This window comes from Astyanax mexicanus, chromosome 18, assembly GCF_023375975.1.
Source record: "Astyanax mexicanus isolate ESR-SI-001 chromosome 18, AstMex3_surface, whole genome shotgun sequence".
NCBI classification, from domain to species: domain Eukaryota; kingdom Metazoa; phylum Chordata; class Actinopteri; order Characiformes; family Acestrorhamphidae; genus Astyanax; species Astyanax mexicanus.
The window spans coordinates 30,893,119-31,167,500 of NC_064425.1; the positions used below are offsets into that span (position 1 = coordinate 30,893,119).

The 274,382-nt window shown below is 40.0% G+C and overlaps 8 protein-coding genes, 1 long non-coding RNA gene, 61 other non-coding genes and 3 pseudogenes across 75 annotated transcripts; 69 read left to right on the forward strand and 4 right to left on the reverse strand.

Moving 5' to 3' along the window:
- The first annotated feature begins 30,507 nt into the window (after positions 1-30,507).
- si:ch211-149e23.4 (uncharacterized) lies at positions 30,508-62,490 on the forward strand. Its single transcript, XM_049467218.1, has 14 exons — positions 30,508-30,614; positions 34,643-34,969; positions 35,394-35,702; positions 37,819-38,106; positions 38,755-38,905; positions 50,896-51,065; positions 52,119-52,406; positions 53,289-53,597; positions 54,722-55,021; positions 56,455-56,608; positions 57,432-57,592; positions 58,058-58,133; positions 60,418-60,445; positions 60,828-62,490. Exons 1-14 carry the CDS (start codon positions 30,548-30,550, stop codon positions 60,975-60,977), a joined length of 2,778 nt encoding a protein of 925 aa, XP_049323175.1. The 5' UTR covers positions 30,508-30,547; the 3' UTR covers positions 60,978-62,490.
- Positions 37,749-40,185, reverse strand: LOC125782617 (uncharacterized). Its single transcript, XR_007425340.1, has 2 exons — positions 40,047-40,185; positions 37,749-38,018 (listed from the first exon to the last, which is right to left on the reverse strand). It is a non-coding gene; the product is annotated as an uncharacterized LOC125782617 (long non-coding RNA).
- Positions 62,491-63,955: 1,465 nt separating the features above from the next.
- Positions 63,956-115,760, forward strand: LOC103029765 (dynein heavy chain domain-containing protein 1). 2 transcript variants are annotated; one of them, XM_049467018.1, is made up of 43 exons: positions 63,956-64,139; positions 64,889-65,407; positions 65,726-65,911; positions 66,266-66,469; positions 67,029-67,139; positions 69,816-69,972; positions 70,985-71,236; positions 72,163-72,306; positions 73,282-73,396; positions 74,010-74,245; positions 74,406-74,649; positions 75,462-75,619; positions 78,229-78,357; positions 78,925-79,201; positions 80,458-80,585; positions 80,669-80,867; positions 82,308-82,399; positions 82,963-83,185; positions 83,859-83,984; positions 84,102-84,196; positions 84,846-88,011; positions 88,906-88,999; positions 89,095-89,281; positions 90,515-90,794; positions 91,849-93,682; positions 95,492-95,712; positions 95,986-96,169; positions 97,068-97,170; positions 98,141-98,290; positions 98,372-98,563; positions 99,849-100,280; positions 101,368-101,794; positions 102,380-102,460; positions 103,205-103,369; positions 105,415-105,593; positions 106,632-107,642; positions 109,065-109,245; positions 109,326-109,439; positions 109,526-109,751; positions 110,363-110,454; positions 111,392-111,538; positions 112,767-113,350; positions 114,524-115,760. In XM_049467018.1, exons 2-43 carry the CDS (start codon positions 64,980-64,982, stop codon positions 114,884-114,886), a joined length of 13,917 nt encoding a protein of 4,638 aa, XP_049322975.1. In that variant the 5' UTR covers positions 63,956-64,139; positions 64,889-64,979; the 3' UTR covers positions 114,887-115,760. The 2 variants fall into 2 exon arrangements, with proteins under 2 accessions (XP_049322975.1, XP_049322976.1); XM_049467019.1 differs by having other exon boundaries at positions 109,068-109,245.
- On the reverse strand, positions 115,137-129,314 carry rrp8 (ribosomal RNA processing 8). 2 transcript variants are annotated; one of them, XM_007237706.4, is made up of 8 exons: positions 129,153-129,314; positions 128,552-128,652; positions 125,764-126,019; positions 123,045-123,798; positions 121,230-121,359; positions 119,229-119,335; positions 116,646-116,742; positions 115,137-115,267 (listed from the first exon to the last, which is right to left on the reverse strand). In XM_007237706.4, the coding sequence occupies exons 2-8, from the start codon at positions 128,639-128,641 to the stop codon at positions 115,154-115,156; spliced, it is 1,548 nt and encodes a 515-aa protein (XP_007237768.2). In that variant the 5' UTR covers positions 128,642-128,652; positions 129,153-129,314; the 3' UTR covers positions 115,137-115,153. The 2 variants fall into 2 exon arrangements, with proteins under 2 accessions (XP_007237768.2, XP_007237769.2); XM_007237707.4 differs by lacking the exon at positions 129,153-129,314 and adding an exon at positions 128,988-129,010.
- Positions 129,315-129,842: 528 nt separating this feature from the next.
- On the forward strand, positions 129,843-134,943 carry med29 (mediator complex subunit 29). Its single transcript, XM_022675554.2, has 4 exons — positions 129,843-130,173; positions 130,553-130,611; positions 131,675-131,759; positions 134,576-134,943. Exons 1-4 carry the CDS (start codon positions 130,000-130,002, stop codon positions 134,801-134,803), a joined length of 546 nt encoding a protein of 181 aa, XP_022531275.2. The 5' UTR covers positions 129,843-129,999; the 3' UTR covers positions 134,804-134,943.
- Positions 134,944-137,749: 2,806 nt separating this feature from the next.
- sars2 (seryl-tRNA synthetase 2, mitochondrial) lies at positions 137,750-154,466 on the reverse strand. Its single transcript, XM_022675510.2, has 16 exons — positions 154,171-154,466; positions 152,665-152,760; positions 151,283-151,312; positions 150,415-150,555; positions 149,814-149,868; positions 149,459-149,522; positions 149,235-149,340; positions 147,684-147,731; positions 146,841-146,949; positions 145,012-145,057; positions 144,708-144,795; positions 143,693-143,805; positions 143,309-143,402; positions 141,810-141,902; positions 138,958-139,023; positions 137,750-138,280 (listed from the first exon to the last, which is right to left on the reverse strand). Exons 1-16 carry the CDS (start codon positions 154,438-154,440, stop codon positions 138,131-138,133), a joined length of 1,569 nt encoding a protein of 522 aa, XP_022531231.2. The 5' UTR covers positions 154,441-154,466; the 3' UTR covers positions 137,750-138,130.
- A 3,532-nt stretch (positions 154,467-157,998) lies between these two features.
- LOC111192933 (sodium-dependent neutral amino acid transporter B(0)AT2-like) lies at positions 157,999-171,247 on the forward strand (annotated as a pseudogene).
- On the reverse strand, positions 170,423-173,466 carry LOC125782684 (uncharacterized). Its single transcript, XM_049467446.1, has 3 exons — positions 173,453-173,466; positions 173,026-173,331; positions 170,423-170,576 (listed from the first exon to the last, which is right to left on the reverse strand). Exons 1-3 carry the CDS (start codon positions 173,464-173,466, stop codon positions 170,423-170,425), a joined length of 474 nt encoding a protein of 157 aa, XP_049323403.1.
- Positions 173,467-177,156: 3,690 nt separating this feature from the next.
- Positions 177,157-184,471, forward strand: LOC125782651 (uncharacterized). Its single transcript, XM_049467355.1, has 6 exons — positions 177,157-180,726; positions 180,809-181,792; positions 182,136-182,290; positions 182,386-182,421; positions 182,793-182,858; positions 183,162-184,471. The coding sequence occupies exons 2-6, from the start codon at positions 181,448-181,450 to the stop codon at positions 184,216-184,218; spliced, it is 1,659 nt and encodes a 552-aa protein (XP_049323312.1). The 5' UTR covers positions 177,157-180,726; positions 180,809-181,447; the 3' UTR covers positions 184,219-184,471.
- Positions 184,472-208,109: 23,638 nt separating this feature from the next.
- Positions 208,110-208,228, forward strand: LOC125783226 (5S ribosomal RNA). The gene has a single exon (XR_007425960.1). It is a non-coding gene; the product is annotated as a 5S ribosomal RNA (ribosomal RNA).
- An 802-nt stretch (positions 208,229-209,030) lies between these two features.
- On the forward strand, positions 209,031-209,149 carry LOC125783202 (5S ribosomal RNA). The gene has a single exon (XR_007425936.1). It is a non-coding gene; the product is annotated as a 5S ribosomal RNA (ribosomal RNA).
- Positions 209,150-209,957: 808 nt separating this feature from the next.
- Positions 209,958-210,076, forward strand: LOC125783203 (5S ribosomal RNA). Its single transcript, XR_007425937.1, has one exon. It is a non-coding gene; the product is annotated as a 5S ribosomal RNA (ribosomal RNA).
- A 1,650-nt stretch (positions 210,077-211,726) lies between these two features.
- On the forward strand, positions 211,727-211,845 carry LOC125783885 (5S ribosomal RNA). The gene has a single exon (XR_007426605.1). It is a non-coding gene; the product is annotated as a 5S ribosomal RNA (ribosomal RNA).
- Positions 211,846-212,641: 796 nt separating this feature from the next.
- LOC125783064 (5S ribosomal RNA) lies at positions 212,642-212,760 on the forward strand. Its single transcript, XR_007425799.1, has one exon. It is a non-coding gene; the product is annotated as a 5S ribosomal RNA (ribosomal RNA).
- An 807-nt stretch (positions 212,761-213,567) lies between these two features.
- LOC125783955 (5S ribosomal RNA) lies at positions 213,568-213,686 on the forward strand. Its single transcript, XR_007426675.1, has one exon. It is a non-coding gene; the product is annotated as a 5S ribosomal RNA (ribosomal RNA).
- An 803-nt stretch (positions 213,687-214,489) lies between these two features.
- LOC125783204 (5S ribosomal RNA) lies at positions 214,490-214,608 on the forward strand. The gene has a single exon (XR_007425938.1). It is a non-coding gene; the product is annotated as a 5S ribosomal RNA (ribosomal RNA).
- A 1,650-nt stretch (positions 214,609-216,258) lies between these two features.
- On the forward strand, positions 216,259-216,377 carry LOC125783966 (5S ribosomal RNA). Its single transcript, XR_007426686.1, has one exon. It is a non-coding gene; the product is annotated as a 5S ribosomal RNA (ribosomal RNA).
- A 796-nt stretch (positions 216,378-217,173) lies between these two features.
- Positions 217,174-217,292, forward strand: LOC125783065 (5S ribosomal RNA). Its single transcript, XR_007425800.1, has one exon. It is a non-coding gene; the product is annotated as a 5S ribosomal RNA (ribosomal RNA).
- Positions 217,293-218,099: 807 nt separating this feature from the next.
- LOC125783977 (5S ribosomal RNA) lies at positions 218,100-218,218 on the forward strand. The gene has a single exon (XR_007426697.1). It is a non-coding gene; the product is annotated as a 5S ribosomal RNA (ribosomal RNA).
- Positions 218,219-219,021: 803 nt separating this feature from the next.
- On the forward strand, positions 219,022-219,140 carry LOC125783988 (5S ribosomal RNA). Its single transcript, XR_007426708.1, has one exon. It is a non-coding gene; the product is annotated as a 5S ribosomal RNA (ribosomal RNA).
- Positions 219,141-219,943: 803 nt separating this feature from the next.
- LOC125783999 (5S ribosomal RNA) lies at positions 219,944-220,062 on the forward strand. The gene has a single exon (XR_007426719.1). It is a non-coding gene; the product is annotated as a 5S ribosomal RNA (ribosomal RNA).
- An 805-nt stretch (positions 220,063-220,867) lies between these two features.
- Positions 220,868-220,986, forward strand: LOC125784010 (5S ribosomal RNA). Its single transcript, XR_007426730.1, has one exon. It is a non-coding gene; the product is annotated as a 5S ribosomal RNA (ribosomal RNA).
- Positions 220,987-221,793: 807 nt separating this feature from the next.
- Positions 221,794-221,912, forward strand: LOC125784021 (5S ribosomal RNA). Its single transcript, XR_007426741.1, has one exon. It is a non-coding gene; the product is annotated as a 5S ribosomal RNA (ribosomal RNA).
- Positions 221,913-222,716: 804 nt separating this feature from the next.
- LOC125783287 (5S ribosomal RNA) lies at positions 222,717-222,829 on the forward strand (annotated as a pseudogene).
- An 803-nt stretch (positions 222,830-223,632) lies between these two features.
- Positions 223,633-223,751, forward strand: LOC125784032 (5S ribosomal RNA). Its single transcript, XR_007426752.1, has one exon. It is a non-coding gene; the product is annotated as a 5S ribosomal RNA (ribosomal RNA).
- Positions 223,752-224,557: 806 nt separating this feature from the next.
- LOC125784043 (5S ribosomal RNA) lies at positions 224,558-224,676 on the forward strand. The gene has a single exon (XR_007426763.1). It is a non-coding gene; the product is annotated as a 5S ribosomal RNA (ribosomal RNA).
- Positions 224,677-225,480: 804 nt separating this feature from the next.
- Positions 225,481-225,599, forward strand: LOC125783097 (5S ribosomal RNA). The gene has a single exon (XR_007425831.1). It is a non-coding gene; the product is annotated as a 5S ribosomal RNA (ribosomal RNA).
- Positions 225,600-226,399: 800 nt separating this feature from the next.
- Positions 226,400-226,512, forward strand: LOC125783290 (5S ribosomal RNA; annotated as a pseudogene).
- An 804-nt stretch (positions 226,513-227,316) lies between these two features.
- LOC125784055 (5S ribosomal RNA) lies at positions 227,317-227,435 on the forward strand. The gene has a single exon (XR_007426775.1). It is a non-coding gene; the product is annotated as a 5S ribosomal RNA (ribosomal RNA).
- A 796-nt stretch (positions 227,436-228,231) lies between these two features.
- Positions 228,232-228,350, forward strand: LOC125783239 (5S ribosomal RNA). The gene has a single exon (XR_007425973.1). It is a non-coding gene; the product is annotated as a 5S ribosomal RNA (ribosomal RNA).
- An 804-nt stretch (positions 228,351-229,154) lies between these two features.
- Positions 229,155-229,273, forward strand: LOC125784066 (5S ribosomal RNA). Its single transcript, XR_007426786.1, has one exon. It is a non-coding gene; the product is annotated as a 5S ribosomal RNA (ribosomal RNA).
- A 1,644-nt stretch (positions 229,274-230,917) lies between these two features.
- LOC125784077 (5S ribosomal RNA) lies at positions 230,918-231,036 on the forward strand. Its single transcript, XR_007426797.1, has one exon. It is a non-coding gene; the product is annotated as a 5S ribosomal RNA (ribosomal RNA).
- A 796-nt stretch (positions 231,037-231,832) lies between these two features.
- Positions 231,833-231,951, forward strand: LOC125783066 (5S ribosomal RNA). Its single transcript, XR_007425801.1, has one exon. It is a non-coding gene; the product is annotated as a 5S ribosomal RNA (ribosomal RNA).
- An 807-nt stretch (positions 231,952-232,758) lies between these two features.
- Positions 232,759-232,877, forward strand: LOC125783233 (5S ribosomal RNA). The gene has a single exon (XR_007425967.1). It is a non-coding gene; the product is annotated as a 5S ribosomal RNA (ribosomal RNA).
- Positions 232,878-234,001: 1,124 nt separating this feature from the next.
- On the forward strand, positions 234,002-238,377 carry LOC111194594 (uncharacterized). 4 transcript variants are annotated; one of them, XM_049467349.1, is made up of 5 exons: positions 234,002-234,137; positions 235,354-235,408; positions 235,776-235,930; positions 236,532-236,624; positions 237,776-238,377. In XM_049467349.1, exons 3-5 carry the CDS (start codon positions 235,913-235,915, stop codon positions 237,995-237,997), a joined length of 333 nt encoding a protein of 110 aa, XP_049323306.1. In that variant the 5' UTR covers positions 234,002-234,137; positions 235,354-235,408; positions 235,776-235,912; the 3' UTR covers positions 237,998-238,377. The 4 variants fall into 4 exon arrangements, with proteins under 4 accessions (XP_049323306.1, XP_049323307.1, XP_049323308.1 ...); XM_049467348.1 differs by having other exon boundaries at positions 234,030-234,137; positions 235,358-235,408; XM_049467350.1 differs by lacking the exon at positions 235,776-235,930 and having other exon boundaries at positions 234,028-234,137.
- Positions 238,378-239,638: 1,261 nt separating this feature from the next.
- On the forward strand, positions 239,639-239,757 carry LOC125784088 (5S ribosomal RNA). Its single transcript, XR_007426808.1, has one exon. It is a non-coding gene; the product is annotated as a 5S ribosomal RNA (ribosomal RNA).
- Positions 239,758-240,551: 794 nt separating this feature from the next.
- On the forward strand, positions 240,552-240,670 carry LOC125784099 (5S ribosomal RNA). Its single transcript, XR_007426820.1, has one exon. It is a non-coding gene; the product is annotated as a 5S ribosomal RNA (ribosomal RNA).
- A 796-nt stretch (positions 240,671-241,466) lies between these two features.
- LOC125783067 (5S ribosomal RNA) lies at positions 241,467-241,585 on the forward strand. The gene has a single exon (XR_007425802.1). It is a non-coding gene; the product is annotated as a 5S ribosomal RNA (ribosomal RNA).
- An 807-nt stretch (positions 241,586-242,392) lies between these two features.
- On the forward strand, positions 242,393-242,511 carry LOC125783234 (5S ribosomal RNA). Its single transcript, XR_007425968.1, has one exon. It is a non-coding gene; the product is annotated as a 5S ribosomal RNA (ribosomal RNA).
- An 803-nt stretch (positions 242,512-243,314) lies between these two features.
- Positions 243,315-243,433, forward strand: LOC125784110 (5S ribosomal RNA). Its single transcript, XR_007426831.1, has one exon. It is a non-coding gene; the product is annotated as a 5S ribosomal RNA (ribosomal RNA).
- An 806-nt stretch (positions 243,434-244,239) lies between these two features.
- LOC125784121 (5S ribosomal RNA) lies at positions 244,240-244,358 on the forward strand. The gene has a single exon (XR_007426842.1). It is a non-coding gene; the product is annotated as a 5S ribosomal RNA (ribosomal RNA).
- Positions 244,359-245,164: 806 nt separating this feature from the next.
- Positions 245,165-245,283, forward strand: LOC125784132 (5S ribosomal RNA). Its single transcript, XR_007426853.1, has one exon. It is a non-coding gene; the product is annotated as a 5S ribosomal RNA (ribosomal RNA).
- Positions 245,284-246,087: 804 nt separating this feature from the next.
- LOC125784144 (5S ribosomal RNA) lies at positions 246,088-246,206 on the forward strand. Its single transcript, XR_007426864.1, has one exon. It is a non-coding gene; the product is annotated as a 5S ribosomal RNA (ribosomal RNA).
- An 807-nt stretch (positions 246,207-247,013) lies between these two features.
- On the forward strand, positions 247,014-247,132 carry LOC125784155 (5S ribosomal RNA). Its single transcript, XR_007426875.1, has one exon. It is a non-coding gene; the product is annotated as a 5S ribosomal RNA (ribosomal RNA).
- Positions 247,133-247,935: 803 nt separating this feature from the next.
- Positions 247,936-248,054, forward strand: LOC125782996 (5S ribosomal RNA). The gene has a single exon (XR_007425733.1). It is a non-coding gene; the product is annotated as a 5S ribosomal RNA (ribosomal RNA).
- Positions 248,055-248,859: 805 nt separating this feature from the next.
- On the forward strand, positions 248,860-248,978 carry LOC125784167 (5S ribosomal RNA). The gene has a single exon (XR_007426887.1). It is a non-coding gene; the product is annotated as a 5S ribosomal RNA (ribosomal RNA).
- An 804-nt stretch (positions 248,979-249,782) lies between these two features.
- On the forward strand, positions 249,783-249,901 carry LOC125784178 (5S ribosomal RNA). The gene has a single exon (XR_007426898.1). It is a non-coding gene; the product is annotated as a 5S ribosomal RNA (ribosomal RNA).
- Positions 249,902-250,704: 803 nt separating this feature from the next.
- LOC125784189 (5S ribosomal RNA) lies at positions 250,705-250,823 on the forward strand. Its single transcript, XR_007426909.1, has one exon. It is a non-coding gene; the product is annotated as a 5S ribosomal RNA (ribosomal RNA).
- Positions 250,824-251,630: 807 nt separating this feature from the next.
- On the forward strand, positions 251,631-251,749 carry LOC125784200 (5S ribosomal RNA). Its single transcript, XR_007426920.1, has one exon. It is a non-coding gene; the product is annotated as a 5S ribosomal RNA (ribosomal RNA).
- An 804-nt stretch (positions 251,750-252,553) lies between these two features.
- LOC125784211 (5S ribosomal RNA) lies at positions 252,554-252,672 on the forward strand. Its single transcript, XR_007426931.1, has one exon. It is a non-coding gene; the product is annotated as a 5S ribosomal RNA (ribosomal RNA).
- An 808-nt stretch (positions 252,673-253,480) lies between these two features.
- On the forward strand, positions 253,481-253,599 carry LOC125784222 (5S ribosomal RNA). The gene has a single exon (XR_007426942.1). It is a non-coding gene; the product is annotated as a 5S ribosomal RNA (ribosomal RNA).
- Positions 253,600-254,403: 804 nt separating this feature from the next.
- Positions 254,404-254,522, forward strand: LOC125784233 (5S ribosomal RNA). The gene has a single exon (XR_007426953.1). It is a non-coding gene; the product is annotated as a 5S ribosomal RNA (ribosomal RNA).
- An 803-nt stretch (positions 254,523-255,325) lies between these two features.
- On the forward strand, positions 255,326-255,444 carry LOC125784244 (5S ribosomal RNA). Its single transcript, XR_007426964.1, has one exon. It is a non-coding gene; the product is annotated as a 5S ribosomal RNA (ribosomal RNA).
- An 807-nt stretch (positions 255,445-256,251) lies between these two features.
- On the forward strand, positions 256,252-256,370 carry LOC125784255 (5S ribosomal RNA). Its single transcript, XR_007426975.1, has one exon. It is a non-coding gene; the product is annotated as a 5S ribosomal RNA (ribosomal RNA).
- Positions 256,371-257,173: 803 nt separating this feature from the next.
- On the forward strand, positions 257,174-257,292 carry LOC125784266 (5S ribosomal RNA). Its single transcript, XR_007426986.1, has one exon. It is a non-coding gene; the product is annotated as a 5S ribosomal RNA (ribosomal RNA).
- An 806-nt stretch (positions 257,293-258,098) lies between these two features.
- On the forward strand, positions 258,099-258,217 carry LOC125783100 (5S ribosomal RNA). Its single transcript, XR_007425834.1, has one exon. It is a non-coding gene; the product is annotated as a 5S ribosomal RNA (ribosomal RNA).
- An 802-nt stretch (positions 258,218-259,019) lies between these two features.
- On the forward strand, positions 259,020-259,138 carry LOC125784278 (5S ribosomal RNA). Its single transcript, XR_007426998.1, has one exon. It is a non-coding gene; the product is annotated as a 5S ribosomal RNA (ribosomal RNA).
- Positions 259,139-259,943: 805 nt separating this feature from the next.
- Positions 259,944-260,062, forward strand: LOC125784289 (5S ribosomal RNA). The gene has a single exon (XR_007427009.1). It is a non-coding gene; the product is annotated as a 5S ribosomal RNA (ribosomal RNA).
- An 804-nt stretch (positions 260,063-260,866) lies between these two features.
- Positions 260,867-260,985, forward strand: LOC125782997 (5S ribosomal RNA). Its single transcript, XR_007425734.1, has one exon. It is a non-coding gene; the product is annotated as a 5S ribosomal RNA (ribosomal RNA).
- An 805-nt stretch (positions 260,986-261,790) lies between these two features.
- LOC125784300 (5S ribosomal RNA) lies at positions 261,791-261,909 on the forward strand. The gene has a single exon (XR_007427020.1). It is a non-coding gene; the product is annotated as a 5S ribosomal RNA (ribosomal RNA).
- An 805-nt stretch (positions 261,910-262,714) lies between these two features.
- Positions 262,715-262,833, forward strand: LOC125784311 (5S ribosomal RNA). The gene has a single exon (XR_007427031.1). It is a non-coding gene; the product is annotated as a 5S ribosomal RNA (ribosomal RNA).
- An 806-nt stretch (positions 262,834-263,639) lies between these two features.
- LOC125783051 (5S ribosomal RNA) lies at positions 263,640-263,758 on the forward strand. The gene has a single exon (XR_007425787.1). It is a non-coding gene; the product is annotated as a 5S ribosomal RNA (ribosomal RNA).
- An 805-nt stretch (positions 263,759-264,563) lies between these two features.
- On the forward strand, positions 264,564-264,682 carry LOC125784322 (5S ribosomal RNA). Its single transcript, XR_007427042.1, has one exon. It is a non-coding gene; the product is annotated as a 5S ribosomal RNA (ribosomal RNA).
- Positions 264,683-265,487: 805 nt separating this feature from the next.
- LOC125782714 (5S ribosomal RNA) lies at positions 265,488-265,606 on the forward strand. Its single transcript, XR_007425452.1, has one exon. It is a non-coding gene; the product is annotated as a 5S ribosomal RNA (ribosomal RNA).
- An 802-nt stretch (positions 265,607-266,408) lies between these two features.
- Positions 266,409-266,527, forward strand: LOC125783104 (5S ribosomal RNA). The gene has a single exon (XR_007425838.1). It is a non-coding gene; the product is annotated as a 5S ribosomal RNA (ribosomal RNA).
- An 803-nt stretch (positions 266,528-267,330) lies between these two features.
- Positions 267,331-267,449, forward strand: LOC125782725 (5S ribosomal RNA). The gene has a single exon (XR_007425463.1). It is a non-coding gene; the product is annotated as a 5S ribosomal RNA (ribosomal RNA).
- An 803-nt stretch (positions 267,450-268,252) lies between these two features.
- Positions 268,253-268,371, forward strand: LOC125783224 (5S ribosomal RNA). The gene has a single exon (XR_007425958.1). It is a non-coding gene; the product is annotated as a 5S ribosomal RNA (ribosomal RNA).
- A 799-nt stretch (positions 268,372-269,170) lies between these two features.
- On the forward strand, positions 269,171-269,289 carry LOC125783004 (5S ribosomal RNA). The gene has a single exon (XR_007425740.1). It is a non-coding gene; the product is annotated as a 5S ribosomal RNA (ribosomal RNA).
- Positions 269,290-270,095: 806 nt separating this feature from the next.
- On the forward strand, positions 270,096-270,214 carry LOC125782736 (5S ribosomal RNA). The gene has a single exon (XR_007425474.1). It is a non-coding gene; the product is annotated as a 5S ribosomal RNA (ribosomal RNA).
- An 802-nt stretch (positions 270,215-271,016) lies between these two features.
- Positions 271,017-271,135, forward strand: LOC125782747 (5S ribosomal RNA). Its single transcript, XR_007425485.1, has one exon. It is a non-coding gene; the product is annotated as a 5S ribosomal RNA (ribosomal RNA).
- Positions 271,136-271,938: 803 nt separating this feature from the next.
- Positions 271,939-272,057, forward strand: LOC125782758 (5S ribosomal RNA). Its single transcript, XR_007425496.1, has one exon. It is a non-coding gene; the product is annotated as a 5S ribosomal RNA (ribosomal RNA).
- An 809-nt stretch (positions 272,058-272,866) lies between these two features.
- LOC125783105 (5S ribosomal RNA) lies at positions 272,867-272,985 on the forward strand. The gene has a single exon (XR_007425839.1). It is a non-coding gene; the product is annotated as a 5S ribosomal RNA (ribosomal RNA).
- Positions 272,986-273,790: 805 nt separating this feature from the next.
- On the forward strand, positions 273,791-273,909 carry LOC125782770 (5S ribosomal RNA). Its single transcript, XR_007425508.1, has one exon. It is a non-coding gene; the product is annotated as a 5S ribosomal RNA (ribosomal RNA).
- The last annotated feature ends 473 nt before the right edge of the window (positions 273,910-274,382 follow it).

Sequence of the window (274,382 nt, forward strand, 5' to 3'; positions counted from 1 at the left end):
ATGACCAATAACGAAATGACCATCACATCCAGAAATATCTTACATGGCCTAAATAAGCAATCATAAAAGTGTAAAGAATAGAATAATGCAAAACAGTGATATTTGGAATGTGAATAATGTGATTAGACTGTGTTTATGGGTTATAAATGAATGTATACCAATATATATTGGGGTATAAAATCACTTTATATATTTATTACACTTGTTTTTATATTAACTACTGATCATATAAAGGCTAATAATAGAAGAGATGGCTTTATCATGCTGAATGTGATGCAGCATTAATACAGAAAAGTGCATCTTAGAGTAACATATACTGCCTTCAACACCACATCTTTTACAGGGACATATTTTCTTTTTTTTTTAACAAGACAATGATGAACCCAGTGATGTGCAGACGCTATGGCCCAATGTGCTCGGGCAACTGCCCTTATTGCCCTTCCGAGGGAGGGGAAAAAATAATATAGGCAAATATGATTTCATATTTCAACAAGATTTAGCACACGTCACATGCCGGCACGCAGCACGCTTCACTAGAAAAAAATTAAAAAGCGCAGCACACGACCGGGCGGCGCTTCAGCCGACTAGCAGAGGAAGTTGAAGATGCCGTGGGAGTAGAGCGACTGCCCTGAAGGTGAGCTTGAAATGTAGCCTTCACAGTATTACAAGACATGATCACAATCAACTTCTCTAAAATCCGATGTCGTCGAGTTTAGGACGTTTAGTGATCCTAAATAATCTGACAGCCACCTACTGTGCCACGTTTAGGTAGCAAAAAAACCCTGACAGCCAGCTAGCTTGCAGTCAACGTTTTACATGGCTCAGGTTGTTTTGTGGGAGGCTAACCAAACTAAGTTACATGCAGCTGATAACATTTCATTTTATCAACCAAGATGAATGACGGACATAAAGCACTATTCGAATTATTCACTCACGTTGTGTAAATGCCGAAAATTCCAAATGCACACGGAAAAGAGACGAATACAGAAGAGAGAGAGAGACTCCCCCAACAACTTTTGGGGTTGTTGGGGGGGAGGGGGTGGATGGGGGTGCCTTTTCTTCAGGTTAGAGCAACTGCCCTTCAAGATTCCTGTGCATGTCCCTGGATGAACCACATACCACATTATAAAGGCATGTCTGGGGAAGAATGAAAATGTTGGTGTTCATGTTACACACCTTAACACATGTTTAAAGGAAGAATGGGATAAAATAACAAACACTTTATCACTTGGTATCCTCGCTGCATAAACATCTTTTAAGTGTAGTAAGCAGAAACATTATTTTATTTATGTTTATGAATGAGGGTTAATCTACAGTTACAGTACATACAGAAACACCAGCATCGTAATCTGTTGTATTCATACTGCTGCATGAAGCACCTGCACATCCTCAAGGGGAGACGGATTTCGACACAACACCTCTTCTTTTTCTTCTTCTACTGTTTAATTGGTGATGCCTGTAATTGTTTTCAAAGTCACCTATATCTTCCAAAAAAGTGTTTCACACCGTAAACCAACCAGTTCATGAACCAGCTGATCAGATGAGTAGATCTTTTGTATGGAACAAATTTTGGTGCTTTTCTCTGCAGCAGATTCCAATAGGTGTTGATGAACGAGGTTTCTGTTTTACACAGTAAAAAAGTAGAAAAGTCTATCAGCCTTAATTTCAGTCCTGTTCTCTCACACCCGCGCTGCTCAGTTCCTGACCTGCCACCACCTTCCATTCGGCCCAGTCAGCACCCACTCCATCACTTAGGGGAACAGAGCTCAGCGCTTAGGGCAAATCCATCACTTCAGCACTGATCACAGCTACACCACACGCTGCCTTCCAAACCCATCCACCTCCCAAAAAAACCTTCACAAACCCCTATCCGACCCCCACCCGTCCTGCCGGATCAGGATGTGCAGGTGAGGTCTTGAAGAATTTTGGCTTTTGTTGGTTAGAGCGCTGTGATATTTGAGTAAACCTAATCTTACTGAGAAAACAGGGTGAGTTTATTTATACATCTATACACAACCGCAATTTAACGTCCTTTTCACAAAAACACATAATACACAGACTTAAAAACTTAAACAATAAAATTAACTACAAAGAAAAGTGAGTTGTTATAGAGTTAACAATGTTTTAAACTGGGCTGAAATATTTTACATAACTCTCTACATAAACTCTCCATGCTTCTCCATGTTTATTCTTTACCTTAATTACTCATTCCTAATGTTCCTAATATTCTGAGAGTTCTGGTTGGCTCATATCGCTGCACTGTATCATATAAATATGATGGTCCCAATGATGTGAGACATTTATAGAGCAGTAACAGGTCTGATTGGCAGGTTGGCTGTTTTAGCCATACGAGGCCAATGTGGCAAATCGTTAATGGAGGCTCTAATTAGCGCTGTGCTAATCACGTCTAACTCATCACACGCTTCCTGCAGACTGTGCTAAAATGATAAATAACCTGACAGCAACTCGGATACGTATTTTTTAACACTGTACAGCAAACTGCTGTCTACAGAAACAGCCAAATGTACAAAATTCAGCCTTAAAGGTACAAACACTCAAACCTGAGGTATTTCATGAATAATCTGCTCAAGTTCATTTCATTTGGGCAAATAATGAGCTTAAAACCTAAATCAGACATCCCAAGTTGCAAAAGTTGATTTCAGGGAGGTTACCCCTTCAGGGAGACTTGGTTTATCTGCTAAATCATTTTTAACAGGTGATTATAATCACAATTGGGTGTAAAAGCATTAGCAAAAGCTCTGAGCAAAGATTCGTTTCTCCAGTTTGTAACAAATGTGTGAGAAAGTGTTTAAAATGTTTTTTAAAAAAGTTGCCAGATTGGAAGGTATCTGGACATTTCTCCCTCTACATCCCATAATATTATTAAACTATTGAAGGAATGGGGAGAAGTTTCAGTGTGTAAAGAGTAAGAGCACAAGCCTAAACTTAAACCCTGTATGACTGATTCCTCAGACGCACTGCATCAAAAACCGTCATTTAACAACAGCTGATCGAACCACATAAACAAAAGACTCCTTTACACACCTTTATCACCAACAAGCTGTAAAATACAAAGTTACAATATTCACTAATAGTGAATAGTGAAGTCAACAGCGCTGCTAATGCCGCTAGCCCAACTCTCCAAGCTCGGTCAACAGGGCTGCTAATGCCGCTAGCCCAACACTAGCAACCGTGTTGCTAAAGCTGCTGGCCTGACACTCCAAGCCTGCTTAACAGTGCCTCTAATGCTGCTTACTCTACTCTTCTAAGCCTGGTCAACAGCATTGCTAATGCTGCTAGCCCAACGCTACCTAGCTCATTGTTAATGCCGGAAGATCAGCAAAATAATTAAATGACAAAACTATTAGCCTAGTTGAAAATAAAACACTTCCATGATGTTGATCTTTCTTTATTTAATAAAGACATATTCTAGTTTGTATTTCGTCAAGACAGAATTTGATGCTTGTGAAAGGATAGTTGAGTCATAACTAACTTCTATAACTATATAAATATATCCTTCTTGAAACCTTAATTCGCCAACTAAACTTGCTGTTCCACTCCTGCAGCTCCGCATGACACTTCCGGAATTCTTCCCACTTTACATTTCCAACATATGCTGACTTTAATACCACATATTTTACAGGGATGCCCATGGATTTTTCAACAAGACAATGCTAATCCACACACAATGTGCATGGCTTTGTGTAACGTTTTGTGCTTGCAAATATTGTTTTGCAGGACTTGTGCGAAGGCCTTTAGAGCGGGGTCTTGTGTGTATCTTGGACCAGACAGAGGGCTTGTTGACGTTGGGTACTCAGGTGGTATCAGATTTTCTTGTTTTCCAGTGTGAGGGAGAAAATCTCGGTGCTCAGTCACTGTTGACACATGTAAACACCCTGACCCTCACTCTGCTTTCTCTGGCCAGGTGGGCGTGGTGCGATGTGTGGACAGGGCGGTGGTTCTGGTGTCGTGGTGTTGTGTGAGGCGGTAACCCCGGCGTGATCAGTCACCCTCTTGATTGTGCTGTCTGAAAGTAAACAACTCCAACACTGAGGGACTCGGAGTTCCTCTCTCACCGCTAATCTGTGGCCTGTCGCCACCGTTCAGCCTGGGCTGTTTTCTCCCACCGGATCTGTCAGCGAGCGTGTCGTGTGGCGGCAACGCCCGGCACCTCGGACCCGGCACCTCACCCACAGCAGAACCCTCAGTCTGGCCTGGTGAGAGTTAGTCTGAGTGTGTCTTTCTAAAGAGCAAAGTTTGGTGTTGAATCTGCTGCAGAGACGCTCTGTAATGAACTCCGTATGGAAGCGTGCGAGTTCCCTCTGGCTCTGGATCAGAACCCCTGATGGGTTACAGTTGCTTAGATTAAAACAACAACAACAGAACAGTGTATTACGGCTCGGGCCACCGCGCTCTCGCGTTCCTCTCAGGAAAAAGCAGAAAAGATCAAAACTATTGTTGGCTAATGAACACAGGCCGAGCGACGGGGAGCGCACTTCAAAGGCCGGGCTGACGCAGCAGAACCCACAGCCTGCTGGAGCTCACGGGTTTGGAAGTAACGAGATGCAGTGAAGGGGGGTATGAGGGGGGAGGGGCAGGTAAGCCGTGACCCGAAATCCCAATGAAATCGGGCCCATCTTCCTACGTTACACTGCAGACAGGCTGAGGTTTGCTGCAGGGTGCAGAGAATCGCACTGCAGTCGCAGCTGCAGCTTCATATTCTCAGTTTTAGAGAATTTAAACAAATCAGTTTATTACTAAGTTATTTATATTTCCATCTGATTACAGCAGATTATAGAATGCTACGCTCTGTTTACTCTGCTGAGACCAACCAAAATACTGTGCTCCAGTTTAACCCCCAGTTTAATGGTGATCATTAAAATTTGATAAATAATGTTTTAAACGCTGTTTGGTCCAGACCAAAACATACGTAAAAATATGATGAGAGTGCTCAGAACGAGAAAACGAGTACTAATACTACTGAGTACAGCACATTTAACTTCATTAGCATTAGCTGACTGGATAACAACAATTATCCAGGGGTGGGTTTCCCGAAAGCTTCGTAACGCTAAGAACTTCGTTAACTCGTACTTAAGATTGATCGTTAATTAAAGAGTGTTTCCCAAACCAGTGCGTAACTAAAGTACTACGTAAACTCGCTCGTAACTAAAGTACTACGTAAACTCGCTCGCAGATTAACGAGTGCCCTCACCCAATCGTTATTCTTAAAGAGCTTCTTTAGGGGATCTCCACTTGCAGTTCAGCACCTTAAACACCAGGGACCGCCAATATTGAGGGAGAAAAAATATAATTTCCGTGGTTGAAGCAATTATATTATGTTACAATTAATTCTATAATTCTATAATTCTATAATTATTATATTATATTATATTATATTATATTACATTATATTACATTATATTATATTATATTATATTATATTATATTATATTATAATATATTATATTACATTATATTATATTATTTCCCGTGTCTGCGGGTGCTCCGGTTTCCTCCCACAGTCCAAAGACTTAAAAATTGCCCCTTAGGTGTGAGTGTGTGAGTGGAAGTGCCTGTGTGTATGTCTGCCCTGCGACGGATTGGCGGCCTGTCCAGGGTGTATACTGCCTTCCGCCCGATGCCGGCTGGTATAGACTCCAGCCCCCCCCCCTCCCCTCCCCCGCGACCCTTAACAGATAAAGCGGTTGACGATGAGTGAGTAAGTGAGTGAATGATTTATTATATTATATTATATTATATTATATTATAATGCCAACTTTGTCTGTGGCTTGTAATCTAACTGGGCACATTGGAATTGACCAATCAAACCCACGAATAAATAATTAAAATCCAGATTCCTGCGGATGATGTTCACGGTCTAAGCAAAGCTGCAAAGTCACCAAGTCCGTGGATTCTGTAATCAGGCTGTTACTGTGCCATACACACACTTATATACACTTCCAACCAGGGAATTACAGCACAACACAATATATTTCCATGATATTGGTAAAATTCCTGGTACTGTAGGTCCGGTGCAGGGGACGCCTGCGGTGTCTTTAATCACATCTAACGTATTGTAAAGGGTATCGGTGAATGTGCAGGTAATATTTAATATTATTCCTTAATCAGGTGCTTCTAACCAACATTGTGGCCGTTCATCTGGGCAAACTCTGGGGTGTGTCAGCTCATAAATACCAATCAAAAGTTGGACACATTCAATGTTTTTATTTAAATTTTTTTTTATTGTCGATTAATATTAAAACCATGAAAACTATTAATTGACGCATATGGAATAATCTAGTAAACAAAAAGGTGCATGGCCTTCACAATCCCCTGACCTAAACCCAACTGAGATGGTGATTTAGGATGAGCTGGAGCTTTACAGAGTGTATAAAGTATAATAAAACATACTCCTTTTGGTTTTAATATATATATATATATATATATATATATATATATATATATATATATATGTATTATTATATTATTTTTATATTATTAATAATTATAATAATAAATTAATATTACTATCAATATTACTATTAATAATATTAGTATAACATCTATTAATATAATATATATTAACAATAATATTTTTAAAAAAGTAAAAAAAAGTTTAATGTTTTAAAATAGATTAGATTTTCGAGTATTTATTTAGTCCTATGTATCTTTAGGAGTATTTTATTAATGCCAAAGTACATCCTTTTGTAATTTAAATATTATAATTTGTATAATGTTGTTGATTACAACACATTTCTACGTTTTTAGGGTGTAATAGTGAATAAATACTGCATATTGGCAGTGTTGAATCGATATTTGTGGATCGATTAAGTGCGCTGTTTCGGGGGAGGAGTCAACAAAGACGTTCTTTAACCTCCTTCGTTAATTTTCACTTTGCGAAGCTCTTTGGGAAACACTCGCAGAACTGGCTCGTTCTTTACTCACGTCATTCGTTAGTTCGTTCGTTATTCGCTAAGGTTGATCGTTTTCGGGAAACCCACCCCTGATCAGTAGTTTTTTTAACCTGTGGGCAGCGGCACCCCAATGTGCAACAAAGGTACTGCAAGGGGGCCGTTGGCCAAAACTCTTTTTCCTATTTTGCAAAGTTAAAATTCTCCTAATAAAAATATAGTTTAGCAAGTCTAATTTAGGATATGATAGATATTTACTGAATCTATCATTGATTGGTTTGTTGTAGTACAGTCACATGACTGGCAGAGCGAGCTAGCTACTAGATTAACAAACTAGTTAATGTCAGGTTCACGCTACAAAATTGTAGTTCATTTTTTTTAGTCACAGACAGTTTTTCGTTGATCACCGACAAAAACTCTGCTCGGAGGCAAATTTTGGATCTCTCAGAGCTCGCTCAGTTATGTAGTGTGAACTAATGAAAGACGCTCGCAAAGCCATCACTGATTGATCAAAGACGAGTCACAGACGCAGATGGCCGGCAAACATTTTTCATGCTAGATATCTGAGCCAGTCTGCGACTGGGACTCAGGAGCAGCAGCTACACACAGCAAATGGGATCCTATCTCCTGCTTTACCAGAGCTGTTTATGGAAAGTTTAACCACCTTCTCTCTCTGTGTTTTATCGCTGTTATATCACACTAGAGGGAGTCCGTGAGTGAGTTAGTGAGTGAGAAATGAGGGTGAATGAAAATACATGCTAAAAACTTAAATGAAAAATATTAATGATTTACTTGTTTTGAGAAAGTAAAATAATGTATTTTACTTATAAAAAAAAGCAAAAAAAAAACAATCAATTTTTCTACCGTAAACAAGTTTTACACTAAAGATGTTGCATATCTGTTACTGTGAGCTGATTGGTTGGTAATTTGATGCTAAAGTACAGTCAGAGCACTCAGATTAAAAATATTTATCACTGGAGTTAAAAACCTTAAAACATTATGTGTCTAGTAATTAAACATTTGATATAGTTCTGTGTTGAGGACATAAATACATATTTTAGTATAAGATGATGAGATTCATTTTAGAATCCCTACAAGTGTGTATTCTCCTCTCTAGAGATTCTCTGACATCTGACAGACGCTTAAGGTGTTGTGCTGAATTCAGCCTTCCTGTCAGAATGCATCTCTAGCCTTCAAGTGCAGGTTTGTCTCACAGCAGAATGAGTGTAACGCTTTCCCCTCAGATCCCTTACACCTCTGTTTATAAAAAAAGTTAATTTAAGTTAAGGGTTAATCTCAAGAGGTTTATTGGATTAAGTTTTTAAGAAGAGCCCCAGAGACAAATTGTCTTTGTGCTTTGAAGTCCTGCGGGATTCACGACAAGGACAATAGCAGCATTTCCCACCGAGCTGCACTGTCTCCAGCTTTTACTGTGGAATCTTCTCTCTGCTTTAGAGCTCCAGTCGAGCTTATAGTTCTCCATTATTCCAGAGAGTAACAGTTACCCTGCATTCGATGAATGAGATAAAACTCTAATACTTTATTAAAATCTAGTGACCTCTCAAAACTTCTACAGGCCCAAATCAGAAAAAAAGCTGAGACAATATAGAAAATAGTCATAAAAGATTCAACAATAAAAAAAATAATTCTTTTGTTACTTAATAAACATCCATTCCTGCAGTTCAAACCCAACCACATTCCAAACTAAGCTCTTTAAAAACTCCAACTTTCATGGATACAACTTTTGTATCAAATCATGATTAAAATCAGCTTTTTGGTCTTTTAACATTGTTCTGTATTATGTTTGAAATCTCTCTGTAAAGCACTTTAAATTGCCTCTGTGTATGAAGCATGCTATAGAAATTAACCATGCCTTGGTAATGGGTTGGGTTACTTATGGGTTTGGATTGGTTATGGGTTGGTTTGTGGTTTGTTTTTTTTTTTATCAAAATGCATTACAGCAAACCAAATGAAAATGTTCTCTCCTCTGATTGGTCAGATCTGCCTGGGGCAGGGTTAATAAAGTAGATACAGGAAGAAGGTTGTTTGTTCTGGTCTAGTGTATCCGTGTATAGTTTAGCATGGAGCAACAGAGATGCATTAGTTAACAGATATAGTAATGAAGTATCTGGACAGTAAATCAGGTTAAACTGCACCTGCAGAGTCCAGATGATAGTCAGAACATGCTCTCACAAACAGAACCTCTTCTTGCGGGTCTTGTGTAGATTAACTGGAGTAAAAGTGAAAGTGAGTGTAATATCAGATTGCTGACTCTGCTTCACTTTATTTCCCTTTGAGAAAGTTCATAATTCAACATCTCTCCCCTTTCCCCTGCAGTGGGGTGGTGGTGCTGTGGCTGGGGGCGTGACCGCTGTTCCTCTGAGAGTAAAGTCTGGTTGGGTAAGAACCTCGTCTGACCTTTACACCACACGCTCTGATCGCTGGAGGTCCAGCTCTAAGGAGAGCGCTGGGTTTAAGCCTTTCTCATGACTGAGCTCTAATTGCTATCATGACTGTAGGGCCTGTGAACAACATGGGTGGGCACACGGGCATCAGAAGCATTTCTGATGTGGGAGGGCACACTTTTGGGGGTGGGGTTTGTGGGGGTGTCTGATGGTCCTCTACCAAACATTTTAATGAATTAATTTATCTCCTGCATTCTGGTGTATTTTATCAGGTGAAGTTGTTGAAGCTGATAAAACTGGTAAAGTGAGGGAAGTTGGTGGATGGAATCGTTAGTAATATTGATGGACTATTAACACGCCCTCATATTAATTTGTGTTTAAATTAGCTTTTACAGGATGTTTAATCTACTAACTCGCTCTCTCCCCCACATATAGTTTTTTATACAAGTTATCACAGCCAAAACTCATTTACCAAAACATGAGCATAGAGATTATATATCCAGTCTATATTGCTGTATTACCCATAACTCTCTGAACCAGTGGGAATTGCTCACATAAAATGATAAAATCAATAGTTGAAGGCAGATGCTAATATTAACCACAGTGTCTCAATCAGACACAGCTTTCACTACAATTCTACACACTGGTTGCACTCTTATTTTCAGTACTAACCCGAAACTAGACCAGATCAGAACCACAGACACACTGAAGAACTTTATGGCTGGGGTCATTCACCAACCTCACCAACGTCACCAACTTCACAAACTTTACCAGCTTCACCAACTTCACCAGCGTCAATAACATTTACCTGCTTCATTAGCTGGGGTTTGAGATGTTCTGTTGGAGGCTTTATAATAGCTTTTATACTCAGGTTCCACAAGCAGTATCTGTTGCTGAGGGCAGTGTGAGCAGTAAAGTGTTAAATCAAGCATTCGAGAGGCACACCGAGAGGCCGCCCAATTATAGTCAGGGAGCCCGGAGTCCTAATTACAGGTCCTAATCCCTGTGCCCCCCACTGGGAACACACTGACCCGTCATAGCACCGTGATCATCCGGGTCAGAACCACTACATTCCATCCTGGTTGTGTTCAGCTGGTGCTGTGAAGGATAATAATGAATATTAATAAATGAATAATTAATACATTTTAGTATAAATATTGTATATACACTACCAGTCAAATTTTTGAACACTGCACTGTTTATTTTTTGCAATTCATGCTATTCATGACTACTCTCAGGGCTTAAAAAAAGGAAAAACTAGAAACTTAAAAAACTCTAAAACTCTAATTTTCTAAAAATGTAAATTTCCCGAGCCTTAGTCTGTAGTAAAGCAGTTCAAGTGCTGGATTGTTACTGATGTTACCTTTTACTGCAGCATTTACACACTTACACACAGCTCATTTACACTTTCGTCATAATAACTAGAAAAAGACACAAAAACACAGAGAACTCTTTAACTATTAAACATTACAATTCTTTTCTTTAGAGAAATTACATATATAGCCAGAGAACTGTGAGTCCTGTTTCCTACACCATCAAAAGATGTCTGGCTGACCCACATGGCAAGAGCACCTTTAGCTTAGTTTAACATTAAACTGTCTCAGTTTTAGCAATAAAGAGAAGATTTAGAGGTCTGAAAGGTGAAGTGCAGTAATAAAGTCATTGATTAAATAAAGAGAAAATAAAAAAGCAGCCTGTCTGGATCATACAGCACTGCTACTGAACAACTAAACAATAGGGGTGTTCTAAAACCTTACAAACTATTGGTTTATTATATTTCCCATGTGTGCTGCTTAAAATAGGTGAAGTGTTTCTGTCTGAAGTGTGGATCTGTAATTTCTGTTAATATTACTGTTGTTTATGTAAGTGAAAGTGGACATTTTGTATTTAAAGATTTTATTTTTGTAAAAAAAAAAAACATTAAAAAACATGCAGATATACAACATGGAAACAGATTTCTTTTTTAATTCTTCACAAAATAAACTAAATTACGGTAGTTGTGTAAGGATGAGGCTGTGAGTATCAGTGTAATCTCTGCAGTGTGAGATATTGTGAAATCTTCTGGTTGATCAGCAGGTCCTCTGCAGGTCCTGCGGGTGGCATTTCATTTTCAGATGAATTCTGGACTTAAATCACTGAAACAGAACCAGAGCCCCGTGGCCCGGCCCATAACCCGTCCTGCAGTAAATCACGGGTTTATACGGCGCTGTCCGGCGGCCTGGTGCCGCTCTGGGCCTTCAGAACAAAAGCTCTACAGCAGCTCTGAGAGTCCCCCCGGCAGCGGCGCTGTCTGGATGCTGGACCACGTTATTAAATTCACCACTGGCAGCACTACCTGGAGGGCCCGAGTTCTGGTGTCGCCCCGGCGCTGGGGGTGGGGCGGGGAATGGTGGGTTCATTTGGGCCGGCTGTATAATAACACAACCCAATAAAACTGCCTGGCTCCACACTGACTGCTTTTATTGACCCAAATATTTAGACCCGAAGATTATTTGGGGGAGATCAGAACGGAATTGTGTGCTGGGGGTCAAAACATCATCAGAATACTGTGCATTTTTATATTCATTTGACTATTTATTGTATTTATAGGGTTCAGACTGTGTACAAATGAGATTTTAACAGCTTAATCACTTTTAATTTTCACTTTTTACACATTTCCTGTTATGCATGCCTGTTATGTTTGCCATCACCCTCTCAGTGTAATTGCTAGATATGGTTCTATGTTTTGTGTGAAACTGGCTAATTGGAACACAGTAAATCTCTAAGGACACGCCCACCCTGATCTTCTTAAGAGAGAGTCGTGTGTAAACAATTTATGCACTGCATTTGGAAGCCTGAGGGCTCTGATTCATATAATGATGGAAATCCTAAACTTAGAGGTCTCATTCCATCATTTTTTCATTCTTTTTAAAATGTCTAGTTGTGGTATCTAGAATGAATGTATACCATGTAAGCTGTTTTTTATGAAAATACGGCATAATGCTGCTTCAGTCCGGTGGAGTTGTGGGCGAGGAGAAACGATAGTATTTCAGCTCCTGCTCATGAATATTCATACATGCAAACATATCGCCTCTAAATTTGTGACAGCACTGCGACGCAGCAAGACAGACAGTTAGAAACATTTTAAAATAAAGAAATTTTTACACTAATGACAGTCTTTGCAATGTCATATGTTACTTAACAGCATGTAATGCCCTGCAGTTTAGCCACTGACCTAGTCTTACAGTCTCTGTAAAACGCGAAATCCACCGGAGATCCTATGTAAACCTATAGTTACACACAGAGGTAGATAGGTTAGGTCCAGAAAGTAAAAATCCACCTCAGAGTTTTGTAAGCTGAGCCGCAGCAGAGGCATTTGGAACAAAACCCTGGGGAGGATTTTTACTTTTAACTAGTGTAAACAGAACTGTTCTAAAAATACACCTACCTATCTCAATTGTACTTCCCTGGTGATGTTCCATAAACAAATTCTGAATTACTGGGCAAATCATATAACACTGATGTGATATTTGCACAAATAACACAGAAATTAACTTGCCATGTTGTTCCTAGCGCTGTTAGCTCCTATCTTATGAGACTTGCCTGGCTGCCTGTGGGCGATCGCGAGCCATAAGTACTAATTCACAGGTTGACGTAGATACGGTGCTTTTTCTTACTAGCTACTGCAGGCAAGGGAGGCTGAGAAACAGTGTCATGTGCATCATCATATACAACTCAGAGAGACCTATTCTATTTCACAAAGAACAAAAAAGTGTATTTTAGCAGAGGGACACCAAAAAGGATTAATTCTAGTCAGTATCTCAGTATCAATGCTGGACTGTGTGTAAATGTGACGTTTGGTCTGACCCACATTGTCTCTACGCCATCTGAACTGTTGTGTCCAGTAGAACACACTTCTACTTTACAACAGCTTATTTCAGACAATAATTTTACATTTCTATACTATTTTATTTACATATTCTACTACCACTGTGAAGCCAAATGTCTGCTAAAGCAATTTCAAACACCAAAATAATTTTTCGACATGAGTAAAGATACAGTAAGTTTTCACAAGATGTATGAAGAATTTCTAAAGTTAGATGTTTACTTTTTTAGGTTTGGGGACAAAGTTTAATCTCTGACATTGTTACTGTGGAATCAGAAGAAACCGGCCGCTGTGACGCCGTGGTCAGGACGGGGTCAAAGGTCGACCCAGCTGGGCATCGCTGTGTGTTACAGTTAGCAGTCTGTAGTTTCTCGGGGAGACGGCTGAGCGTTTGGTTATCTATTAAACTTTTTATGGCGTAATTTTGGTTTCCTGTTGCCGGTTACTGGGAGTGCTGGAGGGAATGCCAGGCTCCCCCGCTGCACCAGTCCGTCATCTGCAAAGTTATTATTTCCAGTGCAGGATGTTTGGGCACCACAATTACAATTTCTCAACATACAGAAGACCTCAGCTCTTGTAAATTTTGCTTTATATACATTCTCAATTTAGAAAAAAATGTTTTCTCAATTTTCTTTGTATTTAATTTGATTGCAGACAGTATAAACCCAGGACTCATTATTAATATACCATATACATATATATCAGTTCAGACCCAAAACACATTTCAAACAAAGTTTGGAAATGAAGAATTAGAAATGAGATTTAAAAAGAACCTTAATAATGATGTGATTTTAATCAGGTTATTATAATCATGATTGGATATAAAAGCAGTTTCAGTAAAAGGCTTTGGGTCTCCGAGGAGTAAATATGGGCAGAGGATCTCCAGTTTGTAACAAATGTGTGAGAAAATTATTGAAATGTTTAAATTAATGTTCCCCAAAGAAGGACTAGAAGATAACTGCATATTTTCCCTCTACATTCCATAATATCATTTAACCATTCAAGGAATAGGGAGGAGTTTCAGTGTGAAAAGGCTTAGCTGAAGCATCGTATCTCCAATTTGTCAAACGCATTGCATCAAAAAACATAATTTAACAATATCTGATAGAATCACACAAACAAGAGATTACTGTACTCTACACCTTTATACCAACAAGCTCTACATTACAGAGTTACTATATTCACTAATACCACTTACAACTTTACTACTGTACACAACACAAACCTTACATTCACCATGACCAGAAGAAGCTCCGCCCACTTCTCTACAACACAGAGTTACTATATTCACTAATACCACTTACAACTTTACTGTACACAACACAAGCCATATGTTCACCATGTCCAGAAGCTCCACCCACTTCTCTACAATACAGTTACTATATTCACTAATACCACTTACACCTTTACTGTACACAACACAAGCCTTATGTTCACCATGTCCAGAAGCTCCGCCCACTTCTCTACAATACAGACTTAATATTTTCACTAATACCACTTACAACTTTACTGTACACAACACAAACCTTATGATCACCATGTCCAGAAGCTCCGCCCACTTCTCTACAATACAGAGTTAATATTTTCACTAATACCACTTACAACTTTACTGTACACAACCCAAGCCTAGCCTTATGTTCACCATGTCAAGAAGCTCCGCCCACTTCTGTACTAGGATGAAGAACCAGCACACAATGGAAACACAGAGTATTGTATTCAGACTGATCAGAATTTCAAATCTTTATAGAAGAAATAGACATTATCAGCTCTGAACCAAAGATGAATAGCACCATCCAGACTGTTCTCAGTAACAAGTCCAGAAGATGTCAGGTTCTGTCATGGTATGGAGGCATGTCAGTACACATCTGTAATGCAGCATTGATACTAAAAAACACATTAAGATTTTAGACCAACATATGCTACCTTCAACACAGCCATGCATTTTCCAACAAGACCATTCTAAACCACATGCTGCACACATTATAAAGGCACATCTGTGAAAGAAGTTTCTGTCTGCAGTCCTGATCTTTCTGCAGTAAAAAAAAAATGTGATAACGACTACATACTGTTACACACCTTAAGATATAAGATAAGTTTACAGAAAGAATAGGACAAAATAACTGAAACACTTCTTCACCTGGTATCATTAGTGGGTATATGTCTGTTAAGTGTAGTGGGAAGGAATGGTGATAACATTACAAAGTGATAAATGCTTCACATTCAGGCCTGAACAGCAGGAATGGATGTGAATAAATTAATGGAGTGTAAGTATTACAGTAAAAATGATGCATGTGGCTCATTTATATGTTCAGAAATCATATTTCCTGTTTCCGTGTATTCTGAATGACCCATTCCTTCTTTTGTTAAATTACAGATCAGTGGAGTGACAGTGTTGTAATGTATTCACAGAACCGACGTGACTAATTTGTGGTAATTAACCTCGGACCATTAAGAATATGGATCGCTCTCTGAGGCTGGTGTGGACAGATCCAGATCCAGTGTGGTGTTAAAAGATCTGATCTCCATAACCTGCTGAACAAGAGCTATTATAACACTGCTTACAGGAAATACAGAAAACAAGAGAGTTTATTACCACCAGGATCGCTGACACATTGGATTTGTTCAGACTTTTGGACATATTTATTAATCCCAGTCAGATTAATAGGTGAAGATGTGAGAGAGCTTGTTAAATTATCAAGCATACTGAGGTAAATGTATGATTAGAATACTGCTGCTGAGGTAAAGGTATAATTAGAATAGCACTACTGGGGTAAATGTATGATTAGAACAGCACTGAAGCACTAAAGTGTATTTTATGGCTAAAATAACACTGCTGAAGTAAATGTACGATTATAATAGCACTGCTGAGGTAAATTTATGATTAGAATACTGCTGCTGAGGTAAATGCATGATTAGAATAGCACCACTAAAGTGAATTTTATGGTTAAAATAATACTGCTGAGGTAAATGTTTGATTACGATAGCACCACTAAAGTGAATTGTATGGGTAAAGTAACCCTGCTGAGGTAAAGGTATAATTATAATAGCACTCTACTGAGGTAAATGTATGATTAGAATAGCACTGTTAAGGTCAATGTATAATAAGAATAGCACTGCTAAAGTAAAGTCGTGGTTAAAATATAACTGCTGAGGTAAATGTATGATTAGAATAGCACTGTTAAGGTCAATGTATAATAAGAATAGCACTGCTAAAGTAAAGTCATGGTTAAAATATAACTGCTGAGGTAAATGTATGATTTGAATAGCACTGCTGAGGTAAACATGATTACAATAGCACTGCAGATGTAAATGTTTGATTAGAATAGCAGTGCTGAGGTAAATGTTTAAATTTACCTGCTAAAGTGAATTTATGGTTAAAATAACACTGCTGAGGTCAATATATGATTAGAATAGTACTACTTAATTGAATTTATGGTAAAAATAGCACTGCAGAGGTAAATGTATGATTAGAATAGCACTGCTAAAGTTAATTTTATGGTTAAACCAATGCTGCTGAGGTAAATTGGTAAAGGTATGATTAGAATAGCACTGATAAAGGGAATTTGTTTTGGCAAGAATAACACTGCTGAGGTAAATGTAGGATGAGAATAGCTCTGCTGAGGTAAATTAATGATTATAAAAGCACAGCTGGGTAAATGTATGATTAGAATAATGATGCTGAGGTAAATGAATGATTAGAACAGCACTGCTGAGGTAAATGTATAATAAAACAGTACTGCTGAGGTAAATGTATTTTTGGGTTGTCTGCAGGGATGGTGAAAAGGTTTAGTAAAAAATTAATAACGTTTTATAGATATATTAATAAATATAAATGAATGAATGTGTGTGGTGGAGGTTTGGGAGGTGAATGGAGTGCAGACTGGGTGTTTACTGCAGGGTGTGCTGATGTTCTTCTCTCCTGCTGTGTGAGCACAGCTCCTGCCGGTAGATGGCACTGTTGATCTGAAATCTGACTGGGTTATTTACAAACTGTGTTGCAGAAAGTTTCAGCTTTACAGCAAATATTACATCCAAAATCCCTTTATTTAAAAAGTGTGCTTTATATTTAAGTACTTAAGCCGTGTTTTTTGGAACCATTAATTTTTTGCAAATTACTACTTATTTGCATTTAGGAGTACAGCAAAGTAAACACATTATAAACGTGTGCTTAAATTATTAGTGAAATATGGGTACTGTGCTAAACAATCACATAATTATTATATAGGTTTGTGTAGTTTCAGGATGTAGTTAGCTAATAAAACATTGAAGTATTTTGTCAAACATGTATTGTGCTTTTACAGTAAGATTTAAGTACAGTGAATCAAAATTTTAAAATCTGTATTTCAGTGCACTGTAGGACAAGTCGAGAACATGCAGTTTAAGTTTATTTTTTTATTTTTTTATTTTAACTGTTATGTGAATTGTTCAACAAACATTTAGTTCATATTTCTTCAAAATTTTATAAAAACATACAAATAACAGGGTTGTGGTGGGATTGAATGTGAAAGGGCTGAGTGTGTTGGGGCTGAGTCGGTGGGGTTGAGTGTGACGGGGCTGAGTGTGACTGGGTTGAGTTTGATGGGGTTAAATGCGACAGTGTAAAGCGTGATAGGGTTTAATGTGACGGGGTTGGATGTAACAGAGCTGAGTGTGATGGAGTCAAGTCGATTGGGGTTGAGTGTGACAGGGTTAAATGTGATGGGGTTGAGTTTGTCGGGGTTGATTGTGATGGGGCCAAGTGTGACAGGGCTGAGTTTGACGATGTTAAGTGTGACGTTGTTAGGTGTGACAGGGTTGATCGTGACAGGGCTGAGTATGACGGGGTTGAGTGTGTCCGGGTTGAATGCAACGTTTTTGAGTGTGACAGGGCTGAGTATGCTTAAGTTGTGTATCTAGCGGTTGAACGTAATGGTTCTAAAAGTGACAGGGTTGAGTGTGTCAGGGTTGAACGTGGCGGTTCTGAGAGTGATAGGGTTGAGTGTGTCGGGGTTGAATGTGATGGTTCTGAGAGTGACAGGGTTGTCACTAACAACAGAGCGATCTATATTCCGATTGGCTCAACGAGAGTACATTATATATACATTAAAACATGAATATATAACTGCAGTTGTGTTTTAGGCAGATATGTAAATGATTACAGTGTGGTCTGATTAGACGCTGGGTCTAAAGGCTCAGTACACTATAGAATGGCTACTATGGTTTTGCTAGACATGGCTCTTCAAAGCTCTAGAAGACTCAAATTTTGCTCAGTTGACGGACTGAAGCATCACTGGACTGAGAGAATCTACAGATGAATCACCATTTATTCTCCATGCACACCATTTCATTTGTTTGAACTTAGGAACAATAAATTAACTTTAATTAACAGTACATACAACAAAATATTGACACCAGTTAAGACTTATTTATTTATTATAATTTAAAAAAATCAATCATTATTAATAAATAAAATACAAATATTTTGGTATTTGAGTGTATGTCAAATTCAGGCCAGGCTGTGGGCTTGACTGAAGCTACATGTTGTTGTGTTAGAGCGTGAGTCGTGATGGGAATGTTCTGCTGATACCAGGTCTTGGCCTGGGTGCAGGTGGGCTCCTCCTGGTGCAGATCGGTGGAGAACGGCCCGGCCCATGCGTCCCGCTGCGTTCTGGAGAGGGTTATATGGTGGAGAACCGAGAGGCCCGGGCTGGAAGTGGTGAGCAGAACCTTGGCTTCTACACTGTTCTGAACCCCCACCACCAGCCCATCTGCTGTAGCACTGGCACGGTGCCCACTAGTAATGGATATATGTAAATACGGCTTCAGTGCGCCGCCTGTGAAAGGCGGAGACGAGTGCTGAGGACCTGTCTACAATTCTCACTGTACAAGCAGTGCCTTTACTAAATGTAATACACCAATCAAGCATAGCATTATGACCTTTTTTTTTACATCCATTTTTTGCATTATAAGGGGCACCATATTATAAGGCGCACTATCAATAAACGTCTATTTTCTGCTCTAATTTCATACATAAAGCGCACTGGATTATAAGATGCATTTTATAAGACACTGTAAAGATTTAGCAGGGGGTAGCTACCTAAATTAAGTAAAGTTAAACTAAGTAAACAACACTTTAATAAAAAAAGATTTTCTTTTAAAGTCAAACGAGCGCTGAAACTGTTTATTTAGGTGAGTAAAGAGCTTCCGTTTAAATAAAGTAAGATTAGATTGCTGAATTCTCAAGGACTAAGGTTGGGGCATTAGCGGCTAACCTCTAGCAAAGAACACTACACTAAGGAACCCTGAGTGCTCTGGTAAGCCAGGGCAATATTAGCAAACGGTTCATCCCACATAGCTTGTTTTAACACGGTAAACACGCAGGCTACAGTCCAATATCTTCCCTTCGTAATGAAGAAAGAGCTAGCACGGTTAGCGCCTAATGGTAAGGCTGCTCCAGCAGTGTTAGCCGGAGTTAGCAGCAGGCTACAGGCTGATAGGCTAATACTCAACTCCAAAGAGCTAAAGAGCTAGAGCTAAGCCGATAATTCTCACCTCTCAGCAAGGAAATAATGGTTAGCAGCTAATGCTAATGTACTCCAGCCTCAGTGCAGGAGAACTAAACTGAAACTCCTTCATAACGCTGTACTTCAGTAGAGTGGCTTTACTGCTCCTTACAACCTGACTGGTACTGATGATTTTTGGGAAAATTCAAGAATTTTAAGTGCGCCTAATTATAAAGGATTTTATAGTGTAAAAATACAGCATACCTGTCAAGTCTCCCGTTTTGGCCGGGAAACTACCGTATTTTACTCCTCTTTCCCGCCTTCCTCCCGTATTAGTATTTTCCCGTAAATTTCCCATATTATACTAAAATAAAAAAAATATATATTATTGAGGAGACAGGGCACTGACCGCTCTGTGTCTCTTAACCAATCGTGGAGCCGATTCAAGGAGAAAGTCCCGCCTTTCAGGAGAAACAGCCAATCAGCTTGCAAAGGAGGGTCAGTGTGGGAAAGCCCCCCGTCGCTGTGAGTTCAGGCAGCTAGTTAGAGCAGCTGATGTTAAAACATACATGGATATACAGCAATTTTTCTAAAAGAAAGGTAACGGTAGGCTAATCATGTAAACTGTGATGAGATTTTTCTGATAGCTGCTTAAAAATACAGCTTGTGACTTTAGAAAAAAATACAGCTTGTGACTTTAGAAAAAAATACAGCTTGTGACTCTAGAACTAGAAATGTGGAGAGGACCGAAATTAACTGAACTGATCAGGGGTGGAGTGATCAAAAGAAAGAAGTATTAATTAAAAATTATTGTGTAGGCCCCTTAGGACTAATTTTTACTGATGGAACATATCTGGTCCATGTCCTTTTAGTAAAAGCTCATGATACTATTTTTAGTTCACCTACAGTCATTTTGCAGAATTTGTGCACCCTTTGTTCAATTTTAAATCCATTAAATAAATAAAAAATATATCATATAAAAGAGTGCATTTATTACAAAAAGACATGAAATCTTTTTTTTTTTATATATATATAGAAAAGGGTATTTAATTTGGCTGTATTAAAAGAATGACATATGTAGGAATGTCCACAGCATTTCAGATTCTGATAATCTAATTGTAGTGTGTAAGTGGTTCACTTGTGGTTATTTTAGATTTTTTGTAAACCTGTCTTAAAATGTAAGGGATACTGAACCTTCGTTGGGCTGGTGGGACGGCTTTAGGAGTACAGAGGAAAATATCCCTTATTCTTAAATCTAAAACTTGACAGGTATGAATACAGTACTTTATTTTTTTTACCCCGTTATTCAATACTCAGGACCTAACAAAAGAGAGAGCAGCTATTATTATTGGGTCGTTATTCTCAGCACTGCAGTGATTAGCACTGATTAGCATGGTGGTGGTGTATGAGGTGTTAGTGTGAGTTGTGCTGATAGTACAAGTGACTCCTGTCCAGTAGAGGAAAGGTGAAGATGGGTGTGTCTTAAAGTGGGTGTGGCCTGTTTATCCGCTTCCTGTGTATAATCTGCATGTCTTCATCCTGGGGTGAGACTGTTGGAGAGTATGGGTTTAATCCTGCATTGCTTTATATCAGATGGTCTAAGATCACTTGTGTAAAGGCAGTGTATTCTGGGACAGTGGAGCTCACCTGCGCCTGTGTGCACACGGTGATGGTGGTTTGGTTGCACACTACCTGCAAAGGAAATCTCAGCACTGGCACAACAGGAACCCAGTCTGAGGTTAACTCACATTCTTCCTGTTTACCCTCTCTAGCTGGCAGACTGCGTAATGTGTGTGTGTGTGTGTGAGAGAGGAAGAGAGAGAGAGAGTGTGTGTTCTTGTTTATGCTTGTACTGGTCTGAGAGTATGTGTCCAAAAGCCTTCTTATAATTATTTATGCATAAAAATATGTATTACAATATCATATTACAATTTTGTTTTGCAATACTGTATCAATTTTCATAAATACACTATTGATTTTAAGTAGTGATTTTTTAAGTAACAGTTCTGCAGTAATACCACATTTATAGACAAATGTTGGAAGGTCCATTCAGGATTATATTTTCAATATGATAAAATTAGTAGTATGTGTTATTAGCACTGTTAGCTGCATCAGCAGAGCCTCAGGCAGTATTTTATTACTAGAACTGTGTGGTATGTCACAGATATCTGTGTGGGTGTGGCCTCTTACTATGCCTGCTGCTCAATCTCAAACACTGAACCCACCCCCGAGGTTGCCGAGTTTAAAATTACAACAGCTGCCATTAAAGCTAGCAAGCAAATCTTAGCTGCTACACAGCCCAAAGCCTCAACGTTCATGTAAAAGCTCAGTGACCAAAGACAAAATAAAACAGGAGTAAATGTCAACAGTGAGTTTGACAGATGGAGAAGACTCTAAGACTAAAAGAACTAGAAGATGCCGAGCTGCTACTTTCCTCCTAAGCTACTTTAACCAGGTAATTTATCACAACCACTAGGTTAGCTTACTATGAATGACCATTTAAATTAATTTGAGTGTTAGCATTCATATCAGTGGTCTGTTTGCAGCTGGGATAAGAAGGCAGAGTGTAGCTGAGATAGCTAGCAACATTAGCAAGTTTAGCTAAAATGATCTGGACTATGCTAGCTAATGCACTCATGCTACACATGCTAACACTTAACTGTAGGCAGTCACAGTGGAGACAACATTTTCCATTGTTTTAAAATTGGATGGCAGTGTCTATTTCACACGCATTTCCTAATATATATAAAGTTTATGATTTTAAACCTGATTTTTCAGTTGCTGATGCTGATCGACAAAGACTGATTTGATCTGATCATCAAATCAAAAGCAAATCTGGGGGTGCTAATAGGTCCAGTGGTCTAAAGAGATGGCACTATGTTTGGGAGATTGCTGGATCGAATTCTGGTCATGCAGCTTGCCATCAGCTGCTGAAGCCCTGAGAGAGAACAATTGGCCTTGCTCTCTCTTAGGGTGATGTCAGGCAGCCCAAGGCATCTGTGAGCAAAAGTTTCAGAACCAAGGCGCTGCGCTTTCCTCTAAGCGCACCAACTTTTAGGTAATGCTGTTCAAAAAGAAGTGGTGGCTGACTTTAAATGTGTCGTGGGAGGCATGTGCAGACATCCCATGTCTCTCGGAAGTTGCGGGAGTCTACCGCATATTAATAACAGCCCCCTGATGCCTGCAAGTCAGATGAAGTCAGCTGCCCAGCATCCAGTTTTGCAATATGTCTCTGACTAGTTGTTCACTCTTCAATGCCAGTCACATCCAAATTTACATAAACTCTAAGGGTACAAACATACTTGTGTCTGTGACTGAGAACATACTAGCCTATGTACAACGCTTATAATAACTCGAGGCTTCCACTAGAGGGCAGAACATAGTGATACTACAATAGAAAGGGCTTCAGGATTTACAAAACGTAAACATGGCAAAGGGCTTCCAGATTTGAACGATGCAAACATGGCAACACTTGTCAACTTTTAAAACAATGCTGATCTCTTGCCAGCTGTTCTGACAAACATATTTGTCGCTGTGCAGCGGCGAGGACACATCATACAGATACGGATAGCTCCGGACATTCTCACATAACTGCTCCTCAAAACTTTCTGCCATTTTGAGGCTGCTTTGCAGCTACACTGCCCCTTGAGGTTTTGTATTGCACCTTGCGTACACGTCGCGTTCATTTTTAAAGAACATGCACGACCTGCGCTCCAAACAGATGCAGGAAACGCAAAGCAGCCATGATGCATACGCGAACACGTTGTTAACAGCAAGTATATCTCTACCTTAAATCCTTTCATTGCTGGTGCTGTTATACAACTGAATATATAAGACATATATGAATGTATAAAGAAATATAATTTATTTCAAAACTGTCTGACCAGTGGTAGGATGGTCCTCCCTTACATGGGAGTCTTGGTCCTCCCAAGGTTTCTTCCTTCTCTTGCTCTGAGGGATTGTTGAGGGATGTTTAATGTTTTGCCTAATTCTGTCCTGTGATCACATTTCTGTAAAGCTGGTTTGTGACATCAGTTGTACAATCACCAATCGCATGTGTGAAAGAGAGGGAGAAGGAAAGAAAGGTGCTGCCCTCGTGTGCATATTCATGAAGCGCCTGCAAAACAGAGAGGAGTCTGATTGGCCTGTTCTCTACAAAGAGTCTGTGAGTCAGCCAATTAATTTTATAGTGGGGCGGGCAGTGTTTTCTTCCCCTCCTGGAGGGAATGCATTCAGAGAGTAAGAGAAGAAGCATAATGGCTCCCATCAAAACTCATTTCACCTCTGAAACTGGTTAAATATCTGGACCAATCACCCACCCATCAATCCTGAGACTGGAAGTGTAATGACCTGCTACAGCCAATCACAGCACAGGATATGGGGGGAAGGGAAAGCAGAGGGAGTGTACACACTGGCCTTTTAACCAATTTCCTCTTTTACAGTAGTGCTGCGGGAGTAAACACTCACAAAAATACACAAACTTGTACTAGTGCTCAAAAAATGGTATCTATGCACCCCTAGTAATGTGCATTAAAAAACATTTGCAACAAAAACTGAGATTAAAAGGTAATACTGGTGATAAAAGGGTTTAGCTTCAGTCTGATTACATCATGATTACATTAACAACAAAATAGCATAAGATCCTGTCCTCCACTGTATTACACACAGTACCCCCCCCCCCCACCCCACCCCCAGAACACCACCAGGATGCTGTTGGTGGACTGTTCTCACTGCAGCAGAGAGATTGAGGTGTTTAAAAACTCCAGCAGCACTGCTGTATCTGATCCACGATACAGCATGATACTTTGTGTCTCTCAAACTCACTTTTATCTCTTGCTCTCTCTCTCTCATCTTGCTAAAATGTCAACAGATGTAATCACAATTCTCTCTAGATGAGCCTAGTTTTCTCCTAATTTGGAGAGTACTGTAAGGTCATATTTAAGTATAAGGTATGAGTATTCCTTATACTTCAGTAAAACACTTGCCAAATTTATAACACACTGCTATCTGATGCACTAACTTTTACAAACAAATCAATGGCAAATGTATGGAGACTCCTCCCATACAGGAGATGGTTACAGGAAGTATCGAAGTCCTAATGCACATGTTCAGCATGCCCTTCCACAAAAATGCAGATCTTGGGGATATTTGCAACAAAAACTGAGATGAAAAGGTAATACTGGTGATAAAAGGGTTTAGCTTCAGTCTGATTACATCATGATTACATTAACAACAAAATAGCATATGATCCTGTCCTCCACTGTATTACACACAGTAATCCCCCCCCAGAACACCACCAGGACACAACACAGACTAACACCTCGTACACCACCACCATGGTGAAACAAGGAGGTGGTCACAATGTTATGCTAGATGGGTGTTTTAGTAGTTGCCGTGTCGATCAGACATCTTGTTATAATATTATTGTGAGCTGCATCTGAGAACAGGCAACGGTACAACAGTTTGCTGAGTCGGGCTCTGCTGATTCACAGGTTCTGATCGGCTGTGTCCCATGAACAACTTCAGTTAGGAAATCAGAAACCTCAAAAACAGAGGGCTTGTCGTAAAGAAAAAAACCCACAACCGTTAATCACTGAATGAGTCAGAGTGCCGTTAGAAACCTCACGCTTCGTTTCCGAACTCCAGCAAACACTGACTCAGCAGCTTCCTGCAGACGTTACACCTCATTCACACTCAGCACTGAATCAGAGTTAAACCCAAACACCTTCTACACTCTGATCACAGGCGGGGGTTTAGACGCTGTATTTCTGGTCATCCAATCATGATGTAATCAGACTGACGCTAAACCAATTACTTTTGAATCACAGGTTTTGTTGCAAATAAATGTTTTTATGTGTATTACGTAGGGGTGCATAAATATCATTTTTTTAGAATGAGTTCAAGTGTTTGTATTTTTGTACTTGTGTACTTATTAGTGTGAAGTAGTGCAATCATTATGCAACAAGCATTATGCTTGTTTGGATTTTTTAGCATACAGTATGTATTTACTCTATTATTACCCCAGCATGATCATGTGATGACCACATCAGCCAATTGGATGAGACTTTTGGGAGAAGTAAATATGAGGTGTTTTATATATATATATATATATATATATATATATATATATATATATACACTGCTCAAAAAAATAAAGGGAACACTCAAATAACACAATAAAACTCCAAGTAAATCAAACTTCTGTGAAATTAAACTGTCCACTTAGGAAGCAACACTGATTGACAATCAATTTCACCTGCTGTTGTGCAAATAGAATAGACAACAGGTGGAAATTATTGGCAATTAGCAAGACACACTTAATAAAGGAGTGGTTCTGCAGGTGGGGACCACAGACCACTTCTCAGAACCTATGCTGTCTGGCTGATGTTTTGGTCAGTTTGGAATGTGGGTGGTGCTTTCACACTCGTGGTAGCATGAGACGGACTCTACAACCCCCACAAGTGGCTCAGGTAGTGCAGCTCATCCAGAACGGCACATCAATGCGAGCTGTGGCAAGAAGGTTTGCTGTGTCTGTCAGCGTAGTGTCTAGAGGCTGGAGGCGCTACCAGGAGACAGGCCAGTACACCAGGAGACTTGGAGGAGGCCATAGGAGGGCAACAACCCAGCAGCAGGACCGCTACCTCCGCCTTTGTGCAAGAAGGAACAGGAGGAGCACTGCCAGAGCCCTGCAAAATGACCTCCAGCAGGCCACAAATGTGCATGTGTCTGCACAAACGGTTAGAAACCGACTCCATGAGGATGGTATGAGGGCCCGACGTCCACAGATGGGGGTTGTGCTCACAGCCCAACACCGTGCAGGACGCTTGGCATTTGCCAGAGAACACCAGGATTGGCAAATTCGCCACTGGCGCCTTGTGCTCTTCACAGATGAAAGCAGGTTCACACTGAGCACATGACAGATGTGACAGAGTCTGGAGACGCCGTGGAGAGCGGTCTGCTGCCTGCAACATCCTTCAGCATGACCGGTTTGGCAGTGGGTCAGTAATGGTGTGGGGTGGCATTTCTTTGGAGGGCTGCACGGGCTGCATGTGCTCACCAGAGGTAGCCTGACTGCCATTAGGTACCGAGATGAGATCCTCAGACCCCTTGTGAGACCGTATGCTGGTGCGGTTGGCCCTGGGTTCCTCCTAATGCAGGACAATGCTAGACCTCATGTGGCTGGAGTGTGTCAGCAGTTCCTGCAAGATGAAGGCATTGAAGCTATGGACTGGCCCGCCCGTTCCCCAGACCTGAATCCGATTGAGCACATCTGGGACATCATGTCTCGCTCCATCCACCAACGTCACATTGCACCACAGACTGTCCAGGAGTTGGCGGATGCTTTAGTCCAGGTCTGGGAGGAGATCCCTCAGGAGACCATCCGCCACCTCATCAGGAGCATGCCCAGGCGTTGTAGGGAGGTCATACAGGCACGTGGAGGCCACACACAATACTGAGCCTCATTTTGACTTGTTTTAAGGACATTACATTAAAGTTGGATCAGCCTGTAGTGTGTTTTTTCACTTTAATTTTGTGTGTGGCTCCAAATCCAGGCCTCCATTGGTTAATAAATTTCATTTCCATTGATGATTTTTGTGTGATTTTGTTGTCAGCACATTCAACTTTGTACAGAACAAAGTATTCAATGAGAATATTTCATTCATTCAGATCTAGGATGTGTTATTTGAGTGTTCCCTTTATTTTTTTGAGCAGTGTATATATATATATTGCATGTGGATACTTCGTGTCTGTTAAACTCACTTTTATCTCTTGCTCTCTATCTCTCTCATCTTGCTAAAATGTCAACAAATGTAATCACAATTCTCTCTAGATGAGCCTAGTTTGCTCCTAATTTGGAGAGTACTGTAAGGTCATATTTAAGTATAAGGTATGAGTATTCCTTATACTTCAGCAGAACACTTGCCAAATTTATAACACACCGCTATCTGATGATAAACTTTTACAAACAAATCAATGGCAAATGTATGGAGACTCCTCCCATACAGGAGATGGTTACAGGAAGTATCGAAGTCCTAATGCACATGTTCAGCATGCCCTTCCACAAAAATGCAGATCTTGGGGATATTGCATGGAAGCAGAAGTGCTAGACTGCAAGATAAAGGTTCATTACTATATGCAGGTACATCTTGTTTATGATCCAAATGAGACAGTGAACAGGACCTGTAGGAATAGCATGAAACAGCAGCAATAGAAGCCATAGCAGTGCCTTTGCTGTGGGCAGTAGAAACACCAGCTTAGCTCTGGTAGAGATGTCCATTGTTGCTGCTGATGCTTCAGGCTCTACTTTCACTGCAGCGTCTTGGTGGAGGTCTCAGTGACTGTGAGAACTGCAACCTCAGAGCTCGACTTTTACTCTGCACAAGAGAAAAAAACATGAATGAACCAAAACTGTGTGATTTCAAGTTCCATATTTTGCCGGCTGCAGGAATGACAAACCTGACTGTCAGTATTTAGATGGAGGGGCCCCCTTGAGGGGGATTCTGATAACAGTGATGTACTTTCCTGCATTGACATTTAGAGAATTTAAAGGAGAACTCTGGTGTAAAATGGACTTTTGGTGTAATAAAACACGATAAAATGTACTTACCTTTAATGAATAGCACACCTTCATTCTCCCACAGTGTTCCGAGATCCAAAAAATTGTAACAGTTTGTCCAAACACCCTTCAGACTGGGTGACGGGACATAAGTTGCCACGATAAATTGCTTTGTATACTCTTTATAGCGTAGCAGCCGGCACCATGAGTAAAGGCAGCGCTCGGAGCTGAGGCTTGCATTATGGAATGTAAACAATGCCTTGTTTTAAATGTCAGGACTCTTCAGATTCTAGCAAGGAAGTGTGAAGCTACTTTAAACTTGGACAATGGTGGAAAAAGCGATTTATTGGGGCAAATTATGCCCTGTGTCACCCAGTCTGAAGGGTGTTTGCACAAACTGTTAAAATGTCTGGATCTCAGAACGCTGTGGGAAAACGGAGGTGTGCTATTCATCAAAGGTAAGTACTTTTTATCATGTTTTACTACACCAAGTTCTCCTTTAAACGGTCTCTCCCACAGTATGTCATTGCATTCAGTTCAAAACCAGTCATTGTCTGGAGGCCCCAGGCCAGTTGAGGTCCTAGATAATTGATTGGTTTGCTTGCCTTGTTGCAGCAAACCTGTTTGTGGCACTTCTTCACCACTAGTGGCAAATCCCCTGGGGATGGGGGAGTGTCACATCTAGACATTTCTTTAAATCTGCCCAGCTGGAATTATTTAATCCACCACTGGTTGGTGCATGCCCTCGCCTCCAAACTCTATTTGTCTATTATAATATTAACAGAACTTTTCACTCTCAATCCAAATCACTAAACTCAGCTGTTCCTGTATCACGTCCATGACCACAGGTGTATAAAAGCATTACCTAGTCATGCAGACTGCTTCAACAATCATTAGTGAAAAATCAGGTTGCTCTCAGGAGCTCAGTGAATCCCAGCGTGATACTGTAGATAGGATGCAGGACCTGTGCAACAGGTCCAGTCTTGAAATTTCACTACTCACTACTAAATATTCTACAGCCAACTGTCAGTGATATTATAACACAGTGGAAGCGACTGGAAACAATAGTGACTTGCTCTCACAGTGTAAAACAACAGAGCGGGGTCAGCGGATGCTAAGGAGCATAGTGCACAGAGGAACCAACTTTCTGCAGAGTCACTACATCACTACACATCTCCAAACTTCATGTAGCTTCAGATTAACTCGAGAACTGTAGAGCATAGGGAGCTTCATGGAATGGAGTGTTTACATGGTAGAACAGCTCTATCCAAGCCTCAATGTGTTGCTCAGTTTTTGTTTAGTTCCATGTCTTTGCCTTTGTTCTCACCTTCTATTTAGTGCATGCAGGTGATCCTGGAATAGACAAACACAGTCTGCTTAAACTAATACCACACAAAAGATATATGTTTGCATGGTTTTACTGAACACAACATGTTAACATTCACATGTTCATGTGTCCATGGTAAGACAGACGGTCTACAAATGGAGAAAGTTTAGCACTGTTGCTACTCTCCCTAGGCATGGTCGTCCTGTAAAGATAACTGCAAGAGCACAGCGCAGAATGATAAATGAGGTGAGTAATAATCATAGGGTGGCATCTAAAGACTTACAGAAAAGATTAATTCCCAAGTTAAACAAGACATTTTGCAGGAAAACTTCTGAAGAGCACCTGTCCGCCAACAAACCGAATGGCTTCACCAGAAGAAAAAATGCCTTCTTTGATCCAAAATTCCTCCTGACTGTTGTGCAGGTCTGATCTGCAACTACAGGAAACGTTGGTTGAGGCTTTTGCTGCTAAAGGAGGATCAACCAGCTATTAAATCCAGCTATTAAAGGTTCACATAGTTTTTTGTGTCTTATTAGTTTAAGCAGACTGTCTTTGTCTATTGTTGTGACTTACACGAAGATCCGGACACATTTAATGACCAATATATGCAGAAATCCAAGTAATCCCAAAGGGTTCACATACTTTTTCTTGCAACTGTATATATATATAGAAACTTATTAAATTATAATTCTGCTTTATCCTTTGTTTGCATATTAAATATCATTGTATTGTATTGTTTAATTTGATTGGACAGTTCTATTTTACTGGTATTGTTATATATATATATGTATATGATTAACTACATTACAAAAACACTTCGACAGATGAGCTATGTGGGTTTCACAGTGCTGGCATCTGCTGGGGTTTGGGGTTTTAAACACACACACACACACACACACACACACACACACACACACACACACACACACACACAGGAACACTCACTATCTGGCCAATTAAAGTGCTGCAGCATCACCTGGTCCCTCAGTAAAGCTTCAGAATGGCTCTGCTGATGTTTCTGCTGCTGTGGATGTTCTCAGATTTGTGCCAGAGCTTGGAAAGCCCAGGTAATCAGACCCAGCATTAATCTAATACACAGATATCTAGATAGTTTTTTCAGTCTGTTTGTTAATCAGATTTATAAGATTTAAGATGCAAATTTTTTATCATTGTAAAAAACTGTATGCAGACCTACAGAATGAATTCTACTATAGACCATTATTTGCATCATTCTTCCTGTTGGGTTTTGTTCAGTTATTTGAATCAGTGCAGACTCAGATCTTTATACTATCAGAATGAGGGAGAACTTTAGAGATGAGTCACTGTCGGGGTGTCCTCTTTACAGTGGTTATTCACGGTTTCTGTGCTTACTTATCGTGAAATTAATTATAGTAAGAGTGTGATAGAAATAAGCACTGGAGGATTTGGGTGGAGGGGGGGCAGGGTGGGCAACTGCCACCTTCAAGCCGTTATCTTTGCAGCAATGCAAAAACAGAAAGTTGGAGTCCATCCTGTAACCCAATTATAGACAAAAAACAAACTATAGAATCTTTTAAATAGTAACTAATCTACTAATTTGCTCTTTTTTAGGTAGAATTCACACCGTATTTATTGTAAATTACCTAAATTTAACATCTGTAGCAATACGTAAATAAAATAATTTTTTATAATTTTATTATTTTTTGCAATAGTTAATTACAAAATACATATTTTTTCTGTAGGCTCCTGGCATTATGTATTTGCATAATATGCATGTCCATCCCTAATTCACTATCAGTGTGTAGTCTTGCTCACCAGGGCTAACTTCCCTTGGGTATTCAGTTATATCAAATATTTAATAGTTGTTTTCCTGGCCATAATGTTGTAGGCTATAAGAGCAAGTTACTATAGTCTGTACTGTAAAGTATAACAGAGTGCTTGTAAATCCCTGAGAACTGCAGTGCAGTAACACTGTGCTGGATTAAATCTACCATTTAGTGAAACAATAGACTGGTAGAGGGGAAGCAGGGATGTTTTATTCTGTATTAAGAACCAAAAACACAAGCTAACCTTCCCTGAATAAGCAATAGTTAGTCATATTGATCTTTAATTTTGAACTCTTTTCAGAGTTAGCTTAACAATTTGGAGAGTTAAATGAACATTACTGTGAGTTATGAAGAAACTCAGGCAAGGTATTAAATGTTAAGCTATTTTGATTGATAAGTGTTACTCCAAACAGTGTGGAGCTATATTAACCCTGGAAAACAGTGTATATTCAACACTTGATTTTTTGTTAAGTTGCAAGAAAAAAAAGAAAATGCCCTATTGGCTGCTCTAATGCTTTCCAAACTTTTGACTGGTACTGCACACACCCGTCTGAACAAAATGTCCATATAAGGATATGCTAAGCAGCCGTTAATAAGCGGGACAGGTAATAACAGGGCGGTTACATTTCAGCTGCCAACCGACCAATACCGCACCCCTACCCTTTGCTGAGTCACATGACTCAGCGCTCTGAAACTGGCACGGGCCTACTGACTAAGTAAATCCGCCATATCATTTCAGCAGTGGGTGATTCCCCGCCGGCACAGGGTGAAACTGGAGCACGGGGCAGTGATTTAACTGAAAGAGCTGATGATCTCATACGCCAGTCATTCACCAACATCAGCTGGCACCTTAACCATGCATCTGCACACACAGGGTTGGGGTTTTTGATGGTTATGAATGTAGTATCTCTACGCTAGCATCTCGGTGGACATTAGACGGAATTGTTTGTTCGCTAAAACTAAAGACGTTTGGTTTCACTACGACATTTTTCGTAACAAATTATTTCACTTCATTAGCTACTAGGTGTGTAACGGTACAGAAAATTCACATTTCGGTTTACACCTCTGTATAAACCCCATGGTTTTTGGTATGGTTGGTGGAAAAAATGAAAAGGCTGGGTATTCTGTATAGCCTCACCTTTAATGTTACTAACTTCAAAGTAACAATGGAACTTCATTATAACAATGTTTTGTTTTTGGGAGGGAATGTTGTAAGGAGGCTCGAGCTCTTTTATTAAATGCTTGAAACCAAGGTTCTCTCCAACTCTCATCATGAGAGGATCTATGTTTTAGATCTTATTGGAACAAACAATGAGCATGACGCATTTTGAGAACAAAAACAACAGCATTACTTTAACTGATTAAACTACACATATTACAAGATGCATTTCATTGTTTGAGTTCTTTTTAAGAAATATCAGCATTAGATTGTTAAAATTAAATTATATTAATGGTGTCATTCACTCAAAATTTGAATTAAAACCAGGATTTTTTTTTTTTAATGCTGGAATTTCCCAGTATTATTGTGAGGGTGTAGTAATAATAGTGTAGTGAGGTTTAGGTCTGGCAGACTAGATTTGTTTGTGCTATATTACAACATCTCTGAGAGAGAGCGAAAGATGGCGAGAAAGACACACACGGCGCGCGCGAGAGAGAGACGGCGAGAGAGTGAGAGAGAGACACGGCGCGCGCGAGAGAGAGATACGGCAAAAGAGTGAGAGAGATGCACAGCCCGCAAGAGAGAAAAGAGAGAGACGGCGAGAGAATGAGAAAGAGACACAGCGCGCGAGAGAGACACACACACGGCACGCGCGAGAGAGAGAGAGAGAGAGAGAGAGAGAAAGAGAGAGACGACGAGAGAGAGAGAGCGAAGCGACAGGCGACCATTAGTTTCCTATGTCAGCGCAGTGACGGTGTGTGGACAGTTTAAATGATCTGCGATTTTGCGCGCGCTCTCTGCTTGTGAGCATCAGCTTCCAGTCAGAGGTAAACTTCTCAGCGCAGGTTAGTCAGTAGAGTAGGGGTGTCCAAACTTTTTTTGTTGGGGGCCAGAAGGAGAAATATATTTAAAGTCACGGGCCACAGACTCTGTAATAAAACAAATAATGAAATATACCACTTTAAAAAATACTTTTTTCCTGATTATTTCATTTACACACCATTTTACTTGACTAACTATCTTTATCTTTGACAGTGTTGTGTAAACTAAGATTTTTCAAATTGATGTTTAATTTCATGATGTCTCTTGATATAAAACCCCTTAATTACGGCAACTTTTAGACTCTTTGGCCCCTTTTTTCTGCGCTAAAAATGCGCACTCTCTCCGCTTTTAGACTCTTTGGCCCCTTTTTTCTGCGCTAAAAATGCGCACTCTCTCCGCTTTTAGACTCTTTTCCCCCGAATCTCACATTATAAAAACCTGCTTAACAGCGGGCCATATTTCATTCTATTTCTAATACCTCGCGAGCCGCTGCAAAAAAGGAAACTGGCCGCAAATGGCCCGCGGGCCGTAGTTTGGACACCCCTGCAGTAGAGGGTTGCTAATAACAACAGTGTTTTACAAGTCTCCTACAGACTGCCTGTTTACCGTGTATTTTAGCTCAGGTTAGCTCTTAAGCTAACATCTTCTCCAACAGCTTCACTGGAACTTCAGAATGGAGCCGCTTCCCATAAAAAAGAGCCACACTATTTAGCCACGGCACTTTCCTTAGTTTATGTCCATAATTTCTTGTCAGTTTATTTTTCAAGCTTTTTATTTTTCTTTAAGGCTGCAGCAGCACCCTCCTGTGGCAAATTTGGTAATTTAATGAGTAAATTCTTTAGAAACAGTTCTGTTACTTACAATCCCACCACTGAACCCCTCCTTCACTTCTGTTGTCGATTTTTCCCATTTTCCAAGCTTACATTTCTGAAAAAGACTGCCACATACATAATATCTTGTGCTGATCGACATCACCCTTTGAAGTGATGAGGGGCGAGAGCGCCATCTACCCACTCAGAGAGAGCCAATTTTGCTCCCTCAGGGCTCCGGCAGCTGATGGCAAGCAACCTGAACGGGATTTGAATCGGGCGATTTCTTGATCATAGTGGCAGCGCTTAGCCCTCTGGACTACTCAGAGCCTCTCCAGAACTTTTAAAAACGATAGATTAAAACATTCTAAAAACATCCTGAAAACTTCACAAACTGAACACTGGCATGTTCATGTGTTTTATTCTCTGACTGAATTACTGTGTGAAGTGTGAGGATTACAGATTTACACATCACTGTATCTTTTTTATTCTGTGATCAGGTCTGGAGAGGAGGGGCATCGTGTTGGAGCAGGATGTGATGGGGGTGCTGGGGGAGGAGGTGTACCTGCGCTGTCTCTACACCGGCAACGAGACCGTCATGTTTTCCACCTGGAACCGAGTTAACTCTGAAACTAACAGCGTAATGATGTCCGGCTTTAAATACGCCAATAAGGCCTTCAGCAAGGAGAGCTTCTCCATCCCAGAATCCCAAACCAACCTCACTGTGAAGGTGGGCATCACCAGCGTAACTATGGAGGGGCGATATGACTGTGCCTTCACCTTGGAAGAAAATATAATAAAGGAGAGCCTGTTCCTCACTGTCAACGGTCAGTATTCTACAGTTCAGTCATGTGATTTTTATCACATATCACATTATCACAGCATCTTACTTTAGAGAAAAACAGCGGTACTTTTGCAAAGCCAAAAATATAAGTGTTTATAGATGCCTTGTGTATGTATTATATTTGATTTACATAGCATACTTTAGCCAGATTTTAACTATTTTAGCCAGACTAGCTTATCTTAGCTTAGTAGCTTCTGGTTGAGTTCTGCTCTGTATGTGCAGCAGCTCTGTGCATTCACACACCCACAGGTTTGTAAGACTATTTTCAGAAGTGAAGCTCTGGCTTGTAACTAACTTACTCACTCACTCATTCACGCAGGTTTAGCAGACTCAAGCCTCCACACAACGGGGGTGCTATTAGTATTGTGTGCCTTTCTGTCCTACTAACTCTGGCTTCTCTCTCTCAGTCCGGCCTGAAATCAGAACCCGAGTGGAGGAGGACGTTGTGAACGGAACTCTTTACCAGACCGTCCACTGCTCAGCCATCAACGCCAAGCCCATGGCTCTGATCCGCTGGGAGATCCGCGGAGTTCCTCCCGACCCAGACGTCTTCTACATCTACACCACCAACTCCACTCATCCCAACAGGACAGGCAGTGTGGTCAGCGTGCTGCGACTCCCCGTCCTGCTGAATAACGAGAGTCGGGTCAGCTGCGTCGTCCAGCACCCGGCTTTACTCAGACCCACTGTTAGTGACGTAGAGTTACAGACGTACAGTAAGTTCTTATTATAGACTGAATTGCAGACTGCTGTAAACAGATGTTTGCTCAGGCTTTGTGTAATAGACAATACTAGCCTGGTCAGAACCCAGGTAGGAAAGTTAGTTTGTATATGTTTGTGTGCTTGGTTTCTCTCTGCCGTGTGTTCCAGACCACACGTCGCCACGTTCCAGCAGTTCTGCAGGTGTTTCCTGTCTAGCTATAAATGTTCACAGCCGTCTGCCAGTCAGCGTCATTTCCACCCGAGCTGCTTATACACACTAATAGTACAGCTTATTAAACCGAACAGGTTCCTTGTAAATGTATTTTAACGTAAATATACATATTTTCTTTGTCAGTGTTCAGTACGGAGTGTGTGTGGTGTTGATGGTACGCGTGGATCAGATTCAGCAGTGCTGCTGAAGTTTTTAAACACCCCAGTGCCACTGCTGCACTAAAAAAAAAGTCCACCAACAGTGTCCCGTAGGCACAGTTTTGTGGGCGGTGTCCTGTAGGTGGCATCCTCTGGGCAGTGTTGTGTGGGTGAAGTCCTGTGGGCACCGTCCTGTAGGTGGCGTCCTCTGGCCAGTGTTGTGTGGGTGGCATCCTCAGGGCAGTGTCCTCTGAGCGGCATCTTGTGGTTAGATCCTGTGAGCAGTGTCCTGAGGGTGGAGTCCTCTGTGCAGTGTCCTGTGGGCACCATCCTGTGAGTGGCGTCCTATAAGCGGATAAAAGACTGCCCAGTGCCACTGCTGCAATGAGAATAGTCCACCAACAGCATCCTGTTGGCAGTGTCTTGCGGGCGGTGTCCTGTAGGTGGCTTCCTCTGGCCAGTGTTGTGTGGGTGGAGTCCTGTGGGCACCGTCCTGTAGGTGGCATCCTCTGGCCTGTAAGTGGTGTCTTCTGGGCGGCGTCCTCAGGGCCGTGTCCTCTGCACGGCATCTTGTGGGTGGATCTTGTGAGCAGTGTCCTGAGAGCGGAGTCCTCTGTGCAGTGTCCTGTGGGCACCATCCTGAGTGGAGTCCTATGAGTGGAGTCCTGTAGGCAGCGTCCTCTGGACAGTGTTCTGTGCGTGGAGTCATTTGAGCAGTGTTCTGTGAGTGGTGTCCAGTGGGTGGAGTCCTGTGAGCAGTGTCCATAGGGCAGTATTTAGTGACACTGCTATGATTCATACCAGGAGTGACAGTGAGTTAGAGCTGAGGTTTTGTTTATCTAACTGAAAAGTAAGAGTTGAAAAATGACTGTTACCTGGAAATCTACAGAGGAAAGCAGTGTGTGTTTAAAGAGCATGAATGTACTCACTATATTACTAAGAACACAACTGAAAAACGTTTCCTCGGCTGTGAAACTCCTACACTGTGTTAATTTCACTTACTCATGCAGAAACTTTTGATTAAAACTATGACCTGTTAAACGGTGTATCAGAGTTTAACTGTTATTAATTCACCGTCCCACTCTGTCCTGCTTCAAATGCATCACACTTACAGTGTCAAAATTTATAATAGAATAATTTATAATAGTTGATTAACAAATATTTGGACATTTTGTAATTTTGTCTGAGTACACCCCCTCAGTATATTTACAATTAAGCTATCAATATGTTTTAGCATAAAATAAAGAGGTTTAACTAAAATATGGCACTAACCATTAAAGAATTACTCTCCATTTCCACAGGATTAAAATTAATTGGACAAACTACCATTATTATAAATGTAAGCAGTATTTAAAAAAAAAATTGCAGTAAATATCTGCCTGAAATCTGCATCCCATTTATTATTTCTCATACCTTTAGTAAGAGATTTAATCTACTAAAAGTGTCTTATTGTATTGACAGATAATTTAGTTTTTGTCTAGAAATAAAATTAAAAACAAGTAAAAATATCTGCCCATACAGTAAGACACTTTAAGTTAAAAAAATTACTTAAAACAAGGAAACATAAATTAGAAATATTATGAATATTCTTACAAAATTGTGAAAACAATGCAAAAATTTAACTACATTTAGAAAGTTTTAACTTTTTCGTGGTGTTTGTACATCTTTAAAGACAGTGTACATCATGGTCAAAATTTAATGTCATTATTTAATGTTCTATTAATAATCGGGATCCCCTCACTGTGAGATCTTTCTTCACAGTTCCTCCCAGCATCAGTATGAAGATGGAAGTGAAACAGAAGAATGGACAGGACATCCTGCAGGTTCTCTGCTCAGCGAAGGGAGGTCGGCCTCAGCCCAACATCATCTGGATCCTGCCCGACTCTGCACCGGCACAACTTCCTCAGAATCCCGAGGTGGAATCTGAATCCATCACCAGCTCTCACTGGTTTCCACCAGATCTGTGTGAAGGAGAAAATATCACCTGTGTTATTGGGTACCCGCTACGCCCTGCTGTACAGACGGAAACCATCACACTGCCAACGTACTGTGAGTACCAGCCTCTGCTGTAATGGCTTTCAGTTAACCGCTATGCTGAACTTGTAAAGAGTTAATTACTTGAATTTTTTGCCTATTAATGTGTTTGAGAGCATCAGTTATAAAGTTGAGAGGAGGTAGAGTTAGATACAGTGAATAGCTCTATTTGAGTAATGTTTTAATCCATTTTATGACAGGAACTACTCAACTAAAGCAGAGAAAAGTAAAGAAAAAAAATGACTTAAAGAAATTAAGGTTAGTCCAACTGGAATATTTCAAGGAATTTGAAAGTATCCTTAAGTGCAGTCACAAAGACCATCAAACATGTTATGATGATGAAACTGGCTCTCATTAGGATTGCCCCAAGAAAGGAAGAGCAAGAGTTCCCTCTGTTATACAGGAAAAGTATGAGCACTTAATGCTTCCCAGAGTGTTTTGGTTTGTTTAACATTTACTTACAGCTAATACATGATACTTTATGTGTTGCTTTATTGTCTGGATGACTTCAGTATTAATTTAAAACTAAGGGAAAAAAGAAATAAAAACATTGATATTGACACGTATTAAACCCTATGTATTAATAATTGGATATCAAAGTTCTTATGCATGTGAAGGCATAGAATGTACTGATTGCTAACACTCGACTCGCTGTGTTTTTAGATATTACTTCTCTTCAGCTGAAAGGTGGCAGGTCTGAGACGAGCAGTGACAAGACCTCTGATCTGGTGAGATTAGCTGATGGGGATGGAGAGGTCGTTATCAGGATGGAAGTGATTGGGAATGTTCCCAGCTATACAATCAACTGCACCAGGTGAGAATTCGGAAGTCCTGCAGAGGCTCCAATATAAGATACAAGACAACAGCTGTGATTGGTTGTAAAAAGGCGTGCAGTGAAATAGAAGGTGCAGAATGTTCGATTGAAGCTCACATTTGCTGAATGCTTTCATTAGAAGGACGTTTCTGCTTCAAATCTACTGTAAAACACTCTATTCACAGCCAATCGCAGACCTTTGCAGGCAGTAACTAGTAGAATAAAGTGGGTGGACCAAGGTCGACACTCTCTGGTGGCTGGCTCCAGTACATCTTTAACCCCGCCTATTTCTATTAATTTGAATGGGAGATGACGGAATCTTTAATCTAAAATTACACATCCAGTATTTTTTTTGGAAATTCCGCAAGCCCCTCTCTTGTGTTAATAACCTCAGTGTTTTTCTTTACAGTTAATACATTTTATATGAGTTGCTTTGTGATATTTAAAAGGGCTTAGTGATGTCGTGATTGATGCAATGCTTGTGTGCATCTCTGATACGGGTGGAGAGGGTCTCAGACGCTGTAATGTGAGTGAATATGGACATCCTGTCCATAATTATATACTGTCTATGGTCCTGACAGTTTCTCAGGGCTGCTCACTAGGGAGCACTCTTTTACTCTCACTCTTTCTTTCTCTTACTCTCTTGCTCTCTCTCTTTCTCTTTCTCTCACTTTTTATACACTTTTTTCCACATACGTCAATATTGTCTACCAATACGAAGCTGTGGTGTACAGAAATAGCATTGTACCGCTGGGCACTTTAGTAATGCTGCCACACTGCTGTTCCTAATGCACTTCTTTAAACAGAAAGAAATCTTATAAAAGGTCAAACCTTCCGTGAACGGATTCACAAAATTAGTAGAGATCGCCATTTTATTTTAAGATGTATGTTACTGTGCTAGTTAGCTAGCTAAGGCTAGCCCTATTAATATTACCTAGCCAGATAAACGTTAGCAGAGAGAGACAGCAAGCTAGCTAAACCCACTTCTCCGGCTATGATTGATCAACCCTAAACTGATTATTTTCTCTGTTTAAAGTCAAAACAAGTGGGAGGTTACATTAGTAATTGCTCCTCAGAGTAGCCTGCTTAGCTAGCTAGTTAATATCCTACTGATGGGAGCCTGGTCTTTAGGGTTACCAACCGTTCCTTGAAATCCGTAATCGTCCCGTATTTGGGCAGTAAAATACGCGTTACGTATTGAATTGATCCGGGACGCGCTTTGTCCCGTATTTTTAAGGTGAGTTATCAAGGCGGGTGATTTGTTTCAGAAACACCGCTGCGGCGCTGGACCCTCCTCCGCTGGAGAACAGCCGCTCCTTCTAAACAGAGGCTGTGACTCTCATTGGTCATGACACGGAGACTCACAACCAATCAGAAGCGCAGCCTCTGTTCAGGAGTGGCTGCTATCTGAGAGGAGGAGGGGCAGCGCGGTGGCGCGTTCTAACTCACTCCCTCCCTATTACAGAACTAGTGCACTATTTACCACTGGTTAACACACAATATAGTGCACTATTCCTGTGATTTAGAACGCAGAGACCAGCGCTCACGTACAGCGTTTAACAGCACGCAGCAGGAGAGAGACCAGAGGCTGAGGAGAATACAGGGAGAGGAGAATACAGCAGTGGTTCCCAACCTATGGGTCGCGACCCAACCTATGGGTCGCCAAAGATTCACGGAGGGTCGCGAAGACCTCTTGATTTTGAGGGGTTTAATTCTAATACCATATATAGCCCATGTTGAATAAATGACAAAGCATTTAATTATAAAATTATTAAATAATTAAATATATGCATAGAAGCAACAAAATTTAAGTGCTACATTAAACATGTATTCTGTTTTTGAACGAAGACTAATAGTTGTATAAGACGACGCTGCCGGTTTCGTCTATGGCAGAAGCATTTCTGCTTTCTGACTCCGGTCAGCAGGCAGTATGGCTTTCTATACGCGATGTCTTCAGGATTAAAAAAAATAATAATAAATATTCAGCACATCATTCAAGCTTCCACCGCAGCACCCAGGAGTAATCCAGAGAAGAGCTTCAAGATCGAATCTGGGAATCTTCGCGCTGAATAACGCCGCGCACTGCAGCATTTCAGGCCGCTGGAGCTCCATACGATGTTATTATTATTATGTATTATTATTATAGTTATTATTATTCATTCCTCATGTAAAAAAAAAAAATAAAAACATTGTATGAAACTCCGCTGGTGGTGGGAAATGCTGCAGCATGTGGATGCCTATTGGTCTAATAATAAACGTTGTTTTTAATTTGTGTATTTTCTAATTCTCTCTTTTAAATAACATTTTTTAAAGTCTATTTTCTAATTCCCCCTTTCAAATAATATTTTTCGTTTTAAGTCTATTTTAAACCCCCCTTTCAAATAATATTTTTCGTTTTAAGTCTATTTTTTAAACTCCCCTTTCAAATAATGTTTTTCGTTTTAAGTGCATTTTATAATTCTCCCTTTCAAATAATATTTTTCGTTTTAAACACATTTTCTAATTCTCCCTTCAAATGATATATTTTGTTTTAAGTGCATTTTCTAATTCTCCCTTTCAAATAATATTTTTAGTTTTAAGTGCATTTTATAATTCTCCTTTTCAAATAATATTTTTCGTTTTAAACGCATTTTCTAATTCTCCCTTCAAATAATATGTTTAGTTTTAAGTGCATTTTATAATTCTCCCTTTCAAATAATATGTTTAGTTTTAAGTGCATTTTCTAATTCTCCCTTCAAATAATATAATTCGTTTTATGTGTTTTTTATAATTCACCCTTTCAAATAATATATATTTTTTGTTTTAAGTGCATTTTATAATCCTCCCTTTCAAATAATGTTTTTAGTTTTAAGTGTATTTTAAATTTTTCCGTTTCAAATAATATATTTATATTTTTAATGGTGTTCCAGTGCTTCGTACTTGTTTGCTAAAGCATCTGTCACTGGAGTAATGCAGTAATCATAATCTGGCGCTATATGCACTCCATCTCCGAGTCGGAGAAATAAAATGATAACTAAAATGAGTTTTCGCAGGAAACAGAGCGTACCACGTGACTCCCTCTCGTGCGGGCGCTGTTGCATTGTGACTTACTGAGTAGGCCTGAGGGAGGGAAAGATGGCTAGCCACAGGTAGGAGAGACAGAGGAGGAATGTGTCAAAAAGAAAAGGTCAAAGAGGGGGTACCAAGAAAGTTTTATAGAGTATGGATTCATAGAAGCAATGGATAAAGTTCGAGCTGAATGTATATTTTGCCGTGACAAACTAGCGAACGAAAGTTCGAAGCCATGCAAGTTAAAGCGACACCAGACCACAAAACATCCGGAGACGGTGGGAAAACCGAAGGAGTTTTTTCTAAGAAAAAAAGAGCTTCTTGTTGCTAACAGGCCACAGAACATTAAAGACAGCTTGTTGAGGGCTGGCAGCGACCACAGGCAGGCAACGATTGCATCTTTTGAATGTTCTCTTCTAATTGCCAAAGACAAAAAGCCACACACCATTGGCGAGACACTGATTAAACCTGCGTGCATTAAAATGGCCGAGAGAATGTGTGGACCTCAGGTGGCTAACAAATTTAAGATTGTTCCACTGTCCAACAACACAGTGAAAGACAGAATCGACAGAATGGCAGGGAACGTCGAGAACACACTAGTCGAAAAACTGAAGACCAGTCCCTTTTCCATCCAGCTGAATGAAACCACCACTGTGGCCGAGGAAGCAATCCTCATTGTTTACGCACAATACATCGAGGGGACCGAGGTAAAACAGGACATTCTTATGTCTGTCAATCTGAAATCCACCACAAGAGGAGAGGATATTTTCAGTGCAGTTGACACGTACATCACAAGCCACAACATACCCTACAAAAATATAGTGGCATGCTGCACTGATGGAGCTGCCTCAATGATGGGGAAAAATAAGGGCTTCAATAGCCGTTTGAAAGAGAAGGCCCCGCACTGCTTGGTGTTTCACTGCATGGTACACAGGCACGCACTGGCAGGCAAACATCTCTGCGAAGACCTGAACGAAACATTAAAGACTGTGGTCAAAATAGTGAACTTTATAAAAGCTCGTCCGGTCAACAGAAGAATCTTTGCACAGCTGAGTGAGGACGAGACGCACCAGACACTCCTACTTCACACCGAAGTTCGCTGGCTTTCCCGGGGGAAAGTGCTGACGCGATTCATGGAACTGAAAGACCAAATACAGGAATTCTTGGCCGTTCACAACCAGAAATTAGCAGACGAAATGAAAGACGAGTTTCTAATCAAGACTGCATATCTTGCTGATATATTCAGTCTGTACAACGAGGCGAACAAACGTATGCAGGGCGCAGACGGAACCGTCATTGAGTGCAAAGAAACAGTGGATGCGTTTGTGCGCAAAGTGGAGTTCAGAAGAAATAAACTGAAAAAGGGGGACCTACAACATTTTCCTTTGTTACTACAACAATCAGGCGGGGTGTTACCTGATGCTTTGACGACACAATTCGCCTGCCACATGGATCGACTTCAAGAAGAGATGCACTCTCGCTTTTCGGATATTCATGAACTTGTCTCAAAAGACGCATGGGTGATGGACCCATTTCTCGCAAAAGAAGATGATGTGGAGCACCTCCAGGCAGAGGATGAGCTCATGGATATAAAGTCCAATTCCGTCTGCATGCGGTTCTATGATGAGCATGGATTCAAGCAGTTTTGGTTGGCAAAAGGACCAGGTGTCGCTCCTAGGCTTGCTAATCATGCGATCACCAGATTCATCTTGCCATTCGCCACAACGTACCTGTCAGAGACGGCTTTCAGCGCTCTGGTCACCATCAAAACAAAGGCACGCAACAGACTGGATGTGCACAGCGACTTTCGTTTGGCTGTTACCAAAGTCACGCCAGACATCGAATCACTGGCTAAAGAAATACAGTGGCAGAGCTCTCATTAAAAGCTAGGTTGCCTGGCTTAGGTTGTGTTTACAGTCAAATGAAAACGAGATAAAAAAAAAAAAAAAAACTGAAATTGGTAATATCATACGTTCCTCATTTTTTGTGTTGTTGCCTGGGTTAAGTTGTGTTTACAACAGTCAAATAACAAGGAGATAAAAAAACAGTGAAATTAATACTGTGGTAATATTACAAATTATTAGGCCTACTCAGTTTGTGTTGTTGCCTGCCGAAGTGTTTTCAATAGGTAAATGAATAGGTGAAGAAGGAAAAACAGTGAAATTCATGTGATATTATTTTTATTTTATTTATTTTTATTTTATTTTATAAGTTATTCCTCATTTTCTGTGTTGTTGCTTCTTTCATATGGAAGTGGGCCTATATTACTTTTGAAGAGACATGTGTTTTACAAATAGCCTATTTTCTTAAGCTTATGTAAAAGCCTAATTTCAAAGTTTTTCTTATTGATCTGTATTGTTTGAGCAGGCAATGTTATAATGAAGTTCATTTTAGGGTGAATTATTGAAATGTATTAAAGTAAAAAATGTAAAAGACGTAAGTGTATATATTTTTTTAATTTTTTGGGGGGGGGGGGGGGGGGTGGGGTTTGTTGGGGCTTGATATGTTGGGTCACCAAAGCTTACAATGGTAAAAATATGGGTCCCTGAAGAAAAAGGTTGGGAACCACTGGAATACAGGGAGAGGGAGCAGTGTCGAGGTTCCCTGTGCGATATGCGTCTCCAGAAGCTGATATGGTATTAAAAAAAAAGCTCATTTGAAAGCAAAAATTGCACAATTTAATTTATTACATTAAAAATATTTCTGTTATGAACAACATATTTCTGAACGAAACATACAGTACTGTGCAAAAGTTTTAGGCACCTGTGGGGATTTCAGTAAAGAAAAAGCTTCTTATCTGTGCAGTAAGTGTTTATTAGCTCAGTAAAACACTAAAAATACAATAAATACAAACAGCACTTTTACAAATAGCAGAGCTTTTACTGCCCTGTTCTCCTTAATAAAACATCTCCTAATCTCTCCTCCTCATCTAAGTTTTATAGTGTTATTTCTCATCATATCTACACCTGGTTTGGTAAATTGGTAAAGCAGGTGAGCTGCTGGCGGAACTGAACATAATATACACATGCTGGCTGAGGAGCATCCAGGAGAAAATGGAATCTCTACACTTTGTTCTTCAGCTCGGATCACAAGATACAACATACTTAGTTCAAAATGAGAATTCCTTGTTATGTTTTACTGTATTTATGTTTATTTGCATCTGTTTAAATCATATGTGGTGAATAGTTACCAGATTTACCAGCTTGACACCACAAATATACATATAATAATATTTTATTTAGATTTTATTTTTTATGTTACACTCTAAAAAACAGAGGTACAATATGAGTACTTTTTTGTACTCAAAGGTACACTGTTCATAATTGTACCCTTAGAGGTATAATATTGGTCTTTACAGGGTCCGATTTGTTCCCTCTGAAGTACAAAGTCATTTCTAACAGCAATAAGTACATATTTGTACCATTTAACCAACCAAAGGGTACATTCAGTATTCTGTATCACTGCACTAATAAACAATATATATTTAAATTGCACATTTTTTTATTTGAAAGCCAGACAATTTTGGATCATCAAGTTTTTGAGCCACATTTAGTTGATGATAATGTTTATAATTTTTATAATCTTTACTGGCAAATAAAACATGGGTACGAAAAAGGACTTTCACTGAAAGGTACTTTTTTTGTACCTCAATATAAGGTACAGCCCCAGCGACAAGCTTTGTACTCTTTTAATGATGTTATGTAATAACAAAAGTTTGGGAGAAGGACCACGCCCGAACTCTACGTTCTAACTCCACCCCGTATCAATCAACCGTCCTATAAATACCTCCCCTAACTAACTACCTCTCGTGACGAAAAATTCGTAGCATTCGATTTGACGCACTCACCTGCCAGCATTTGCTCGCTCCCCATGGATCTCCAACTCACCGCCTCCGATGAGGACCTCTTCCCTCCCAGCCAGCCTGTCTCTGCTCCTGCTCCCTCTCGCCGGGCTCATCGCTTGAGGTCTGTCGTCTCCATTCCGGCTACTCCTGGTTCTACTCCTGGTTCTACCCATTCTTCTTCCCGGGCTGGTCGTCCTCACCAACGCACCCCCAGATCTCAGCGCTCCCGTCGCTCTTCTCCTCCTTCCCCCACTCCTCCTGGTCGAGCTCGCCGCTCTGGGCGCCCGGCTTCCTTAGCCGGCCCCGCACCCCCTTCCCCGGCCGAGCCCCTCTCTTCTGGTAAATCCCAGCCTCCTCGCATGTCCGATTGGACTGTTGTTAAGTTACAGCGGGTTTTGAAGGACCGCGGCGTCCCTTTCCCCCGTTCTGCTCCCAAAGCGGAACCTTTTTCGCTCTATCTCTCCTCGTTGGGTGGAAAACAGCGCGCAGGAGCCGCACCGGCGTCGCGGTCCGATGACGTCACCCGCTCAACTCTTCGCCACGGCTCCTCTCGCGCCGCAGGCGCGGCACGCCCTCCACCTGCTTCGGCCTCAGCGCCTCCTCCGGGCCCCGAACCCCTCCCCTTCTCCTCTGCCTCCTTCTCTCCTTCTTTGCCGATCCCGGCTGTTTTCTCTCGTCTCTCTCCTTCCCCCCCGCTTCCTCCATTCGTCCAACCCCCTCCCTCAATCGTCCAACCCCCTCCCTCAATCGTCCAACCCCCTCCCTCAATCGTCCAACCCCCTCCCTCAATCGTCCAACCCCCTCCCTCGATCGTCCAACTCCCCCTCCCTCAGCCGTCCAACCCCCTCCCTCAGCCGTCCAACCCCCTCCCTCAGTCGTCCAATCCCTTCCCTCACTCATCCTTCGTCCCTCCCCTTTGCTTCGCTTCTGCCGTTCCCCAACCAGTGTATTCCAGCCAGCCTTTCTCATTCTCTCACTCTATGCCAGTCCAGCCTCTCCCCTCCACTTCTATCCCCGTTCCCCCCCAGTCTGCAGCACTCGCCGCGCCCTTCACCGGAGCTCCGTGCTCTTCATTCTCCCTGTCTACGGCACCGCCTGTTGCCCCCCCGGCCAACGCACGGATGTTCAACCCTCCCCTGGTCTCCTCCTCTCTGCGGAACCGCATTCTTCAAGGTGCGGATGTCGATCTTTCCTCCCTACTTCTCCCCTCCCCTTCTTCTGCTCCCCGTGTCATCGACACCGGCGACATCTCGCTTACCTTGCATCAACCAGGCCCCCGCGTCTCCAAAATCCTCTCTGCAGCCGAGTTCGCCTTTGCCTTCTCCATCTTCAGGGATGTCATCTGTTCGGCTTTTCCATCACGCCGCCAGGAATTGGACGACTATCTGTCCTTGATTTTGGATATGGCTATCCGTTTCGGAGGCTCTGGTTTCTACGAATATCATCGCCTCTTCTCAGCCCGCGCCGCGGCTCGTCTTACACAGTGGAACCTTGCTACATTCTGGGGTGCCCCAGACCTGGAACTTTATTGCCACGTTTTCGCGGGACGTAGCTCCCTCTCCTGCTCCGTGTGTGGCGGCCCCTCTCACCCTGCTTCTGTTTGTTCCCAGGCAGCCTCCACCGCCCCTCCGGCCCCCGTCCAACATTCTTCGGCGCGCGCCGCTCCCGTGCGCCCGTCCTCTTCGGGCGCCCGCGACAGCTTCGGCCGCCCTATCGTTTTTCTCGACGGGCAGATGGTTTGCAACAATTTCAACCACTTGGGTTGTTTTGCTTCCTCCTGTCGAAGGCTGCACGTCTGCTCTCGATGCGGTTTGGCGCACGCTCTCTCCTGCTGCCCAACGCGTCCCCCCAAGTTCGGCCGGAGCTGACTATTGCGGTTCCTCTCCACCCCGGTCAACGTACCGGCTCTCGCCGCTGACCTGTCTGCTCACCCTGACACCTCCTTCGTTTGCAGCCTCCTGGACGGCCTTCTCTTTGGCTTCTACCCCGGTCTCGTCGCCTCGCCGAGCTCTTCTCTCACCTGTCCTAACCTCCTTTCCGCTCTGGCCGAGCCCGATGTCGTGTCTTCCCTTCTGCAACAGGAGCTCTCCAGTGGTTTCATTATCGGTCCTTTCTCAACGCCCCCTTTTTCTGTATTTCGCATCAATCCTTTGGGCATTGCCACACGAAAATACTCTGGCAAGAAGAGGATCATAATTGATCTCTCGGCTCCGCATGGCTCTTCGGACCCGTCCATAAACAGCCTCATACCTAGTTCTGAATTTTCTCTCCGTTACGCGACCGTGGATTGTGCCATCGAAGCCATCAAGTTGGCCGGCAGAGGTGCTTGGCTGTCGAAGGCCGACATCATCTCAGCTTTTAAAATCCTACCCCTCCATCCTGACTCTTGGCACCTTTTTGGAGTCCGCTGGGACGATCAGTTTTACTTTTCCGTTCGCCTTGCTTTTGGGTGCAAAAGCAGCCCGAAGCTTTTTGATTCCTTCGCTGAGGCGCTGTGCTGGATCTTGCTGAATAAACACAGGCTCCCGTTCGTGCTCCACCTCCTGGATGATTTTCTCGTCGTTGACTCGCCTTCCTCGCCCCCCTCGCGGGGCCTTGACGCCGTGACCAGCACTTTCACTCGTCTCGGAGTCCCGATTTCGGAGGAGAAGACCGTGGGTCCCGCCACGTCTCTGGAGTTCCTCGGGATCATTCTCGACTCCGCTTCCTTCCAAGCTTCTCTTCCTCAGGAAAAGCTTAATCGCGTCACTTCTTTCATCTCCGACTTTCTCAGTTTTCCCACCCGTACTAAACAGCAGCTTCTTTCCCTGCTCGGCCACTTTAATTACGCTACCCAAATCATACCTCAGGGTCGTTCTTTCATCTCCCATCTCCTTCGCTTATCATCTTCTGTCCGATCCCTCCACCATTTCGTCACGCTCGACGAATACTGCACGTCGGAGCTCCGATTCTGGCTCTCTCTCCTCCGCCACTGGAACGGGATCTCCTTTTTCTATGCCGACGCAGCTTCCAGCCCTTCTGATGTTCAGCTGTTCACTGATGCTGCGCCTTCCTCTGGTTTCGGCGGCTATTACGGCGGACGCTGGTTCGCCTCTGCCTGGCCGAAGCAATTCGTCCGCTCCGCTGCGCACCTGCGCGATTCTTCCGCGCTCTGGGAGATTTATCCTATAGTTGTCGCTGCCCTCCTTTGGGGACATGAATGGTCAGGAAAATCAATTTTACTCCATTCAGACAATCTCGCCGCGGTCCACATCATCAACAAAAGTAGATCAAAATCGCTAGAAATAATGCCTTTTATCCGTCGCCTCACTTGGCACTCCATAAAGCATCAGTTTATAATTAAAGCTGTCCACATCCCAGGTTTATCTAACTCTATTGCTGACTCTCTTTCTCGCTTTCAATTCCAGAAATTCAGATCCTTGGCTCCGCATGCAGACTGCAACCCAACGCCGGTACCTCCATTTTCACTAACTACACTACACCTAACCCCCGTCTGAACGAACTAATCCTCCAAGCACAACAAACCATCCTTTCAGCCGTTTCCCCACAGACACTCTCTACTTACTGGTCAAGCTGGAAAGCATACAAAAATTTCCACTCCGCACATAATATATCTTTCCCTTCTCATCATCCATCCGTAATAGCAGCTTATATTACTTTCATTCACACTCAACATTCAGCCCGTTCCTCATCACTCAGAGTCCATCTGGCAGCTATCAATTTTTTCACTAAACTAATTACTGGCATACCACACCCTTCCTCTAATCACCCTCAAATTTCCCTCCTCCTGAAAGGAATCCAAAAATCAGAAACTCCATCCTCACACGAACGAGCTCCCATCTCACCAGAAATCCTCCATCGTTGCATTCAAACCCTCCGATCAGGCTTTTACCCTCCGACAACATCCTCCACGCTCCAATCGATATTTCTCCTGGCATACTTCGGATTCCTCAGATGCTCAGAATTCACTTCACTTAAAATCTCCCACAACTCCTTTTCATACCCCCTCATATCAGATCTCAGCATCCTGGACTCGGATACTCTCACCTTTAAAATCAAGCGAAGCAAAACTGACCAACTTGGCAAAACCACGATCCTCCATCTGTTTAAACTTGACTCACCCCTCAGCCCGTACGAACCACTCGTCCACCACCTAAATCTCCGGCTCTCTCAACAAGCATCACCTTCAGATCCTCTGTTCACCACGGAATCTGGTAGTATTATCACAAGGCACTGGTTCCACACACATTTCCGCCGCATCCTTTCAGTCAACGGTTACTCACCAGACCAATTCTCCGCCCACTCATTCCGCATCGGTGCAGCATCCAACGCCTCCAGACAAGGAATCCCCGAGCACGTCATCAAGCTTCTCGGACGGTGGTCTTCTCAGGCGTACCACTTATACATCCGTTCCAAACCAGACGATTTGAGACAGGCTCATCTCAAACTAGCTTCATTATAAGCTCCATATTTTGGGGATATAACTGCACGCTTCTTCAGCACGCAGTTCAGAACTCCAGCCCAAATTTCCCCGAGTTCCCTCCCCTTTTTCTTCCTCCTTTTCTACTTCTATAAGGCGTGGTCCGCACTTAGCAAAATGATGTTATGTAATAACAAAAGTTTGGGAGAAGGACCACGCCCGAACTCTACGTTCTAACTCCACCCCGTATCAATCAACCGTCCTATAAATACCTCCCCTAACTAACTACCTCTCGTGACGAAAAATTCGCAACCCACCTCCTCCCCTGCAACCCCCTTTTTTCTACTCTTCCACTTCTCATTAAATAAAAAGGGGGGGATATAACTGCACGCTTCTTCAGCACGCAGTTCAGAACTCCAGCCCAAATTTCCCCGAGTTCCCTCCCCTTTTTCTTCCTCCTTTTCTACTTCTATAAGGCGTGGTCCGCACTTAGCAAAAGTACAAATCTGTACTTACTTTTCTTAGTGTGTACTTTTATTTACATTTATATACCCATTATTAAAAGCTTAGTCTTAAGCACAATGAAGTACAGAATTCTGTTGTGATTAATCTGAATAATAATTTTAATCAATTGGAACTACTAAATTTGACATATCATGCATTTTTTTCTGACTGCAGGGAAGACGGACCCATGCCTAAAGAAGTGAATGTGGTTGGTAGTGATATACTGATTAAAGGTCCTGTGGGTTTCAACATTTCGGGTCAGTATCGGTGCCAGGCCTCCTACCACAGACACTCTGCCGTCCTGCAGCTCCAGATCGAAGTAAATCCCAGAGTGGAGATACCAGGTGCAGGCCTACATCCTTCTGTAGTTCCAGTTCCCTTAGAACATGACAATGATTTTTAATAGCAGTAATAGTTTTAATTAATTTTCTAGAGTAACCTGACTTTAGGGTGGTTAGATCCTGCCATCTTTGGGTATTTTGTATAACAGGAACAACACAAATTCGAGCCAAGACTACTTCCTGTATTGTTTTTGATTCAGAGACCACGTTTCCTCAGGCTGAGGGAATAAATCTTATTTTTAAGTGTTGGACATTAATTGTCTGTAAATTATGATTCTGTCAAGATTCCATCCAGAAAATGTGGAATTACATAGAATTTCTAGATTTGCCTAGCTTTGAAATGTGGTTAACTGCTGAGTCATGCTAACTCCATTGGGGTCTGTTTGTTGTTAGCATGATTCTTTTCCGACAGTGACGTTGCACCGCAGGACGTGCAATGTCACTTAAGGCAGTTAAATCAAAAATGTTGCAATGTTTTGATTCTTGACACAAGAAGTACATACACAGCGCTGTCTCTGAATTCACACTTTTAATCCCAGATAAACGCTCTTATTTACCTTTTAAAAAGCCATGTGAATGCCTGATTAAAGGGCCGATTACTGTTTTGCTGTTTTCCTCGGGTTTTGAGTGCTCAGCGCTGACTCAGCTCTTAATTGGTCTGAATGAGAGACAGTGTGGGGGTGGGGGCGGGGCTGGTGAAGTCATGAGATCTGCATTTTTTTATATCGCAATATATTATTGAAACAAAAGAACATTTGCAATGTAATTTTTTTAATCGTGCAGCCCTACTAACTACCATGTTATTTCTGTGTCAATCATTTTAATTTCTTTAATTTCAACAGTTTTACCCTGACATTACCAAACATTACCAACCAATCCAGTATAAAGGCTTGTTGATACTTCCAGTAAAGCATCAAGAAAAGTTTAGGAACTTTATTCAAAAACAAGGGTTAGCTAGCTGTCTAGTTCTGTACATTCTGTAGAATGCAGTGCGAGGGCAGCAAAGATTCCTCACTCCTGTATAAACGTTACTGTATTATTTATGCTTCTCTTCAGTGACTTTCCCCCCAAACATAAGTGCTCGGCTCTGGAAAGAAGGAGCTAACACCTATGTGGAATGCTTGGCGTCCGATGCCACTCCCGCTGCCAATGTCTCATGGGATCTTCCACAAGACCTGAATGTGGAGATACAGTCCGATGTTTCGTCATGCAACGGGACACACACTGTCCGCAGTGTCCTCACCCTGCCTGCCTGCTTCTTCCAGGAGACCACAGTCGAGTGTGTGGTTGAGCATTTAGACCTCCTGCAGCAGGAGAGGAGACCAGTCCATCTTCCCATCTGTGGTAAGTGAAAATGTTACCTGTCACAGATCTGCCCAATGAACATGCTCATGTGGGTCACGTGGGTGAAACATGGGCTAGGTTGGTTCCAGGTGGGGGTGAACCCAGCTCTCCTTATTCTTACATGGGTCCCATCTGTACTCTAATCCTTGATTAGTTGAATTTATTTAAATCATTGAGAAAAACAAACTTCATATCAAATGCTTTGCACAGCATTGGCACAATAATTCTATCTAGTGTTATGTTTGTTTTAATTTAAGTAAAATATAGATTTAAAAAACTCTGAAAGGTATGAATGAAGAGTAGAGCACACAGTCAACACCAGCTCAAAAAATGAAGCTTGGTTTTACAGTTTACAACATTGAGGCCAAGTAGTTAATCATAAAATATGTTCTACAAGTTTACCCTAGGGGACTGACTACACACAGATGGTGAGTGTCATAAACTGGAGGACACAGCCAGTATCCAAATAAATGGTGCCAGAAGCCAATAGGAAAACTTCCAATGGCAGCAGACTAAACTCTAAAGTTATTGACTCGGATCTCAGTTTGGCTGAAAATATTGAACTCATAGTAGTCGAGTGATGTTTGGAAATGTCAAATTTTACAAAACATACACAACTTATTTATTTGGGTTCAGCCTAATTGTGGGTTTACAGTATAGGCCCAAGGTGCAGTGTAGAAGCCAGATGGTGCACACATTTAACCCATGCACAAAACTGGTTCTCAGTTGGGCTACCCATGCAAACCCCACGTAGGCACACCTTCTATATACTGTAGGTCCAATATGTATGCCTGCATGCTATACCATATTGGAGTCAGTAGATTTTCGTTTCCGATGGTTGACAGGGATGACAGTGGCCAACAAATTCTATTTTCATTGCAGTTCCTGTAAACGTGACGCTGCAGAGCATGGTGGTGTGGGTGAACGGCATGGCGTATACCCAGGTCAACTGCAGTGCGGACAGCGTGCCCCCGGACTCCACTGTATTCTGGAATACAGAAAACTGCAGGATGGGCATCAACATGTCTGAACCCAGTGAGGTTCTGATCCAGTCTGGGACTCTGCAGGGTGATGGTGGTGGGGTCTGGAGCTCAGCTCGTCTCCCAGTTCACTCCTATGCTGGGTGCACTGTGGTCTGTGTGCTGGAGCATCACCGACCTGAGCGGAACAGTGTCCAACTTCCATCAGGAGGTATGTACGCCTCACACCAAGAGATTAACCCCTGCAGTACTGACCTATGAGCACGCTGGGGTTTTGCCTCATTTAAAATCAAATATACTCATATTAGGATAAAAGACGGGTAAAGCGTCTCAGTGCGGGTAAAGCGTCTCAGTGTGGGTAAAGCGTCTCAGTGCGGGTAAAGCATCTCAGTGCGGGTAAAGCATCTCAGTGCGGGTAAAGTGTCTCATTGTGGGCAAGGTAGCTATATATGTAGGTACACTGGTATTTTATTTCCTCTGTTAAAATGCATTATTTAAGCTCATTATAAACAAATAAACTTATTTTTAACTCAGCAACCGAGTAACTTGTTATAATATTCTCATTTTAAAAGTATCAAATATACCCTGAGATATTATGAAACAGTAAAAAGTCTAGTCTAAATCTTGTCTGCCAGACCTAAACCACACTACACTATTATTACAGTCTCCCTCCCAAACATACAGGAAATACCAGAATTAACACAATGAATCATGATCTTAATTATGATTAATCACAGAAGTTTTGTTGTTTGACATTTTTAAGTTTGTTTATTTAAAGCGGCAGTCTGTATTATTTGGTTTCTAAATTGAAAGAAGAAGCATTTTTGAGTGGAGAAGGGACAAAATGTTGTGTTTAATGGTACCAGTGTGCTGAAACGACCATCTCTGCTAAGCCTAATATATTCATTCTAAAAAATGGGGTGTTGGGTCGCTTTTGCGGGAGTTCTTCTTGCTACGTCACACGTACAGCCTCTAAAAAAGGATCTGGCGCACTTTTATGGAACACGAGCGGCTGGTGGAGCAATGGAGACTTTAGAAGGGCTCATTCACCCATAGCACAATTGAAGAGCTTTCCTGTCTGCAGCAGAGGAGCATATTCCATACCACACACTGATGCTGGAGTGCACAATGCTCTCAACCATACATCTGTATAAAACTTCATCTTAGTAAAATAAGTTCAGTAAAGATGGAGAATAGAGTTTGTTGTTTATCATGGTTTGAACTGAATTCTGAACTGAGCTTCAGTAGTTCCAGTCTCTGCACAGTGTATCTTTACCACCTGCGCTCTACTGGTTAAATTTGGATATCTGATCCCTCCTCCCCTCCTCCTCCCAGGTCCCCCCTCGGTGGGTATGAAGGTCGGTCCTCTGAGAGACTCTGGGCTCTGGGCCGCTGTGTGTGTGTACCAGGGATTTGGGCTGGTACCGAACATCACCTGGATCATTTCTGACCACAACACTGCCGCCACCACCATCGTGCCCGTCACCCTCCAGCCTGTGTTCCAGGGCATCTCAGTGCTGGTCAACACCAGCTATAAGTTTGAGCTGAGTCAGCACGAGGGCAGGAACATCACCTGTCTGATTCGGGACCATTATGGGATGGAAGAAAGGAGAACTGTAAACATCCCGAAATACTGTGAGTGTATTTAATTCATCATGCGAGAATCAGCCGCAAACCATGACTAGAGCTATTAGACCATAGAATAAGCTAATTCCAGCTAATGCTCCAATAGGGACATGCTTTAAATGTGCATTTCTGGACAAGCTGAGAGAAGCAGAAACATAAATGAGGTTAAAAGTAGTATGTAGAGTAATATTACAGCATTTTACTGCATGATTATTAAGATATTATATTATAAAGTAAAAATGATACAGAATGCTGCTTTGAAGCAAAGCATTGTATTGATGACATTGCTTCTAACACATTTTAAATAGATTGTCATGCTGGCCAGATAGACGACAGACATGCGTGGATAACAAACACACAGTTGATTAATAAAGGGCTTAGCTTTACAGAGCTGGTCAAAAGCAGTCGGTGGTCAAAATCAGAATGGCAGCAAAAGGTAGCAACATGCCTGTAAGCAGGCAATAAGGGTCAAATCAAGGGTAAAATCCAATAAGAAAGGCAAGGCAAAAGGGTCAACAACGAATAAAAAATACAGGCCCAGACAAAAGAGTCGTTGAAAAATACAAAACAGGTCAATAACAAAGAAGCATAACACAAAAGTAATGCGATTTAGAAGTTCTAGATGACTAGATTCAATACAAGGCAGGGGTAAACAGAAAACAAGGGTGTATATATACTGGTGAGAGCAGGTGTGTTCGCTTTAGAAGCTTGGCGAGCTAGAACGCCGAAGTGCCACGTGATCGGCAATGTCCGGGAGATCTGGCGCAGGTGCATGCTGGGATTCTGAGTCTTTAGTGTATGTGCTAAAGTCTATGTCAGGCAGACTGACAGTGGCAGGACTGACATAGATACAGTATATTAATGATGATACCAACAGCTAGCTAATTGTTAATAATTAGCACTGTTAGTGTTAGCTATTAGTGTTGTTTCACACAGTAAAATATATTTTTGCCCAGAATACCACAGATGTACATACATTTATAGTTAAAAAAGCTGTTACACATATTCTGTATTCTTTATTCTATATTTTTGTTGAAGTATGTTGAAGTATCTTATTATCTATATAAAACCTTATCAACAAATGATAGCTTAAATTCAGTCAAGACTGGACATATATTTCAGTTTCCAAAAATCAATACCCTTTACCAAAAGCTGGTTTACTGCCTGGGAAAGTTTCTACTCTCATGAAAATACATGTTTATTACAATCTGGATGTTGAATTGTGCCAAATTTACTTATTAAATACATTAAACAAGTAAGTTTAAGTCATTTTTATGATTAGAGCTTTATTTTGGTGGTGTGATTTTGACAGAGCAATACATGATGCTTATAACATATTTGTAATGTATGTAATTAAATGATCAATAGGAAGAGCTCTAATCTGGTGATTGAAGATGTTTTCCACCTGTTTGATGATGAGATGATATCTTCTTCCTCTGCAGTTATCTCCTCTATTGTGGTATTGAATGATACAAGTTTGTTGCGCGGGAACAGTGGGCATGTGTACAGAGTGGCGCTGCAGGAGGCCATCCCACAGCAGATCATCAGTTTCAGAGTGATGGGAAACACACCAGCCTTCAGTATCAGATGTTTCAGGTACACAGTAAAAACTAAAAAGTGTTTAGCAACGTTTTTAAATGGTTCCAAGAAGGTAAGCCTGTAATGTTACAAAATAATTCTGAAAATGTGTGACATAATAATGATTTACATCACAAAGTTATTAAAACATTTCTCACATAACGTTCTCAGACAGACAAATACTAACATTATTAAAGCTTTAAAAGTAATGTTTGTTAATGTTAAATAAATGCTGTGAGAACATCCAGAAAATTTAACTGTAACATTCAATAACTTTCTACTAACCACAAATCATTAATTAAATCAAATTTGTTTGTATAGCGCGTTATACAACTGTTGTTATCGCAAAGCAGCTTTACAGAAATGTAAATTAATGGCTCCTGTTACAAAAAACTTTATACTCTGCAGTTTTGTTTTGAAAAAAACTGTGAGATCTATTAAAGAGAGGAAGTAGAAGGTATTCTCACCCTCACCTCAAACCTTCTTACCATGACATTCTTCCACCCTGTTATCTCTAAACATTATCATGCCGCCATACTGAACACTTAATTTTCGCTAGGAACCACATCAACAAGTCTAGTTTTGAGTTTTTAATGTGTCAAAGAATGGAAACCCTTAACAAAAAATAATACTGACCCTGTTTACACCTGATCCGCGTTATATCTGGACAAACCACCTTAAAAAGTATGTGTAAACACACCCAACACACATTTAAACCAGATTCAAAAGTAATCACTTAAACCATTGAAGACGCTCCAGTGTAAAACCTGAACTACAGGCTGGTGTTTGGAGAAAATTCTCTTTTATAAATGTTATATTTTTTCTGGTTGTTTGTTGTCAGGGCTGATGGATCCGCTGCACACACTGGTTCCACAGCACTGGTGTTCGTCGAGCCGGTGTCAGAGTGGGACGCTGGTCTGTACACATGCCACGCCTCCTGGTATCACCACAAGGCCACTGTACTGGTCCAGGTGGAAGTTACCAGCCGGGAAACTCAAAAGAGTGAGTACTGCATCATCATAATAAGATTATTAATATGTTAACTGTACACTGGAAGAGTGTAAAATTATTTTAATATACTTTTGTCTGGCTGTCTCTCGGGTAAATCTAGAGATATAATGTTAATTTTGTGTTTAGCAAACACACAAACGATGGCTACATAGTGTGTCCTTTATCTGTTTGGTGCTCAGAAATGAACATGATGGGTACGCAAGGTGCAGTACAAACAAAAAAACTAGGGGGCAGTGCAGCACTCTGCAGTAACGTGACAGAAAGTCTTGTTCATTACATTCACAATGCAGCTGGTTGGATTTAGTGTAAAAGGTGAGTGGCAGCAATTGTAGTGGTGGTGGTGGTGGAGGAGGTTCAGCCTGCATTAATGTTGCACTCTGGATCAGCCTTGTTACTCTTGTTACATCACCTGCCACACTGACCCACTTTCTGCTGTGTCTTCTTCTATGTGGACAGTGACCTTCTTCCTCATCTGCTTCTCTTCCGCCACGGCCATCTCCCTCTTCCTGTTGGTCACTGTGTGCGTGCTCTGGTGAGTTCAGTGTGTGACTGAACAGCTTTACAGCTGTTAAACACAAGGCTGGTGAGCTGCAGACAAAACAGGAAGTGAGGTAGAACACCTAGACAGGTAACGTGCCATGCTATTCATAAACAGGATGTTCCGTGGTTTAGAGAGGCTGGGTACACACACCGCACCAACCACAACTACGCTATTCTAAACCATTCTATACTGTTCAACACCACTCTACACCAGTCTTTACTATCCTACATCATTCTACACTATTCTACATTGTTCTGCAGCATTCTACACTATTCTACATTGTCCTACTTCATTTAACCGTATTGAACACTAGTCTACTCCCTTTTACACCATTCTACAGTATTCTGCACAATTCTACATCATCCTGCAGCATTCTACACTATTCTACATCGTCCTGCAGCATTCTACACTATTCTACATCGTCCTGAAGCATTCTACACTATTCTACATCGTCCTACTTCATTTAACAGTATTTTACATTGTCGCACCAACCACAGCTACGCTATTCTACATCATTCTATACTTTTCAACACCACTCTACACCAGTCTTTACTATCCTACATCATTCTACACTATTCTACATCGTCCTGCAGCATTCTACACTATTCTACATCGTCCTGCAGCGTGTTACACTATTCTACATTGTCCTACTTAATTGAACCGCATTGTACACTATTCTACTCCCCTTTACACCATTCTACAGTATCTTCAATTTTCTACATCGTCCTGCAGCATTCTACACTATTCTACATCGTCCTACTTCATTTAACAGCACGGTACACTAGTCTACTCCCTTTTACTCCATTCTACAGTATTCTGCACTATTCTACATCGTCCTGCAGCATTCTACACTATTCTACATCATCCTGCAGCATTCTACACTATTCTACATCATCCTGCAGCATTCTACACTATTCTACATCGTCCTGCTTCATTTAACAGCATTGTACATTGTCCTACTTCATTTAACCGCATTGTACACTAGTCTACTCCCTTTTACACCATTCTACAGTATTCTGCATTATTCTACATCGCCCTGCAGCATTCTACACTATTCTTTATCGTCCTGCAGCATTCTACACTATTCTACATCCTCCTACTTCATTTAACCGCATTGTACACTAGTCTACTCCCTTTTACACCATTCTACAGTATTCTGCACTATTCTACATCGTCCTGCAGCATTCTACACTATTCTACATCGTCCTGCAGCATTCTACACTATTCTACATCGTCCTGCAGCATTCTACACTATTCTACATCGTCCTGCAGCATTCTACACTATTCTACATCGTCCTACTTCTTTTAACAGCACTGTACACCAGTCTACTCCCTTCTACACCATTCTGCACTATTCTACATCGTCTTACACCATATGCTACACTATTTTACAACATTCTATACCATTCTGCACCATTCTACATTATTCTACAACATTCTACACTAATGTACACCATTCTACTCCGTTCTGACCCGTTCTACACTATTTTACATCATTCATTAACATTTTACACCATTTTACATTGTCTTACATCATTCTACACTATTTCACACCATTTTACACTGTTCTTAACTATTATACATCATTCTACACAATTCTACACCATTTTACCCCATTCTACAGTGTTTTACGCTATTCTACACTGTTCAACATCTTTCAGCATAAACCATTCTGTATAGACTCATGTCAGAACCCAGTGATTTATACACCCGTTTATGTACACAGTATTATATTTCTGCAGTACAGGACGCTGCAGTTTCAGAACAAGCCTCAACAGATTTTTAGCTGTTTTCAGAGATGCAGCCTTAGTTGTAGAGATATAGTATTGAGTGCTAGATAAAGTTAACCCTTAAACTTCGCTCAATGTCAGACTGTTATCATCGCTCAGCCCCACAGCCAAAAGAAATGTTATCAATGCCGCGGGGAGAGCAGCGTAGCTCGCTTTGATGGAATTCATTATTATGTCACATTTTCAGAACATTACAGGCTAACCATACTGGAATCTTATCAAAACATCGCCAAACAATCTTATAATGTTCTGGGGATTAAGCTTTCAATAATTGTTAGCTACATTAGCCTCAAATCTCATTAGTGCTAATTTATGAGGTATAAGCTCCTAATGAGTAGTTTTTACTATTAGTTAGCAACAGAGTATACTATACAGCAGTGCTGTGAAAACTTAGGGTGCTAAAACTGCAGTCAGACCCTACTGCATGTATATCTAAAACCTTTACTGCAGTTCTAATGACCGCCTTCTGTTTTCATTCTATACAGCAGGAGAGACGGACCCTCCTCACACAAGGTATTTACACGTCACACTGCACACTTATTCTAACATTGTGCTTACATGTACACAAAACCTTGTTCATACTGTATTTATAAGATTTAATTATAATTATAATTATTAATTGTATGTACTAAACCGCACACTAAGTAAGGTGTATAAATCCGATTTGTAAATCTGATTTTATGAGTTCACTATTGTCCAAGTGAAATGAATTACAATACAAAATGCAAATTGAAAGACCTAAAAAAAACGTAGATGTTTTACAAATAGATGTGAGAGTGTAGTTGTGATAGTTGTATAAGTGTTGTGTGTGTTTGGTGTAATGGTTGTGAGTGTAGTTGTAAGAGTGTAATTGTGATAGTTGTAAGAGCGTTGTGTGTGTGTTTGGCGTGAGCAGGCTCTTAGGCAGCGGGAGTCGCTGGCCGGACTGGTGCAGACCCCCTGCTCCCCGGACATCAGCATGGCGACACTGCCCGGTGGCCGAGGGTCCGAATACGCCGAGCTGCTGCGCTACTCCATCGTCCTCGATCAGAAGAGCACCGTCTGATTACAGAGTGCAGTCTAATTACAGAGCACCGTCTGATTACAGAACGCAGTGTCGACCATGGCTGCAGGTCAATTATATATATATATATATATATATATATATATATATATATATATATATATATATAAAAATTGTGATATATATGACGTGTGATATATATGATCACACACCTTCGCCTTTATTTTTAATAAAACCAATGAAAAATTTTGTTTGAATTTGAGGTTTATCTGATTTGATGTTTTTAATGAAGGATCTGTATTTTACATTTTATTTTGAACTATAATTAATTTTTATATGCTTTTCTTCTTCTTCTTTACCTTTCATACTAAACAGCCTGTTTTATTGTTCCTGTAGCTTTACTCACGTGAATATGCAATAATCTGTGATTGGTTGCACTGATTCAGAAAGCAGCAGTCTGAAACACCCCCTATAACTCTGCAGTGAAAGGGTGGGGCTTAACTGCTGTAGGCTGATGTGGCCGGTTTATAGAAATGGGCTGGGTTTTGTGATGTTACAACAACAGGAAATGCTAATCAGGCAGTTTGCTTTCCAGATAAGTTTTGTTCCAGAACTTAGTAATAATGTTTACAAACTGTAGCAAAATAAAGATTTTGTGTAAAGGGGCTCTTTAATGTATTAATAAACCTGCACTTCTGTCTGTGATTGATTTGTAATAATAATAAGAATAATTATAAGAATAAGAATAATAATAGTTAATCATTATCAGAATACAGTGCCTTTTTAAAATTATATATTTAAAAAAAAAAGGATGGACTAAATATTAAGCTTTACCCTTTTTAAACTCAATATGGAGACAATATAAAAACTATTAAGATAAATTCATATTATTAACAGCTGAAAAGCAGCAGTGTCTTTAGTACCTTAAAAAACAAAACAGTGTGAAGGTTTTGATGTCAAGAATGTAAAAATATGTAAAAAGTAAAGAATTCTTGGACATGTTAAAATAACTTGATATTTTTATGAAAATATATAAAAGAATAAATGTGTAGAATGTGTAAAGATCAATATTCCTCTATATGTGTAATATGTTGATTCAGAGTAAATGGTGATTGATAAATGTAATGTTACTAATGAGTTTATATGGAATTGAATGTTAAATCTGTGCTGCGACACAGAAGACGGTTATACGGGTATTAAGGGTTTCACAGTGTCACACTGGTTGTTGGGGGGGGGGGGGGGGGGGTATTGGGGCAGGTTATCCTGTGGGAGATGGGATTTGTAGCAATGGTCACTCTAGAGCTGCTGTAGAGGAATTTTACTGCATTACAGATAATTCAGAAACTTGAAGAACATGTGTACTGTTGTCTTTTTATTCCTGATGATAATTTTTTTTACAAATATGTTTATAGTGTTTCAGAAGTTAAAACTGCACAAAATGGAGCTTTAAAATTTATTTGTCATCTTTGAGCAGCTTCGAATTTTTGTTCCTACCAATATGAATATTACAGGTTTTATATGATTTATGTTTACATGTATTTGCATTAACTCAATAAAGGCATTAAATATTAGATGTGCATTTTTTCCTTTTTTTCCAGTTTTTATTATATATATACAGCTCTGGAAAAAATTAAGAGACCACTTCAGCTTCTGAATCAGTTTCTCTGATTTTGCTATTTACAGTTATATGTTTGAGTAAAATGTTTTATTGTTTTAATGTTTTATTCTATGGACAACATTTCACCCAAATTCCAAATACAAATATTGTCATTTAGAGCCTTTTTGCAGAAAATGAGAAATGGCTGAAATAACAAAAAATGATATTCAGAAAGTGTTCAGAAATCAATATTTGGTGGAATAACCCTGGTTTTTAATCACAGTTTTCATGCATCTTGGCATGTTCTCCTCCACCAGTCTTACACACTGCTTTTGGATAACTATATGCCACTCCTGGTGCAAAAATTCAAGCAGTTCAGCTTGGTTTGATGGCTTGTGATCATCCATCTTCTTGATAACCAGAGGTTTTCAATTTGGTAAAATAAAAAAAAAAACTCATCAATTTTTAAGTGGTCTCTTATTTTCTTCCAGAGCTGTATAAAACTAATTAACTAACCAAAATGCTCACCCACCCAATCACCTCAACAACCAATCAGCTCACCAACCAACCACCTAACTAATCAATCAGCTCACCAACCAATCAGCTCACTAACCAATCATCTCACCAACCAATCAACTCACCACCAAATAGCTCACCAACCAATCAGCTAATCAACCAATCTGCTAACCAAACAGCTCATCAATGAATCAGCTTACCAAACAACTAGCTCACTACCCAATCAGCTCACCAACCAAATAGCTAAACAACCAATCAGCTCACCAACCAAACAGCTAAACAACCAACCCCTAACTAACCAATCAGCTCAACAACCCACCACCTAACCAATTAATCAGCTAACCAACCAGTCAACTCACCACTAAATCAGCTCACCAACCAACCACCTAACCAACCAAATCAGCTCACACCAATCATCTCACCAACCAAACAGCTCACCAATCAATCAGCTAACCAACCAAACAGCTAAACAAACAGCTCACCAACCAATCATCTCATCAATCAATCAGCTAACCAACCAAACAGCTAAACAAACAGCTCACCAACCAATCAGCTCACCAACCAGCCACCTAACCAACCAATCAGCTCACTAACCAATTAACTCACCAATCAATCAGCTAAACAACGGATCACCTAACCAACCTAACCACCTAATTAAATCAGCTAATTTAATTAGAATTTCTATCTGTTTAGCTCCATTCACCCTCATTCAGAACTCTCTCGCGGGCTTCTCATAGCTGTAAGTAGTGAGTGGTCTGTCTCGCTATGTAAACTATCTCTGCTTTAACTCCGGTTATAATGTTTCAGCGCCTCCTGGCGGCGGACCTGAGATATAGTTTAGCCTGTTTACACTAAATAAATTATTTATATTAATTTTATTTCTCTTTATGTTTTTTTTATAAGAGCGATATTTCCTTTTCTCTTTAATGTTCGGATCGTGTGCTGGTTCTGGTTGTGCAGTGTTTGTGAGCGGTTGTAATGTTTTGGCTGTTGTCCTGTGAGCGTCTGTAGTGAAGTCGGTTACTGTGGAGACGGGCAGCGCGCGCTCAGACACACAGACGGGCCACAGACAGACTGGATCAATAAACTCAGTAAGATTCACTCATTACTTTTAACTCTGAGCTGAGTTTATTCTTGTTTTGTCAGTTTTATGTAAAGAGTGATCAGCAGTTTTATCAGCATTTTATTAAATTCAGTTACTGCACTGATTCATTTTTCTGCTCTTTCAGACACTAGCAATTATTCTAATTATGCACAGACAATGTTAAAGTGAGATTAATGATGATTAAAAATGAGCTAATATGTAGTTTTTATTATTTTCTATATATTTTTTAACCGTCAGAGCGTAGAAATCTGTGCTTCCAACTACATAATTTTAATTTGTTTGTTGTTTTTTTTTCATGTAGTTTTTAAATCCTCTGACTGAACGAGCTATAATGTGTTATATTATTTATAGTTATTATATCAGTATATTATAAAGCACAATGTGCTAATGTAGTTTAGATAAATAACTGTACTTTTAGAGCTTATTTGAGTTAGCTCTCTGTGCTAATAAGAAAAACTTATTTAGGAGGGGGATTTATCAGTAGTGAGATTTTAATAAGTAGCTATTATGTTAATTGTGTCAAGTCAGAGAAAAATGCTGGATCTTTAAGCACTGAAAGCTGTAAAAAAAATAGTTTTTATTTATTAATCAGCTGGTGTAGGGCAGACATCCTTAGTTAAGTTATAATTTAAATCATTATTTTAAATCATACTTTTTTATCAGGATTATTACACAATATTCTAAAATGATATTTTTTTTTTCAGTTGACTACTAATTATTTCTTTTTCCTTTAAGGACGGCTTGATCCATCAGATCCATGAAATCCATGAGGCTGTTCTCCAGCTTATTTGGTTTCTATAGGAACAGATAGTAGGTGGTGCCAGCTATGCCTGCGGGCAGAGCAGATGCCAGTGTAAAGGCCCGAACCCCAGCCAGTGCCAGGACTGGCAGTGTAAGAACTTCCAGTGCCAGGACTGAAAGTCTGAGGACTAGCAGTGTAAGGACTGGCAGTGTGAGGGGGCAGTTTTGGGAGAGGTCATCTTTGGTTGGTTCTGCCGGGTCTGATTCTGCTCTGCCGGCTCTATCGCCGGTGTTGCTGGCGGAGCCTCCACCAGGCCGGGCACTGGGCAGGCCTCGGGTATCACCGTCCGCGGACCTGTCCGTGCTGGAGCTCCCCCTGCTGGTGGCTAAAGTAGGTCCGCAGGTGGCGGCGGGCGAGTCGGTGTGGTCGGAGGGGCCCGGTCTGGTGGCGGCGGCTCTTGGTGCTGATATTCCTCTCAGAGCAGCTAAACCTCCTCAGCTAGTATCAACTGGGTAAGACCACACTGCAATGTAGGTCTAATACTCAAATACACAATTATTTAAATACTTCCAAATACTTTCAAATACTTAAATACTCTCAAACACTTTCAAATACTTTCACATAATCAAAAACTATTAATGACTCTCAAATAACCAAATGCTGTCAATTACCCAATTACTCTCAAATATTCTCAAATATTCAAATACTCTTGAATACCTAAATACTCTCAAATACTCTCAAATACCCAAATACTTTCCATTACTCTCAAATGCACAAATACTCTCAATTACCCAAATACTCAAATATTCCGCACATCTGTTTTTTTGCAGTTCTGCAGAACAGGATGTTCCTGTACAGAAACATATGGAGACAGACGGAACCAGAATCAAGCCAGAAAGAAGGACTAAGCGTGGTCCTCTCAGTGGTGTGGAGGTGTTTGAGATGTTGGTAAAGAAAAGAAATTCGGATGAGCTGCAGTTCTTCTACCTGAAATCTGCAGAGGACGGACCATACAGGTACCTGTATGGCCACACAGCAGTGTGCATGGTCTTCAATGTTGGAAGGACGAGTGCAAGTGAATTAGAGTAAATAAATAACTAGTAAATAGAGATAAAATAGATAATGAAAAGAAAGAACTATTTAAAAAGTTGTTTGGAGGTAGTTAAAACTCCAGTGTACGGAACTTTAGAGTTTTCTGTCGTGTTCAGTAAAACTCAAAAATTTTGAAAAGCAAAATTTGTTTTTTTAAGAGAAAAGTGCTGTAAGATGGCAGGTGATCAGTGAGTGTTTTAAACGAACAGAAGAAGTGAGGGATGCTGGGAAACTCGTTTTGTTAAAATCTGATCTTTATCCTTTATGTTTTCCATCAGGCCGTATGACCTGCAGGTGGTCCCGCGCAGTAAAGCCGGCTCAGACCACCATGTGTTTTCAGCTGCAGCAGCACTGCAGGTGCAGGGGGGGCACAGTGCTGAACTGGTGACTCCGGCTGAGTGGTATAGAGAGGCTGTGCTGTGGAGCGCCCTGAGAGAGATTCCCTTCTTCAGACTCTTCCTCCTACAGAAAGCTTTCACACGGTGAACACCCACACTGACAATCGCTATCTCCTCAACCTACAGAACACAGAGCACCCACGGATCCGCTCGCCAAAAACATCTAAACATCTAAACATAAAATAAACACCAACTGACCACCAGCATCACCACAACCTTCACAACACACGACAGCCACAGATCCACTGACCCAAAAAGTTCTAAACATCTAAACACAACATAAACACAACTGACCACCGCTATGTCCTCAATCTTTAGAACACACGACAACCACAGATCCACTCCACTAAAACGTCTAAATACTAAACATCTAAACACAACATAAACACTACTGATCACCACCATCACCTCAACCTTCAGAACACACGACAACCACAGATCCACTCACCCGAAAACATCACAAACAACACAAAATATCTAAGAACAAAATAAATCATGTGTTCACTGGAACACAGATACACTGTATATAAAATTAATTAAACCTGATTAATTATAGAATCCTAACGTAATTAATCTGATCTGATGTTTTTAATTGATTGATGCCGCTGGTTAAGACAGAGCTGGTACTGTTGGTTGTTTTCAGGTGGAGGCGTGGTGTGTGCCGGGTTGTGTTTGGGCACAGGCGGAAGCTTCTGGAGTCTCGGCTGTTGATGGCAGTGCCACAATTCAGAGAGGCTTTACTTCATTTCTCCAGGTCATTATTCTTACCTTTCTGTCTGTGAGCAAACGCACATAGTGCTCTCCTCTGAAGTGTGAGATTTAACACTATTTAACTACTAATTCATGTGTAGCTTAGAAGAAGCAGTTGACTGTGTTTTGTGAAAGCATGTGTTATTCTTAATCATTTCAGTTCATTTCAAAAAGTCATTTATACTAACCACCAATAAGAGTTTACACTAAGGTTCGTGACTGTGTTAGATTTTATATATTTAGTTTGATTAGTTTTGACTCTGGATTGTTTAAAGAATGACTGAGCTTTAGATTGGTCTGAAAGTTTAGAATTGGTCAGAGGAACCGGAACATTGTTCAGTAGATCCAGACCAAGAACTCCTCTTTTGGTCTGGACCATGCTTCACGCCCCCTTTCACACCTGATACTTTTTTATATTTTTAATTATTAATTATTATTAATTAATATCCATTTTATGTTTATTTTACTTCATTTTATAGTACAAACTATTATAACATCTATTTCTTTATTAACACAGACTGTTTATGATCAAAAGGAAAACAGTATATCTTTACATGAGGTGTAAAGTAATGTTGAAGAGCAAATATTATTTGTAATACAGTGTTGGGTTTGTGATTGTGCATATCTCTAATTTCTTAGTATAAAAAGTTAAAATAAATGTGTTGTTAGAAATTCTGAATTTATTTGTTATTTATCCCCCAACCCCCCTCAGTCAAATTATATCAGTAAACATTAGGATATAAATGCTTTCTTTGTCGTAACTCTATCTCGCTGTATAAATCATTGCAGTGGTCAGTCATTCTGTAGTCCATGTGTGCCCATATTTGGAGTTCCATGTCGAAGCTGGATTTGTCTATGGCATATCATAAAATAAATAAATATGTTCAGAACTCTATACGGTTTATTCTGTTTAACTTTCCTCCTGAACATCACTGGATCCTCTGAATTACGAGATCTTTTAAAAGTCGTAATTAAAATAAAGCTAACTTGTAGCTAATGCTACAGCACACTAAACTATTGTCACAGCCCGGTGGCTCTGATTTTGGTTAGCCTATCAGAGATTTAACACCGGCTGTAGAACTCTGCTCATATTTTACAACATATTACAGCACGTAAAACCACTGCAGTGCCCTCACCAAGATGAGCTGGTAGTGTTACAGCAGGAAAACACCAAAACAAACGGCACAGTGTTACTCCAAAACAAGGCTAACGCTGTAGCTTTACCAAGGTAGCTGAGAGTGCTGTTAGCGTGCTTAATTAGATTAACAGATGCTGTTCTATGCACTATTATATCAGTATGAGTTCTAATTAAACTGAACAACCACCCTGATTATACTGACAGACCAGCTAGACCATTACATTTAAATCACCTAATATGCTGAGCTAATCAACAAGCCTGTTTCCTCTTCAGCCTCTCTGGATTTTACAGCAGGTCAGTAATTTGGGTTATAGCCCAGTGGTTTGTTTATTTTATGAAGATTCTGATTAAATTTATCATGCAGTAAAATAAATGGAAAGTTTTGTGTTTCATTGTTTTACTACATTATGCCATGTCAAGCTTCAGTGAGAAGAAAACTCAAATAAAGCATTTTTATGTTAAGTGTTTTAGACTCTTGATTCTTTAGTTAGCTAGGTTAGCTCTGTGGTTCTGGAGGAACATTGTGCTGCTGGTTTTAGTGTTTTCCTGCTGTAACACTACAGCAGGCTACTGGGCCTGTTAATTGATTAGTTAGTTGTTATTTATATAGTTGGATCAGGTGTGCTGTAATTAGTATAAACATTAGACTGTAATTTGATAATTTACCCCCGCAAGGAAGCTTTACACTTAAACCAGGACTGCGAACCACTGAGCAGCTAATGCTTACTTTCTCTTACAGTTTTATTTGCCTTTTACAAGCTCTTACCCAGGCTACACTGCTCAACATAACCAGACTGAAAGTGTTTTTATCTCTGTTAATACTTTATTCATCCTCTGGGAGGAAGGATAATAATCCAAAACGTGATACTACCAGAGTTTGCTGGTGTTATGCTATAAAGTCCACTTGTGTTTCCGTTGCTGTGATGTGATGTCAGTTCAGTGAGCTGTAGCATTAGCTAAACGCTAACAATTTTTTATTACGACTCTTAAACGATCTCGTTATTCAAAGGATCCAGTGTTGTTCAAAATGTACTAAATAATAATAATAAAATGTACAGAGTTCTAAACATATTTATTTGCCACAGAATGTGATAGAGGCAAGTTTCTGAAAAGCCCATTCAGAAATTGTGCTTGACACGGAACTCCAAATATGGGCTTAAACAATGCTGCCAACTACAGAATAAGGACACAATTGCAGTGTGTATTGTGTTTAGTATATGCCTTCTCATTAATATGAACTGGTCTGAGGACTTTTATTATGAAGCCCACAATAGCAGATTAGCCACAGTGGCTAAGTGGTGATGCTAACTGTTTTCTAATATGAAAACTTGGCTGTTTGATATTAGAATGATGTCATGCTGTGCTGGATATATAGAGTAAGATCTGCAGTTTGATGTGATATGTGTATTATATCAGTACATGTCTCAGATCTTCAGTTATGAATAAATTTATAAATTAATAAATTAATAGTATAAAGTTGTTAAAGTGTTGTTTTGGTCTGAGATGCTGGTGATCTGTGATGAATGTGTGAAATGTTCTCAGGCTGCTGGAGGAGCTTAAATCCGTGCAATGGCTTCCAAAAGACAAGAGCCGAACCTTCACTCTCCAGGAATTCCAGACCTCGCTCCTGAACATCACACAGGAATCCCAGAGTTCCCTACTGAGATTCCTCCAGTACCGCTCTCTCATACTCACCACAGTAATTCCCCCTTTACACACTTCAATTACTTACACTTTTACAGCAGTGAGAACCAATCGAAAACATGTACTGCTCTGAAAAAAATTAAGAGACCACTTCAGTTTCTAAATCAGTTTATCTGATTTTGCTATTTATAGGTATATGTTTGATTAAAATTAACATTGTTTTTTTATTCTATAAACTACGGACAACATGTATGCTAAATTCCAATGGCTGAAATAACAAAAAAGATGCAGAGCTTTCAGACCTCAAATAATGCAAAGAAAACAAGTTCATATTCATAAAGGTTTAAGCGTTCAGAAATTAATATTTGGTGCAATAACCCTGTTTTTTAAACACAGTTTTCATGCATCTTGGCATGTTCTCCTCCACCAGTCTTACACACTGCTTTTTGATAACTTTAAATAACTTATGCCACTCCTGGTGCAAAAAGTCAAGCAGTTCAGCTTGGTTTGATGGATTGTGAGTATCCATCTTTTTTCTTATATTTTAGAGGTTTTCATTTTGGTAAAATCAAAGAAACTCATCATTTGTACGTGGTCTCATATTTTTCCCAGAGCTATATCTCCATTTTGGTTCATGTTTAGTTTTCTCCATGGTTCAGACCAGGTAGCTGCTCTGTGCACAATGTAAATAATTCAGGATCAATAAACCAATAAAACTTTACCTATTTCACATTATCTTTATAAATAAGTTAAAAACAGATTTTTTGAATATATATTTTGATCATATGACTGTGATATACATATACAAAACAGCATAAGGCAACATTAATCAGTTTAATTTTGAGCTATATTTGAAAAAATAAAAAAAAGCTGTAAACCTTTTTTTTCTCATTTGATATAGTGAAAAAAACTTGAAATTGCAAACTATAAATGCCAAAATAGTAGTAATAGAGTAAGTTCTGATTAGGGTGAAGTCATTAAAAACTACAAATTTATAACTATGCTAAATATATAGATAAAATGTTCAGAAATCTACTTTATTAGAACACTGTAAGGTATCTCTGCAGGTCCAGGAAAGCTGTTACAAAGCTCAGCAAGAGTTACAGTGTCAGGAGGAACATTCCCAGGTGCGCCAGCCTCGCCAACCTCTACACCAGCAGCCTGCCCTCACCCTCAGACTGGACACGGAGCTGACCCGGGCACAACACGCCCTCCACAGACTGGGGAACATCACTGCTCTGATAGACCACATGACCATCCAGAGCCTGACCACCATCACTCAGCAAGAGACCACCAGCTTCCTCACCAAGCTCCTGCAGGTACAGCGTTACAGTACTTTCTTAGTGATGAGTAAACCAAGAGACAGTGACAGATACCTGAATAACTGCTCATCTTCACTGTATAACCACTGCAAAAAATTATTCTAAATAAAGTCTATATATCTAATATTTCCCATTTAGACATTGTTAATGTAATATTCTAAAAATTAAAAACTAATTTCTAACTTGATTTAATTGATTTAATCTACTAAAAGTGTCATATTGGCAGATATTTTTTCTTAATTCAGGAAATTTAGTTCAAGTTTAGTTCAAATTCTGTCAAGGAATAATGACTAAAACAAGCTGAAACAAGAAACATTCAGTATATTAAATTACTTTAAACACGGACATGAATATGGATATTTATATCTACATATAGAAGCTCTAATCTTCCTAAGGCCCGCCTCCTAATTAGACTTACTAAAGTTACAGCTTTATCACTCCACATGGTGGCGCTATAATCAAATGAATAGGATAAAATCTGTGGTGAAGAATATTTGTTGTTAATTTGTGTAAATCTGACACAAAATAAATCCATAATTTCTGGTATTTGATTATAAGGGAGTATTTTATACTCTTTAGAAAAAAGATTCTGTGAAGTATCATACAGAATTATATTGTGATATTTTGAGTATCACACAATCACAGTATCATGATATCATTATTGTGGGCAGCATAACAAAATTAAATATTTGTCAGAAGTTTACCTTAGATTTGCCACTTTTTTTAACCATTGAATAAATTATTTTATCACATAAAATGTATTTTTGTCTTATTTATCAAATTAAACTCAAATAGAGATTAAAAATATTTACTAGACATTAACATTTTAATATCTTGGCAGAAATGTTCTGTTCTGTATGAATTATTTGTTTTTTTCTTAATTTAGTTTTGTTTGTTGAATATTTGGTGTGTTAATGTTTTAGAGGGATCCAGCACGGCAGGGGGGTCTGTTCCAGGCGAAGCTGGTGTTGGGAGAAGATGGACAGATTACTGTCGTTCCTCCCGTCCACTCATTTCAGCAGGTTCTTTCTGAAGCCCTGCTGTCAGTGAGAGACTCGATTCTTCAGGTGAGGAAGATCTATATTTATACTTTATACTTTTTTAATACTTTTTTATACTAGTTGAAATTTTATAGTTTTAAGTGTAATTTTAGAGTTAAGATCGCAGCACCATCCTGTTACCCAAAAAACAAACGATAGAACCTATTTAAATACATTTGAAGCAACAGATTTACCCCATATTTTCAGTAAATATGACCTAATGTAGGCATTTAGTGAGATCCACTAAATAAATAAGGTATATTCTACCTAACTTTTTTAATACCCTACATAAAATATAATTTACTTTTTGGCATCTGGCATTATTTATTTGCATAATGGGCCTATTCCACAGCCCTAACTCACCATCAGTGTGTAGTCCTGCCCACCAGAGCTACCTTCTGTGTGGTTTTCAGTTATATCTTATATAATGTTGTCTGACTGGTCACCGTATTGTAGGCTATAAAAGCAAGTTACCACTTTCTGTATTGTAAATTGTACATAATAAAGTGCTGATAACGTTCTGAAAACTGCAATGTAGCAACAGTGTGCTGGAATGTGAAGCTATATAAACTCTCTAGAGAGTAATTCAGTACTCGACTTTTTGCTGTGTAGCTTTTACTTGCATTAAACCGAATATCTCTATCAAATTAATTTTTCCTGTAAATGAACCTCATTCTTAACCCAACATTTAAGTGTGAACGTGGTCCAAATCCTAATCCTAGCAGTATTGATAGTGTCAGATTTTGAGTTCCAGCTTTATCACTGGGCACAGTTAAACATGGCAGTTCTTAGAAATACTGCTAAATTGTGTTGGTGTATTAATTAACTTATTTGTTTAAGCAAATTACTATTTGTACTGGGATTCCTGTATGATATTTAATATGTGATAATAGAGATCTCAGTAGACAGGCTTGAGTTTCTATTATTTTTTACAATATTGCCCAGCAGTACTGCAAAATAATATTATATATATATTTTTTTTATAAACTTTGTTATCTAAAGGTGTTTGACTTCAGTAGTGCAGAAGATTCTTCAATAGCTAGCCTCTTACTCACCAATCAGCATCCTTCATCCAGCACTGACCTTCCATCTAACATGATTCGGCCAATCAGCAGAGGTAACTGAAATCTTTCTACTGTCTCCTCAGACTGTACTACACAGACTGAATTATACAGACTGTATTATACACAGACTTTATTATACACAGACTTTATTATACACGGAGTGTTTTATACAGACTGAATTATACAGACTGTATTATACACAGACTTTATTATACACAGACTGTATTATACACGGAGTGTTTTATACAGACTGTATTATACACAGACTTTATTATACACAGACTGTATTATACACAGACTTTATTATACACAGACTTTATTATACACAGACTTTATTATACACAGACTGTATTATACACAGACTTTATTATACACAGACTGTATTATACAGGGTGTATTGTACAGACTGTACTGCAATAATACCCTTTCAAAAGCAAAAATAACTTTACATTGTGAAAACATATTCAGAAACCAGATTTGGAACATAAACAAATGCTTTAAATACCTTAAAAAATAGATTGTTCATTTAAAGTGGCAGACAGGATATAATACTGAATCATAACACAAGGAAAAAATGACAATGGTACGGACCTTGGCCTGATGAGATTTTCTCTAACTTGACCGTACTGAATTCCAATTAAATACCCCTTATTGTATTCGTTTCAGCATCCAGAGACAGAGGATCCACTCATGCGTGTCCTGACAGTCTTTCATCCCTCAAGAAGCTCCGTGGTCCCTCAGCCTCAGACCTGCTGCTACCCACCCTACCCTCTCTGAGAGCTGAGGGGAAGCAGGTACAAGGGCAGTGCCAGCCCCTGTCCAGAGAGCAGCTGGAATGGCACCTGCAGCTCCATGCTGGCACACAGGAGATACACACACGGCAGACCAGCACCATCACTCAGGTAACATAATGCTGTGTTCTAATATCTGAAAATATGCCTCTATACAAAAATAGGCTTTAAACCAGGCAGGATGGAGGTATAACAGTAAAACAGATAGTTGGATTTGTGGTTTTACAGCCTGACTCACTGTACCGTTAATGACTGTTACCCTCTCCTTTAGGAGGCTGTGCAGGAGGTTCAGCAGTGGTGTGAACGCTGTTCCTGGCTGATGGATACGCTTCAGTTTGCTAAGCAGTGGAGCACGGCCTCAGCGGAGAGCATGCGGGGGTGGCCTGCCCCCCAATACAGACAACTCATCCAACAGGCACAGCACTGGAGAGAGCGAGTGGGCACCATGCCAGCTGGCTTTACCACCACCAACCACCTCCTCACCATCACCAGCTCTCACATTCAGCAGCAGCTCGGTGTGTTCACCAGCCAATAACAATCAAATCTTAGTCTGTTTATACTTATAGTATTATAGTATAGTACTGATCCAACCTGAGATCCACATTGGAGACGCTAACTAAACTCTTTAATTTATCTTCTGAGAACTTTTCTCTGCCCTGCCAGCTGGATATTAATATCCAGTAATGGAACCTTAAGGGAACCAGATAGCACTCTCAATACTGTTGTTAAAAAATACTCTTAAAATAGGCTTGGGTCTAGTGAAACATGATAATGAGTACGAGATTTTGTTGAATAGCCCACCGCCTTTTACACCCAGCATTCCCAAATTCAGAGCTTTTAGCCAATGGGCCACAATGGGGCATAGTGGGGCATAGTGTTACCCATGCAAAGAAATGTGGGTATAAACTGTGTATAAACTAGCTGTGTATTTTTATAGTTCTCACTGTCTCAAATTAAAGCGTGGAGCTACTTTGAACTTGGTAACTAGATTTTTTTTTGCATGGCCAGCACTATGCCCCTATCTCTAGCATTTTTGGAAGCATCGTTTAAAAGTGCTGTATTTGGGAATGCTGGAGGAGAGTGGAGATGGGCTATTTATCAAAAGTTAGTACTTGTTATCATGTTTCATTACAACCCAAGTCAATTTCACACCACATTTATACTTTAAAATAGACAGTACCTAATAATTTATTATCTTTTATAATCTATTATCTGGATTGATCCGTTCCCAAGTCATTTGTCACTTGATGGGATCAGGTGATTCCTACACACTGCAGTAAGGTTTCAGTTAAAGGTTGTGTGTGTTGTGTTGTGTATGTTGTTGCAGGGTCTGTATTGACCTCCATCTGGCAGGATGCAGTAACAGCCCTGTGTGACGAGCTGCAGCAGCGCTCAGAGAACCTGACGTCTGATCTGAGTCAGGCTGTGCAGAGACTGGAGTCTCAACCCTCAACCTTTAGAGACTTCACCCGGCATGCCGGCATGGTATTAACCCTTTAATGTTCTGCTCTGCCTTTGTAGACACATTTTGAGTCACTGCATGCTTTTAAAGAAGGTGCTGAACTTAACGCTAACTTATTTTGCCATCAATACTTGTCAGCAGAGGCATGGTAGGCTTAAAAAATCCAATAGAGGATGCTGTGCTACATGTAATTATGTTACTTTAGTTTCAAGTTTCAATGTCAGGATATGTGTGCATTGCAATGCTTGTAGTAAGGTTTAGGTACCCTTTTTCCACTCTATTAAGTGCACGTAAAATCGAGAATGTAATTTTCCCAAAAATCGTTAGCGCTCTTTATAATCCAGTGCCTCTTACGTATAAATTCTTTCAGTCAGGTTGTAAGGAGCAGGAAAGCCACTCTGATGAATTAGAGTATAAGGGAGTTAGCGCTGCTAACCAGTTAGTGGCCAGTTAGTGCTGATAACCTGGGCTGGGTAGCACTGCTAACTGGGACTGGGAAACCCAGATAACAGCAGCTGGCTAGTGCTGCTAACCGTAGCTGGCTAGCACCGCTAACTGCAGCTGGCTGTACTCACTTCGATGTAGGCATTGTAAATAGTGTCTCATAATGTGCCTCATTATCTGGTGCACCTTATGTATGAAAATAAACGAGAAAATAGACATTCATTAACAGTGCGTCTTATAATTCAGTGCGCCTTATAGTCCAAAAAATATGCTACTAACCCTACAGTAAGCTTACATAACTATACAGCACTAAATGTAGTATAGAATCGAGTGCAGAAACTTTATTAAAAAGGTTTGATTTAAAACAGACAAAGTCAGACACAGGATGGCAAAATACGAAGCACTAGATATAAAGAGTAGAATGAAACATTTCATTGTTGAAATGCAGCAAAAACACATGAACAGGAAGTAAAGCAAGAATAAAACGTCCTAGCAAACAGAACTCTACTATCTATACAGAAATGTATTAGACAAAGGTTTGTGTTCTAAATTTAATAAAAATTGAAAACATTTGAATAATAAAATGTAGCCACTAGCAGCAATTGTCAGGCTAAATAGTCTTGACTGATTTAGATAAATATTGATGTGCTTTCGTAGAGAAATTTCACAACGACAGAGAAATCAGAGCCTTTCTGTACCCACATCACCATGGAGCTTTTTAGACAATTTATTGTTAAAGAGTAAAAAGGAACCCAGCACCATTTTTGCAAGTATTTACAGGCTTCGCTTTATTATTGTTGTTATTAAATATTACTGAAACAATATTGAAGATTTTGTGTCGTGATGACCCTGTGGGAATAAGTTTTGGTTTGGTAACAATTTCATAATCCACAGTAAAGTTATAGAACCAGGTACAATTAACCAGTTAACACATGGGTGTCAAAGGCTCCTGTTCTGTGTGTGTGGTGTTCTTTATATGCTGGACGCAGGGCGGCATCCAGATTTATTTGAATAGAGTTGAGCTCTGCTGAACTTTTTTGCCGGAGGGCGGGGCTGCATTCAACACAGCGCAACCCAGCATGCACCATGGCATGCGGCGGCTCTTTTCATTGAAATGAATGGGAGGTGTTGAGGCTTCAGTGCTAGTGGACACGTATTGTGACAGAGAGTACACGTGCATCTTTTGTGCGGGCCGCACTAACTCTAAAATTTGATTTCAAGTCTCAGGCATCACTCAGGCACCTGAGTTAACACAAACCACTAATTGATTTATGTTCTGTAACTAATAGTAGTTTTAATAATTTTATACTTCATAGTACAAAAAATTGTGTTTTGTAGATTTTGCTTAATTATTTAATTATTGCTGAATGGTAGGGGTGTAACGGTACAGAAAATTCACGGTTCGATTCACACCTCTGTATAAACCCCATGGTTCGGTAAGTTTTCGGTACGGTTGGTGGAAAGAATAAAGAGGCTGGGCTTTCTGTATAGCTTTATCTTTATTAACTTCATAATAACAATGAAACTTCATTATAACAATTTTAGGATGGAATATTGTAACGGGGCTTGAGAACTTCTATTATTAAATGCTTGAAACCAGGGTTCCCTCCTTCTGTCATCATGAGAGGATCCATCCTTTAGTTCTTCTTGGAACAAACAATGTGCATGATTGGGGCACTTTATTAGGAATAAAAAAAAAAAAAACTTTAATTTTTTAGCTAATTTAACTGTTTAAACTACACATATTTTTCCAAAGCATATTACTAGAGATAGATAGTGTGAGGGTGAGAGAGAGAGAGAGAGAGAGAGAGAGAGAGAGTATGAGCGCCTAACCCTGTGTTCACACTGGAAAGCAACAGGTGACTATTCATTTACTATGGCAGGGTGCGATTTCAGTGCAGCAATGGGTGCCACACTCCTATGAACATTAGTTCTGCATTACGTTCATTGCTTCCACAAGTCTCCTAGCTTGTACCATGTAATCTGTGTGTGTTTACACGAGCCAAACTGTGACCCCCGTACCGTGACGGTTAATAAAGAATACATGACAGTTACACCCCTACTGAATGGTGTTTTATCTAGCAGTCATTGATCCCTCACCAAGAGGTATCCTACGCAAAAGGTGGGTCGTGTTTTTAAAACTGACCCACTGTGTGATGAAGCCGCATCATCATATTTTTATGTTTAGGTGAATCTCTACAGGGAGAGGTCAGCTGACCTGAAACAGCAGCTGGACTCCCTCTACTGCCTTCAGGAGATAACAACCCAGCTACCTCACAGTGACATGACTCCAGGGGATCATCCCTCGATAGAGCAGGTAAAGGGAGCATCAGGTTTACAAACACTTTAGAAATCTGGAATGCAGGATAAAGAAGTGCTGCAATATGTTGGAGACATTCCTCTGAAACCTTTGTTGTGTGTGGATGAGAATTAACCTGCTGAAAAAGGCTAATTGTAAGTCCTGCCTTGAGAGATAGCAACACGTGTCTGCAGGATGTTCTGCACATATCGCTGAGCTATCGTTATGACATGTACCCCAAATAATCAATCAATCTGCTCCACAGCAGAGGCCAGATTGAAGCTTCACCTTGACAATCTGTAGAAATGACCATGCAACTCTTCTCAAAGTCTGTCAACTGGGTAAAATTTGAGTTTTTGAGTGCATCGTAAAGACATGTCTTGTAATCAACAATCTCTCACCAAGATGTACACTACCCATAAGTAGCCTCTGAAAGACTTTTTATACGGCAGCATGGGAAGCACTTTGGCGCCCTCTTGTGGAAACACACAGTGCATAATCAAACCACACTTTCACAGTCATTTACATATCTGGTTGAGACAGAACTGCATGCATGAGAGTATATTTCTCTTTTTACTGTTGCAGACTCTCAATCTGTGGAACCAGTTTGTTCTTTTACTGGAACAAGCAGCAGATACGGTCACCAAACAGCTGCCCACGTTGATGACCACTCTGGACAGCACCTTTTCTTCACTGACCACTGAACTACAGGATCTGGTCCACCGAGCCACCACAGGACCGTACACTGACCCGACGCAGAGTGCGGGTCCAATCACTGCTGAGCTCAGAGTGATGTGTACTCAGCTTAACGTAATAGAGGCTCAGCTGGACGAGTTGAGCTCAGCCAGCCAAACTTTGACAGGTAGAACCATCTGATCTTTACTTTATTTCAATTGCTGGAAGAAAATATCAATATGGTGAAATTATTGTATTAATATTGTATTGTCTGTGATTCTTTATCGATATGTGGCGTCAAATATATTTTTTAATTAATAAAACATAGGAGCTCTAAACTCCCTAAGACCCGCCCCCCAAAGAGACTTACTAAAGTTAAACCTGTGGTGAAGAATATTGGTAGTTAAATTGAGTGAAACTGACAGAAATAAATCCATAATTCCTGTTATTGGATTCTCTTCAGTAACTCAGATGCTGTGAAGCATCATAGAAAATTGTTTTTTGATATATCAAGTATTACACACTCACAGTATCATGATACTGACAGCATCATTACATTATAATGTAAATGTACTAAATTTTTGTATCGACTGCTGTATATCTAGTAGGGCTGTAAGAAAAGTATTGTTATATCAAGGTATCGAAATATTATGTTTGCAGATTTTTTTTTAATGATTAGTTTAGATGTGAAGATTTATGTTCGTTAAATGGTGTGTTTAAACTCGGGCCAGTAGATGGAAGTGTTGTACATTGATTTTATGAATTTGATAGTGTGTTTCTATACTATGACAGCACCCCCCCACCCCACCCCTCCAAAAACAACAACAACAACAACAATAAAAAAACTCAATATATATCGTGATAATATTAATTAGGAATGTAAAATTTCTATAGTTTTTTAAGCAAGAATATGGTTAGGCTACTTAATTTCAAATAATGAAAAACCTGAGAAAAGTACTATTTAGTATTTAGTATTAAGTAGTTATATATTTTTTTCCAGTGCCCCATTAATACTAACAGTACACAAAAGTGTGTGTATGCATGTGTGCGTGTGTGTGTGTGTGTATGTAAATGAGAGTTACAGTTAATTATGATATTAAATCCATATAAAAATAATATAAAAATAAAAAAAGTAAAAAGTGAACTGTGAATGCAGGAGCACTGCCATGTTTACATGGCTACATTAATCCACGAGTGCATCAGCAGACTCTGTAAACCCAGAGAATTACAGGAGGAAACTGGTTAATACTTAGTAAAATAATTCAATAAAAAAATAGTAAAAGATAATACAGTTTTAAAGTTCCCAGGTTAATAGCGTGTATTGATGTGTTAATGTTGATAGTGCTGATTTAAACTCATCATTACCCCAGGTTTCTCTTTCAGTATAAATTCTGATCAGAATTCTCTTTATATAAATATTATATATTTATGTGTATTCTGTAGGAAACCCGCTGGATCTCATTAGTGTGAGGAAAGCTAAACAGGCTGTTGAGGTGCGGAAGGAGATGTGGGATCTGATCAGTGCGTCTACAGCACAGATCCAGCGCTGGAGACCACAGCAGTTCAGCAAGGTGCACTAAACACGTATCTCACGCTCATCAGTTAGTTCTTATGGCTCTGTTGCTTTGTAATAACTCTCCATTTCTCTGTACAGTTTATTGTGGCCAGAGCTCAGGAGAAGGTATCTAAGTGGCTTCAGCAGGCAGCCTCTTTCTCCAGTGTGATTCCTGCCCAGGATCTGGTTCTTCTGGAAGCCAAGCAGAACCTGGATCAGTTCAGCCAGCAGCTTTCAGTTTTAGCACAGCTCAGCAGCCCCACACTCAAACCCACACACTGGAGGAACATCTGTGCAGGTACAGCAGAACCTCATATCTCCAAACTGCAGTTTTAACATAAAATAAAATGTATTAAAACACACGATAAGGCGCACTTAAATCCTTTAATTTTCCCAAAAATCATCCTTATAATCCGTTGCGCCTTTTGTATGAATTTTATCAGTCAGGATGTAAGGAGCAGTTTAGTTCTTCAGCGCTGAGACTGGAACAATATTAGCATAACCGCACTAAGTCATGTTTATTGTGTTAAAATAGGCTAAGTGGGACAAACCACTAGCCAATTTTTCCACTGACTTTGCTGCTGCACCCAGCCTTAGTGGAAATCTGGAATTCTAAGCTTACTGTAAATAAACAGAAGCACTTTACTCACTCAAATAAACAGTTTTCAGAAGAGAAAGCTGTGTAAATTAACATCCAGCGGCGAGACCTGCTAAATTAGAAGGGAAACATGGCGACACCCCTGTTCCTTACTAGTGTGGCATAATGTGCCTTATAATCAGGTGCGCCTTATGCATGAAAATAGACCAGACAATAGTTGTTCTTTGCTGGTGTGCCTTATAATCTGGTGAGCCTTATAGTGCTCCAAAATGTTTTGAGCCTTTCTATTCAGCCGTTCGTCATTGAATTCTGATACAATGTAATGTTTCTTCATGTTGTGAAGAAAATGGAAATACAAGAATTTCCTGTCCAATTTAGAAATAAGAAAATGCATACAACTTTCGAAATCAAAAATACTCTCTTTAGTGCCCAGTTAGAACCTGACGAACCACAGCTCTGCATACATTATTTAACATTGTCTGATGTGTTAAAATCAGGCTGACCAATCAGAGCTCTGTTGTCTTTGTTGAAGATCAAACAAATGAGCATTGGACCCCCCCCTCCCGTATATTATATGTAGGTTCACTGTATTATAGTGTGCCTAAAATGCTTTTGCCTTGGACCTTTATATCCTCTATTCCTAATGTACATTGTTTTTTGTAAGTCACTTTGCATAAAACATCCGCAAAATGTAATGTAATGTAGTAAAGTAAACTTAAACAAGTAAAGAAATCATACCAGAACACCTGAATAGGAGGAGAGCAGGGTCATTTTTAATAGAGCAGTTAACTTCAACAAGCGCAGTCAACAAAAAAAAAGTCTAAAATACTCTTCTCGGTTGCTCATATTTATACATGCAGATGGGAGCTAAAAAGGGTTGATATAACCACACCTTCCTGTCTTGAGGGTCTTCCCAGCATGTGGTTTAGCAAAGATCTTCTTGAGCAGGGTTTACAACAGTGTGAAACAGTGTGTTGAAAAAATATGTTTTGTTTTTTATTGCTTTTAATTAACTAACTCTCTCAGTCTGTAGAATGTATTTTGTGCAGCCATTCAAATAAACACAACCTGGACTGAACTCCACTGTGAATTTCTTCTGGTACACAGTTTAAATCTGTTAATCTAATGTTCTGGTTCCAGAGCTGGACCTGCTCTACTCCCCAGAACTGAACTTTACTGTGGCTGATCTCCTGTCCACAGAACTTCTGAAGCATGAAGGTGAAATCAGGAAGGTCTGTCTCAGCAGATTCTGTCTTCATTCTGTTATACAACAGATAACATGCACTAGTTTTACAAACAATTTAGAACACAATCAGTGCTGTGTGATACAGACAAGCTGCTTCCTTTTTAGTTTATCTTTATGTTATTAGCAACTTTATTACTGCACTTCACCTGTCAGACCTCTAATTCTTCTCTTCACTGCTGAAACTGAGTTTGTGCTGTTTCCATGTGGGTCAGCCAGAGGTCTTCCTGTACCAGTTTTCTCCAGTTTCTTTTCAAAAGTCTTTTGAAGGTGTAGAAAACAGTACTCACCGCTCTCTTGCTTCATCTGTAATTTCTCTAAAAGAAAGTTATCTATATATTTATTGTATATATATATTTTTTTACAATATAAATATTTTCAGTTTTTTGTATTTTTAACACCATTTCAGGTTATTCACAGGTGATTCACAAGATCTAAAATGGGAAAATAAACAGAAAAAAACATTTTTTTTTCTTAAAACTTTTGATCAGTAGTGTGCATAAATATATATTCCATTGATTAAAGATGTGTGTGTGTATTCCTGCTGTGTAGATCTGCAAAGAGGCTGCAGCACAACTGGAGCAAGCGTTCCGGAGCATTCAGCAGAGCTGGGAACGGAGGGAATTCCAGCTGAAGAGGTTCATCTTCACAGTGTGGAGGAGTGAAGATCCACAGCTTGCTGAAACACCACAGAAAAAGACCACTAGTGACAGCAATTTTACCCACAATGCACCACAACTGCACACCTGCGATAGCAGAACCTTCACAATAACAGGTACAGAGACTCTAACACCTTATTAGTACTGTACTGCACACCAGCACTGTTAGTGTTTACGTGTTAATGCATGCGATTACAGTTTTTTTTCAGTCACTTTGGAGCATTTCTCAGTTCAGAATTAAATTATTTAACTTTTTGTTTAACTTGCACATCACTTGTGCTCATTCATTGTATACAAACAGCAAATACTGCTTGCTTTTTCGTAAATTATTAATCATATACTGCAGATCAAAATGTATTATATTTTACTCTGCTGAACTTCCTCACCCACCATCAGGGATTTTCTCCTCCGTGGTTCCACCCCCCCGCCAAGCTCTTTTAGTAAAGTGAGCTCATGGTGCATGATGGGAGGCAGTGCACCACGAAAATAGCTCCCTGTGCACACTGCAGTATCTGACTGAAGTAGTACACCAGCCGGGTACCTGCAGTGGACTACAGATTTCAGTCTGCCCTCGTACTGCGTACTGCATACTATATACTATATACTACCTTCAGGCAGATTGAGTACATCAGTAGTATGTAGTACCCCATTTCAATTACTAATAATAATAATCTTTTTATTAATCGTTTATTAATCCACATCCCCAACCAGCCCATTTCAATACACACTCACATTCTAAAAGTCACGGGACACGGTACTATGACTGTATCTGTGTGTTTACTCAATCAGGTCTGGACACGCTGCTGTATCACGCTGAGGACAGTATAATGACCCTGTCCTGCATGCTGCGCTCTCGGTACGCTCTGCAGTTCAGGACGGAGGTGGAGCTCTGGCTGCAGGTTCTGCAGGAGCTCGGTACGTACCGATCAAAAAAAATATATTTCAACTTGGAACATTTTACCAGAACTTTAACAGAGAACTTTAACTGTAATAGAGAATAACATAGTGTTCATCACTTCCTATGTACTGCAGAGGAATTACTGGATATCTGTGAGAGATACCAGCAGAAGTGGATCTTCCTCAGCAAGATTTTCAATCAGACTTCAGAGAGAACACCGAAACAGCTGGTGAGCAATTCTACTTACTTTAATACAGTAAAACAGTATTGCATTACTACATTAGTGCAGTAGTACATTACTACATTTGTACATTAGGACAGTAGTACATTATTACATTAATGCATTATGACTGTAGTACATTAATACAGTAGTACATTGGTACATTAGGATGGTACTACATTAGTACATTAGTACATTAATACAGTAGTACATTACTACAGTACTGCATTAATAAAACACAAGTAATGCAGCCTTAGTGCTGGAGAAATTCAGGAATCTAAGCTTACTGTAAATAAATGGAAGCCCTTTACTCACCCAAATAAAAAGTTTTATTTACTGAGCTTAGCTTTACTTAACTTTGTTACTTAACCCCCGTCCACCACCACCCAGTCCTGCTGAATTGGAAGTTCCTTATAGTGTCTCTTAAAATGCGCCTTATAATCCAGTGCGATTTATGTGTGATAGTAGACCAGAAAAATGACGTTTATTAAAGGTGCGCCTTATAATATGATGCGCTTTATGTTTGAAAATAGACCAGAAAATAGTCGTTCATCGATAGTGCGCCGTATAATCTGGTGCACTTTATAGTGCGAAAAATACGGTACTCAGTAGTAGTATGTTGACTATATTGTATAGTAAAATCTTGGTTGTGTTGCAGATGGAGAAGTTTTCCTTGGTGGATAAGACCTTTCGGGAGATTATTCAGATTACGTTAAGTGACCCGCATGTGCTGAATTTCGTACGATTGTGGAAAACGACAGAGACCTGTGGTCAGTTCCAGGGACAGAATCTACGCATTCTTTTCACTGAAGGACTCACTGTATTAGAGGAAGTATGCAGTGAGTTGATGGATCTTGTGGATTCAGTGCGTGGCGAGTTCCCCAGACTGCAGTTCCTCAGCGATGGAGAAGTGATGAAAATATTGTCCCTGCACCCAACACCCTTATCTCTGCTCCCACTGGTACGCAAATGCTTCAGAGGAGTACAGGGGCTTGAGGTGACCAACAGCAGTGGGAATGACCTCATGAGTCAGACAGATTCTAATGAGTATGTACTGTCCAGGCCAGCAATGAGGGTACAAGGCGTATACGGTGCTCTACAAGAACACCTGCCCTTCCTCTGTCCACTGGAGCCTCCTGTAGATCCTCTGATATGGCTCGGACTTCTGGAGAACAGGTTGTATGAAACAGTTAAGCAGTTAATGCACAGACGCATTTTTGCTCGACAGTGTCAAAAGAAGTTAGAACAAAACGGTGTTCCTTCTCCTGAGGCTTCTGAGCTGCCAGCCTTTTGGCAGCAAGCATCTGAGTATCCAGTGCAGTGCTGTTTGGTGGCAGAGGAGGTTCTCTGGTGCAGTGAAGTTGAGAAGGCTTTCCAGGACCCAGATCAGAGCATTAGGAAGTCACTTAAGTCTCGGAATGCTGCAAAACTTAAGAGCCTCTGTCAAGCCATGCAAGCTATATTCGCAAATTTGTGCGATGGCACTTTAGCTACTAAACATGCTTTAACTGCACTACGAGCCTTAATTTTACTTACGATGAAGCATTACCAACAGATTGATGGCCTTGCTGAGGTAAAGGGCAGCCTGGAATCTTCTTTCAAATGGCAAAGGACCATGACATATCGCCACAGTGCCACTGATAACTGGAATCAGAGTGGATTGTCTCAGGAAGATCTGTGCTGCACAGAACACTCAGTTTATGTGAATATCTTAGGAATGCAATTGCCCTATGGCTACGAATATATAGGGCCTGAGAATTGGATGGCGGTCAACACTTCCTCAACAGAACGAGCATTTTTGGTGATTCTCTTTGCCCTTAGCAGTTACAGGTGTGCCTACATTAGTGGACCCTCCATGTCAGGAAAGAAAGAGACCCTACTCCAGTTAGGATGGGCTCTGGGACGGCAGGTAGTCACCTTGAGGATTTGTGCCAGTACAAGTTTGCCACTTGTTTGTCAAATGCTGATTGGTGCGCTCCAAACTGGTGCATGGCTAGTACTCGATTCTGTGGAATCAATGGATCAGGGAAGTCTATCTGTTCTTGGGCAGCATCTAACAGACCTTCATCAGCATCTGTCCATAGTTCCTAAACAGCAAAAAGTACAGGAGCTACAAGATCTTAATGATTTGGCTTTACCAGAGCGAAAACCTTGGTGTCAAAAAACTGCAGAAATGGAGTGCCAAGTACCTTTTGCAGGCAGTAACATTTCAGTCAAGCCAAGCTTTGGTTGTGTCCTTATCTCCTCAAATGGGTACTCAGCTGAAATCCCAGAAAACCTGCGAGTTGTGACAAGACCTGTTTCACTGATGCATCCAGACTACAGTATCATCACAGAGGTTTTGCTTGTGTCTTTGGGATTCTCGGAAGCAGCCAGCTTAAGCCGAAGACTAGTTTCTCTGTTTAGCCTAGCGAAGGATTTGTTTTGCCTTCCAGATTACGTCTGCAGAGATCAGACTTCCTGGCTTGTTCTACTCAAAAGAGTCATACATGCTTCTGGGTTGTACCTTTACAACTATTTTGAGAAAAATAAAGTAGGCAGATTTGTCCAGCATGTACAAGATGGACAAAGATCTGATGATGATCCAGCTCTTCGATGTCAGGGATCTGACAAAATACCACAAGGAAGTGAAGACCGTTGTTCAGGCCATTACCAATGCTTTGGTAGAGATTCAGTAGTAAATGCAGTTAGAGAAGAACAGTATGTAGTCAGAGCAGTGGCAGTGGTGGTGTTGCCTGCCATTACTGAGCCCAGCCGAGCCTCACAGTTCAAAGACATTTTTGAGGAAATTTTTCCAACAGGAAGATCCTTCACGATTCTTCAGAAATATGTTAAAGAGAGGGAGCAAGATGTCCTCAGGAACGCTGTCTCAGAGGAGCTGCAGGAAACAGGACTTTGGCCTGATTCACCAATGCTAGACAGTGCTTTGACCCTGTATGAGACCCTGGAGTTGTCTAAGGTGGTTATGCTACTTGGACCAGCAGGAAGTGGGAAGACGACACTGTATCAAGCTCTTGCGGGGGCCCTCAGACGACTTGCGGAAAAGTCCTCAAAAAGTGAATTGGATGAAGAGGATGATCTTGCAGACAAGACCAAAACCAAGGTTCCTTCAGGTTCACGTTGGTACTCTATCAACACAGTGGTCCTGTTCCCCAATGCTTTGCCCCATGAGGAACTTTTTGGTAGATGCTACAGACACCCAGGTTGCTGGTGCGATGGCGCCATTACCAAAGTGATAAGAACCTCAGGAGAGCGAGATTCATTGGTCAATGATCTGTCTAGAGCCAAAGATAGAAAGGCTAAGAAACCAAACGTTCAATGGCTAGTCCTGGACGGGGAACCTTCAGATCACCCAGGATGGTTTTACTCTTTAAGAACGCTTGGTGACCTCAGAGATCCCTGCCTCTGCCTCTTGTCAAGCGAAAAAGTCCAGCCATCACAAGAACTGAAAATAATCATTGAGAATACCAGTCTGAGGGATGCAGCACCCTCCACACTGGCACAGTGCAGCCTGGTACATGTTTCAGGACAGGATCTTTGGAAGTCTATATGGAAAAATGAGCTGGACACTCTATATCAGGATGACGCTCTGGACCGAAACACTCTAAAGATGTGGAAATCTGCAGCTGATGACCTTTTCTCTCGAACTCTCACTTTCATTAAACACCATTCATTGACTACTGTACTGTCTGGTGAAGGAGATGAAGGCATTATTGATGGCCTGAGAGAAATAACCTCCTTCATTAATATCCTCCATGCTCTTCTAGAAGAGTTTGACGAGGGGTGTGGCTTGAAATCGTCAACTAAGTCAACTCAAAAAGGAGGTAACTTTACGACATTCCTTATTTTATATGAATGCATATATACATTTAGCATTTGCAGACTAACAGTGTGAAAACACCCGCATATGGCGTCACATCAAAGTCAGGGACACAAAACTACTTGGTGAAAAATATCAACCGGCATGTTTTAAATTTTTACATGTGTAAATTAACTTCTCGTGAGCACAAATGTGAAGCTAGCGAGCAAAAAAACCCGTTCTCTGGCTCTGTCTACCCGGGTTTAGTGCCTGGAGCAAACGGCTCTGTCTACCCGGGTCCGTCACAAACCCTGGAGATATCAGCCAATAGCGTTCGCTGAGGGAGGTGACCCTGGCCCCGCCCACAAACTGTCAAAACCACCCCTTTTAAAACTCAAGCGCAAAACACTCAGTCGAGCACAAACTGCTGCTGCAGGTAATTCACACTGTGGGCGAGGAAAAAAAGCACCCGAGAGGAGAAAAATTAAGCTCGAGAGCAACATTTTCTTCAGCGCTCACACGATTCCTTTTTTTGGTCGCTAGTTTCACATTTGTGCTCACGAGAAGTTATATTACGCACGCAAAATAGCTGGTTGATTTTTTTCACCTGGTATTGTTGTGACCTCGAATTTTGACATTGATGTGATGCTATACCCGCACAAATTCAGAATCCCATTCATCTGCACCCACTATCAGCTCTCACTCCCACTCATTCACCATAATTCACCTGGCTTTACCATTAGCACACTGACCAATGTTCAATCAACCTTCCTCATAAGATAAAACTTCACAAGTAATACAGATGTGGGTGCTCCTAAGTCTACCATGACTTTTGGCATGTCAGTGTATTTGAGTTAATTTGAATATGATTTGATTTGTTAATGTTTTGTGTTTGTTATATTTCTTTCTCTCCTGAGAGACTTTTGCCACGACCCAATCTTCACCCAGCTTCAAGCCAGGAACCTGTTTGTGATAGCTTACGTTTGGGGGTTTGGTGGACACCTGCATCCCAGGTATGACCTTAAAATCATCAGAAATTTCAGAAGCAGTAAAAATATTTAAAGCTGAAGGAGTTTTCATGTTTTGCTTTTTATCCTCTTTATTTTAGACACTGGCCAAAGTTTGACCTTCTGGCACGAGAGGCCTTGTTCGAGAGCCGTTATAAAATCGAAGTGTCAGCTGAGGATACGGTTTTCGATCATTTCTTTAATCTCAGAGACAGAGAGATGGATGATGCAACCAGTTTAGCCAGCTTTACCAGAAACCCACAGCATTCATACACACCTGTCCCACAGGTCAGTATATTCATACCTTTTATAATTTCATATTTAAGTTCTCTTATGCCAAATACACTACAAATGTGAATCACAGAGAATCTAACGATATAATATTGCCACAATAATGATATTACGATGTTGCGATTGTGTAATACTTGATATATCACAATACAATTTTTTACGATACTTCACAGCATCTTTGTTACTAAAGAGGATAAAATATTTCTAAATATTCAAATAACAGGGATTATGAATTTATTGGTGTCATTTTCACACAATTTAACAACCAATGGATTGTAGCGCCACCATGTGGAATAATGAAGCAGTAACTTTAGTAAGTCTACTTGTGGGCGGGGCTTAGGGAGTTTACAGCGCCCATATTTGTCGCCATATAACGATAATGTAACACAAATGAAAACCATGTGATAAGAGCCCCATATCGATATATTGTCCCACTACTAATATACACTACATGACACCACATCTATAATGTTTGAAATGAGTTGGGAAGTCGGGATGATCTCAATAAATGCATTCTTTGCCAAGAATTCCAGTCATTCAGAAGGGCAATTTATCATAAGACTACATTAAATAAAACATAAAAATACTAAAAGCAGACAATAAATGAGATACGATTAGGGTATTTTATTTTTACGGGAGTTGAAGGGAAAAAGGACGTCTCTTCGCACTTGATGAAAAATAGTCATTTATTGTCTTTATTACAAAAAGCAGTAACAAGATACACCAGCAGCTAAAGAATACACTATATATACATTAGCTCCTCTGTTAGGCATGTGGTACCAAATGTGTATTACTAAGAGGAGAGCAGACATATTACTGATTGAATTCTGACACCTTCATGTCTTGGTCAGATCGCCCTATCTGGGATGGTTGTTGAATATACTTCTTCCCTGAGAGAACATTTTAAGCTCTTCCTGGTTTGCCTTATTTGTATGTTAATTATGGCAAATGTTTTTTCCTCCACACATTCAACAAGATATACCCTGGGTTTTGAGTGAACTCACTTCATTGAGTAAAGTGATGTAAGCCAGTCACCTTTTGATCAGTACTGTAATTCTTACAGAGTTTAAAATAAATAAATAAAAATGAATTTGAGAAACATGGATCCTGCATTAGCCTGTCTGAGTAAAGTACATGACTGCTAATGAAAACCCTGGACTCAGAATGTTTGATCTACTACATTTTATTTTAATTTTAGATTAAATAAAATCTCATTACTTTATGTTGCAGTATGAGAAGCATGCCTACCTGCTGGACCGGGTGCTGGATGCAGGTCGGCCGGCGCTGTTAGTGGGAGAATCAGCTTCAGGCAAAACTTCGCTCTGCAGGTTTTTATCACAGCGAAGGACAAGCTTAAACTTTTCCGTCAGTCCACCGCTGCAGGCTGCTAATTTACGATATATACTGGAACGCGTGGCCCGTCATCAGGCTGGACTTCACCCTGCGGGAACCATCGCCCAGCATCCACCTTTACTGCTGTTTGTAGATGACCTGCATGAAGCTCCTTCTGGTACGTATAATAAAAAAAGATCTTGCTGGCTGCTGCTGTATACCAGCTAAACCATTCAACAAATACAAATAATAAAAAAATCCTGTTTATATTTTCTTCATGTCAATTTTTATTAACTACGTATTAATCATGTCATTATAATGAACATCCTCAGAATAGAAGAAATGTATATAATTTATTACAAATCAAATTATTTTTTTCATCCAAACATCGAAACTAAACATAATGCTTAAATTCTGTTATTATTTTCATCTCAATTGTCATGGTGGCCAAACACACGACAGGCATACGTGGATACCAAACACACAGTTTATTAAGCAAAAGGGTAAATCTATAAGAATAGTCAGGGACAGGCAAGGTCAGCAACAAAAGGGCAGCAGAAAAATGCAACGTACTAGAGTAAGGCAAGGAAGTCATACACATGATATCCAGAGATCCAATCCAATAGAGTGGAAGGGTAAGGCAAAGGGATAGTTAAAAAAATACAAAAATAGGTTGACATCTAGAAGGCTAACAAAACAACAAAGGGGCTAAGCAAAAGAGTGTTCAAAAAATACAGAAATACAAAAATATACAGAAACAAAGAAGCAAACACAAATGAAATGTGTTCTAGAAGAGCTATGAATTTTTTTTTTAATACCGAGCACTGAACTGGGGAAAACAGTGGGTATTTATACAGGAAAAGATAGTTGTGTGAAATCTCAGTAATCAGGTGAGCCTGATTGCCAAAATGTCACATGATCCTGCATATCCGGAAGGCTAGATGCCAGTGCATCCTGGAAAATGGAGTTTTAGTGTGAGAGCTAGAGTACGTGGCAGGCAGACAGACAATGACTTGCTGACAAATTTACATATCCTCGAATGCCCTGAAAATCACAACATCCGGCACTGTAAAAATGTCTTCTATAATGTATTTTGTAAAGTTTAGATTTATATATGTTTAAGCAAATATAGCTGTGTAAATCTAGCAAAATGTCTCACAAAATCAGTCTAGGGCAGAGGGCAAGACAAATATAACCCTGACCCTTAACTGTTTCTCTCTGAATCTCGACAGATAATAATGGAAAGTCTTCGATGGTGTTGGAGATGTTACGCCAGTGCATCTCTCAGGGAGGAGTGTGGATGTCACATGGCTATCACTTCAGGTCGTTTAGCTCTGGAGCTCTGAATTATCTAGCAGCTCACAGTACTTTCGGAATAGACGGAAGAAACCCCAGCACGATTTCCCCTCGGTTCTCCAGATTCTTCACGCTCTTCGTTCTTCCCGATGTGACGCCAGAGGTTCTGTTTTCTGTCCACTCCTCACAGCTTCTGCCGTGGCTCCGGCGCTTCCCGTCCATGCCAGCAGTTTCAGATCTGGCACGGTGCATAGTTTCTGCTACATTTGATGTTTACGCTGCTGTGCGAGAACATTTATATGACTCTACAGATGTTCATTCTCCCTACACATGGTTTTCCCTACATGACCTTCAGAAGGTATTTCAAGGGATGTGTCTGTGGTATCCAATGAATTCAGCAGGTCATTTACTTACAAGGAAGTCCAGCATCTCTTCCTGGACTTTACCTGCCTTTACTCAGGCTGACCTGCGTCCAGCGGCAACCGTGCTCAACATCGCCCAACTGTGGATGCACGAGTGTTTACGTACCTTCGGGGATCGCCTATCCTCAGACGAAGAAATTCAAAACCTGGTGTCAGTTTTGACCCAAGTGTCCGAGAAGAGGTACGGAAGACGACTGGTTGAGATTGAATCTCAAACTAGTAAAGCAGACAAATTGGACTCTACAGGTCAGTTAAAAGACATCAACGAAGATCACCAGAACCAACTGTTTCAACAATCTCAACTATCTCAACCGTCTCAACAATCTCAATGGTCCACAGAGACAAAAAATATTGAAGAGAGTGTTGCCTCCAAAGAGTCATCAATTGAAGAAGTTAAAAAGTGTCATTTGGAAAGTTCTGGGGAACAAAGAGCCTCAAATTCAAGGTCTTCTAAGATTGACAGTGAAGAAGATGACCCCAGTGTTGGTTCTTCAAGCAAGCAAAGCAAAAGTGAGACGAGTGGGTGCAGCATAGCTGACGACCAACCTAAATCGGTACTGAACGAATCAGCACCACAAGATTTTACACTTAGCAAATCAGCTCTGAGTGAATCAGCACTGAATTTAATGGATAACAGTTCATCAGATGAAGCAAAACCGCTCGATTCTGATTCCAAATTGAATCAGTGTGACCTTCCAACATGTGAAGACCATTCCCAAGACCAAGACCATTCCAGATTGCTCCTAAAGCTGCTGCTTGAAATGGGTTCTACAATCGGCAGTGCAGTCTACAGTCCAGACTTCCGTAAACCAGTCGACTGGATCGCACAGAAACAGCAGCACAGCTACCAGGAGCGAGACTTGGACATGCTGATACAGCAGTTGAATCAAATTGTAAATCAAAAACAAGAAACCCACTTTGCCATTTATCCCAAACGAGTTCATCATCTGGTGCGGATCCTCCGCGCTCTGCTCCTGCCTGGTGGACATGGGGTTATTCTGGCTGCAGGACGGAAAACGGGCCGGAAGACCACCGTGCGGCTAGCGGCTCGTTTAGCAGGACACAGACTGATCGAGATTCATCACGGAAACGAAGCCAAACTATCAGAGATCCTGAGAGAGACTAAGAGCCAGACTGGTGTGAATGGTGGACCTGCAGTGGTTCTGGTCCATGAGGATGTTAGCCAGGCCGTAAGGGATAAGCTAATGGTTGTGATGGCTAATAAAGCAGTTGTTCCAGATGTCCCAGAAGATGTCTACTTAGATGAATTTATAAAGGATGTGATGCTTAATATCACAGCCATGAAGAACTCAAGCAAACCTGGAAAGAGTGGGCAAATCTTCAAGAGGTACGACATAAACGTCCATGATTGTTTCATATGTACTGTATATAACACTATACATGCATTACACTGCTTTAACATAACGTGTAGCAATGTAGTCAGGTTTATAATCACAGATTTTTAGAAGCCCCTGGGAACCAAAACCAGATTTTTTTCATACCAATTATGACCTTCTGGGTCATTAGCGCTCACATTGTAAACGTACAAAGTATATCTTCCCATAGGCTAATTAATAATCTGCTGTATTTTATTTTATTGCTCTCCACTGGATGCAAAAATGGGCGGACCCAAAAGTGACTAAGGTTTATGTCAGCATAACTATGGTCACTCACATTGCTTGAATTGTGAGCTAAAGTTAAAGCTAAACCTGGAGAGCTAAAACTAAGCTGATCTGTGGGTCTGTGGCCTGCTGTGTGGTTGTGAAGAACAGCTTGTGTCAAAATCTGAGCTGTAACTCCATTACAGATATCAGAACCTCAGTAAACACTTAAGATCTGTCAGTCACAACCACTGCTTACAAGAAACAGATAAACACAGCTTCTCTGTCTCAGGTTGCAGATGGTGCCACTGTCATCTAATCAAAATCTTGTTTGCCATGTTTGACATTGAGAGATCCAGAATTCTGCTCTTTCTCAATGTTTATCAAAGCCAATAATAATGACGAAAAACAGCAAAGTAAAACCTCAACATGTCCTTTATAATCTTTATTGAAATCCACTATTATAATATTATATATATAACCAAGTTAGGCTTTTCCAAAAATTAGCAGTGTGTGCATTTGTCTTTAGAAACTCAAAGTACGTTATTTTTTTATTTAGTTTTTTATCCAATTTTTCTCCCCAGTTTTTAGGGCCAATTACTCAACCGACTCATTAGGCCTCCCACTATCACTAGTGATGCTCGAATACCAATAAGGGGAAGACTAGCACACGCCTTTGATAGATGGGGAGTCAAATTTCGCCTCTTTTCAAACTGCTGCTGGTGCAGCATTACAGAGTAGCCGAGTAGACACGGTTCCGATACATCAGTTCACAGACGCCTTGTGCTGATTGACATCACCCTTTGGAGTGATGTGGGGAGAGAGAGAGTGTCATCTTCCCACCCAGAGAGGACAAAGCCAATTGTGCACTCTCAGGGCTTCGACAGCTGATGGCAAACTGGAACATGTACAGGATTCAAACCAGCAATCTCCTGATCATAGAGGCAGTGCTTTAGTCTGCTGAAAAAAAATGTTTTTTTTAGAATTCAGCATTACTGTGAATCTCTAAACTAAAATGTAGCTGTAGAACGACTGTAAATCAAAGTATACTGTTCTTCTGAACAATGTCTTAAACGACCCACATTTCTCAGGCTTTTAAGTAGAAACGCATGTACAGCATGTGCTGGCTTCACTCTTAAATAAGGGGCACCTGATTTACACCTGTTTCATGATTGATTGAATGATTGACCTTACTAATTTAACTCCACACTGCTATTATTTTGAACACATCCCTTTCAATTAATTATTCAAATACACAGACTCAAGAGCAATGCTGAATCTAGTCGTTTTCTAAGAATCTACTGCACAAACTGGTAAATTGATTGTCATGTGATAATATAATTTATTTGCAACACAACTGAACTCATATAAAGTTAAGTTTAGTAAAATAAAAGTTCGGAAAAGATGCAGGTTATAGTTTGTTGTTAATCATGGAGTGTCAGGAGTCACAGTGGAGCATCACCCTCACCACCCCCAGTATAAGTTTTAATATATAGTTATATATATATAGCAGTAATGATATTTCTCACAGTGGTGCATGTTCTCTTTTTGTTCAGGCGTTTCAAAAACAGACGCAGAAATCTGCACATCTTTCTGCTGCTGTCCTTTAATGAGGGACAACCTGGACCATCACCTGTTGCTGTGCCACATATGACCAGGCTGTTCAGCTTGTGCTCATGTGTGGATGTGTACCAGCCGTGGAGCTCAGTCATTTTAACTCAAATCGCCTCTCAGCATCTACAGCAGCATCTTCAGAATCTACCATCAGATATTCATGGTAAGAGTGTACACATACTGTATATATACTGGACACTGACACATAATTCACATGACCTTACTGTGAGCACACTGACCAATCAACCTTACTCAAAAGATAACACCTCACAGCTTATATGGCTGTGTAAGGTAGGTAACACCCGTAGGGACCCGTAGGTTTCTGAGGTAACAGTTCATGATCAATTTACACACTGCTGTCCCATGACTTTGGCATGTCAGCTTCAGTGATTTTATGAAAAATGAAGGAGTTTGTATAAAGGTGTTTTCTCCTCAGCAGGTGAGGGTGTGGTGTACAGTTTAGCTGAAGTGATGGCTGGAGTCCACCTGTCTGCTCTACACTGCGCCTCCACGTCTCTGAATGTTCAGCCGTTTGGTCCGAAGAACTATTTTGAGCTGATGAGACACTTTCACCACCTCTATGCTCACCTCACAGAGCAGGGCAGAGTACCTACCACCAGGTAAACACAGGTCATATCTAAAGGTAATTTCTTTATTAGGGCAATCAGGTGATGCCCCATCACAGGGCAAGAAGGAGGAAAGAGTTTCCAGCACATTAAACCAGTGTTAAACTAGCAGTGACTGTTCTGGACAGCAACTCCTGCCTCTGAGTGTCTTAGACCAATCAGCGACAAGCTGCATTCCCCACAGTACCGCCTCTTTTGGGTCGATTCAGCAGAAATTTTTCTGTATCCTCTTCCCCAGATTTGTGCCTCGAGACAATTTTGTCTCGGAGGTCTACAGACAATTCCTTTCACTTCATGCTTGGTTTTTGCACTCTGACATGCAGTTAATTGTGGGACCTTATATAGACAGGCGTGTGCCTTTCCAAATCATGTCCAATCAACTGGATTTACCACAGGTGGACTCCATTTAAGCTTTAGAAACATCTCAAGGATGATCAGTGGAAACAGGATGCACCTGAGCTCAATTTTGAGATTCATGGCGAAGGCTGTGAATACTTACGTAAATGTGATTTCTTATTTTTTTATTATTAATACATTTTCAGAACTCTCAAGAAAACTTTTTTACATGGTCATAATCTGTATTTGTCTGCCCCTAACATTGATGTCAACTTCGCTCATGATGAAACCACAGCAGCCTATCAGCACCTATGTATTGAAATTGGATCAGAAGTGTAAATGAGTGGATTAAACCATCAGTAAACAAAAAGAATCAGAAAGTCACAAAGAAAATGATTTTAAGATCATTGTGACATAATGTGCTTAAAATTATCTAAAAAAGGGAAGAATAGACATATTATTTTTAATGTAAAACAAATATATTTTTGTTTTTGTTTGTTACGATAAAGTGTTTAAATTATATTTTGGATGTGATCTGTACTTTGTGGTCTGGCAGGCTGGGGTCAGTTCTGGCCCGGGTGAGAGGCGTGACTGAATCAGCACAGAAACTCAGAGAAGAGCTTCTCACTCTTCAAGCCAGATATGACCAGACACAAGAGGTACCACTAATCACCGCAGTATATTTGTACAATGTCATTTCTTTTCTTTTTAGAAAAATATGGGTTATATTATAGACAGAATACTAACCCACATCAGAAAAGGTTGGAGAATTGCGGAAAATGCTAGATAAAGTTTTTTTTACATTTTCTTTGACATTTATTTGATTTGATTTTATTTGTTAATATACATCTATACATGCATTTCAGCCCTGCAGTTGATCAGATAAAACACACACACAAAAACACTTTGGGTTCATTCAGAGATGTTTCAAGGCATTTTTGGGCCCCAATCCAAATGTCAACTTCATAAAAAAATTAGGCTATTGGAATATTATGTAATTAAATGCAATAGTGAGTGAGTGAATCTGAAACAGATCTGCATTTTCTGTTAATATAATATTATAGAGTGTAGACAAATTATCAGCACGTTTGAAAAAAGTTGCACTAACTGTTTTAAATTACAGTTTGTACACATAGGCCTAACTTATCTATTCACTTTGTTTTATTTTCTCCTTTCTTTTTGGGCTTCATGAATGAAAGTTTCATATTTTGCCGGCTGCAGGAATGACAAACCTGTCTGTATGGCTACTGTCAGTAACTAGTGGGAGGCGCCCCCCTGAAGGGGGATTCTGATAACAGTGTTGTTATATTTTCCTGCATTGACCACAGAATTTAAAGGGGCGCTCAAAAACAGTGTGTCTTTGCATTCAGTTCATAACCAGACGTTATCTAGGGGCCCTTGGCTAGCTCAGGGGTCTTGGCAATTGATTTGTTTGCTTGCTCTGTTGCAATAAGTCTGGATTTATACTGTCTACAATAAAGTCGACAGAAATGTAAAAAAAAAAATATATATTTTTTATGCAACTCCAAATTAGAATAATAATCAGTAAAACAGTTCAGTAATTTATAGAGTGTTTAGTATAAAAAATTCTGTTTTTATGGAGCAGTTAATTTGCTGGTCCTGCTGTAGGTGGTAAAGCAGCTGCAGGAGTCTGCGGACGCCGAGCGCGTGCAGTGTGAAGAAGTTAGCCGGCGCCGCCTGCTGGCAGAGGCTGAACTGTGGGATCTGGAGGAGCAGCTGGAGCAGGTGGAGCAGCAAATCCGAAGGTCCATGAGCGAGGTCCGTAATCCTGTAGAACGCTCAGATTCTGCTGCTTCACTGCTGTTAGTGTTCAGACTGTTCACTCTGAGTTCTGTTCAGGCGGGTCCGCTGTACCAGGCAGCTCTGAATGCCCTGAGATCTTTAAACCAATCAGACCTGGAGGAGGTGCGGAGCTACAGACAGCCCCCTGCTGGAGTCGTCACGCTAATGAACGCCGTGTGCATGCTGTTCCATCAACCTTGCAGCTGGGAGAACAGCAAGCTCCTGCTGGGTCAGAGCGAGTTCATCCAGGTCAGACACCAGCACTCATACGCCCAAATACCCTAAAGCCCATGCTGCAGTACAGGTAGGGGGCGGGGCCTCAACAGAACTGTCCAATGGGGTAGCTAATTAATCAAACATATGGATCAGTCTAACAAGGTTTTAGGTAATGTCACTAGAAAGGTCAAACCTCTTGCAATTGCAGCAAGCTTTTTGATTTATTTGTGGAAGTGAGTTATTAATATTAATTATTATTATTAGGGATGCACCAACAAAACATTTTTGACCAAGTTAAACAAAAAAATATATACACAGAAGGCAAAACACTGAATACATTTTTGGGGTATATTTGCAGCTTGTGTCACAATATAATAAATAAATTAACCTTTCTCTATTTTCTTTCTTTTGAAAGGTACAAAATTCAATGACAGTGCTATTCTAATCATACATTTACCTCAGCAGTGCTATTCTTATCATATATTTACCTCAGCAGTGCTATTCTAATCACACATTTACCTCAGCATTGTTATTCTATTATATATTTACCTCAGCAGTGTTATTCTAATCATATATTTACCCCAGCAGTGTTATTTTTATTATATATTTACCTCAGTAGTGTTATTCCAATTATACATTTGCCCTAACAGTGCTATTATAATCACACATTTTCCTCTGCAGTGTTATTCTAATCATATATTTACCTCAGCACTGCTATTGTAATCATACATTTATCTCAGCAGTGCTTTTCTGAACATACGTTTACCTCAGCAGTGCTATTATAATCATGAATTTACCTCAGCAGTGCTATTCTAACCATATATTTACCTCAGCCGTCCTATTCTAATCATATATTTACATCAGTAGTGCTATTCTGATCATATATTTACCTCAGTAGTGCTATTCTAATCATATATTTACCTCAGTAGTGCTATTCTAATCAAATTTACCTAAGCAGTGTTATTCTAATCATACATTTACCTCAATAGTGCTATTCTAATCATGAACTTACCTAAGCAGTGTTACTCTAATTATATATTTACCTCAGCAGTGCTATTCTTATCACATATTTACCTTAGCAGTGCGATTCTAATCATAAATCTCTGGATGTTGGGCTGAATTTCTCAGCTGTATATGAAGGATGCTTAGGTTTTGGAACACAGCTCAGTGAAGTAGTGGTCGAGAAATGCAGCCCACCAACGCATGGATCAAAATACTGAGGAGTTTTTTATTTTTTTTTATCTTTTATTTAGTTAATTTAGTTTTTCATATTTTCATTTCTGGTTTAGTGTTAAAGTTGTGGTTTATGATTAATCAGGAGCTGGAATTCTTCGACCGGTCCTCGTTAAGTAACGAGGTGTTTGATAAGCTGGGTGAGGTGGTGCGGTCGGCGGAGCTGCAGCCCGAGTCGGTCCGGGCCGTGAGCCGGGCCTGCGAGTCTGTGAGCTGCTGGCTGCAGGCGGTGTACCAGTGCGCTGTGGTCCAGCGGCTGATGGTCCCACTGGAAGCCCAGAAGAGCCGGTTGTGGAAGAGCGCGGCGGAGAGACGTGCCCGGCTGCGGGAGGCGAGGATGCAGGAGGAGGCTGCCCAGGATCAGCTGGAGGTCACAGAGAGGCAGCAGAGGATGGTCAGAACCAGTCTGGACCAGCTGGCAGAGCAGATCCGTGAGGTTCAAGCTCGAGAGAAGGAGGCGGTGGCTGCTGTCCATCAAATCAGCTACTACACAGAGAAATGGAGCTCCCTACAGCAGGTACCCAATCATAATCTTTATACACGTCCTACTTATTACTAGGGCAAGAACTGGACCTTCCTGTAACAGATCATTTTTATTTATTCACAGATTAAGCATTTTATTAATGAGATTGACAATCTTTACCAAAAAAGTTAAATTCTTTACTGGTATTTGATTATTTAGGAATGTTTTATTCTCTTCAGTAACACAGATGCTATAAAGTATCATAGAGAATAGTATTGTGATATATGAAGCATCACAGAATCACAGTATTGTGATATCGTTATCGAGAAAAACATGTCACATGGTCTATACAGTCAGCAGGGCAGGTATTAGCTTTTTTTTTTTTTTAATTCATTCCACCTTAAATATTGTAGGAGAGCACAGATGCTACATCATTTAAGGTGTAACGTACAGTACAGGGCAAAAGTTTGGACACAATTTCTCTTTTACAATGTGTTTTCTTTATTTTCATGACTATTTACATTGTAGATTCTCACTGAAGGCATCAAAACTTGGAATAAACACATGTGGAGTTATGTACTTAATGAAAAAAGGTGAAATAATTGTATATTCTAGTTTCTTTAAAATAGTCTAGTTTCTTTATTTTCATTATTTATTTCATTCATAGTTTTGATGCCTTCAGTGAGAATCTACAATGTAAATAGTCATGAAAAGAAAGAAAACACATTGAAAAAGAGAAAGTGTGTTCAAACTGAAGCTGAAGATGCCTAATTTCCACTGGAAGTTAAATCTATATATTATTTATACAGTTTTTATATGATTCTGGCTACATTTATATTACTAGCTTCATTTATGTATTCACATTTTTTGCTCAGATCAGATTTCAAAGTTTGGCTGATTGGAGATCGGATATATAGTATAAATATACATTATAGGAGAGAACAGAGGCTACATCATTTAAGGTGGAACGTAAATAAGAAGATGCCTAATAAGCCAACTCCATCTTCGTCCATTAAGAGCTGAGAAGTGAACATGGCGAGTACTTCCTGTGAATACTTGCTCAGCTTTAATTGGCTGTTTATGGCATATAAATTTTGACCATATCGCCCAGCACTGTTCTGTGTTTATTTCCTTTCTGTAGGAGACAGAGATGAATAAGCGCACCATTCCAGGAGATGCGCTGCTTTTGGCAGCTGCCATAGTTTACCTGGGCCCGTTTGGACCGGACGCACGATTAGATCTGCTAGAAAAGTGGCACAGAATGTGTCTGACAGGAGGGAGGAACGCTGGTCCAGACCACCCACCAGGATCTCTGCCTGATGGAGCACAGTGTGGTTCTGCTCAGAACCCTGGGTTTGTACCTGTTCCTGTGGGTGCAGAACTTTACAGGGTCCTGGCTCGAGCGGTCGGGGTGGATGATGATGATGGTTTGAGTAAAGAAGATTCTTCTCGTCTGGTTCTGGAACTGTTGCGATGGGGGAATAGGGTTCCATGGGCCCAGAACTGGACTTTGCTGGCGGGTCCACGGCAACGCGAGGAGCTCTGTTCTCCAATGGTCCTGCTACCAGGTGATTAACTTCAGTGAGAATTGCACAGCGTTTCATAAAGGGCTGGACAATGATTCAATACCATAATATATCACAATAAAAGTGATTAAGTCAGATAGCAATTTTTGGTTAGTAGAACGTTTTCTGAACATTACAGTTAACAAAGTCTTAGAATGTTCAAACTATCAAGTTTTCTGGATGTTCAATATATTTATTTAATATTTTTAAACGTTCTGGTAATGTTGCTGCAACGTCATTTCTGTCCATGTTTTAATTTTTAGTTTTGGGAAATGGACTTTTAATAGAATATTAAGTTTATTTTTTGTTTATTTTATTCGGACTAAGTAACTCTTGGATCCAAAAATGGTCAAATATTTAATATTTATGATCAATTCTGTTCATACTTGCATCTTACAGACAAGATGCAAAGACAAATTTCAATACTTTAGGGTCTCCTATAAAAAGCATCTGGCATGCTTGACTCTCTCCCATAAAATAGAGCATCAAGATAAAAACTACTAAAACTAAATATACATTAAATAATAAATTAATAAATGTTTATTAATTTATCGTTTTAATTCTGTTGCCCATTACGTCTGTTCCCAGGAGATGAAGATGAGTATGAGCTGGTGGTTTCTGCAGACGACCCAGAATTCCTTAAGAAACTCAGACATGGAGCAGAGACAGGTGTGCCACCTATATAATACCTAAATAATGTTTTAAAGCAAAGGTGGGTAATTTAGTCTCTATATAAATACACCTGTTCTGTGAAGGCCTCAGTGGTTTATTAGAGAACACTAGTGAACAAACAGCATCATGAAGACCAAGGAACTCACCAGACAGGTCCGAGAAGTGTGGAAAAGTTTAAAGCAGTGTTTGAGTATCCCAAGGAGCACTGTTTAAATCATTATCCAAAAAATAGAAAGAGTATTCTACAACTGCAAACCTACCGAGACCTGGCCATGGTCCACCCAAACTAACAGCTTGAGCAAGGTCAGAGAAGCAGCCAAGAGACCCATCTGGCCTTTATGGAGGAGATGCAAGAAGAAAACCAATGTTTAATAAAAAACATAAGAAGTGTCATTTGCAGTTTGCCAAAGGCCATGTAGTATCACAGCAGACATGTGGAAGAAGGTGTTGTGGTCAGATGAGACCAAAGTTGATCTTTTTGGCCTAAATGCAAAGCACTATGTGTGGCAGAAAATAACATCGCTTGAAAACACCATGTTAAACATGGTGGTGGCAGCATCATGCTGTAGAGATGCTTTTCTCCAGCATGGATATGGAAACTGGTCAGAGTTAATGGAAAGATGGATGGAGTTAAATACAAGGCAATGCTGAAAAAAAACCTGATGGAGGCTGCAAAAGACTTGAGATTACTGCCCTCCTCTTAGCTCGTACAGTACAGTACAGTGATTTTATCTCCTGCAGGTGTGAGAGTGCTGATCACTGATACTGAGTGTGCTGATCCCAGTGAAGAGTTTCTCCAGTTGTTACATCGATACTCATCTAATGCAGAACATTCAGAGACATCTCCTCGCTCTGGGTTTCACCTCGTCCTGAGCTCTTCACTCCCTGTACTCGTACTGCTGGAAGGTGAGAAAAAGGTTTATTACATTTCCACTGGAAATTGCTGTTATATGATTCTGACTGCATTCATATTACTAGCTTCATTTATCTATTCTGATCAGATCAGATCAGATTTAATAGTAAAGTTTCGCTGATTGATCGGCTGGTGAGCGGTATCTGCTGATTTTCAGTCTCAGTTTCACATAATTCTGTACAGGTCATATTTATACTCATACACCATGTTCAAGTTCACACAGCATAGTCCCAGAATATTCAGACTACAATTAATAATCAGAGTTGGAAATTAGAGTACTATTGCTTCTACTTCTACTTGATGGCAAAAGTGTGAAAAAGTATCTCCATTCATTCCTCAGGTAGACGTACAGATGCTAGGGTTTTAAATACTTCTGTAGAAGTTTTCTTCAAGCATTTTACTCAATTAAAATGTAAAAGTTCAGGCTTTAAAACTACTTAAACTGTAAAAGTTAAAGTAATGTAAGGGGAAAATAGCCAGTAAGGACAAAAGCTTAGGCCGTGCCACAAAAGCCTATAGTGCACTACCCCACATCCCCAAAATATATTTTTAGCTGTATCTAAAAATCCTTCAGTTTGGATCTTCTAAAGCAGTGGTTCTCAAAATGTGGTACAGTTACCACTAGTGCTGTGCGATATGACGATAAATATCATGGGGATGATAGAAAAGTGTCTATAGTGCTACTTACCTTCTGTCGTCCCTATCGTTTGTACAGTGATTTTAATCAATTATTCATGCAAATATATAACGTAGGCAACGATAAAATGTTTTGGCATTAGGGTTGGGTTTCTATCATGGTTTCTATTTTTAGTGAGGATCTTGGACGATTTTATGTGGTACATGGCGCTCTGTTGTGTATTTTTACATTTTAATTAATTCACTAGAACCGTCACGCTGCCGCTGCTTCGTTCTGTAGGTGTTGCATTTCATAGCGCTGGTAAAGCTTTATATTCTGTCTTTAAGCTACTGCTTTGAGGATTCACTATTTCGTTATGTTCTTTTTTAGAATACGTTTGATTATATTTCTTTTAGCATTTTGATCTTAGTTTAGTTAGTTATTTTCCTATTTTATATAAATGTTTCTGTTTTTATTAAATGTTGTTATTAGCTTATTAGTTTCTTAGCTTGTTGGTGCCTTCTTTGTTATTTAGCATACAGAACGTCTTACTGGTCTTTTCAATGAATGTTGATTTATTAATTTAATAGCTGTATATAACTAATTTAAGCCAGACAGACACTGTGCAATTTTTTAATCAGGTGCAGAGAGCTCATCTGCATGCTTAAATTGTTTGACCTGTAGAAAAACGCATGTGATCTGCTGACAATGTATTCTGACTGGCAGGCTGAGAGACTGCACATCATGCAGCTCGTAGGCAGTAGAAGAAGCGCCAAATATGCTTTTATTAAAATAATACGAACTGAAATCCATGAAGTTGGTATTTAGTGCTTTACCCGTTAGAAACTGTATGTAAGCTATATTTAAGGCCTTCACTTTTGTTACACTAGTGTCATTGGTCTTAGTGTAAAACCCTGTGGAATGCCACAAGATATCGTCAACAGTTTACAACAGTTCTGCACTACAGTTAATAAATAAATAAGTAAATTAATTAATTAATAAATAAGTAATCATTGTAGTTCACTGCTCATTATTTATTCTTATTATTTATTTTCCTCTGTTTAAATCCTGATTCTGAGATTCTCAGTAGAAATGATCTATTAACCAGAAAATAATTATCAATCAATCAATTTACCATGATAATAATTTACAGACTGCAAAAGAGCAGGAAAGGTAAAAGATATGAGGACATGTATATGTGTGGATATATATATATATAGCTCATGGTGTATAAACAAACATGTGTTGTGGTACATGAGATCATGTGAAATAGATTGTAGGTGATACAATTTGAGAACCACTAATATAAGACCCAGATAAATGCATACAAAACCAATTTAATCTAATTTAAGTCACTTCAACCTAGTAATGTGAATGCAGCCAAGATATTTTAATCCACTTTTCTCTCTTATTGTTTATTAGAGATTCACCCCTCAGTCCTGGAGAAGATAAAGGTCATTGATCTGTCTCTGAGCACGTCTGAAACCCAGGAGACAATACTGACTAATATACTCCAGTCTGAGTGCCCAGACGTGTGGACACGGCACTGCCAGCTAAAGACAGATCAACAGGCCCTTCAGAAACAGCTCCACCTACAGGAGGTACAGTCATACTCAGTCAAACACTACAGAATTCAGTTTAAAAAGAATCAGGACATGTCAGGCTGTGTAAAATGTTATTAAACAAAATCTATAAATAATAAGAGAATGATTTGTAAATCTTAGAGACGGACATTTTATGTGCAGTAGATCACAGAAAATACTTTCTTTCAACCTGTTATTTATGTAGTGATTTCCAGTACAGGATCAGTACAGTCTGTTATTAATGCAGTGATTTCCAGTGCAGAATCAGTACAGTCTGTTATTAATGCAGTGATTTCCAGTACATAATCAGTACAGACTGTTATTAATGCAGTGATTTCCAGTACAGAATCAGTACAGTCTCTTATTAATGCAGTGATTTCCAGTACATAATCAGTACAGACTGTTATTAATGCAGTGATTTCCAGTACAGGAGCAGTACAGCATGTTATTTATGCAGTGCTGCCTGAGGGCCTGAAGATCACCAGCATCCAGTACTGACTGTCACCTTGTCCTTTTTACACACAGGAATTTGTCCAGGTTCTCTGTATCTTCTGATGATGTTATGGGTTGTAGATGGTGGGATATCCAAAGTGCTTAACAGGTTTTCACAAAGTAAAAGGTTTCTGAAATTAGATTTTGTTTTTGCAAGATTAGTAAATCTCCACCCATTTTTATTTCTGAAAGACTCTGCCTCTCTAACTTTTTTATATCCAGCCATGTGAGTTAGTGTAAATGTTCGTATTACTGCTGTTTTTATTAGTAACACTTACATTTACAGACTTTTGTTTCTGCGTCCCAATTTTATTTAGTTTTTATAGATGTGTAGCTGCATCCAGTTATAATTGATTTAATCTTTTTTTTTTATAAAATATATAAATCCCAGAGATTTACAAATCATTGCTTTTTGTTGTTATTTACATTTATTTACATTTTACACAATGTCCCAACCCTTTTTTTTGGATTGGGGTTGTAAAATGAGTAAATCTGATGTAAAACTACAGGCTGAATTCTAATGTTTCTGCTTATTATTCCCATATTCTATGTTTGATATTTCAGGCATCTTTAATGGAGTACATTTTCAAGACTCCCACCCCTCTGCTGCAGGATTCCTCCCCTGGGTTTGACCCGTGGGTCTCCAAGTGTTTGGACTCCTTGCAGAAGCTTAGAGCAGAAAATGAAGAGCTGTCCAATGATATTAATCAGCACAGATCAGTGATTAGCCAGTTCCACGGTGTAGCAACTCTAATCACCCGTATATACACGTCACTGCAGGACGTCGGGCGCTTGTCCCCCTTCTACTGCTTTCCTCTGGACAGGTTCTTGTTGGTGTTGCGGGACGCTTTAGCTCAAATGAGTCGGCTGGGTGGTACCTATAGTGGAGAGGAGATTACGGAAATGTCTCACAGGATAGTAGCTCACTACCTGGCCCATTACAGACCCTGCTTGTCTCAGTGCCATGCTGAAGTTCTGAAGCTCCAGGTATCCACAACGTTCTTCACCCACAGCGAGGGTCACGCCACCGAGATGGAACGTACCGCCTTTCTCCTGGGAATTGGTCATGCTGTATCCCCAGAACCCACGCCGTCACTGGACAATCCTGAGCCTGAGCTGCCGAGCTGGGTTCCAGAGCATGTACGTGCTGATGTACGCCTCCTGGAGAAGATGTCACCCTTCCGTGGACTTTGCTCTTCCCTAAGGAACTCATCCCGACAGTGGCAGCAGTACCTGCGCTTCCCGTCCTCCACGGTGGTCGGACCAGTACCGTGCGAGACACACTCCCACCTGACCGTGCTACAGCGGGCCATCCTGTGGAGGACCTTCTTCCCGCAGTGTCTCGCCACGGTGGCAAACGACCTCACCACCTGCCAGCAGGGGGAGCCATGGAGTTCAGCGGTGGGGAGTGGATCTCACACAGGTTCTCTGAAGCAGCTTTTACAATTTTTGTCCAGAAATAAAGGTCCAGTGATCATAACCTTGCCTGACCAGAGCACAGCCGAGTGCAGAGGGGTTCACCCTCTCTACTGGATTACCGAATTAGCGCATGTACAAGAAAAACACGGAAATAGGGTAAGCAACGGGAATGTAATTTATATACTGTGTATATACTGTATAAATAATTGCTATGTTTGGAGTCATTATCCTGCTGTAGGATGAAACTGGCTTTAATCAGGGAGGGTACAGCACAGTGTTTGACATCCTTCTTCTGTATAAAGCTCATATTTTACCACCCCAAAGCATCTCCAGACCATCACCCTGCCTCCACTATGCTTTACAGACTTCATTAAGCATTGTATCATTTTATTGGTCCTGCGCCTCACAAATGTTCTTCTGTTTGATTGAAAGACCTCAAGCTTGGACTTATCTAGGCTCTGAGTGATCCAGAGGGCTAAAGTGCTGCCACTTTGATCATTAGATTGCAGCTTGCCATCAGCAGGCGGAGTCTGAGAGAGCACAATTGGCCTTGCTCTCTCTGGGTGGGTAAATGGCACTCTTTCCCCAAATCATTTCTAAGGTGATATTGGTCAGCACAGGTGTCTGTTAGCTGATGTATCAGAGCTGAGTCGCTGCACTTTCCTCCAAGTGCTACTCAGTAATGCTGCATCAGCAGCAGTTTAAAAGAAGGCAGTAGCTAAGTTTACATGTATTGAAGGAGGCGGGGCAACACTAGTGATAGCACACTAAAATTGGGGGAGAAAAATTTCCAATCTTCTAGTGTCCAAAGTCTCTTCTCTTTAACCCGTCATAATATTTTCTTTTTATTGGCCAGTGTGAGGAAGGGCGTTTCCAGACATATGAATAAATCTTAATCATAATTAACTTAGACTAGTGTGTCCTGATGTTGGTTTTTGGTTTTCTACCCCACACACATATACACCTCTTCCTTTCAATCGAGCAAAATGGTTAAAAAACACACAAAGACTGTAAGTACAGTTAGATAAAACAAAACTAAGTAAGTGAAATTAGCAAGAAAGCTAAAATCAATTAATTACTAATACAATGAAATCCGTATATACACAATATATACTCATTTTTAATTATTTTAAAATAAATACATACATTTTGACATTTGTGACTAAAAAGAGACTCAGACATGATGTTGGTTAACACCTAATATTTTTCTTTTTTAACCTGTTTACACAAGGTAATCTAGGTGGTAGCATGTCAGAATTGTAGGCTGATTTTTTTTTTTTCTTTTTATTGTACCTTTCGGGTGTGGTTCTTTTCTTCAGAATCCCTAACACTGATTGGTCAGATTTGAGTGCTAGGACTGCTTACATGTCTATATCAGATACAATTTGAGTATTCAGAATCAGTTTTCTCAGCTGAAATATAGAAATAGAAATAGAAAAAAACAGCATAACTTACTGTACGGTCAATCTTCTCTCAGATATTAGATTTTATAGATATATATTTAATGTTACAGTACATTATAATAATAATGATGATTTAAATAAAGATTTGTGCTTTTTAATGGTTTTTAATGCTCAGCAGGTGAAGGTGAAGGTAATTACGTTCGGGTCTGAAAGTCAGAGAGGCGCCGTTCTCTCAGAACTGGACCATGCTGTCCGAACTGGACACTGGCTGGTTCTGAATAACTGCCACCTGCTGGATCACTGGGATGATGGTGTAGTCGCTCGGCTGAGAAGACTGATGTCCTCTAGATCAGAAGGTCAGCACTAATATCTTTATTATTCATATTTACACAGTTAATCGGCTTAACAGACTCACTTCTCTCTGTTGGTTTTTAAGATCCAGAGACGAGTGAACAGGATGGACCGGCTGGAGGACGTGCAGTGGATAAGGTGCACCCACGGTTCCGTCTGTGGTTTATAACTAAAGGCAGTGCTGCCTTCTCTGTTCCAGGTAGGTAGAACCTCATCTTGTACTGGAACATGCTGAGGAATTGAAGTACTGAGGTGTAAATTCCTGCCCTGTCTCTCCTGTGTCAGCGGTGGTGAGGGTCTGTGCCCTGCACCTGGTGTGCGACTCTGATCAGGATCTGCGAGATGAGCTGTGCTCCTCTCTGAGACGAGTTCTACACAGAACTTTCACCAACTCCTCATCAGGACTCTCCATGACCGCTGCAGAACCTCGTATCCGCTGTGCGATCCTTCATTCTGTACTGCTACAGAGACAACAGCTGGCACAGCGGGCACACGGGCACCTGTATCACTGGTAAGAAGCTTCTGCAGACACTTTACCAGTGTTGTAGTGCTCGGGTCTGGCCTTGGTCTCAACCTCATATGGACTTGGTCTGATCGAGACCTGCCAAAGGAAACATTTATTATAAACTATACACTCAAACTCAATTAATAGCCTTTATTAAATACCATATATATATATATATAAAATATATACTGTACCAACCAAACCCACCAAGTCTCCCCTACTCATCTAAGTCTCTACATAAGGATTCAACAGGGTAAGACTGTATAGAATATCTGCCATTGGTTTGTTAAAGTGACCTCTTTATTACTTTATTAGGTTATGGAGAAGCTGGAACAGAGAATCATAACCATTATTCTTAGTTGCATTGCCATAGTTTGCGACTAAAATTACAAATATAATAATAATGAATTATGCTTTTCAGATCATACTAATTGTATTAATGTTAATATGTTTTCACAAAAGATGGCAATGACATTATGAAAATATCATGTATAATAAATGAAAATGAATGTACAATTACCAATTACTTGCCCCCACTATCAGCCCACACTCCAATTCCCATTATTCACACGGTCTTACCATGAGTAGACTGATCAGTGCAATTGTTTTTTTTCCAGGACTCAGGAGGATCTGCTGGCGTTGGGGGATGCTCAGGTCCACATGACTGAACTCTGCAGTGACCCCACAGGAGCTATAGAGTATATAGCAGGTACATCAGCTAACTTTCCTCATAATAATACAGAACAGTGTTCCATAAACCTTTAAACAATGTGTTCAGGTACATTTCTGGAGGTCCACTGACTGATTAAAACCCTGACAACAGTCAAGAGTCCACTCCTATAGGTGCTCCTATAGCGCTCGTACACCCCCATTCGTTTAGCTCAACAATAAACAGAATAAAAAATCAAATAACATTACTGTTCCCTTAAATAAGCTGCTGGTGTATCTAAAAAAGTGTGAATGAGCAGATCAGTATCCTCTGCTGAGACACACAAAAACGCCACGCTGTTAAGATACGAACGCGCCAAAGTCAGAGCTCACCTGACTCTTAAAGGGAAAGACGACTGGCACACTGTTTGGTTTATTTCACGTTACACTAAAAACACACCCATGATTAATTAAGAGAATTAGCACATGCCTTTTCCTTTTATTGCTATCTTGGCAACACAGTGCACAAACCCAACAGTTGCGAGTTGTACACTAATTGGTTGATCTAATTATTTGCAACTATCACGGACATGGGGGTCTGATAGCCACAGCTTTTGCTCTGTGCACCTTTTAATTCCCACAGTATTTTGTTCATATCCCAACAGTGTGAACAGTTTTTTTAAAATACAAACACAGGGCAGTTTGGAGAGAAATAAAGCTTGTAGGAAAGTAGGTGATAGCTCAATAGTTAGCTTGCTAGCATGCTAACTGCTGATACACGCCCACTTGCAACAGCGAAACAACCTTGAACAGATCTGAAAACAGTGGGTAGAAACAAACATGAGGCAACACAAGCGTCGGACCAAGAACAAATCTTTTGGCTGGGACAACTCCAGGTTCTTTGATCCAGACTGGGGTTTATGGTTTCTGTCTGTGTCTGGTTGTATGTAAAATTAACAATAATCACAAAAAAGATTTTCCTGTTGTTTTGCCCACAGCTAATCTAATATATGGAGGACACGTTTCTGATTGGTCTGATTTGGAGGAAGTAAAGGCAGTGTGCAGACTCTGTCTCCAACCCTCACCTCCCACACAGGGAATCGGCCCTCACACTCTGTCAGAGTCTGTCACAGCAGCATATTTCGGTATGAATTAATATGATTATAATACAGACTGTATACACACCAATCAACATAACATTAACACCACCTCCATTTTTTCAGCTCCACCTGATCATGTAGGACACTCTGTATTTGTACAATAATTGCAGACTGTAGTCCTCTATCTGTTTTACCACACATTATATTTTTCTTCTCCTCCTTTCACACTGTTCGTCAGTCCTCAGGACCTCACAGGAGAGACCACCACAGACTAGCTATTATTATTTGGGTGGTGGTTGGTTATTCTCAGCACTGTAGTGATTAGCACTGATTATCATGCTGGTGTTGTATGAGGTGTTGGTGTGTGTCAGAGACTGTAAAAAAGATGGACGCCGTGTCACCGTTCCCATTCATTCAATGACAATGAAGCCAAAATCTTCCGCCATGTTGGCGATCCTGAAACCCGAGTCTGTGCAGTAGAGATCAGAGGAGGGAGAAAGACTGTGGAGAGACAGCCAACTCATTTAAATAACCCCGCCCCTGAGGGCTGCCTCCACAGAGCTATACACTGTCTATGGTCCTGCCCATACAGTCATTGGTCCCACCCCGGCTAGGTGTAACTCAGCCCTTTTACAATAACCACACCTTTTTGAATAGAGCTGAATAACGTTTTAAAAACGAACTCTGTGGGGAAATATTTTTTTTACAATATAAGCAGAGGTTACACAAGCTGTTGCGTTTAAATAATGGAGGTAGAATTACAGTATATTGAAAAAAATGTGATTGAAAGTTGTCTGTTTTGAAACCTATAGGGATGGGTGGGTGGGGTTACACAGCTTTCTGCAACCGAACAGCAGGGGGCGTCCGACCTGTGGTGGCTTCACTTTTGAGAGACGATGCTCTGTTCAGCTATATAGTCTATGGTGTGTTGTTTGTCATGGTACGAGTGGATAAGATACAGCAGTGCTGCTGGGGTTTTTAAACACCATAGTTTTACAGCTGCACTAAAAATAGTCCACCAAGAGTGTCCTGTGGAAGGAGTCCTGTAGCCACAGATGAAGATCTAGAGGTTGAGGAACACTGTAAACTGTGCAGCAACTGATTCAGAGCTTCTGTCTCTTTTGACTTTAATCTACAAGGTGGAGCAGCTATAGGTCGTAGGGTAAAAAGAGGATAATAATAAAAGTATGCAGAGAAACAGATCCAGTGTTCTATATGATCAGTGTAGCTTAATGTTTTGGCTGAAGGTGAGAGAGCATGCATATGTTTTCAGGTGAGGAGGATTTGATGAAGGTTCTGGAGCGCCGTGTTCACTCTGTACTGAGCAGTACTGGTACTTCTGTGCTGGGCTTCAGTGCAGCAGTGATGGCTGAGATGGTGAAGGTGAAGAGTCTCAGGCTTCAGGCTCTGCTGCTTAAGTCACTTCACGGTTCTGGTGGAGTTTCTGGTCCAGGCATCTCCAGTCATCTTCAGAGTCTCCAAGACTGCAGGAAGTCTCAGGACAGGTTACAGGCTCTGTGGAACAAGCTGAGCTGCAGCGAGGAGGGTGGAGGTACAGGTTTTGGATCTATACCAGCAGGCCCACTAAGCAGGTTCCTTAGAACCGAGCTGGAGCAGCTGATGGAGCAGGTGTCTCAGTACCTCTCCTCATCCTCATACCCTACCCCATCAACCGTGTGGGCACTGGAGACCCGAGCGGAGCTGCTCAGAGCGTATCAGTGGGAGGAGTCCAGTGGGAAACATCACGTCTACTGTCTGTCTGCGTTCTCTAACGCTCGCGGGTTCCTGGCGGCTCTGCTCAGAGAGAACGCTCGGCTCAGACAGCAGGAGCTCAGCAGCATCTCGCTGCACTTTCAGGTACAGCAGCATTCTGATCATAACTACAGGTGCACCTCAAAAATAAATATATAAAAAAAAATCTTCATTTTTTTTTATTTTAGTTAAAAATTCAAAACTCATATTATATAGATGTAATACACACAGTGATCTGTTTTAAATGTATTTAAATTGATTTTATTGTTAATTATTATGGCTACAGCTAATAAAAACCCAACAGTCAGTATCTCCGGAAAATGAAATCCACATGTACATAAAACATTCACTGATTGTGGAAACTTCACAATCTCATGCAGTTTGAACTGTGTGTCTCTCCACTCTTCCTGCAGACTCTGCTCCCTTGATTTACAAATGAAATGCACATTTTACTGATGATCATTGATGGTTTAGAGAGTCATGCCATCTGCTGGTGTTGATCCACTGTGTTTTGTCAAGTCCAAAGTCAGTGTGGTGTCTACCAGAAGATTTTACAGCACTTCATGCTTCCCTCTTATGACAACTTTTATGGAGATGTGGATTTCATTTTCCAGCAGGACTCCACACTGCCCACACTGCCAAAAGTATCAATTGGTCTTATATTAAATTCTAATTTTCTGAGACACTGATTTGTGGGTTTCATTTGCTGTCAGCCATAATCAACAACAATCATCAACAATAAAATAATCAACAATAAAATAAATAAAAGTTAAAACAGATCACTTTGTGTGTAATACACCTATATAATGAGTTTCACAATTTAAAATTAATTACTGAAATAAATAATTTTCAATGATACTGGTCTAACAGCCCATATAAAAAACTATACTGGCTTTAATTGAAATTCAGTTAATATAAATTGATCATTTTGGCATTTATACATTTCTATTTTACTATTTTTCTAACATACTAATAAAATGCTTTAAATTGAAGAACTATTTACCATTTCATCAACATATTTTACATCACTGATAAAATCTGACAAAAACCTCAACTGTTTGTAGCGTATTTTGGTAACTACTACCATACAACATTTTTATTTGAAATTAAACAAAATAGTTTTACATAATAATGCAAAGACATGCAGTTCTATTAAATGATGAGTTTAAATGGGTCATGGTTCCATTAATTGAATATCTGTGTAGTAAGTGTAAGAGAATTGCCTACAGCTTCTCTTTAAACGCATTAAAAGATTTAACCGGTTCTCCGTGTCGGTAGGTTCTTGACCCTGCAGCCTCTGTACCGTCCAGTGGAATCTGCATTTCTGGGCTGGAGCTGCGTGGAGCTCTGTGGGACAACAGGCTGGGAGTTCTGCAGGACAGCCTGTCCCCTAACCACTGTCCTCTACCGCTCCTCTGGGTCAGAACTCTAGAGCAGGACCTTCTGAAAACCTCCCGTCCTCAGGTTGTGTTTAACTGTCCACTGTACCTGGACGTTCAGGATCCAGGTGATGACTGGAGTCTCACTGAAGAACACATCATCACCCACGTTCCCCTCAGGACCCGGTTAGACCCGGTTCTGTGCACTTTGAGACGGGTCCGACTGGTCAGCACTCTCTCAGTGAACAGGTTCCAGAACTGATTTTTTCTTATTTCAGAAGTTTTATTTGAAGTTTAATCAAAATTACAGAAAAAAATTAAACAATGAACGCTGTTTAGAAGTCAATTTTACAAATATGTATAATGATACATACATCATTTTATAATCAAAAAATGGTAAATGAATTTACAGATGTCATTAATAGCCATTTACAGTGGTATGAATACACTTTATACACTGATAAAGTGTAATATTGTACAAGTGTCCTCCGTTCTCTTATGATTAAAGCGTATAGTCCGTTTCTCACAGCTACCGTTTTTTGTAGAGACAGGGGTTGAGCTGCAGCTGGATTTTCTTCACGTTACTGGGAGAATCTTGTATCTTTGTAAACTCAAAGCAGTAGAAGTGGGTGTTGTCTGTGTCCTACACAAGGAAAACATAAATAGAGAGATATTATTTATTAATTTTTACGACAATTTGATTATCAACAGTAATGCCAGGTTTACACTAGGGGGTGTGCCATATCATATCGTATGCGATTATATCGCCAACATTTTTGAATATCGTGAATGATATTATACCCTGAAATATCGTGCTATATCATCCACCCCTAATTATCACATCAGGGTACTACTTTTTTTTTTTTTTACTTTACTGTTTTTAGCAAATGAAAAATTCACACTATTCTAATTTCCCATTATATATCTACTAGACAGATTTTACCTGTTCAGTATCATTTATTTTACTTTTATCCTGGGTATATGGAGATGTTTGAAGTGTAGTATTAGTATCACGACATTCTGGATCTTTGACTTCTGTTACAAATCTGATAAAATTCTTTTTTTTAAATACCTTAGTTAGGGTTGTGTCATATCATATCGTATGCAATAATAAAATTGTGTTTTTTATATTTTCATTTTGTTGCAGTAGTGTATTCTTGAAATTTATATATTTTTTTTGCTTAAGTGTTTTGTCATATCAGCAAAAATATCGTTATCGCGAACAAAACATGAAATATCGTGATATTATTTTAGGACCATATCACCCACGCCTAGTTTACACTACACGACTTGTTGAGTGGTCAGTTCGTTGTGATGTTCACAGATTACACAATTTTTTAGTGCTGGGCGGTATACCGGTTCATATGGTATACCATTGAGCAGTTTTGAGCCGATATGCATTTTTCACACACCACCGCTCACCTCCGCTACCCTATGTCATAGCTGGATGTGCACCTCTCCAGAAACATAACTACTCCTCGCACAACGCAGCCAGCTGCAGCTGTGATTGCAGTTTAAACCGAGGCGAGGCCCAGTGGACCAGAGCGACGTAGCGCCATTAATAAGCACACGTATAGATATATAAATGCGCTCTGCTGTGAATACACGTAGGCTATAACATAGGTTAATGTTAGCAGCTAAACCACACACTCGTCCCTCGCTCTACCCTGCCTGATCAGCACTTTATCCCCCAAACGAGCCCAGAAACGGTCCTGAGTACAGTATCATTTATTCAGCAAGTGATAAAACTCCCTAAAACTTGATGATACGAGGTGAGCAGTAACTTTAGCCCTGTTTAAATATATTAATACTGCAACATAAAGGATAATTTCAAAGAGAATTTCTAGAGATAAAAACTAAAAAAAAAACATCAGGAAAAACGTAGCGTAACTATACCAGTGTAGCGTAAACTTGGCATAAGTAATACATACAAACAAGAGCCTGGAGACACTGGAGTATGTGGGTGGGACCTGCTAAATGTTATACGGGTCAGTATATGACCATCCTGGGTTCTGACTTACCTTACTGACCAGCTTAAAGCCCAGACGGCCCAGCGCTCCAGTGAAGTGCCGAATATCTTCAAACCTGCTGGCAACTTCTGCGATTTTGAGAACACCCCTACAACCCAAACAAACACACACAGAACAATACTTCACTAACGGGTTACAAGACACCAAAACCAACGCAACTGAAGAGCTGATAACAGAAATACCCAGCAATTCTTCTGCCATTAATGACCAATATAATAATTTTCTTCTAAATGATAAAATTATGAGGATGTTTTACATTAAGATATTAAGGAAACATGCTAACAATTAGATCCAAAAATATTTGGACAGTGACATAATCTTTATGATTTCACACTGGATTTGAAATGAAACACATGGTATGTAATTGAAGTGTAGACTTTCTCAGCTTTTAAGGGGCTATACAACAATATCCTATACTTTTTTTTTTCTACAAATCCTCATTAGGCTAAAAAAAGAAGAAACCCATCAGAAAGATAGTGGACATGTTAGAAGTGGTCAAATGATCAGGGGGGTATTCCAGAAAGCAGGTTAAGTGACAAAACCGGGTAAGTAAACTCAGAGTTAACGGAAACTGAGTTTTCCGTTCCAGAAACCGAGCTTAGAGAGAACCTGAGTCAGTTACTATAGCAACTTACGCTCTGAAGCTAACCTGCTTGCTGGCAGGTTAGCTTACTCTGAACTCAGGGTTACGGCCACTTTTCTCATGCAAGATCCAGTTGATATTAAAGCGCAAATTATTCGCAGAGCTCTCCGTCCTGAACGAGTAATTAGACCCAGATTAGACGTGTTTTTTAGTTTCTCCTCGAACGTTACCGTTTTTCCTCGCAGTCAATGTTATACCTAAACAATATTTTAAAGCCACACATTTAAAATATCCCACATCGTGGATCAGCCTTTTAAAGTATGCCTAACTTTAAAACAGTTGTTGTCCAGTTTTGTGGTGTTCCTGGGCATAAGCCTTTAATGAACATTAAAAAAGAATTCCACAGAATTGCAGGGTTGTCTTTATAACAAAGATTACAAAATTATCAGAAAAATGGGAAGTGGAAGATAAGTAGCTCTGCAAAATTATATTTATAAAATAAATAAATAAATAATTATATTATTAAAATCATATTTTAGGATTTCCAAGAGTCATTGGATGCATGGATGGAACCCACGTTCCAATTAAAGCACCTGCCTTAAATGAAGGGGATTATGTAAACAAAATCCTTCCACAGCATTAATATACAAGTACTGATCATAAATTTACTACTTAAAAAAAAATAAAGGACTAATATTTAACACATTACACAAACTTATTTTCTCCTCCATTAATGATTCCATGAGTGATGGGCCTCCCACTGTTCTGTGAAAGTGCCAGCTCCTCTGCCTGGGTAAAAGGTGGAGGTGGTGGCACCCCTCCTGTTTTTCTTACCTCAGCCTTTTTCCTATTAGCTACAAAACCATAATCAACTGTAGGGCAAAGTAAGCTTAATAAAAGTAACAATATTAGGTAGTTGTGTACAAGTCATACCACTGTGGACTATGTTTTTTATATTTCATTTTCACTTGCTGCCATGTGCGTTTAATCCCACTTGGATTACACCTAAATTTATTTAAAAAAGAAGAAAAGTGTACAAATTAAGACAAATAAAAATGTTTAAATAATAATAACAACTAAACAATTACATTAAACAACAATTTAAATATTTTCCATGTTTTTTGACTAAGTGCAGTGTTGAGTTTTTAATTTTTATTTTAACTCACGCATTGACTCTGTCAGCTATTTATGCCCAAACTGACTCCCTTTGCTTTGCTGCTTTTATGCCTGAATATGATTTCACACTATGATTTAATACTTTGCATACGCAGATATTAATATTTCCTGCTCAATAGGGGTGAAATATGATGCCTTGTGCTTTCCCTCATTCATTTTCACGGTCAATCCCTGTTTCAGCGCTCCGTTGAGAATGCCTGTTTGTAGGTAGCCGTGAGCGCGCTTCAGCTGGGTTTAACCTAATCAGAGTTGAGTAACCTAACTCTGATCAGCTGCTGTGGAACTGAAAACTCTGAGTATGACGCGGTGAGGTAAGTCAACTCGGAGTTCAGGGTTAGGTTTGGAGTTTGTTGAACCAGCTTTCTGGAATACCCCCCAGTTTGGAAGATTCTGGGTAAAAAGCAGAGTGCAGTGGTGAGCTCGGGAAATTAAAAAGAAGTGATGGATGATCACAGAATTCTTTCCATGGTAAAGAAAAATCCTCTTCATCCACCCAAGTGCAGATCACTCTCCAGGAAGATCCAGATCTGAACCAGATCAAGAATTTCACTCGCTTAGCCATGGGTTCCAGACTTCAACAGTTTCAACAGGATTCTCAACAGTTGTAGAAGAATAGTTATAATTCATAAATTCCTTATATGATATTTTTATTAAATCATTTAAATTAAACCTGAAAGTCTAAACTTCAGTCGCATCTCATTTGTTTTATTTCAAATCCAGTATTGTAAAATTTATAAACAGTATTGTAAAATTTATAAACAGAAGGCATACAGTTCTACTTAACAGACATCAAAAACTATAGAAAGATAAATTACCCGTCCACCAGCACTCGGTTCGCCTCGGCCAGAAATTCTGTGAGATTTGTTCCCATCAGGGAGAGGCAGAAGACGGCAATATCCACACTGGAGTCAGCAAGAGGCACCTGACGACATAAATCAAACAAAAACTCCATCAGATACAGGGGTGGGACAAAATATCAATATGGTGATATATTGTATTCATTTGCAATATGCTATAGTGGTGTGAAATATAAAGATAATCAGTAAAACATAGGCACTCTAAAATCCCTAAGCCTAGCCCTCAATTAGATTTAGTTACTGCTTCATTACTCCATGTGGTGGTGCTATGATTAAAAGAACAGGGTAAATCTGCTGTGAACAATATTGGTTGTTAAGTATTAGCTCCACTAATACTAACTCAGCTATTCACACAGCCAGCTCTGAGCTAGCTAACGCTAACAGGTTACTCTGTCAGAGCTCAACTAATACTTACTCAGCTACTCACACAGCCAGCTTTGAGCTAGCTAGCGCTAACAGGCTACTTTAGCTCAGCTTGACTAATACTAACTCAGCTATTTACACACCTCTGAGCTAGCTAACGCTAACAGTATTAATCGAGCTGAGCTACAGTAGCCTAACTCAGCTACTCACACAGCCAGCTCTGTGCTAGCTAACGCTAACAGGCTACTTTAGCTCAGCTCGATTAATACTAACTCAGATACTCACACAGCCAGCTCTGAGCTAGCTAACGCTAACAGGCTTTTTTTTTTTAGCTCAGCTCGACTAATACTAACACAGCTACTCACACAGCCAGCTCTGAGCTAGCTAACACTAACAGGCTACTGAAGCTCAGGTCCGCTAACGCTAACTCACACCTAGTCAAACAGCCAGCTCTGTGCTATCTAATGCTTACCGGCTACTTCAGCTCAGCTCGGCTAACGCTATCTCAGCTACAGCCACACAGCCAGCTCTGTGTTACCTAACGCTAGCTAACTACTTTAGCCCAACTCGGCTACCGCTAACTTAGCTACTCACACAGTCAGCTCTGTGCTAGCTAACGCTAACAGGCTACTTTAGCTCAGCTCGACTAATACTAACTCAGCTACTAACACAGTCAGTTCTGTGCTAGCTAACACTAACAGGATACTTTAGCCTAGCTCAGCTAACACCAACTCAGCTACTCACACAGCCAGCTCTGTGCTAGCTAATCCTAACCGGTAACTTTTGCCAAGCTCAGCTAATGCTCAGCTGTGCTAGCTACCACTAACAGGATACTTTTGCTCAGCGTAACTAATACTAACTTAGCTACTCACACAGTCAGCTTTTTGGTAGCTAATGCTAACCGGTAACTTTAGCCTAGCTCAGCTAACACCAACTCAGGTTCTCACACTGCCAGCTCTGTGCTACATAATGCTAACCGGCTACTTCAGCTCAGCTCAGCTAACGCCATCTCAACTACTCACACAGCCAGCTCTGTGCTAGCTAATGCTAACCGGTAACTTTAGCCAAGCTCAGCTAATGCTCAGCTGTGCTAGCTAACACTAACAGGATACTTTAGCTCAGCGTAACTAATACTAACTCAGCTACTCACACAGTCAGCTCTGTGCTAGCTAACGCTAAACAGCTACTTTACCCCAACTCAGAGTTACACAAACAACTCTGTAACTATTAAAAGTATAAATGTTTTTTTAGAGTAATTACAGATGAAGCCAGTGAGTGGTGAGTACCGTTTCCTAAACCTTCAAAAGATTCTGGGGAAAACTGGTACAGAAGAGATCAGGCTGATCAACATGGAAACAACACCTTTAGCTCAGTCTCAGTTTCAGCAGTAAAGAGAAGAATTAGAGGTCTGACAGGAGAATTGCAATAATAAAGTAATTGATTAAATTAGAAAGTAGCTTTTTGGATCATACAGCACTGCTACTAGACTACCACAAACAATAGGGGTGTTCTAAAACTTTTAACCGGTAGTGTAGTTTTAATGTTTAAGAATTTCTAATGAATAATTAGTATAATAATGTGAAAAAAATAACTTACATTAGCCATATCACAGGCAGTGACGAGATCACAGACAGGAGCCAGATCAAAACAGTGCACTGTATTCTTCACACTGCGAGCGATCTTACAATCTCCACAACCAAAATCCACCACCACCAGAGACGCCGGCCTGGACAAATTAATATACAAAATATTAATAAATTCAATAGGTTACAAAGATGCACAGAATTTTTGATCACTTTGTTCCGGACTGTATTAATTATATAACCTAAATGTACTTTTTTTTCCTTTTTAAAGATCAATTACAAAACTACAATTAAAGTTAAATGAAGTAAATTATTTACTAAACACTCTACATTTTAAACCCATTAATCAAACATGTCATAATTCGGTCTAAATAACACAGTTTCGTTTCACATAGACAATGCATTTTTTTGGCATTTTGGTTGAATAATTTCAGTTACCATTGAATAAAAGCATTTAAACAGTTAATTTTTTTTATTTATTTATGAATCGAAAAAGCCAGTACTCAACACAACAAAAAGTTTTATAAAATGGTCAGAATGAGACTTGCAGCAGTATTTGTGGGTTTGCTATTGATAAAGGTATAATTTGTTGTCTTTTTTTTCATTCTGATCATATTAACGTGATTTAAAGCTTTATTTACACTTTATTTTTTTACATTTCAAAGTCATTTCAAAGTATAAAAAATGTTTTATAAAATGAAGATGTGTTTAGAATTATTTAATATAAAGACATGTCTTATAACCTCTACAGCTAATGTTAATTTGCTTCATTACGGAGTGATAACTAAAACAAAGGTTCTTTACTGTAGTTTATGGGCATCAATTTCTCTCATCTCCCTGTTCTGTCAGTACAATTCCATTTCTTTTATAAAATACCTTATGGTGTGAGTACTGTAATTACTTATTCATAAATACTCAAGTATTGCTTTACAGAGCAAACACGTCTGTACCCTTCTAACAAAGTGTTACCAGTAATCTTCAGAAAATTGACAAAATGTAAAATATTTGTTAAATAAACTATTTTTAAGTGCAATAGTAATAACTTAGTAATAAAGCTTAGTATCCAAAATCATGTAAACAATAAATAATTTAATAATTATAATATGATGATCTGAAAATAAGTGATATTAAGATATTTAGGCCAGTGTTTTTCAACCTTTTTTGAGCCACGGCACATTTTTTATATTGCAAAAATCCAATGGCACACCACCAACCAAAAATGTTATAAAATGACACTTATTAGCAATATGGTCACTTAATTCCTCTATACTCACTAAGTATATCACTGAATGATATCACTTTTTAAGCAGGCAAACAAAATAGTCAGCTTGTTTTGAAGCATCAGATGTTTGGTTTAAAGATGTCAATTAAGCTTACTTGGGACCATGGCAATGTTAGCTAGCTTTTCGCCACACACCAAGCACAATGGAGTTGGTGTCGCCGCATCCCTGGTGAAAGCAAATGCCTCAAGTTCACTGTCTTTGCTTTCTTTTGGCCTTCACCCGTACTAGAGCCTTTATCAGGGTCTGGATTTTGTCCCAGGCCCTGTTCAGAGTTTGGATTATTCCTTTTCAAAAAACTTCTACATCACTGTCCACCTGTCTTGTTCATCACTCCATCACTCCAGCTCCACTAGACAATGTGCCAAGTAATGATCAATCAAGGATATTGGATAATTTTCATACCTCACAATATCTTAAGGCACATTTTAGGGTAACATTTAAGAAGATCTGACTTGAACAGTTTGCAGTGCACAGGGGAATATTAAACGTCTAATAAATGTAACAATAATGTGGAATTAATGAATGTAAGTAAAGTGAGCTGATACCTCTGTCGGATGTAGGCGATGATGGAGTCGACGGGGTTGCTGGGCCAGTGCTGGACCTGCTGGGTGTACCCGCGGTGGTACACGGTCATGGCGTCTGGGTCCTGCTGGAACATGCGCTTGGCCTCACCACTGGTGGAGCTGTAGAGCAGTTCGTTAATGTATCGGAAGCGAGCGGACTCTAAGCGCTTCTCCATGCGGGACCGCAGGGCACTGGAGCGGTCCATAGGAGGGGGGCTCTTCTCTGAGATGTTCTGGTTCTGGTCAGCCGGTTCCGGTTTGGGTTCTGGTGGGTTGTGGTGCTGAAGGCCGTTGGTGGTGGTGCTGCTGTTCTGTAAAAGATGGCGCAGTTTCTTTATCTGATGATGGGAGTTTTTACCCAGTCTGCTGGACTGGTTCTCGGGCTGGTTCTGCGGTTCGGCCTGGTGTTCTGTACTGGGCTGTTCGCTGACGGACTGGAGAGCTGCAGGTTTTGGATGCTTGGTTCTGTTTGATTCTTTGCTTTTATTTTTCTGGGTTGGTGCAGGAGTGTGATGCTCAGGTGGAGTAGGGTGGGTGGTCTGTTTAGAGCTGGACTGTTCTTTTTTGGGATTAAGGTTCAGAACAGCTGCAGTGTTCTGGAGGAACTTGTTTTTGCAGCGTTTTTTATTCTTCATTTTGTTTTTCCACTGTTTTCTGCTAATCTTCTTCTCCTCCGTGTCGTCTGGGTGATCTTTATCTTGTTCATCCTGTACGAACTCACTTGCGGTGTTTACACCTGTAAAAATATAGAGTTGCATCAGTTTCACAGTAGAAATAAACATCTCATTAAATTAACAAAGTATCATCAGAACAGTGGCGGACTTCAGCAGGGGTGGGCAACCACTCCTGCTCTAGTGCCTCCGTGCCTCCCTTTTCCTCTACAATTGCCTGACCTAAACCCAAATGAGATTTTTGAAATGAGCTGGAGCTCCAAAGCGTGAAGGAAAACCAGCAGCTATTGTTCAGCACCTTCAGGAACTCCTTCAAGACACTGAGAAAACTATTCCAGGTGACTCTACCTCATGAAGCCACTGAGAAAATACCAAGTGTGCAGATCTGTGCTCAAAGCAGTATAAATGCATCTGTTTTGTTGAGTGGTTTGTTAGAGAACACTAGAGCACAAACAGCATCATGAAGAACAAGGAACTCACCAGACAGATCGGAAATACAGTTGTGGATAGGACTGGGTGACATGGATCAAAAACTACATCTCAATATTCTTTTCTGAATTGCGATATACAATATATATCTCGATATTTTTTTCATCCCATAAGGTAATATCAAAAAGATACTTTTGAGACAAAGCTACATGTTCCAAATTTTATACTGGTACTTTTATAATTCAGTGCCGTATCCTGTATATTAGAGTAGCCTCAACAACTATATACATATATAGTAAACAATTCCTCAAATTAAATCTTTTTTTCCAGTAGCCTAAAAACAAGGGATATATAAATTACAAATTACATTGTGCTTTTGGAAAAAGAGCATCTAAAGTGCTTCTGTAAATCTGGGCTGAAACGGTGTCAGGTCTATTCTCATACACATGTAAAGGAGCTGATTGGTCAGTTAAGGTTAGAGTGAGAGTGTCTACTCTATAGCTCAGTGTTTAGTTTAGTGGGGATGCTTCAGAACAAGAGACGTGCTGCTGTTTGGCTGAAAAGTCGGGTTCTGCCGTCACAGTGTGTTTTTACAGAGAACAGTGTCTGAAAGAGCTTTGTATCTCTCCTCTGTGCGCGCCACACTTCATTTAGAACGCAGGCGATTGGTCTTTGAGTTTTCTCCACTAAAAAACCTCCATCAATAGCTAGTAAAGTTGAAAATAAACCCTTTCGAAATGAACTAGTTCTTAATAGAGAACCATTATTGAAAGAAAGAAATAAGAAGTGCCATTAAAGTTTGCAGTCACAAGCCATGTAGGAACACAGCAAACATGGTGCTGTTCTTAGATGGGACCAAATGTTAACATTTTGGCCTAAGGGCAAAGCGCTTGTGTGGTGGAAAAGAAACCCTGCTCATTACCATGAACACACCACCCCCACTGTAAAAAAATGCTTTTAGGATGCTTTTCTTCAGCAGAGACAGGGAAGCTGGTCGGAGTTGATAGGAAGATGAATGGAACTATTCAGATCAATCCTGGAAGAAAACCTGTTGGAGGCTTGGGACGAAGATTCACCTTCCAGCAAGACAATGACCCTAAGCTACAGTGTATTGGTTTACATCAAAGAATACATTGGTGTTTTTAGCCAGCATAATGTCTCACTTTGCCATAAGGATCATTAACCATAATATAAGACACAGTGGTATGAAAAACATTGGGCACCCCTGATCATTTTCATGATTTTCCTTTATAAATCATTGGTTGTTCGGATCAACAATATCAGTTAAATATATCATATAGCAGAAGACTACAGTGATATCTGAGAAGTGAAACAAAGTTTACAGGATTTACAAAAAGTGTGCAATAATTATTTAAACAAAACTAGGCAGGTGGGCAAAAATGTGGGCACCCCAACAGAAAAATGACATCAATATTTAGTAGATCCTCCTTTTGCAGAAATAACAGCCTCTAAAAGCTTCCTATAGCTTCAAGTGAGAGTTTGGCTTCTGGTTGTATGATGATTTTACTGTATGATTTACTGTGTGATTTTAATGTATGCTACAGCTGTTGGTTCCAGTGCAGATGTTTGGAGTTTCTCACCTGTTTCCTGCAGCTTCTTCTTCTTCCGGCGTTTGCTGGCTGGGGTTTGTTGAGCTTCTGTGTCTCTGTGCTGATCTTCAGCTCCACCCTCAGAGATTTTCTTACGCTTTTTACACTTTTTCTTCTTTTTCTTAACCTGGATCGGAGCCCCACCTATTTCCCCATCGCTGCCCTCAGAAGCCCCGCCCACGCTGTCCCATGTTGGGATGGAGCCAAGGGTCTGTAGGGTCCGGTTCAGACACTGCTTACTGACGGGCTGATCAGAGGAGAGACAAGTCAGAGATATGCAGACAGTTATTAATAAAAATTAATATAATACCTATTATTGCACATTACTTTCCAACTCATTAATCATGCTCAGCCTAAAGCTGGGCGATATGATAAAAATAAATTAATCTCTCGAAATAGGCTGGGCCATATCATATCATACACAATAGTATCACAAAATATTTTACACATTAATAAAAATGCCATATGATAATAGCAATATTACTGAACACAGTCTAGCTTGTATTTGTTTGGCTGTTAACTGTATTTACTTTTAGTCGTTTATGTTTGCAGTTTATATGCATTTGTTTGTATTATTATTTTATACATAATCAGGTTGTTGGTAAAATAATGATTTAAAATAGACAAGAGTTTATAGATTTTTTTTGTTTCAACTGTCTGTATGAAAATGTTATATTTAAACTAAATTATATATTTTTTTGCAGCAGTATATTCATTTATTGGTTGTTTTGAAAAGAATTAACAAGAATATTGTTATTTTTATTTATTATCATTTTTTTAATGCAAACTAAAAGGTATACTTAGAAAGTTAAAATTTAACCCAATTATTCTATTTTTGTTTTTGTTCTTTTGATTGCTTTTTTTTTAACCCCCTCTTTTCCCACTTCCTGTTGATCTGTTATTCTACTTTTATTCTTATACAAAATATAGGCCTTCCCGCTGCAATTTATATAACACTAATAAATAAAAACAATATTATTGATAATATATAACACAATATATTTATATTGATATCAAACAAGAAATGTAAATATTGTGAAATTTCTTTAAATTCATTATCGTCCAGCCCATGACACTTTGATACAATGTAATGTAGTCAGCCTGTGTAACAGTATAAATGTACTGTTTCCTCAAAATACCTCAACTGACAGACTTTAATGTCTAAACCACTGCAAATAAAGTGAGTGCAAGTAAAAATGGCCAAATTGTGCCCAGTGTCAATATTTTGTGAGGCTCCCATAATTTCCCAGCACTTAACTCTCTGCACCCTTAACTCTCTTGGCATGGAGTCATTAGAGTATCTTCCACTCCTTTATGAGGTCATCTCCTTTACCCTCAGTTTCTTTAGCAAGGCATTTGTAATCTTGAAGGTGTGTTTGGAGTTGTTATCGTGTTGGAACACTGCCGTGAGATCCAGTTTCCTAAGGATCATGCTCTGCTTCATGATCTTACAGTACATGTTGACATTCATGGTTCCTTCAATAACTGTAGACCCCCACAGCAAGCAACACCCATGAAGCCCCAGACCATGCTAACATCACCATGCCTGACTGTGGACAAGGGATAAGTTTATCTTGATCTCATCAGACCACAGGACATGACTCCAGTAATCCATGCTCTTGGACTGCATGTCTTCAGCAAACTGTTTACAAGCTTTCGTGTGCCACAGCTTGAGAAGAGGCTACCTTCTAGGACAGTGCCATGCAGAGTTGATGCAGTGTGTGACGTATCGTCTGAACACTTCACTTCAGGCTAACCTTTTCTTTCACCTCTGCTGCAATGCTGGCAGCACTCATATGTCTATTTTTTTTAACCAACCTCTGGATATTGCACTGAACACCTTGATTCTACTTCTTCGGTGGACCCTGCGTAGGGAGGCCTGTTCTGAGTGGAACACGTCCTAAAAAAAAATGCTGTATGACCCTGGCCATCATGCTGTATCTAAGTTTTAGGTTGTCAGCAAACTTCACACAGCTTATGTTCAATATTTGTGGAGAGCAACAATTATACTACTTACACCTTAAGAGAGTTATTTGCCATGAGGTGGCATGTTAAATATCCAGTGGCCAGTATGAGAGAATTGAACCCAAAACACCAAATTTAACAGTTCTGTTTTCCATTCACACCTGAAACCTGTATCAATAACGAGTCACATGACACTAGAAAAAAGAACATGTATAATTGGGGTGTGGTACTCACTTTTGTTGCCAGTAGTTTAGACACTGATGGCTGTTTGTTGAGTTATTTTGAGAGCACAGTAAACTAACAATCAGAATTTGATTAAATTGTTTCAGTACATAAAACTCATAACATGCTGGGAAAGTGTTTACGCCGCTCATTAGCTGGGCACTGCCATGCCTTTCTTCAGATTTAAAATTTTAAACCTGCTGTTTTATTGGCTGAAAAATGTGTTAAATATCAGAAAACACATGGTGTGCACTGTAATGGACGCAGAGTCTGAAATGGCTAAAAATACAATTTAAAAATACTGACAGAACATTAGACTCTTTTAAAATCCCAGCACACACACCAACAAAGCACAATATAACATCCACAGACTATCCAGTACTGCTGAAGGAGAAACTTGCTGTAAAGTGTAAAGATCATTTAACAAAATATGAAGTGTGTTTTATGAATGTATTTGTATTTTTGATCCTAAGTTGGTTGTAGAAAGCCTCACGCTGCACCAGAAAATATTTCAAAGCTCAGTGTGTTTGTGTAATAATGTATAAACACATTATAAATGTCTGTTTGGACATTTTAAAGGTTACAATGTTACCTTTCTGCTCAATTTTCCAGACTTTACACCAATGTGAAGATTTCCCTCAGCAGGTATCTGCCCTTCAGTCCACTCCTCCTCAGCAAACATCTTTACAAACACTGAAACACAAACACACAACTGGTAAACAGACAGCCAGACCATAGGAAGTAAAGGGATAATTCCCGGTGGGCGAATATGTGTGCACATATATAAGTGATGCATAAATGTATGAGTGATACACAAAACTTTTCTAATTCCAAAAGTGCAGAAAAGAACAGTTGTAGTATGAGCTTGTTTTCCCGGACTGGGGTTAAGCCTAGTACTCTAGGCTGGCTAGGGTAATAGGAACTCTCCACCCAGGATTCTGTGTGGTCCAAAAATAGTCTTCTAAAACAGTGGGTAAATTAGCTAATAAAAGAATATTTAGAACTTTCTATTATTATGATTTACTCACGAAATCAATAAAATGAAAGACTTCTGTTTTACACTGGATAGTAACTTGCTAACCTATCTTGTTTAGCTTACTAGTCAGCTAAGCAATTGTCAAGACTGGTACAAAATGCTACAATAGCTGGTGGCACATCTTGTCAGAACACCGGTGTAGAGTCTGATCACTTACCTGCCGGAGATCAGATTCCTCCGCAGCTGTAAATAATCATGTGCTCCTGTTTCAGGTCAGATGATTATTAATTACTGATTATTAATCTAAACACGAGCTCAGCCTGCAACACGTGAGCGATACACTACACTCTTCTTCTCTGATCCGAGAGTGAGACACACACTGACCCACAGCGCCCCCACTGCACACCCTACTGCACACCCAGCCGCCCTGCTCCCTCCGGTACTGTAGAAAATTTGCAGTGAGCTGAGCTTAAACTCTATAAGTGCTGTGAGTTATATGGAGAGGAGAGGAGATTCTTTAGCAGGTGCATGAATTCCAAGTTGATGAGAAAAACACGTGTCAGTAAAATTACACTAAGTTACAAATTCACAAACAGGACACACACTGAGAACACCTGAACACCCAATATTAACACTGAGTGAAATACTGTGCACATCACATGTATCCCTTACCCTCACAACAGAGATATTTCTCTAAAGGGTTTAGTGCGGTATTGATCAGGGGTGGGTTCAGTGCAGGTTCGGTAGGTTTTGAAGAATGTTGGGATTTTTTATTTAATTTGGTGTTTTAATTGTAATTTATTTGTATGTATTTTACGCTGCAGGTCAGCGTGCTGTGGTCAGGGTTTCTGTATTTATACAGGCTGCGCTTTGCTTACTCTCCAGATCAGTAGGAGGCAGTACTGACCCTGAGGCTGCTCTGCTCTTTCCCATAACTCCGAAACTAGAGGAGGAAGAGGAAGAATAGGAGGAGAACAACAACAGAGCGAAAGAGAGGGGTGCTTAAACAGTGGTTAAACCCCCCCTTCTTCCCCGGTTCTCCTACTCCTCGGTTCTCCTCCGGTATGTCTCAGCAGCAGCAGGTGGCAGCGGCGGGTGCGGTGGTGGGGGTCGGGGTCTCCGCGGCGGCGGCGGCGGTTTTACAGCCCCAGCAGCAGCAGCAGCTCAGCCAGCAGCAGGACTTCGACCCGGTCCACCGCTTCAAACTGCTCATCCCCCAGCTCAAAGAGAGCCTGCAGGTACTACTGACTTACTACTGACCCACTACTGACCCACTACTAACCCACTACTATTCACTACACTCTGAATGTCTCTAATTACCTATAGATATATAAACTGCTTATCCACCAGTTTTTTGTATTATTAGCTTGCTTTTCAAAGCCAACTTTCTAGCCCTTTCTAGTTACACTATTAGACCTTCTTAACTCTTAATGGACGTAAATGTAAACATTTTTGCATCATGTAATTTTGAAACATTTCCATTGGTAAATACCTACCAGATTCACTTTGTCAAAAAAGCTAAACTGAATCTCTTGGATTTTTTTTAATATTAAGCTTGATTCTTTTTGTTTAAAATGTAATTAATCTCTTGTTTTTCTCTGTTTTTTTTTTCTTCAGAATGTTATGAGCATCGCTTCACAGAATTTTGCATACAATACATCAATAGATAACGGAGTGTAAGTACAATGTGTGGACAAAGTTATGTACTCACACCAGCCTCTTATCCGAGACCAATAATTACAATTTCAACACCATATTTTACTGATCACTGATAAAGAAACTCAAACAGTTTGAAGCATTTGGCTCTGTGATGCACATAAGCATTTTTTTGTTGTTCAGGCTACTGTATTTATGCAGCTTTCCACATTGACTCTCCTCCACTTTTGGAGTAAGCAGCAAACTGATTGACTCATTGTGTTGAAGGATGAGAGTTTATCTTTGAACGGATGCTGGGTTATTCATTATTCATCAGTGGCTGCTGTACTTACTAATAACCTTTCTGGTTAAAAGCTCAACTTGACCTGATTAGCTAATAATTTACTGATTAGGCACTGTTACTTCTACACACTGTACATAAGGTTTGACAATGTTTAAAGATATTTTCACAATGCACAAAGAAAGGAATTGCATTTTAATACCATGTCAGAATATTGCATCAGTGGCTACAGATTCTTAAAAATACTGTTCAAATATTGCTACTCCAAACTTGCTATTTTATATACGTAAAGAGGTGAGATCTAGATTACTTTCTTAAAGGGACTGGACTAATTCCTTTTTTGCCTCGTGGGAATATATACTGGATTTCTATGAGATCTCACCTTGTGCTGTTAATGATCTCAAGGCAGTTCGGAGCACAGTCACCAAGAAATTCATTAGTAACACACTTCACACTTCGTCTGTGGGGAAATTCTTGCTGGTTGGTAGGGAATCAGATAATTATTTCACTTAATCATATACAAATTAACTTGATCTTGTACTGTATCTCTTCATTTTTAGTGACTGTTTCTGTATATGTAACCTTTTCAGTCTACTTGAGCTTATATTTCATGTTTTATTAATATTCTATATTTTAAGCTTATTTTTTTGTTTGTATATATTCTTAACATACTTTATCTTATTTATTTTTAATATTTTCTGTTCATATTATCTGGCAGACATTCTACTGCTAGTTGTACCATGTATGACGATATATGAGACAAATGTTTGAGCCTGAATATATTTTCTTGTATGTATTTGTAGGAAGAGTAACGACGCTACAGTTCAGCGCTTTGATAAGAGTTTGGAGGAGTTCTACGCTCTCTGTGATCAGCTTGAGCTCTGCTTGGTAAATGTTTTACATTCAGTTCTCTTTTTCTACAAACTGATGTAGGAAGTTGTTTTATCACTTTTTTTTTTTTTTTTTTTTTTTTTTAAATGTGTGTAGTTTTAAAATGTTAAAATTTTTCAGTTACAAAAAATTACATTTACTCAAATATAGTTCCAGTCAGGCTGGAGAGAATGATCTCATTTTGACCTTTTATTTAATTCTTTAAACATCTCTAGCTAAACTGAAAAATACAAGAAGTGCTACCTCAATGTAAATGTACATACTTTTTCTGACATTCATGAATATATAAGTGAGCACACGTTCATACAGAGACAGGTTTGTTTAAATTATTGTTCAAATTACAAACTGATACATATCACTAACATTTATTAATGTGAAAGTAAAGATAGACAAATCTGATATGAACAAATAATCTCAGTTGATTTAATGATATTATATAAGTGTGGTCTTACTGTTTGTTTGCTCTTTTAATATTTTCTTAAAATAAACATAGTTTTAAACCTCCAGTATATTAAGATCAGTAAATAATAGGGGTATGAATATTGGTATATTCCAGGCTTTCAGTCACTGTTGTTGTGGCAGCCATATTTAAGCCCTAAGTTTAGTGGTGAAAAATAAAATGATTAACTTTAAAAGAGAAACATCGGTACCTCAACAAAGTGGATAAAATAACTGTTCATAGACCTGATGTAGGTCTAACCAAATTCTAGCCATCTTAGCTTAGCCTAACCTAGTTTAGTCGTGGTGTTCTGTTGAGTTTTACTAATCAATATGGCATATTTTATGTGTTTTTTTTTCCTGTAAATTTTGTATTTTTCTGATGTTTTAACCTTGTGGGGTTATTGACAAGGCAACCAAATCTACATATATACCTAGATAATATATTGGTGCCCATTTCACCAGGTGAGAAATTATACAGCCCTCGAAAAACAGAGGTGTTTGGATTAAAAGCTGGAAGTTAAACTGGATAAGCTTTCTACTGAAGGAATGGATGGTAATTTCTTAGGTAAAGGGTAGCTAAGCTTTTAAATAGTCTAGAAGGGATTCTAGTCAACCAAGTTAAACTTTACATTCAGAATTGTGCACAGGTTGTGCTAGTGCTGACTAGCTAGTTTGTGCTACAGTTCTCAAAATGGCAGCTATATACAGCTCTGGAAAAAAAAAAGAGACCACTTGAAATTGAGTTTCTCTGAATTTACCAAATTGAAAACCTCTGGAATATAATCAGGAGAAAGATGGATGATCACAAGCCATCAAACCAAGCTAAACTGCTTGAATGTTTGGCACCAAGAGTGGCACAAAGTTATCCAAAAGCAGTGTGTAAGACTGGTGGAGGAGAACATGCCAAGATGCATGTGATTTAAAAACTAGGGTTATTCCAACAAATATTGATTTCTGAATTCTTAAAACTTTATGAATATGAACTTGTTTTCGTTGCATAATTTAAAGTCTGAACTTTTTTGAAATAACACTTTTGTTATTTCATCCATTTCTCATTTTCTGACAATAAATGCTCTAAATGACAATATAATATTTTTATTTGAAATTTAGAATAAATGTTTTCCGTAGTTTATAGAATAAAACAACAATGTTAATTTTACTCAAACATATACCTATAAATAGCAAAATCAGAGAAACTGATTCAGAAAATGAAGTGGTCTCTTAATTTTGTCCAGAGCTTTATATTGTGTCTTGCAATAGTATATACATTTTCAAAAACAGATTTTTAGTTTAGATGTTAAAATTGGTGTCCGAAGTGCTTTATTTAGTCCTATGTTTAAACCCCATCCACTATATAGTAGTGTTATACTCTGTAGTCAGAACCCACTGTTCTGATTGGATAAAAAGTCAACTTTTTTTTTTTTGCTCAGGTTTTATAAATATGATTTATCTTTATCTGTATTATGATGTGTTGGCAATTTTTTCCCAATGTACAGTCCTAATAAATAAGTGGAATTTGTCAGACGCTGGTGCAGAAACTGTATACTCTACTGTGTGTGGTTTAGGGGTGTCACGATTTTGATATTTCATCGAAATCAATCGAAATTATGTCATGGTCTCGAGCATCGAAGTCAAAAAGAGGATCGAGGATCCCTCCCGCAAATGGCGCAGCACAATGTAGGTCAAAGAGCAGCCCTTTCTCCAGAGAATGTGGACATTCTCATCTTCTTAAAGAAAAACTTGAAAATATAAAAATATATGTTAATAGTTTTGGTACCTTAAGGAGCATCTTTCTCTTAGATAAAGTTAATAATATATCTTTATTAAAGAAAAAAAACTTGTCATTCTCAGGGACCGAAAAAGTCTTATTTTCCATGTTTAACTGTTATAGTAGGATAGAGTTCAGTTTGTTAAGGCTCTAATTGTTCTTTTATTTTGTACATGACTGTTCCTGTTTATTTTTATTATTTATTTTATGTTGCACATTGCTGTTTTAATAGTGCACACTGCTGCTACCAAAAAAAGCCACTAGATGGCATTACATATATATCTTAATTAAATTATTTAAATTTGACCATTAGTGGCTAATATGGTGTATTACAGATCACTTGTCACTTTTTTGCATCACTTATATCAAGCCCACCTTTTGAAATAAGATATTGTAAATTTGATTAATCAAACCAATGACTGACCATAGACTAATCTAAAACTGGCATAGGCCTCTCTGCTGTAAAAAAAAAAAAAATTGAGAATAGAATCGTGACACTAAAATCAGAAATAAAATCGAATCGAGGATTTAAGGAATCGTGACACCTCTAGTGTGGTTGTGCGTTTTTAATATTCTGTATTTAACGTTTGTTTATCTCCTTCAGCGACTCGCCCACGAGTGTCTCTCCCAGAGTATCGACAGCGCCAAACACTCGCCCAACCTGGTTCCCACAGCGACCAAACCAGACACGGTCCAAACCGAGTCCCTGTCCTACTCTCAGTACCTCAGCATGATCAAGTCTCAGATCTCCTGCGCTAAGGACATTCACAACGCCCTGCTGGAGTGTTCCAAGAAGATCGCCGGGAAGGGCCAGCAGCAGGGCATCCTTTAACCAACAACCCAGCATCCAGGAACAGAGGGGTTTACACAACACCAATAAAGACGCTCGGAATATTATACTATGTTACATTTTGGTAGATTTGTAGGGGAAATAAATGCACAATTTTTTTGATAAACATTTTTCAAATGAAACTGTCTCTATCTGTTCTGTTATCAGTGTTATAGTGATTAGTTGATTTGCAGTCACAGACATCCCAAGTTGAAAAAAAATTACGGTATGCCTGGACCTGAACTTGATCACCCCGAGTCTTCTGTAAACGACCATGCATAACCCCATTCGTCATTATTGTTAAATGGGGTCCATAGGTATACTACTCTGGGAGAAATATTTTTCAAATTGCCCATTAAACAATAGATTCAGCATTCAGTCATGAGATAAACAAACCCAATCTAAAATGATATACAGGTGCTGGTCAGCGAATTAGAATAATTTGAAATAGTGCAATCATGAAATTCTTTGAATGCATTTTTTGTGCAGAAAGCAAATCAGGTGTTCACCACACCTGTCCTACTCGTTAGACTAATCACAGAACTCGTTACCTGGAAAAAAAATTGCTCAGCTGAGCTTTCCAAAAGGCCCATTTAGGCCATTTAACTGTGACACTGTTGTTTTATTGAATTAGAATAATGGAGAAACTGTTTCATTGAATTAGAATAATTTTTATTATAATTACAATCATCACTATTTTGTGGCTGCCCCCTTGGCTTGTATGACTGCCTGAAGTCTCCGCGGCATCGATTTGACCAGCTTGTCGCAAGTTTCCGCACTCACAGCTTCCCAGGCAGTGGCGATGTTCTGCTTCAGTTGGTCCAGCGTAGTAGGCTTTCTGTCGCGAATTTTCCGCTTGACGATGGCCCAAGGGTTTTCAATGACATTGAGGTCAGGCGAGTTGGCCGGCCATGCCAAAACTTCAAGCTGTTTTTTAGTGAACCAATCTTTGGTCGACTTTGCCGCATGAGCCGGTGCAAGATCCTGTTGAAATATGAAGTCTTCTTCGCCGAACTGTTCCTCAACAGTCGGAATCAGGAACGTTTCCAGAACATCTTGATATACGGCAGCATTGACAGTCTTCTTGAGGAAGCAGAGTTTCCCTACACCTCGAGCAGACATGCATCCCCAGACCATAACGCTCTGGGGAAACTTGACGGATCTTTTCACGCACTCGTGGTTGTAGGTTTCGCCACCACGACACCAGACACGAGGACCTTGGTCACCGAAGGAGATGCAGAAGCGTGATTCGTCACTGAAGACCACTTTCTGCCAGTCTTCAGCAGTCCACTCGCCGTGTTCTTTGGCCCACTTCAGCCGTTTCTCCATTTGTTTCTTGTTCAGCATCGGTTTTACTGCTGGAACGCGAGATTTGAAGCCGAGTTCGCGCAGACGACGGTAAGTGGTTGATCTGGAGACGTCAGCGCCGGCCTGCTTGTTCCACAAGTCGGTGAGCTCGGAAGTGGACTTGAACCGGTTGCTGACTGCGATCTTTCTCAGCTGCTTGTTGTCGAGAGCAGAAGTTTTTCGGACGCCGGAACAGTTGGTGCCCTTGCTGCAGTTTTTCTTGAGAGCTTTGCAGACGGAAGACTGGCTGATGCCGAGCTGCTCAGCAATTTTAGTTTGGGTCAAGCCTTGTTGGCGAAGGGCTTGAATTTGAGCCACTATTCCGGTTGAGAGGTCGCGCTGCTTACCCATGATTGATTTTACAACTTAGAAATTCTACTCAACCCTGACTTTATACTGCACAGTGAACACTCTTCACAGAAAACAAAAATTCAAGCATTTATTCTAATTCAATGAAACGGTTTCTCCATTATTCTAATTCAATAAAACAACAGTGTCACAGTTAAATGGCCTAAATGGGCCTTTTGGAAAGCTCAGCTGAGCACATTTTTTTCCAGGTAACGAGTTCTGTGATTAGTCTAACGAGTAGGACAGGTGCGGTGAACACCTGATTTGCTTTCTGCACAAAAAATGCATTCAAAGAATTTCATGATTGCACTATTTCAAATTATTCTAATTCGTTGACCAGCACCTGTATTACAGCCGCATCTTTGTGTAGAGAACCAGAGCTCTGGGCCTGGTAGATCTGTTCAGTAATCCATGCCTGCTTTGGACGTGAACAAGAACAATTTTTTTTTTTTTTTAAATATTTTATAGCGTGTATGGTGTAATCAATGGCTGAGGCTATAGTCTGTGCAGAAATACACCAATAAATTAGTTAATCACTGATAACAGAATGTATACTCCATCAGGATTAAACTGATCAACTCCAGCTAAAAAGCTCTGCTTATTATTACATTATATCCAGCAAAACATAAAAAAACAGAGTGAAACTAAACCATTGACCAGTGAGTTCAGCCCAGCGTTCTCTCAGGTTCAGTGTAAAATTAAGTTAAAAATAAAACAGTGTTTACAAATGCTAAACTCGACAAATGTAGGTGATTATCGGTAAGGACTGTTAGCAGTGTGTGGTGTTAAGTAGTTAAATGTGTGAGTGAGTGCGGGAACAGAATGAAGTGTTAATTTATGGTGTAGTTCGGAGATATGCTGATCATAAAAAATGCTCTGCTGTGTAAAAGCTGCTCTACCATCTGAATGCAGCTACTGTAGCTGAGCTCCAGTGATACATTTGAAGACCAGGCATGACAAGAAGTGCTACAACCTGGTGGACACATCCTTGGGAAACCCCTGCTGTGTATGAGCATTATCCTGCTGAAAAATGGCAGTTTTTCAGCAGGATGTGTCTGCAGGATGACGTGAACATATCACTGAACTATCACGCTTTCCAGATCATTTTTTTTTTTGGACAACAATTCAAACATTAAGCTGTGAGGTGTTATCTTGTTGTCTGAAATCAGCTATATTTAGCTCTGTTGATTGGACAGTTTTGTAAATACTTGTGAATCATTAATGTTTAAGAGGAAAGGACCCAATGACCCAGTATCTCCGGAATTTTGCAGAACCTTTTGCTGCAGGATTTAATGCATGACCAACATTATATATACACACACACACATTTCATTTTGGCAACCTCTTTATAACAAAAGGTGAAAAGGTCAGGTAAAGTCCAGTAACTGTTTTTACCATCATACAGTGCAACAAAAATAAAAAATAAATTGGACAGTAGACCATCACCATGTTTATATCAGATCTGCAATAAATAGCTTTAAAAGTTTCCAAAAGAAACAATGCATCTGCAGTATGACAGGGCATAGCCCTGTGCCTGGTTCTGGTTCTGCTGAGTCTGTGTTGTAGCTTCCAGTCCATAAGAACTGGCCTCCAGACCACCAGGATCAGAACTGGCCTCAGAACTGGGCTGCTGTGTTAGCATTGCTGAGAGCTCTGAGTCCCGGGTCGAGGCTGGCGGTGAGGCTGATTTGGTCCGATGTATTTCAGTGGAGTGTATTTGGGCTTCTCGATCAGGTCCGTCCCGAGATACGGCTGCAGAACCTCTGGAACCCTCACCACTCCCTCCTGAAATAAAGCAGAGTACAGTACAGTTACTGAAGCAGAGGAACAAACACCAGGGCTGCGAGAAAATACTGACATACTGAAACGTTGCAAAATTAGGTATTGACTTTCAAAAACATTTAATTGATTTTTAATTATTAGTTTAAATGTAAAGATTGTTGTGTGGTTGTGTGTAAACCTCGTCCACTAGACAGCAGTATAGTACTTTGTTGTTAGATCCTACATCAAATCCCTAAACTTAATAATTTATATAATACACCAACACAAATCAACAAAGTAATTGTGAAAAAGAAAGAAAATAATACATAATTTTTAAATCTATAATATAATATCTGTGGTCATTTAGCCACACTCATCCCATTCTGTAACTGTCTGATGTGTTTTAGTCATTTTGGCAGAATAGGAGGAATATGGATTGGCCATTTGGAAGAAGAAGAGATTATGAATGGGAGTATATTTATATATTTCTTGAATATATATTAATAAATAATATATAAAGTATAAATATAAAACACACACATAGATACATACATATAATTATAGCAGTCTGTAATAAAATAGTCATTTGTTCTGTGTAATTCAGGCACTAATTATTTCCACAATCCAATCAGAAACACTGAGCTGATCACAATAGCTCAAACTCTAAAATATATTTATACACATTCAAAAACTAAACACACCTTAGTCTGATGAGTCTCCAGAATGGCGATGATGGTGCGAGGAATAGCACATGCTGTAGCGTTCACCTACAGTAACACACACACACACACACACACACACACACACAGAAATGTGTTATTACAACAGAAAACTGCATGGCATAATATATTATTATTTTTTCTCAAATATTATGTTAATATATTTTAAGTATGTACAGTATTTTTGTATTAAACGGCCTGAACTTTGTGTACAATTTAGCAATGTGCAAAGTGTTTGCAAACATACCTCATATTTCAAAAAACATTTAGTTATCAATAACATATTTCTCAGAGGATATTAAAGATTGTTGTACTGGAATCTAGAACTGATTTGTAAACACACACACACACACACACACACACACACACACACACTCATGCACGCACGCACACACACGGCATGGCCAAAAATGCATATCACGGTATTTTTCTCAATTCTTACGGTTTCACAGTATTTTTATTATTTATTTTGGACATAAAATCCTCAGTGTGAGATATTTCTCAAAAGCTCTACTGCACAGTAAGACACAAGTTTAATATAAATTTACTATATATGTTATTCCTGAAGCCATTACAGGCATTACAGTATTTAAATCAGCCCTAATTTCCTTATTTCTCCTTTCATACATTCAAATCATTCTTCAAGCTACAGTATTAATATATTTAAAAGGGCTGTAGATACAGTTATATTTTACTGGGATAAAAACACTCATACAGTGAGAAACAGAAGCAGGAGCTGATTTCTCTGCAGGAAGGACGAAACTAGACCAGTGTTTGACAGGGCTGCGTGGTCTTCTCTGACGGTTCTGTTCTACACGGCGCTCCGCAGCGCCCTCTAGTGGCATGGCGGTATGAGAGAAATACATACCGGTTCTAGTTCCCTGTGCGGTATACTGAATTAACCAGTATAGACCACTGATGTTGTTTATGCCCATATTTGGGACTTCTTTGGGGTTCTGTGTCTAAGCCGTCCAAGTCAATACGCGATTTGAATGGGCTTTTCAAAAACTGGCCTCTGTCACATTCTGTGGTAAATAAATATGTTCAGAACCCTGTACATTTTATTCTGTGTACATTTACCTCCTAAAGATCACTGGATCCTCTGAATTTCAAGATCGTTTAAGGGGAGTAATCAGACAAATGCTAACTTTAAGCTAATGCTTAACTGAGGTCACAGCACCGCGGCTGGAAATGACCCCGGACTGGATTCTGCACAACAACAGCGAATTTCGGTCAGAAAGTGTTTTGGATTATTATGCTTCTTCACAGAGGATCATTAAAGCATTTAAACAGGTGAAAACTCTTTCAGTAATGGTGAGCAGTGTGATGTTGGGCAGTGTAGTCTGTGTTACAGCTTTAAAAAGCAGATAATAAGAGAAAATGGCTCTCAGTTCGGCAGCGCTTCCCTGCAGGTTTAGTATTTAATTACGGTCATTAGTTTATACTAATTACAACACCTGACCCAAATAATCACCTAACAACTAACTAATCAACTAATCAACTAACTACCTGTCCTCACTGAGGCGACAACAACCAGAAACACCAATTTATTTCACTGCATAATAAAGAGGGTAAATGTTAAAAAGTGTTACAGCTGGTTCTGGAGTATCACTGACCTGTTTTAGTGATTGTATGGTGTGACACTCTCAGCTCTCCTCAGTAAGGGCAGTTAGTTCATTATTAGGCTCAGCTGTGTGTAAAAAGCTCCTAACCTACGGCCGGAGTTCTCTGGTGTTGCGCCGAAAAGAGTCCCCTGCTAATCTCTGCAGCGGCGCCGGTAGGTCAGTTCACTCCGCTGTAGCATTAGCTTAAAGTTAGCATTTTTCTCATTCCACTCTTAAACGATCTCGTGATTCAGAGGATACAGTGATGTTCAGGAGTAAAATGTACACAGAATAAAACATACAGAGGTCTGAACAGATTTATTTACCACAGAATGTGACAGAGGCGAGTTTTTAAAAACCCCATTCATTTTTCTCATAGGGAAAAAACGCTTACACACGGAAGCCGTACCAGCACTACAGAATGATGCACGACTTCAGTGGTATATACCGCCCAGCACTAACACACCGAAATTAATCATACCCCTGGCAAATTTTTAACTTTGGTTTTACTAGGAACTTTTATTTTTACCAGAAATGACATCATCTCCCAGAAGATAATAAGATGAAGTACTGTATAAGAGTACAAGTACCGTACATCATTGTGGAAAACAAATTATTCCTCAGCTTTTATTCACATTTTAACAAAAAGTTAGCAAACTCTTAAACTCTGTGTGAAAATCCAAAGTTATATACCTTTTTAAAATAGTCCAAGCTATTCTACATCATCCTAATTATCCTAATTCATTAGGAGCAGCTGTTTTTATGAACTCAACAGTTGAAAACAGCAGCTGTCTGCTGTTGGTTTGTGGACAGTCATGGCTAAGACAAAGGAGCTCACTAAGAACCTGTGGCTGTTTCATTGTAGCTGCTTACAAGTCAGAAAAGGGATAAAGGCCACAACTTAATGTTTTCATGTTTCAGTGACTACTGTGCAAAGTATTATTCAAAAAGCACCCAAAAAGAGGTTCTGCACCGTGTAAAAACTGATTGAGGACGTGATCGGAAGACACTGGCCAAGAGGACAGTGAGAGAGGTGAAAAGGAACGTTCCTGTATGGATTCGATAAGTCTTCTTATTAGCTTCAATATTAAATTTACAATGTAAAAAAAATAATAATAAAGAAAAAAAAGACATGGAATGAGAAGAGGTGTCACAATTTAGTAGCACCACTCTGAGCCTGTATATCAGTAGAGTATTATATAGTGTGAGTGTTGGTGGATCAGACTGTACCGTGTGAGCGTATTTCAGGCTGCCGTCGTTTCCCTCGTACAGGATGTTCAGTCTTCGGCTCTGAAAGTCAGTGCAGTTAGAGGCGCTGGAGATCTAGTGGAGAGTTAGGAACAGTGAGGGAGACACGCCCTGAGAAAAGCTAAACTAAAGGTTCTTAGTTACAACACAGTGCACTAGTGCTTAATAGTGCACAGAGTTTGGTACTTCAGTTCATCAGTTTCAGATCAAAGCTAGCTGGGGGCCTATTAGAGCTTTTTAAAGCCTTTTTTTAAAAACTGTTCTAATTTTCTATGATGTAACCACCCACTATCATTTGGTTTACTTCAGATTTACAGCATTAATACTACGACATCAGATCTAGAACTGTACGATAAATCATATTTTAGTTTTAGTTTTCACTATTGACACACAAAAAGAGCTCTGAGAACGTTGAACAGAACATTTACTGTTCCGATTAGAAAAAAGGAGGAGTGAGGCCACAGTGAACGAGCATCCTCCTGTTATACCATAGCAACCACCTAGCAACACCCAGCGGATTTGAAAAAGAAATCAAAGTGGTTATCAATTTCAGGTCAAAACTAACTGTCAAGTCAAGTCAAGTCATTATCAACCGCTTCATCCATTAAGGGTCGCGGGGGGGTGCTGGAGCCTATCCCAGCCGGCATCGGGCGGAAGGCAGGATACACCCTGGACAGGCCGCCAATCCATCGCAGGGCAGACAGACACAGACAGACACACAGACACATTCACTCACACACTCACACCTAAGGGGCAATTTCAATCAAGTTCCAATTAGCCTGAACGTGCCGTCTTTGGCCTGTGGGAGGAAACCGGAGAACCCGGAGGAAACCCACGCAGACACGGGGAGAACGTGCAAACTCCACACAGAAAGACCCGGGTCGCCCCAGCCGGGAATCGAACCCAGGCCGTCTTGCTGTGAGGCGAAAGTGCTACCCACTGCGCCACCGTGCCGCCCCAAAACTAACTGGTGGCCTAAGTTTTTAAATATAAATGTAAGCTTTTCTAATTTACACCTAAGCAACATATAGGATCTATGTAAAAAGAAAATTAGCCCTACTGCCAAAAAATAAACCTAACAGAATAAAAAATAAATATAAATAAGTGAAACTAATTTAGTTCTGACTGACCCATAACACTAAATAATACATTATCGGTAAAAATGTAAAAACACCTCTATTGTTAAATTGTCCAGCATCAGTGCTGTATGGCCCAGACAATCTGTTTTTTTTTTATATTTTATCTGATCAACGACTTTATTACTGCACTTCACCTGTCAGACCTCTAATTCTTCCCTTCACTGCTGAAACTGAGACTTAGTACAATGTTGAGCTGAGCTAAAGGTGTCATTGCCATGTAGGTCAGCCAGCCCTCTTCCTGTAGCAGGTATTAATGCATGCATGTGGCGATGCATCGTAAAAAAAAAAAAAAAAAGCTATTTCTTGAAAAGCTCAGACAATGAAAAATTACAGAGTACTGACCTCTCCAAAGCTGCTCCGACCCGGCATCCACGCCTCAATATCGTACTTCCTGTAGGCTGGAGGACCCAGCTCCTCCGTGGGCATGTCCAAAACCCTACAAAAGACAATACACTTTTAAACACATTTAAATCCACTCTCATGGGATTTATGTGTATAGTAATTAGCAGCTGTTTTGACATCAGCAACACTGCAAAGTCCACAGCTTTACCTACATCTGTCTAGGTAAAAATAACAGTTTTTGTTTGAATGATACATTGACATATAAAAATGAAAAATAAACATGATTAGTGCTAATGTAAGTATAAATTAATAATTAGAATTTATAAAAGCAGAAGAGTGGTATAGAAGGAGTGAGGTATATATGTGGAAATAATGTGTACTGACCTGTAGTGGAGCTGCAGAGAAGAGAAGATCTCCTTCTGTAACGAAACAAATTCATCCAGCAGCTGAGAACTCTCCTCCCCAGTCTCGTTCTCCACCACCCCGAACATCTCCACCTGCACAGAGAGAACACCACCCAGCCTCACCTCACATACCTTACAGCAGGACTAGACCATAACACAATACTATATTTTAGGGTATTTTTGCGATAATAATATATTTGGCGATATGACAAAAATGATTTAATGATTTTCCTGAATATATTACCAAACATACCAGGACTCTGATTTCATATAAAATAATAACAGTGTATCAAAAAAAAAAAACACCAATCTACCACAAAACTATTTGCTTCATGCAAACACAAAATAAAATCAAAAATAAAAAATGCGTGTTTGTGTGTGCTCAGCGCACAGCAGAGTGGAGAGAAAGTGGACTGTATTGTGTGCGTGTTTGACTGTGTGTGTGTGTGTGTGTAGTGTATGTGTTTCAGCTTTTGAGAGACAAACTTATTTTTCCAAAAACAAAAACTATTTTATCTTTTAGGGGTGCTGGGAACAGCTACACCAAGGGCATATTCCAGTTTACTTCATCCAAACAGCTAACTGAACAATTAGCATGCAAGCTAACTTTGTAGTAACAAACAATAAAGTATGTGAGGATAATACAGGGGTTGGACAATGAAACTGAAACTGTCTTGGTCACAGATGCACCAGCAAGACGTGCACCAACAATTTGTCCTCTTTTGAACTCTGGTATGTCAATAATGTTGTGTGCATTGCAATATTTGGAGCAGAACTGTGCTCTTACCCTGCTAATTGAACCTTCACACTCTGCTCTTACTGGTGCAATAATGTGCAATTAATGAAGATTGGCCACCAGGCTGCTCCAATTTAGCCATGAAACCTCCTACACTAAAATGACAGGTGTTTCAGTTTCATTGTCCAACCCCTTTATATATTATAAATAATATTGTTGTGTGTGTATAGTGTGTGTGTGTGTGTGTGTGTGTGTGTACCTTGTTAAAGTGATGAACCCTGTAGAGTCCCCAGGTCTCTCGGCCGGTGTCTGTTTCAGCTCTGTAACAGGTGCTGCTGCACACCGTCCTATAAAGGTGGACGACATGTTTATATTTGATCATATTGTGAGAAATGTGCTTATTAATTAACAACTTGTTTTAAAATGCATATCAATCGTATTAAAAATCCAGCAGACACTAATAAACACTAAATTACGCTTTATCATCTGCTCATTAGTCTTACACTAGTGAACTGCAGAGTGAACAGAGTGTAGAAACTCACCCAGCACACAGTCACACTTACCTAACTGGCATGTCCTTTATATTCACAGCATGATCCATAAAATAACCTGCAGAAAAACAATAACAAAACATTTAATTGTATTCAGTATAAACTACAAATGGGTGGATCAGTGTTGTAAACAAGCCAAATCAGCTTCTCATCCAGCACTAAAAACTCTAAAAACTAAATCGTTCTGGCTCCTGCTGTACTGTAGGAGGGGTTAAATGTGATTAATCTGCAGTGTTTCCTGCTGGTTTGTGTGGTTAGTGGTGTTTGTTAGCTCTGCAGTGTTTCTGTGCTAATAGGCTGAGTTATGCACTCTAGAGAGGGTTATCCAGTACTGGGCCTAAACTCGTTATTCCCATTCCTCCACAAGACACGTTAATCTTACACATTCTAGACATATGCAGTGACAAGAAAAAGTATGTGAATTTTTGGAATTTCATCGTTTTCTGCATAAATTTGCCATAAATTGTGATCTTATTTCTGAAAGTTTACAAGGTTTTTTTCTCTCTCCTGTAAAGTTGCTGTTTTGGAGATGAGTGTTTTTTTATTGGACAGCAATGACAACACTTTCCCCAATAGTCTAAATATGTATGTGTAGTATCGCTTGGTGTACACGTAACCATGACAATGACAACGAGCATTATATGATGCCAGCCAGCGCAAGAGGAGCAACAGCAACATGATAACTAGCTACGTTTCCAGAGTTTGCAGTTGGTATGTTTGTTTCTTTAACAGTTTTAAAATAATGGCAGACTCAGGACGACCTAATTTACATTTTCTTGTTAAAGAAGGGGCCACACAAAGAGCTTACAAAGCTTACAATCATAATGTGAAGATGAATTCTCAAATGTATCAACATTCTACAATTCTACAATTCTACAGGATAATGTGAGAGTACCTTTACATCAGCTGAAAGTCTATCGAAATTGGGTGATGCAGCAGGACTATGACCCAAAACACCAAAGCAAGTTCACAACAGAATGGCTTAAAAACCAAAATCTGGGTTTTGAAGTGGTTAATTAGAGCCCAGATCTCGACTTGAAGTGAGATTGATTTCACATACTTTTTCTTGCCACTTCATGAGTTTGAGAAATGGTGAATTAGAAACAGGCCAATACTGTAGCCCTGATCAACACTGGCTGTTAATAAGTAAGTGTCTGCAGTCGTGCTCTAGCTCTGTAGTAACTGCAGCTTATTGTGGCATTAGAGGCTACACAGTGATCCTCATTCAGAGCTGCTGTAATCATTAACCTCTCAATATGATCTGATCTGGCTAATATAGAAAAATATCAATGGCTAAAATCATCTGATACTGATAGACAAGCTAATCGACCTTTCAGTCTCTAGTGAAAACAATATAATAAGGTTTTAGCACTAATTCAGTTTAATTTCGAATACAGTGCCGCTCCTAGACGAAATGCAATCCTGAGCATTGTGATTTGCTTTTAAACATTTGCAGCGCCACACAGTGAAATACAATACTATTGAGCTGAATGCATTTTAAGAAGGTTTTTGTGCAGTTCTGACACTAATTCAGTGTATTGTTTTGAAAATGTAAATTTTAAAGAGATCAGGAGCAGTAAAATGTAATGTAATAGTGGTTTTGCATTTCACCTTGTCATGTATTCTGCATGATAGTGAGGAAAAGTAATGCATCTTGTGGATTGCATTTACATTTTTCCACAGTAATGTTTGTTTTTCCATACCTACCAACTACCTTGCAGTTATTGCAGGAACTGCAATCTAGTTTTTATTTTAGGTCCAGTGATTTTGTCCGATATCTGATAATACTGATATCGGATCAGCACACCTCTAATACAAAATGATCTGTGGCTCTCTCTCACCTGCTATACCAACCTCCCCAGTGCCCGCCAGGTTCAGGTCTGGGAAGTGGGCCGGGTCCAGAGAGTAAACCTGAGAGTGGTGTGCGTGAGGCTGCATCCCACAGCCCTCCTGAGAACACAGAGACAGAGGAAAGGGTTAACAGTTCCTGAGGCCTGAACTCTGGAGCGGTTCACTTGTGGTGAGAATGTGATCTGGTCTCTATCCGAACGAGCTATCAAATATGCTTTTTTTATTTGAGCTATACTGCTGATAAGGTGCAGTTTAATCTGATATAATAGCCAGATAACGCTAATTATCATAAATGCTGTGCCTGTTGTCCATGCTAAGCAGTTTCACACTAAACGCCACATGTGCTAGGTCACTGCTTGCAGTTGCAGGACTCGGTTTACTACATCTGTGCTGCAGGCCCCTTTAAAAACAGTGCGTTTGGAAGCGCAGCAACAAATTTTCAGTGTTCTGTGTTAAAGCAGCTTCACACTCCACAGATATACACACTGGAACACAGAATCTTCTCACTTTATTTACTTTCTTGCTCCCTGCGTGAGACAACTCTGACCAATCAGAGGAGAGATTGTGCTCGCGTGGTTCTTTGGTGTATATTTTTGGTGCATTTAGATTTATGCCTGTGTGAAACCAAACCAAACAGAAGGAGAAAAAACACTTCAAGTAAACAAACTCATCAACTGATCAGTACCATAGAAACTAACTACAGGTGTGAAAATGCCCTAAGACAGGATGTAGTAATGTTGTTTAGTCGATCAGTCACTAAACTGCAGAGTAAAACCAAAACTAATCAACTAAATACAGAACAGAATACAATGTAACATTAACGGGTTACTTACAAACACGACTCCTTTCAGCATGTCTGGAACCACCATGGGGATGAAACCCTGCAGCGTAAAGACAGACACTAGTTCTCCATTTGTTCAACACACATATTTAACATTACAGTCAAGGGTTGTGCCAGGTTATCTGCAGGCAGAGGTGGAAAGTAGCAAATTACACTTACTCACGTTACTGTAATTGAGTACATTTAAAAAAAAGGAGTCATTTTACTTTTACTCAAGTACATTTTGACAAGTAATGTACTTCGCTACATTGAAAAACTCCCCGTTACTGAGTAAAAAAAATGCTGGGAGAAAAAAATAATTGTATGAATAAAAAAAATTTATAATAATTGCTGCGGATTCGCCGGCGCACGGACGCTCACACTTGGAATAACGAGGCAATATATGCAAAATATGCCCCACAGGACAGAGCTGTCAGCTTTCAAAACTTCCACATCAAACCTGAGAAAGCATGTGGGGGTAAGTTATATTTATATTCTAAATTCACTGGTTAGCTGTGGAATCAAATAATTAAAAGTAACTATGTAACTTTTATTCAAAGTACATTTTAAATTGAGAACTTTTTTACTTTTTTACTCGAGTAGATTTTTAGATGGGTACTTTTACTTTTACTTGAGTCGAATTTTAGCAAAGTAAAGGTACTTTTACTAATTACAATTTGTCAGTACTTTTTTCACCTCTGTCTGCAGGTATGGGGAAATTAACTGTAAGACTTTAAGACTTTTTAATTTCGCTAAGAGAGTAAATTAGGAACTCTCACAAAAACAAAACGCCTCAAAGTACGCCACCAATATTAAGATTACAGACTTTACAGTACGCTTTGGTTCCTGTTTTACCAATATTCCAAATAAATATAAATCAAGTTTTACACAAATAGAACTGTTCATACACTGATAACCGGTGCAGCAGCAGTTCATTGATATAGCTTATATTCACAGTAATAATAAAGGTACAGAATGAGTAATATAATATACATATTTTTTTGCGCACAATCAATAAACGTCTGTTTTCTGGACTATTTACGTACATAAGTTGCACCGGATTATAAAACCATTTTAAGAGACAGTAGTATAAGGAAGTTCTAATTCAGCAGGTCTCACCGCTGGGTGGTGATGGTGGGGAGTAGCTAACTAAGTTAAGAAAGCTAAGCTAAGTAAACAAAACTATAATAAAAAAAGACTTTTAAACGAGCACTGGATGTTAATCTACACAGATTTCTCACTTTAAAAATGTTTATTTGGGTGAGTAATGTGCTTCCATTTATTTACAGTAAGCTTAGATTCCTGAATTTCTCCAGCACTAGGCTGGAGTATTAGCATTAGCGGCTAACCGCTCCAGCAGTTATAGCCGAAGCATGCTACAGGCTGATAATACTTACCTCTGAAAGGGGAAATAGCGGTTAGCGGCTAATGCTAATGCTACTCCAGCCCCGGTGCTGGAGAACTAAACTGAAACTCCTGAATAACACTGCAATTTGGCGAAGTGGCTTTACTGCTCCTCTTCTTTAAAACAAGGTGGATATGCTGAGCCTCAGACATCACTGACCCGTTTCTGTAGAAGGTCCAGAGCGAAGTTCTGCAGGGCGGTCTGGAGTCGGGCCCCGGCTCCCCTCAGGTAGTACGACCTGTGACCCGATACATGTGAAAGACGCCTGCAAAAAAACACAATCCATTCAGAGAGAGAGAGAGAGAGAGAGAGAGAGAGATAATGAGATGGAGAGATGGAGAGAGAGAGAGAGAGAGAGAGGGAGAGGGAGATGAGATATGCACCTCTGTCTGATGATGTCGAGTTGCTCTCCGAGCTCCAGGTGACCCTTGGGTTTGAAATCGAACTCTGTGGAGGAAATTTTACCCAAATTTAATATTTACTGCCAGCAGTAAGTTTACTCACCAAGCAACACATCCGCTAGTACCAGGGGTGGGTATCAACAATGACTGTAATAAAAACTGTAATTGAAATATTTATGAATAAATCGAATCAATCAAATCAAATATTTAATGGAATTGGTATCTTTTGAATCAGATAGATTCAGTAAATCAGTGTTGAAGCCCTCGTTAATACAGTGTAAAAAATCAGACAGACAGAGAAATGTCAGATGCCACAACTGATCTCCAGATACTGTACCTGCCTTCTGTCCAACCATCTCAACCACCCTCGCCTGGCTTTCATCTCCAATGGGCTGCAAGATTAATAAATAAATTAGTTCATTAATTAATGCTGGTCACTCTCACAGGGATTCTTGTAATTTAGCATGACAAGACAAACGTTCTGCACTTCTAAATTAAACACAGATAAACAGAGATAAACAGAGCCAAACTAAGTTAAACAGGGGTAAACAGAGATAAATAGAGGTAAACACAGGTTAACAGAGGTTAACTGGAGTGAACAGAGGTAAACAGAGTCAAACAGGGGTAAACAGAGTTAGGTAGAGTTAAATAGAGGTAAACAGAGATAAACAGAGTTAAACAGAGGTAAAACAAAGTTAAACAGGTTTAAACAGAGTTAAACAGATGTAAACCCAGGTAAACATGGGTAAACACGGGTAAACACGGGTAAACAGAGGTGAACAGAAGTAAACAGAGATAAACAGAGCTAAACAGGGATAGACAGGTAAACAGAGGTAAACACAGATAAACACAGATACAAACGTAAACACACGTTAACACAACAAAACACAGTACACTCTGTCTGTCAGTGATGAACCAGTGATGACTGGGCCTCTTACCGTGTCCGGGTGGGTTCTGTTGGGGAGCCTCAGGGCCTGGAGGTAGTACTGCTCCTCCAGCTGGACCTGCTGAGGATATAACTCACTGAGCCGGACTCGGATCCCCCGCCCCTCCTCTCTCGCTGCCTTATACTCCACCAGCTGCAACAACCAGAACCCAAACACCCAGATCATCACACCCACAACATCACAGGTTTATGTAACGATCATTATTTAAACCTTTCCTCTTTTAAAACCTTAGCCTGGACAGCTGGGTCCCCCTGGATAAGTTGGGTGTGAAGATTTGTTGTTTGATATAAATTGTCTATAATAAGCATACCATGAGCCCTGATTATCAGGTTAGCAGAGAACTGGAATATGGATGGACAGGGCTAAACTGTGGTATGGTGTAGCATACCGTGTACAGAACATTCTGAAACTCTAATTAACTACGTCTGTGCCTTATTGTATCGTATGCAATAACTTGGCAAATATTTTTGAAAATAAATAATCGTAATATTGTGATGAGTAATATGAGTAATATATTAATAATATAAGTCTGTTTTGTATTTGTTTTGTTATTTACTGTATTTACAGTTCATATGCAGCACTATATATGATGTACTTTATCTGAGTGCTAGATTTGTGTTGTTAAGTTACTGTTAACGAAATTTACAGATAATACTAAAATAAAACATGAATTATTAATAATAATATTATTAAGTATTTTGCTGTGGTAGTATATTTATAAAATGATTTAAATACATGTTTTCTCATTTTGCTAAGAATATAATCACAAAAAATACTGTGATATTATTTTAGGGTCATTTCAACCAGCCCTAGTGATAACAGAGTATTACAAATTAATATTAAGTAAATCATAACTTACATCAGGTGGGACTTTTTGGCCATGCTGCTCCTGTAAGAAATATAGAGATGAAAATAAAATATCTACTCTGAACTGAACACTATTTTGTTAGCTTTTCACACTATTAAATCTTAAATCGTATAAAACCTGTGATTAGAGTACGAGTTTAAATCTTTTTCATGTCTCTATTCTCAGGCTTAACATTTTTAACTCTGCTTTACAGATAAATTATAGTAAACAAAACAAGAGAAATAAACAATAAAGCTGCAGAAAATTGCAACTGTACATAGTGTTAATTCCATGTGGTTCTGCTGTCTTATTAAAAAAAATTACTTATTGCTACTATTAGCAAAAAAAAAAATTAGCAAAAAAAAAAAATTCAGTTAGACTTACTAGTCAGGAAAAATATACAGTGGCTTGCAAAAGTATTTATACCCCTTGAACTTTTTCATATGTTGTCACCTTACAACCACACATTTAAATGTATTTTATTGAGATTTTAAGTAACAGACCCACAGAAAGTATCACATAATTCTAAAGTGGAATGAAAATTATACATGGTTTTCTAACTTCTAATCAAATAAAAATCTGTAACATGTAAAGTATTCAGCCCCCTTATATCAATACTAAGCAGAGCCATCTTTTACTGCAATTACAGCTGCATGTCTTTTGGGGTATACCTCTATCAGCTTTGTTCATCTAGAGACTGAGATTTTTTGCCCTTTTTGTTCTTGTTTACAGAATAGCTTAATCTCAGACGGGTTGGATGGAGATGGAGAGCATTCCCACAGCATGATGCTGCCAATAGGGCAGCACGATATTGGAAACATTTTACGTCGCATTATTTTAGTTTTCTGCAATATATATCACAATATTACACAATGCATGTCCCGTGGCGTCACCAGCCCTGCCCCCACCCTGTCTCACGACAGAAATACGGACTGACCGAGAGCTGAGTCAGCGCTTTAGAGTTATCTAAGCACTCGAAACCCGAGGAAAACAGCAAAACAACGCTAATCAAGCATTTAAATGGCCTTTTAAAAGGTAAAAAAAAGAGTGTTTTTCTGAGATTAAGAGCATGAATTCAGCTTTGGACAGGCCCCCTTCACTTTACAATGATGTGCTACTTTGTGTTGGTCTATCACTTAAAATGTAATAAAATACATTTAACGTTGTGGTTGCAAGGTGTATAACATAACATAAAAATATTTAAGGGATATGAATACTTTTGCAAAATACTGTAAATGCCGAATAAAATTGTTCCCATCAACTGCTTTACAGTCAAATTATAATACTATCTGAGGTGGAACAAGGCTTAACTAATCAACTATCAGATAAAATAATCAACAATATAAAATTTGTAAAATATGATCAAGACCCATTGTGGAGAAACAAATACAGACCACCAGAGCTCGAACCACAGCGCTGACCCGCTTCTTCTTCTGCTCCAACTCCTCCACCTCCTCCCTCACCTCCTGCAGCCGCTCCCACACATTCACCTGCTCCCACACACACGATCAGAACAGAACACAGGTCAGAACACACACACACACACACACACACACACACACACACACACATGGTGCCCCCTTCATGACTTTTTTTTTTTTTTTGTCTCTAAATGTTTTAGATCTTTAAATGTAAATATTACTCAAAAACAAAACAACAATCCCCCAAGCCTAATAACAGGTTGTTCCACCCTTAGCAGCAACAACTGCAATCAAGCATTAGCAGTAACTTGCAGTGAATCTTTCACAGCCGCTGTGGAGGAATTTTGGTCAAATTCTTTACAGAATTGTTTTAATTCCACCACATTGAAGGTTTTTCAGCATGAACGGCCTTTTTAAGATCATCCACAGCATCTCAATCGGATTCAGGTCAGGTCTTTGACTAGGCCACTGCAAAATCTTAACTTAGTTTTTTTTCAGTCAGAGATGAACTTGCTGGTGTGTTTTGGATCATTGTCCTGCTACAATTCATGGTTACATTTATCACAGCAAGTCTTCCAGGCCCTGAAGCAGCAAAACAGCCCCAGACCATCACACTACCACCACCATGTTTTACTGTAGGTATGATGTTCTTTTTCTAAAATGCAGTGTTATTGTCAAGCCAGATGCAACGGGACACACACCTTTCAAAAAGTTTAACTTTTTTCTTGTTAGTCCAAAAAATATTTTCCCCAAAAGGCTTGGGGATCATCTGGGTGGTTATTTGCAAATTGAGATGAGCCGCAATTGCTTAGCAGTGGTTTTCATATTGGCACTCTGCCATTCAGGCTATATTTTTGCCCAATCACTTTTTCATTTTGGAGTCATGAACATAGACCACAGGGCTATGTAGGTTTAATAATAAAAAACTTAATTTAAAAACTGCATTTTGTGTTTACTTATGTGTTTTAATTTTTAGTAATATTTAAATTTGTTTGATGATATGAAACATTTTAGAGTGACAGACATGCAAAAAATAAGACATCATGAAGGGCCAACCCCTTTTTTCGACCACTGTACCTGCTCACACCACACAAATGCACAATAATTAATAATATATAATCCACAATACAGTTGGTGTATAACAATGACACTCTAAATCATCTAAGAATTATTTTATTAAATAACATTGAGTATTAACAATAATAAATTATTATTACTTTTTTTTAGTAGTAGTTTCCATCTTTTCATTAGTAGTAGTAGTAATACTGTTTTAATTATTAATATTAATAGTAGTAGTATTTTATTATTATTATTATTATTATTATTATTATTATTATCATTACTATATACTAATTCTGGTGTTTCCCTCTGTATTGTTTATACATATTTAAGCTGTTAATATTAATATGAGTTAATATGAAAACTGCTGATCTGTCTGAATTGATCATTAATTCCTCCGGTAATTTAACTAAATCTCACGATCTTCTGCAGGTCTGCAGGACCGAACTCCCCCCGCCGGTTCCGGAGCTCGGAGATCAGCTGCTCGGGCTGCTCGCGGACCGGCCGCATGTCCAGCTCGGGTTTATCGCTGTAGCCCTCCCGCACATGCTCCCACAGGCTGCTCCGCACTCCGCCCGAGGAGCACCGCCGCCCCGCAGCGCCCTGCCCGGCCTGAGGGCGACCCCGGCCCGCAGCAGCCCACAGACACACCGCGCTCACCCGCCGGAGCGCGCTGATGGAGGACGCCATCTTAACACAGCGGCGGAAACCAGACTACGGAAGCCGCAAACAGACAAAAGTGTTTATACAAGAGAATACCCACTCGACAGGCTGCGCACTGACGCAGTACGCGCTTTCAGTAAATCCTTTTTACCTCGGACCAACATTTACAGAACTTTTAATTAAAACTAACTCCTAACTCCTCAGCTTATATTAATAAATAAACCCCACCAGTCCTATTTAATAAGCACTAACTACAACATATAAAATGAAGTTATTCTTTTTTGTCTTATTTAAAAGAATAATTTCCCTCACTTGCATATTTACACATTATATTATTTCCACAAAATACAACAATCATGGGCGCAGATGGCACTGGGGACGGGGGGGACATGTCCCCCCCAGATTTATAGTGACCTCATCCGAAAGCTAGCATCTACAAGCATAAACGTTGGGGTTTTAATTTAATTAACTGTACGTTTGTGGAGTTCTGTGTTCCACAATGCCCTCGTTTTTAAACTAGGAAGCGTTCAGTTCAGAGGTTACATTGTTCGGAGCTTCGTGTTCCAGTTCCAATGTAAATTTAACGCACCATCTCAAGTCCGGGGTTCTAAGGAGCTGGTAACTGCCTGTAGACTACAGACACAGGCAGTTACCATCTCCTTACGGTACGTGTCCACTGGCACTTTTTTTCAACGCAATCCGCTGCGCTGGATCTCCTTGCTCGTTTTTGAATTAAAATGAAGCAACAGAAGTAGACAGTCATAAGTTTAATATTTTTATTTTTTTACCAACCTCACTGTAACCTATAGCTCTATAAATCCATATTCTGCCGCTTTCAGCTTCTCTTCTGTGGTTGAGGCGCCTGTTCTCTGTGTGTGTGTGTGTGTGTAAGAGGCTTGTGTGTATGTGAAGACGCAGCCTGCTCTTCCCTCATTGGCTGGACGCAGCCTGCTTTTCCCTGATTGGCTGGACTGGACACAGTGCGGCGGCCGGATTTATTTGAATAAAGTTGAGCCGGAGGGCGGAGCTGCGTTAAACGCAACGCAACCCGGCATGCACCGAGGCATGCAGCGGCTCTCTCCATTGATTTTATGTATGATGTTATTATGATGTTATTTTAGTAAGCATTTGTTCTGGTTCTTATAATCTTATAATCATTTACAAGAAGGCATGTTTGTGAATCATTTCAATTTTATTTTGTAATTTTTTGTTATTTTGTTATTATTATTTTTGCACATAGGTTCTTTGATTTTTTGTTATAATACAGTTTCTTTCAGTTTTTTTTTTCAAGTTTCTGTGCTGAGATTGAGATTTTTCATCTTGTTGACATCAGCAAATGTTAAAATAAAAATTTGCAGAGGGCATGAGGTTTTGGTTTGTGATATGGAACAGTAGGCTGTCAGTGATTTGGCATCATGGTGTAAGAATGCGCGCAGATGGCACTGGGGACATATTGACATACCAGACAAATAACAGTTTCAGTATGGCTAGTGTTGATCAGAAAAGTGAATATTCTAAAGTTTATTGCAGCATATATATATATATATATATATATATATATATATATATATATATATATATATATATATATATATATATATATATATATATATGATTTTACAGCTTGGTCCCCCCCAGTTCAAAATTTCCATCTGCGCCCCTGACAACAATGACAAGTGTTTGAAGTGGTTATTTCAGTTTATTTGTTAGCTTTGTCCTTTGTTAATTTTTCTCCATCAACTTGTCTTCGTCCTCTCTCCTCTTTCTACTGGCAGGATAGTTGAATCTGGAAACACAGACACAATTAATTATAAGATTAGCGTTGTTAATAGACAATTTAAATTTAGTACAACAGAAACATGTTCAGCATCGTGTCTCGTTGGCTATAGTTAATAAAACGAATTATTTTTAAATGTAGACCGATTTTAGCCAGATCTTTTGACAGCCTGTCTGGTGAAGATGGACTATAGCCTCTCCGAGGACAGCCACCCTTTATTATACAGCCTGATCAGAATCAAATTAACTCTGTCTCAGCTAATCAGCACAGCCAGCAACACAAAGGGGCCAAGTGCATAAAAAACACTGGTGTTTGGAGTTGCAGATAGAATAGGCTTGTTTTATGGCGTTGTTTTACTTCACCTCTGCACTGTGCAGGCCAATCAGCGCCTGCCTTGGTTCCATATGTGTTGGTTAGGTTTTTAGTCTGACTTGCACATTTATCCTCTCCCAAAAGCGAGGCGGCTGCATGCTTTACAGGCAGTTCCTGAAGTTGCTTTTTTTTTGAGCTGCAGGAGTGAGAGACAACATGATGACACTTGTGACGCTGTTTCTGTTAATTCTAAAATATATACCATAAATCTCTATATTAAACAAATAATACACATTATAATAATATGGTGATAACCAACACTTTCCAACACAACTTCGCTATAACCATCGACTCTCACTCTCTACCCGACAAAGGTTGCTAGGAACCTAAGTGTTCTGGTTGATGACCAGCTCTCCTTCACGCACCATGTGGCCTCAGTTACTCGATTCTGCTGCTTTGCGCTGTACAACATCAGAAAAATTCGACCGTTTCTGACGCAACAGACCACCCAACACCCAACTCCTACAAGCAGTGGTCATCTTACGCCTTGACTACTGCAGTGTCATACTAACTGGCCTCAGTTCATCAGTAATCAACATCCTATTAAAGCGCTCAGCTGTTCCATTCCCCCAATTACTGCTCCCTCTCTCCATTCCTGCTGCTCATCTCCTCTCCTCAATTCCTCCACAATCTGGAAGCAGCCATAGCACTTCTACCTGTCGAGCTTTGGTGACATAACGCGTAGTAAACACACGTGACTCTCAAGACCGATTCGAATTTCGTTGCCATAGTTGCACCAGGGCAGCTTCAGAACGTATGACGTCATTCGAACAGGAGTATAAATATGATCACATAGTAAGTACTGTACAAACACTGCATGAGGGCATTTTTAAATTGAATCTAGGAGCATTCTTGTTTATAAAAACACAAACTAGCTAAATCTTCCCTCTCTAATAATAACTCAAACCATATGAGGCACCATTTATTTTTCTGTCCAAAAATAACATAGTTGGGCCTAAACACTGAATAATATTTAACCAGATTTAGTATTACACAAAGTCTGAGGTGTGAATACTGAACAACAAGTAGAAAGAATAAAAAAAAGAAATTCCTGAATAAAAACAAAAAAGGTTGCATCCCCTTTAAAAAATCTAGCATGGTCAGCTCAAGCTGGTTAAGATGATTGACCAGCCTAGGTTTGGCCCAGTAGGGTATGTTTACATTTTTTATTGATAGTTTAGCTGGTCTAGCATTATTAACCTGACTAAACTAGATAACCAGTATGACCAATTTAAACTGGTTAAATAAATGCACCATTTACTAAGCTGGTCAAGAGCTGGTTAACTAGTTTGTATGCCAGCCTAGTGTATGTTTTCACCTAGATGAAAGACAAACAGATGAGTGCGGTTCTGTGAAGCTGTGAATTAGACCTTAGTTACGATGGTTCATGAAGTTTAACGTGTTTAATCTTTTTATTTCTAAACAGGTAAAACGATAATGTCTACAACAAAGTCACGGTGTCTAAAGAAGTCGGGCTCTCCATCGAGGACCCCTGTGCCGACTCTTTAAATGAGAGCTCCCTGGCCCTGAGTGCACCTGCAGAGGATGCGGCGCAGCAGGCCGAGGAGGGCACAGTTACTGATGAGGACGAGAGACCCGCGTGGAGCAGCAAGTTTCTCTACATCCTCGCTCAGGTGGGCTTCTCCGTGGGACTCGGCAACGTATGGAGGTTCCCCTACCTGTGTCAGAAGAACGGTGGAGGTAAGTCAAGCTTCTTTTGTAGCTACAGTCTAATCTCTTCACAGACTATGGTTAAACTGTATTGGTGGAAAAGTGTGAGGGTGTTTTTATTATTTATACATCTCTTCTATTCTTTAGAAGAACCTGAGATTATTATAATTGTCAGCATTTAAATCATGAAAGCTTTAGCTCTGGGTAGTTTGCATATCTGAAGTAGTCTGAACACATCTGACAGAAATCAAGCTTTATTTTTAGCATGTAGGCTAAAATATTAAACACAGAAGCACATGCTCTCTGTGAAGTGAGGCTCTTGTGAGTAAAGACTAACTCTCTCTTGTACAGTGTTTAGTCTTCACTGTCATGCAAAAATCTCCAAAAATGCAACTTAACAGAAGAAGTAAAATATCAACTTGCCTTCCAATAAAATCAAAGTAAAAATATTTAATTTCAGTAAATTATGGGGTATTTATATTAGTCTATTATCACATTTTGACAAAATGTAAAAAACAACTGCCAGATGCACATTATGTATAGATGTGTATGTATATATATATATATATATATATATAATGGGTATAAAATGGAGAAACGAGGCTTTTGCATGACAGGGCTGATACAGTTCATTTAAGTTACAGAATATTGTTTTGATTAATACAAAAGTCTTTTTAAGGGATTGGCACCAACAATACAAATCTAAGTGTTTCTAACACTGATTCTTTTATTAAAATTTAAATACCCATTATCAAAGGCTTTGTCTTAGAAGAAAAAGTATTGTGGCGTGGAAGAGGAAGGAGGACTCGGGAGACTCATTGCAAGTACTCAACAGCTCTTTATTAACAGGCTTGCCACTCACTTATAGCCTTTAACAAGCCTAGAAGAGCGAAACCCAACTGCCACCACAGCACAAACAGCCCTGAGGCCACCAACCCAGCTATCCAACACAAAGATGGTAGGTCCACTTAACCCACCCAAAATATGCCCCCATAATGCCCCGCTGGCCCCGGATTACCATACCCCGCCCCCACAGGCACACTAAAAGCTGGCACACACACACACACAGACGCCACATAGCCCCCCCCTTAAGGGTCAGCCGTCCCGGCGACCCCACAAACCCAACAAGAACCCCATGAACAACAAAACATTTTTTTTTTTTACAATCAGTCACACTCAAAGTCCTCCAGGCGGGCGGGCGGCCTTCTCACCCGTGGCTGCCTTGAGTGTCCGGGCAAAGCGCCACCCGCCAGCGGCTCCGCAGAGCCAGAGTCTGGGCCGGGTTTGGGATCAGGTCCGATAGGCCCCGCCCCGCCGCCCACTGTGTCTAACAGTTTAGGACGGTAAGGGGCCAACCGATCGCGGTGCACAATCATTCTGCGTCTGCCCCACCAGATCCTGTACACCACCTCCCCAAGCCTGGACAGCACCAAGCACGGACCCACCCATGCCGACTGAAGCTTCGGGCACAGTCCCTTCTTACGCTGAGGGTTGTACAGCCAAACCCTCGCCCCCACAGATAAAGGCTCCCCAAAGCAGCGCGTATCATATGCGCGTTTCTGCTTCCGTCCGGCAGCAGACTGGTTCGAGCGCGCGAGCCCGTGCGCTAAATCCAGTGAGGACAGAAGATGCGAAACGAAAGTGGGCGCGTCCGTAGCGTGCTCGCCCCTATCAGGAGGCGCCCCGAAAGCCAGAGCCACCGGTGTCCTCAGCTCGCGACCAAACATAAGCAGGGCCGGCGTGAATCCTGTCGTCTCCTGCACGGCCGAGCGGCAGGCCAGCAGCACGACCGATAGATATTTGTCCCAGTCACGCTGGCCTTTGCTCGACACCATGGCCAACTGCGCTGCCAGCGTGCGGTTAAACCGCTCCACCAGCCCGTCACTCTGCGGATGAAGGGGCGTCGTCCTGGTCTTATGTATGCCCAAGATGCGGCAGACCTCCGCCATGACCTCCGACTCGAAGTTCCTCCCCTGGTTGCTATGCAGCTCCTCCGGAACCCCGAATCTGCAGAAGAACTCCCGCACCAGGACATCCGCAGTAGTGACCGCCCCTTGGTCCGGCACCGCGAAGGGGCCCAACACATCCACGGCCACCCGCTCCATCGGGCCGCCGCACTGATAGGGGTGAAGTGGGGCGTGGGGCGCCCTCGCGGGGCCTTTCTTGGCGGCGCACACGTCACAGCAGTGCACGAAGAGCTCCACATCAGCCCTGCACCCAGGCCAATAGAAGCGTTGTCTCAGGCGCTTCAGGGTTTTGGTAACGCCAAAGTGCCCGGCCCCAGGCGACCCATGGACTCCCCGTAGGACCGAATCCCTAAGCGCCCGCGGTATCACCACCTGAAACACGCGCCGCCCATTCACCGGATCCTCCCAGGTATGACACAGCACGCCCTCAGATAAGCTAAAGCTAGCCCAGTTGGAGTGCAGCGCTTTAGCGACCGGACCCAACGGCACCACCTCCTCCCACGACGGCACGACATTCGCCTCGAGCGCTTGTACTGCCCACATTAAGTCGCGATCCGCCCGTTGCGCATCTCGGATCTGTTCTACGGACACCTGGGCCACCGCTACACTGTCGGCCACATCCGCTGAGACTGCAGCACAACGAGCAGTCTCAGCGGATTTCTCCTCTGCACGAGCGCAATGCTTACAGTCAAAGGCCGCACACGGCCGGCGAGACAAAACGTCCGCGTTACCATGGCTACGGCCCAGTCGGTGCACCACCTCGAAGCTAAACTCCTGGAGTCTAGATATCCAGCGCGCAAGCTGGCCCTCGGGCTCGCGGAAACGCATGAGCCACTGTAGCGAGGCGTGGTTGGTGCGCAGCAGAAATGGGACCCCATACACATACGGTCGGAAATGTTTCAGGCTCTCGACCACCGCGAGTAGCTCCCGGCGCGTTACGCAATAGTTACGCTCCGCCTTGTCCAGGTGCCGGCTATAGTACGCTATTACGCGCTCTGAGCCATCCTGAACCTGTGACAGGGCCGCTCCGAGGCCACGGTCGCTCGCATCAGTATCCACAATGAAACTCTCCGACATATTCGGATACGCTAGAACTGGAGCATTGCATAGACAGCTTTTTAGCTCCTCGAATGCTCGCTCCGCCTCGTCAGACCAACGGAATGTCACACCCGGTCTAGTTAAATTGTGCAGCGGCGCCGCCACGTCCGCGAACCCCCTGATAAACCGCCTGTAATACGATGCGAGCCCCACGAAACTACGAATCATTTTCGTGTTACGTGGGACAGGCCAGTCACGGACAGCCTCCGTCTTTTTAGGGTCGGTTTCCACACCAGCACCGCTCACTACATGGCCCAGAAAATTCACGCGCTGCCTCAGCAGGTTACACTTCGCCGGGTTGAGCTTCAGGTTTGCCGCCTGAATCGCGCCGAGCACCACCTCGAGGTGAGAGAGCGCGGAGTCGAAGTCGGTCCCGTGCGCCATGACGTCATCCAGGTAAACAACGCAGCACGAACGCGGGATCCCGCTTAACACGCGCTCCATAAGACGCTCGAAAGTAGCCGGCGAGTTACACAACCCAAACGGGAGCACCGTGAAATGCCATAGAGCCGAGCCGAGCGAGAAAGCGGTTTTCTCCCTATCCCCTTCAGCTAGGGGCACCTGCCAATACCCGCTCCTCAAATCTAGCGAGCTGAACCAGGCTGAGCCCGATAGCTGATCTAGCGTATCGTCGATCCTGGGAAGCGGATAAGAGTCGAGCTTCGTGACGGCGTTAAGTCGGTGATAATCAACGCAAAAACGCCAGTTCCCGTCCTTCTTTTTTGCAAGGACCACCGGGGCCGACCACGGGCTGCTCGAAGGCTCAATAACGCCCGCACTCGCCATATCATGGACCAACTGCTCAGCCGCTACGCGTTTCGCTAATGCCAGACGGTGCGGTCTCAGCCTGATGGGCTGGGCGTCACCGGTGTTTATAGAATGAAACGCCAGGCTGGTCCTAGTACACTCACGCTCAGACACAGCGAAGCTAGCGCGAAAACGCTCAATCAGGTCGCGTAAGCGCAGTTGTTGGGGCTCTGATAAGCCCACACAACTGCGCTCCAGCATCTCTTCTATCGGATCGGTAATTAACCCCGCATCTAACGGACCCTCGAACATAACGTGCACCGAATCACACGCATCCCTTCCCAACGGCTCACTTACCCCGCACTCGTCATGTTCCTCTACGGGGAATACAGTCACCAGAACCGAGCCCCGTGCACAATCAATGACGGCTCCAACCAAGTGAGCAGGTCCTTGCCCAGAATGCACGGATCGTTGATGTGCCCAACATCAATTGTCAGCTCCGTTAATCCCAGGAGAGCGATCTGATCTCCGGTGACCGAAGAGAGAGAGATGCGCCGGCTGTAGTCCATCACAAACTCGCCTGCCACATCCCTCGCGAGCTCAGGCTTTATCAGCGAGACTGACGAGCCCGTGTCCACCAGCGCGTCCACCGTCACTCCATTCAGCGTGCACTTCAGAAAATAGCCGCCGGGCCCGAAAGCTCCGTGATCAGGTTCCGAGGGTAAACCTAGAATCCCTGGGGCCACCGTAACCCTCACTTGGTGGTCCCGGCTCCGTTTCCCGGCCGGCCGCACTGCGCTCGCTTGTGGCCACGCCCCCCGCAATGCCAGCACTCCAGTTGCGCATCAGGCCGGCTCCGCCTCCATCTCGGTGGATCATGGGCTCCGGGCGACGCCCCCCACGGTTCCGGATGGCTGGACAGGATGAGTTCGGACCGCTCAGCCACCTCCACAGCGGCCTCCAGGGTCTGTGGGTCGGCCAGTCTCACATGTTTGCGCAGCTCGTCTGGCTCTAGGGCGCGCAGGAAATTATCCAGCGCGAGGCTTCCCTGAGCCGCTCGCGGAAAGGCCGGATAAGCTTGGCGGGTTAGCAGAGCCATCTCAGATGCCAGCACGCCCAAAGTCTCTCCCCGCTGCCGGTGCCGGTCCGCCACTAGCATTTTGGCGGCCGCCTCGGAAGGTTGACGGCTGAAACGGGTTCTCAGCGCCCGCGTTAAGTCAGACAGCTCGCAGCGGCACTCCGCGGGGAGCTCGATCAGCACCCTCAGTGCGTCTCCCTGCAGTGCCAGACAGAGGTTGGCCGCCGTCTCAATATCCGTCCAGCCCGCACGGCCCGCCACGATCTCCAGCTGGGCTTCGAAGGCCGTCCAGTCAGCGCTGCCGTCATAGAATGACAGGCGGGGATGAGCCGTCAAGCTCGCCGTCAGCGCGCCGTCCACTCTGGGAGCCGGCGCCACCGACTCCACGCCATCCGCTCCACGAGCCGGCGCTGGCGTCACCGCGCCGTCCACTGTGGGAGCCGGCGCCGCCGTCCTCGCGCCATCCGTTCCGCGGGCTCGACCTTCGGACAGCCTGCTGGCGCCGTCCGGTCTGGGTCCACTCCGCTGGTGAGTCTTGCCCCTCGTCCGCCGCTATCCTCTCCAGCCGTTCGATTTCCCCTGCCAGCAGCTCCATATCATCCAGCAGGGCCACTTCTGACACCAAATGTGGCGTGGAAGAGGAAGGAGGACTCAGGAGACTTACTGCAAGTACTCAACAGCTCTTTATTAACAGGCTTGCCACTCACTTATAGCCTTTAACAAGGATAGGAGAGCGAAACCCAACTGCCACCACAGCGCAAACAGCCCTGAGGCCACCAACCCAGCTATCCAACACAAAGATGGTAGGTCCACTTAACCCACCCAAAACATGCCCCCATAATGCCCCGCTGGCCCCGGATTACCATACCACGCCCCCACAGGCACACTAAAAGCTGGCACACACACACACACACGCACACACACACAGACGCCACAGTATGATTAATTGTGATATATAATTTTTCTACTTATATATCTGTATATCTTATTTTTCCCACAATAGGAGCATTCCTGGTGCCCTACGTCATCCTACTACTTTTGATTGGCATCCCACTGTTCTTTCTGGAGCTTGCCGTGGGGCAGCTGATCCGTCGGGGCTGCATCGGGGTCTGGAACCACATCAGCCCTCGCCTGGGAGGCATTGGCTTTGCCAGCTTTGTGGTGAGTTTGGTGCAGAGCTCCGGTGTATTTGGCTGTATATTGTGCTGTATTCAGTGCTCCTGACCTGGATTTCACATGATGTTTTTTATGTGTCCTCTGCAACTGCAGGCTGGCTTCTTTGCAGCCCTCTACTACAACGTGATCGTCGGCTGGAGTATCTTCTATTTTCAGTCTTTTCAGGAGCCCCTGCCTTGGAAAGACTGCCCTCTTATCACGAATGCAACCGGCTCATGTAAGATGATTTGCAAGATGTTGAGAGATATTAGTTTTAACATAGTTAATTTAAAAAGATTAAGTTACAATAGTACCTATTCAAACACATTAAATACATTAAGTGAAATACTCCATTCAATCTTAAGGCCTAAAGCAGAGCTCAAACTCCATCCTGCTCACATTAGATCTAACACCAACTGTTCTTGTTATACAGACATCGTGCCGGAATGTGAAAAGAGCTCCGCTACCACCTACTACTGGTATCGTGAAGCTCTGGACATCTCCGATTCCATCTCGGAGCGTGGAGGACTGAACTGGAAGATGACCCTCTGTCTGCTGGGCGCATGGATAATAGTGTGTCTGTCAATGATGAAGGGCATTCAGACTTCAGGGAAGGTAAGTGTAAAAACAGTAGTGAATAAGTGTGATACCAGTAAAATATTTCTAATCCAGAAAATGATAAAAAATACTAAATAAAAAAACTGAGTGCTAAATGGTAGACCTGAAAAATTAAGAACGGCATTTCCAAAATTCAAGCCTTAACAGTCTAGTGGTTTTAAAAATTAGATCTTTCATTTCAATACTAAAGGATATACCACAGAATGAGCATAAAAAGATAAAAATATCTTATCTTATCTTAAACAAAGAGGCTGAATGCAAAGGAAAGCGTCCTCTGTATAGATGTAGGTGATAAACATAATGCTTATTTTAACTCTGATTGGTTATTAAGCCAATCAGATGGCACAAAGGTCAGATTTAGTTATGCCCCATTTAAATCCATCAGAAATAAACCACAAGGAACATAGTATAAAAAAAATTGTTTTCTGTGCCAGTTCGTAATAAACGTAAACATAAATCAAATAAAATCACTACTTTGGATCATGAAAATTAGTAGACAGGGTTTTTTAATATAGTGAAAATGATAAAATTCCACATTCCTGGAGAACTTTTTAAAAACTAACGGTTAACAATATGTTCTTTGATTGTCTGCAGGTGGTTTACTTCAGCTCCCTGTTTCCGTATTTGGTGCTGTTCTGTTTCTTGGTGAGAGCCATGCTCCTGGAAGGCTCTGTGGATGGAATTGTCCACATGTTCACCCCAAAGGTAAGACCCTAAATACAAAAGGACACCATATCTGTGAATCAGTGAAAGATCCTCACTCTAATAACTAAATGTCTTACAAATAGCAAAATGTTTGCACCCCTGCTCCAATTACATGTATTTCTTAATTAAAAGGCACAGTTTAGGTTGTTGGCTCAGTCTGATAAGAGTGTTTGTGTGTTTTTTTCAGATTGAGATCATGCTGGATCCTACAGTGTGGAGAGATGCTGCTATTCAGATCTTCTTCGCTCTGGGCCTGGGCTGTGGTGGAGTCATCGCCTTCTCCAGTTACAACAAGAAGGATAACAACTGCCACTCCGACGCTGTGCTCGTCTCGTTCATCAACTTCTTCACGTCTACGTATATTAGCTACGCTGGTGGTGTTTGCAGTGCTGGGCTTTAAAGCCAACATTGTGACCACCAAATGCGTTGAGCTGTAAGTCCCACCTTTTTACTGAAGCCAATACAGGGGAAGGTTGTTGTGTTTTGCATTTAGAAATTTAGGAAAATGTATGAGAACCTATTGTATTTTACCAAAATGTAGAATTAGCAGCCACTGCACTTTTTATTAGGCTGTGGAAGTTGAGCAGCAAAAGTTGCTGATAAGGTTAAGGATACAGTCTTTTGTAAATATTATTGAAATTGAATAAATTAATAGTTTTACATATTAAAATGTCTAAAACACTCCTACAACTGTATATTCTTTCTTTAATGAAACATGCAGGTGTTCAGTGTTTTTAAATGATGGATTAAATTTATTGCCATGTAACTGGTCACAATAACAATAAAATGTTCTCTTGTTTTACTAAATTTCAGGAACACACAGAAGATAGTTGGTTATCTGGGTACCAAGATAAGTTACGATGTGATCCCGCCTCACATCGACTTCAGTAAAGTGAGCAGGGAAGATTACCAGCAGATAATTGGAGTAATTCGTGGTGTGAAGGAGAACGATTTCTCTCAGCTGGGACTGGACAGCTGTGATATTACAGAGGAGCTGAACCAGGTAAGCAGGAGTTAAATAGCCCTTTCTACATCAGACACAGTTATAGTAGTACCTGAACTTTACTCTGACCCTAGGAGAATGGGGTGGGTGGGATGGTGATTACCAGCATCCAGACTTCAGTAATTTTCTCTTGTTAAAATCAATCATATCCTCAAGACAATGCTTTAAAATCTAGTGGAATGCCTTCACTGGACAGTAGAGACTTTTTTTTTAACGAAGAAACAATGAATGAACAGGTGTCCTACTACTTTTGTCTATATAGTGTAGCTAAAAACCACTATACACTAAAAAGAGACATAAAATTAGGTTTTTGAAATAGTCTATGACCCATATATTGTAAAAAAAAATGTGTGCATAATTTATTTATCATGCATTATGTCTTTCTCTCCAACTCTCTCAATCTCTCAGGGTGTTCAGGGTACAGGGCTGGCCTTCATTGCTTTCACCGAGGCCATGACCCACTTCCCCGGCTCACCCTTCTGGTCAGTAATGTTCTTCCTCATGCTGACGAGTCTGGGCCTGGGCAGCATGTTCGGCAACATGGAGGGTATCATCACGCCCATTGTGGACACTTTTAAAATCCGCAAGGAGTATATCACAGGTCAGTCAAAAAGCTAAGCCAATTTACACATAATTTGCATTGTTTGGTGTAATATCTCACATTAGTGTAACTACAGTAGATCTAATCTATTGAACACTGTATTCACATCATCTTAATCCGCTCTCTTCTTACAGTGGGCTGCTGTATCCTGTCGTTCTTCGTTGGCTTGATGTTCGTTCAGCGATCAGGAAACTACTTTGTCTCCATGATGGATGAATACTCGGCCTCACTGCCGCTCCTTCCCATCGTATTTCTGGAAAACGTGGCTGTGGCCTGGATCTACGGAACTGACAGGTATGTTACATATTTTTTACATATAGACAAAGTTGGATTCATTGGGTTTTTGAAAAAAACTCAAAAACTGTATTACTGCTGTCTGCTTTATGCATTTTTGCTTTCTACTAATTTGTAGTCCTAAACATCAAGTGTAAAAATGTGCTCCAAAATGAGTTAGGATAAAATCCTGTTAAATATTAGCTTATAATAATATTGACACAGCGCTGCAGCTTTATAGCTGTTACACACAGTTACTGATGAGTTAACTTTGTTCTAGTTACTAAATTCATTTCTTCTTACAGCAAATCATGTCATGTAGTGATTTGTCTCTACTGTGCAGTGAGCTTAATCATGAAAACCTGACTGTCTGTTTTTTCTCAGATTTTACGAGGATTTAAAGGAGATGCTGGGCTTTAGACCGTTCCGTGTTTATTATTACATGTGGAAGTACATCACTCATCTTCTGCTCCTGGCTATGCTGGTTGCCAGCCTTGTTCAGATGGGTCTGGCCCCTCCCACTTACACTGCCTGGATCCAAGAGCTGGTGAGTCCTGCCGCACTTCTAATGCTAACTTTAAAATCTTAGATTAAGAGAATTATACCAATCTGTTGTACTAATAGCCTGTTTCCTATACACAAACACATGCTCTTAGCTCATTCAGTGCACTGTAAAGACAGATAATTTACTAAGTAGCAGTTAAGGCTTAACAAGTGCAAATGCCTCCTATAATCAAAAGCCTTTAACAGGAAGGCATGATAACAACTAAAACCAACTCAGGATTGAGGTTGCTGGCATTTCCCAGAATAATCCTTTTTCTGTGTGTGTTTGTTTCTCAGGTTCAGGAGCAATCCCTCAGCTTCCCACCATGGGGTCTGGCAGTCTGCATCACGCTGATGGTAATCGCCGTCCTGCCTTTGCCTGTGGTCTTCTGTCTGCGCTACTGCAACATCAAAAACAAGAACGCCATCATGAAAGAGAGCGCGAGACACACCAGGGAGGAGGAAGAAGAGGGTAAAGCATCATCATCCATGACTTCCAGCAGCAGCAGCAGCTCCCGCAAGGAGAGCAGCTCTAGGCAGACTGACCCTGAGACCAACAGCCACGACAGCGCCAATTACGTGGTGGTCGATATAACTGAAATGACCGAGTCAGTGGTGTGAGGAGTGTAAATATCACTCAGCAATTAACATAAATCATAGTTTATACAGTGAGTCCAAAAAGTATTTGATCCCTTGCTGATTTTTTTTGTTTGCCCACTAATAAAGACACTATCCTTCTGCACTTTTAATGGTAGATATATTCTAACATGGAGAGACAGAATATCAAGACAAAAATCCAGAATATAATTTTAAAGAATATATTTTAATTAATTTGTATTTCAATGAGGAAAGTAAGTATTTGATCCCTCTTGCCAAACACACTCAATACTTAGTGGCAAAGCCTTTGTTTGCACAGCGGTGAGACGTTTGTTGTAGTTAACCACAAGTTTAGCACACACACCAGGGGGAATTTTGGCCCACTCTTCTTTGCAGATCCTCTCTAAATCATGAAGGTTGGTGGGCTGTCGCTTGGCAACTCTGACCTTCAGCTCCCTCCATAGATTTTCGATCGGATTGAGGTCTGGCGACTGGCTGGGCCACTCCATGACCTTAATGTGATTTTTCTTGAGCCAATCCTTTGTTGCCTTTGCTGTATGTTTAGGGTCGTTATCATGTTGGAAGACCCAACCACGGCCCATTTTCAGATCCCTGGCAGAGGGGAGGAGGTTGTCCCTCAGGATTGTGCAGTACATGCGCACTGGCTGCTCGGCAATGCTGCATCAGCAGCAGCTCGAAAAGAAGTGGTGGCTGACTTCACATGTATCGGAGGAAGCATGTGTTAGTCTTCCTCTTTTCCTCATTTTGCTCCAAAAGGCAGAACTTTTTTTCTTCTGGTTTCGGTGGTTATTACAGGGAACACTGGTTCACCTCTGCCTGGCCGGAGAAGTTAGTCTGCTCCGCTGCACACCTGTGCGATTCTTCTGCGCTCTGGGAAATTTATTCGGTCATCATCGCTGCCCTTCTTTGGGGATATAAATGGTCGGGAAAATCCATCTTACTTAACTCAGACAATCTCGCCGCGGTCTACATTATCAATAAAAGTTGTTACAAATTCATCTCACTACTTCCATTAAGCATCAATCTTTTTCAGTTTCAGAAATTCAAATTCTTGGCACCACATGCAACCCGACTGAAACTACATTTCACCTAACCCACATCTGAAACAACTTATCCTCTAAGCACAACGACCCATACTAACAGCTGTCTCCCCACAAACTCAACCCCGCCCCCCCATCTCTTTTCCCTTGCATCATCCATCCGTAATGGCTGCTTTCCTCACATTTATTCACTCCCAAAATTTTGCCCCTTCCTCATCACTCCATCTGGCCGCCATAAATTTCTTCACTTAACTAATCACTAGCATTCCACACCCTTACTCAAATCACCCCAAATTTCCCTCCTCCTGAATGGAATCCAACCGCACATTGTCGAGCGCCCATCACTCCTGAAACCCTGCTAGGATGTATTCAAACCCTACAATCAGGCATTCACCCTACGCCAACATTCACCATGCTCAAAGCCCTTTTTCTCCTGGCTTACTTCGGACTCCATAGATGCTCAAAATTCGCTTCCCTAAAAATCTCCCACAACTTCTTCACATATCCCCTACTATCAGATCTCAGCATCCTCGACTCAGACACCCTCATCTTCAATATCAAGCGAGGCAAAACCAACCAAAGTGGCAAGCATCACCTTCAGATCGAATTTGGCGATGATGGTGGGGGTATTCTGTATTCTGTTTTATGAATATCATAAGGCATTTTTGGCAAAATCTGCGTCTTTCATTGCACACTAATTCCTGGCTGGACAGGTTCGTTGTGGACACCGAGCTGCTGGTCTGCTACTTCGGTGGCCACCACACTCTAGCGTGCTCTGTTTGCGGATCTGCCACACGCCTGCCCTCTGCCCCATGAACAGTGCGGCAAGCGTTCTGGCTGCTGTCCCCGGTGCTGAAACTGTTAGCTTTGTGCACAATGTTTGTGGGTGCCCGCTCACTGCTCACCAAGGGAACGTTCTATGCAATAACTTCAATTAGTCTGTGTGCTTGTCTCCTAACTGTAAATTTCTCCATATCGAATATTCTGTATAGTGTCTGTAGAGTAACAATGGAGAAAAGAGCAGAAAAAACTAAGACAAAGAGAGAGAGAGAAAGGGTTAGAGGTGAGCAGCAGAAATGTGCTCTGATTAAAAGTAATATTTTTATGATTAGGAGTTAAGTATTGCAATTAATTTGGCTCGAGCCAGGTACCATTTTGCTGCCACCACCTTTAATACCCTGGTATGATCTGTATGAATTACAGCCAATCTAAAAACACACCCCAAAACATCCATGGGGCTAATGTTCATGTTAAGAAGTCACCACTACTAAGGCCTACTCAATCTGTAGCTTACTTCTCCCTACTATTTTTTTTTTCTAATTTGAAATACATGTAACAAAGACACAGAGTAGTTAAGGGGCAAAATAAAAATAACTCACCCACCAATGAGTCCCACCCCCAGGGTCTGAGCTTGCGGCTTGGTTCAATTCCACCGGGAAACATGCAGGTCAGACTCACATTTTACCAGCTTCTCTGTTGGTCATGATTATAGATGGTAAGCCAAACACGCGGCTGAGGTCCTAACCCCTACAAGAGGTAACCATTCCTCCCCTTCTAACACAGAGAGAGAGGGGGTTTAACTGATCCTATCTTCAGTGCAGACTGATCTACCATCAGCGAACAACACCCTCCTGTACCAGCACCAAACTTTTCCAGCCTCTCTGCCTCGTTCACTTACCCATTACACCATTAATCTCTCTCCCCATATCTCCCCCTCTTAACAACTCACAGGTACAGCTTCAAGTTTCTGGGTGTTCACATCAGCGAGGATCTGACGTGGTGAGGAAGGCACAACGCCCAATGCCTGTACTTCCTCAAATGGCTGAGGAGGTTTGGTCTGAATCCCAGCATCCTCAGGACTTTCTACACCTGCACTGGGTAGTGCGTACAGCGCAGTACATCACTGGAGTTCAGCTCCCAATGCTTTTGAATTTATTCACCAACCGCTGCATGAGGAAATCCAGAAGGATCATGAAGCCACTCCCTGTTCTCACAGCTGCTGAGTGGAAGGTGTCTCAGATGCTTGAAGACAGCTTCTTCCCCCAGGCAACCAGACAGCAGAACGGTGTTCTGCCCAACCCACCCCACTGACACCCATATAAACTCTGCACCCTGCACTTTACACTTCATCTATCGGACTTTCCGATATTATATAGCATTCTGCCCCCTGCACTTCCCACTTGCCACATTTTGCATGTGTAAATTTTCTTCTAGTAAGTGCACCTGTGAATCTCGCAAGCACAAAAAAAAGTGTGCACGCTGAACAAAATATCACTCAGCTTAATTTATCTCCTTGTCATGTTTATTTTTTTTAAGTGGTGCCAATCGATTATCACGTATCTGCTAGCTGTTTGTCTTGCTCGTGTTGCTGGTCTCTTTTTAGATGTTTAAGACCTGTAATTTTGGCTAACTTTAAAATAATTTAAAGTATGGAAAATAAAGACTTGCATTTGCATCCTGCCTCCTCCTCATCGCTACATAAAGTGCGACCAAAAAAGGATGCAGCAAGTCAACTCATGGCAATGGAGGAGCAAATGGAGTTTTTAAGAAGCCTCATATCCAAGCTACAAGATGGACAGCCACTCTTGTTACCCTCCTTGATGCAACCCCCCAGTGAGTACGATGGTAAACATGGGTCCTGTGAGGCCTTCATAATGCAGTGCTCCATCTACTTAGAATATTTGTTGCTACCCCTCCAGAACTTATCAAGGTACTTTTTATAAAGACTTTGCTGAGGGGTAGGGCTTCAGAGGGGGGAGACATTATTTTTGAAAGAAGGCCTGAAAGGGCAAAGACTGTGGAGGGGTTCTTTGAGTTGTTAAAACTGAGGTTTTCTAAGCGTGCAGCTCCAGGTCCAGCACCTGCTGCCTCAGCCTCAGCTCCAGCACCTGCTGCTCCAACACCAGCAGTGCCTGCTGCCTCAGCTTCAGCTCCAGCACCTGCTGCCTCAGCTCCAGCTCCAGCACCTGCTGCCCCAGCGCCCGCTGCCCCAGCTCCAGCGCCAGCACCAGCAGCGGCTGCTGCCCCAGCTCCAGCAGCGCCTGCTGTCTCAGCTCCAGCATCTGCTGCCTCCGCTCCAGCACCAGCACCCGCTGCCTCAGCACCAGCAGCTCCCACTGCTCCAGCCTCAGCTCCAGCAGCTCCCACTGCTCCAGCCTCAGCTCCAGCAACAGCTGCTCCAGCTTCAGCTCCAGTGTCTGCAGTGCCTGCCGCCCATGTGGTACCCACTGCTTTAGCTCCAGTGCCAGCGGTGCCCGCTTCTCCTGATCCTGTGTCTGCAGTGCCTGCCGCCCATGTGGTACCCACTGCTTCTGCTACAGTGCCCGCGGCTCCGGCCGTCTCTGACCCTGTGCCCGCGGCTCCGGCCACCTCTGATCCTGTGCCCGCGGACCCGGACGCCTCTGATCCTGTGCCCGCGGCTCCGGCCGCCTCTGATCCTGTGCCCGCGGACCCGGCCGCCTCTGATCCTGTGCCCGCGGACCCGGCCGCCTTTGATCCTGTGCCCGCGGACCCGGCCGCCTCTGATCCTGTGCCCGCGGACCCGGCCGCCTCTGATCCTGTGCCCGCGGACCCGGCCGCCTCTGAACCTGTATCCGCTCCCAGAACTAAGCACACCCCCAGGTCTGCTCCAGCCCCTCGAACTCTGCCCAGGCTGGTTCCACAGACTTTTTGGAACCAGCAGAATTTTACCAGTCCTGGATTCCAGTCTAATTTTGTATTTGTACCTGTCTCAGTTCCTGTCTTAGTCCCAGTTTCTGTCTGTATCCCTGTACCTGTGTCTATTCATGTTTCAGTTCCTGTCCGTCCCTGTCAATGTATTTGTCCCAGTTCCCCTGTACAGTCTTGTCCAGTCCTCGTTCCTGTCCACTACCCCATCTGCATTTCTGTCTAGTGTTCACTCCTCTGTCCAGTCTTAGCCCTTTGTCCAGTTGTTTGTCCAGTCTCAGCCCTTTGTCCAGTCTAAGCCCCGTCCAGTCGTTTGTCCTGTCTAAGCCCTCTGTCCAGTCTTTTGTCCAGTCTCAACCCCCTGTCCAGTCCTTGTCCCCTGTCCAGTCTTAGCCCCCTGTCCTGTCTTTAGTCCAGTCTCTTTTTCCCTCCACAGTCCAGTCTCCCCTCATGTCCAATGTCTAATTCTAGTCCTGTCACCTCTTTTGTACTGAGTTCCTCCGTCCTAGTTCTGTCTCGTCTTGTTCTCAGATCCCTTTCTCTCGGCGCCTCTGGTAGTGGCGCCGTTGAGGGGGGTGGTGTCACACCTTAGCCTATGTCTGTCTTGTGTTTCTCCCTCATTCGGTCCCATGTGCTCCTGCCCTGTTTACCTGTCATGTGTTCCCAGCCCTGTGCCTCTGTTGTTTTGGTCCCTGTCTCTGCCCCAGCTCCACCCTTGCCCTGCCCTAGCCATTATTGTTGTCACCTCCTGTCTCATTTGTAACCCCACCCCCTTGTTAATTCCAAAGGTGTCCCTGTGTATAAATACCTCATGTGCTCCTTTGTTCTGTGTCGCGCTTTTTGTCTGATCTTGTCCTGTTACTATGTCCAGATCTAGTTTCTGTTTTGTTTAACCTCAGACCCGCTGTGTTTTTTGTGTTCAGTGTTTTAGGTTTGCTTTTTTTTAGTTTTTTCTTTGTTTGTTATTTTTGCTGGTTTGTTGCAGTCTTTTAGTTTATCCTCTGTTTTTTTAGTGTTTTGTTTTTTGTTCATTTAAAATAGGGAAAATAAAGACTTGCATTTGCATCCTGCCTCCTCCTCATCGTTACAGCCGCCATGGAGAACCGGAGAACTTCTCCTGTCTCAGCTGGATTTTGAGGTCCTCAGCTTGTCGTCGTTGCCTCCTTCACCTCCCCCAGCACCAAGGAAAACAGCTAAAGGTTGTATTCTCTTTGTCAGACATTTTAAAAAGTGTCTAACTCTAAGGTAAATGCGACAATGTCATGTTTTCCAGGTGCCTGTGTCCTGGAAATATGGAAATGAAGGACACCTCAGCCCGGCGCAGCGAGGTCCTAGGCCTTTCTGCCACGGGAGCAAGCTGTTCAGCCACCTCTTTGCACTCCACTGCTGGCTACGGGAGTGGTGCTGCACCACAGGTATGATGTACGGCATACTCCCCTCCACCAGTCTTACACCTTATGCCACTCCTGGTTCAGCTTTGTTTTCCTTTTGATTTTAAGAACTCATTCAACTTATTTAAATGTCAAAACAGAAACCTCAGGATGACATCAAGAGACCTACAAAAAGAATGGCAAATGGCAGCTGGGGTGAATTGCAGGGAAAGAACAGATGGAAATTGGCCCCTAGAGGCTCAAGTTACGTAAAGGTAGAAAAAAAAGTGTCCATCATTAAGAAGCAATGAAGAACCAGGCTGACGTTTTCCAAAATAATATAAGGATTGGACCATATAGGACTGGAGTAAGATCATCCTCTCTGATGAGTCCACATTTTTGCATTGCCTCAAACCTGTTCATTGTATGGTTAGACGAAGACCTGAAGAGGCGTACAAGCAACAGTGTCTTGAATCCAATGTAAAAGTTGGTGGAGGATCAGTGATAATCTGAGGATGCTTCAGCCAGGCTGGAATCATTCAGCCTCAGAAGCAGAAACTGAAGATTTAAATCTTAAACTTAGGATCCACTCTCAAAATTGGAGCTGGCCATTTAATACATATTTCATGAAGCACCTACAAGTCCCCACAAAAAAAGTCAGATTTGCCCTCCAAAAGCTCGGCCTTTCACACTCCATAATAATGAATAGTCCATCAAAAAGTTTCAACTCCTATCTAAAATGCCAGACCTGAGAGGCTGCTGCAATCTCAGAAACTACCACCTCAACAGCAAAACCTCAAGTGCCTTAAACAAAGATTTTCCACCACATTGTTTTGTCTATGGAATATATTGAGGACATTCAAAAACAGACAGCTGGATGAGCAACGACATTAAGAAAATCTATGGAGAATTTATAAGTTGCTAAATGAAAAATTGTACCCATGTATATTGTTCCAATCAGGAAAACATTATAGGAGAAATTGGATAAGAAATACAAGGTAACCAGAGAGAATGCTATAGCTAAGATAAGAGCTTGCTGCGATCTGTCACTATATTACAGATGAGGTTAAGCTTTTTTCCCAAACCCACACTGCAGCCCACCTTGCTGAAGCTAAAGAATCTCTAACTGCTGAATGGGTTATCAGAGCCTGATAATTGACTGTGCTGCAAACATGACTATCTGTGCAGCTTAGTTAAATGTGCACATCACCTGTTTTGCACATGTCCTGAATTTGATTGTGGAAAAAGTCACTCACCTAAACTTGAGAAAATCCAAACTACAGCAAATAGAATAGCTGAATATTTGAAATCAAGCACAACAGCTAAAGAAAAACTGAGTTTCAGGAGCAAATGGGAAACCTAAACTTAAGCTGATACAGGAGGTGGACACTCACTGGAACAGTACATTCAATATGTTACAAAAGCTTTACAAACAATGGGAATCCCTGGCAGCATCTCTCAACAGCCTGAACACTGATCTTGGGGTCTTCTATTCAGAGAAGTTTTGAAACAATAAATAACAGTAACAGTTGAGTTGTCTGAAAAGAAAAGAGTCTCAGGCTCTAAAATCATTCCTTTGGTCAAGATGTTAAAACACTGTAGTGCCAGACAATGTGCCCTGAATACACATCAATGCAAACATGGCCAACATAATCAAGACCAATTTGATCAACATGTTTGCTGTAATAGAGAAGATGACTGCACTGTCATTATCAACATTGCTTGATCCAAGACTGTGATTTTGTAATTTGAGCAATACCCAGGCAGCTGTGGACAGGCAGGCTAACCAGAGAAATGTGCCAGCTTCATTGTGCCTGCGGTCCCCCAAGAATCTGTTCAACCAGTGGCACCTCTGGGGCCTTCTGGACAGCCATATGGAGGAAGAGCTACGGGCACCCAGTGCAACTGCCAGTGCTATAGCAGAGATGCAGAGGTAAAGTATATGTATTGCTGATCATCTGTGGAAGGATAAATGAATGGATGAAATACTACATTGTATTTATTTTATTTTCGTTCTAATTTAGATACCTAAGAGCACACCTACCTATGTGGAGGGCTGACCATAAAGCTATGGTGTGCTTGCTGCTGCTAGCTTGCTCTACTCTTTAGCTCCCACATTTTTCTCTACTTTACTTATTACACTTACTAATCCACTTTTGGACTGCTTCCAATTTGCTTTGCACATTACCTATTAATCCCCTCTTAGTCTACTTTTATAGACTTTCTCCACAGGTTTGCTGGATTAGCTGTTCGCTACTGCAGTTAGTGCAAGTTTCTAATTTCAACTAAAACAAGGTGAGTGCTTTTTTTTTTTTTTTTTTTTTTTTACCATGGCTACTGCTGAGGTTTTCTCCTGTTTAGAGTGTGGCATGTTTAGCTTAGACCCTTTGTCCACCAATACTGGCAAAAATAGTGGTATTTGTGCTAAGTGTAAGATAGTTAGCACCTTGATGGATAAGGTGGATGAGTTAAAGCAGCACATCCGGGGTTTAATAAGGGATAGACAGCAGGATTTACTGTTAGCAGCCCCGGGTGTCCCAGGGAGAGCTAGTACCCCCTCGACTCTGGCCTTAGACCTCTCACAGTTGGGCAAATGGGCAGCATAGGTGAAGGGCTAAGGCTAATGCTAACAGAAAAGGCTACAGCCAGCGCACCTGAACACCATGCTCCCCCAGTTCACGTGTCAAACAGGTTTGCCCCGCTCAGTGAAGCACCCACTGAGGAGCCTGTTAAAAGGTACTCTGGTGATAGGAGACTATCGTCCGACACGTGAAATTAGCTACTCCTTTAGGGGCACTAGCGGCAACAGTTACTTGTTTACCGGGAGCCAGAGCACCGGACATTAGTGGCAACCTTAGGCTATTAGGGAATAGGAGATATTTGAGGGTAGTCATTCAAGTAGGCGCCAATGATATTAGTCTGCGGCAATCTGTAGTAACTAAGGCTAATATTAAAGAGGTGATTAAACAGGCCGAGACGCTGTCCGAGGAGGTAATCTGCTCTGCCCCCATCCCAGTGAGGCTTGGTGATTAAGTTTACTGCAGGATTTCTTCACTGAACCGCTGGATGTCCAAGTGGTGTGCAGAAAATCATGTGGGCTTTTTAGATAACTGGCTATAGTTTGAGGGCAAGCCTGGTCTTTTAGGTAGGGATGGTGTCCACCCCACATGGGAGGGTGCTGCCTTACTTCCATGCAGCATAGCACAGTCTTTTAGCTAGTTGGCAGAGTAGTGTTAGAAGCTGCTGGCAATCCAGAGCCAGGACCAGGTCTGGAACCAGCGAACCTGTGATGCGAGCGGCCAAAGGGCGGGGCGGTGAAGCGTCTCCGGGGCAAAGTTGTTTACAAACCTCACCTGCATTTACAGCGAAGAGCAGCAGAAACAGCTAAATGAATGAAAATTAATCAACAGTGGTCCACCGAAGAAAGCAGCACAAGTTTTAAAAGGAGCTCGGGTTCCGCCATGTTGTTTTCAAATCGCCGGCCCAACTACATACGTAGTGAGTGACTCCTTGAAGCAATGGAAAAATGGGCAGATTCTTAAAAGGTTCGCAGGAACCGGCTCCGGCACCAGCACTTTTTTGGTGGAAAAGAGGTGTGTGTTACCTTTTGGCTCTCTCTTTAGTTAGGCTGTTTTTTCAGATCTGCTGGAATCCTTAGATAATTACACTCTGATAAAATGTTGCATATTTTCTGTTCTACATAAATCCAGTCAAAAATAATTCCATCACTCTGCCTTCCTCCAAGTTACTGACTGCCCACCTGTCTGACCCGATACCGATGGATGTTGGACCCTCAGGATCTTCTGTCCCCTGTCCAGCCAGACTGATGGAAGTTTGTGGAAGCCAGCATTCCCCATGACCCACCACAGATCAGCTACCCATCATCCAGATTTTGCAACACATCTCGGACAAGTTGTTCACTCTCCATCACCGATCACATCCAAATTTTATATGAACTCTAACTGCTTTCATTGCTGGTGTTGCTATACACTTTAATATATTACCCCCGTGTGGACTTGACTTTTTTTTTTTATTTACATTTAAAATTACATTTAAAAACTGTCTGACCAGTGGTAGGATGCTCCCCCTTATATATGAGCCTTGGTCCTCCAATGGTTTCTTCCACCTCTGCTTTGAGGTGCTTTTCTGTTTCCTTGCCTCCGTGCTCACTTGGGGTTCTGTATTTTTTATGTTTAATGTTTTGCCTGATTCTCTCTTCTGTGATCACATTTCTGTAAAGCTGCTGTATGACATCAGTTAGTTCCAGTACTTTGTTTTGCAGTGTCTAGTCAACAAAGCGGAATGAAGCCTCGTTATTGATTGTCAGCCACTGTCAATTGTGGACAATAATGGCTTCAATGCTTTTATCAAGCTTTTGGACTCTACGTACATTGTTCCAGGCAGGAAGCATTGAAGGAGAAACTGGATTAGAAATACAAGGTGACCAAGGACAAATGATATAGCTGAGATGGGAGGGAAAGTCTCAGCTGTCAGCCTAACAGCTGATCTGTGGACATCCATTAACATGGATGCTTACCTTGCTGTGACCGGTCACTATATTACAGGTACGGCTAAGCCAGGGGTGTCCAAACTTTTTTTGTTGGGGGCCAGAAGGAAAAATATATTTGAAGTCATGGGCCACACTCTGTAATAAAAGAAATAATGAAATATACCACTTTAAATAATACATTTTCCTGATTATTTCATTTACACACCATTTTACATGACTCACTATCTTTATCTTTGACAGTGTTGTGTAAACTAAGATTTTTCAAATTGATGTTTAATTTCATTATGTCTCTTAATATTAAACTCCTTAATTACGGCAACTTTTAGACTCTTTGGCCCGTTTTTCTGCGCTAGAAATGCGCACCCTCTCCGCTTTTAGACTCTTTGGCTCGATTTTCTGCGCTAGAAATTCGCACCCTCTCCGCTTTTAGACTCTTTTGCCCCGTTTTTCTGCGCTACAACTGAGCACCCTCTCTGCTTTTAGACTCTTTGGCCCGTTTCTGACACCTAGCGTTCAAACTTTGAATCTCACATTATAAAAACTTGCTTGACAGCGGGCCAACTTTCATTGTATTTCTAAAATACCTCGCGGGCTGCTCCAAAAAAGGAAACGGGCCGTAGTTTGGACACCCCTGGGCTAAGCTGTCCACTCTTTTTACCCAAACCCACACTGCAGCCCACCTTGCTAAAGAGCTAAAGCTAAAGAAACCCTAATTGTTGAATGGGTTATAGATCCAAAGTTAAAAGCCTGGTAATTGACTGTGCTGCAAACATGACTGTGCAGCTCAGTTAAATGTGTGCCACATCACCGGTTTTGCCCATGTCCTGAATTAGATTGTGAAAAAGTCACTCACACAAACTCCTGAGCTTTAGGAAATCCGCGCTAAAGCAAGGAGAATAGTTGGATATTTGAAATCAAGCACAACAGCTAAAGAAAAACTGTGAGAGGTTCAGGAAATCTAAACATAAGCTGATACAGGACACAATGTACACAATTCAACATTTTACAAATGCTTGGGAACAACAGGAACCACTGGCAGCATCTCTCACCAGCCTGAACACTGATCTTGTGGTGTTCTCCTCAGAGGAATTTAAAACAGTGTGTTCAAGTGCTCTGGTCAATCCAGCAAGTAACAGTGGAGTTGTCTGAGGAGAAAAGAGTCTCAGGCTCTAAAGTCATTCCTTTCGTCAAGATGTTAAAACACTGTAGTGCCAAACAATGTGCCCTGAACACACTTCACATCGATGCAACACTGGCCAACATAATCAAAACTAATTTGATTGATAAGTTTGCAGTAAAAGAGAAGAAGACTGAACCTGTCATTATCAACATTGCTTGATCCAAGATATAAACAACTGAGATTTTGTAATTTGAGCAATTTACAGGATGAGCAAAACCATGCCAGCTTCATTGTGCCTGCAGTTCCCCAGGAATCCAGCCATGTGGAGGCAGAGCAACGGGCACCCAGTGCAACTGCCAGTGCTATAGCAGAGGTGCAGAGGTCAAGTATTGTGTTGCTATTTATTTGGGGAAGGATGGATGAAATACTATATTGTATTTATAATATTTTCCTTCCAATGTAGATACCCAAAAGATGGACACCTGTCAAGTGTGGAGGACCCATTGAAGTAATAGGCTGAGCACAACACAGTGAATCCTCACCCCAGGAGTGACCCAACTTCCGGCTTGCGTACCTGCTCGCTGTTGGTTTAGCTCGTCTCTGTTTTAGTTGTTTCTTTACGTTTTATACTATTTATTAACTTTTAACTGTCTTTGCAACCTTCCCAAACCTATAAAATCCCCAGGTAGCTACAAATTTCGTGTTATTACTTCATTGTTGCCTCTGTTCTTGTGGTTTTGTGCTTACCTCGAGGTAATGGCGACCGTGGAGGACCGCACTCCTGATGCTCAGCGAGGAACTCTCCCAACTGGATCGGCAGATCCAGCGCCTGCTCGAGAGAAGACGAGGCTGGAGGAGTCCCGTGATGCCTCCTTCGCAGCCATCTCCACCCCTGGAGCTGCCGGCACTGCAGATCCCGGCGGTCGCCATCTTCACCACCGCTCCGGGAGGGGCCTGGGAGCGCCAGCGCGGCCAAGGAAAGCGGGTTTCCCCCCTACCTTCTCAGTCGGATTTTGCGTCTGCAAACCGGTTTGAGGTCCTCAGTTCATAGCCGTCGCCTCCTTCACCTCCCCCAACCACTCATAGCGGCCAGGTATAAGTAATGGCCAGTTTACTAGTATACATCGTTCCAATGATTTATCTTGCCACTCTCCTGTTCATAAAGCCATGGGCTTATTTCATGTTGGTCGCCATTTTGAAAAATTCCTTCACGAAAACGAGGCTGTGGTGGGAGGAATTCCGGAAGTGTCCTGCGGAGCTGCAAGAGTGGAGCACGGCGAGTCCATTCGGCGATACTGACATGGCATATTGCTGTGTGCCAGGTTGTAATTCCTATAAAAGGCGAGAAACGGATCAGCACTTGTCCTTCCATCGGTTTCCGTGCAATCCAGACACCCGTCGCCAGTGGATTGTTAAAATCAAAAGAGATGTTGGACCCTATTTTCAGGTAATGTATCACAAGCTAGCGTTTGCTAAGCTAGGGTTAGCTCGCGCTAGCTAGCTCGCGCTAGCTAGCAAAGGCAAAATAAAAACATTAACGTTAAGCTCTGTCTTGATAATAATTTCCAGACGTTATTAACTGTAAATAAAGAGTAAGAACTTGTCTATATGTTGTGTGTTTTTAAAAATCTGTAGATTGATAACTAGTTTGTGCGTAGGACAGTAACCTAACCTAGATTGGATAACTGTTGGCTAGCCGTGGCATACGGACCGTGGGTTGTCCACCATAAATTTTTTTTATATGGATATACGCTTGGTATTTAGTGATACAACCACGTTTCTCATTTCAGATCACAGACAACACAAAAGTCTGTTCCAAACACTTTTCCCAAGACTGCATATTAAAATCGATTACAGGATTGAACAAACTAAAAACCGGCAGTGTGCCTACGTTGTTTTCATGGTGCCAGCTCAAGACGAGGAGGACAATAGAACGAATCCAGAGGTAAAGATCACCCGAAATTAGTTAAATCATTTTTGTACCAGCTTGAAGAATATAAATAATAATGACTTTAATTCACAATTCTCATATATGTGCAGGGGCCCAATAGCAACAGCATCAGAGGGGGAATCAATGTAAGTGTCTGTGATTGCACTGTTTATGTATGTTTCCGAGCTCATAAATCTGCATTATAGTTTTGATATGTATGTAATGATGTAATCAGAAAATAGTGTGTTCAGTGGTGTAATTAACATAATGTGCCTACAAGTGTAATTTAGATAAGACATACGAATTATTTATATGACTATGATAAATGCTTTTAGTGTTATATCATGATATTAATGTTCTATATCTTAAAATTACATTTGGGCACTTCTAAAGCACATTTTAGGTATTGGATTAAATTATCAAATTGATTCAAATTATAATATAAACAGCCCATTCAAATAAACATCTTGTGATCACTTTATTAATCAGTAATTTATCTGTTTGTCAACATTTTTAGCGCAACTTGTGACTTTGATGAAGAAGAGGAAGAAGTGCAAATTTCAAATCTGCATGAGAAAGAAACGTGAGTTAACAGATATGTACAGAGCTGTAGATGATGAATGCATTTATCAATTAATGTATTACTCTTTACAAAGGTTAACTTGAAAAGTCCTGATAATATTTTAAACATTTTATGTTTTTATGTTTAATATTTGATCTTTTATGTTAACAAAATAATTGTCTAAGCCCGTAATTATATGGTGTAGTGCACTTTTTTTTTAAGTTAAGGTATTTGTTTTAGATGTAAACTGAAAAACTAATCACATTACTAATCTTGCATGCTTTTTTTTTATTCACATTTTCTTTTGTCACTTCTCCAACACAGTTCTAAGCAGGTCTTAGGGACACTGGGTGATCATGACTATCTGGAGGAGACCCCGACTGTAGAAGAACAGCTTGATGCAGCAAAGAGGGAGATTGCCCGTCTGGAGGAAGAAAATCAAAACCTGAATTTGGAGCAATTTCATCTGCAACGCTTCCAGTGTGAGCCCAAAATGATCATGTTTTACACTGGATTTAAAGATTATGGCACACTAAAAGCTGTTTTCTTAGCTCTACAACCTACAGCTGAGTCTATGATTAGATGGAGTCAAATGCAAAGGCTAAATACTACAGAACAAGACTGTGTAAAACCCACATTCACAGCTCAACACCTATGCCTATTTGACCAGTTCTTTCTGTTCCTTTGTCGTGCACGGCAGGGTTTTTTCGCTGCGGATTTAGCTGTGCGGTTTAATGCAACAGTCAGCAGGGTTTGTATAACCTGGTGCAATTACCTGTACTTTATGCTTGGTACATTACCAATATGGCCAAGTAGAGTGGCTGTAGATGAACTGATGCCACCCTCTTTTAAACTGACATTCCCCAAAGCACGAGTGATACTAGACTGTACAGAGATCCACATCCAAACCGCAAGCTCAAAAGTTCTTAACACAGTCACATACTCCCATTATAAAGGTACCACCACACTAAAGTCACTGATTGGTATTACTCCTTTTGGGTCAATTAGTCTAGTCAGCAACCTGTACACAGGCTCCATCTCAGATAAAGAAATAACCAAAGAGTCTGGTATTCTGAGCCTACTTGAACCAGGAGATGAAGTAATTGCAGATAAGGGGTTTCTTATCAAAGACCTCCTCAGTGAGATTGATGTAAAACTTGTAATTCCTACATTCTTGGGGCCAAGTGGGCAGTTTAGTAAAGAAGAAATTACATACACACAAGAAATTGCTTGCTTGAGGGTCCATGTTGAGAGGGCAATCAGACGCATTAAAGAATACCATATATTTGACGGAGTTATGCCCCTTTCCCTGTGTGGTTCAGTTAACCAGCTATGGACTGTTTGTGCTCTACTTACAAATTTTCAGGGACCTATTTTTTAAATGTTTTAATTTAATTAATATTCAAAGTGGATTATCGGATGTTAACATACATAGTACAACCATGAACTATATTTTACAAATTCAGTATTTTATTGACTGTACTGGACTTGCTGGACAACAATCCTTACAAACATTAACAAACGTAACATTTATTCAGCTGTGTTTTAATGATGTGTAATTTTCTGTGTTTATAAAATCAATGTAACAACAAATTTTAGCTCATTCTGAACCAATAAAAACAATGTATTTTTCCTAAAAATCTCTCTCAATTCATTTTTTATGGTTATGACACATTACAGAATTACCTTTTAACAGTTGTATTTCTTTAGAAACAATGCCAAATGTATGTAGCCTTCCTTTATTTTTAGCCTCCTCATCTGCACAGGCCAGGCAGAAAATATTCAAAGAAGAACATGTCCAGTTTAGTTTTCATAGACTCCCATTTCTTGGCATCAAAGTGGATCCGCTCAAGGTGGTTGTCATTGGTACAGTGGACAAAAAAATCACACCACTTCATTCCAGTGATGCCCATCTGTCCCATTACCTGGTAATAGTAGTCATGGTTGCATTTAAGAGCAAATGTGTCATCTGGCCTTGCAGACAGGTAACTGCACTCCACAAAAGTGTCCACATTTGGACACTTTATTTCCAGAAGCCCCTGAAGAAGCCCAGAATGGCCAACCACCTTACGATCGGGTGAGGCACCTAAATGGGGGGCATGAGGATTTATGATGAATCCACAAGGTAATGTGCGATTACCTGTTAATTGTTCATACTCTGCAGCTGCAATGGGCTCCATCTGCAGGCCCCTTTTCATTGCCAGGGTCTGCACAGTTTTTTTCTGCCTTTGCATATTTGTTGCTAAGCATTCAAAGTCTGCAATCCTTGAAACAATCCTTTTAAAAACAGATGAAGTCAGACGCTGGGAGCGGACACTGTGCCAGGTCTTGTTTGTACTTTGGTCCCTCGTTTCCTTCTCCAGTAACTCTGCATCAGAGAGGGTGACAGTCATGCCACAGTAGTAATTGCTTTCATTTTCATTTAAAGCTGTGGTGTAATTACATGTCTGTGGTGGCAGAGGAAAGAGTGGGTGATCATCAGTGATTGAAGTGGTGGGCAGATTGAGGGATTGGTAAGTCAACACTGATCCACAGGGCAGGTCTCCAAACTCTGTTGCAACATTATCCACTGGATGTCTGGTAGATGCTTGAAGTAGCTGCATCATTTGACAGGTGCTACCAATAGCTGAAAGGTTCTGTGTGAGGTTGTGTGCAAACTCATCACTTGGCAGAGGGGTTGTAATGGGGCAATAGAGGTTGGGAACTATACCATTACAACATCTTTTATATTTCTTTGGAAGTTGAGTTGCTGTCGAAGGCTTTAATTTTGAGACTTTCACTGTATTAATAGGTTTTGGGCTTAAACCTAATGCACGTGGTGGAATGTGCCAAGTTTGTGGCAGTGAGGTTTTACTAACTGTAGGAGGGACAGATTTGCAGTCTAGCTTCAAAAAATGTGCAAGAGTGTACAGCAGTCCAATTTTATGATTGCAGTGACCCTGACCAGCTTTGCAGTTGCACACTGACTGTCCAATAAAGGAGCCATCAGATGGAAACTCCACCTGCAATAACAAAAAAATGTGTAAACAAGCTATAAAAGGTTTCTCATTTGGATACATATCTAAGGTTTAGAATAATGTTTAAATAACTAAATATTTAAGAAAGATATATTTATATAGTTAAAAAGGTTAGTTATAACTCAACTATCCTTCCATGTGCAACATACTCCGCTTTAACAGAATACAAACCAGAAATTGTCTTCATAATAAACCTCAACATCATGGAAGTGTTTCTATTTCACCTAGGATAATAGTTCTGTCAAAAAAATATTTTGCTGATCTAGTAAAATATACCTAGATGTATAGGCTGCTTCCGTTATGTGTTAAGTGATGAACAGAACAAACGAACACAGTTTTCTAACTTTTACTACCTGTAAACTGTAAGGTGTGTCATTTTTCCTGAATGACCGAAACGACCTGGCCCTCACAACACAGCCTGCCTCACTCGTCCTGACTAAAAAAACGGAATATTAGCTTGTAAAATGAACCGATGGTGTTAAATTACATCTAACAGCTAAAGTTAATTAAAATTAAAATTACCATCCCAAACAGCTTGGACCTCATCCTACCATTTAGCCAATATAACAACAGTTTATCACAAACTTAATAATTATAAGCCATTTATCCTGCTAGTATTTTTAATGTTTGAAAAAAAAAACAGCTTGCTTAGTTAGCTAGGTATCATTAGCTAGGCTAGCTAAAGGAGACTAAAACATTAACTTACCTTTAATATTAGTTATGTACCCCTCTATCCAGTTGCTGTATCCTTTTAACAGCACTGCTCTCGGTATTCGGCATCCTTCTTCAGCCCATTGTTCTACGTCGTTCATTGTAAAACGCGGTAATAACTGTAGATTCGATGTCCATGCCATTGTTAAGTGTGGTCTTACTTCTACTTCCTCCCATCACAGCCTCGCTTTCAATCCAAAATGGCGGCCGCGTGAAATAAGCGAATGAGTTACAATTATGTGCCTTTTTCTGACAAAAGTGCAACTATACCGTTCAGGATTGAGACTGTGTCCTCGTGTACCTAGAAATCGAAAAGGTTGGAAAATCTGTTTTTTTTTTTTTTTTTTTTTTTTTTTGGCCCAACCACCACCCCCCCTCTTCGGAGGACAATTAATACTTTATTTTTATTTATTTATTTTATTTTTTATTATTATTATTATTATTTTTTATTATTTTTTTATTATTATTATTATTATTTATATATATATATATATATATATATATATATATATATATATATATATATATATATATATATATATATATATTGTGTGGATATAGTTGTGGGAGTTCAGGGTTGGAAGGATCGGAGTGTGAGGTACAGGAGGGGGTACAAGAAGAAGAAAAAGAAAAGAGAGAAAAAAAAAAAAACTAAACAAAAAACAAACAAACAAACAAACAAAAAAAAATAATAAAATAAAATAAACAGAAAATAAACAAACATACATATATACACATACTCACATATCTAACTATACATATGCTTATACATATACACACATACATAAATATACATACATATTAATACATACACATAAATACATACACACACAAGCACAGTTACTTCTATTCTATTGTTTTTTGCAAAAATATGTCATGTGTTACGGATTATGTCATGAAATGCCTACCACAATGGAGGCAAGAAACCGCCACCATGCCCCTGCGATCCAGAGGCAGATAGGGAAGAACCCAGTGGACCCAGACCATCCACAGCCCATTAGGAGCCCAGAAGACCCGCGGCCACACATCCCGATGGTAACCATGTGCACACCCCAGATGAGGACGGGGGAGACTCCAGACGAAGCCCCCATGGCAAAGAGCAAGAGTCCAGAGAGCCAAAGGAAGCGAGCAGCCCACCCCTCCGGCAGGCCAGCACCCCTCGCACGAGCCGAGCATGCGGCCCCCGAGATCCCAAGCACCCGGGAACAGCCCGACACCCGGCAGGCCCCCCCTCCCACGCCAAGGGGGCCCAAGCCACCCCCAGGCCACGGCCACCTAGGGGGCGGGCCAGAGACCATATTAGGGCATCCGGCCACGCACCCATGGACCCACGGACGCCCACCCCCCCAGGAACGGCAGTGACGATCGGCGGAAAGCAGCGTGGAGCGGTAGGGAGGGCAAAAACCCGCCCTACACAACCATGTCCCACAGGTGTCCATGCTCAGTCAGCCCCAAACCCAGGACCAACTGTTCACGCACACATGCACATTCACACACCCGTCACACACACATCCGTCACACATACACCCGTCGCACACGTGCACATTCACTCACAGACCAGTCACACACACCAGTCACGCACACCAGTCACACACACCAGTCACACACACCAGTCACACACACCAGTCACACACACAGAACATACATAGACACCTAATGCGGGCATGCGGGCACCAGTACCGAGCCAGCGGCAACCTAGGGAAGCAGCCAGCCCGGCCCCGAACAACCACCCGACCCACACCCCAGGCAGGGTGCACGAAACCAGGGTGTGAGAAGACCTGACCCCCCTCCTTCCCCCACCCAGCATGTTGCAGTGATATGAATGTGTATAATGAGAAGAATGAATGAAAGCTACAGTGCTATTAAAATTGGAGGGACAGCTGTAATATGAGAACTGAATAACAGCACCCAACCACACTGCCCCCCCAAAGGCCCTCAATGTCTAAAATGCAAAAATAAAATTGAGGAGCAGGGAGCACCTGCCCCCCAAAACCCTATGTGTAATATGATGTGTGTAAGCTGTATGATGAGTTTGTATGTGTAATGCGATGTTAGACTGAGTAGGAGTCGGGGAAGGGCCAGGAAAGGACCGAGGGCCAGAGGACTACCCCCCGGAGGAAGAGAGCCAACTACTGCTGGCTCACTAGGCACCCAGTTCCATACACCCAACCGCAGTACAGGGAAGGCAAGTCCAGGGTGTAGAGCGGCTACGGCCCCAGGACACCGCCGCTCTGCAAGACAGCGCCCCCATCCCCACACTGCAATACAACATAAATACACACCCCACTCACATACAAAAGACAACAGATATTACACACACGCACACACACACGCACACACACAGACACACACACACACAGACACACACAGACACATTTACACTCAACATCCCACTCTTTCTCATACACACACAGTGGTCCTGAGCCCAGGACCAACTGGTCTTAAGTGGGAGACTGCCGCTTCCCCACCTGAGCGCCCCTACCTCCCCACAGGGAGGGCACCCAGAATCCCGGAATGCCAACCAGACACCCCAACACGGACCAAACCACCACCCCCCACGACGGCGCGCCCAAGAGAGGCATAGACCCTCCCCAGCGCAGGGAGGGACCCAAACAGGCGACAGACGCCCACGGGCACCAGGGCCCCGGACTCCGCACCCCGACCGCCACAGGGGAACCCAGCCAACCGGACAGGGCCAGCACCCACCACCATGGGCCCCCCAGACCCACACCCCAAGACCACAAGAGCATACATCCAGCCCCCCCCACCAACAACCAGGGCCCGCACACAGAAATCACCAAGCGGCAGCCACCGTCCCCAGTCCAAGGGCCATCAGACACCCGAATCCCCCGATTCCCCCCCAGCCACCTGCCGGACGCACCAGGAGACACGACTACAGCCGCCCACCCCCATCATGTGATGGAGCTGATCAGTGGGAACCAGAGAGATTCAAATGTAGCCAATTGGTTTTTTGAGGTTGCAGACATTCTTTCCAGACTAATGTGGTCTAAAAGTAAATTTCTATAGTGATTTATGCATAAATCATTTTTTGATTTCCACTTCATGAGGATAGTTTTCTTAGCGATGCATAAGACAGTGAGAACTATGTGCAATATATTTGTTTCCATGTTTAGTTCACTTACATCACCTAAAATGCATAGTTTGGGTGAAGCTGGGATTTTGCAATTAAACCAGGTAGATAAGTCTTCACATATCATCTTCCAGAATCTCTGAACAGGCATGCAAAACCATATAGCATACTATAATTCTCAATATGATTGCCCGAACAGTTAGTGCATATATTTGTTTCTCTAAGGCCCATTTGGAACATTCTATGCCCTGTATAATGTGTTCTATGGAGAATTTTGTATTGTATGAGTTGTAAATTTGGACTTTTCGTCATTTTGAAATTGTTTTAACATATCTGTGTCCAAAAGTTCTTATCTGGGTTCATGGAGAGATCTCGATCCCATTTTGTAATTGGGAGGGATATTGAATCATTAATTTTGGATATTAACTTATATATTTTTGATAACAATTTAGGAGTATAGAGATTCATGAACTCTTTTATCAATACTGGGGTTTCTAATGTTAGATTATTTAAATTAAATCTTGCTTGTATAATGGACTTTAATTGTAGATACTCCAGAAATTTGCTACTGCTAATTTCGTATTTTGAAATAAGATCTTCAAATGACATAAAGGTCCCCTCCTGTATAACATGTTCTAAATTCTTAATTCCTTTCTCTTGCCATTGCGAAAAATTAATAACTGTTTTTTTCTGACATATATCTGGGTTGTTCCAAATGGGTGTCCTTTTACATGGTATTAGTGAAGACTTAGCTATCTTTAAAAATTCCCACCAAGCTGTCAGAGTGGTGTTTATGTTTAGGCTTTTAAAGCAGCTATAGTGTTTAATACTGGAGCTAATGAAAGGTAAGTCAGAGATTTTCACTTTTCCACTGAGTGTTTGTTCTAGGTCCAGCCAAGGGCTGCCTAAAGGGTTTGTTTTAATCCAACTTGTAACATATTGCAATCTATTGGCTAAAAAATAGTGATAGAAGTTTGGTAGTTCTAGACCACCATGGCATTTTAGCTTCTGTAAAGTCTTCAGACTTATTCTCGATGTTTTATTTTTCCATAAAAATTTGAAATGTTTGAGTCTAATGACTTAAACCAAGCAGCAGGAGGTTTATTAGGGATTAATGAAAACAAATAATTGATTTTAGGTAGAATCAGCATTTTTACAGTAGCAACTCTCCCAATAAGAGATATAGGTAGAGAATTCCATCGTGTGAGATCGTCCTCTATTGTTTTTAGTAGAGGAGTATGATTCAATCGTATCAGGTCTGATAGCTTGGGGGAAAAATGTATACCTAAATATTTAATGTTGCCCGACTGTAGTGAAGTAGTGCTCTGAAATGTACAATTCAGAGGTAGAACTGTTGATTTACTCCAGTTAATGGAATAATCTGATACAGATGAGAACTTATCTATGAGTGTGATTGTCTTTAGCAGAGAAGTTTGTGAGTCCCTAAGGAAAAGTAATACATCGTCAGCATAAAGGCTTATCTTATGGTCTGTATTTTCTGTTTGAATTCCTTTAATATCTACACTTTGTCGTATTTTTGCTGCTAGTGGTTCAATAAAAAATACAAAAAGTGAGGGAGAGAGCGGGCAGCCCTGTCTGGTGCCTCTCTGCAGACTAAAGCTTTGTGAAATAAGATCATTTGTCCTAACCCGTGCATTGGGAGAGCTATATAATGTTTCAATCCAGTTTATGAAGGATGGACCAAATCCAAATTTATTTAGAACTGCTAACAGAAATTTCCAATTTACCCGGTCGAATGCTTTCTCTGCATCTAAAGAGACAACTATGGTTTCTAATTTGTTAATGGAACAGTAATCTATTACATTTATTAGTCGACGTGTGTTATCGGCTGAGTGCCGGCCTTTGATAAAAACCTGTTTGGTCCGAATGTATAATGGATGGAGTGATTTTTTCTAACCTCCTTGCAAGAACTTTGCAAATTATTTTAAGGTCTACATTTATAAGCGAAATTGGGCGATAGCTGGATGGGAGTGTTGGATCTTTGCCTGGTTTAAGAAGCAAGGTAATGTTGGCAGAGTTCATGTTTGGAGATATTATGCTGTCCTTCTTGATTTGAGTGACCATTCTAAAAAAAATGGGTTCTAACACAGACCAGAATTCTTTATATAACTCTGCAGGAAAGCCATCTGGACCTGGAGCTTTATTATTTGGGAGATCCTGTATTGCTTTAAAGAATTCGGAAGATGAAAAAGGTGAATCAAGAGTCATAACCTGTTCCTCATCTAGTTTAGGTAGATTTATATTTTTCAAAAATTCTTCAATGTCAGCATCAGATGGATTAATCTGTGATGAGTATAATGCCTCATAAAAGTCTTTAAAATTGTTATTAATTTCCTGTGGGTCATGAGTAATGTTACCAACAGAGTCTTTAATTGAAGAAATAGCTGTTTTTTCTTTATTTAGTTTTAATTGGTTTGCCAGGAATTTTCCAGATTTATTTCCATGCTCGAAGTTTTCCAAACGCAGCCTCTGCAACATAAATTGTGTCCTTTTATCAATGATTTCATTTAGTTCCAATCTTAATTTCCGCAGGGTGTTAATTATATGTTCTTGTGGTGAAGCAGCATAGGCTGTTTCTAATGATTTTATTTTCTGTTCCAATTCTGACACACGAGTTTTTTCTTTAATTTTCCCTGCTTCCCAAAGAACACATGGCGATATTCCAGGCAGGTCATTATGTTCTAAATATATAGCCCACTCTTTTTTGAAGTAATTAATGAAATCTTGTTCATTAAGTAATGATGTATTAAATCTCCAGTTCCTAGCTGGTGGTATAACTCTTTTCCGTGTCAAAGACATAGACACCGGTGCGTGATCGCTAATAATGATAGGGTGAATTTGAGTGTCTGTGATTTCCCTCAACATAGAGCTGCTAACTAAAAAGTAATCTAAGCGAGAGTGAGATTTATGTACGTGTGAGAAAAAACTATACTCTCTCAGAGTGGGGTGATGTGAACGCCAAGCATCGCATAGACCAAAATCCTTCATGTACTGTTTAAGAATGTCTGCAGACTGCCAGTTCCTTTGACTCACTGCTGTACTGAGCCTGTCAATCTCTTCATTAAGTACCAAGTTGAAGTCTCCTCCTATCACCAGTGTGGTGTCAGAGTGATCAGAAAGTGAAGTGAAAAAGGTATGAAAGAAGGAGGGGTCATCAACATTTGGCGCATATATACTAGCAATGCAAAAATTAATATTTTGAATAGATAAATTAAGTATTATAAATCTGCCTTCTGGGTCTGATATAGTGTTTCTGATGGTGAAGTTTAACTTTTTGTTAATCAATATAGCTACACCTCTTTGTTTGGAGTTATAACAGGCTGAGTATGTGTGAGGAAACTGTGGAAAGGAGAATGTTTGCGCAGATGTTTTAGATACATGTATCTCCTGTAGAAACACAATGTCAGCCTTTAAATCATTTAACCGATGGGCAATTTTTACCCTCTTTTCCCCCGAACCAGCTCCACGTACATTCCATGAGACAAACCTCAGCATGCTCATATTTGAGTTACCTGGGAAAGTCACGTGTGCTCACTAACGGTGTGTGTGTGTGTGTGTGCTCTCGCATGTAACCTGTATGACTGTGTGCTCGTGTGGTAAACATGTTGGGTGCAAAAAAAAAAAACAAAAAAAAACAATGAGTGCTTAACATGGTAACAGTCTGCTATACTGATTGACCCGGCATTAATAGTTATAAACAGACATATATAATGAGCTTTTAGCGGAGAAGGAGTGAAAGAGTCAGAACAGACGTGTTTGTATACAGATCACCTGGTCAGTACAGTCATGGCGTGGTTTTCTGGTCGCGGTGAAGCTGTCCGTTCACGTAGAGTTTATCCACCGCGATGACAGCCCGAGAACCTTCCTGGATGTATTTTTTCGGATAGGGAACAGAACTTTGCGTCGCTCCAGGATTTCTTTGGGAAACTGGTCGTTAACGCTGAAGTCCGTTCCCCTCAGCTCTCGCCCGCGGCTCTTCACCAGTTCCTTCTGTTTGAAGTGTTCAAACTTAGCCACGATGGGTCTGGATCGGTGTCCTCCGGGTCATTTAGCTCCTATGCGGTGAACGCGAGCGAAGGTGATGGTCTTCACGGTGTCCTCCGGAAGCTTCAGGTAAGTCTGTATGAACTCCTTCACTGTTGTCTCCGGGTTTTCCTCTTGCTTCTCTGGTAATCCAGAAAACACGAGGTTGTCTCTCATGCCGCGGGCCTGGAGCTCGAGGACGGTCTCTTTTATTTTTTTATTTTCCTCTGAGAGCTGGTTCATTCCCTTAGTGAGGGAGTTCACCGACTCTCTGAGGGAAGTGTTTTCCGCAGCGAGTGTTTCCACCTGCTGCTGGCTGAACTCCACAGACTCCCGCAATGCCTGAAACTCCTTATGGAGAATTTCCAGAATGGAAAGGCGAGCGTCGAAACTGGACAGCTTCTTATCTATGGACTCCAGAATATCCACCATATCGCTGGAATGTGAAGTAGCCCCAGGAGAATCTTCAGGGCGACTCCTCTTGGCGGACGGAGCTCCTTTTTTACCTGAGGGAGTCGGCGTTTTGTCTGGTTTCCCCATGACAACTCGCTCGAAACACTCGTCAATAAAAGTTTGCAGACTGTCCAGGTCCTCTTCGCCGTCCTCCAGTGCGCTTCAGGTAGTTATTATCTAACTAATATAAACTTTATAGCCTTTAAAGCTGTCTAAATCTAAGCTGGCTAATTAATCTATACAGCTAGTGTTTAGCAATCACTGCCTCGCTGCCTTGCTCAATACTGCCGAGATTCGCGTTAAGGTCTCGCGTTACCTCAGCATCTCAGCCCTAAGCGTTGGAAAATCTGTTTTAATAATCTTATTAAAATTAAAAAACAACTGCATCCATCTCAGAGTACCAGCAGCGTCCGTATTAAACTAGAGCTATAAAATACAAGATAGTTAGCACCTAAATCAGTTATTGTTAATGATATTATTACTGATAATCACCTTACTGCACTATGTCTGTGTGAAACCTGGGTTAAACCTGATGAATATATCGCTTTAAATAAACCTCCAGGTTTTAGCCATTTCAGTTACCCACGCAGCTCTGGTCGTGGTAGAGGTGTAGCCACAATTTATGATTCAATGTTAGGTATAACTCAAAAACTCATCATTTGATGCTAAGTCGTTTGAAGTTCTTAGTTTTAAAGTAGAAGGCCCATCTCCTGCTTCCAAAACGCAGCATTAATTTCTGCTGATAACAATGTATCGTCCTTCTGGACCATACTCAAATTTTATCAGTGAATCAGTGACTTTCTAGCAGCAGTAACTCTTCTTTCTGATAAGGTCGTAATTGTTGGAGACTTTAATATCCACTTTGAAAAGAATCAGGATCCACTAAAGGTTGCATTTAAATCATGTTATTGGCCCCGCTCACCAATATAGTCATACATTAGATTTAGTTTTGACACTGGGTATCGAGGATGAGAGTACAGTTACTCTCTCAACATGATTCAATATCCGATCAGTATTTAATTATGTTTAAAATAGTTCTGAATCAAAATATCCTCCTCCCGCCCCGCTATATCAGCAAGCATAACATAACCTCAATAGCTAATGCATTTAAAAAACAACCCCCCAACTTAACTATCTCCTTCTCGTCCCATGAAAAAGATGAAGCACATAACAGAAAATCTACAAACTGTGCTCCGCTCTAACCTGGATCGTGTAGCGCCGACAAAAATAAAACAAATTATGGAAAAAAGCAACCTCCGTAGTATAACGACCACACGCACATTAAAACAAAACGCCCGTAACTTTGAATGTAAATGTGACATATATATATATATATATATATATATATATATATATATATATATATATATATATATATATATATATATATATATCTTAGCCCTAGATTCCTTTTCAGTACTGTGGCTAAAAACTTACCAGCAAATCAAAAACAAACTAGCTCCGTTATCTCTGCCGACATTAATAGTAAAGGTATATCTTGAGTATTTCAGACGGGTTACAGAAATAAATGTAATTAGCTCATCAAAATAGTCATCTTGTAAATTAGATCCAGTACCCACACAGTTACTTAAACAATCACTGCCAAAGGTGGGTAAACCATTACTAGAAATAGTCAGTTTATCCCTTAGCATGGGCTTCGTACCCAATTCTCTTAAATTGGCGGTCATTAAGCCCATTATCAAAAAGCCAAATCTGGACCCCCGCGAGCTTGCTAATTATAGACCAATTTCTAATCTTCCCTTTGTAGCCAAAATTCTAGAAAAAAATTGTGTTTAAGCAACTGTGCTTTTATCTACAAAGCAATAGTATTCATGAGGTTTTTCAATCTGGATTTAGACAAAACCATAGCACTGAAACAGCTTTACTAAGAGTAACTAATTATTTACTTTCAGCTCTTGATAGGGGCAGCACTGCCATCCTTGTACTGCTAGATCTTAGTGCTGCCTTTGACACCATAGATCACGCCATTCTGCTCGATAGGGTACAAAATCTTATAGAAATTAAAGGATCTGCCCTCACGCTGGGTAAAATCATCCGTAGTCATGGTATTAACTTTCACTGCTATGCTGATGACACAGAACTTTACATTTACTAAACCCAACAAGTACCTCTGTCTAAATTAAATAACAGACTGTATTAAAGAGATTAAAAATTAGATGACACACAACTTTCTCTTACTTAATTCTGATAAGACTGAGGTCCTTCTATTAGGTTCTAATATTGATAAAAACAAACATTAATACTTATACACATAGATGGTCACTTAATTATACCTGGTAAAACTGTGAGAAGCCTTGGGGTCATCTTTGACCCAATTCTTTCGTTTGATGCTCACATATGTAGCATAGTTAAAACTGCATTCTTCCTTTTACGAAATGTAGCTAAAATCCGCAGTATACTCTCTCTGGAAGATGCTGAGAAGCTGGTGCATGCATTCAAACCTCGATGCTGGACTACTGCAACATGTTATTGGCTGAAAGTCCACATAAATTACTTCATAAACTCCAGCTAGTTCAGAATGCAGCCGCAAGAGTGTTTACTAGAGATAGAAAGTTTGATCACATTACCCCTATTCTTTCATCCCTGCACTGGCTACCTGTTAAATTTCGTATAGATTATAAAATACTTCTCCTGACAATCTTTCTGTATCCCTTACCACTCCATATTTGACAATTTAATGTGTTCTCAGAGGCACGTTTCTGATTCGGATGATGGAGCTGTTGCCCCTTAACCGTCTCCACCGCTGCACAGGAGTGCGCCATGGTCTGCTGCACCATAGGAGGCTTTATGGCATTCCCGTCACGGCCGGTTTATCTAGAGAAGATCTTCTTCTGCTGGTGGAAAACATGCTGGGCTGCGGAGACCCAGTCGGCAAAGCCTGGCGGAAAGCGAGAGTCAAAGTCCTTCTCTCTTTAGGTGGCCAAGAAGTCCTGCCGTTCTGCTGCTCTACGGCTCTCCACTCCACGTCCCCTCTGTTCTAGCACCTGAGCTTTTATCGATCCAAGCCATTCCAGATATTGAAGGTCAATCACAACTTTAAGAGGATGTGTCTTGTTTTTAATGTATTTTTTATGGTTCTTGTTTGGATATAGATGTTAATCAGAAATATGTCCCACAATTCCACAAAACCAGCAAACAATCAGGATATGTGAATCCTCTTGGTATGTTAAATTTGTAATAATTGAGTGAATTTGTAATTTGTGTGATTGTATGGTTTGTTTGTAAAATAATTTTAAATTTATTTTATAAAGCAGGCCTGGCCCACCTGGTTGAAAGTATTACACCACCTGGATTCAACACTGCACCCAGTACTTCAACAATTTCCTAACCACAGGGGGCTTTAACTACCAACAACGGTTGCAGTTTGGTCTTTAAGCCGAACTCAACAAGCAGCCCGGAGAGGTCGTGGGGAAACATCCAGGTAGTGTCCCGTGCATTGAGGACAAACCATTCTTTGCAATTCTAAGAAACATCTCTCAACAAAACCAAAAAAGATATTGGATAGTGTTGCTAAAGTCTCAGAGCAATATTTTAAGGTTTTTATTGAATTACGTAGACAGTCTGCCATCTCATCAACATGAAAGATATTTAGGAGCTACACAAGAAAGACAGATTTCTCAGAACTTAAAAAAATTGGCGTATCAAATTTCGTGACACAAGACCATCTCAAACATTAACACAAATATTGTTTAAAAAAGGTATATGACCAGTTGCTCCAGTCATCTCCAGTAAAGTTGGATGGGATTCCACCAAAGGGTCGGAGTGGGAATCCCTGACAGGGGTTCATGAGCGCCACGGATATGACCGTTTAAGGATTAAATCTCTTATCCTAGTCATAGTATCAACTCTTATTACTGCCTTGAATAACATCATCGTACTTATGTGGGCTTAGTGACTAATCTCTTCTTTTTTTTTTACTTTCTTCACAGATAACTTTGCCTGTAAGCTGTTCTCTGAATCCAGAGTTCAAGAAGCAAGGGTGGTCTGCAAACGTTCCAGATGTTGCAACCATTGTCAAGCAGTGAAAGTCTTCTGGTGCATGGACACCGCCATTGGACAGTGCTTCATTGCAGAAGCTGTGCAGGACGCAGAAGTGGAAGGGACTTGAAGTTGCAGAGATAGCAGGAAAGGGTATTGGGATGTTGGTTACAAGGCATTTTCTTGCCTTGGGAGAAGTAGTTTGTGACTACCATGGTAAAGTGGTTTCAAGACAGGAGTGCTTAGTGACCCACAATTCTACAGTAGCGAGGGGGAGTGGCTACATGTTTTTTTTTTTATATAAAATTCTCGGCAGGTAGCCAGGTGTATTGAAGCTCATGAGGAGGAGCGTCTGTGCCATCCTGGAATGCACACATTTGACCACTAAATTAATCACTCCTCAAAGAGGGCCAATCGAAGGCCTAGATCGCATAGTGTAGATGGCAAGGACTTAATCCTCTTCTTCACCATAAGTGACAATAACGAGTGCTGGATGGACTGACAGACATGCAGTTTGAATATCTACATGCCCAGGCCATGTACAGGAGGTGTGTGAAGATACTTCATCAGGACAAACTGCTGGGCTGGTCGACACCCACTGGAGTACACACTTTGTGCTTGGCAGTGACATCAAACCGGCATAGAGAGCAGCGGTGAGTGACGCAACTTCCGGCTTGCGTACCTGTTTGCTGTTGGTTTAGCTCGTCTCTGTTTTAGCTATTTCTTTACATTTTATACTATTTATTAACATTAAACCGTCTTTATAACCTTCCTAAACCTATAAAATCCCTCAGGTAGCTATTATTTTCGTGTTATTACTCGTTTTTTGCTGTTGTTTGTGTGTGTTTGTGCTTACTTCGAAGTAATGGTGACTGCGGAAGACCGTGCTCTCCTGACACTCAGTGAGGAGCTCGCCCGTCTGGATCGGCAGATCCAGCGCCTGCTCCAGAGGCAGTCGGAGCTCCACCGGCAGAAGACGAGGCTGGAGGAGTCCAGCGATGCCTCCTTCGCGGCCGTCTCCACCCCGGAGCTGCCGGCGCGGCGGACACCGTCTGTCGCCATCTTCACCCCCGCTCCGGGAGGGGCCTGGGAGCGCCAGCGCGGCCGAGGAAACCGGGTTTCCCCCCCTACCTTCTCAGACGGATTTTGAGTCCACAAACCGGTTTGAGGTCCTTAGCTCGTCGCCGTCGCCTCCTTCACCTCCCCCAGCCCCGAGGAAAACAGATAAGGGCAATATCCTCATTGTCAGGGATTCTAGTTTTAGGCATTTAAAGGTGTCTAACGCTAAGGGTAATGCTGCAGTGTCGTGTCTTTAGGAGCTCAGGTCCTGGACGTCGCCCGGCGGCTTCCTAGGGTGCTTCGGCATCGCGGGGACCCCGGCACAGTCATCCTGCATGTGGGTACCAACGACACATCCGCCCGGCGCAGCGAGGTTCTGAAGGAGCACTTCTGCACTCTTCTGGACACCGCTCGCAGACTGACCCGCGCCAGTCTCCTCATCTCTGGTTCGATGCCCACCTACCGCCGCGGGAGCCAGCCGTTCAGCCACCTCTAAGCTCTCCACTGCTGGCTGCGGGACTGGTGCTCTGCTAGTGGAGTCGGCTACGTGAACAACTGGGAGAGTTTACGGGAGCGTCCAGCCCTCTTCCACCAAGACAGGCTTCACCCCAGTCGCCTGGGATCCACTGTCCTCTCTGGAAACATTGGGGCGGTGCTATGCCGGGACTGACTGGCTCTAACCAGTCATACCGGCCAGGTTAGTGGTCTAAGTAATGGGCAGTTTAGTAATATACATCGTTCTAATGATTTATCTTGCCAATTTCCTTTTCATAAGACCGTGAGTTTTAATTATGTGCCTTTTTCTGATACAAAGGTTTAGGATTGAGACTGTGTCTTTCCCCCATGTCGCTCGAAATCGAAAAGGTCAGAAAATCTGTTTTAATAATCTTATTAAAATTAAAACAACTGCATCTGTCTCTCAGAGTACCAGCAGCGTCCACATGAAACTAGGGCTATTAAATATAAGATCGCTAGCACCGAAATCAGTTATTTTTAATGATATTATTACTGATCACCTTACTGCACTATGTCTGTGTGAAACCTGGGTTAACCTGAAGAATATATCGCTTTAAATGGAGTCTACCCCCCCAGGTTTTAGCTATTTTAGTTACCCACGCAGCCAAGGGCGTAGGAGCGGACTTGATATTGGGGGGGACACATTTGCCAATATGAACCCAAGCCCACTCTAAAAGTAAATTATTATTATAAGGTGATTTAACAACCTAAACATGTTACTCCACGTTACATTTACTGTTGTTAGAAAAAATTATGCATGCAATGTCTGAATAATATACATACGACAAAAATAATCAGTTATCACCTAATATTTAAAATAATATAACAGATTTGTTTATTATTATTATTATTATTATTATTATTATTATTATTATTATGTATTGGCATGTCAATTCTGTCATATATTTACATTTTCTCCTGCACTTTTTTTTTTTTACTGAGAGCTCTTCTTAAGATGGTGTCCTTTTTTGTAAAAGAATGTAACTTTAAGTTTCATAGAGATTTTTATAAACATCAGGACATGTGGTCTTACTGTGAACTACAAATGAACAGAAGTCACGTTACAGCAGTGTTTATCAATCCTGTTCTTACATATTCTACTGCATATTAACACTGTTCTGCATATTTTAGAGCTTCCTCTGCTTTAAAGGCATTTAATAAAGTTAGTGGTGGTATGATGTGTCTAATACACTGCTGGATATACATAATGATTAATTTAGGCTCCATAGGGGGCTAAATTTGCACACTGTCTTGTTATTTATTATTCTTTGTCTGTATTGTGTTGTATTGTCTGTCTGCACTTTTGTACTGTTGCACTATTGTTCTGTCTACACTGTGTTTATGTGCACCATGGTCCCTGGAGGAACGTTGTTTCGTTTCACTGTGTACTCTGTATATAGCTGAAATGACAATAAAAACCACTTTGACTTTGACTTTAAAGGATTTTAACAGGTAAACTCAGTAAATTACTGTTTATTATCTGATCAGCTGGATCAGGTGGAAATTTTTTGGGGCAGTGATCGGGGTTAAGAAACTGCTTTAAACTACAAACATAAAGTACTGTACTAAATTCTGACTATCCACTACATCTGGCTTCTAGTTAACTAGTTAGCTAAATGAATATTCGTTCATTATAGCTCACAGTAAGTCCTGTAATCCTAAATTAATTGAAAATGAAACAGTGATTAGCTGATCAGGTACAGGGCAAGTTGAACATTACATATATAGTTTTTTTTTTTCTTTAACCTTGACTCCCAATCTAGCTCATTCCAAAGTTAAGCTAACTCACTAACACAGCTGCAGTTTATTAATCACAGTGGGTTTAATCTGTGGGCTAATTCAGATACGTGTATTTTTAACCAGCTAGCAGAAACATATCATCACAGTTGACGTGGTTAACCTATCGTTACCTTTCTTTTAGAAAAATATCCGTATATCCAGATCTGCTTTAAAATCAGCTGAAGCTGCTGCACCCCGATCCCGCTGCTAAATCTCACAGCGAGGGGGAGGGGCTTCCAAACAGCAAACTGCCTCTCCTTCGCGCGGCGCAAAACCAGCAAGCTGATTGGCTGTTTCTACTGAGAGGCGGGACTTAATACCTGAACCGGCTTCGTGATTGGTCTTCTCATTAATAGTACACCTGATCTGAGCGAAAAGATGTCATTTTTGGGGGGGACAAATCCACCTGTTTCTAATATTGGGTGGGACATGTCCCACCCATCCCCCCCGGTTCCTACGCCTATGCACGCAGCTCTGGTCATGGTGGTGTTGCCACAATTTACGACTCAATGTTAGGTATAACTCAAAACTCAGGATTTGATGCTAAGTCGTTTGAAGTTCTTAGTCTTAAAGTAGCAGGCCCATCTCCTGCTTTCAAAACGCAGCATTCATTTCTGCTGATAACACTGTATCGTCCTCCTGGACCATACTCAGACTTTATCAGTAAATTTGCTGACTTTCTTGCAGCAGTAACTCTTCTTTTTGATAAGGTCGTAATTGTTGGAGACTTTAATATCCACGTTGAAAAGGATCAGGATCCACTAAAAATTGCATTTAAATCAGTTTTAGATGCTCTAGGCTTCAAACAAAATTTTATTGGCCCCACCCACCGATGTAATCATACATTAGATTTAGTTTTGACACTGGGTATTGAGTCTGAGAATACAGTTACTCTCTCAACATGACTCAATATCCGATCACTATTTAATTGTGTTTGAAATAGTTTTTAATCAAAATATCCTACTCCCGCCCCGCTATATCAGCAAGCATAAAGTAACCTCAATAGCTAACGCCTTTAAAAACAACCTCCCTGACTTAACTATCTCCTTCCCGTCCCATGAAAAAGATGAAGCACATAACAGAAAATCTACAAACTGTGCTCAGCTCTAACCTGGATCGTGTAGTGCTGACAAAAATAAAACTAATTACGAAAAAAAAAAAAGTTTCTCTTTTTGTCTCGGTTGTTTCTCTTTAATTCCTCCAAGTAACACTGCGAGGTTACATTACTGTTATAAATGTAGTATTTTCATTTATTTTTCTGGTGCGCACCATCTGTATTAGCTTTTCTCGCTTTATTCTCCCACCTCTCACCGCCTGCTTCTCCTGTGTGGCTCCACGTGCTCGCATCTGCACAGATCTGATTGGCAGAGGAGAGCGTTTGGTGATTGCGCTGTAAAGCACGTAAACCATAAAGACAAACGTTCGATGCTTTAAATGAACATGGTCAGAATTATATCCTTCTCTGTAGTTTATCAGTTTGGTTCCGGATTGGACAACGTCTGGTTCTGGACCTGGACCGCGGTCCGCCTATTAGTGACCCCTGCTATAGACATAGACGGTCACTTATTATACCTGGTAAAACTGTAAGAAACCTTGGGGTCATCTTTGACCCAGTTCTCTCGTTTGATACACACGTAGCATAGTTACAACTGCATTCTTCCATTTACTTCCAGAAGGCGATTAAAAAACGCACTGCCAGTCGGCTGTTAATAAAGCAGATTTTATCTCCTCTTATGCAAATCATCTATCATTACAACTGCTTGCCCTGACTGAAACTTGGATTAATCCTGAAAACACTGCTACTCTGGCGACACTTTCTAATAATTATTCCTTCTCCCATACTTCTCGTCTCTCAGGACGAGGAGGTGGAACTGGCCTATTAATCACTAATGGCTTGAAACATACTCCATCATTACCTGCAAACACATACAATTCATTAGAGTATCATGCCACACTGGTTAATACTCCAGCAAAACTTGCCATTATTGTTATCTACCGTCCTCCTGGACAAATGAGTGAACTCGACATGCTCCTGTCTTCTATCCCTGAGCAAGATTGTCAGACCTAAAAAATTACCAACTGCTCCTGGCTTCTTTTTCAGCCAACCTTACTACTGCTAAAGCTGAATTTTATCACAATAAATTTAGCTCCCTCACAGACTCCCGGAAACTATTTGCTACATTTAAATCACTACTCAACCCTCCTCCTCCTCCTCCGGCTATATGAGTCACTGCTGAAACACTTGCCTCATTCTTTACTGGGAAAGTGGCAGCTATCAGCAACCAGTTTACTGATGTAACATGTAGCAGTCCTAATACATACTCTGCTGCCCGGTATCCCTCTACCGAAGGAGTCACTTTCTGCTCGTTCACTCCTCTTACTGAGAACGAGATACAGGCTCTCCTAAAACGTAGCCGTCCTACTACGCGTCCACTTGAGCCAATTCCTTCAAACCATCGCACCTGCAATTATTCCGGCTATCACTCACACCATCAATGCCTCTAACTTCTGGTGTATTCCCAACTGCACAAGCACATGTGACACCACTGCTTAAAAACTAGTCTCACTACTACCTTGGCTCAAACACTAGAAAGAGCAGTTTTAAATCAGGTCTCTGGCTTCCTCTCCCAGAATGACATCCTGGCCCCAAAAAAGGACACTCTACCGAGACGGCTCTGTTGTCTGTGACTGAAGCGTTGAAAACTGCCAGAGCTGCAGGTCAATCCTCAGTGCTCATTCTGCTGGACCTCTCGGCCGCCTTCGACACAATCAACCACGACTTCCTCCTAACTATACTCTCAAACATGGGGATCTCAGACAATGTGCTTTCCTGGTTCAAATCATACCTCACTGGGCGCTCATTCAAGGTGTCATGGCAACTCCTTATCCACTGGGGTTCCCCAGGGTTCGGTACTGGGTCCCCTTCTCTTCTCAATATACACCGCCTCTCTAGGTCAGGTTATCCGCTCACATGGCTTTTCCCACCATTGCTTTGCTGATGACACTCAGCTATACCTGTCATTCTCACCTGAAGATCACTCAATCTCTGCACGGATATCGCAGTGTCTCTCAGACATATCCTCATGGATGAAGGAGCATCACCTTCAACTAAATCTCTCAAAGACTGAACTTCTGGTAATACAAGCAAAACCTTTCTTTTAACACAACTTCACTATAACCATCGACTCATGGTCACCCCACTGCTCATTGAGCTCCATTGGCTACCAGTTGATGCTCGAATCTAATTCAAAACTCTTTGATCACATTACACCTATTCTTTCATCCCTACACTGGCTACCTGTTAAATTTCGCATAGATTATAAAATAATTGACGTATAAATCCCTCAATGGTCCGGCCCGCATTATCTGGAGCAACTTCTTACGCCTTACAACCTGCATGTTTTTGCACTCTTCCTTTTTTTCTGGGAGGGGAGGAGAGAGAGAAATATCAGTTACTTCCCTTGGCCAAGGGTGGGACATTGGCAAAAACATTTAACTTGAGATTTGCCAAAAGCTATTTTGCCCGAAACACAGGCCAGCTAAAATGTAAGATGGAACTTTTTGAAAATAAAATTCCAGTTGTGGAAATGAGGGCCTTTATGATTCTGGTGATGCTGAGAAACCTGCTGTAGGAGCGGGTGTTCTGGCCTTTAATAGATCCAGACTTGTACTTTTTGGGCTTGACTATAAAATATTATCTAAAGCTTTTTCTAACAGACTTAAAAGCTGTAAATGGGGAAAATCTCTGTATCCCTGACCACTCTGTATTTGACATTTTAGTGTGTTCTAGTGTGGTTTCGATATATCTGTCTCGGCTGTCTGTCATGTTTCTGATTCGGATGATGGAGCTGTTGCCGCTTCGACGTCTCCATTGCTGCACAGGAGTGTGCGTCTCTCTGCTCAGGACTCGCCCTGGTCTGCTGTGCCTTCGGAGGCTTATGGCATTCCCATCGCAGCCGGTTTATCTAGAGAAAATTTCTCTGCTGGCGAAAAAAAACCCTGGGCTGCGGAGACCCAGTCAGCAAAGCCTGGCGGAAAGCGGAAGTCAAAGTCCTTCTCTCCTTGGGTGGCCAAGAAGTCCTGCTGTTCTACCTCTCTCCACTCCATCCCCCCTCCGTCCTCTGGTCTTGGCCAATGCTGCTTCGCTGGACTCTCAGCTGGTCCAAGTGCTTCAGTCTCAATTTTTTTCGGGGGATCGACTCCCGGCTGTCTGCTGTGGCAGAGCGCCTGGGCTCCGCCCCTGGACCTGGCATGTCCTCAGCGTCACACCCCCTTCTCGCTCCTGCCTCGACTGCTGCTGCGCCTGACGCTGCCGTTCCCACTGCCGCTCCCGCTGTTGACGAGCCCATGCCCGGTCCCTCTGTTGCTGTGGTCCAACCCTCCTTCACTCAGCCCCTGCTGGCTATGGGTAGGCCTTTTGTCTCTCTTGCCATGGCTGATGTGTCTCCTGGCATGCGTTCAGACATTATAGCTGGTAAGGACATTAAATCACACCCTCATTCATTTACTACATTTTATTTAGTGTTACAATTCTGTTCTTGGTTAACAGGAGTTTTCTTCATCTAGGAGCATCTGAGCTTGGATCAATCCAAGCCATCCCAGATATTGAAGGTCAATCACAACTTTAAGAGGGTGTGTCTTTTTTATTTATTTTATGGTTCGTGTTTGGATATAGATGTTAATCTGAAATATGTCCCACATTTCCACAAAACACATCAGGATATGTGAATCCTCTTTAAATGTTAGTAATGTGTGTGTAATGTGTGTTTTTACTTAAACTGTATGCAGATTTGAACAACCCTGGCAGCCTGGTGACACGGTGAGTTACGCAACTTCCGGCTTGCGGACCTGCTTGCTGTTTGTTTAGCTCTTCTCTGCTGCTAGTCTCTGTTTTAGCTATTTCTTCACATTTTATACTATTTATTAACTTTTAACCGTCTTTATAACATTCCTAAACCTATAAAATCCCTCAGGTAGCTATTAGTTTCGTGTTATTACTCGATTTTTGCTGTTATTTTTGTGTGTTTGTGCTTACTTCGAGGTAATGGCGACTGCGGAGGACCGTGCTCTCCTGACACTCAGCGAGGAGCTCGCCCGTCTGGATTGGCAGATCCAGCTCCTGCTCGAGAGGCAGTCGGAGCTCCACCAGCAGAAGACGAGGCTGGAGGAGTCCCTCGATGCCATCTCCACCCCAGAGCTGCCGGCGCGCGGCCAAGGAAAGCGGGTTTCCCTCCTACCTTCTCAGCACCTACGGTGCTTCGGCATCTCGGGGACCCCGGCACAGTCATCCTGCATGTGGGTACCAACGACACGTCAGCCCGGCGCAGCAAGGTCCTGAAGGAGCACTTCCGCACTCTTTTGGACACCGCTCGCAGACTGACCCGCGCCCGCCTCCTCATCTCTGGTCCGATGGCCATCTACCGCCGCGGGAGCCAGCTGTTCAGCCGCCTCTACGCTCTCCATTGCTGGCTGCGGGACTGGTGCTCTGCTAGTGGAGTCGGCTACGTGGACAACTGGGAGAGTTTTCGGGAGCGTCCAGCCCTCTTCCACAGAGACGGGCTTCACCCCAGCCGCCTGGGATCCACTGTCCTCTCTGGAAACATTGAGGCGGTGCTATGCCGGGACTGACTGGCTCTAACCAGTCATACCGGCCAGGTTAGTGGTCTAAGTAATGGGCAGTTTAGTAATATACATCGTTCTAATGATTTATCTTGCCAATTTCCTTTTCATAAGACCGTGAGTTTTAATTATCTGCCTTTTTCTGATACAAAGGTTTAGGATTGAGACTGTGTCTTTCCCCCATGTAGCTCGAAATCGAAAAGGTCAGAAAATCTATTTTAATAAGCTTATTAAAATTAAAACAACTGCATCCGTTTCTCAGAGTACCAGCAGCTTCCGTATGAAACTAAGGCTAGTAAATATAAGATCGCTAGCACCGAAATCAGTTATTGTTAATGATATTATTACTGATAATCACCTTACTGCACTATGTCTGTGTGAAACCTGGTTTAAACCTGAGGAATATCGCTTTAAATGAGTCTACCCCCCCACAGGTTTTAGCTATTTTAGTTACCCACGCAGCTCTGGTCGTGGTGGTGGTGTTGCCACAATTTACGACTCAATGTTAGGTATAACTCAAAACTCAGAATTGGATGCTAAGTCGTTTAAAGTTTTTAGTCTTAAAGTAGCAGGCCCGTCTCCTGCTTTCAAAACGCAGCATTCATTTCTGCTGATAACACTGTATCGTCCTCCTGGACCATACTCAAATTTTATTAGTGAATTTGCTGACTTTTTAGCAGCAGTAACTCTTCTTTCTGATAAGGTCGTAAAAGAATTTAATATCCACTTTGAAAAGGATCAAGATCCACTAAAAACTGTATTTTGCAACTTAACCATCTCCCTTCCGTCCCATGAACATGATCTCGAGCACATAACAGAAAATCTACAAACTGTGCTCCGCTCTAAACTGGACCGCGTAGCGCCGACAAAAATAAAACAAAGGGATAAAAAGCTAGCACCATGGTACAATTAAAACAACAACAGCGAGCCCCATTTACTGCAGTAAAGTGACTTATAAATAGGCTTGTTGGGAGTTGATCTGTCGCTTACGGCCATACCACCCTGAGAACGCCCGCTCTCGTCTGATCTCGGAAGCTAAGCAGGGTCGGGCCTGGTTAGTACTTGGATGGGAGACCGCCTGGGAATACCAGGTGCTGTAAGCTTTTCCATCTTTCCTTTATTTTTTACTCTGTTCAATCCATGATGTCACAATTTTTTACAAGGCTACACTGTGTTTACTCTTCATATAAAACACTTACAGTAAACCATATACAGATTAAATACTCACTTAAAAGTTCTTTCATTTTTCTGAAGGAGAATATTCTTTCTTCATGCTAATAAATAAAGAACAAAATGCATTATTTTTTATTTTCTTAACATATAGGTACAGGGCGGCTCACTCCTGTTCATGGGGCTCTACCACCCTGAAGATTTCAAATTTAACACACCTGAGTCTAGAATGTTCACTTGATCCTGAAGGTCTTACTTGGATCAAGTGTGTTGCGGTCTCAGGCTGTTTGGATGGCAGGGGTGAAAAAAATTCAAAGAGCACCTTCTGTAGGACAAGGGGCCTTTCTTTAACTGTATGCTAAGTATACTTTAATATGTGTGTATGATTTTATTTATTTATTTCTCAGAATATTCTTTGTAAATATGATTTTTTTTTTAATTGGGCTTTTTTTTACTGGGCCTAATCTGAAGCTTCCATTCCATTGAGTAAGAAACGTAGAGCAAGAAAATTGAAAAAAAAAATGAAGAGATAAAAATTAAGACATATAGGGAGTTTTTGTCTTTTTTTCTTTGGTTACTTTTTGTAGTGAAAGTTAAAAGGAGCTTTTATTTTGAGGCAAGATCTTTGTATTAGTCCGTAGAGCTGCTTTACTTTTGTCAAGAGCAGTAAATGACAGTGAAAAGACTCAGGTCTGTGAGTGACTTATAAATAGGCTTGTTGGGAGTTGATCTTTCGCTTACGGCCATACCACCCTGAGAACGCCCGATCTCGTCTGATCTCGGAAGCTACGCAGGGTCGGGCCTGGTTAGTACTTGGATGGGAGACCGCCTGGGAATACCAGGTGCTGTAAGCTTTTCCATCTTTCCTTTATTTTTTACTCCGTTCAGTCCATGATGTCACAATTTTTTACAAGGCTACACTGTGTTTACTCTTCATATAAAACACTTACAGTAAACCATATACAGATTAAATACTCACTTAAAAGTTCTTTCATTTTTCTGAAGGAGGATATTCTTTCTTCATGCTAATAAATAAAGACAAAATGCATTATTTTGTATTTTCTTAACATAGGTACAGGGCGACTGACTCCTGTTCCTGGGGCTCTACCACGCTAAAGATTTCAGATTTAACACACCTGTGTCTAGAATGTTCACGTGATCCTGAAGGTCTTAATTACCTGGATCAAGTGTGCCGCGGACTCAGGCTGTTTGGATGGCAGGGGTGAAAAAAAATAAAAAGGCACCTTCTGTAGGACACAGGGCCTTTCTGTAAATGTATGCCAAGTATACTTTAATGTGTGTGTATGATTTTATTTATTTATTTCTCAGAATATTCTTTGTAAATATGATTTTTTTTTAAATTGGGCTTTTTTTTATTATTGGGCCTAATCTGAAGCTTCCATTCCATTGAGAAAGAAACGTAGAGCAAGAAAATTGAACAAAAAAAAATGAAGAGATAAAAATTAAGACATATAGGGAGTTTTTGTCTTTTTTTCTTTGGTTACTTTTTGTAGTGAAAGTTAAAAGGAGCTTTTATTTTGAGGCAAGATCTTTGTCTTAGTCCGTAGAGCTGCTTTACTTTTGTCAAGAGCAGTAAATGACAGTGAAAAGACTCAGGTCTGTGAGTGACTTATAAATAGGCTTGTTGGGAGTTGATCTTTCGCTTACGGCCATACCACCCTGAGAACGCCCGATCTCGTCTGATCTCGGAAGCTACGCAGGGTCGGGCCTGGTTAGTACTTGGATGGGAGACCGCCTGGGAATACCAGGTGCTGTAAGCTTTTCCATCTTTCCTTTATTTTTTACTCCGTTCAATCCATGATGTCACAATTTTTTACAAGGCTACACTGTGTTTACTCTTCATATAAAACACTTACAGTAAACCATATACAGATTAAATACTCACTTAAAAGTTCTTTCATTTTTCTGAAGGAGGATATTCTTTCTTCATGCTAATAAATAAAGAAAAAATGCATTATTTTTTATTTTCTTAACATAGGTACAGGGCGACTGACTCCTGTTCCTGGGGCTCTACCACGCTAAAGATTTCAGATTTAACACACCTGTGTCTAGAATGTTCACGTGATCCTGAAGGTCTTAATTACCTGGATCAAGTGTGCCGCGGACTCAGGCTGTTTGGATGGCAGGGGTGAAAAAAATTAAAAAGGCACCTTGGGCCTTTCTGTAAATGTATGCCAAGTATACTTTAATGTGTGTGTATGATTTTATAGATAGATAGATAGATAGATAGATACTTTATTGATCCCCGGGGGGAAATTCTTGGCATCCAGCAGCAGGTTACACAATACACAAAGTTAAAAAAAGATAAAATATAAAATATAAAGATACATATAAATACAATCAAATAAGAAATAGAATATACAGTGTAAATGTACAGTCTTCGTGTGTGTGTGTGTAATGGAGATGGAGAATGGAGGTAGTGCAGTTGAACACAATAGACAGTGAACACCTGATGTCAGCCAAACAGAAAGTGCAAATACACAGTTATATAATAATTTAAATTAAGCAGTGCAAAAGATACGTAAGCAGTGCAAAAGATACGTAAACAGTAGATGAATTAACTAGTGAATGAACTACTAGTGCAAAATATGGTAGAACTATAAAAAGTGTTCTAGGCATCAGCAAGTCTGAGAGTGTGTCCATAGCTGGGGGTGTGTCCATGGTGTGGCCAGAGTGGCCGGAATGAAAAAGTTTCACAGAGTCTTTAGTTTGCTGTGCTGAGAGGAGTTGAACAGTCTTATGGCCTGAGGAACAAAAGACTTTCGGAGTCTGTCTGTGGAGCAGGACTGGGACAGCAGTCTGCCGCTGAATGAGCTCCTCTGCCTGGTGATGGTGCTGTGCAGAGGGTGGTGAACATTGTCCATGATGTTCAGCAGCTTGCTGAGGGCTCTCCTCTCTGCCAGTGGTGTTAAGGACTCCAGCTCTAATCCCAGCACAGAACCAGCTTTCCTCACCAGCCTGTCCAGTCGTCCAGCATCCCTCTTGCTGATGCTGCCTCCCCAACACACAACAGTGTAAAAGAGGACGCTGGCTACCACAGACTGGTAGAACATCAGGAGGAGTTATTTATTTATTTCTCAGAATATTCTTTGAAAATATGATTTTTTTTAATTGGGCTTTTTTTTTTATTGGGCCTAATCTGAAGCTTCCATTCCATTGAGTAAGGAACGTAGAGCAAGAAAATTGAACAAAAAAAATGAAGAGATAAAAATTAAGACATATAGGGAGTTTTTGTCATTTTTTCTTTGGTTACTTTTTGTAGTGAAAGTTAAAAGGAGCTTTTATTTTGAGGCAAGATCTTTGTATTAGTCCGTAGAGCTGCTTTACTTTTGTCAAGAGCAGTAAATGACAGTGAAAAGACTCAGGTCTGTGAGTGACTTATAAATAGGCTTGTTGGGAGTTGATCTTTCGCTTACGGCCATACCACCCTGAGAACGCCCGATCTCGTCTGATCTCGGAAGCTAAGCAGGGTCGGGCCTGGTTAGTACTTGGATGGGAGACCGCCTGGGAATACCAGGTGCTGTAAGCTTTTCCATCTTTCCTTTATTTTTTACTCCGTTCAGTCCATGATGTCACAAATTTTTACAAGGCTACACTGTGTTTACTCTTCATATAAAACACTTACAGTAAACCATATACAGATTAAATACTCACTTAAAAGTTCTTTCATTTTTCTGAAGGAGGATATTGTTTCTTCATGCTAATAAATAAAGAAAAAATGCATTCTTTTTTATTTTCTTAACATAGGTACAGGGCGACTGACTCCTGTTCCTGGGGCTCTACCACGCTAAAGATTTCAGATTTAACACACCTGAGTCTAGAATGTTCACGTGATCCTGAAGGTCTTAATTACCTGGATCAAGTGTGCCGCGGACTCAGGCTGTTTGGATGGCAGGGGTGAAAAAAATTAAAAAGGCACCTTCTGTAGGACACAGGGCCTTTCTGTAAATGTATGCCAAGTATACTTTAATGTGTGTGTATGATTTTATTTATTTATTTCTCAGAATATTCTTTGTAAATATGATTTTTTTTTAATTGGGCTTTTTTTATTGGGCCTAATCTGAAGCTTCCATTCCATTGAGTAAGAAACGTAGAGCAAGAAAATTGAACAAAAAAAAATGAAGAGATAAAAATTAAGACATACAGGGAGTTTTTGTCTTTTTTTCTTTGGTTACTTTTTGTAGTGAAAGTTAAAAGGAGCTTTTATTTTGAGGCAAGATCTTTGTATTAGTCCGTAGAGCTGCTTTACTTTTGTCAAGAGCAGTAAATGACAGTGAAAAGACTCAGAGTGACTTATAAATAGGCTTGTTGGGAGTTGATCTTTCGCTTACGGCCATACCACCCTGAGAACGCCCGATCTCGTCTGATCTTGGAAGCTAAGCAGGGTCGGGCCTGGTTAGTACTTGGATGGGAGACCGCCTGGGAATACCAGGTGCTGTAAGCTTTTCCATCTTTCCTTTATTTTTTACTCCGTTCAGTCCATGATGTCACAATTTTTTACAAGGCTACACTGTGTTTACTCTTCATATAAAACACTTACAGTAAACCATATACAGATTAAATACTCACTTAAAAGTTCTTTCATTTTTCTGAAGGAGGATATTGTTTCTTCATGCTAATAAATAAAGAAAAAAATGCATTATTTTTTATTTTCTTAACGTATAGGTACAGGGCGGCTCACTCCTGTTCCTGGGGCTCTACCACGCTAAAGATTTCAGATTTAACACACCTGAGTCTAGAATGTTCACGTGATCCTGAAGGTCTTAATTACCTGGATCAAGTGTGCCGCGGACTCAGGCTGTTTGGATGGCAGGGGTGAAAAAAATTAAAAAGGCACCTTCTGTAGGACACAGGGCCTTTCTGTAAATGTATGCCAAGTATACTTTAATGTGTGTGTATGATTTTATTTATTTATTTCTCAGAATATTCTTTGTAAATATGATTTTTTTTTAATTGGGCTTTTTTTTTATTGGGCCTAATCTGAAGCTTCCATTCCATTGAGTAAGAAACGTAGAGCAAGAAAATTGAACAAAAAAAATGAAGAGATAAAAATTAAGACATATAGGGAGGTTTTGTCTTTTTTTCTTTGGTTACTTTTTGTAGTGAAAGTTAAAAGGAGCTTTTATTTTGAGGCAAGATCTTTGTATTAGTCCGTAGAGCTGCTTTACTTTTGTCAAGAGCAGTAAATGACAGTGAAAAGACTCAGGTCTGTGAGTGACTTATAAATAGGCTTGTTGGGAGTTGATCTTTCGCTTACGGCCATACCACCCTGAGAACGCCCGATCTCGTCTGATCTCGGAAGCTAAGCAGGGTCGGGCCTGGTTAGTACTTGGATGGGAGACCGCCTGGGAATACCAGGTGCTGTAAGCTTTTCCATCTTTCCTTTATTTTTTACTCCGTTCAGTCCATGATGTCACAATTTTTTACAAGGCTACACTGTGTTTACTCTTCATATAAAACACTTACAGTAAACCATATACAGATTAAATACTCACTTAAAAGTTCTTTCATTTTTCTGAAGGAGGATATTGTTTCTTCATGCTAATAAATAAAGAAAAAATGCATTATTTTTTATTTTCTTAACATAGGTACAGGGCGACTGACTCCTGTTCCTGGGGCTCTACCACGCTAAAGATTTCAGATTTAACACACCTGAGTCTAGAATGTTCACGTGATCCTGAAGGTCTTAATTACCTGGATCAAGTGTGCCGCGGACTCAGGCTGTTTGGATGGCAGGGGTGAAAAAATTTAAAAAGGCACCTTCTGTAGGACACAGGGCCTTTCTGTAAATGTATGCCAAGTATACTTTAATGTGTGTGTATGATTTTATTTATTTATTTCTCAGAATATTCTTTGTAAATATGATTTTTTTTTAATTGGGCTTTTTTTATTGGGCCTAATCTGAAGCTTCCATTCCATTGAGTAAGAAACGTAGAGCAAGAAAATTGAACAAAAAAAAATGAAGAGATAAAAATTAAGACATATAGGGAGTTTTTGTCTTTTTTTCTTTGGTTACTTTTTGTAGTGAAAGTTAAAAGGAGCTTTTATTTTGAGGCAAGATCTTTGTCTTAGTCCGTAGAGCTGCTTTACTTTTGTCAAGAGCAGTAAATGACAGTGAAAAGACTCAGGTCTGTGAGTGACTTATAAATAGGCTTGTTGGGAGTTGATCTTTCGCTTACGGCCATACCACCCTGAGAACGCCCGATCTCGTCTGATCTCGGAAGCTACGCAGGGTCGGGCCTGGTTAGTACTTGGATGGGAGACCGCCTGGGAATACCAGGTGCTGTAAGCTTTTCCATCTTTCCTTTATTTTTTACTCCGTTCAATCCATGATGTCACAATTTTTTACAAGGCTACACTGTGTTTACTCTTCATATAAAACACTTACAGTAAACCATATACAGATTAAATACTCACTTAAAAGTTCTTTCATTTTTCTGAAGGAGGATATTCTTTCTTCATGCTAATAAATAAAGAAAAAATGCATTATTTTTTATTTTCTTAACATAGGTACAGGGCGACTGACTCCTGTTCCTGGGGCTCTACCACGCTAAAGATTTCAGATTTAACACACCTGTGTCTAGAATGTTCACGTGATCCTGAAGGTCTTAATTACCTGGATCAAGTGTGCCGCGGACTCAGGCTGTTTGGATGGCAGGGGTGAAAAAAATTAAAAAGGCACCTTGGGCCTTTCTGTAAATGTATGCCAAGTATACTTTAATGTGTGTGTATGATTTTATAGATAGATAGATAGATAGATAGATACTTTATTGATCCCCGGGGGGAAATTCTTGGCATCCAGCAGCAGGTTACACAATACACAAAGTTAAAAAAAGATAAAATATAAAATATAAAGATACATATAAATACAATCAAATAAGAAATAGAATATACAGTGTAAATGTACAGTCTTCGTGTGTGTGTGTGTAATGGAGATGGAGAATGGAGGTAGTGCAGTTGAACACAATAGACAGTGAACACCTGATGTCAGCCAAACAGAAAGTGCAAATACACAGTTATATAATAATTTAAATTAAGCAGTGCAAAAGATACGTAAGCAGTGCAAAAGATACGTAAACAGTAGATGAATTAACTAGTGAATGAACTACTAGTGCAAAATATGGTAGAACTATAAAAAGTGTTCTAGGCATCAGCAAGTCTGAGAGTGTGTCCATAGCTGGGGGTGTGTCCATGGTGTGGCCAGAGTGGCCGGAATGAAAAAGTTTCACAGAGTCTTTAGTTTGCTGTGCTGAGAGGAGTTGAACAGTCTTATGGCCTGAGGAACAAAAGACTTTCGGAGTCTGTCTGTGGAGCAGGACTGGGACAGCAGTCTGCCGCTGAATGAGCTCCTCTGCCTGGTGATGGTGCTGTGCAGAGGGTGGTGAACATTGTCCATGATGTTCAGCAGCTTGCTGAGGGCTCTCCTCTCTGCCAGTGGTGTTAAGGACTCCAGCTCTAATCCCAGCACAGAACCAGCTTTCCTCACCAGCCTGTCCAGTCGTCCAGCATCCCTCTTGCTGATGCTGCCTCCCCAACACACAACAGTGTAAAAGAGGACGCTGGCTACCACAGACTGGTAGAACATCAGGAGGAGTTATTTATTTATTTCTCAGAATATTCTTTGAAAATATGATTTTTTTTAATTGGGCTTTTTTTTTTATTGGGCCTAATCTGAAGCTTCCATTCCATTGAGTAAGGAACGTAGAGCAAGAAAATTGAACAAAAAAAATGAAGAGATAAAAATTAAGACATATAGGGAGTTTTTGTCATTTTTTCTTTGGTTACTTTTTGTAGTGAAAGTTAAAAGGAGCTTTTATTTTGAGGCAAGATCTTTGTATTAGTCCGTAGAGCTGCTTTACTTTTGTCAAGAGCAGTAAATGACAGTGAAAAGACTCAGGTCTGTGAGTGACTTATAAATAGGCTTGTTGGGAGTTGATCTTTCGCTTACGGCCATACCACCCTGAGAACGCCCGATCTCGTCTGATCTCGGAAGCTAAGCAGGGTCGGGCCTGGTTAGTACTTGGATGGGAGACCGCCTGGGAATACCAGGTGCTGTAAGCTTTTCCATCTTTCCTTTATTTTTTACTCCGTTCAGTCCATGATGTCACAAATTTTTACAAGGCTACACTGTGTTTACTCTTCATATAAAACACTTACAGTAAACCATATACAGATTAAATACTCACTTAAAAGTTCTTTCATTTTTCTGAAGGAGGATATTGTTTCTTCATGCTAATAAATAAAGAAAAAATGCATTCTTTTTTATTTTCTTAACATAGGTACAGGGCGACTGACTCCTGTTCCTGGGGCTCTACCACGCTAAAGATTTCAGATTTAACACACCTGAGTCTAGAATGTTCACGTGATCCTGAAGGTCTTAATTACCTGGATCAAGTGTGCCGCGGACTCAGGCTGTTTGGATGGCAGGGGTGAAAAAAATTAAAAAGGCACCTTCTGTAGGACACAGGGCCTTTCTGTAAATGTATGCCAAGTATACTTTAATGTGTGTGTATGATTTTATTTATTTATTTCTCAGAATATTCTTTGTAAATATGATTTTTTTTTAATTGGGCTTTTTTTATTGGGCCTAATCTGAAGCTTCCATTCCATTGAGTAAGAAACGTAGAGCAAGAAAATTGAACAAAAAAAAATGAAGAGATAAAAATTAAGACATACAGGGAGTTTTTGTCTTTTTTTCTTTGGTTACTTTTTGTAGTGAAAGTTAAAAGGAGCTTTTATTTTGAGGCAAGATCTTTGTATTAGTCCGTAGAGCTGCTTTACTTTTGTCAAGAGCAGTAAATGACAGTGAAAAGACTCAGAGTGACTTATAAATAGGCTTGTTGGGAGTTGATCTTTCGCTTACGGCCATACCACCCTGAGAACGCCCGATCTCGTCTGATCTTGGAAGCTAAGCAGGGTCGGGCCTGGTTAGTACTTGGATGGGAGACCGCCTGGGAATACCAGGTGCTGTAAGCTTTTCCATCTTTCCTTTATTTTTTACTCCGTTCAGTCCATGATGTCACAATTTTTTACAAGGCTACACTGTGTTTACTCTTCATATAAAACACTTACAGTAAACCATATACAGATTAAATACTCACTTAAAAGTTCTTTCATTTTTCTGAAGGAGGATATTGTTTCTTCATGCTAATAAATAAAGAAAAAAATGCATTATTTTTTATTTTCTTAACGTATAGGTACAGGGCGGCTCACTCCTGTTCCTGGGGCTCTACCACGCTAAAGATTTCAGATTTAACACACCTGAGTCTAGAATGTTCACGTGATCCTGAAGGTCTTAATTACCTGGATCAAGTGTGCCGCGGACTCAGGCTGTTTGGATGGCAGGGGTGAAAAAAATTAAAAAGGCACCTTCTGTAGGACACAGGGCCTTTCTGTAAATGTATGCCAAGTATACTTTAATGTGTGTGTATGATTTTATTTATTTATTTCTCAGAATATTCTTTGTAAATATGATTTTTTTTTAATTGGGCTTTTTTTTTATTGGGCCTAATCTGAAGCTTCCATTCCATTGAGTAAGAAACGTAGAGCAAGAAAATTGAACAAAAAAAATGAAGAGATAAAAATTAAGACATATAGGGAGGTTTTGTCTTTTTTTCTTTGGTTACTTTTTGTAGTGAAAGTTAAAAGGAGCTTTTATTTTGAGGCAAGATCTTTGTATTAGTCCGTAGAGCTGCTTTACTTTTGTCAAGAGCAGTAAATGACAGTGAAAAGACTCAGGTCTGTGAGTGACTTATAAATAGGCTTGTTGGGAGTTGATCTTTCGCTTACGGCCATACCACCCTGAGAACGCCCGATCTCGTCTGATCTCGGAAGCTAAGCAGGGTCGGGCCTGGTTAGTACTTGGATGGGAGACCGCCTGGGAATACCAGGTGCTGTAAGCTTTTCCATCTTTCCTTTATTTTTTACTCCGTTCAGTCCATGATGTCACAATTTTTTACAAGGCTACACTGTGTTTACTCTTCATATAAAACACTTACAGTAAACCATATACAGATTAAATACTCACTTAAAAGTTCTTTCATTTTTCTGAAGGAGGATATTGTTTCTTCATGCTAATAAATAAAGAAAAAATGCATTATTTTTTATTTTCTTAACATAGGTACAGGGCGACTGACTCCTGTTCCTGGGGCTCTACCACGCTAAAGATTTCAGATTTAACACACCTGAGTCTAGAATGTTCACGTGATCCTGAAGGTCTTAATTACCTGGATCAAGTGTGCCGCGGACTCAGGCTGTTTGGATGGCAGGGGTGAAAAAATTTAAAAAGGCACCTTCTGTAGGACACAGGGCCTTTCTGTAAATGTATGCCAAGTATACTTTAATGTGTGTGTATGATTTTATTTATTTATTTCTCAGAATATTCTTTGTAAATATGATTTTTTTTTAATTGGGCTTTTTTTATTGGGCCTAATCTGAAGCTTCCATTCCATTGAGTAAGAAACGTAGAGCAAGAAAATTGAACAAAAAAAAATGAAGAGATAAAAATTAAGACATATAGGGAGTTTTTGTCTTTTTTTCTTTGGTTACTTTTTGTAGTGAAAGTTAAAAGGAGCTTTTATTTTGAGGCAAGATCTTTGTATTAGTCCGTAGAGCTGCTTTACTTTTGTCAAGAGCAGTAAATGACAGTGAAAAGACTCAGGTCTGTGAGTGACTTATAAATAGGCTTGTTGGGAGTTGATCTTTCGCTTACGGCCATACCACCCTGAGAACGCCCGATCTCGTCTGATCTCGGAAGCTAAGCAGGGTCGGGCCTGGTTAGTACTTGGATGGGAGACCGCCTGGGAATACCAGGTGCTGTAAGCTTTTCCATCTTTCCTTTATTTTTTACTCCGTTCAGTCCATGATGTCACAATTTTTTACAAGGCTACACTGTGTTTACTCTTCATATAAAACACTTACAGTAAACCATATACAGATTAAATACTCACTTAAAAGTTCTTTCATTTTTCTGAAGGAGGATATTGTTTCTTCATGCTAATAAATAAAGAAAAAATGCATTATTTTTTATTTTCTTAACATAGGTACAGGGCGACTGACTCCTGTTCATGGGGCTCTACCACGCTAAAGATTTCAGATTTAACACACCTGAGTCTAGAATGTTCACGTGATCCTGAAGGTCTTAATTACCTGGATCAAGTGTGCCGCGGACTCAGGTTGTTTGGATGGCAGGGGTGAAAAAAAATAAAAAGGCACCTTCTGTAGGACACAGGGCCTTTCTGTAAATGTATGCCAAGTATACTTTAATCTGTGTGTATGATTTTATTTATTTATTTCTCAGAATATTCTTTGTAAATATGATTTTTTTTTAATTGGGCTTTTTTTTATTGGGCCTAATCTGAAGCTTCCATTCCATTGAGTAAGAAACGTAGAGAAAGAAAATTGAACAAAAAAAATGAAGAGATAAAAATTAAGACATATAGGGAGTTTTTGTCTTTTTTTCTTTGGTTACTTTTTGTAGTGAAAGTTAAAAGGAGCTTTTATTTTGAGGCAAGATCTTTGTATTAGTCCGTAGAGCTGCTTTACTTTTGTCAAGAGCAGTAAATGACAGTGAAAAGACTCAGGTCTGTGAGTGACTTATAAATAGGCTTGTTGGGAGTTGATCTTTCGCTTACGGCCATACCACCCTGAGAACGCCCGATCTCGTCTGATCTCGGAAGCTAAGCAGGGTCGGGCCTGGTTAGTACTTGGATGGGAGACCGCCTGGGAATACCAGGTGCTGTAAGCTTTTCCATCTTTCCTTTATTTTTTACTCCGTTCAGTCCATGATGTCACAATTTTTTACAAGGCTACACTGTGTTTACTCTTCATATAAAACACTTACAGTAAACCATATACAGATTAAATACTCACTTAAAAGTTCTTTCATTTTTCTGAAGGAGGATATTGTTTCTTCATGCTAATAAATAAAGAAAAAAGCATTATTTTTTATTTTCTTAACATAGGTACAGGGCGACTGACTTCTGTTCCTGGGGCTCTACCACGCTAAAGATTTCAGATTTAACACACCTGAGTCTAGAATGTTCACGTGATCCTGAAGGTCTTAATTACCTGGATCAAGTGTGCCGCGGACTCAGGCTGTTTGGATGGCAGGGGTGAAAAAAATTAAAAAGGCACCTTCTGTAGGACACAGGGCCTTTCTGTAAATGTATGCCAAGTATACTTTAATGTGTGTGTATGATTTTATTTATTTATTTCTCAGAATATTCTTTGTAAATATGATTTTTTTTTAATTGGGCTTTTTTTTATTGGGCCTAATCTGAAGCTTCCATTCCATTGAGTAAGAAACGTAGAGCAAGAAAATTGAACAAAAAAAAAAATGAAGAGATAAAAATTAAGACATATAGGGAGTTTTTGTCTTTTTTTCTTTGGTTACTTTTTGTAGTGAAAGTTAAAAGGAGCTTTTATTTTGAGGCAAGATCTTTGTATTAGTCCGTAGAGCTGCTTTACTTTTGTCAAGAGCAGTAAATGACAGTGAAAAGACTCAGGTCTGTGAGTGACTTATAAATAGGCTTGTTGGGAGTTGATCTTTCGCTTACGGCCATACCACCCTGAGAACGCCCGATCTCGTCTGATCTCGGAAGCTAAGCAGGGTCGGGCCTGGTTAGTACTTGGATGGGAGACCGCCTGGGAATACCAGGTGCTGTAAGCTTTTCCATCTTTCCTTTATTTTTTAATCCGTTCAGTCCATGATGTCACAATTTTTTACAAGGCTCCACTGTGTTTACTCTACATATAAAACACTTACAGTAAACCATATACAGATTAAATACTCACTTAAAAGTTCTTTCATTTTTCTGAAGGAGGATATTGTTTCTTCATGCTAATAAATAAAGAAAAGAATGCATTATTTTTTATTTTCTTAACGTATAGGTACAGGGCGGCTCACTCCTGTTCCTGGGGCTCTACCACGCTAAAGATTTCAGATTTAACACACCTGAGTCTAGAATATTCACGTGATCCTGAAGGTCTTAATTACCTGGATCAAGTGTGCCGCGGACTCAGGCTGTTTGGATGGCAGGGGTGAAAAAAATTAAAAAGGCACCTTCTGTAGGACACAGGGCCTTTCTGTAAATGTATGCCAAGTATACTTTAATGTGTGTGTATGATTTTATTTATTTATTTCTCAGAATATTCTTTGTAAATATGATTTTTTTTTAATTGGGCTTTTTTTTATTGGGCCTAATCTGAAGCTTCCATTCTATTGAGTAAGAAACGTAGAGCAAGAAAATTGAAAAAAAAAAAATGAAGAGATAAAAATTAAGACATATAGGGAGTTTTTGTCTTTTTTTCTTTGGTTACTTTTTGTAGTGAAAGTTAAAAGGAGCTTTTATTTTGAGGCAAGATCTTTGTATTAGTCCGTAGAGCTGCTTTACTTTTGTCAAGAGCAGTAAATGACAGTGAAAAGACTCAGGTCTGTGAGTGACTTATAAACAGGCTTGTTGGGAGTTGATCTTTCGCTTACGGCCATACCACCCTGAGAACGCCCGATCTCGTCTGATCTCGGAAGCTAAGCAGGGTCGGGCCTGGTTAGTACTTGGATGGGAGACCGCCTGGGAATACCAGGTGCTGTAAGCTTTTCCATCTTTCCTTTATTTTTTACTCCGTTCAGTCCATGATGTCACAAATTTTTACAAGGCTACACTGTGTTTACTCTTCATATAAAACACTTACAGTAAACCATATACAGATTAAATACTCACTTAAAAGTTCTTTCATTTTTCTGAAGGAGGATATTGTTTCTTCATGCTAATAAATAAAGAAAAAATGCATTATTTTTTATTTTCTTAACATAGGTACAGGGCGACTGACTTCTGTTCCTGGGGCTCTACCACGCTAAAGATTTCAGATTTAACACACCTGAGTCTAGAATGTTCACGTGATCCTGAAGGTCTTAATTACCTGGATCAAGTGTGCCGCGGACTCAGGCTGTTTGGATGGCAGGGGTGAAAAAAATTAAAAAGGCACCTTCTGTAGGACACAGGGCCTTTCTGTAAATGTATGCCAAGTATACTTTAATGTGTGTGTATGATTTTATTTATTTATTTCTCAGAATATTCTTTGTAAATATGATTTTTTTTAATTGGGCTTTTTTTTATTGGGCCTAATCTGAAGCTTCCATTCCATTGAGTAAGAAACGTAGAGCAAGAAAATTGAACAAAAAAAAAATGAAGAGATAAAAATTAAGACATATAGGGAGTTTTTGTCTTTTTTTCTTTGGTTACTTTTTGTAGTGGAAGTTAAAAGGAGCTTTTATTTTGAGGCAAGATCTTTGTATTAGTCCGTAGAGCTGCTTTACTTTTGTCAAGAGCAGTAAATGACAGTGAAAAGACTCAGGTCTGTGAGTGACTTATAAATAGGCTTGTTGGGAGTTGATCTTTCGCTTACGGCCATACCAGAACGCCCGATCTCGTCTGATCTCGGAAGCTAAGCAGGGTCGGGCCTGGTTAGTACTTGGATGGGAGACCGCCTGGGAATACCAGGTGCTGTAAGCTTTTCCATCTTTCCTTTATTTTTTACTCCGTTCAGTCCATGATGTCACAAATTTTTACAAGGCTACACTGTGTTTACTCTTCATATAAAACACTTACAGTAAACCATATACAGATTAAATACTCACTTAAAAGTTCTTTCATTTTTCTGAAGGAGGATATTGTTTCTTCATGCTAATAAATAAAGAAAAAATGCATTCTTTTTTATTTTCTTAACATAGGTACAGGGCGACTGACTCCTGTTCCTGGGGCTCTACCACGCTAAAGATTTCAGATTTAACACACCTGAGTCTAGAATGTTCACGTGATCCTGAAGGTCTTAATTACCTGGATCAAGTGTGCCGCGGACTCAGGCTGTTTGGATGGCAGGGGTGAAAAAATGTAAAAAGGCACCTTCTGTAGGACACAGGGCCTTTCTGTAAATGTATGCCAAGTATACTTTAATGTGTGTGTATGATTTTATTTATTTATTTCTCAGAATATTCTTTGTAAATATGATTTTTTTTTTAATTGGGCTTTTTTATTGGGCCTAATCTGAAGCGTCCATTCCATTGAGTAAGAAACGTAGAGCAAGAAAATTGAACAAAAAAAAATGAAGAGATAAAAATTAAGACATATAGGGAGTTTTTGTCTTTTTTTCTTTGGTTACTTTTTGTAGTGAAAGTTAAAAGGAGCTTTTATTTTGAGGCAAGATCTTTGTATTAGTCCGTAGAGCTGCTTTACTTTTGTCAAGAGCAGTAAATGACAGTGAAAAGACTCAGGTCTGTGAGTGACTTATAAATAGGCTTGTTGGGAGTTGATCTTTCGCTTACGGCCATACCACCCTGAGAACGCCCGATCTCGTCTGATCTCGGAAGCTAAGCAGGGTCGGGCCTGGTTAGTACTTGGATGGGAGACCGCCTGGGAATACCAGGTGCTGTAAGCTTTTCCATCTTTCCTTTATTTTTTACTCCGTTCAGTCCATGATGTCACAATTTTTTACAAGGCTACACTGTGTTTACTCTTCATATAAAACACTTACAGTAAACCATATACAGATTAAATACTCACTTAAAAGTTCTTTCATTTTTCTGAAGGAGGATATTGTTTCTTCATGCTAATAAATAAAGAAAAAAATGCATTATTTTTTATTTTCTTAACGTATAGGTACAGGGCGGCTCACTCCTGTTCCTGGGGCTCTACCACGCTAAAGATTTCAGATTTAACAAACCTGAGTCTAGAATGTTCACGTGATCCTGAAGGTCTTAATTACCTGGATCAAGTGTGCCGCGGACTCAGGCTGTTTGGATGGCAGGGGTGAAAAAAATTAAAAAGGCACCTTCTGTAGGACACAGGGCCTTTCTGTAAATGTATGCCAAGTATACTTTAATGTGTGTGTATGATTTTATTTATTTATTTCTCAGAATATTCTTTGTAAATATGATTTTTTTTTAATTGGGCTTTTTTTTTATTGGGCCTAATCTGAAGCTTCCATTCCATTGAGTAAGAAACGTAGAGCAAGAAAATTGAACAAAAAAATGAAGAGATAAAAATTAAGACATATAGGGAGTTTTTGTCTTTTTTTCTTTGGTTACTTTTTGTAGTGAAAGTTAAAAGGAGCTTTTATTTTGAGGCAAGATCTTTGTATTAGTCCGTAGAGCTGCTTTACTTTTGTCAAGAGCAGTAAATGACAGTGAAAAGACTCAGGTCTGTGAGTGACTTATAAATAGGCTTGTTGGGAGTTGATCTTTCGCTTACGGCCATACCACCCTGAGAACGCCCGATCTCGTCTGATCTCGGAAGCTAAGCAGGGTCGGGCCTGGTTAGTACTTGGATGGGAGACCGCCTGGGAATACCAGGTGCTGTAAGCTTTTCCATCTTTCCTTTATTTTTTACTCCGTTCAGTCCATGATGTCACAATTTTTTACAAGGCTACACTGTGTTTACTCTTCATATAAAACACTTACAGTAAACCATATACAGATTAAATACTCACTTAAAAGTTCTTTCATTTTTCTGAAGGAGGATATTGTTTCTTCATGCTAATAAATAAAGAAAAAATGCATTATTTTTTATTTTCTTAACATAGGTACAGGGCGACTGATTCCTGTTCATGGGGCTCTACCACGCTAAAGATTTCAGATTTAACACACCTGAGTCTAGAATGTTCACGTGATCCTGAAGGTCTTAATTACCTGGATCAAGTGTGCCGCGGACTCAGGCTGTTTGGATGGCAGGGGTGAAAAAAATTAAAAAGGCACCTTCTGTAGGACACAGGGCCTTTCTGTAAATGTATGCCAAGTATACTTTAATGTGTGTGTATGATTTTATTTATTTATTTCTCAGAATATTCTTTGTAAATATGATTTTTTTTTTAATTGGGCTTTTTTTTATTGGGCCTAATCTGAAGCTTCCATTCCATTGAGTAAGAAACGTAGAGCAAGAAAATTGAACAAAAAAAATGAAGAGATAAAAATTAAGACATATAGGGAGTTTTTGTCTTTTTTTCTTTGGTTACTTTTTGTAGTGAAAGTTAAAAGGAGCTTTTATTTTGAGGCAAGATCTTTGTATTAGTCCGTAGAGCTGCTTTACTTTTGTCAAGAGCAGTAAATGACAGTGAAAAGACTCAGGTCTGTGAGTGACTTATAAATAGGCTTGTTGGGAGTTGATCTTTCGCTTACGGCCATACCACCCTGAGAACGCCCGATCTCGTCTGATCTCGGAAGTTTAGCAGGGTCGGGCCTGGTTAGTACTTGGATGGGAGACCGCCTGGGAATACCAGGTGCTGTAAGCTTTTTCATCTTTCCTTTATTTTTTACTCCGTTCAGTCCATGATGTCACAAATTTTTACAAGGCTACACTGTGTTTACTCTTCATATAAAACACTTACAGTAAACCATATACAGATTAAATACTCACTTAAAAGTTATTTCATTTTTCTGAAGGAGGACATTCTTTCTTCATGCTAATAAATAAAGAAAAAATGCATTATTTTTTATTTTCTTAACATAGGTACAGGGCGACTGACTCCTGTTCCTGGGGCTCTACCACGCTAAAGATTTTAGATTTAACACACCTGAGTCTAGAATGTTCACGTGATCCTGAAGGTCTTAATTACCTGGATCAAGTGTGCCGCGGACTCAGGCTGTTTGGATGGCAGGGGTGAAAAAAATTAAAAAGGCACCTTCTGTAGGACACAGGGCCTTTCTGTAAATGTATGCCAAGTATACTTTAATGTGTGTGTATGATTTTATTTATTTATTTCTCAGAATATTCTTTGTAAATATGATTTTTTTTATTGGACTTTTTTTATTGGGCCTAATCTGAAGCTTCCATTCCATTGAGTAAGAAACGTAGAGCAAGAAAATTGAACAAAAAAAATGAAGAGATAAAAATTAAGACATATAGGGAGTTTTTGTCTTTTTTTCTTTGGTTACTTTTTGTAGTGAAAGTTAAAAGGAGCTTTTATTTTGAGGCAAGATCTTTGTATTAGTCCGTAGAGCTGCTTTACTTTTGTCAAGAGCAGTAAATGACAGTGAAAAGACTCAGGTCTGTGAGTGACTTATAAATAGGCTTGTTGGGAGTTGATCTTTCGCTTACGGCCATACCACATCGCCCGATCTCGTCTGATCTCGGAAGCTAAGCAGGGTCGGGCCTGGTTAGTACTTGGATGGGAGACCGCCTGGGATTACCAGGTGCTGTAAGCTTTTCCATCTTTCCTTTATTTTTTAATCCGTTCAGTCCATGATGTCACAATTTTTTACAAGGCTCCACTGTGTTTACTCTTCATATAAAACACTTACAGTAAACCATATACAGATTAAATACTCACTTAAAAGTTCTTTCATTTTTCTGAAGGAGGATATTGTTTCTTCATGCTAATAAATAAAGAAAAAAATGCATTATTTTTTATTTTCTTAACGTATAGGTACAGGGCGGCTCACTCCTGTTCCTGGGGCTCTACCACGCTAAAGATTTCAGATTTAACACACCTGAGTCTAGAATATTCACGTGATCCTGAAGGTCTTAATTACCTGGATCAAGTGTGCCGCGGACTCAGGCTGTTTGGATGGCAGGGGTGAAAAAAATTAAAAAGGCACCTTCTGTAGGACACAGGGCCTTTCTGTAAATGTATGCCAAGTATACTTTAATGTGTGTGTATGATTTTATTTATTTATTTCTCAGAATATTCTTTGTAAATATGATTTTTTTTAATTGGGCTTTTTTTTATTGGGCCTAATCTGAAGCTTCCATTCTATTGAGTAAGAAACGTAGAGCAAGAAAATTGAAAAAAAAAATGAAGAGATAAAAATTAAGACATATAGGGAGTTTTTGTCTTTTTTTCTTTGGTTACTTTTTGTAGTGAAAGTTAAAAGGAGCTTTTATTTTGAGGCAAGATCTTTGTATTAGTCCGTAGAGCTGCTTTACTTTTGTCAAGAGCAGTAAATGACAGTGAAAAGACTCAGGTCTGTGAGTGACTTATAAATAGGCTTGTTGGGAGTTGATCTTTCGCTTACGGCCATACCACCCTGAGAACGCCCGATCTCGTCTGATCTCGGAAGCTAAGCAGGGTCGGGCCTGGTTAGTACTTGGATGGGAGACCGCCTGGGAATACCAGGTGCTGTAAGCTTTTCCATCTTTCCTTTATTTTTTACTCCGTTCAGTCCATGATGTCACAAATTTTTACAAGGCTACACTGTGTTTACTCTTCATATAAAACACTTACAGTAAACCATATACAGATTAAATACTCACTTAAAAGTTCTTTCATTTTTCTGAAGGAGGATATTGTTTCTTCATGCTAATAAATGAAGACAAAATGCATTATTTTTAATTTTCTTAAGATAGGTACAGGGCGACTGACTCCTGTTCCTGGGGCTCTACCACGCTAAAGATTTCAGATTTAACACACCTGAGTCTAGAATGTTCACGTGTATCCTGAAGGTCTTAATTACCTGGATCAAGTGTGCCGCGGACTCAGGCTGTTTGGATGGCAGGGGTGAAAAAAAATTAAAAAGGCACCTTGGGCCTTTCTGTAAATGTATGCCAAGTATACTTTAATGTGTGTGTATGATTTTATTTATTTATTTCTCAGAATATTCTTTGTAAATATGATTTTTTTTTTAATTGGGCTTTTTTTTTTACTGGGCCTAATCTGAAGCTTCCATTCCATTGAGTAAGAAACGTAGAGCAAGAAAATTGAAAAAAAAAAAATGAAGAGATAAAAATTAAGACATATAGGGAGTTTTTGTCTTTTTTCTTTGGTTACTTTTTGTAGTGAAAGTTAAAAGGAGCTTTTATTTTGAGGCAAGATCTTTGTATTAGTCCGTAGAGCTGCTTTACTTTTGTCAAGAGCAGTAAATGACAGTGAAAAGACTCAGGTCTGTGAGTGACTTATAAATAGGCTTGTTGGGAGTTGATCTTTCGCTTACGGCCATACCATCCTGAGAACGCCCGATCTCGTCTGATCTCGGAAGCTACGCAGGGTCGGGCCTGGTTAGTACTTGGATGGGAGACCGCCTGGGAATACCAGGTGCTGTAAGCTTTTCCATCTTTCCTTTATTTTTTACTCCGTTCAGTCCATGATGTCACAAATTTTTACAAGGCTACACTGTGTTTACTCTTCATATAAAACACTTACAGTAAACCATATACAGATTAAATACTCACTTAAAAGTTCTTTCATTTTTCTGAAGGAGGATATTCTTTCTTCATGCTAATAAATAAAGAAAAAATGCATTATTTTTTATTTTCTTAACATAGGTACAGGGCGACTGACTCCTGTTCCTGGGGCTCTACCACGCTAAAGATTTCAGATTTAACACACCTGAGTCTATAATGTTCACTTGTATCCTGAAGGTCTTAATTACCTGGATCAAGTGTGCCGCGGACTCAGGCTGTTTGGATGGCAGGGGTGAAAAAAATTAAAAAGGCACCTTCTGTAGGACACAGGGCCTTTCTGTAAATGTATGCCAAGTATACTTTAATGTGTGTGTATGATTTTATTTATTTATTTCTCAGAATATTCTTTGTAAATATGATTTTTTTTTAATTGGGCTTTTTTTTATTGGGCCTAATCTGAAGCTTCCATTCCATTGAGTAAGAAACGTAGAGCAAGAAAATTGAACAAAAAAAATGAAGAGATAAAAATTAAGACATATAGGGAGTTTTTGTCTTTTTTTCTTTGGTTACTTTTTGTAGTGAAAGTTAAAAGGAGCTTTTATTTTGAGGCAAGATCTTTGTATTAGTCCGTAGAGCTGCTTTACTTTTGTCAAGAGCAGTAAATGACAGTGAAAAGACTCAGGTCTGTGAGTGACTTATAAATAGGCTTGTTGGGAGTTGATCTTTCGCTTACGGCCATACCACCCTGAGAACGCCCGATCTCGTCTGATCTCGGAAGCTAAGCAGGGTCGGGCCTGGTTAGTACTTGGATGGGAGACCGCCTGGGAATACCAGGTGCTGTAAGCTTTTCCATCTTTCCTTTATTTTTTACTCCGTTCAGTCCATGATGTCACAATTTTTTACAAGGCTACACTGTGTTTACTCTTCATATAAAACACTTACAGTAAACCATATACAGATTAAATACTCACTTAAAAGTTCTTTCATTTTTCTGAAGGAGGATATTCTTTCTTCATGCTAATAAATAAAGAAAAAATGCATTATTTTTTATTTTCTTAACATAGGTACAGGGCGACTGACTCCTGTTCCTGGGGCTCTACCACGCTAAAGATTTCAGATTTAACACACCTGTGTCTAGAATGTTCACGTGATCCTGAAGGTCTTAATTACCTGGATCAAGTGTGCCGCGGACTCAGGCTGTTTGGATGGCAGGGGTGAAAAAAATTAAAAAGGCACCTTGTGCCTTTCTGTAAATGTATGCCAAGTATACTTTAATGTGTGTGTATGATTTTATAGATAGATAGATAGATAGATACTTTATTGATCCCCGGGGGGAAATTCTTGGCATCCAGCAGCAGGTTACACAATACACAAAGTTAAAAAAAGATAAAATATAAAATATAAAGATACATATAAATACAATCAAATAAGAAATAGAATATACAGTGTAAATGTACAGTCTTCGTGTGTGTGTGTGTAATGGAGATGGAGAATGGAGGTAGTGCAGTTGAACACAATAGACAGTGAACACCTGATGTCAGCCAAACAGAAAGTGCAAATACACAGTTATATAATAATTTAAATTAAGCAGTGCAAAAGATACGTAAGCAGTGCAAAAGATACGTAAACAGTAGATGAATTAACTAGTGAATGAACTACTAGTGCAAAATATGGTAGAACTATAAAAAGTGTTCTAGGCATCAGCAAGTCTGAGAGTGTGTCCATAGCTGGGGGTGTGTCCATGGTGTGGCCAGAGTGGCCGGAATGAAAAAGTTTCACAGAGTCTTTAGTTTGCTGTGCTGAGAGGAGTTGAACAGTCTTATGGCCTGAGGAACAAAAGACTTTCGGAGTCTGTCTGTGGAGCAGGACTGGGACAGCAGTCTGCCGCTGAATGAGCTCCTCTGCCTGGTGATGGTGCTGTGCAGAGGGTGGTGAACATTGTCCATGATGTTCAGCAGCTTGCTGAGGGCTCTCCTCTCTGCCAGTGGTGTTAAGGACTCCAGCTCTAATCCCAGCACAGAACCAGCTTTCCTCACCAGCCTGTCCAGTCGTCCAGCATCCCTCTTGCTGATGCTGCCTCCCCAACACACAACAGTGTAAAAGAGGACGCTGGCTACCACAGACTGGTAGAACATCAGGAGGAGTTATTTATTTATTTCTCAGAATATTCTTTGAAAATATGATTTTTTTTAATTGGGCTTTTTTTTTATTGGGCCTAATCTGAAGCTTCCATTCCATTGAGTAAGGAACGTAGAGCAAGAAAATTGAACAAAAAAATGAAGAGATAAAAATTAAGACATATAGGGAGTTTTTGTCTTTTTTTCTTTGGTTACTTTTTGTAGTGAAAGTTAAAAGGAGCTTTTATTTTGAGGCAAGATCTTTGTATTAGTCCGTAGAGCTGCTTTACTTTTGTCAAGAGCAGTAAATGACAGTGAAAAGACTCAGGTCTGTGAGTGACTTATAAATAGGCTTGTTGGGAGTTGATCTTTCGCTTACGGCCATACCACCCTGAGAACGCCCGATCTCGTCTGATCTCGGAAGCTAAGCAGGGTCGGGCCTGGTTAGTACTTGGATGGGAGACCGCCTGGGAATACCAGGTGCTGTAAGCTTTTCCATCTTTCCTTTATTTTTTACTCCGTCCAGTCCATGATGTCACAAATTTTTACAAGGCTACACTGTGTTTACTCTTCATATAAAACACTTACAGTAAACCATATACAGATTAAATACTCACTTAAAAGTTATTTCATTTTTCTGAAGGAGGATATTGTTTCTTCATGCTAATAAATAAAGAAAAAATGCATTCTTTTTTATTTTCTTAACATAGGTACAGGGCGACTGACTCCTGTTCCTGGGGCTCTACCACGCTAAAGATTTCAGATTTAACACACCTGAGTCTAGAATGTTCACGTGATCCTGAAGGTCTTAATTACCTGGATCAAGTGTGCCGCGGACTCAGGCTATTTGGATGGCAGGGGTGAAAAAAATTAAAAAGGCACCTTCTGTAGGACACAGGGCCTTTCTGTAAATGTATGCCAAGTATACTTTAATGTGTGTGTATGATTTTATTTATTTATTTCTCAGAATATTCTTTGTAAATATGATTTTTTTTTAATTGGGCTTTTTTTATTGGGCCTAATCTGAAGCTTCCATTCCATTGAGTAAGAAACGTAGAGCAAGAAAATTGAACAAAAAAAAATGAAGAGATAAAAATTAAGACATACAGGGAGTTTTTGTCTTTTTTTCTTTGGTTACTTTTTGTAGTGAAAGTTAAAAGGAGCTTTTATTTTGAGGCAAGATCTTTGTATTAGTCCGTAGAGCTGCTTTACTTTTGTCAAGAGCAGTAAATGACAGTGAAAAGACTCAGAGTGACTTATAAATAGGCTTGTTGGGAGTTGATCTTTCGCTTACGGCCATACCACCCTGAGAACGCCCGATCTCGTCTGATCTTGGAAGCTAAGCAGGGTCGGGCCTGGTTAGTACTTGGATGGGAGACCGCCTGGGAATACCAGGTGCTGTAAGCTTTTCCATCTTTCCTTTATTTTTTACTCCGTTCAGTCCATGATGTCACAATTTTTTACAAGGCTACACTGTGTTTACTCTTCATATAAAACACTTACAGTAAACCATATACAGATTAAATACTCACTTAAAAGTTCTTTCATTTTTCTGAAGGAGGATATTGTTTCTTCATGCTAATAAATAAAGAAAAAAATGCATTATTTTTTATTTTCTTAACGTATAGGTACAGGGCGGCTCACTCCTGTTCCTGGGGCTCTACCACGCTAAAGATTTCAGATTTAACACACCTGAGTCTAGAATGTTCACGTGATCCTGAAGGTCTTAATTACCTGGATCAAGTGTGCCGCGGACTCAGGCTGTTTGGATGGCAGGGGTGAAAAAAATTAAAAAGGCACCTTCTGTAGGACACAGGGCCTTTCTGTAAATGTATGCCAAGTATACTTTAATGTGTGTGTATGATTTTATTTATTTATTTCTCAGAATATTCTTTGTAAATATGATTTTTTTTTAATTGGGCTTTTTTTTTATTGGGCCTAATCTGAAGCTTCCATTCCATTGAGTAAGAAACGTAGAGCAAGAAAATTGAACAAAAAAAATGAAGAGATAAAAATTAAGACATATAGGGAGGTTTTGTCTTTTTTTCTTTGGTTACTTTTTGTAGTGAAAGTTAAAAGGAGCTTTTATTTTGAGGCAAGATCTTTGTATTAGTCCGTAGAGCTGCTTTACTTTTGTCAAGAGCAGTAAATGACAGTGAAAAGACTCAGGTCTGTGAGTGACTTATAAATAGGCTTGTTGGGAGTTGATCTTTCGCTTACGGCCATACCACCCTGAGAACGCCCGATCTCGTCTGATCTCGGAAGCTAAGCAGGGTCGGGCCTGGTTAGGACTTGGATGGGAGACCGCCTGGGAATACCAGGTGCTGTAAGCTTTTCCATCTTTCCTTTATTTTTTACTCCGTTCAGTCCATGATGTCACAATTTTTTACAAGGCTACACTGTGTTTACTCTTCATATAAAACACTTACAGTAAACCATATACAGATTAAATACTCACTTAAAAGTTCTTTCATTTTTCTGAAGGAGGATATTGTTTCTTCATGCTAATAAATAAAGAAAAAATGCATTATTTTTTATTTTCTTAACATAGGTACAGGGCGACTGACTCCTGTTCCTGGGGCTCTACCACGCTAAAGATTTCAGATTTAACACACCTGAGTCTAGAATGTTCACGTGATCCTGAAGGTCTTAATTACCTGGATCAAGTGTGCCGCGGACTCAGGCTGTTTGGATGGCAGGGGTGAAAAAATTTAAAAAGGCACCTTCTGTAGGACACAGGGCCTTTCTGTAAATGTATGCCAAGTATACTTTAATGTGTGTGTATGATTTTATTTATTTATTTCTCAGAATATTCTTTGTAAATATGATTTTTTTTTAATTGGGCTTTTTTTATTGGGCCTAATCTGAAGCTTCCATTCCATTGAGTAAGAAACGTAGAGCAAGAAAATTGAACAAAAAAAAATGAAGAGATAAAAATTAAGACATATAGGGAGTTTTTGTCTTTTTTTCTTTGGTTACTTTTTGTAGTGAAAGTTAAAAGGAGCTTTTATTTTGAGGCAAGATCTTTGTATTAGTCCGTAGAGCTGCTTTACTTTTGTCAAGAGCAGTAAATGACAGTGAAAAGACTCAGGTCTGTGAGTGACTTATAAATAGGCTTGTTGGGAGTTGATCTTTCGCTTACGGCCATACCACCCTGAGAACGCCCGATCTCGTCTGATCTCGGAAGCTACACTGTAAAAAGTAAAACACTGCTCTCATTCATGTAAAGTGTTTTTACTCACTCTAATAATGAAAAAATATTAGATTATTTGCTTGAATGCAAGTAATTAATTTATAGCTGCGGTTTTAACTTGAGGTTTTACATTGATATAGTATAGAAAGTCAGCTGGACATGAATTTGGATTTTTTAATTTAATTAAGTCATGTTTTTAGATTAAAAAAGCTTGCGCATGCGCATTTTGGGAAAGTGGGCGGGACTGGACAACATGACGCGGACAAGGTGGGCGGGGCTGGACGTGCTGGGTGTCCAACTCCGCAGTCTGCAGTCAGCACCCTCTCGGTAATTCTGCAGCAATCAGAGGGGACTCAGGAGACCACAGAGGAGAAGACCACAGAGGAGAAGACTCAGACAGGTAAATTAATTATTAATTATTAATTTATTTTTTGTGTGAATTAATGTTAAACTAGCTAACTAACATTAGCTAAAGCACGCTTACAGTTAGCTACCTGAATTAGCCTTTGAAATAAATATGTGTTTTCTCTCCCAGCTAACTAGCTAGTTAGCATTAAAAAAATCTTATGAGTCAATCTTTTAGTTGACAATAGTATGCGCGTGGCACGTCTCATTTTTTTCAAATGGTTGTTATTAGCAGCACTGGTATAGCTGGCTACAGGGCATAAGCCATTGGTGTAAGTTACTTGGCGCCAAAATTATAAATCATATCTGCCGTTTGTAGCTAACTAGCAAGTTAGCTAACCTAGCTACCTCAGTGTTTTCAGTGGTCCACTGAGGGAACAGATTGGGTAAGCTTTGTGTATTAAATACATTCCAATGTGTCTGTCTGTAGCTGAGGGACACGGCAAGGTAAGTTAGATGGAAATCTAAAAAAAAAGAAAAACAGAACTTTTCTCAGCCTTTTCAGCGAACAGCTAGCTAGCTAGCTTGGTTACCCGGCTAATATAGCTAACCTAGCTAGCTGGCTGTTAGCTGAAAAGACACAGAAAAATTCTGCTTTGCCTTTTTTAACAACCTTGTAAAAAAGAAAGCCAGTTTAATGTTTGTTTGACACAATTGTCTGCCGTAATTTTGAAACACTGCTTCCATCGGGAGCTTGGAACTATTCTGGAAGTTTCTTAGTGGAATTTTATATTCCACCTTAATTGGGGCTGAAACTACAGCCAACAAAATGGTCCTTTGGTGCTTTTTAAGGTGGAATGTTCGTTTCATAATGCAATCTAAGTGCCTAGCCATCTCGTAAAACAAACTTGGTCAAAATTTTCTGCCGTTTTATGACATTTTAAACACTGCATCGAGAAAGAGGTACTATTCTGATTTTTTTTTTTTTTTTTTTTTTTTTTTTATACAATTTTCCATTTCACCTTAAATTGTGTTGACTCGATGTGCACCGAAATGTGCTGTGCTGTTTTAAGTTGGAGTGTCAGTTTCATGCTGCAAGTTAGGCGGCTGGTAATGGCTGGTTTTATGTCTGTTAATTTCTGTTAATTATTTTTGTTGTACACAATATCAATGATGGGTGTACACTTCAGGAATTTGCATTATTGTAATAATGTATTCTTTACATTTAGTACAGTTTGCTAAAATAATTTGTTTTTTCTATTTACTTCAAGGAAGAAGTCCTAAATAAGTGCAACCTGTTTGGAAAGTTCTGTGAATAAGTCAATGGTAAGTCACTTTTATCTCATCATAGGGTAATTTGATTACTAGGGTCACCTCCTAATTCGCAACTCCTCTCTTTCATGTCCCCTCCGTTGTTCCTGTATGTGCAAATGTAAAGATTGCAACAATTCATATTCAAGAAGATCTGACCTTCTGAAACACTATAAACGTGAAAATAAGCAAAAATATAATTCAGTCCGGCATGTGATTTTTATTTGACTTTCCTTTATCACTAATTATTTTTTCTAAATATATATATATATATATATATATATATATATATATATATATATATATATATATATATATATATATATATATATATTGAAGTGACTAGTTTTTGTTTTCTTTTTTGCCCATTTTTATTTTCAAGATCAACGCTGAGTTTCTGCGAATCACAACTGTTCCGCTGGAAGTAAAGTTTTTTGGTCAGTTTGACAAACATACCACCAAGCTGCTGGAGGTCATTCGAAGAAAGGGGGAGCTGTGAAAGAGAGGAATGCCAGGAACATGCAGGGTTTGGATGAGGTAGCTATGAATGTTTTTTGTGTTTATTGAATTCCTGCTGGGTGAGGCTATGAGATATGTGTTTTGTTTTGATGACAGAAAATGTCTGTAGTTTAGTATTGCACTTTATCATCGCAAAATACACCCTTTACAGCAGCCTTATATAACTTGGGTGACGCACAGAAGAGTCAGCGCACCACAGAGTTGGTAACTGATTTTCTGGGCTGAGGCTACCACCTGTTCCTAAATACACCAATCATTCAGTTAAACACACTGCTGCTTTCTTTAATTTAGGTGCACAAATTAATTGCAGTAGAAAAGTAAAATATATGTTTTTACTCTTATATATTTTATATATATACAACAATTTGCACAGCGTAGAACAGCATAGTCAAATTGCATTTTGTTGGGTTTCTCAGTAAAATTAAAATATGAAAATATGCTTTAATTGGGTATAATTCAGCATGGAATAAGAAATAGCTCTTTCTTGTTTATATTTTATGTAAATAAATGTGAAAATCATTACATTTATAGAAAACATGCAATATCGTGATATATCGTTATTGGCATATGAAGTGATCTATATCTGGATTTTTTTTTGTGTGCATCTCTTCATACTCAGACTGTGGACATCAGCACCAGAAGGGAATGCATCCTCAGGTCTCTGATGATCTATCTGGGTGAACCTGTTGAGTATCTCATCAAAGAGTCCCAGGTAAGGACACCTCTCTTACTCAGACAACCAACTGAATGTTCGAAAATTGTGTTGATTATGCTTGTTGAAGTTGTGAAAATTTAGGGTCTTTACATACAGGTTTTTAGTGGAATCATAGAACTTTCTCATGCTGCTATATGTTCAATTAGGATTTTACACACTCCCAGTGAGAATGGGATCTAAGTTTTCAATAGTAAGATATTTTCATAGTAGGATAACAGTACTCAAAAATATTTTCAGCTGCGTTTAGTGAGCAACAATAAGCAACAAATTATTACCGAAAGTGTCTCGTTTTTTATGTGTTTCCCGAGTTTCCATTTCAAAATAAAACTCAATGAGGTTACCAAACCAATTTTGTGCTTCAGTCAGTAAAAAGTAGTTAGGAGTATTCAAATCAATAAAATAAGGGTGCCCATACTTTTGCACCGGTCAAATTTTGGTTTAATGCATATTGCACATTTTCTGTTAGTACAATAAACCTCATTTCAATCCTGAAATATTACTGTGTCCATCAGTTATTAGATATATCAAACTGAAATGGCTGCTGCAAACACCCAAATATTTACAACTAAAAATTATTAAGATTAATAGGGGTGCCCAAACTTTTTCATATGACTGTACGTGGTTATAGCCCATTTAATGATATTAATGCAGGGTGGGCATAGTTTTATTAGTCTACTGCCTAAACTATACATTGTGTCAATATAAACCCATAGTGAAATTAATTCATCAGACCCTCTTCTGTCAGAAAACATGGAGTTTACAATCAAATAGGCGTAATTGTAGATTAGATAATGAACGGTCACTCTGCATTTTCTTTAGGAAATGCACTTTTCTAGTTTCCTTTCTTATTTGATTTTTAAGTGCCAATTGTATGATAATTATATTTACAAAATATCTATAATGTTTCTATTATATTCTTTCTTAATATGTCACAAATTGCTTGATTATGTGATTGTTTGCTCTTTGTTTAAAAATAAGATTTATATTAAACTTGAATACCATGTACATTAATACATGAAACCATGTATTAATATCATTTAATGGGATGTATCCCCTTTAGTCTGAGTGACCCCTACATCTACAACTATGCTTTTTTTTTTTTTGCTTTTTTTGTCTCATATATGGCTTTCTTCTTTTTTTTTCCCCAGGGTGTTCAGGAAAATGAGGCACAAGAGCTGGACCAGTCAGCCATGTCGATTGTTGTCGCCACAAATGATGATTCTCACCCACCAATCAAAGACGTTACAATATTCATTGAGGGAACACAAGTTCCCTCAGTTGCGACAGCCTTTGTGATGTTGGTTGGGCTCATATACGCACTCAACATGAAGTACCCAAAGAAAACAAGAGCCCAAAAGTCAATAGGCTGAGCGCACAACTGTACAGGTCAGAGTAAACAGAGTCAAGTTGCACTGGTTTACTTGAGTTCCATTTTGACTTTTTTTGTTCCTAAAACCAGTGATTGCACTCTTTATATGGTGTTGCATGTTACATATGCCTGAATATTCCTTGTGTTATTTTAAAAACATGTCTGCCAAGATTCCAAGACTATTGTTCTTATAGGCTGAAGTAGAGTGTGAAAGATTAGATCTACAACCTTTAAATTGTCGTTTTTTTTTACCATCATATATAACCATTGTTAAGTGTTCATGTGTTTTTATATTGCCAGCTCATGGATTTGTTTCACTTTATTGCTGCTAAATCAATTTGAAACTTCAGTGCTAAACACAATAAAAGTGTTCTGAAGCTATGTTCTGAGTGGTTATTAGTCAGTGTACATGTAAAGCAATTTTTATCAGTTAATTTCCTATATAATTTTAAATAGTGCCAGCTTTTCTCTCTTTTTTGAGCCAATATAAAATAATCAGTTGATTTAATATGTAAAATTAGTTGCATTGAGGTCAAGTTTTTGCATTAAATCAAATTGACTATTTACATTACATAAATAAAGACAATATATATTTTTAACTTGAGACAATTCAAAATAATTGAATTGTCCCAGTCTAAAACAATAGCTTACACGGAGTAAAAATAATCAGGTTGAATCAAATATTTTTTTTTATATTGAGCCAATGAAAAATATTTCGTGTGATCGATTACTTCAATTTTTTTAGGTTTATCCAATGTTTTATTTTTTACAGTGTAAGCAGGGTCGGGCCTGGTTAGTACTTGGATGGGAGACCGCCTGGGAATACCAGGTGCTGTAAGCTTTTCCATCTTTCCTTTATTTTTTACTCCGTTCAGTCCATGATGTCACAATTTTTTACAAGGCTACACTGTGTTTACTCTTCATATAAAACACTTACAGTAAACCATATACAGATTAAATACTCACTTAAAAGTTCTTTCATTTTTCTGAAGGAGGATATTGTTTCTTCATGCTAATAAATAAAGAAAAAATGCATTATTTTTTATTTTCTTAACATAGGTACAGGGCGACTGACTCCTGTTCATGGGGCTCTACCACGCTAAAGATTTCAGATTTAACACACCTGAGTCTAGAATGTTCACGTGATCCTGAAGGTCTTAATTACCTGGATCAAGTGTGCCGCGGACTCAGGTTGTTTGGATGGCAGGGGTGAAAAAAAATAAAAAGGCACCTTCTAGGACACAGGGCCTTTCTGTAAATGTATGCCAAGTATACTTTAATCTGTGTGTATGATTTTATTTATTTATTTCTCAGAATATTCTTTGTAAATATGATTTTTTTTTAATTGGGCTTTTTTTTATTGGGCCTAATCTGAAGCTTCCATTCCATTGAGTAAGAAACGTAGAGAAAGAAAATTGAACAAAAAAAATGAAGAGATAAAAATTAAGACATATAGGGAGTTTTTGTCTTTTTTTCTTTGGTTACTTTTTGTAGTGAAAGTTAAAAGGAGCTTTTATTTTGAGGCAAGATCTTTGTATTAGTCCGTAGAGCTGCTTTACTTTTGTCAAGAGCAGTAAATGACAGTGAAAAGACTCAGGTCTGTGAGTGACTTATAAATAGGCTTGTTGGGAGTTGATCTTTCGCTTACGGCCATACCACCCTGAGAACGCCCGATCTCGTCTGATCTCGGAAGCTAAGCAGGGTCGGGCCTGGTTAGTACTTGGATGGGAGACCGCCTGGGAATACCAGGTGCTGTAAGCTTTTCCATCTTTCCTTTATTTTTTACTCCGTTCAGTCCATGATGTCACAAATTTTTACAAGGCTACACTGTGTTTACTCTTCATATAAAACACTTACAGTAAACCATATACAGATTAAATACTCACTTAAAAGTTCTTTCATTTTTCTGAAGGAGGATATTGTTTCTTCATGCTAATAAATGAAGACAAAATGCATTATTTTTAATTTTCTTAAGATAGGTACAGGGCGACTGACTCCTGTTCCTGGGGCTCTACCACGCTAAAGATTTCAGATTTAACACACCTGAGTCTAGAATGTTCACGTGTATCCTGAAGGTCTTAATTACCTGGATCAAGTGTGCCGCGGACTCAGGCTGTTTGGATGGCAGGGGTGAAAAAAATTAAAAAGGCACCTTGGGCCTTTCTGTAAATGTATGCCAAGTATACTTTAATGTGTGTGTATGATTTTATTTATTTATTTCTCAGAATATTCTTTGTAAATATGATTTTTTTTTTAATTGGGCTTTTTTTTTACTGGGCCTAATCTGAAGCTTCCATTCCATTGAGTAAGAAACGTAGAGCAAGAAAATTGAAAAAAAAAAATGAAGAGATAAAAATTAAGACATATAGGGAGTTTTTGTCTTTTTTTCTTTGGTTACTTTTTGTAGTGAAAGTTAAAAGGAGCTTTTATTTTGAGGCAAGATCTTTGTATTAGTCCGTAGAGCTGCTTTACTTTTGTCAAGAGCAGTAAATGACAGTGAAAAGACTCAGGTCTGTGAGTGACTTATAAATAGGCTTGTTGGGAGTTGATCTTTCGCTTACGGCCATACCACCCTGAGAACGCCCGATCTCGTCTGATCTCGGAAGCTAAGCAGGGTCGGGCCTGGTTAGTACTTGGATGGGAGACCGCCTGGGAATACCAGGTGCTGTAAGCTTTTCCATCTTTCCTTTATTTTTTACTCCGTTCAGTCCATGATGTCACAATTTTTTACAAGGCTACACTGTGTTTACTCTTCATATAAAACACTTACAGTAAACCATATACAGATTAAATACTCACTTAAAAGTTCTTTCATTTTTCTGAAGGAGGATATTGTTTCTTCATGCTAATAAATAAAGAAAAAATGCATTATTTTTTATTTTCTTAACATAGGTACAGGGCGACTGACTTCTGTTCCTGGGGCTCTACCACGCTAAAGATTTCAGATTTAACACACCTGAGTCTAGAATGTTCACGTGATCCTGAAGGTCTTAATTACCTGGATCAAGTGTGCCGCGGACTCAGGCTGTTTGGATGGCAGGGGTGAAAAAAATTAAAAAGGCACCTTCTGTAGGACACAGGGCCTTTCTGTAAATGTATGCCAAGTATACTTTAATGTGTGTGTATGATTTTATTTATTTATTTCTCAGAATATTCTTTGTAAATATGATTTTTTTTTAATTGGGCTTTTTTTATTGGGCCTAATCTGAAGCTTCCATTCCATTGAGTAAGAAACGTAGAGCAAGAAAATTGAACAAAAAAAAATGAAGAGATAAAAATTAAGACATACAGGGAGTTTTTGTCTTTTTTTCTTTGGTTACTTTTTGTAGTGAAAGTTAAAAGGAGCTTTTATTTTGAGGCAAGATCTTTGTATTAGTCCGTAGAGCTGCTTTACTTTTGTCAAGAGCAGTAAATGACAGTGAAAAGACTCAGAGTGACTTATAAATAGGCTTGTTGGGAGTTGATCTTTCGCTTACGGCCATACCACCCTGAGAACGCCCGATCTCGTCTGATCTTGGAAGCTAAGCAGGGTCGGGCCTGGTTAGTACTTGGATGGGAGACCGCCTGGGAATACCAGGTGCTGTAAGCTTTTCCATCTTTCCTTTATTTTTTACTCCGTTCAGTCCATGATGTCACAATTTTTTACAAGGCTACACTGTGTTTACTCTTCATATAAAACACTTACAGTAAACCATATACAGATTAAATACTCACTTAAAAGTTCTTTCATTTTTCTGAAGGAGGATATTGTTTCTTCATGCTAATAAATAAAGAAAAAAATGCATTATTTTTTATTTTCTTAACGTATAGGTACAGGGCGGCTCACTCCTGTTCCTGGGGCTCTACCACGCTAAAGATTTCAGATTTAACACACCTGAGTCTAGAATGTTCACGTGATCCTGAAGGTCTTAATTACCTGGATCAAGTGTGCCGCGGACTCAGGCTGTTTGGATGGCAGGGGTGAAAAAAATTAAAAAGGCACCTTCTGTAGGACACAGGGCCTTTCTGTAAATGTATGCCAAGTATACTTTAATGTGTGTGTATGATTTTATTTATTTATTTCTCAGAATATTCTTTGTAAATATGATTTTTTTTTAATTGGGCTTTTTTTTTATTGGGCCTAATCTGAAGCTTCCATTCCATTGAGTAAGAAACGTAGAGCAAGAAAATTGAACAAAAAAAATGAAGAGATAAAAATTAAGACATATAGGGAGGTTTTGTCTTTTTTTCTTTGGTTACTTTTTGTAGTGAAAGTTAAAAGGAGCTTTTATTTTGAGGCAAGATCTTTGTATTAGTCCGTAGAGCTGCTTTACTTTTGTCAAGAGCAGTAAATGACAGTGAAAAGACTCAGGTCTGTGAGTGACTTATAAATAGGCTTGTTGGGAGTTGATCTTTCGCTTACGGCCATACCACCCTGAGAACGCCCGATCTCGTCTGATCTCGGAAGCTAAGCAGGGTCGGGCCTGGTTAGGACTTGGATGGGAGACCGCCTGGGAATACCAGGTGCTGTAAGCTTTTCCATCTTTCCTTTATTTTTTACTCCGTTCAGTCCATGATGTCACAATTTTTTACAAGGCTACACTGTGTTTACTCTTCATATAAAACACTTACAGTAAACCATATACAGATTAAATACTCACTTAAAAGTTCTTTCATTTTTCTGAAGGAGGATATTGTTTCTTCATGCTAATAAATAAAGAAAAAATGCATTCTTTTTTATTTTCTTAACATAGGTACAGGGCGACTGACTCCTGTTCCTGGGGCTCTACCACGCTAAAGATTTCAGATTTAACACACCTGAGTCTAGAATGTTCACGTGATCCTGAAGGTCTTAATTACCTGGATCAAGTGTGCCGCGGACTCAGGCTGTTTGGATGGCAGGGGTGAAAAAATTTAAAAAGGCACCTTCTGTAGGACACAGGGCCTTTCTGTAAATGTATGCCAAGTATACTTTAATGTGTGTGTATGATTTTATTTATTTATTTCTCAGAATATTCTTTGTAAATATGATTTTTTTTTAATTGGGCTTTTTTTATTGGGCCTAATCTGAAGCTTCCATTCCATTGAGTAAGAAACGTAGAGCAAGAAAATTGAACAAAAAAAAATGAAGAGATAAAAATTAAGACATATAGGGAGTTTTTGTCTTTTTTTCTTTGGTTACTTTTTGTAGTGAAAGTTAAAAGGAGCTTTTATTTTGAGGCAAGATCTTTGTATTAGTCCGTAGAGCTGCTTTACTTTTGTCAAGAGCAGTAAATGACAGTGAAAAGACTCAGGTCTGTGAGTGACTTATAAATAGGCTTGTTGGGAGTTGATCTTTCGCTTACGGCCATACCACCCTGAGAACGCCCGATCTCGTCTGATCTCGGAAGCTAAGCAGGGTCGGGCCTGGTTAGTACTTGGATGGGAGACCGCCTGGGAATACCAGGTGCTGTAAGCTTTTCCATCTTTCCTTTATTTTTTACTCCGTTCAGTCCATGATGTCACAATTTTTTAAAAGGCTACACTGTGTTTACTCTTCATATAAAACACTTACAGTAAACCATATACAGATTAAATACTCACTTAAAAGTTCTTTCATTTTTCTGAAGGAGGATATTGTTTCTTCATGCTAATAAATAAAGAAAAAATGCATTATTTTTTATTTTCTTAACATAGGTACAGGGCGACTGACTTCTGTTCCTGGGGCTCTACCACGCTAAAGATTTCAGATTTAACACACCTGAGTCTAGAATGTTCACGTGATCCTGAAGGTCTTAATTACCTGGATCAAGTGTGCCGCGGACTCAGGCTGTTTGGATGGCAGGGGTGAAAAAAATTAAAAAGGCACCTTCTGTAGGACACAGGGCCTTTCTGTAAATGTATGCCAAGTATACTTTAATGTGTGTGTATGATTTTATTTATTTATTTCTCAGAATATTCTTTGTAAATATGATTTTTTTTTAATTGGGCTTTTTTTTATTGGGCCTAATCTGAAGCTTCCATTCCATTGAGTAAGAAACGTAGAGCAAGAAAATTGAACAAAAAAAAAAATGAAGAGATAAAAATTAAGACATATAGGGAGTTTTTGTCTTTTTTTCTTTGGTTACTTTTTGTAGTGAAAGTTAAAAGGAGCTTTTATTTTGAGGCAAGATCTTTGTATTAGTCCGTAGAGCTGCTTTACTTTTGTCAAGAGCAGTAAATGACAGTGAAAAGACTCAGGTCTGTGAGTGACTTATAAATAGGCTTGTTGGGAGTTGATCTTTCGCTTACGGCCATACCACCCTGAGAACGCCCGATCTCGTCTGATCTCGGAAGCTAAGCAGGGTCGGGCCTGGTTAGTACTTGGATGGGAGACCGCCTGGGAATACCAGGTGCTGTAAGCTTTTCCATCTTTCCTTTATTTTTTAATCCGTTCAGTCCATGATGTCACAATTTTTTACAAGGCTCCACTGTGTTTACTCTTCATATAAAACACTTACAGTAAACCATATACAGATTAAATACTCACTTAAAAGTTCTTTCATTTTTCTGAAGGAGGATATTGTTTCTTCATGCTAATAAATAAAGAAAAGAATGCATTATTTTTTATTTTCTTAACATAGGTACAGGGCGACTGACTTCTGTTCCTGGGGCTCTACCACGCTAAAGATTTCAGATTTAACACACCTGAGTCTAGAATGTTCACGTGATCCTGAAGGTCTTAATTACCTGGATCAAGTGTGCCGCGGACTCAGGCTGTTTGGATGGCAGGGGTGAAAAAAATTAAAAAGGCACGTTCTGTAGGACACAGGGCCTTTCTGTAAATGTATGCCAAGTATACTTTAATGTGTGTGTATGATTTTATTTATTTATTTCTCAGAATATTCTTTGTAAATATGATTTTTTTTTAATTGGGCTTTTTTTTATTGGGCCTAATCTGAAGCTTCCATTCCATTGAGTAAGAAACGTAGAGCAAGAAAATTGAACAAAAAAAAAATGAAGAGATAAAAATTAAGACATATAGGGAGTTTTTGTCTTTTTTTCTTTGGTTACTTTTTGTAGTGAAAGTTAAAAGGAGCTTTTATTTTGAGGCAAGATCTTTGTATTAGTCCGTAGAGCTGCTTTACTTTTGTCAAGAGCAGTAAATGACAGTGAAAAGACTCAGGTCTGTGAGTGACTTATAAATAGGCTTGTTGGGAGTTGATCTTTCGCTTACGGCCATACCACCCTGAGAACGCCCGATCTCGTCTGATCTCGGAAGCTAAGCAGGGTCGGGCCTGGTTAGTACTTGGATGGGAGACCGCCTGGGAATACCAGGTGCTGTAAGCTTTTCCATCTTTCCTTTATTTTTTACTCCGTTCAGTCCATGATGTCACAAATTTTTACAAGGCTACACTGTGTTTACTCTTCATATAAAACACTTACAGTAAACCATATACAGATTAAATACTCACTTAAAAGTTCTTTCATTTTTCTGAAGGAGGATATTGTTTCTTCATGCTAATAAATGAAGACAAAATGCATTATTTTTAATTTTCTTAAGATAGGTACAGGGCGACTGACTCCTGTTCCTGGGGCTCTACCACGCTAAAGATTTCAGATTTAACACACCTGAGTCTAGAATGTTCACGTGTATCCTGAAGGTCTTAATTACCTGGATCAAGTGTGCCGCGGACTCAGGCTGTTTGGATGGCAGGGGTGAAAAAAATTAAAAAGGCACCTTCTGTAGGACACAGGGCCTTTCTGTAAATGTATGCCAAGTATACTTTAATGTGTGTGTATGATTTTATTTATTTATTTCTCAGAATACTCTTTGTAAATATGATTTTTTTTAATTGGGCTTTTTTTTTATTGGGCCTAATCTGAAGCTTCCATTCCATTGAGTAAGAAACGTAGAGCAAGAAAATTGAACAAAAAAAATGAAGAGATAAAAATTGAGACATATAGGCAGTTTTTGTCTTTTTTTCTTTGGTTACTTTTTGTAGTGAAAGTTAAAAGGAGCTTTTATTTTGAGGCAAGATCTTTGTATTAGTCCGTAGAGCTGCTTTACTTTTGTCAAGAGCAGTAAATGACAGTGAAAAGACTCAGGTCTGTGAGTGACTTATAAATAGGCTTGTTGGGAGTTGATCTTTCGCTTACGGCCATACCACCCTGAGAACGCCCGATCTCGTCTGATCTCGGAAGCTAAGCAGGGTCGGGCCTGGTTAGTACTTGGATGGGAGACCGCCTGGGAATACCAGGTGCTGTAAGCTTTTCCATCTTTCCTTTATTTTTTACTCCGTTCAGTCCATGATTTCACAAATTTTTAAAAGGCTACACTGTGTTTACTCTTCATATAAAACACTTACAGTAAACCATATACAGATTAAATACTCACTTAAAAGTTATTTCATTTTTCTGAAGGAGGATATTGTTTCTTCATGCTAATAAATAAAGAAAAAATGCATTATTTTTTATTTTCTTAACATAGGTACAGGGCGACTGACTCCTGTTCCTGGGGCTCTACCACGCTAAAGATTTCAGATTTAACACACCTGAGTCTAGAATGTTCACGTGATCCTGAAGGTCCTAATTACCTGGATCAAGTGTGCCGCGGACTCAGGCTGTTTGGATGGCAGGGGTGAAAAAAATTAAAAAGGCACCTTCTGTAGGACACAGGGCCTTTCTGTAAATGTATGCCAAGTATACTTTAATGTGTGTGTATGATTTTATTTATTTATTTCTCAGAATATTCTTTGTAAATATGATTTTTTTTTAAATTGGGCTTTTTTTTTTATTGGGCCTAATCTGAAGCTTCCATTCCATTGATTAAGAAACGTAGAGCAAGAAAATTGAACAAAAAAAAATGAAGAGATAAAAATTAAGACATATAGGGAGTTTTTGTCTTTTGTTCTTTGGTTACTTTTTGTAGTGAAAGTTAAAAGGAGCTTTTATTTTGAGGCAAGATCTTTGTATTAGTCCGTAGAGCTGCTTTACTTTTGTCAAGAGCAGTAAATGACAGTGAAAAGACTCAGGTCTGTGAGTGACTTATAAATAGGCTTGTTGGGAGATGATCTTTCGCTTACGGCCATACCACCCTGAGAACGCCCGATCTCGTCTGATCTCGGAAGCTAAGCAGGGTCGGGCCTGGTTAGTACTTGGATGGGAGACCGCCTGGGAATACCAGGTGCTGTAAGCTTTTCCATCTGTCCTTTATTTTTTACTCCGTTCAGTCCATGATGTCACAAATTTTTACAAGGCTACACTGTGTTTACTCTTCATATAAAACACTTACAGTAAACCATATACAGATTAAATACTCACTTAAAAGTTATTTCATTTTTCTGAAGGAGGATATTGTTTCTTCATGCTAATAAATAAAGAAAAAATGCATTATTTTTTATTTTCTTAACATAGGTACAGGGCGACTGACTCCTGTTCCTGGGGCTCTACCACGCTAAAGATTTCAGATTTAACACACCTGAGTCTAGAATGTTCACGTGATCCTGAAGGTCTTAATTACCTGGATCAAGTGTGCCGCGGACTCAGGCTGTTTGGATGGCAGGGGTGAAAAAAATTAAAAAGGCACCTTCTGTAGGACACAGGGCCTTTCTGTAAATGTATGCCAAGTATACTTTAATGTGTGTGTATGATTTTATTTATTTATTTCTCAGAATATTCTTTGTAAATATGATTTTTTTTTATTGGGCTTTTTTTTATTGGGCCTAATCTGAAGCTTCCATTCCATTGAGTAAGAAACTTAGAGCAAGAAAATTGAACAAAAAAAAATGAAGAGATAAAAATTAAGACATATAGGGAGTTTTTGTCTTTTTTTCTTTGGTTACTTTTTGTAGTGAAAGTTAAAAGGAGCTTTTATTTTGAGGCAAGATCTTTGTATTAGTCCGTAGAGCTGCTTTACTTTTGTCAAGAGCAGTAAATGACAGTGAAAAGACTCAGGTCTGTGAGTGACTTATAAATAGGCTTGTTGGGAGTTGATCTTTCGCTTACGGCCATACCACCCTGAGAACGCCCGATCTCGTCTGATCTCGGAAGCTAAGCAGGGTCGGGCCTGGTTAGTACTTGGATGGGAGACCGCCTGGGAATACCAGGTGCTGTAAGTTTTTCCATCTTTCCTTTATTTTTTACTCCGTTCAGTCCATGATGTCACAAATTTTTACAAGGCTACACTGTGTTTACTCTTCATATAAAACACTTACAGTAAACCATATACAGATTAAATACTCACTTAAAAGTTCTTTCATTTTTCTGAAGGAGGATATTGTTTCTTCATGCTAATAAATGAAGAAAAAATGCATTATTTTTTATTTTCTTAACATAGGTACAGGGCGACTGACTCCTGTTCCTGGGGCTCTACCACGCTAAAGATTTCAGATTTAACACACCTGAGTCTAGAATGTTCACGTGATCCTGAAGGTCTTAATTACCTGGATCAAGTGTGCCGCGGACTCAGGCTGTTTGGATGGCAGGGGTGAAAAAAATTAAAAAGGCACCTTCTGTAGGACACAGGGCCTTTCTGTAAATGTATGCCAAGTATACTTTAATGTGTGTGTATGATTTTATTTATTTATTTCTCAGAATACTCTTTGTAAATATGATTTTTTTTAATTGGGCTTTTTTTTTATTGGGCCTAATCTGAAGCTTCCATTCCATTGAGTAAGAAACTTAGAGCAAGAAAATTGAACAAAAAAAAAATGAAGAGATAAAAATTAAGACATATAGGGAGTTTTTGTCTTTTTTTCTTTGGTTACTTTTTGTAGTGAAAGTTAAAAGGAGCTTTTATTTTGAGGCAAGATCTTTGTATTAGTCCGTAGAGCTGCTTTACTTTTGTCAAGAGCAGTAAATGACAGTGAAAAGACTCAGGTCTGTGAGTGACTTATAAATAGGCTTGTTGGGAGTTGATCTTTCGCTTACGGCCATACCACCCTGAGAACGCCCGATCTCGTCTGATCTCGGAAGCTAAGCAGGGTCGGGCCTGGTTAGTACTTGGATGGGAGACCGCCTGGGAATACCAGGTGCTGTAAGCTTTTCCATCTGTCCTTTATTTTTTACTCCGTCCAGTCCATGATGTCACAAATTTTTACAAGGCTACACTGTGTTTACTCTTCATATAAAACACTTACAGTAAACCATATACAGATTAAATACTCACTTAAAAGTTATTTCATTTTTCTGAAGGAGGATATTGTTTCTTCATGCTAATAAATAAAGAAAAAATGCATTATTTTTTATTTTCTTAACATAGGTACAGGGCGACTGACTCCTGTTCCTGGGGCTCTACCACGCTAAAGATTTCAGATTTAACACACCTAAGTCTAGAATGTTCACGTGATCCTGAAGGTCTTAATTACCTGGATCAAGTGTGCCGCGGACTCAGGCTGTTTGGATGGCAGGGGTGAAAAAAATTAAAAAGGCACCTTCTGTAGGACACAGGGCCTTTCTGTAAATGTATGCCAAGTATACTTTAATGTGTGTGTATGATTTTATTTATTTATTTCTCAGAATATTCTTTGTAAATATGATTTTTTTTTAAATTGGGCTTTTTTTTTATTGGGCCTAATCTGAAGCTTCCATTCCATTGATTAAGAAACGTAGAGCAAGAAAATTGAACAAAAAAATGAAGAGATAAAAATTAAGACATATAGGGAGTTTTTGTCTTTTTTTCTTTGGTTACTTTTTGTAGTGAAAGTTAAAAGGAGCTTTTATTTTGAGGCAAGATCTTTGTATTAGTCCGTAGAGCTGCTTTACTTTTGTCAAGAGCAGTAAATGACAGTGAAAAGACTCAGGTCTGTGAGTGACTTATAAATAGGCTTGTTGGGAGTTGATCTTTCGCTTACGGCCATACCACCCTGAGAACGCCCGATCTCGTCTGATCTCGGAAGCTAAGCAGGGTCGGGCCTGGTTAGTACTTGGATGGGAGACCGCCTGGGAATACCAGGTGCTGTAAGCTTTTCCATCTTTCCTTTATTTTTTACTCCGTTCAGTCCATGATGTCACAAATTTTTACAAGGCTACACTGTGTTTACTCTTCATATAAAACACTTACAGTAAACCATATACAGATTAAATACTCACTTAAAAGTTATTTCATTTTTCTGAAGGAGGATATTGTTTCTTCATGCTAATAAATAAAGAAAAAATGCATTATTTTTTATTTTCTTAACATAGGTACAGGGCGACTGACTCCTGTTCCTGGGGCTCTACCACGCTAAAGATTTCAGATTTAACACACCTGAGTCTAGAATGTTCACGTGATCCTGAAGGTCTTAATTACCTGGATCAAGTGTGCCGCGGACTCAGGCTGTTTGGATGGCAGGGGTGAAAAAAATTAAAAAGGCACCTTCTGTAGGACACAGGGCCTTTCTGTAAATGTATGCCAAGTATACTTTAATGTGTGTGTATGATTTTATTTATTTATTTCTCAGAATACTCTTTGTAAATATGATTTTTTTTAATTGGGCTTTTTTTTTATTGGGCCTAATCTGAAGCTTCCATTCCATTGAGTAAGAAACGTAGAGCAAGAAAATTGAACAAAAAAAATGAAGAGATAAAAATTGAGACATATAGGCAGTTTTTGTCTTTTTTTCTTTGGTTACTTTTTGTAGTGAAAGTTAAAAGGAGCTTTTATTTTGAGGCAAGATCTTTGTATTAGTCCGTAGAGCTGCTTTACTTTTGTCAAGAGCAGTAAATGACAGTGAAAAGACTCAGGTCTGTGAGTGACTTATAAATAGGCTTGTTGGGAGTTGATCTTTCGCTTACGGCCATACCACCCTGAGAACGCCCGATCTCGTCTGATCTCGGAAGCTAAGCAGGGTCGGGCCTGGTTAGTACTTGGATGGGAGACCGCCTGGGAATACCAGGTGCTGTAAGCTTTTCCATCTTTCCTTTATTTTTTACTCCGTTCAGTCCATGATTTCACAAATTTTTAAAAGGCTACACTGTGTTTACTCTTCATATAAAACACTTACAGTAAACCATATACAGATTAAATACTCACTTAAAAGTTATTTCATTTTTCTGAAGGAGGATATTGTTTCTTCATGCTAATAAATAAAGAAAAAATGCATTATTTTTTATTTTCTTAACATAGGTACAGGGCGACTGACTCCTGTTCCTGGGGCTCTACCACGCTAAAGATTTCAGATTTAACACACCTGAGTCTAGAATGTTCACGTGATCCTGAAGGTCCTAATTACCTGGATCAAGTGTGCCGCGGACTCAGGCTGTTTGGATGGCAGGGGTGAAAAAAATTAAAAAGGCACCTTCTGTAGGACACAGGGCCTTTCTGTAAATGTATGCCAAGTATACTTTAATGTGTGTGTATGATTTTATTTATTTATTTCTCAGAATATTCTTTGTAAATATGATTTTTTTTTAAATTGGGCTTTTTTTTTTATTGGGCCTAATCTGAAGCTTCCATTCCATTGATTAAGAAACGTAGAGCAAGAAAATTGAACAAAAAAAAATGAAGAGATAAAAATTAAGACATATAGGGAGTTTTTGTCTTTTGTTCTTTGGTTACTTTTTGTAGTGAAAGTTAAAAGGAGCTTTTATTTTGAGGCAAGATCTTTGTATTAGTCCGTAGAGCTGCTTTACTTTTGTCAAGAGCAGTAAATGACAGTGAAAAGACTCAGGTCTGTGAGTGACTTATAAATAGGCTTGTTGGGAGATGATCTTTCGCTTACGGCCATACCACCCTGAGAACGCCCGATCTCGTCTGATCTCGGAAGCTAAGCAGGGTCGGGCCTGGTTAGTACTTGGATGGGAGACCGCCTGGGAATACCAGGTGCTGTAAGCTTTTCCATCTGTCCTTTATTTTTTACTCCGTTCAGTCCATGATGTCACAAATTTTTACAAGGCTACACTGTGTTTACTCTTCATATAAAACACTTACAGTAAACCATATACAGATTAAATACTCACTTAAAAGTTCTTTCATTTTTCTGAAGGAGGATATTGTTTCTTCATGCTAATAAATAAAGAAAAAATGCATTATTTTTTATTTTCTTAACATAGGTACAGGGCGACTGACTCCTGTTCCTGGGGCTCTACCACGCTAAAGATTTCAGATTTAACACACCTGAGTCTAGAATGTTCACGTGATCCTGAAGGTCTTAATTACCTGGATCAAGTGTGCCGCGGACTCAGGCTGTTTGGATGGCAGGGGTGAAAAAAATTAAAAAGGCACCTTCTGTAGGACACAGGGCCTTTCTGTAAATGTATGCCAAGTATACTTTAATGTGTGTGTATGATTTTATTTATTTATTTCTCAGAATATTCTTTGTAAATATGATTTTTTTTTAAATTGGGCTTTTTTTTTATTGGGCCTAATCTGAAGCTTCCATTCCATTGATTAAGAAACGTAGAGCAAGAAAATTGAACAAAAAAATGAAGAGATAAAAATTAAGACATATAGGGAGTTTTTGTCTTTTTTTCTTTGGTTACTTTTTGTAGTGAAAGTTAAAAGGAGCTTTTATTTTGAGGCAAGATCTTTGTATTAGTCCGTAGAGCTGCTTTACTTTTGTCAAGAGCAGTAAATGACAGTGAAAAAACTCAGGTCTGTGAGTGACTTATAAATAGGCTTGTTGGGAGTTGATCTTTCGCTTACGGCCATACCACCCTGAGAACGCCCGATCTCGTCTGATCTCGGAAGCTAAGCAGGGTCGGGCCTGGTTAGTACTTGGATGGGAGACCGCCTGGGAATACCAGGTGCTGTAAGCTTTTCCATCTTTCCTTTATTTTTTACTCCGTTCAGTCCATGATTTCACAAATTTTTAAAAGGCTACACTGTGTTTACTCTTCATATAAAACACTTACAGTAAACCATATACAGATTAAATACTCACTTAAAAGTTATTTCATTTTTCTGAAGGAGGATATTGTTTCTTCATGCTAATAAATAAAGAAAAAATGCATTATTTTTTATTTTCTTAACATAGGTACAGGGCGACTGACTCCTGTTCCTGGGGCTCTACCACGCTAAAGATTTCAGATTTAACACACCTGAGTCTAGAATGTTCACGTGATCCTGAAGGTCCTAATTACCTGGATCAAGTGTGCCGCGGACTCAGGCTGTTTGGATGGCAGGGGTGAAAAAAATTAAAAAGGCACCTTCTGTAGGACACAGGGCCTTTCTGTAAATGTATGCCAAGTATACTTTAATGTGTGTGTATGATTTTATTTATTTATTTCTCAGAATATTCTTTGTAAATATGATTTTTTTTTAAATTGGGCTTTTTTTTTTTATTGGGCCTAATCTGAAGCTTCCATTCCATTGATTAAGAAACGTAGAGCAAGAAAATTGAACAAAAAAAAATGAAGAGATAAAAATTAAGACATATAGGGAGTTTTTGTCTTTTGTTCTTTGGTTACTTTTTGTAGTGAAAGTTAAAAGGAGCTTTTATTTTGAGGCAAGATCTTTGTATTAGTCCGTAGAGCTGCTTTACTTTTGTCAAGAGCAGTAAATGACAGTGAAAAGACTCAGGTCTGTGAGTGACTTATAAATAGGCTTGTTGGGAGATGATCTTTCGCTTACGGCCATACCACCCTGAGAACGCCCGATCTCGTCTGATCTCGGAAGCTAAGCAGGGTCGGGCCTGGTTAGTACTTGGATGGGAGACCGCCTGGGAATACCAGGTGCTGTAAGCTTTTCCATCTTTCCTTTATTTTTTACTCCGTTCAGTCCATGATGTCACAAATTTTTACAAGGCTACACTGTGTTTACTCTTCATATAAAACACTTACAGTAAACCATATACAGATTAAATACTCACTTAAAAGTTCTTTCATTTTTCTGAAGGAGGATATTGTTTCTTCATGCTAATAAATAAAGAAAAAATGCATTATTTTTTATTTTCTTAACATAGGTACAGGGCGACTGACTCCTGTTCCTGGGGCTCTACCACGCTAAAGATTTCAGATTTAACACACCTGAGTCTAGAATGTTCACGTGATCCTGAAGGTCTTAATTACCTGGATCAAGTGTGCCGCGGACTCAGGCTGTTTGGATGGCAGGGGTGAAAAAAATTAAAAAGGCACCTTCTGTAGGACACAGGGCCTTTCTGTAAATGTATGCCAAGTATACTTTAATGTGTGTGTATGATTTTATTTATTTATTTCTCAGAATATTCTTTGTAAATATGATTTTTTTTTAAATTGGGCTTTTTTTTTATTGGGCCTAATCTGAAGCTTCCATTCCATTGATTAAGAAACGTAGAGCAAGAAAATTGAACAAAAAAATGAAGAGATAAAAATTAAGACATATAGGGAGTTTTTGTCTTTTTTTCTTTGGTTACTTTTTGTAGTGAAAGTTAAAAGGAGCTTTTATTTTGAGGCAAGATCTTTGTATTAGTCCGTAGAGCTGCTTTACTTTTGTCAAGAGCAGTAAATGACAGTGAAAAGACTCAGGTCTGTGAGTGACTTATAAATAGGCTTGTTGGGAGTTGATCTTTCGCTTACGGCCATACCACCCTGAGAACGCCCGATCTCGTCTGATCTCGGAAGCTAAGCAGGGTCGGGCCTGGTTAGTACTTGGATGGGAGACCGCCTGGGAATACCAGGTGCTGTAAGCTTTTCCATCTTTCCTTTATTTTTTACTCCGTTCAGTCCATGATGTCACAAATTTTTACAAGGCTACACTGTGTTTACTCTTCATATAAAACACTTACAGTAAACCATATACAGATTAAATACTCACTTAAAAGTTATTTCATTTTTCTGAAGGAGGATATTGTTTCTTCATGCTAATAAATAAAGAAAAAATGCATTATTTTTTATTTTCTTAACATAGGTACAGGGCGACTGACTCCTGTTCCTGGGGCTCTACCACGCTAAAGATTTCAGATTTAACACACCTGAGTCTAGAATGTTCACGTGATCCTGAAGGTCTTAATTACCTGGATCAAGTGTGCCGCGGACTCAGGCTGTTTGGATGGCAGGGGTGAAAAAAATTAAAAAGGCACCTTCTGTAGGACACAGGGCCTTTCTGTAAATGTATGCCAAGTATACTTTAATGTGTGTGTATGATTTTATTTATTTATTTCTCAGAATACTCTTTGTAAATATGATTTTTTTTAATTGGGCTTTTTTTTTATTGGGCCTAATCTGAAGCTTCCATTCCATTGAGTAAGAAACGTAGAGCAAGAAAATTGAACAAAAAAAATGAAGAGATAAAAATTGAGACATATAGGCAGTTTTTGTCTTTTTTTCTTTGGTTACTTTTTGTAGTGAAAGTTAAAAGGAGCTTTTATTTTGAGGCAAGATCTTTGTATTAGTCCGTAGAGCTGCTTTACTTTTGTCAAGAGCAGTAAATGACAGTGAAAAGACTCAGGTCTGTGAGTGACTTATAAATAGGCTTGTTGGGAGTTGATCTTTCGCTTACGGCCATACCACCCTGAGAACGCCCGATCTCGTCTGATCTCGGAAGCTAAGCAGGGTCGGGCCTGGTTAGTACTTGGATGGGAGACCGCCTGGGAATACCAGGTGCTGTAAGCTTTTCCATCTTTCCTTTATTTTTTACTCCGTTCAGTCCATGATTTCACAAATTTTTAAAAGGCTACACTGTGTTTACTCTTCATATAAAACACTTACAGTAAACCATATACAGATTAAATACTCACTTAAAAGTTATTTCATTTTTCTGAAGGAGGATATTGTTTCTTCATGCTAATAAATAAAGAAAAAATGCATTATTTTTTATTTTCTTAACATAGGTACAGGGCGACTGACTCCTGTTCCTGGGGCTCTACCACGCTAAAGATTTCAGATTTAACACACCTGAGTCTAGAATGTTCACGTGATCCTGAAGGTCCTAATTACCTGGATCAAGTGTGCCGCGGACTCAGGCTGTTTGGATGGCAGGGGTGAAAAAAATTAAAAAGGCACCTTCTGTAGGACACAGGGCCTTTCTGTAAATGTATGCCAAGTATACTTTAATGTGTGTGTATGATTTTATTTATTTATTTCTCAGAATATTCTTTGTAAATATGATTTTTTTTTAAATTGGGCTTTTTTTTTTATTGGGCCTAATCTGAAGCTTCCATTCCATTGATTAAGAAACGTAGAGCAAGAAAATTGAACAAAAAAAAATGAAGAGATAAAAATTAAGACATATAGGGAGTTTTTGTCTTTTGTTCTTTGGTTACTTTTTGTAGTGAAAGTTAAAAGGAGCTTTTATTTTGAGGCAAGATCTTTGTATTAGTCCGTAGAGCTGCTTTACTTTTGTCAAGAGCAGTAAATGACAGTGAAAAGACTCAGGTCTGTGAGTGACTTATAAATAGGCTTGTTGGGAGATGATCTTTCGCTTACGGCCATACCACCCTGAGAACGCCCGATCTCGTCTGATCTCGGAAGCTAAGCAGGGTCGGGCCTGGTTAGTACTTGGATGGGAGACCGCCTGGGAATACCAGGTGCTGTAAGCTTTTCCATCTGTCCTTTATTTTTTACTCCGTTCAGTCCATGATGTCACAAATTTTTACAAGGCTACACTGTGTTTACTCTTCATATAAAACACTTACAGTAAACCATATACAGATTAAATACTCACTTAAAAGTTCTTTCATTTTTCTGAAGGAGGATATTGTTTCTTCATGCTAATAAATAAAGAAAAAATGCATTATTTTTTATTTTCTTAACATAGGTACAGGGCGACTGACTCCTGTTCCTGGGGCTCTACCACGCTAAAGATTTCAGATTTAACACACCTGAGTCTAGAATGTTCACGTGATCCTGAAGGTCTTAATTACCTGGATCAAGTGTGCCGCGGACTCAGGCTGTTTGGATGGCAGGGGTGAAAAAAATTAAAAAGGCACCTTCTGTAGGACACAGGGCCTTTCTGTAAATGTATGCCAAGTATACTTTAATGTGTGTGTATGATTTTATTTATTTATTTCTCAGAATACTCTTTGTAAATATGATTTTTTTTAATTGGGCTTTTTTTTTATTGGGCCTAATCTGAAGCTTCCATTCCATTGAGTAAGAAACGTAGAGCAAGAAAATTGAACAAAAAAAATGAAGAGATAAAAATTGAGACATATAGGCAGTTTTTGTCTTTTTTTCTTTGGTTACTTTTTGTAGTGAAAGTTAAAAGGAGCTTTTATTTTGAGGCAAGATCTTTGTATTAGTCCGTAGAGCTGCTTTACTTTTGTCAAGAGCAGTAAATGACAGTGAAAAGACTCAGGTCTGTGAGTGACTTATAAATAGGCTTGTTGGGAGTTGATCTTTCGCTTACGGCCATACCACCCTGAGAACGCCCGATCTCGTCTGATCTCGGAAGCTAAGCAGGGTCGGGCCTGGTTAGTACTTGGATGGGAGACCGCCTGGGAATACCAGGTGCTGTAAGCTTTTCCATCTTTCCTTTATTTTTTACTCCGTTCAGTCCATGATTTCACAAATTTTTAAAAGGCTACACTGTGTTTACTCTTCATATAAAACACTTACAGTAAACCATATACAGATTAAATACTCACTTAAAAGTTATTTCATTTTTCTGAAGGAGGATATTGTTTCTTCATGCTAATAAATAAAGAAAAAATGCATTATTTTTTATTTTCTTAACATAGGTACAGGGCGACTGACTCCTGTTCCTGGGGCTCTACCACGCTAAAGATTTCAGATTTAACACACCTGAGTCTAGAATGTTCACGTGATCCTGAAGGTCCTAATTACCTGGATCAAGTGTGCCGCGGACTCAGGCTGTTTGGATGGCAGGGGTGAAAAAAATAAAAAAGGCACCTTCTGTAGGACACAGGGCCTTTCTGTAAATGTATGCCAAGTATACTTTAATGTGTGTGTATGATTTTATTTATTTATTTCTCAGAATATTCTTTGTAAATATGATTTTTTTTAAATTGGGCTTTTTTTTTTATTGGGCCTAATCTGAAGCTTCCATTCCATTGATTAAGAAACGTAGAGCAAGAAAATTGAACAAAAAAAAATGAAGAGATAAAAATTAAGACATATAGGGAGTTTTTGTCTTTTGTTCTTTGGTTACTTTTTGTAGTGAAAGTTAAAAGGAGCTTTTATTTTGAGGCAAGATCTTTGTATTAGTCCGTAGAGCTGCTTTACTTTTGTCAAGAGCAGTAAATGACAGTGAAAAGACTCAGGTCTGTGAGTGACTTATAAATAGGCTTGTTGGGAGATGATCTTTCGCTTACGGCCATACCACCCTGAGAACGCCCGATCTCGTCTGATCTCGGAAGCTAAGCACGGTCGGGCCTGGTTAGTACTTGGATGGGAGACCGCCTGGGAATACCAGGTGCTGTAAGCTTTTCCATCTGTCCTTTATTTTTTACTCCGTTCAGTCCATGATGTCACAAATTTTTACAAGGCTACACTGTGTTTACTCTTCATATAAAACACTTACAGTAAACCATATACAGATTAAATACTCACTTAAAAGTTCTTTCATTTTTCTGAAGGAGGATATTGTTTCTTCATGCTAATAAATAAAGAAAAAATGCATTATTTTTTATTTTCTTAACATAGGTACAGGGCGACTGACTCCTGTTCATGGGGCTCTACCACGCTAAAGATTTCAGATTTAACACACCTGAGTCTAGAATGTTCACGTGATCCTGAAGGTCTTAATTACCTGGATCAAGTGTGCCGCGGACTCAGGTTGTTTGGATGGCAGGGGTGAAAAAAAATAAAAAGGCACCTTCTGTAGGACACAGGGCCTTTCTGTAAATGTATGCCAAGTATACTTTAATCTGTGTGTATGATTTTATTTATTTATTTCTCAGAATATTCTTTGTAAATATGATTTTTTTTAATTGGGCTTTTTTTTATTGGGCCTAATCTGAAGCTTCCATTCCATTGAGTAAGAAACGTAGAGAAAGAAAATTGAACAAAAAAAATGAAGAGATAAAAATTAAGACATATAGGGAGTTTTTGTCTTTTTTTCTTTGGTTACTTTTTGTAGTGAAAGTTAAAAGGAGCTTTTATTTTGAGGCAAGATCTTTGTATTAGTCCGTAGAGCTGCTTTACTTTTGTCAAGAGCAGTAAATGACAGTGAAAAGACTCAGGTCTGTGAGTGACTTATAAATAGGCTTGTTGGGAGTTGATCTTTCGCTTACGGCCATACCACCCTGAGAACGCCCGATCTCGTCTGATCTCGGAAGCTAAGCAGGGTCGGGCCTGGTTAGTACTTGGATGGGAGACCGCCTGGGAATACCAGGTGCTGTAAGCTTTTCCATCTTTCCTTTATTTTTTACTCCGTTCAGTCCATGATGTCACAATTTTTTACAAGGCTACACTGTGTTTACTCTTCATATAAAACACTTACAGTAAACCATATACAGATTAAATACTCACTTAAAAGTTCTTTCATTTTTCTGAAGGAGGATATTGTTTCTTCATGCTAATAAATAAAGAAAAAATGCATTATTTTTTATTTTCTTAACATAGGTACAGGGCGACTGACTCCTGTTCATGGGGCTCTACCACGCTAAAGATGTCAGATTTAACACACCTGAGTCTAGAATGTTCACGTGATCCTGAAGGTCTTAATTACCTGGATCAAGTGTGCCGCGGACTCAGGTTGTTTGGATGGCAGGGGTGAAAAAAAATAAAAAGGCACCTTCTGTAGGACACAGGGCCTTTCTGTAAATGTATGCCAAGTATACTTTAATGTGTGTGTATGATTTTATTTATTTATTTCTCAGAATATTCTTTGTAAATATGATTTTTTTTTAATTGGGCTTTTTTTTTATTGGGCCTAATCTGAAGCTTCCATTCCATTGAGTAAGAAACGTAGAGCAAGAAAATTGAACAAAAAAAAATGAAGAGATAAAAATTAAGACATATAGGGAGTTTTTGTCTTTTTTTCTTTGGTTACTTTTTGTAGTGAAAGTTAAAAGGAGCTTTTATTTTGAGGCAAGATCTTTGTATTAGTCCGTAGAGCTGCTTTACTTTTGTCAAGAGCAGTAAATGACAGTGAAAAGACTCAGGTCTGTGAGTGACTTATAAATAGGCTTGTTGGGAGTTGATCTTTCGCTTACGGCCATACCACCCTGAGAACGCCCGATCTCGTCTGATCTCGGAAGCTAAGCAGGGTCGGGCCTGGTTAGTACTTGGATGGGAGACCGCCTGGGAATACCAGGTGCTGTAAGCTTTTCCATCTTTCCTTTATTTTTTACTCCGTTCAGTCCATGATGTCACAATTTTTTACAAGGCTCCACTGTGTTTACTCTTCATATAAAACACTTACAGTAAACCATATACAGATTAAATACTCACTTAAAAGTTATTTCATTTTTCTGAAGGAGGATATTGTTTCTTCATGCTAATAAATAAAGAAAAAATGCATTATTTTTTATTTTCTTAACATAGGTACAGGGCGACTGACTTCTGTTCCTGGGGCTCTACCACGCTAAAGATTTCAGATTTAACACACCTGAGTCTAGAATGTTCACGTGATCCTAAAGGTCTTAATTACCTGGATCAAGTGTGCCGCGGACTCAGGCTGTTTGGATGGCAGGGGTGAAAAAAATTAAAAAGGCACCTTCTGTAGGACACAGGGCCTTTCTGTAAATGTATGCCAAGTATACTTTAATGTGTGTGTATGATTTTATTTATTTATTTCTCAGAATATTCTTTGTAAATATGATTTTTTTTTAATTGGGCTTTTTTTTATTGGGCCTAATCTGAAGCTTCCATTCCATTGAGTAAGAAACGTAGAGCAAGAAAATTGAACAAAAAAAAATGAAGAGATAAAAATTAAGACATATAGGGAGTTTTTGTCTTTTTTTCTTTGGTTACTTTTTGTAGTGAAAGTTAAAAGGAGCTTTTATTTTGAGGCAAGATCTTTGTATTAGTCCGTAGAGCTGCTTTACTTTTGTCAAGAGCAGTAAATGACAGTGAAAAGACTCAGGTCTGTGAGTGACTTATAAATAGGCTTGTTGGGAGTTGATCTTTCGCTTACGGCCATACCACCCTGAGAACGCCCGATCTCGTCTGATCTCGGAAGCTAAGCAGGGTCGGGCCTGGTTAGTACTTGGATGGGAGACCGCCTGGGAATACCAGGTGCTGTAAGTTTTTCCATCTTTCCTTTATTTTTTACTCCGTTCAGTCCATGATGTCACAAATTTTTACAAGGCTACACTGTGTTTACTCTTCATATAAAACACTTACAGTAAACCATATACAGATTAAATACTCACTTAAAAGTTATTTCATTTTTCTGAAGGAGGATATTGTTTCTTCATGCTAATAAATGAAGAAAAAATGCATTATTTTTTATTTTCTTAACATAGGTACAGGGCGACTGACTCCTGTTCCTGGGGCTCTACCACGCTAAAGATTTCAGATTTAACACACCTGAGTCTAGAATGTTCACGTGATCCTGAAGGTCTTAATTACCTGGATCAAGTGTGCCGCGGACTCAGGCTGTTTGGATGGCAGGGGTGAAAAAAATTAAAAAGGCACCTTCTGTAGGACACAGGGCCTTTCTGTAAATGTATGCCAAGTATACTTTAATGTGTGTGTATGATTTTATTTATTTATTTCTCAGAATACTCTTTGTAAATATGATTTTTTTTTAATTGGGCTTTTTTTTTATTGGGCCTAATCTGAAGCTTCCATTCCATTGAGTAAGAAACTTAGAGCAAGAAAATTGAACAAAAAAAAATGAAGAGATAAAAATTAAGACATATAGGGAGTTTTTGTCTTTTTTTCTTTGGTTACTTTTTGTAGTGAAAGTTAAAAGGAGCTTTTATTTTGAGGCAAGATCTTTGTATTAGTCCGTAGAGCTGCTTTACTTTTGTCAAGAGCAGTAAATGACAGTGAAAAGACTCAGGTCTGTGAGTGACTTATAAATAGGCTTGTTGGGAGTTGATCTTTCGCTTACGGCCATACCACCCTGAGAACGCCCGATCTCGTCTGATCTCGGAAGCTAAGCAGGGTCGGGCCTGGTTAGTACTTGGATGGGAGACCGCCTGGGAATACCAGGTGCTGTAAGCTTTTCCATCTTTCCTTTATTTTTTACTCCGTCCAGTCCATGATGTCACAAATTTTTACAAGGCTACACTGTGTTTACTCTTCATATAAAACACTTACAGTAAACCATATACAGATTAAATACTCACTTAAAAGTTATTTCATTTTTCTGAAGGAGGATATTGTTTCTTCATGCTAATAAATGAAGAAAAAATGCATTATTTTTTATTTTCTTAACATAGGTACAGGGCGACTGACTCCTGTTCCTGGGGCTCTACCACGCTAAAGATCTCAGATTTAACACACCTGAGTCTAGAATGTTCACGTGATCCTGAAGGTCTTAATTACCTGGATCAAATGTGCCGCGGACTCAGGCTGTTTGGATGGCAGGGGTGAAAAAAATTAAAAAGGCACCTTCTGTAGGACACAGGGCCTTTCTGTAAATGTATGCCAAGTATACTTTAATGTGTGTGTATGATTTTATTTATTTATTTCTCAGAATACTCTTTGTAAATATGATTTTTTTTTAATTGGGCTTTTTTTTTATTGGGCCTAATCTGAAGCTTCCATTCCATTGAGTAAGAAACTTAGAGCAAGAAAATTGAACAAAAAAAAATGAAGAGATAAAAATTAAGACATATAGGGAGTTTTTGTCTTTTTTTCTTTGGTTACTTTTTGTAGTGAAAGTTAAAAGGAGCTTTTATTTTGAGGCAAGATCTTTGTATTAGTCCGTAGAGCTGCTTTACTTTTGTCAAGAGCAGTAAATGACAGTGAAAAGACTCAGGTCTGTGAGTGACTTATAAATAGGCTTGTTGGGAGTTGATCTTTCGCTTACGGCCATACCACCCTGAGAACGCCCGATCTCGTCTGATCTCGGAAGCTAAGCAGGGTCGGGCCTGGTTAGTACTTGGATGGGAGACCGCCTGGGAATACCAGGTGCTGTAAGCTTTTCCATCTTTCCTTTATTTTTTACTCCGTCCAGTCCATGATGTCACAAATTTTTACAAGGCTACACTGTGTTTACTCTTCATATAAAACACTTACAGTAAACCATATACAGATTAAATACTCACTTAAAAGTTATTTCATTTTTCTGAAGGAGGATATTGTTTCTTCATGCTAATAAATGAAGAAAAAATGCATTATTTTTTATTTTCTTAACATAGGTACAGGGCGACTGACTCCTGTTCCTGGGGCTCTACCACGCTAAAGATCTCAGATTTAACACACCTGAGTCTAGAATGTTCACGTGATCCTGAAGGTCTTAATTACCTGGATCAAATGTGCCGCGGACTCAGGCTGTTTGGATGGCAGGGGTGAAAAAAATTAAAAAGGCACCTTCTGTAGGACACAGGGCCTTTCTGTAAATGTATGCCAAGTATACTTTAATGTGTGTGTATGATTTTATTTATTTATTTCTCAGAATACTCTTTGTAAATATGATTTTTTTTTAATTGGGCTTTTTTTTTTATTGGGCCTAATCTGAAGCTTCCATTCCATTGAGTAAGAAACTTAGAGCAAGAAAATTGAACAAAAAAAAATGAAGAGATAAAAATTAAGACATATAGGGAGTTTTTGTCTTTTTTTCTTTGGTTACTTTTTGTAGTGAAAGTTAAAAGGAGCTTTTATTTTGAGGCAAGATCTTTGTATTAGTCCGTAGAGCTGCTTTACTTTTGTCAAGAGCAGTAAATGACAGTGAAAAGACTCAGGTCTGTGAGTGACTTATAAATAGGCTTGTTGGGAGTTGATCTTTCGCTTACGGCCATACCACCCTGAGAACGCCCGATCTCGTCTGATCTCGGAAGCTAAGCAGGGTCGGGTCTGGTTAGTACTTGGATGGGAGACCGCCTGGGAATACCAGGTGCTGTAAGCTTTTCCATCTGTCCTTTATTTTTTACTCCGTTCAGTCCATGATGTCACAAATTTTTACAAGGCTACACTGTGTTTACTCTTCATATAAAACACTTACAGTAAACCATATACAGATTAAATACTCACTTAAAAGTTATTTCATTTTTCTGAAGGAGGATATTGTTTCTTCATGCTAATAAATAAAGAAAAAATGCATTATTTTTTATTTTCTTAACATAGGTACAGGGCGACTGACTCCTGTTCCTGGGGCTCTACCACGCTAAAGATTTCAGATTTAACACACCTGAGTCTAGAATGTTCACGTGATCCTGAAGGTCTTAATTACCTGGATCAAGTGTGCCGCGGACTCAGGCTGTTTGGATGGCAGGGGTGAAAAAAATTAAAAAGGCACCTTCTGTAGGACACAGGGCCTTTCTGTAAATGTATGCCAAGTATACTTTAATGTGTGTGTATGATTTTATTTATTTATTTCTCAGAATATTCTTTGTAAATATTATTTTTTTTTTAAATTGGGCTTTTTTTTTATTGGGCCTAATCTGAAGCTTCCATTCCATTGATTAAGAAACGTAGAGCAAGAAAATTGAACAAAAAAATGAAGAGATAAAAATTAAGACATATAGGGAGTTTTTGTCTTTTTTTCTTTGGTTACTTTTTGTAGTGAAAGTTAAAAGGAGCTTTTATTTTGAGGCAAGATCTTTGTATTAGTCCGTAGAGCTGCTTTAGTTTTGTCAAGAGCAGTAAATGACAGTGAAAAGACTCAGGTCTGTGAGTGACTTATAAATAGGCTTGTTGGGAGTTGATCTTTCGCTTACGGCCATACCACCCTGAGAACGCCCGATCTCGTCTGATCTCGGAAGCTAAGCAGGGTCGGGCCTGGTTAGTACTTGGATGGGAGACCGCCTGGGAATACCAGGTGCTGTAAGCTTTTCCATCTTTCCTTTATTTTTTACTCCGTTCAGTCCATGATGTCACAAATTTTTACAAGGCTACACTGTGTTTACTCTTCATATAAAACACTTACAGTAAACCATATACAGATTAAATACTCACTTAAAAGTTATTTCATTTTTCTGAAGGAGGATATTGTTTCTTCATGCTAATAAATAAAGAAAAAATGCATTATTTTTTATTTTCTTAACATAGGTACAGGGCGACTGACTCCTGTTCCTGGGGCTCTACCACGCTAAAGATTTCAGATTTAACACACCTGAGTCTAGAATGTTCACGTGATCCTGAAGGTCTTAATTACCTGGATCAAGTGTGCCGCGGACTCAGGCTGTTTGGATGGCAGGGGTGAAAAAAATTAAAAAGGCACCTTCTGTAGGACACAGGGCCTTTCTGTAAATGTATGCCAAGTATACTTTAATGTGTGTGTATGATTTTATTTATTTATTTCTCAGAATACTCTTTGTAAATATGATTTTTTTTTAATTGGGCTTTTTTTTTTATTGGGCCTAATCTGAAGCTTCCATTCCATTGAGTAAGAAACGTAGAGCAAGAAAATTTAACAAAAAAAATGAAGAGATAAAAATTAAGACATATAGGGAGTTTTTGTCTTTTTTTCTTTGTTTACTTTTTGTAGTGAAAGTTAAAAGGAGCTTTTATTTTGAGGCAAGATCTTTGTATTAGTCCGTAGAGCTGCTTTACTTTTGTCAAGAGCAGTAAATGACAGTGAAAAGACTCAGGTCTGTGAGTGACTTATAAATAGGCTTGTTGGGAGTTGATCTTTCGCTTACGGCCATACCACCCTGAGAACGCCCGATCTCGTCTGATCTCGGAAGCTAAGCAGGGTCGGGCCTGGTTAGTACTTGGATGGGAGACCGCCTGGGAATACCAGGTGCTGTAAGCTTTTCCATCTTTCCTTTATTTTTTACTCCGTTCAGTCCATGATGTCACAAATTTTTACAAGGCTACACTGTGTTTACTCTTCATATAAAACACTTACAGTAAACCATATACAGATTAAATACTCACTTAAAAGTTATTTCATTTTTCTGAAGGAGGATATTGTTTCTTCATGCTAATAAATAAAGAAAAAATGCATTATTTTTTATTTTCTTAACATAGGTACAGGGCGACTGACTCCTGTTCCTGGGGCTCTACCACGCTAAAGATTTCAGATTTAACACACCTGAGTCTAGAATGTTCACGTGATCCTGAAGGTCTTAATTACCTGGATCAAGTGTGCCGCGGACTCAGGCTGTTTGGATGGCAGGGGTGAAAAAAATTAAAAAGGCACCTTCTGTAGGACACAGGGCCTTTCTGTAAATGTATGCCAAGTATACTTTAATGTGTGTGTATGATTTTATTTATTTATTTCTCAGAATATTCTTTGTAAATATGATTTTTTTTTATTGGGCTTTTTTTATTGGGCCTAATCTGAAGCTTCCATTCCATTGAGTAAGAAACTTAGAGCAAGAAAATTGAACAAAAAAAAATGAAGAGATAAAAATTAAGACATATAGGGAGTTTTTGTCTTTTTTTCTTTGGTTACTTTTTGTAGTGAAAGTTAAAAGGAGCTTTTATTTTGAGGCAAGATCTTTGTATTAGTCCGTAGAGCTGCTTTACTTTTGTCAAGAGCAGTAAATGACAGTGAAAAGACTCAGGTCTGTGAGTGACTTATAAATAGGCTTGTTGGGAGTTGATCTTTCGCTTACGGCCATACCACCCTGAGAACGCCCGATCTCGTCTGATCTCGGAAGCTAAGCAGGGTCGGGCCTGGTTAGTACTTGGATAGGAGACCGCCTGGGAATACCAGGTGCTGTAAGCTTTTCCATCTTTCCTTTATTTTTTACTCCGTTCAGTCCATGATGTCACAATTTTTTACAAGGCTACACTGTGTTTACTCTTCATATAGAACACTTACAGTAAACCATATACAGATTAAATACTCACTTAAAAGTTCTTTCATTTTTCTGAAGGAGGATATTGTTTCTTCATGCTAATAAATAAAGAAAAAATGCATTATTTTTTATTTTCTTAACATAGGTACAGGGCGACTGACTCCTGTTCCTGGGGCTCTACCACGCTAAAGATTTCAGATTTAACACACCTGAGTCTAGAATGTTCACGTGATCCTGAAGGTCTTAATTACCTGGATCAAGTGTGCCGCGGACTCAGGCTGTTTGGATGGCAGGGGTGAAAAAAATTAAAAAGGCACCTTCTGTAGGACACAGGGCCTTTCTGTAAATGTATGCCAAGTATACTTTAATGTGTGTGTATGATTTTATTTATTTATTTCTCAGAATATTCTTTGTAAATATGATTTTTTTTTAAATTGGGCTTTTTTTTATTGGGCCTAATCTGAAGCTTCCATTCCATTGATTAAGAAACGTAGAGCAAGAAAATTGAACAAAAAAATGAAGAGATAAAAATTAAGACATATAGGGAGTTTTTGTCTTTTTTTCTTTGGTTACTTTTTGTAGTGAAAGTTAAAAGGAGCTTTTATTTTGAGGCAAGATCTTTGTATTAGTCCGTAGAGCTGCTTTACTTTTGTCAAGAGCAGTAAATGACAGTGAAAAGACTCAGGTCTGTGAGTGACTTATAAATAGGCTTGTTGGGAGTTGATCTTTTGCTTACGGCCATACCACCCTGAGAACGCCCGATCTCGTCTGATCTCGGAAGCTAAGCAGGGTCGGGCCTGGTTAGTACTTGGATGGGAGACCGCCTGGGAATACCAGGTGCTGTAAGCTTTTCCATCTTTCCTTTATTTTTTACTCCGTTCAGTCCATGATGTCACAAATTTTTACAAGGCTACACTGTGTTTACTCTTCATATAAAACACTTACAGTAAACCATATACAGATTAAATACTCACTTAAAAGTTATTTCATTTTTCTGAAGGAGGATATTGTTTCTTCATGCTAATAAATAAAGAAAAAATGCATTATTTTTTATTTTCTTAACATAGGTACAGGGCGACTGACTCCTGTTCCTGGGGCTCTACCACGCTAAAGATTTCAGATTTAACACACCTGAGTCTAGAATGTTCACGTGATCCTGAAGGTCTTAATTACCTGGATCAAGTGTGCCGCGGACTCAGGCTGTTTGGATGGCAGGGGTGAAAAAAATTAAAAAGGCACCTTCTGTAGGACACAGGGCCTTTCTGTAAATGTATGCCAAGTATACTTTAATGTGTGTGTATGATTTTATTTATTTATTTCTCAGAATATTCTTTGTAAATATGATTTTTTTTTTAATTGGGCTTTTTTTTATTGGGCCTAATCTGAAGCTTCCATTCCATTGAGTAAGAAACGTAAAGCAAGAAAATTGAACAAAAAAATGAAGAGATAAAAATTAAGACATATAGGGAGTTTTTGTCTTTTTTTCTTTGGTTACTTTTTGTAGTGAAAGTTAAAAGGAGCTTTTATTTTGAGGCAAGATCTTTGTATTAGTCCGTAGAGCTGCTTTACTTTTGTCAAGAGCAGTAAATGACAGTGAAAAGACTCAGGTCTGTGAGTGACTTATGAATAGGCTTGTTGGGAGTTGATCTTTCGCTTACGGCCATACCACATTGAGAACGCCCGATCTCGTCTGATCTCGGAAGCTAAGCAGGGTCGGGCCTGGTTAGTACTTGGATGGGAGACCGCCTGGGAATACCAGGTGCTGTAAGCTTTTCCATCTTTCCTTTATTTTTTACTCCGTTCAGTCCATGATGTCACAATTTTTTACAAGGCTACACTGTGTTTACTCTTCATATAAAACACTTACAGTAAACCACATACAGATTAAATACTCACTTAAAAGTTCTTTCATTTTTCTGAAGGAGGATATTGTTTCTTCATGCTAATAAATAAAGAAAAAATGCATTATTTTTTATTTTCTTAACATAGGTACAGGGCGACTGACTCCTGTTCCTGGGGCTCTACCACGCTAAAGATTTCAGATTTAACACACCTGAGTCTAGAATGTTCACGTGATCCTGAAGGTCTTAATTACCTGGATCAAGTGTGCCGCGGACTCAGGCTGTTTGGATGGCAGGGGTGAAAAAAATTAAAAAGGCACCTTCTGTAGGACACAGGGCCTTTCTGTAAATGTATGCCAAGTATACTTTAATGTGTGTGTATGATTTTATTTATTTATTTCTCAGAATATTCTTTGTAAATATGATTTTTTTTTAATTGGGCTTTTTTTATTGGGCCTAATCTAAAGCTTCCATTCCATTGAGTAAGAAACGTAGAGCAAGAAAATTGAACAAAAAAATGAAGAGATAAAAATTAAGACATATAGGGAGTTTTTGTCTTTTTTTCTTTGGTTACTTTTTGTAGTGAAAGTTAAAAGGAGCTTTTATTTTGAGGCAAGATCTTTGTATTAGTCCGTAGCTGCTTTACTTTTGTCAAGAGCAGTAAATGACAGTGAAAAGACTCAGGTCTGTGAGTGACTTATAAATAGGCTTGTTGGGAGTTGATCTTTCGCTTACGGCAATACCACCCTGAGAACGCCCGATCTCGTCTGATCTCGGAAGCTAAGCAGGGTCGGGCCTGGTTAGTACTTGGATGGGAGACCGCCTGGGAATACCAGGTGCTGTAAGCTTTTCCATCTTTCCTTTATTTTTTACTCCGTTCAGTCCATGATGTCACAATTTTTTACAAGGCTACACTGTGTTTACTCTTCATATAAAACACTTACAGTAAACCATATACAGATTAAATACTCACTTAAAAGTTCTTTCATTTTTCTGAAGGAGGATATTGTTTCTTCATGCTAATAAAGAAAAAAATGCATTATTTTTTTATTTTCTTAACGTATAGGTACAGGGCGGCTCACTTCTGTTCCTGGGGCTCTACCACGCTAAAGATTTCAGATTTAACACACCTGAGTCTAGAATGTTCACGTGATCCTGAAGGTCCTAATTACCTGGATCAAGTGTGCCGCGGACTCAGGCTGTTTGGATGGCAGGGGTGAAAAAAATTAAAAAGGCACCTTCTGTAGGACACAGGGCCTTTCTGTAAATGTATGCCAAGTATACTTTAATGTGTGTGTATGATTTTATTTATTTATTTCTCAGAATATTCTTTGTAAATATGATTTTTTCTTAAATTGGGCTTTTTTTTTATTGGGCCTAATCTGAAGCTTCCATTCCATTGATTAAGAAACGTAGAGCAAGAAAATTGAACAAAAAAAAATGAAGAGATAAAAATTAAGACATATAGGGAGTTTTTGTCTTTTGTTCTTTGGTTACTTTTTGTAGTGAAAGTTAAAAGGAGCTTTTATTTTGAGGCAAGATCTTTGTATTAGTCCGTAGAGCTGCTTTACTTTTGTCAAGAGCAGTAAATGACAGTGAAAAGACTCAGGTCTGTGAGTGACTTATAAATAGGCTTGTTGGGAGATGATCTTTCGCTTACGGCCATACCACCCTGAGAACGCCCGATCTCGTCTGATCTCGGAAGCTAAGCAGGGTCGGGCCTGGTTAGTACTTGGATGGGAGACCGCCTGGGAATACCAGGTGCTGTAAGCTTTTCCATCTGTCCTTTATTTTTTACTCCGTTCAGTCCATGATGTCACAAATTTTTACAAGGCTACACTGTGTTTACTCTTCATATAAAACACTTACAGTAAACCATATACAGATTAAATACTCACTTAAAAGTTATTTCATTTTTCTGAAGGAGGATATTGTTTCTTCATGCTAATAAATAAAGAAAAAATGCATTATTTTTTATTTTCTTAACATAGGTACAGGGCGACTGACTCCTGTTCCTGGGGCTCTACCACGCTAAAGATTTCAGATTTAACACACCTGAGTCTAGAATGTTCACGTGATCCTGAAGGTCTTAATTACCTGGATCAAGTGTGCCGCGGACTCAGGCTGTTTGGATGGCAGGGGTGAAAAAAATTAAAAAGGCACCTTCTGTAGGACACAGGGCCTTTCTGTAAATGTATGCCAAGTATACTTTAATGTGTGTGTATGATTTTATTTATTTATTTCTCAGAATATTCTTTGTAAATATGATTTTTTTTATTGGGCTTTTTTTTATTGGGCCTAATCTGAAGCTTCCATTCCATTGAGTAAGAAACTTAGAGCAAGAAAATTGAACAAAAAAAAATGAAGAGATAAAAATTAAGACATATAGGGAGTTTTTGTCTTTTTTTCTTTGGTTACTTTTTGTAGTGAAAGTTAAAAGGAGCTTTTATTTTGAGGCAAGATCTTTGTATTAGTCCGTAGAGCTGCTTTACTTTTGTCAAGAGCAGTAAATGACAGTGAAAAGACTCAGGTCTGTGAGTGACTTATAAATAGGCTTGTTGGGAGTTGATCTTTCGCTTACGGCCATACCACCCTGAGAACGCCCGATCTCGTCTGATCTCGGAAGCTAAGCAGGGTCGGGCCTGGTTAGTACTTGGATGGGAGACCGCCTGGGAATACCAGGTGCTGTAAGCTTTTCCATCTTTCCTTTATTTTTTACTCCGTTCAGTCCATGATGTCACAAATTTTTACAAGGCTACACTGTGTTTACTCTTCATATAAAACACTTACAGTAAACCATATACAGATTAAATACTCACTTAAAAGTTATTTCATTTTTCTGAAGGAGGATATTGTTTCTTCATGCTAATAAATAAAGAAAAAATGCATTATTTTTTATTTTCTTAACATAGGTACAGGGCGACTGACTCCTGTTCCTGGGGCTCTACCACGCTAAAGATTTCAGATTTAACACACCTGAGTCTAGAATGTTCACGTGATCCTGAAGGTCTTAATTACCTGGATCAAGTGTGCCGCGGACTCAGGCTGTTTGGATGGCAGGGGTGAAAAAAATTAAAAAGGCACCTTCTGTAGGACACAGGGCCTTTCTGTAAATGTATGCCAAGTATACTTTAATGTGTGTGTATGATTTTATTTATTTATTTCTCAGAATATTCTTTGTAAATATGATTTTTTTTTTAATTGGGCTTTTTTTTATTGGGCCTAATCTGAAGCTTCCATTCCATTGAGTAAGAAACGTAAAGCAAGAAAATTGAACAAAAAAATGAAGAGATAAAAATTAAGACATATAGGGAGTTTTTGTCTTTTTTTCTTTGGTTACTTTTTGTAGTGAAAGTTAAAAGGAGCTTTTATTTTGAGGCAAGATCTTTGTATTAGTCCGTAGAGCTGCTTTACTTTTGTCAAGAGCAGTAAATGACAGTGAAAAGACTCAGGTCTGTGAGTGACTTATGAATAGGCTTGTTGGGAGTTGATCTTTCGCTTACGGCCATACCACCCTGAGAACGCCCGATCTCGTCTGATCTCGGAAGCTAAGCAGGGTCGGGCCTGGTTAGTACTTGGATGGGAGACCGCCTGGGAATACCAGGTGCTGTAAGCTTTTCCATCTTTCCTTTATTTTTTACTCCGTTCAGTCCATGATGTCACAATTTTTTACAAGGCTACACTGTGTTTACTCTTCATATAAAACACTTACAGTAAACCATATACAGATTAAATACTCACTTAAAAGTTCTTTCATTTTTCTGAAGGAGGATATTGTTTCTTCATGCTAATAAATAAAGAAAAAATGCATTATTTTTTATTTTCTTAACGTATAGGTACAGGGCGGCTCACTCCTGTTCCTGGGGCTCTACCACGCTAAATATTTCAGATTTAACACACCTGAGTCTAGAATGTTCACGTGATCCTGAAGGTCCTAATTACCTGGATCAAGTGTGCCGCGGACTCAGGCTGTTTGGATGGCAGGGGTGAAAAAAATTAAAAAGGCACCTTCTGTAGGACACAGGGCCTTTCTGTAAATGTATGCCAAGTATACTTTAATGTGTGTGTATGATTTTATTTATTTATTTCTCAGAATATTCTTTGTAAATATGATTTTTTTTTAAATTGGGCTTTTTTTTTTATTGGGCCTAATCTGAAGCTTCCATTCCATTGATTAAGAAACGTAGAGCAAGAAAATTGAACAAAAAAAAATGAAGAGATAAAAATTAAGACATATAGGGAGTTTTTGTCTTTTGTTCTTTGGTTACTTTTTGTAGTGAAAGTTAAAAGGAGCTTTTATTTTGAGGCAAGATCTTTGTATTAGTCCGTAGAGCTGCTTTACTTTTGTCAAGAGCAGTAAATGACAGTGAAAAGACTCAGGTCTGTGAGTGACTTATAAATAGGCTTGTTGGGAGATGATCTTTCGCTTACGGCCATACCACCCTGAGAACGCCCGATCTCGTCTGATCTCGGAAGCTAAGCAGGGTCGGGCCTGGTTAGTACTTGGATAGGAGACCGCCTGGGAATACCAGGTGCTGTAAGCTTTTCCATCTTTCCTTTATTTTTTACTCCGTTCAGTCCATGATGTCACAAATTTTTACAAGGCTACACTGTGTTTACTCTTCATATAAAACACTTACAGTAAACCATATACAGATTAAATACTCACTTAAAAGTTATTTCATTTTTCTGAAGGAGGATATTGTTTCTTCATGCTAATAAATGAAGAAAAAATGCATTATTTTTTATTTTCTTAACATAGGTACAGGGCGACTGACTCCTGTTCCTGGGGCTCTACCACGCTAAAGATTTCAGATTTAACACACCTGAGTCTAGAATGTTCACGTGATCCTGAAGGTCTTAATTACCTGGATCAAGTGTGCCGCGGACTCAGGCTGTTTGGATGGCAGGGGTGAAAAAAATTAAAAAGGCACCTTCTGTAGGACACAGGGCCTTTCTGTAAATGTATGCCAAGTATACTTTAATGTGTGTGTATGATTTTATTTATTTATTTCTCAGAATACTCTTTGTAAATATGATTTTTTTTTAATTGGGCTTTTTTTTTATTGGGCCTAATCTGAAGCTTCCATTCCATTGAGTAAGAAACTTAGAGCAAGAAAATTGAACAAAAAAAAATGAAGAGATAAAAATTAAGACATATAGGGAGTTTTTGTCTTTTTTTCTTTGGTTACTTTTTGTAGTGAAAGTTAAAAGGAGCTTTTATTTTGAGGCAAGATCTTTGTATTAGTCCGTAGAGCTGCTTTACTTTTGTCAAGAGCAGTAAATGACAGTGAAAAGACTCAGGTCTGTGAGTGACTTATAAATAGGCTTGTTGGGAGTTGATCTTTCGCTTACGGCCATACCACCCTGAGAACGCCCGATCTCGTCTGATCTCGGAAGCTAAGCAGGGTCGGGCCTGGTTAGTACTTGGATGGGAGACCGCCTGGGAATACCAGGTGCTGTAAGCTTTTCCATCTTTCCTTTATTTTTTACTCCGTCCAGTCCATGATGTCACAAATTTTTACAAGGCTACACTGTGTTTACTCTTCATATAAAACACTTACAGTAAACCATATACAGATTAAATACTCACTTAAAAGTTATTTCATTTTTCTGAAGGAGGATATTGTTTCTTCATGCTAATAAATGAAGAAAAAATGCATTATTTTTTATTTTCTTAACATAGGTACAGGGCGACTGACTCCTGTTCCTGGGGCTCTACCACGCTAAAGATCTCAGATTTAACACACCTGAGTCTAGAATGTTCACGTGATCCTGAAGGTCTTAATTACCTGGATCAAGTGTGCCGCGGACTCAGGCTGTTTGGATGGCAGGGGTGAAAAAAATTAAAAAGGCACCTTCTGTAGGACACAGGGCCTTTCTGTAAATGTATGCCAAGTATACTTTAATGTGTGTGTATGATTTTATTTATTTATTTCTC

Excerpts from the sequence above, each read along its gene's own strand:
- si:ch211-149e23.4 (XM_049467218.1), top strand. The coding sequence starts at position 30,548 with ATGGCTCTGCTGATGTTTCTGCTGCTGTGGATGTTCTCAGATTTGTGC. Across the intron at positions 53,598-54,721 it reads TGTCCAACTTCCATCAGGAG|GTCCCCCCTCGGTGGGTATG; the intron begins GTATGTACGCCT and ends TCCTCCTCCCAG. Across the intron at positions 58,134-60,417 it reads GTCACTGTGTGCGTGCTCTG|CAGGAGAGACGGACCCTCCT; the intron begins GTGAGTTCAGTG and ends CATTCTATACAG.
- LOC103029765 (XM_049467018.1), top strand. The coding sequence starts at position 64,980 with ATGCCTGCGGGCAGAGCAGATGCCAGTGTAAAGGCCCGAACCCCAGCC. Across the intron at positions 83,186-83,858 it reads CAGAACCTTCACAATAACAG|GTCTGGACACGCTGCTGTAT; the intron begins GTACAGAGACTC and ends TTACTCAATCAG. Across the intron at positions 113,351-114,523 it reads GCATCTCGCTGCACTTTCAG|GTTCTTGACCCTGCAGCCTC; the intron begins GTACAGCAGCAT and ends CCGTGTCGGTAG.
- rrp8 (XM_007237706.4), bottom strand. The coding sequence starts at position 128,641 with ATGTTTGCTGAGGAGGAGTGGACTGAAGGGCAGATACCTGCTGAGGGA. Across the intron at positions 123,799-125,763 it reads GAAGAAGCTGCAGGAAACAG|GTGTAAACACCGCAAGTGAG; the intron begins GTGAGAAACTCC and ends ATATTTTTACAG. Across the intron at positions 115,268-116,645 it reads GCTTTAAGCTGGTCAGTAAG|GACACAGACAACACCCACTT; the intron begins GTAAGTCAGAAC and ends TTCCTTGTGTAG.
- med29 (XM_022675554.2), top strand. The coding sequence starts at position 130,000 with ATGTCTCAGCAGCAGCAGGTGGCAGCGGCGGGTGCGGTGGTGGGGGTC. Across the intron at positions 130,612-131,674 it reads ACATCAATAGATAACGGAGT|GAAGAGTAACGACGCTACAG; the intron begins GTAAGTACAATG and ends ATGTATTTGTAG. Across the intron at positions 131,760-134,575 it reads ATCAGCTTGAGCTCTGCTTG|CGACTCGCCCACGAGTGTCT; the intron begins GTAAATGTTTTA and ends TATCTCCTTCAG.
- sars2 (XM_022675510.2), bottom strand. The coding sequence starts at position 154,440 with ATGGCGTCCTCCATCAGCGCGCTCCGGCGGGTGAGCGCGGTGTGTCTG. Across the intron at positions 143,806-144,707 it reads GGGTTCATCACTTTAACAAG|GTGGAGATGTTCGGGGTGGT; the intron begins GTACACACACAC and ends CTCTCTGTGCAG. Across the intron at positions 141,903-143,308 it reads GTCGGAGCAGCTTTGGAGAG|ATCTCCAGCGCCTCTAACTG; the intron begins GTCAGTACTCTG and ends ACTCTCCACTAG.
- LOC125782684 (XM_049467446.1), bottom strand. Across the intron at positions 170,577-173,025 it reads GCCGGAGCCGCGGGCACAGG|TGAGCGGGCACCCACAAACA; the intron begins GTCAGAGACGGC and ends CTTGGTGAGCAG.
- LOC125782651 (XM_049467355.1), top strand. The coding sequence starts at position 181,448 with ATGGCCAGTTTACTAGTATACATCGTTCCAATGATTTATCTTGCCACT. Across the intron at positions 181,793-182,135 it reads ATGTTGGACCCTATTTTCAG|ATCACAGACAACACAAAAGT; the intron begins GTAATGTATCAC and ends TTCTCATTTCAG. Across the intron at positions 182,422-182,792 it reads GCATCAGAGGGGGAATCAAT|CGCAACTTGTGACTTTGATG; the intron begins GTAAGTGTCTGT and ends CAACATTTTTAG.
- LOC111194594 (XM_049467349.1), top strand. Across the intron at positions 236,625-237,775 it reads ATCTCATCAAAGAGTCCCAG|GGTGTTCAGGAAAATGAGGC; the intron begins GTAAGGACACCT and ends TTTTTTCCCCAG.